The 288,358-nt window shown below is 45.4% G+C and overlaps 1 protein-coding gene across 1 annotated transcript; it reads left to right on the top strand.

The window, feature by feature from the left end:
• The first annotated feature begins 88,883 nt into the window (after window positions 1-88,883).
• CCDC60 (coiled-coil domain containing 60) lies at window positions 88,884-248,682 on the top strand. Its single transcript, XM_032876172.1, has 14 exons — window positions 88,884-89,048; window positions 161,003-161,082; window positions 195,640-195,810; window positions 203,481-203,585; window positions 211,992-212,099; window positions 222,357-222,447; window positions 226,904-227,138; window positions 235,255-235,339; window positions 238,327-238,398; window positions 241,393-241,455; window positions 242,111-242,233; window positions 244,293-244,424; window positions 246,221-246,410; window positions 248,267-248,682. The coding sequence occupies exons 1-14, from the start codon at window positions 88,959-88,961 to the stop codon at window positions 248,366-248,368; spliced, it is 1,647 nt and encodes a 548-aa protein (XP_032732063.1). The 5' UTR covers window positions 88,884-88,958; the 3' UTR covers window positions 248,369-248,682.
• The last annotated feature ends 39,676 nt before the right edge of the window (window positions 248,683-288,358 follow it).

The following is a 288,358-nucleotide window of genomic DNA, read 5'->3' as shown; positions in this document are numbered from 1 at the left end:
CAACCCAATCAAAATCCCAGCAAGCTATTTCATAGCTATTGAGAAACTGATTCTAAAGTTTATATGGAGAGGCAAGAGACCCAGAATAGTGAACACAATATTGACAGAGAAGGTCAACGTTGGAGGACAGACATTACCTGACATCAAGACTTACTACAAAGCAACTATAATCAAGACAGTGTGGTATTGGTGAAGGAACAGACAAAAGATCAATGCAACAGAATAGAGAGCCAGAAATAGACTCACACAAATATAGTTGACTGATCTTTGACAAAGGGGCAAAAGCAATTCAGTGGAGGAAGGCTCGTCTTTTCAGCAAATGGTGCTTGAACAACTGGACATCCACATATGGCGGGGGGGAACCCACCAAGCTTCCAAACATAGATAATACACCTTTCACAAAAATTCACTCAAAATGGATCACAAACTTAACTGTAAAATGCAGAATTATAAAACTCCTGGAAGATAAGAGGAGAAAATCTAGATGAACTTGGGTTGGCAATGACATTTGAGATCTAATCTCAAAAGTATGATCTACAATAGAAATAAATTGTTAAGCTGGGCTGCATTAAAATTAAAAATTTCTACTCTGTGAAGGACATTGTTGAGAGAATGAGAAGATAAACCACAGATGGGATAAAATCTTTGCAAGGCACATATCTGGTAAAAGGCTGGTATCTAGAGTATTCAAAGAGTGTTTAAAGCCCCACAATATGAAAGTGAACTACCCAAATAAAAAAATGAACAAGAGATCTGAATAGACACCGCACCAAAGAAGATATACAGGTGGGATCTAAGTATATGAAAAGATGCTCAACATCATAGCTTATGGGAAAATTGCAAGTTAAAGCAATAAGTAGGCACCACTGCATCTTGGCTAAAACCCAGAATACAGTCAACACTAAATACTGGTGAGGATATGGAGCCATAAGAACGCTTATTCATTGCTGGTGAAAATGCAAAAAGGTACAACCATTTTGGAAGACAGTTCTGGAGGTTTCCAAACATACTCTCGCCACACAACCCAGCAACTGGGCTCCTTGATATTTACTCAAATGAGCAGAAAACTCATCTCTACAAACAAAAAACAAAAACACTGTGCACTTGAGTGTTTATAGCAGCTTTATTCACTACTGCCAAAACTTGGAAGCAACCAAGATGTCCTTTAACAGGTGAATGGATAAACAAACTGTGGTCCATCCAGACAATGGAACATTACTCAGTGCTAAAAAGACATGAACTATCAAGCCACGAGGAGACATGGAGGAACCTTAAATGTATATTGCAAAGCAAAGAAGCCAATCTGAAAAGGTGTCATACTGTATGATTAAAGCTGTGTGTCATTCTGGGAAAGACAAAACCATGGAGACAGTAAAAAGATCAGGGTTTGCCAGGGGTTTGAGGGGTGGGAGGAAGGAAGGGAAGGATGAACAGGTAGAGAATGGGGGATTTTTAGGGCAGTGAAACTATCCTGTATGACATCATAATAGCAGATGTATATCACCATACTTTTGTCCAACCCACAGAATGCACATCAAGAGGGAACCCTAAGTCAACTGTGGACTTCACTTATTAATAATGTACGAATATTGGGTTATCGATAGTTAACAGACCAATGCAAGGTGTTAGTAATAGGCGAAGCTGTGGGGGAGGGGTACTGGAAACTCTGTGCTTCCTGCTCAATTTTTCAGTACATCTAAAATTGCTCCCCAAAATTGCCTATTAATTTTGAAATATATATCCTTAAAAACCCACCACCCGGAACAACCCTGTTCACTGTTCCATGGTTAAACTTCCAGTCTCATTTCCAAGTGAATATACTGAAATATTTAATGAGAACATCTTCAACAAGGGAATGCACATTTTTAAGAGTTTCAATGCAAGTAGCCAAAATTGTCCTCCAGAGAGGTACCTACTTCCAACACTCCAAGAAAGTTAAGAGTGCTCTTTTCCCTGAACCCTGAGCAACAAAGAACTCCAACCAGGTTCACAGGAGACCATGCAGCTTCTGGGATTAGTTTTTTTTTCTCCGCAGCAGGTGGCAGGTCTGGCAGACGCCCTGCCTGCTGCCTGTTGTACTAGCTGTTCGAGAAGGAAGCAAGAACAGACCCGACTGTCTTCCTAGGCTTCAGCTCACAGAATTTAAGAAGCAGAGTCCAGGGAACCTCAAGGCAGGATGAGATCAGGCTTTTTGTCAGAATAAGATTTGCCAATAACTGTTGAAAAGTCTTGTCAAGGTGAAATCCAGACCTCCCCAATGTGCTGCCCCAAACTCTGGCCCTCTTGGAACAATACCAATCAACGTACATTCTACAGAGTCCTACACACAATTCCAGCCCAAGGGCAAAACAGCCCAGAGGAGAGGAGGGCTAAACCTAGCACGCTGAGTATCAGACTGACATTTGGAAGTTACAGACCTAACTGTATTGTATGTGACCTTGAATAAATCATCTTCCCCTAGACTGTAAGGTTAAAAGTAGTCTGAATCCCTAAGATTATTGCTAACAAACCTAAAACAGAGGGACTTAGACTGCAAGCTCCATTGCTGGCTTTCAAATGCAGACCTGATTCTAAGTAGCTGTGCCACCCAAACAAGTTACTTAACCTCTCTGAGCCTCGGTTTCTTCACGTAGTAATGCTGACGTTATAGGAATCTTGCAAGGATTAAATGAGATAACACTTATATAAAGCTCAGCACATCATAAGCCCTTCCCTAAAAGGAAAACGTTATGAATATTAGGGACCAATGAATGTCCCCCTCTCCCCACTGGTTTGCATATGGGGTGACTAAAAGCCTAAGAAGGAAATGTCTGGCTCAAAGTCACACAGTGAGTCACTGTTCCTGCCCGGAAGGTTGGTATTGGAAGCTTCCAAGCAATGAGCTTTTTGCTGAACTCCAAAGAACTCTTGGAGAATGCAGAGTGCTCAGACTGTGACCTTTGTCCCCTTAGTGGTCTGTTTTCCCTTGGGAGCCCTAATGAAATACAGGGAAGAAGCAGTTAGCATCTCAGACCACAGGTCTCTTGCAGAGACAGTATTTACCACCCGAGTCTTTCCAGCACCAAATGTAATCACCCCATCAGTACTGTGACACAACTTATCAGAAAATTGGGGACTGGCTGGGGGGCACCTGGTTGCCAAGAATGCTTATGTTGGTTTGCTTTGTCCTTTGGATCTTAAAGAGCCAGACCCCAGGTGCGGGGACAGGGAGATGCATCTCCTGGGTGGGGCATCTACTTCCAACTAACAGCAAAGCCCCAGCCTTCATATCCAAGCATCTCTCATTGTTCCTGGAGAGGAAACGTAGCTCTTTGCCACCCAGGAAGATCCCCTGTATGGTCCTACCTCCATATCTTCGGTCGCTAGGGACTCCCACCACCCCCAACCTGGAAAGTCATTCCCCACCAGGTGTTTCTAGCTTGTCTCTCTGTTTCTATACTGATTCCTTCCTCCTTTGATCCACACCACAGAATGACTTCAAAAGGGGACACTGCTGCACCAGATCACCCCTCAGGCTCATTTCCCAAGCACCCGTGGAGAGCTACCTTGCCCAATGTCTCATTCCCTTTCCAAGACAGCTGGTGTAGAGACTGGTCATTGTCAGAGCATAAAGACCCAGCCACTTCACCCAATCTAATATGACTTGAAGGCATGAACATGTGAATCCAACAAAATCCCTGTTCTCTGGTGCTTATATTCTGATGCTGAGGACAATCAAATAAATCATACACATACCACAGACACATGCACACATATTTAATATATGATATATGTGCTATGATGGTAAGTACTATGGAGAAAAATCAGAGGAAGGGAATTAAAGAGAATCGGGGTAGAGCTGTCATTTTAAATGGACTGGGGTCAGTCAGGGAAGGCCTGACTGATGAGAAGGTGGCATCTGAGTGAAGACTTAAGGAAGTAAGGGGATGACCCACATGGATATCATGGGAAGGAATGTTTCAGGCAGATAGTTCGGCAAGTGCAAAGGCCCTGAGGTAGGTGCATGCCTAGCATTTTTGAGCAGAGGGTGGTCTGGCTGAAGGGAGTGATACGAAAGATGAGGTTAGAAGTGGGTGAGAGCCAGGCATCATATAGGGCTTAGTAAGCAATTCCAAGGACTTTGGCTTTTACTCAGAGCATATGGGAGGCCACTGGAGATTTTTGAGCAGAGAATAAAGTCTTTGCAGGACTTGTGATTGTTGCTTTCAGAATAAAGAGAGTCTGGGCACTGGTGGGAGACTATTATAATAATCCAGGTAAGAGGGACGCCTGGGTGGCTCAGTGGGTTAAAGCCTCTGCCTTCGGTTCAGGTCATGATCCCAGGGTCCTGGGATCGAGGCCCCGCATAGGGCTCTCTGCTCAGCAGGGAGCCTGCTTCCTCCTCTCTCTCTGCCTGACTCTCTGCCTACTTGTGATCTCTGTCAAATAAATAAATAAATAAAACCTTTAAAAAATAATAATAATTCAGGTAAGAAGCTATGGTGACTCAGACTAGGACTAAGACTGCAATAGATATTGTCAATTTCCTAACAAATTCCATTCTCCCTTTCTTCCATAGCAATAGCTGAGCACATGCCTGTTCAGCTGAGGACTACATTTCCCAACCTCCCCGGGGGCAAGACGGGCCCTCGTGACTAAGTCTTAACCAATGAAACACAAGCGAAAGTGATGTGTTTAGCATCGCCCCATTTGCTTAAAAGAGAATCCTTCATCTTGTTCTTTTTCTTCCTTCCCCTTTATACAAAGGCCTAGGGATGTGCTCAGATGCAGCTGAACCATGCAGATAAGGATGATGCTAGCGAAGGAAGCTGGTTCCCTGAGTGAGGGTATAGAGAAAAGCCTCACATTCCAGTTACCACTCACCTCAGGACAGCTTCACAAATAAGAAATAAACTTCTGTCTTCTTTAATCCACAGCATTTGGGGGTTCTTTGTTACAGCAGCTTAACCTTTACCTCAACTAATACACAGGCTTTTATGGAAGGTTTAGTAATATCCGGAGTGAATTACAGCACAGTGTGAAAGAGGAAACAACCCGAAATGTTAACACTCAACATCTCCATTCTTAAAGCTCCTTAAAGTCTCACAGACTGTCCCTCCCCCTAGGTCCCTGCCTGATACCTTCTCTGTTTATGCCTACTCACTCCCCAGACAGGCATCCTTCTCCAACTTCCCTGTGCCCGGGGACATCTGCAAAATTGTATTCTATTTTGCCAAGCAAATGAATATTTTTTTCCCAACCTTCATCACCGACAGTTCTAGGACCTTCCATGGCATTATACAAAATTCTTGGTGGCTCATCCTCAGAAAAGGATGCACCTAACCCAGGTCTCCATCTTGACACTAAGCATTAGCAGAAACTTTGAAATCATGTTTTCCTTTCCCTCTGTAAGCAGAAGGGAGAGGGGCTGGCAGTGCAGAAAAAAAAAATATTTTCTTAGAAACCTTAGGGTTTGCTCCTGGGGTTTTAGATTCCCTCTTCCACATACTCAGATACAAATATGCACACAACGGGCACCTGCAGAGATGCGTTCACATGGTTCTTTCTCACATACACACACTCGGGCACTCATGGGCACACAGACGGCTGAGTCGAGAGGGAAAACCCTGGGTTTGTTTATTCTGTTCCTTTCTGCTTTCAAACCCCAGCTCCCAACAACACTGACACACTGTGAGTGTCTCACCAAAAGTCACAGTGGGGACATGCTGTTCTCTCATTTCCTCTCTGCTTTTATGGTCTATTATATTCATTAATAGCGCTAGAAAGTGAGTTGTAGAATGAATCAGAAACAAGGCCCCATCTCGAGGCCTCCAGAAGCCAAGCCCGAGTTTGGCAGTCAGACTTTACTATCGTGTCATCTTTACATCCAGAACAAAATGAGACATCTACCAGGGCTACCTACTCGGGGGATGGCTGCGGTCAGCGGCGTGGCCACACCACCCCTCCATCAGCAAAGTCAATGGCAGAAACACCACTAAGATCTGACCAGAATTAACCCCCCGCTGCTCCTGGGGTGTGAGGGGGACAGAGGGGAATCAGTGGGGAATTCTATGTATCTTTCTGTGTCTCCTTAAGGACAGGTGTGGGTGCATACTGTGTGTTAACTGGCTGAGTTGAACACATCCAAGTGTACGCTATATTCTTACATAGAAACACGTGCTGATCTAGGTCATCGGTCGGGACTTATTTCTCCAGCCCATTTCAGACCATTACTCCACCATTCTATGTTATCAATACATGCACTTCATAAATTCCTTAATTCTCTCTGTCTCTCCCTTTCTCTATGCTTCATTCACTATCCCTGTCCTTCTCTTTTTCTTCTTTTCTCTTACCGTGCTTCCCCCTTCCTCCCTCTCCCTTCTATCCCCAACACACTCTTCCACTGCACCCATCTCCCCTGGCTAACTCCTACCTCCCTTTCATGCCTCAGCTCTCTGCTGGGTGAGAGCCCCCAGGCGCCCTCCCTTCCCCTTCCAGAACTCTCATCCACAATACTGCCACTTTGTTACTCTTTGTCTTCCCTGTCTGCAGTGCTTTTCAATGGTGTCTTCTTAGTTAAATGCAAGCCTTTTCCCAGAATCCCCTCCTCTGTAGGGTCCTGTGTTCGAGTTGGCCACAAGAGAAGTTTGGGTGAGCTTTGAAAGGTGGACATTGCTAAAGTCAAACACAGACAGAGAATTCCCTGAGCAGACAAAAGCAGTTAGTCACAGCAGCATAGCTTAACTCAGCTTATTTTGCAAAACAAGTGGGGTTAGCTTGACCTGGCTCACTTCTGGCTTATTCCTCTGAAAATGAGAAGCAAAACTTAAATAGTTCCCCCAAATTAATAGGAGTCCCCACTAACCAATTCCTTTTCATTTAAGAACATTCAAATATTGTCACCGGTTGCATGTAGAATGAACACTAGCTTCCTAAGCTGTGTGGTGACAATGTATCTCTGAGCCTCATTCCATGTTTTGGGTTGAATGCTTTGGTGACTGCATAGTAAGTTTCAGGAATTAAAATGTAATTGATTGGTTTTACTTTTTTTTTTTTTTTCCTTTAATGAACCTTGACCATATGAAGCCCAAGCTGCCTTTATGCTCGGAGGGCCAATGTAAGTTTAGGTGCTATCACAGCTTCCACCCGAATCATGGATCAGGTGGCCCATCTTGTTGGGGGCTGGGGGACAGCAGATAAGCCTGTGGTCCCTCCATCTCCTGCCAGATCTTCTCTTCTGCCTTCTCCAAATCCCAGGCCAGATTTGGGTGCACCTCCGTGGTCCTCCTATAGGTCACAGCATTACTGACGTCTAGAGGCACCAAGGGCAGTACATGGGTCCAGCCCACCTTCAGGGGTTCTCCTTTGCTCTTGCTGTCTATTTCATGTCCACGTGTTCTAACTAGCAGCCCTGCTGACTTCAGCCTCGGCATCTAATGCAGGGGTAAAGGATTTACATGGGCAGCCCCACCAACGGTCTAGCTCTACAATAAAGCCCTTTGACTACTCATCACGGCTCTGCTTTTCCAACCTGCTGCAGAGCCTCTCTGGGGACAAGGCTCCAGCTCTCAGCTTCGAGGTGAATGCAGTCGTTCACTGCTGAATCCCCAGGGCTGAGAGCGCACCCACCACCTGAGAATAGCTCAGTGAGAAAGCTCTGGACTCATTCACAATATTGATGTACTCACATAGTGATGTATGCACACACAAGGATTTCTGTATCACTCTGATTAGATCCGCCATCACAGCCTGGCAGCCGGGGATTAAATATGTCATACTTCTGGGTTTTACTAGGTCCTCAGTGCTTTCAAAATTTTTAATTAGTTGTTAGCATTTAGGAGTCAGATGACACATACCAAATCCAGGATTTAAGCTTCTCTTAAAAGATCCAAAGATCAGGCAACATTGAGAGCATGTGGGGCCTCCTGACAGCAACTGGGTGAAGCTGGCCTCCTTCAGATGTTTACGTTACCTCCTGGCTCCTGGAGAACTTCAAGTTTGGACTGTTCTCCCTCCGGGCTTCTTTTTTGTGAAAGGGGCTAATCTTTCAACATGTGTTAGCCAATCTTTTTGTGTCTCTATTTCTTGCCACCCAGCGGAAATCCTAAATGATGCAACAGGCACCAGTATATTTCACTTACATTAAGAGTGGAAGGGGAGGGATATGTACTACATGATCAACACCTTCCCATGAGCTAAACTCGCATATACCCTGAATCCAAACAAACACGCAGAACAGTCCTTTTCATTATACTTCAGTCAGGCATTTGCGCCTGAACAGAGTCCCCAAAGGGCGGGGAGATGGGATGGCTGTTCACCTCTATTTCGATCATTCCCCCACTCCCGAATGGCCATGGGATCTTCAAGGCAGACTCTTAAGAGCTCCCCATCTCCTCTTTGGAAATCTCTCTCTCTCATGCCTGTAGCTGATGTTAGTACCCTGCCCATCCCCTCATCACACAGCAGCCCAGGTGCCTGCCATCTATCGCAAATGCCAATGATTCACCACAAAGGTGCCTTCTCCATAGCTTGGCTTCAGGACGGAGCAGATACAAGATAACTGAGCCTCTGGTGCGGCCACACTGGGTCCTTCTTAGCACAGCAATCCAGAGGAGACCCTGTCTCTTCCTCTGCCTTGAGTTATTTTATCAAGACACCCCTTTTGTGGGGCACCTGGGTTAAGCATTTGGCCTCAGCTCAGGTCATGATCTCAGGGTCCGGGGACTGAGTCCCACATCCAGCTCCCTGCTGAGCAGGGAGCCTGCTTGTCCCTCTTCCTCTGCCTCTCACTCTCTCCCTGCTTGTGCTCTCTCTGGCGCTCTCTCAAATAAACAAGATCTTGAAAAAAAGAAAAAGACACCCCCTTTGTGAGGACAGCTTTATTATGCACCTGTTATTGTTTCTATATGCATATTTAAATACGTATTCACTTCTATTTGCATACTTCCTTCTATCAACACCTGCAGGGTGGTACTTTCCATAGTATGTGCATTATATGATCCTGAGTACATGTGTGTGACAAGGCATGTACGTGGATATATTTATAAGAGGATACTTGCGTATTAAGGTGCTTTGTATAGGCCTGGAACTAGACAGGACTCCTCAGGAGCTCATTCGATTTGCACAGCCCCTTACAATACAGTAGTACTAGTCTCATTTTATACAGAGAAAATTCAGGCTTAGAGTGTGAAAGTCTTTCAGCCAAAGGGACAGCAAGACAAATTGTAAGCTCATTTGTGCTGCTGGTGCCACCTTCCTGCCCACACTCCCTCCCCCCACCCCGACCCCGTTACCAGGGCACCCATCACCAACCACTGCCAATGGCGGTTGCCAACATCTCACACCTGCATGCCCTGCTCAGAGAGGCCTAGAAGCTTGTGTCCCTTTCTTGGGAGAGATTCAGAGACCACTGCCTGACTGGTGTGGGGAAAACAAAAGCCCACTGGTTATTTACAGGAGAAGGAGAGTGAAAGACACAGATCAGGGCAGAGGAAGGAGCTACGCAAATGTGATTGCAAGAGAAGCTAGTCTGGGGCACCTGGGTGGCTCAGTAGGTTGGGCCTCTGCCTTCGGCTCAGGTCATGATCTCGGGGTCCTGGGATTGAGCCCCGCATCGGGCTCTCTGCTCAGCGGGGAGCCTGCTTCCCCCCCGCACCCCACCTGCCTCTCTGCCTACTTGTGATCTCTGTCCGTCAGATAAATAATAAAATCTAAAAACAAAAAACAAAAACAAAAACAAACAAACAAAAAAAAACAAAAAAAGAGAGAAAGAGAAAGCTAGTCTGAATTACCATCTTTGGCTCTGCTTTTGGGGATCCTGAGCTAAACCTCACTGGACGGAGTTGGAGACTAGGCTCTGTCTAACTAAAAACCCAGGGATTTTTGTTCCACACCATACTGTCTCCTCCCTAGACATGCACATCACGATTCATGCTCCTCTGGGTTGATTTTCCCACACCTTTCTCCAGAGGTAGTCATGAATAGGAATTGTTTGTTTGTCTAAAAGCAGAGTGGAAGCTAACTGTTTTAGACTGCGAGACACTGTAATGGACACTGTGCCTGTTACATTACATTTTATGGTTTTATAGCAATTACACTGCATTTTATGGTGTCATAACATATTACATTTTATGGCTTAATATCAGCTTTAATACAAGACACCATGGTCCAGAATTTTAACAAGGGGAAGCTTCTCCTGGTGGGATGGTAATGGGGCTTTCTGCATGACCACACGCCTTCCAGCAGGATGCCGGGAAGGGGTAGCTAGAATGAGGTCTCCCTCAAGCCTCAATAGCCATCCCATCCCATGCCCCCTCAGTCAAGCTTGGCTTTCTCGCCAGGGGTCCTTGTGCAAACTTGCAGAACAGATGCTGCTCTGGACCTCCAGCCCCCACACTCCCATCTCTCCCTCATCCGCATTTCCTGTTCACACAATAAGCAAGATGCTCCTTCCGTAGCACAAAGCTGATCAAGTTACTGCCCCGCTTCAAACCCAACAATACATCTTCCCATTCCCTTCGGGGCCAAGTCTAGACTCAGGTCCAAACTCAGCCTCTGGTTCTGATCCACAGCCTTGACCCATCCATCCCTGCCATGTACCCTGTGCTAAAGCCACCATGAGTTTCCTGCCATTACCAAGTGTGTTATGTCCTTCTGCATTCTCATGCCTTTGCACATGCTGTTCCCTCTGCCTGGAATCCCTTCCCAGATCTTTATTTTTCTAGGCATTCATTCAATAAACATTTATTGAGCACCTAAAATGCTAGGCATTGTTCTGACCACTAGCCTCAACTCTCATGGAGCTTACTTTCTGGTGGGAAGAGGTGACATTGTATTAATCCTCCAAAACTCATCTGAGGTACCTTCCTCCAGGAAGCCTGCCTTGATAGGCCCAAGTAGTGAGACAGGCATTCCACCCTGGGTTATAACACTGATCATCAAAATTGTAGTTGTCTATTCCTTTCTCTGCCTTCCCCAAAGGCAGGGACAATGCCCTATCCATCTTTTCTTTTGTTTTCCCAATACCAAGCAAAGTGCCCAGAAAGATAACCAAAACACTGAATGAATAAAGCAAGAGAGAATAAATGATTAGTGTGATTTAGGGAAACCGGTGAGATTCCACGCCCATCACAAAACATCCCCAGCACAGAGGCCTCCAATCTTGCCACCAGAAACTCATTACTTTAGGTTAAGCATTGTTCACTCCCAGCAATGCTTCCGAATGCAAATGGCCCTGAAAGTAAGATGTTTGCATGAATTATCCACCAAGGCTCCTAGAAGCTGGCTGGAGAGGACAGGACTTAAGTGAGCTGCTCACCTGCCCAGGAAGATATAGAGTGAAGGAAAGGAAGGAGGTTTTGCACCAGACTCCAACCTGAACCCAGGAAACTGGTTGCAGATATTGACAAATACATTAACTAAAAAGCCTTAGGAATCATAGCCTGTTAGAGAGGTCCTGGAGGGGAATAAAACCAGCTTTAAGTTAGGCATTGGATTCTTGCCCTGACTCTCCCACTGACTTGCTATGCAACCTTTGGCAAGACCCCTCAGCCTCTCTGGGCCTCAGTTTCATGAACTATAAAATAAAGAGGTTGGGCAAGATATGATCAGAGCCTCTGAGGAGTTACCAGAGCTAACTGTCTTTAGCAGCTATGGCCTCAGGCAAGCTGCTTAACCCTGTGGGCCTCCATTTTCTCATTCATAAAATGGAGCTGGGTGTAAAAATATACATTCCTCAGTGGTTGGTGGAAGTACTTAATACAAATAAAGCAAGTAGCACAGAACCTGAGTTATCATAAGCAACTGATAAATGTTGGTCAATATTAAATGAACCAAAGGGTCAGGGCACCTGGATGGCTCAGTCTGTTAAGTGACCTGATTTCAGCTCAGGTCATGATCTTGGGATCCTGAGATCAAGCCCCATTCAGGCTCCATGCTGGGTCTGCAGCCTGCTTGGGATTCTTTTGCTCCCTCTCCCTACCCGCCCCCCACTCTTGTTTGCTTGTACATGTGCATGTTCTCTCTCTAAAAAAATCAAATCAAATCAATCAATCAATCACTCAAAGGGTCAACACCGGAATCTGCAAACCACAGAAGGCCAGAGCTGGGAAAGACACTGATAAAAACAACAGCAGATAATTAGCAGGGACTCACCATGTTCCACGCTCCGTGGCAAGTGCTCCATGAACCACATCTCCTGTGGGACTCACAGGCCCTGTGGTGCAGCCCTTCCGTGAAGCTGGACTCCCCACAAAACTCAGAGCAGGTGACTAATGCGCCCAGGCTCACACAGGGCCTGAGTGGCATCTCTCGGGCTTTGAACCAGGAAGTACTCAATGCTGAAGCTTTCCATCTAATATAGTTAATGTTTAGTCATTCTTTCTTCCCACCTTTCATCCCAGATTTCTTTCCCTCAAGGACTCCACTTAAACATATCTCATGCTGTTCGAAACTGTACAGCAGCTCAATGAAGCTCTGTTCATTTCTTAAAAATTCTTTTCCCTCTGTGGGTTCCACTGCAGATAATTTCTATTGCTGAATCTTCAACTTTGCTAATCTTTTCTTCTGCAACATCTAATCTGCAGTTAATTGCTTTTGGCATATTTTTTATCTCAAACATGGGAGTTTTCATCCCTGAAAGGTCAGTTCAGGGAAAGGAGCAAGATGGTGGAGGAGTAGGTGACCTGGGTAGCCTCAGGTCTCACGAGTTCAGCTAGAAAGTTATCAAACCATTCTGAACAGCTACAAACTCAATAGGAGATTGAAGAGAAGAAGAGCAGCAATTCTAGGAGCAGAAAAGCAACCACTTTCTGGAAGGTACAACATGCAGAGAAGTGAATCCGAGGGGATACATGGGAAGAGAGACCATGGCGGGGGAGGGGCCAGCTCCCAGCAAGCGTTAGAGCAGCTGAGCACAAAATTAGAACTTCTAGAAGTCTGCCCCCTGAGGAACGTCACTCCAAAGGCTAAGCAGGGTGAGAGGGTTGGGGGGGTGGAACCCTAGGGGGAAAACTGTGGTCTCAGGTCCCGTAAGGTCACAGAAAGACCAGGGATGTCTGAGTGTGGCAGAGCTCCCAGGTATTGGAGCGAGGAGGCCGGCTGCAGAGACGGAGCCCAGCAGTGAGCTCTCAGCTTGGGGTTACCTTAAACTATGATCCAAGGCTCACTCGGGCTGCTGCTTTTTGAGCAGGACCCCACATGTAGCAGCTCCAGGAGGAGTGGCTCGTGGCAGGAATCAGCTGGGCTTGGAGACTCCAAACGGGGTGTGTGCCAGAGATAGAAATGCTGGGTCACAGCTTGAGTGAGCTCGGAGCATGGCCGAAGAACAGGGACACAAGAAGGATTGATGGCTTATCTTTGAGGGTGCACTGAGGAGTGGGCCCCCAGCTGTCAGCTACTCCAGGCGAGATTGGAGGATCCCAGTCTCAGAGACTGGGAGGCCATCATCTTCATTCTCCTCCTCTAAAGCTCTACAGAAAGCAGAAAGCGTTCAGGGAAGACCGTAACTGCACAGATTACTTAGCTGGGCCCCTGGCAAGGGCGGCGCAATTCTGCCTCAGGCAAAGACAATTGAGAATCACTGCAACAGGCCCCTCCCCCAGATCATCAAGAACCTCCAGCTGAGACCAAGTTCAATGATAAGTAAGAACTGCGGAATTTCAGAGTTAGGAGAAAGCAACACACAGAGTTCACGGCTTTTTCCCCACAATTCTTTAGTCTTCCAAAGTTAAATTTAAAAAAATTTTTTTCTTATTCTATTTTTTAAAAAATTTTCCTCTTTCCTATTTTAACCTTTTTAAAACCATTTTATCTCATCAATACCTTTTTAAAAAATCTTTTAAAATTTTCATTGTTATGGTCATATTTCATCCCTTCATGGTATTTAACCTTATGAGTATTTCTTTCTTTAAAATTTTTGGGATACAGTTTCTTCTAACAGATCAAAATATACCCTAAATCTAGCACATGGCTTTGTTCTAGTCTCCAGCCTGATCACATTCTTTCCTCTTTTTTTTTCTTTTTTCACCAACTTCTTATCTTATCAATTCTCTTTTTAGAATCTTTCCTAATTTTCATCTTTACAGTCATATTCCATCATTTCTTTGTGTTTACCCTTATTTTTGTGTATAGATGTAAGTTTTTCTTTCTTTAAATTTTTGGGAGGCAGTTTCTTCCAACAGACCAAAATACACCCAAAATCAAGTGTGTGGCTCTGTTCTATTCACCAGTCTAATTTATATATATATATATATATATATATATATATATATAAATTTTTTTATTTTCCCTCTCCCTTCTTCTCCCTCTGGTTATTTCAGGTCTCTTCTAACTTTGTTAGTGCATATTTTGGGGGGTCATTTTCACCCTTTTAGTATTTTATTCTCTCGTTCATCTATTCTTATCTGGATAAAATGACAAGGTGGAAAAATTCACCTCAAAAAAAAAAAAAAAGAACAAGAGGCAGTACCTATGGCTAGGGAGCAAAAAAAATACAGACATTAATAAGATGTGAGAACTAGAGTTCAGAATAACAATTATCAAGGTGCTAGTTGGGCTCGAAAAAAGCATGGAAGATACTATTCCTCATTTCTGGAGAAATAAAATCCCTTTCTGGAGAAATAAAAGAACTAAAATCCAACCAAGTTGAAATTAAAAAAGCTATTAATAAGGTGCAATTAAAAAATGGAGGCTCTTACTGCTAGGATAAATGAGGCAGAAGAGGGAATTAGTGATATAGAAGACCAAATGATGGAGAATAAAGAAGCTGAGAAAAAGAGAGATAACTACTGGACCACAAGGAGAGAGTTTTTAGAGATAAGTGATACTATAAGACAAAACAATGTTAGAATAATCGGGATTCCAGAAGACAAAGAAAGAGAGAAAGGAGCAGAAGGTATATTGGAACAAATTATAGGAGAGAATTTCCCTAATTTGGCGAAGGGAAAAAGCATCAAAGTCTAGGAGGCACAGAGAATCCCCCCCCCTCAAAATCAGTTAAAATAAGTCAACAACCCATCATCTAATAGTAAAACTTACAAGTCTCAGTGACAAAGAAAATCCTGAAAGCAGCATGGGACAGGAGGTCTCTAACATACAATGGCAGAAATATTAGATTGGCAGAAAACTTATCCACAGAGACCTGGCAGGCCAGAAAGGACTAGCATGATATATTCAGAACACTAAATGAGAAAAACATGCAGCCAAGAATACTATATACAGCTAGGCTGTCATTGAAAATAGAAGGAAAGATAAAAAACTTCCAGGACAAACAAAAACTAAAAGAATTTGCAAACACCAAACCAGCCCTGTAGGAAATATTGAAAGGGTCCTCTAAACTAAGAGAGCCACTAAAAGTAACAGGCTAGAAAGGAACAGAGACAATATAGAGTAACAGTCACCTGACAGACAATACAATGGCACTAGATTCATCTCTTTCAGTAGTTACCCTAAATGTAAATGGGCTAATTGCCCCAATCAAAAGACACAGGGTATCAGAATGGATTAAAAAAACAAAACCCATCAATATGCTATCTACAGAAATTCATTTTAGACCCAAAGACACTTCCAGATTTAAAGTGAGGGGGTGGAAAACAATTTACCATGCTAATGGACCTCAAAAGAAAGCTGGGGCAGCAATCCTTATATCAGCTTAGTTAGATTTTAAGCCAAAGACTTTAATAAGAGATGAGGAAGGACACTGTATCATACTTAAAGGGTCTGTCCAACAAGATCTAACAATTTTAAATATCTATGCCCCTAACATGGGAGCAGCCAACTACTTAAACCAATTAATAACAAAATCAAAGAAACACATTGACAATAATACAGTAACAGTAGGGGACTTTAGCACTCCCCTCACTGAAATGGACAAATCATCTAAGCAAAAGATCGACAAGGAAATAAAGGCTTTAAATGACATACTGGACCAGATGGACATCATAGACATATTCAGAATATTCCATCCCACAGCAACAGAATGCACATTCTTCTCTAGTGCACATGGTACATTCTCCAGAATAGATCACATCCTGGATCACAAATCAGGTCTCAACCAGTACCAAAACATTGGGATCATTACCTGCATATTTTCAGACCACAGTGCTTTGAAACTAGAACTCAACCACAAGAGAAAAGTTGGAAAGCACTCAAATACATGGAAACTAAATAGCATCCTACTAAAGAATGAATGGGTCAACCAGGAACATAAAGAAGAATTTTAAAAATTTATGGAGGGGCGCCTGGGTGGCTCAGTGGGTTGGGCCTCTGCCTTTAGCTCAGGTCGTGGTCTCTGGGTCCTGGGATTGGGCCCCGCATCGGGCTCTCTGATCAGCAGGGGGTCTGCTTCCCCCTCTTTCTCTGCCTGCCCCTCTGCCTACTTGTGATCTCTGTCTGTCAAATAAATAAATAAAATCTTTAAAAAATAAAAATAAATAAATAATTCATGGAAACAAATGAAAATGAAAACACGACTCTACAAAATCTTTGGGACACAGCAAAGGTGGTCCTGAGAGGAAAGTATATAGCAATACAAGCCTTTCTCAAGAAACAAGAAAGTTATCAAGTACACAATCTAACCCTACACCTAAAGGAGCTGGAGAAAGAACAACAAAGAAAGCCTAAACCCAGCAAGAGAAGAGAAATAATAAAGATCAGAGCAGAAATCAATGAAATAGAAACCAAAAGAACAGTAGAACAGATTAACAAAACTAGGAGCTGGTTCTTTGAAATAATTAATAAGATTGATAAGCCCCTGGCCAGACTTATCAATAAGAAAAGAGAAAGGACCCAAAATCATGAATGAAAGAGGAGAGATCACAACCAACACCAAAGAAACACAAACAATTATAAGAACATATAAGCACTATATGCCAGCAAATTTGACAACCTGGAAGAAATGGATGCATTCCCAGAGACATATAAACTACCAAAACTGAACCAGGAAGAAATAGAAAACCTGAAAAGACTCATAACCAGTAAGGAGATTGAAGCACTCATTTAAAATCTCCCAACAAACAAGAGCTCAGGGCCAAGTGGCTTCCCAGGGGAATTCTACCAAACATTTTTTTTTTTAAAGATTTTTATTTATTTAACAGAGAGAGACGGCGAGAGAGGGAACACAACAAGCAGGGGGAGTGGGAGAGGGAGAAGCAGGCTTCTTGCGCCGCAGAGAGCCTGATGCAGGGCTCAATGCCAGGACCTGGGAATCATGACCTGAGCCAAGGGCAGATGCCCAACGAATGAACCACCCAGGTGCCCCTTCTACCAAACATTTAAAGGAGAATTAATACCTATTCTCCTGAAACTGTTCCAAATAATAGAAATGGAAGGAAAACTTCCAAACTCATTTTATAAGGCCAGCATTACCTTGATCCCCAAACCAGACAAAGACCCCACCAAAAAGGAGAATTACAAACCAAGATCCTTGATGAACATGGATGCAAAAATTCTCACCAAAATACTAGCCAATAGGGAGGCACCTGGGTGGCTCAGTCATTAAGCCTCTCCCTTCGGTTTGGGTGGTCCTGGGATTGAGCCCTGCATTGGGCTCCCTGCTCGATGGGGAGCCTGCTTCTCCCTCTCCCCCTGTTTGTGTTCCCTCTCTTGCTGTGTCTCTCTCTGTCAAATGAATAAATAAAATCTTGAAAAAAAAAATACTAGCAAATAGGATCTAACAGTACATTAAAATGATTATTCACAGGCCGCCCGGGTGGCTCAGTGGGTTACAGCCTCTGCCTTCTGCTCAGGTCATGGTCTCAGGTCCTGGGATCCAGCCCCGCATCAGGCTCTCTGCTCAACAGGGAGCCTGCTTCCCCCTCTCTCTCTGCCTGCCTCTCTGCCTGCTTGTGATCTCTCTCTCTGTCAAGTAAATAAATAAAATCTTAAATAAAAAATACTTATAAAAAGGATTATTCACCACGACCAAGTGGGATTTATTCCTGGGCTGCCAGGTTGGTTCAACATCCACAAATCAATGAATACAATACATAAATAAAGGAAAGAACAGAAATATATGATACTCTCAACAGATGCTGGAAAAGCATTTAACAAAATACAGCATCCTTTCTTGATCAAAACTCTTCACAGTGCATGGATAGAGGGTACATACCTCAATATCATCAAAGCCATCTATGAAAAACATGCAGCAAATATCTTTCTCAATGGGGGAAAACTGAGAGCTTTTCCCCTAAGGTCAGGAACACAGCAGGGCTTTCCACTATCACTGCTGCTATTCAACGTAATACTAGGACTCCAGGCCTCAGCAATCAGGCAACAAAAAGAAATAAAAGGCATCTGAATCAGCAAAGAAGTCAGACTCTCACTCTCTGCAGATGATAGGATACTTTATGTGGAAAAGCCAAAAGACTCCACTCCAAATCTGCTACAGCTCATACAGGAATTCAGTAAAGTGTCAGGATATAAAATCAATGCACAGAAATCAGTTGCATTTCTATATACCAACAACAAGACAGAGGAAAGAGAAATTAAGGAGTTGATCCCATTTATGATTGCACCCAAAGCCATAAGGTATTAAGGAATAAACCTAACCAAAGAGGCAAAGAATCTGTACTCAGAAAACTATAAAATACTCATGAAAGAAATTGAGGAAGACACAAAGAAATGGAAAGACGTTCTATTCTCATGGATTGGCAGAATAAATATTGTGAAAATGTATATGCTACCTAAAGTAAGTTATACATTTGATGCAATCCCTATCAAAATACCATCAATTTTTTTCAAAGAAATGGAACAAACAATCCTAAAATTTACATGAAACCAGAAAAGACCCTGAATAGCCAGGGGAATGTTGAAAAAGAAAACCAAAGTTGGCAACATCACAATTCCAGACTTCAACCTCTATTACAAAGCTGTAATCATCAATACAGTATGGTACTAGCACAAAAACAGACACATAGATCAATGGAACAGAATAGAGACCCCAGAAATGGACCCTCAACGTTATGGTCAACTAATCTTTGACAAAGCAGGAAAGAATGTCCAGTGGAAAAAAGACAAGTCTCTTCAACAAATGGTGTTGGGAAAATTGGACAGCCACATGCAGAAGAATGAAACTGGACCATTTCCTTACACCACACATGAAAATAGACTCAAAATGGATGAAAGACTTCAATGTGACATAGGAATCCATCAAAATCCTTGAGGAGAACACAGGCAGCAACCTCTTCGACCTCAGCCACAGCAACTTCTTCCTAGACACATCACTAAGGGCAAGGAAGCAAGGACAAAAATGAACTATTGGGTCTTCATCAAGATCAAAAGCTTCTGCACAACAAAGGAAACAGTCATCAAAACCAAAAGACAACTGACAGAGTGGGAGAAGATATTCGCAAATGACATATCAGATAAAGGGCTAGGATCCCAAGTCTATAAAGAGCTTATCAAACTCAACACCCAAAGAACAAAGAATCCAATCAAGAAATGGGCAAAAGACATGAACAGACATTTTTGCAAAGAAGACATCCAGACGGCCAACAGACACATGAAAAAGTGCTCAACATCACTTGGCATCAGGGAAATCCAAATCAAAACCACAGTGAGAAACTACCTCATCCCAGTCAGAATGGCTAAAATTAACGAGTCAGGAAACTGACAGATGCTGGCGAGGATGCGGAGAAAGGGGAACCCTCCTATACTGTTGGTAGGAATGCAAGCTGGTGCAGCCACTCTGGAAAGCAGCATGGAGGTTCCTCAAAAAGTTGAAAATAGAGCTCTCCTGTGACCCAGCAATTGCATAATGGGTATTTATCCTAAAGATACAAATGTAGTGATCTGAAGGGGCACATGCACCCCAATGTTTATAGCAGCAATGTCCACAATAGCCACACTATGGAGGGAACCTAGAAGTCCATCAACAGATAAATGGATAAAGAAGATGTGGTGTATATATATACAATGGAATACCAAGCAGCCACCAAAAGAAACAAAATCTTGCCATTTGTAATGACATGTTTGGAACTAGAGGGTATTGGGATGCCTGGGTGGCTCAGTGGGGGGAACTAGTTGGTATTATGCTACGTGAAATAAGTCAATCAGAAAAAAACAGGTATCATATGATCTCTCCGATATGAGGAATTTGAGAGGCAGGGCAGGGTGTTGTGGGGGAAAGGGAGGGGGAAAAAATGAAACTAAGATGGGACCGGGGAAGGAGAGAAACCATAAGGGACTCTTAATCTCAGGAAACAAACTGAGGGTTGATGGGAGGGGTGGGGGGAGGGTAGGGATAGGGTGGCAGGGTTATGGACACTGGGGAGGGTATGTTCTATGTTGAGTGCTGTGAATCGTGTAAGTCTGATGATTCACAGACCTGTACCCCTGAAGCAAATAATACGTTGTATGTTAATTTAAAAAAATTTTTTAAATAAAAATGGGGAAAAAAAGGTCAGTTCAGGCCTTTTTTTGTTTTGTTTTCTGTATTTCTACCTAACATCTGAGATTCATGGAATAACAACAGTCAGAATGCCAGTTTTAGGGTACTTGTTAGCTAATTCTAACATGGGTGTCTGTTCTGCGTTCATTTCAATTGCCTGATTTTTCTCCTCATTGTTAAGTTGTATTTTCCTGCTTCTTTCCATGCTCCGTAACCTTCCACTCGATGCCAATCAGGAGTAGTCATGTGACCTAATTTTATCTAACTAGTACTGGTGGAGGCCAGTTATAGAAGTCCTATCCCTCTAGCAAGTGAGTGGCTCAGGAGTGAGCATGGAACTCAATTCTGGCCAATGAACCGTAAGGGAAAATCTGCAGGGAGACTCTTGGAGAAGGTTTCCTCCCGTGTAGAAAAGAAACCAGCTGCTCCGGATGTGACCATTTCCAGATGGAAGCCTAGGAACTGCTCCATTTACTGAACACGCAGAGTGTGCCAGGCCCGGTGCGAAATGCATCCAGTGTGACCCTCACAACACGCCTCTGCGGTATTCATGACCACGATGATCATTTTTAAGATCAGGAAACTGAGGTTCGGAGTGGCAAATGCCCTTTCCCAAGGTCACACGGGGAGCAAGGGGCAGGGATGGCATTGGAAGCCAGGTCTCTGACTGCAAAAGTACTAACCTTAAAATCCTACTCTATACAGTCTCTGTGTTAAAAAAATAAAAAAACAACACCCTAATCCACATGATTCCACTCCTCTCGCTGATCCATATTCATGCTGCTCAGAGCCGGGTAATTGGGGCTGCCAAAGGGTGCCGAGACACCATCCTAATGAGCTTTGCTCAGCTCCTCGGCTGAATCTGCAGCCCCTGCCGGGCAGTGGGGCCTCTCCTGTCAATACTGATGCTTCTCTGAGACACTCAGAACCTGCCATGAACGGAGGAGCAGCTGCTGCTGAGATTTAAAAAGAGAAGGGAAAAGAAAAAATACAAATGCCTTCTAATACCTCAGCATAGCAGACCCAGAACTGGGGTGGGAAGGGCCAGAGTGCATGCCCGCTGACCTGCAAGGTGTGCAGCCAGGCTCCTGCACCCAGGGTCTGCTCACCTGCCTGTCCAGCGGCCCCATGGAGCGCCAGGGAAATCCGCTCCAGAAAAGGGATGATGCCTCCTTGCATGGCATGCCCCAGGGCAGCTGTGATTTTAAGCTCCTGGACCTGCTCCCAGGCACCAGCCAGCCTGCAGCCCACTGAAGAGAAAAAGTCATGCGCCAGGAGGACCTGTCTGGGTGGTAAGGAACCAGGGATTGGGAAAACAAGCCCTCCTTTTTGAGAAGGACAATACAACCTCAAAAGCACTGGTTGTAAAGTCAAACGGTCCCGGGTCTGAATCCCCTAATAAGCGGCAAGTGGGATGTGTTCACTCGATGAATATCCATGTATCTGGAGACAATGACAGTCCAAGGTCATGCGATGTAAGTAAAATGCCAAGTGTACAGCCTGGCACTTACTGTGTAAGAAATCCAGGAACTCCAGATGGATCATACAGGTGTCACCAGACCGTGGCTGTCTTGTCCAAAGGGACAGTAACACGTCTGCATGAAACCAGGCTTGGAGACAGCCTTTGTGCTCCAGTCCTGTCACCAACTGGCATGCAACCCTGCATAATTACTCCCTGTGATGTTTCCTTTCATGGGTCTGCTTGACTGGGCCACTGGGTGCACAGGCTTTTCGCCAGACATTATTCTAGGTCCGTCTGTGCGGGTGTTTCTGGATGAGATGAACATTTGAATCAGCAGACTCCGTTAAGAAGATTGCCCTCCCAGGATGGGTGGGCCTCACTCTGTCAGCTGAAGAGATGAATAGAAGAAAAGTCTGTGTGTTAGAGGAAACTTCTCCCTGCCTGACTGCTTGAGCTGGGATATTAGTCTTTTTCTAGCCTTCAAACTTTACAGAAACAGCAGCTTTTTTTGGATCTCAAGTCTAGCAGCTTTCAGGCTAGAAATGTATCATTAGTTCTCCTGGTTCTCTGGCCTTCGGACTCAGATGGGAATGACACATCGGCTCTCCTGGGTCCCCAGCTGGCCAACTGCAGATCCTGGGACTTCTTAGCCTTCATAATTGTGCAAGCCAGTTCCTTATATCATCTATCTGCCTATCTTCTTCTGGTTGTTTTTCTGGAGAACGCTGACTAATACGCTCCACTTCCCTAATTCTGTTTCTTCCTCTGGCAATTGATAATAATCAGCCCTCCTTAGTGGAAATTACAGTATACATTGCAGTATATACAATGTATTTTGCTGAGTACTATGAAATGGATAAGTACAGATGGCTGTGGAACCCAAAGGAACACATGATCCAGGCTTAAAGAATATCTTCTTACAGGAAGAGAGTTAGTTGATACCAGAAAAGGGTATGGAAAGGAATTTCAGGAAGATAGAACAGCATGTGCAAAGGCCCAGTGGCCTTCGTGGGACACTGAACATAGCTCAATATGTCCAATGCCAAAGCACAGGGCAGTTTTGCATCACATTAATAGCTTGGCATTTGTTTTAAAGGCAACGAGGAGCCACTGCAAATTTTTTAGGCACAGCAGTGACATAAATCTATGGGACTTTCAACAATTCATTTTAACCTCTCAGAGTATCAGTCTCTTATGACTAACATCAAATAATTCCACCTGCCTCACTGCGTTTTTGTGAAGCTCAGCTTGAAGCTATGTACCATAAAGGCCCTTGTAAATCATTGAGTGCTTGGCAAATAGAAGGCAGGGTTATCAGCCAATAAGTCAATATTTTTATATCAACTTCAAGGCTTTTGTGTCCTCGGCAGTTTCTGTAAAGAAGTCAAGTCAAATAAGATATGCGGGAAGAACTTACCGAGCAAACCCCAGAACTTTTGTTTAAAGCAGAGATTTGTTGGGGTGGCTCCGTCAGTTAAACGTCTGCCTTCGGCTCAGGTCATGATCCCAGGATCCTGGGATCAAGCCCTGCATCGGGCTCCCTGCTCAGCAGGCAGTCTGCTTCTCCCTCTCCCTCTGCCTGCTGCTTCTCTGCTTGTGCTCTCTCTCTCTCTCTCTAATAAATAAATAAAATCTTGAAAATTAAAAAAAATAATAAAGGTAGAGATTCGTTAGTTGCCTCCCTAGGTACCTGTGTTAATCTGGGTCTTCCAAAAAAACATGCTAAAATGGGGTTAAATGTGCAAGAGATGTATTAGGGGAAATGGAGAGGGAGGCCAGAGAGGCCAAGAGAAGCTGGGAGAGCCATCACCTTGATATAGGTCAGATGCCAGGTGAAGTGTGGGGAGGAGGAAAGAAAGAAGGGTGTGCAGGAAGATGTCACACTGCAATGCAAAGACATTCAGTAAGGTCCCTGGGGAGTCCTTGAGCCAGAGGCACCGGAAACGGGAGGCCTGTGTCCTGGGGAATGGGCCTGCCCTAGTATTCCCTTCCCACTCAGCCACTGGCTGGGAACAGCCCCAGGGAAACATGACCTCCCCACCAACAAGGCAGTGGGTTTCAGAGCACAGTCGCTGAGGCCCCCATCCATCATGTTTCCTGTAGCCAGAGGTCTGTTCTCCACAGTCTGCATTGCCCTTCTTGCGACCACACTTCTGAACTGCTTTAGAAATCCATCCCCTTTCTGCTTTTGCTCCACAGGACTCAGATCTGAGACATTCTGAGCGTGGCCGTCTCCTGGCTGCAAGACTGGTGTGTTCACGGGCATGTGACCTAAGCTGGCCCAATTAAAGTGAGGTTCAGGGTTTCGGGAAGACCACCGGGGAAAACATGCCGATTTCATCTCTCTGGGTCTGAACGTAGAAGGATAAAGTCCAGGAGTCATGGCAGCCCCATTGGCCACATGAGGACGGCCCCCCTGAGAGAGGCCACACAACCAGAGAAAGAGAAATTACACAAAGAAGATAGCTTGTGAGCTCTTTTTCTTTTTTTTTTTCCCCAGACACCCTTGACTGTTCAATTTTTTCAAATCTGTGTATTCACACTTTTTCTTTTTTTAATTTAAGGGCTCTACTGAGATATAATATGCAATAGCCAGCACAGACTTAAAAAGTACAATTTGAGATTTAAATGTATGTATACACCAGTGAAATCATTACCACAATCAAGATAAGAGCATTATCCATCACCCCCCAAATTTCTTTCCTCCTCTCCTAATCCTCCCCCACCCCTTGCCTTAGGCAATCACTGATCTGCTTTCTGTCACTAAAGATAAGCTTTACATTTCCTGAATTTTATTTAAAGAATCACACAGCATATACCTTTTTTTTTTTTTTTTTTTTGGTCTCACTTCTCCCACTCAGCACAATTATTTTGAGATTCATCTGTGTTGGGTATATCAACACTTCATTCCTTTCTATTGTTAAATAGCATACCATCATATGGATATCCTACTATGTTTAACCATTCATCTGTTGATGGACCCTCGACTGGTTCCCATTTAGGGCTCTTACCACTAAGGTTGCTACAAGCATGGTGTGCAAGTTTTTATATGGACATATAGTTTGTTTCTCTTAGGTAGATACCTAGGAGAACAAGAGCTGAATCATACAATAGATATAATTTATTTTTTTAAGACTGCTCAACTGATTTCCAAAATAGTTGTGCAATATTCCATTGCCAAAGGCAGCATCTAAGAGTTACAATTCCTTCACTCCTTGTCAGTGCTTGGTAGGGTTGTCTTTGGAATTGTAGTCATTCTACAGTTGTGTTGTGGTATCTCGTGTTTTTTTTTTTTTTAGCTTAATGACAAATGATGTTGTGCATATTTTGTTGTGATTCTTTGGTATCCCCATAGCTTCCATAGTGAGCTGTCTGTTCAAATAGTTTGTCTATTTTTAATTGGATTATTTGTTTCCTTATTATTAAGTTTTGAGCATTCTTTATATATTCTGGGTACAAAGCCTTTATCAGATACACGATCTGCAGAATTTTATCTTCCAGTCGGTGGCTTGTCTTTTCATTCTTGTAACAGGGCCTCTGAAGAGCATGCAATGAACTGAGTGTTTCTGTTCCCTTAAAATTCATATGTTGAAATCCTAAGCATCAAGATGATGGTATTAGAAGGTGGGGTCTCTGGGAGGTGATGAAGCCAGGAAGACATGTGGAGGTCGAGAAAGTCAAGGCCATCGCACCTCAGGTTTAGCTAGCGTAAGTATAGTCATCTTAGCTCCAGCAGCCATCTCAGACCCCTGTGCCCAAGGGGGGAACTTTCCCCCACCCTGCTTTAGTAACCCCCACCCTATTTGGTTTCAGGAAGCCCCTCCCTGCTTTAGTTCCAGAGACTCCCACCCTGCTTTAGTAAGCCCCACCCTGCTTTGGTTCCAGGAATCCCCACCCTGGTTTAGTAACAGAAACCCATAAATACCCCTGCTTTAACTAAGCTCGGGGTCCAAGTCCCTACTCCACTGCATCGAGTATACTTGGGTCCAAGCTTAAGCTTGTGGAATAAACCCTCATGTGATTGCATCGGTGCTTGGCTCCTTGGTGGTCTCTCGGATGTGAAAACTCGCCACAACAAGACAGAGCCCTGTTGAAGGGGATTAGTGCCCTTACATCAGAGAGCCCAGAAATCTAGCTCCCTCTCCCTTCTTACAATGGGAGGACACGAGAATGTATATGACCTTAATCAGAGAGCCCAGAAAGCTAGCTCCCTCTCCCTTCTTAAACAGTGGGAGGACACAAGAATGTACAATCTACGAACCACGAAATGGGTCCTCACGAGACGCTGAATTTGTTGGCACCTTGATCTTGGACTTCTATTCTCCAAAACGGTGAGAAATTTCTGTGGTTTATAAGCCACCCAGCCTGTAGTACTTTGTTACAGCAGCCCCATCAGACTAAGAGCAGAAGATTTTAATTTTGACATAAAGTCTAATTTGCTCATTTTAGATCATGCTTTTATGTCATGTCATGTCAACGAATGTTTTGCTTAAACCAAGGTCACAGAAGTTTCCTCTTACGTATTCTTCTGGAACAGAGTTTCTCTACTTTCATACTATTGACATGTTGGGCTAGATAATTCTTTGCTGTTATTAATAATTCATTGCTAAACTCACTTATTAGATACAGTAGCTTTTTGGCAGATTACATTCCATAGGATTTTTAACAGATGATCCCGTTGTCTACAAATGAAGATCACTTGCTTCTTCCTCTCCAGTCTGAGGGGCTTTTATTTCTTTGTCTTGCCTGACACCCCAAACTGTGTGAGCTATGATGTCAGTCCAAAGAACATCAGGATCAACAACAATTTAATTTATTTGATCAAAGCAGAGTACAGAGACATAGGATCTGGTCCCGTGTGGATACGTGGGCTCTGAATTATTCAAATTCTTCGATTGGACCGTTGTGCTGAGGATGTCTATCATCATCGTGACTGCCCAGCCACAGAGCCTCAGAAAGGCAAATGCCTCTCCCCCATGCCCTGATTAAGAGATGACCCCGAGGCAACCTTGATCTTGGCCCAGGGCCAAGATCCTATAGACTGGCTGACGACACAGGCCACAGCCTCCTGAGAAAGAGCCGAGTCAGACCACTCAACATCTCCCTCTGGAAGTGCAGACTGAGGTATATCCAGAGACTGAAATAGTCAGGTGGGGGCATTATAGTAGCAGGGTGGGTCTCTGGCAAGAGAGGCTCTGATGGACCAGGAGCAGGAAGAGGCTTTGGGGAAGCAAAACAGAGGGTGAGCAGAAGACACAGTGTGAGTGGGGAAGAACCCAAAGAAAAGAGCCATGCCCGAAGAAAACCCAGCTAGTTCCTAAAGCAGCTTCAATTCCCAAATGTTCCCATTCCATTTCCGGCTGCAATTCACACGTATCCCTTTTGGAAATAACTTTTTTCTTTTCTGAACAGAAAAAAAAAAATCGGCACAGAAAAAGCTCAGAAAAGAATGTAAAAATAACCCTCATTCTCAACTCCTCACACTGCTTCTATATATATCCCCCCCCCCCAATAAAACTGAGATCATACTATCTGCTACCCTGTTTGGTTTCTTTCACTTAACAATGTATCATAGACTTTTTGCCATTCAATACTCTTCTCAAATATGCTTCTAAATGATTTTTTAAAAGATTTTATTTATTTATTTGACAGAGAGATCACAAGTAGGCAGAGCAGCAGGCGGTGGCGGGGGCAGGCTCCCTGCTGAGCAGAGAGCCCTATGTGGGGCTCAATCCCAGGACCCTGGGATCATGACCTGAGCCAAAGGCAGAGGCTTAACCCACTGAGCCACTCAGGTACCCCGCTTTTAAATGATTTTATTCGAAGGCTGTACCATCATTAATTTATATAATTCCTTGTCATTGATGATTAGGTTTTTCAAGGTTTTTTGTTTTTTCCTTTGCTTTTACAAATAATGTTGCAAAGAACACAGCTGTAGCTGTCTTCAAACACGGTTAAGTGATTATCCTCTTATAATAAATGATTAGAAGGCTAATTGCTGGGTGAACGGGCATGCACATCTCTTAAATCTTTTGATAGATACTGTTACATTGCACTCCAGGAAGGCTGCAAAAATTTATATTCCCACCAGTAGTGTATGAATGTGTCTGATCCAAGTTGTATTCTCATTGATTGTACCAGATCTTGGACACCATATGGCCACTGTCTGGCTAGGTGTCTTGGTATACAACAAGCACTCAATCCGTGCTTGATGGCCTAAACTTAAGTCACAAGGAGTGATTGAAGAATCTTATTTCTTTCAAGTTTGGTTGATGATGGCTCTTGTATTTTCTGCAGCCACCACCCAGCCCCAACACACTTCCTGGCCAGGTCTTCTCTGGGAAAACCATTTTTAATTTCATCAGAGAATGTGGAACCCCTGGGCAGAGACCCTCCCATCTTTGAGTCCATGGCCACCGAAGAGTAGAGCCTATCCTTTCTTCTCCACAACCCATGACCGGGTAGAGAAAGACAGAAGAAAATAAGACAGATGGAGGGCTCATTAAAACAATCAATTATTTTGATGCATTTGGACATGACCAAGTACACCGGGGCGTGTGGGTTTTTAATAAGGCCTGTGCCGGGAGAGCAGCCGCAGGACCGACTGGCAGAGAATGAGACATTGCTTTCTAGAAGGCACCTACTGTGATAATGTTACCTGCCGTTTATACTGCGGCAGAAAATAGACACAGAATCAGAGAACGTTAAATCTGAGATAATGGGTTTTTTAATTGGTTTCAAATTTTGGATGAGCATTTTAATTGAAGTGGTTGGGAGGTTAATATAACTTTTGTATTTGATTATCTGGCAAGGAGAGGGGGAAATGAAGAAAAGTGGGGTAAATGGAGGTAGTTTTTTTTTTTTTTAAACAAAACCTCTCATAACACATAACATGATAAATTCCATTTTTGTACAATCATTTTCATTATACGTGGCAGAAGCAAAATGATTTCTGTACATAATTAGTGCCAAGATTAGAGAAATGCTAACAGCCTGAGGTTCTAAGTTAACCCTCTGCCTGCTGGGAAGGAGAAATGTTCCTTCTTTCAATTTTTGTTAAGTGTTGAGAAGGATCTGGTATTTTGGAGTGGCCCCTGTTGACAGACACAATGCCAGCCAACTTCCATATTTTCTTTTCCTGTCTCTCACCAAGTCAATGAGATGTCTTATTACTCTTATTCTACAGACGAGGTAAATGTGGCTCAGAAAGGGTAAGCGACTTGCTGAAGGTCACACAGCAAGTAAAAGCTCTGACCCAAACCTAGCTGACTTCAAGGTCAGCATCCCATCAGAGTAACAGAGGGGAGGGCCCGCAGCCTGGGTTCAGATCCCCCCTCTAGGTCCTCTGTGACTTTGGGCTTTACTTACTCAACTTTTCTGAGCCTCCAATTTCATCTTCTATCAAATGGTAATAATAATAGAAAATTATGATAGCACTTACCACCTGGGCTTTGTATTTCCCTTTGTTTTTGAGGATTTACTGAGGTAATGATTACTAAAGCCCTTAGCGTGGTTCCCAGAATACGGCAAGTAAAGAGTGGCTGTGAGTGTTAATCTGCCTGTCTCTGTATAAAGCATCTACCTATTTTCCAGGTCCTTTAAGGAAAAGAAGTTCCTGAAGGCATCGTTTGCAAACTGGGGGAGTTCACAGTCTGTTCAGATGATGGACCAGATTCCCCAGATTTCCAGGCAGGTCCTGTCTGGTGAGTGGACAGGAGGTTGGCAACCAAACATCCTTCCCTCAGTTTTTCTAGAATGTCAAATAGTCTATTTTATCATCAAAACATGCCTGCCCCTACCCTACCCTCATGAACTGCATGGATCTCAATTCTTCATTTTGGAAAAATATGATCCTTTTCTAGGTGATTCCAGTCTGGCTTACTTTAACGAATGGCTACTACAGATGGAGCCACAGTGCCCATGCTCTATTTCGAATATTCTGTTCTATTAGCAAGGCATCTTTTGCCATTTTGGATGGGGGTGGGGAATGGGCATTACGGGGGGCCTGGATCTTTTATGTTGCAGAAGAAAAGGGAATACTAGGGTGCTTGAACGCACAAGAGATGGCCTTGGGCAAATCACTTAACCTCTCTGAGCTTCTGTCTCTTCCCCTGTAAATGGGGACAAGAGCTGAGCTCAACGCCCACCTGGCACACACAGCTTTCTTCAGCTCCCAACATACAACACATGCACCTTCCCTCTCTTCCCTTCCCTTTCTCTCTCTCTCTGCTGTCCTCTAGGATCTGTTTTGGTCACACCCAGGGAAGCAGGATAAGGTTAACTGGGGAGGAAGAGGGAGTGAATGGAACCCAAACCTGGAATGAGCTCCTAGGTCACGAGAGGGAGTGAGGGCCAGCCGGAAGCCGATAGAAACATACACGGGAATCTTTGTGCCACATGGGCACAAGCGGAATAGCGGAGGCCTTTCTCCTTATCACCACAGGGGATGACACCCCTGAGATCATCAGTGTTGCAGTGTCTCCCAGGCACGGACACTGGTGTTCTTGTAATGAGCACAGCAGGGGCCGTGTCCCCATTCCGAGTGGCTTCAGTGACTGAGGACATGTGGAACCAGACTGGAATAGGACAGCCTCACGGCATGTGTTGGGTGCACCTGCCTTTTGGGCTTCTGGGCACAATTGGGAGTTGGAGAACACAGGACAGGGGCCTTCCGTCCTGCGTGAGCAGGCTGGGACTCATGCCAAGCCAGGATGGATAGCCACTTCTCACCAGCCCCACGGTTGCCCCTTGGTCTGAGCCACCATTGTCTGTCATCCGGATCCTTGGAAGAGTCTCCTGACTAGTCCCCTGCCTCCTCTTTTGCCTCCCAGACTGTTCTCAACACAGCTGCCAGAAGAACTGTTAAACCTAAGTCAGACAGAATGACTTCTCAGCTCCAGACTCTGCAGTAGATAACCATTTCATTCAGAATAAAAACCAGAGTCCTTACAATGGCTATGAGGCCCACATGATTCAACATCTCTGCCTTTTCTGCTCCCATCTACCATTACTCTCCCCCTCACTTACTTAGCTCCTGAACACTGGCTTTCTTTCTAGTCTCCAAACAATACCACAGGGCCTTTGCCCCTACTATTCTTCTCTTTTTGTTATACTCTTCTCCAAAATTTGCGCATGGCTCACTTTTTGCCTGAGATATTGTAATTTATAATACGAAATATATATTTGGTCTTCATCATTTCTGGCACAGAGCTCCTAAAACCCTTGGAATTTCCTAAGTAATGAGAGCGATACAGGTGCTTTTGTCATGTTAATGAGTGGCTTTTGGATATCTCTACCCCCCACCTAAGGATGGGGGCTGGTGGCCAGGAGAACCAAGCCTATCATTAGAGCGTTACAAAGTTCAGTCCCACCCATGACCTCCCAGAAGCAGAGAGCTGAAGTTTGAATCAATCACCAGTGGCCAAGGCGTGGATCACTTGTGCTTATGTCATGAGGCCTCCATAAAAATCCAAAAGGAGAGGGTTCAGAGAACTTCGGAGTCAGGGAACACATGCAGATTTGGGGAGAGTGGCATGCCTGGAAAAATCATGGAAACTCCACACCGTCTCCCCATACCTTGCCCTATGCATCTCTTCCTGCTGGCTGTTCCCTCAATGATATCTTTTCGTAACAAACCACTGATCCCGTAAGTGAAACGTCTTTGAGTTCTGTGAGTCGCTCTAGAACCTTAATCAATCCCAAGGAGGGTTCTTGGGAACATCGGGTCTATAGCCAGCCCACCGGAAGTACAGTTAACAAACTAGGCTTGCACCTGGAGTCCAGGGAGGGGGCTGGGGGGCAGTCTCGTAGGACTGAACCTCTAACCCCTGGGATCTGACGCTACCCCTGGTAGACAGTGTCAGAATTAAGTTGAATTCTCAGACACCCTCCCGGCGTCTGTGAATCGCATGGTGGTGTGGGGAAGCCGCCGACCACACATGTTGGAACTGCCGCAGAAACCCAAAGAATTGGCTTTTTTCAGGTCTTTGCTCAAATGTCACCTTTTCAAGGGAGGCTTTTCCTCACCACGGTTCTTAACATTGCAAGCTCACCCTACCCCACCCTGGCCACCCCCATCCCAGGCTTTCTCGTTCTCTCCTCGTCTGACACAGCAGGTGGACTTACTAGTTAGCAGCTGTGGACCCACAGCCTTTGAGAACACAGAGTGTGGTCTTTTGGTCTGTCTGCTCTTCAGCGGGATCCCCAGCACCTAGAACAGTGCCTGCCATACGCTGGGTGCCCAGGAAATGTCTGTTGAATGAGTAAAGGAATGTATGAATGAATACAGAAAGTGTGACCTTTCTGATCATCACAGGGCAATGAGGCCTGACACAGGCGGGCTAGGCAGACTCTTGGGTCATCAGAATATAAGCCGGGCTAAGGGGCGTGAATGTGGGTGCATTGTAGGCATTCAGTGAGTGGGAAGTATTATTCTCCCTGTCATTGTTATTGTCCCTTTGTCCTGGACACTCCCTGGTCCTATCCTCTCTGCACAATATTCCCAGTCCCCCTTACCCCCTGAACTTGTTCCCTATGGGTCTCCTCTCCTCGTTTATCAGCTCCTAGCAGCCCTTCAATTTTCCTCTCTTGCAGCTACTCAGGGAAGCAGGCCAGCCCAGCGGGCTCCTGGGACTTCATTCTGTGTCTCCTCTGGGTCTGCCTTGCTCCCTGGGAAAGCGAATCGTCGTGAATCACTTCCTCCCAGGGCCAGAAACCCAAAGCATCCTTGACAACATGCACTGGTGCTGGCTACCGACAGACCTTTTCAGATGGGACAAGCTTCAAATCAATTTTCATTTCTTCCAGGCGAGAGAGAAAGGCTGTTTGGTGACCCAGGGGGCCCCTGTGAGCCTCCAGCAAGAAATCACTTTGGCTTCTACTTTTCTGCTTAGGTGAGCTGCCGGCCTCTCTGCAAACTCGTATCTTTCTCCAAATGATTCACAGAAACAAATGCTCCCCGAAGGCAGAGGCAGGACCATGCCTATGTGCTGTACGGTCATCCCGAAAGAGAGCGGCCTTATTACTTACATTTAAGACAATCACTAAGTAATGGTGGTAATCATGAACCTTCACAAGGACTAACCAGGTGTCAGACCCTCAACTGGTTAATAGTTGCTTATTTAACCCTCTCCACACCTTTGGTGGGAGATACTAGTCCCACTTTATAGAGGAGGAAAATTAGGCACAGAAAGGTTCAATAACTTGCCCAAGGTCATACAACTAATGAATGGAGAAGCCAGGATTTCAACCGAGTCAGTCTGGCTCCATTACTGAACACGTATTCTATGGCCAGACCCTGCTGGGTGTTGGGAATGCAGGAAGGAAGAAGAGAAGACACTGTCCCTGAGCACCTGGGTGGCTCAGTGGCTTAAAGCCTCCGCCTTCAGCTCAGGTCGTGATCCCAGGGTCCTGAGATCAAGCCCCCCATCAGGCTCTCTGCTCGGCAGGGAGCCTGCGTCCTCCTCTCTCTCTGCCTGCCTCTCTGATTACTTGTGATCTCTGTCTGTCAAATAAATAAATAAATAAAATCTTTAAAAAAAAAAACAAGACAGGGGCTCTCATGGAGCTTATGGTCTATTGGAAGGCAGGGGCATGAAACCATGAGGTATACAAATCCTTGTAGAGCTACAGGTTGTCATGAGGCTGGGAAGGGAAAAGAGCCCAGCAGTCCCTTGGGCATCCTCTTGGAATAAATGATATCTGGAGAGTTCACTTTCACTCGCCCACTGGTAACTTTTAATCCACAAAGACCTGGGCTCAGAGAAGCTAAGTAGCTCTATTATTTCTTGAGCACTAGGTAACAAAGTGCATGATTCATACCCAAACACCTTTCATTCATTTCATTTTCATCCCCTTTGACAGATGGGAAACACACTCAAAGAAGTCCAGGCCTTCTACCAGCAACAGTCAGAGCCAGCGCTGAACGCAACGGAGTCCAATGCTTTCTTCTGGATTGTAGATCTGATTTCTCAACCTCGAAACCAATGACTCTGGAGGCCAGATAATTCTTCACATGTGGGACTGTCCTGTGCATTGCAAGACGGTGAGCAGCGTCTCTGGCCTTTACCCATTACAGGTCAGTTGTAGCCTCTCCCCAATCATTATGACTAAAGAGGCCTCCAGACTCTTCCCAATGTGAGGGGTGGGGGTGGAGATCAGTCCTGTTTGAAAACCATGGCTGTAGATGCCCACCCTTCCCCACCCCATGAAGACTGCCTTCTTCATCTCCGACTACCTAACACCCAGCACAGCGTCTGGCCCACAGCTGGTGCTCAACAAAGTTTGTTCAATAAAAGGAAGGGAGGAAGTGAGACAGGGAAGAGGAAGGACAAGGGACGGAAGGTACCCTACTACTGACACTCTGTAGATGACGCAACCCCAGTTGGTTTTGTGACCCAATCTATTCAAAGTACCCTGAGGGTAAAGTCAAGGTTTTAGAGAATCTTATGAGAAATTCTTACATGAAATGAACAGTCTTTTCATCATATGATTTGGTGCATACATATGACCACACACACACACACACACACACACACACACAAACACACACAAACACAGGCAAAAATGCCTTGCAGGTTTGACTTTCCTGCATGGTTCAGCCAGAGACCACCACCCTTGGCTCAAAGTGGGGTAAGCCAAGCCATCTCCACTCCGTTCAATGGGAATTCAATTACCCGTTTGGCAGAACACCCCAGGGCTCCTCTGGACTCCTTCATGGAACAATATTTGTCAGTGATTGTTATTATGACCAAGTGGGTCCCAGTTGGCCTGGGAGATGTGTCTCACCACCCAGGTTCTCTCACTTCCAGGATATGGCTGGTCATACCACAGTCTCAGCTCAGAATGTGCCTGGACACAAGGACAGCTTTTCTGTTTGCACGTTTCAATCAACAGAAGCTCCACTATTTCCAGGGCAGATGTTTCCTGTCTGTACTTTCTGTGTCCTGGGCGGGTGGCCTGTTAAGGCTGCATTGTTGGACAAGCCTTTCAATCAGTTTTTTATTCCTGGATATGAGTGATGGGCAACAGGAAAGGCCATTCTGATGTCAGAGCCAGGCAGGAGAGAACTGTGCAATCCACCGTCTCTGTGTGCTCCCACATGAGACCAAGACACATCCCTGCCTTGGGCGCCTGGTGAGGAGCCAGGCACGTGAGAACACGCATGTGAACTTAAATCCCACCTTCAACATCTAGTACTTGAGGCTAGAAGAACATAGGAAATATATATATAGGCATCTGCCCCTGGTTCCTGACACAAGGGTCCTAAAACCCTTGTAGTTTCTAAAGTGCTATGAGCACAAGGAACATCTTTTGCTCTGGTAAGGTGACTCTGGATGGGGGCTGGTCCCAGAAAGACCAAGCCATGATTAGAGGCTTAGAGTTTTTGGCCCTAACCCCCCATCGCCTAGCAAAGGGAGAGGATCTGGAAATGGAGTTAATGATTAATCCCACCTATGGGAGGAAGCCTCCATAAAAATCCCAATAGCATGGTTGTCCGGGAGCTTCCAGGCTGGTGAAGACATCACATACCGACTGGGATGATGAACCTCAACTCCCCAGGAACAAAGCTGCTGCGCCCAGGATCCTCCCAGATCTCCCCCTGTGTATGTATTCATCTGGCTGTTCATCCGTTTCCTTTATCCTATCTTCTAACAAGCTGTAAACCTAAGTGTTCCCCAAGTTCTGTGAGCCACTCCAGCCAATTAATAGAACCTGAGCAGGGGGTCATGGGAACCTTCGATTTGTAGCCAAGTCTGACAGATGTTGGGGGTAACCTGGGAACCTACTATTTTTGGTTGGCATCTGAAGGGGTTGGGGGCCAGGCTTGGGGGACGGAGCCCTTAACCTGTGGGATCTGATACAGGATCTTCAAGTAGATCATGTCACAGTGGAGTTAAACCACAGGACACGCAGCCGGTGTTGTGGAGAATTGCTTGGTGTGGGGGAAACCCTCCACATGTTTGGCGATCCCAAGTGTCTGAAGTGAAGAGCGGTTCTGTGTGAGCAGTAAAGGAAACACACAGGAGGGGAAAACTGGGTTTTGTTTAATGCAGTGACTTCGGAGTGGCTGCTTTAGCTCTCTGGGTCACAGTGCCCTTGTTTATAAAATAGAAATGCTAATATTACCTACCTCATAGGCGGCTAGATGTATTGTTAGCCAGTTCCAGGTGCTGTAGGCATAAACGATTTTTATGGAAATGAATTGGAATCCTGGAAAAAGCAGTGTGGCCAGGGTGGGGAAGTGATATTCACAGTGATTTGATTTCTGACACAAGAATTCACTTGCATACCTTAAACCTGAGTCAGCTTGACTTAGAAGGGTGTGTGCAGGGACTTGAACAAAGTACTTGAAACTTGCTTCCATACAGCTATTTCCCGTAACAACACTGGAATTCCTATGCACTCAAGACAATACCAAGTATACCATCGCTTCCTCTATTATCTGGAGTTTGGACTGTCTGTATTTAATGGGCATGGACAGGAAGTTCCTGGCTCAGAATGATGGGCAGGAGTTTTCCGGTGTTTTTTTAAGAACAGAGCTAGTAGATTAAGTATGAAGGGTTGTTGGATAATTCTCCATATTTTTTTTTTAAGATTTTTATTTATTTATTCGGCAGAAAGAGACACAGCGAGAGAGGGAACACAACCAGGGGGAGTGGGAGAGGGAGAAGCAGGCTTCCCCCTACCGAGCAGGGAGCCGATGCGGGTCTTGATCGCCCGACCCCGCGACCAGGACCTGACCTGAAGGCAGACGCTTAAGCACTGAGCCACCCAGGCGTCCCTAATCCTCCAGGTTTCTACAGAAACCTGGCATTTATCGCATTGGATTTGACACAGAAACCCTGAATTTATATCTTAGTCCTCAAAGTCGGAGTCTGTGTGATTTTGCATGTGCCTCCTAACTTCTCTGAGCTGACACTTTGGGTTGTTTCTCCAGACCACTTCCCCCTTTCCCACCAGAACATTCACATTTTTTTCTGAGTCACTCCACCCAGGCCACCTTCAGCTCCCTTGTTGTCAATGGAATTGATCCCACCCTCAGCTCTGTGGTGGCCTCTGATTGGCTTAAGACAATTAGTGCGTAATATCTGTCTCCACTGTGATTGGTTGAAGGATAGGTCTCTGACCAATAAGACATGAGGACAGGTTTTCTGAGGTTTGGGGGATGAACAAGTGCTCTGCTCTACGGTAAGACTTAATAGACATCATCTGTATTCCTTTGGGGCATTGTCATGTGAGGATATAAGAACTGGAGGCCTTGGGGCGCCGAGGTGGCTGAGTCAGTTAAGTAAGCATCTGCCTTTGGCTCAGGACTTGATCCCAGGGTCCTGGGATTGAGCCATGCCTCAGTGGGGAGGCTGCTTCTCCAGCTCCCTCTGCTGTTCCCCCTGCTTGTGCTCTCTGTCTCTGTCTCTGTCTCTGTCTCTCTCTCTCTCTCTCTCTGTCTCTCTGTAAAATACATACAATCTTAAAAAAAAAAAAAAGAAAGAAAGAGAGAGAGAGACAAAAGAAAAGAAAAGAAGCGAATCAACTCGAGAAGGAAGCCAATGAGGCAGCAGAGACATCCAGAAACAAAGCCAGAGTCTTAATGACGGTGTGAAGCTTGGGATCAAACCATTCTTGAACCAGAACATCCCAGGGCAATTCAATTATATGAGCCAACAGTCTTCCCAGCCCCCTCCCCAATTTCTTTCTTCCCTAAGCTAGTATAGGTTGAATTTTCTGTTGCTTGCAACCACAATATTCCCAACTAGAGCACTGTTTTCTCTGCCTTACTCCCTCCTCAAATTTCTGGAAGAACAAAATAAGATAATAAGGTATGGAAAATGATCTGTAAACTGTAAAGCACTGTACCAAATAGATGTGACAAAAATCAGAACAATTACTGTCACTGCCTCAAGGACTTCCTAGCCCAGAATAACTCAATTTGCAGCAGTTGTGGAATATTTCCTCCCATTCCTCTGAAATATATTAGTTTCATTATGTTGAAATTATTAGATCACACATTGATAATGGTGCTTAATGGGGCCAACAGTATTATTCTCCTGTAAACAGAAATGTATGTAATTAATAACTCTTTAAGACTTCTGTTCATGGGTACTAACTACGACTCAGCCTTTACTGATGTGAGTCTAATCTGAGTATTCTGCATGGAAACGGACACCCCATCCTCGAGGAGAGAAATATGAAGACTGCACATTGGCACCGACTGCCAACTGGCAGCTTTGTCTGAAGTGGAGAGCACAAGACTGTGTTCCATCTCTGCCACTGAATCTCTCTGTGACCTTCGACATGCCCCTTAACCTCTGTAGGCCTCAGTTTCCCCATCTACAAAATAAGGAAGTTAGACTTACTGGAGATTTTTAACTTTCGGTGAACACCTGTGAGAAGCTGCTGAAAATTCTGGGTCTTCTCCAGAGGAATGGTCTTCTTCTTTTTATTTATGGAATAATATTATATTTTATTGCAGAAGGCCCATGGAAAGCTTTATTCTCTCTGTCTTTTTCATCAAGCCAAACCAACAAGAAGTCTAGATAAAATGACCTCTAGGGGCCCTTTAAGCTGTATTAAGTGTCCATAATTCCATGATTCCCGAGTAGTTATATTTGGGTTTTAGAAAGATTACTTTAAAAAAAAAATGGAAATTCTCTGGGCATAGGTGTTGGTGAGGTGAAGTTAAAATGGGGAATCAGTGAAGAAGTTGCAGAAGAAGAAGAATGTTTCTTTCTCAGGGGAAAGACATCTGGGGATAGTCCAAGGCTTTTGGGCAGCTCTTCAATATTTAGAGAACTTGATTCTTTCTACCTGTTCTGCTACCCTATCACATTAGTTCTATCCTTAGGGCCCAAAATGGCTACAGGAGTTCCAGCCATCACACCAGTGTTTCGGAGTATATGAAGAAGAACTAGTGGAAGTATAAAATGGAGCCTCCCTAAACAGCTTTCCAGGAAGCAAAGTTTCCACTTGTACCTCACCATAGAATAGAGTCATGTGGCCACACCTACCTGTAAGGGAGGTGGAGAAATGTAGTAATTAGTGAGTTGCTAGGCATATTGCTCAAGAGGAAAAAGGCTTGAACCAGAGCTAAAGATTTGAGAACCACTAGGATAGAAAGGACACATGGAATGAATCATCTCAAAGCAAACCTGATGGTCTTAAACTTCCATGCCATCCTCAAAGTAGTTCATGGTCTTCTCCCAGCTATCAAAGGTGAAAAACCCTTCGTGTCATCTACATCGATTTGTCATTTTCCAGCCCCAACCACTTCATGCCACTTACCCCTTTGCTTTCTAGAGCCAGGACACGCTCGTCCCTGCCGAGGCTCTTGTGAGTGTCGGCCAGCCCCCCTCCTCCATCTCCAGCTCTCACATTCTACTGAATCACTTCTTTTGACCTTTACAAGCCTGGTCAAGTTGGAAAATGAGACTACTCACCCCATTTTATAGTAAGCATAATACCAGCTCAAAGAGTGACAGGCTATCTCTAAGGTCACAGAACGGGTAAACAGCAGAACCAGAAATCAGAGCTGAATCTCCTAGCAGGTGGTACCCTGTTATCTGCACCCAGCATGCCCGACTGCTACCATTGGGGGCCTCTCCATTCTCTGATAAGAAAGGATGGACAGAGAGAGAGAGAGAAACCCAGGACATTCAAAGAGCTGATTTCCAGTGAAGAGCTTATTCAATCAGTCTGGACAAAACCTTGCCCCATCGCTCTCTTCCCCGCCCCCCTCCACCCTCCCACCTTTCCTTCCCACTTCCCAGAAAAACTTGATTAATCCATTAGGTTTAACCTCTCTTTAACTTCCTGATTAGTTACATTTATAAACTCCATTTGTTTTTGCTTTCTCATCAAGCCAAACCAACACCCCCAGAAAAAAAAAAATAGGCCAATTTTCAGTGCCACTGATTTACTGCAATTTCTGAAAATCAGACTGAACTGAGGAGAGACACGACTGGAATTTCAATTTCTTGTGTTCACATTGCAGGGCTCTTTCCTGAATGTGAGGTAAGAACAACAGAGAAGAAAACTCAGTGATGGCAGGATCCCAGATTTGACCAAGGCAGCAAAGGACCAAGACTGTCCATAAAGCAGATGAATTAATTCTGTAATATCCACCTCCTGGTTGAAGGACAAAGCCACAAAGTACAATAACAACCACAACAGCAGCTAATGGTAAGAGATGATATGTTTTCATTGGCAAAGCAAAAGACTCAAAGTGATGGTTTGAATGGTTGGATGGATGGTTGGTTTCCCTGCCTCTCTTTCCCTCCCTGCAACCCATAGTCCCCACAGCAGCTAGAGGGGATATTTAAAAATTAAACTCGTTCTTATTTTAACAAAATTAATGCATGTACATAAAGTCCAATTTTATTGTAAAATTAATGACAAACTTTCAGAAGTCCCTTCTACTTCCTCATACACCATCTTTCCCACATCCCACTCCACCAAGGCAATAACCTTCAATCCTCTGGGCTGTCTTTCCTGGTACTTACCTCCATATTTTAAGTAACATACCAATACTGTTATTTATTGGGTTATCACTTGTAAGCACTATTATAGTCCTATTATGAAGAATATGATTCTCTTATGTCATGATGACTCCCCCTACATCTCTCTCTGTATATTTATATATATAATATTTGTACATATGTAATAGTTTAAGGCACTGATGCATTTATTTCCATCTTCTAATATTACTGTTAGCTGACTGATGCCATTCAGATTCTTGCATGTAACCTGTATTTTAATTTTTCTTCCCCTCTGGATGCTTTTATGATATTCCTTTTATTCCTTCCATTTGAAAACAGCACAGTCGTATGCCTTGGAGTGGATATATTTTCCCTTTCCTGATATAGATCGCTCAAAAGAGCCTCTTAATCTGAAATCTCATACCCTGTGGTTCTTGAGCATTTTCTGGTACTGTTTATTTAACGATCTTACTGCCTCTGTATTTTTTTTTAAGATTTTATTCATTTATTTGACAGAGAGAGATCACAAGTAGGCAGAGAGGCAGGCAGAGAGAGAGAAGGAGAAGCAGATTCCCTGCTGAGCCACCCAGGCACCCCTACCTCTGTATTTTAAATATTCTCTTTCTAGAACTCCTTTTATTCACATTTTGAACCTCTTACACCAAATCTCTAAATCCTTCCTACTTTCCAGTTCTCTTTTTGTCTACCTTATGATATATTTTTTTCAACTTTTCCTCACAACCACTGTATTGATTTTTTTTAGCAATATAATTTATTTTATTCTATTTTTAATCTTTTTAAGTTGTAAAATATAATATATATATTGAAAAGTGCACAAAACAAAGATTGTACCCCCAGTGATTTATCACAAAACATCCATGTTCTCTTAAATTATTTTAATAACTCATTCTTGGGGCACCTGGGTGGCTCAGTGGGTTAAAGCCTCCGCTTTCGGCTCAGGTCATGATCCCAGGGTTCTGGGATCGAGCCCTGAATCAGGCTCTCTGCTCAGCAGGGAGCCTGCTTCACCCTCTCTCTCTGCCTGCTGCTCTGCCTACTTGTGATCTCTGTCAAATAAATAAATAAAAATATTTGAAAAAAAAACCTCATTCTTAACTCTTACTGTCCCTTTTGATAATATCCTTTTCTTGTTTCATGGATGTAATAGCTTCTCTGAACTCAAAAAGGATATTATGTATTTCTTTCCTTTTTGCTTTACTTTAGTTTTCTCTTCCTCCATCATCTCTGTTTTCATCCAATTTCTGATTTCTGTGTGTTATCTTTGTATGATTCATGTTAGAGATTTTTCTTCAACGTTGGCCAATCATTGTATGTCCTGACATATAATGTCATGTAACATATTTATCAGTTTAAAATAAACTAGACAGCCAATTGGAATTCTTTCTTGTTCACAGGATTTTTCAACCCATGGACTTTATAAAAAGTGACTAGATAGGAATCGGTCCCATCTTCTGGGTGTGTGTGTTGGCGGTATGGGGTGTCACCCCCTGGTGCCTGATGCATAGTTGATTCTCAACAATTACTTGTTGAGTGACTAATATTAATTCCTGTATTGTTGATGTTAGTGAAAAGTTGGAATTTTAAAACCTCTTTTTTACCTTTTTATTATGGAAATTTCAAAGATACATAAAAGAAAGATATCACGCACCCTATGTATCCATCAGATTTTGATGAAGTTTGTTTCATCTGTATTCCATCCCATGGAGAGAATCTCCAGAGGATTTTCAGGGAAATACCTGACATCAGATCACTTCACCTGGAAATAGGAAACCCTTTTTGACATGTTGCCTTTGCACATGGGAGGGATATCTCTGGTTAGAACTCAAGATTGTGGGGATTTTCATTCTTCAGTTACCCCTGGTTTCAGAGGTAGCTCTTTGTCTCCTTCTATAATGGTGGGCCAACCCCACCAATGCCTTTGGGCTCAACCCAAGGAACACTCTTTGGAATATTAGCCCCAAGGAAATAATAATTCATTTCAGCAGAACCAAGACCTGTCCTTACCAGGTCTTGCTCTTTGAGGAATGAGGACAAAGGAAACCCTGCTAACAGAATGTTTGGAAGCTTTACTGTCCTCAGGAAAGCCCATGATATCATGGCAGCAGGCGATGAGATGTTTAAATCTAAGCTCCCACAAGGAAAGTTAAACCAACTTTTGTGAAGCTTAATCTGCAATACCACCTTGCACAGTCCCCTGTACCTCTCCTGTCACTATAACAACCCATAATAAGTAGTCAGGACATTATCAGAAGAGACAAAAGGAGCTAGCCTGAAAATCCAGACTTCATTCCTGATCATTCTCGATTCCTTGATGCTTTCTTCTGTAGGTCTTTGGCATGTTGTGATCCACAAGACCTACCTATTGGTGTCTGGAAACAGCCCCAGATGAGGCAGGATGCTCATAACATCTCTGCATCAGGCTCATTCAACCCAAATTTCCCAGTGTCCTACACCCATTAGTATTACATGAGTCTTAAGAGTTTCAGCTCGGACTTTCTAACCTGCTAACAGTGGTCAACCTACAAGGCACAGTTTCTAAACCAATGCTTCTCACCTTATCGTGAAAGATTAATTAGTTTTCCTAATCCTTCATAAGCCAAGACTTGTGGTCTATACTCTGTTCAGTAAGATGAATTTACTTATCACACACTTGGATGTTGTAAAAAAAATGTTAAATTGCTCTGTAAGTTTTTAAATGCTTACCCTTGATTTCTGTGTTTATCTTGTCATGGCAAATAACAAACAGTTCATGAACCAGTGTACTCTCTATCAGTGTGTTCTGCCATTCGTGGATGGAGTGGGCATCCATCATGTGGCCAGGCTATCCCAGCATCTGTCTCTTCCTCCCACTTCTTTCCAACAGCTTTTAATTCCCATTTGGGGATCCACGTTTCTCTGGGGAGGATGACACCATACCTGGCTATAGGCATGGGACATGTGACCTAAGAGAAGCCAATCAGTGAATTCCATCCCTCTGGCCTCAGAGATTGACTCCAGGGTTGATACGTGACCCGAAATGGTCCAACTGGCCAAGTGGAATGAATCTCAAAACATTGCCTTGGAAGGCTGGGGAAAAGATGCTCTCTTCCCCTTCCACACACACCCATTTGTGGTGTGTGGGTAGAGATCTGATTCTGTAGCAGCTAATTTTGCTGTAATGAGGCAAGCCCTCCTAAGGACAAGGACACAAAAGATGGCAGATCTGAGAAAATTAGAGAGAAATGAAGTCATAGTCCAGATCACACCCTGAAACTCTGGACCAAAACATACCCCAGTCCACCTTACATCTGAACGCTTCTCTTTTTTTGTTAAACCAGATCAAGGTGGATTTTCTGTCCTGAAAGCTTCCTTTTCGATCCCTGAGTTGCATGCATTTTTCCTAACAGGCACCTATTAAGCATCTACTGTGTGCCAAATATGGTGTTAGGTCTAGGAAAAAAGCCCTCCCCACAAAAAAGACTATGAATGAGTCCAGGGAGCGTGGGTGGCTAATATAGCTGGAAGCATTCATGGATAGCATCCAGCTTACATCAAGAGCCCTATGCAATTTTAAGATAATATTTAAAGCACAGGTGTTTGCATTTTATTTGCAAATTATTAACTTTGAAATTAAAAAATAGAGCCATTTTAAGGTTATCCCTAGAAAGACAACCTGACTTCCTCTGATGACAAAATCTGCTAATTTTACCATCTTTTCCATTTTTGCATACCATCTATTCATTTTTATTTTAATACTTTTAAATTGATTCACTCACAGAACTTAAATAAATGTATTTGAAGAGGAAACTTCTATAATCCTCTCTAAATGGAAAAACCTGAATAGAAGGTAAGCATAAAATAAATACAACGAAATTATAGAATGTTAATAAATTCTGAGTTTTGTAACTTACCAAGGTCCTACTCCTCTGTCTTCCATGAAAGGAGAAATTAGCAAGTGTTTAAAAGATGTGTTTAAAGACACGTGAACACCAAAGCTGAGTTTTTTTCTTTGTTGTATTTAGATGGATTGAAATGAAATTGAAAAAAGGGGGATTAATTTCAAGCAATTCACTGTTATTTAACACTGCCTCTGTGTATAACCGCAAATTCTCTCCTCTGCATAAATGTTTTCTCCTTACCACTTTTCAGGAAACACTATTCTGGCCAAACTCCATTTTGGACTCTCCCGAGGCTTTCTGATTCCCAGCCTGCTCAGCTACCCAATATTCACTGATATTTGACGACTTGCATTGAACTCATACTGCGATTGCCTTCTAATCACGACAAGTGGCTCTGGTTTTTTTATTTATAGTCGTAGTATCACATTTCCTTTCATCGTAAGTTTTGGTCGCTATGAAAGCTTCCCACAGTTGAGGCCAACTTGAAACAAGGCCCTTAGCATTCTTGCCAGCTATGTGTCCACCAACCCCCACCCCCCACAATCCCCATCACTCCCAGCTGTCAGCAGACACAGAGGACTTTCACCATCCTCTACTGCCCCTTGCTGGCATCCCCAGAAATGCCCCGTGATTTTAGTCCTTCCCTCCCTAGGCCTGTATGGAAAACTAGAAGCTTAGATGCAGAGGTCCTCTGATGCGGGGTCTCTCACTATGGTCATTTGGGGCTGAATAATCCTTTGTTATAGAATCTGTCCTGTGCCTCACTGGGGGGTTAGCAGTGTCCCGTCCTCTGCCCGCTAGATGCCAGCAGCACATCCATCCAAAAATGTCTCCGGACATTGCCAAATGTCCCCTGGGAGCAAAATCATCCCTCCTCAAGCCACAAACTTCTCTGGCTGGCTGGCTGGCATGTTCTTATCCCAGCCCTACAAATTTTCCCAATAAACTTGAACTACAGAGCATCCCTTTGCCACAGCGTTGGGGCAACTGAAGTCATTTTTTTTTTTTTAAGGCTATTTTCTAAGAAAGGGAAGTAATATCAGCTCCCCATAAGTTCACTCCCTTTAGACCATTCATCTGTGTCCTCCCAAGAGAAGGAAGCCTATGCGGTAGCACCTTCAACAACAGGTCCTCGCCCCCGCTCTCCCCCAGCTTCTCCACAGGGCCTCCTGGGGTGGGTATTTATTTCCTCTGAACCTTGTACAACTTTTGAAATTTAAAACCAGGGGCATTTCCGGGCCTCATCCTGGCATTTGAGGTCTGTTCACGGCGATGGTGTTAATGATGAAATGTACCTGAGAAAGTTCAAGAAGGTCTTAGGGTCCCAGAGAGCTATGTAAACTTCTTAGAGGAATAATCGATGTTAAAATATAGGTACTATGGTAAAACGTGACTGACTGACTGACTGACTGACTGAATGAAAGCATATGGATGTTTACCCATTCATTATAAAATACCGTTGTCTTATTTGGGGTTCCTCTAAAATGAGACCCTGAGATGAGAATGGGTGCAAGGAGTTGATCTGGGACTGATCCCAGGAGGTACAAAGAGAAAGGAGGGTGGGGGTCAGGAGATAGGGAAGGGAATACAGAGCACATGAATGGGCTGGTTCTTACGGGGGGCTGCTGGGGCTCAGCCCTGCTGGACACTTCTAGGAGGCAGGACAAAACCTGCCGCCAGCTGTCCCACTGAGGGGCATGGGAGCTGGGTGATCTGTCCATCTCTTCCTGTTCCTCACTGGTTGAGGTGTCTCTCCTCTGGCTTTTCCTGTCTCCTCTGAGGGATACCCAGCACCCTGCTGTAGCCAGAGGACACCCTGAGGCTGAGAGACTGAAGTCCTCAGAGCTCACAAGAAGTCATCAGAGTGCATAGAAACTGCACAGTCTAGGGGGTAAGCCAAGGGGACACAGGTAGATACCAATAGCATCTGCTTGGAGTAAGCACAGGAGGCTGCCAAGCTTGGAGGAGGTGACACTTGCACCTGGACCACCGCCCCATCAGTCACAGCCTCTGGGATCATTATAACAACTTCCTTGTCCTCATGTCTCCATTTGTCCCCTCTCCACCCGCAGCCCGTGCAATCTTCCTAAAACATGAGTTTGGGTATATGCCCATCCCCCTTAAAACTCCTCAGGGGCTTTAAGGGTGCCTGAGTGGCTCAGTGGGTTAAGTGTCCAAGCCCCGTGTCCAGCTCTGCATGGGGCTGGGCATGCAGCCTGCTTAAGATTCCCTTTCCCTATCTCCCTGCCCCTTCTCTCCTCCCTCTCTAAAAACAAACAAACAAAAACAAAACCGAGAAAAACTCCTCAGAGGATTCAAGATGAAGCCCAAACCTTTCAACCATCCAACCTCACTTAACTCTGTAGACCACACCTTCTGGACTGAACTCCTGCACTTCCCCAGACAGAGCACCTAGTAATGCCCAGAATTATACCAAGCCCTGGAGATGAAGGAGACAGTACAGCCCACTCCCCATCCTCCGTGACATCATGAAGTCTATGGAACAGTCTAGCAGAGTGGTGGGAGGCCAGGGAGACCAAGATGGAAACGAGGAATTCTACTACTGTATGCCCCAAGAAGCTACTCTGGAAAGATCGCATCACCTAGATGGAATACACAAACACAGACTCACTCATTTCAGGATGAACCCTTTCCCCTTTGCAGTGACCTCCCAGAAAGTCAGAGGAGGGGGACACAGGACCACAGGACAGCTATGTTTGCAAAGAGTGTCTCTCCTAAGAGGTACAATAGACGGCATATGAGCCCAGGAAGCAATGGCATGGTGCCAGCTCTGGACAGAACCCAGAGGCAGAAACAGAGGGTGCAGAGTTTTGCCTCCTTATTAGCAGGCTTTGTGGCCCCAGGTGACAGGCCCTCCAGGGAGTGTCTCTTGGGATCCTTGGAGTTCAGCAGCCTGTACAGACTGATGAACCTCAGAGGTAGCTGGGCAGCTCCAGGAAGCTGTAAGCAGAGCAAAGTGGGGGGCGGGTAGTGGGAGGGTGGATGGGTCTAATTATGCAGGAACCATTTTCTGTTTACATAAAATATCTCCAGTAATCAGCAGGGATGAGCAAGAAGAGGAAAGAGCCTGCCTGAGAGTCTGAGGATGTTATGATCAATTAAATACCATCTTTGCAAGCGTTCGCAGAGGGAAATTTTAAGGTGGAACTGACTTTCATTTGGCGAGGAAGATTTGAGGTGCTTCTCCTTGGGGTTCCCAAATGTCGACTTACCTGCCTAGCCTCTGTTGCTAGTTTCACAAAGGTATATATTCCCTGGGTGTTACCACCCTATAGTTACAGGATAAGTTAAAAAAAAAAAAAAAAAGTAAATCATGTTGCCGACTCCATGCCAGGGGTTTTGCAAATATAATGTCTGAACTCGTGAAAACCCCTATAAAGACGAGCATTAGAATTCCACTTTACAGGTAAAGAAACAGAGGCTTCAAGAGGTAAAGTGATTACTCTAAGGGGATCCAACGGGGCAGAGAGGTAAGGCCCATTTTCACAGTTATGCAAAGTTGGTGTGACTGCCTCATCTCCATTTCCAAAGTCAAGGACAAGGGTTGGAGAGCTGCCAATGCACCCCTGTTCCAGAAGATGGAAGCTGGGCTTGGCATGAGGATACTAAGATCTCACACCAGTCTCTTCTTCCTCTTCACGGCACAGCAAGACAGGACTTCATGAGAAACAGGCCCTACTAAACTCTTATGGCCTCTCCTGGTCGGTGAGTTTGGCCATGGCCTTGTTGCTGTGGAAAGGACGTTTTCTGAGCAAAGAGCAAGGTGGAGATCATGTGTATTCTGGAGCCAGACAGGGTCCACTTGCAAGCTGGGTGATCTCGGAGAAGTTATTCAACCTCTCTGAGCTTCAGTTTTTACACAAGTGAGTGGGAAGTGAAATGGACTCTGAATTAGCAGTGCAAAATTCAATGTGATGATGTATGATTATCAATGAGATATGATCCTCAAATGATCAATGACGATGATGATGCCATTCGGGGCACAGAGTGTGTGTGTTAAAGTGAGCCCTTCCCGTCCCTTCTGCAACATCCTTCTAGGCCAGCCCTGAGTTTGGGATCCTTATCCCCATCATGCAGGAACACCTGTGTTATGTTTAGAATGGGTCAGTTCTGTGAACTCCACAAGTCATAGAGCACGATGATAAAAACTGTTATCATATCATAAGCACCTTTCATTATTTTGTTATTATTGTTATTACTCTTTAAAAGTGTACCCCTGTCATCCAAAGAGGGATTAATAGGGGTTCTATTAAGATTTTCACATATACCCTTACAGATACACAGAGTGTAAGAGAGAGGTCATACAGTACATACTCTTTGCCCTGAATCACTCACCTAACTTCTATATTGTCAGCCTTTTTTCATGCCCATGAATACCCATGCACACCATTACTTTAAAAAAACTGTACAGTATTCTAGTATGTTTTCAAACCTGGAACCTTGCTGGACATTTAACTTTTTGCTCTTTTAAAGCTGCCATGAATACTACTATACCTAAGCCACCACAAACGTTCTTACTTCAGTTTAAAAGCCCAGAATACAGGCAAGTCATCAATTATATATTTATCGATTCATTTATTTAAACTGATGTCCTACAGTTGGATACTTAGGTCGTATGCACGTTTTGGCTCCTATAGATAATACTGATACGAATGTCTGCAGATCACATCTTCATAACTTATCTGATTATTTCCTTGGGATAGATTCTTTTTTTTTATTCTAAGATTTTATTTATTTATTTTAGAGAGAGACAGCAAGAGAGGGAACATAGCGGGGGGAGGGGACAGAGGGAGAGGGAGAAGCAGGCTGCCCCCTGAGCAGGGAGCCCAACTGATACAATCCCAGAACCCTGGGATCTGATCTGTGCCGAAGGCAGATGCTTAATGACTGAGTCACCCAGGTGCCCCGCCCCTCGTTGGGAGGAATTCCCAAGAAGGGGAATAAAGGGTGCCAGAGGGAATTTATATTTTTAAGGTGTTGCAAACACTCAGCAAAATTGCCCCCAGAAAGGCTCCCAAGGGCTCATTCACCCACGGTCTTACTCAAGCACTTGCATTCATTCAACAAACAGTCCCTCTGTTGGGAGGGGCTCCTAACCCACACTTTCCTTTCTTAATAATGCACTGCTGCAACCGAGCCCCAGATAGGTGTGCGCTGGAGACTTGGGTCTGTCCCCCTTTTGGCTGCGTGACCCTGGGCAAATCTTTTCCCTTCCCTGAGCCCCTCTCCCCAACACCTCTCCAACCTGCAGTTTCACTGGAACAGTCACTGAGAAGCAGGTCTTTGAAAGAGCTTTGGGGACTGAACAAATTGACAGGGACATGTTGCTAATACAAAGGGACTTTCTCATGCAGAGTTCTCATTATTGTGTTTTTTTTGCACAGAAACTTTAAGTTTGCCAGGAGACTCCTTATTAGGTTTTCTTAACTCTCCCTGCTGTGCTTACCAAGACACAGATGGAATATAATTTCTGATGGAGAAAACAGGCCCAGAGAGACTCATGGTTTTCTCCAGACCACATCAGCCTCGGGACTACTACCCAACTTGTCATCAGCCTGCTCTCTGAGCCATATTTCCTTTTTCTAGATTAGCAGCATAAAAATGGCTATTACCCCCAGAAGATGCACTTGTATTCATAGTGAATCTGATGGTGCCGGCAATTTAAAATGGAAAGGCAATTTACCATTTAGTGCTTTGTAGCCAAATAAAATGCAGTGACCCTTTCTTTCTCTTTCCAGAAGATTTGGAATTGTCTCTGAGGGTTGGAAGGGATGAAAGAGAAATTATAAGATTGTGCAGGTTCCTTGAGCATCAAGTTTGCTATGTTTTTTCTGTGTTTACCATGGCATCTCAGCACAGCCCTAGGCCCCCATCAGAGGCATCCACTGTGCCAAAGAATAAGCATTAGTCCCAAAGCCTAAAACCTATAGGTTTTTGGTTTTTGCCACTTACTAGCTGATCAATCAATGTGTAACTTATGGTTTTGCCACTTACTAGCTGATCAATCAATGTGTAACTTATGAGTTGTCTGCTTGCTGTCAAAACTGCTCTTGGTGGAGCACCTGGGGGGCTCAGTGGGTTAAGCATCTGCCTTCAGCTCAGGTCATGATCCCAGGGTTCTGGGATTGAGTCCCACATCTGGCTCCTTGCTCAGCAGAGCATGCTTCTCCCTCTGCCCGCCAACTCACCCCTGCTTGTGTACTCTCTCTCTCTGTCTCTGACAAATACATAAATAAAATCTTTGAAAAAATTTAAAAACTGCCCTTGGTGCTGTGCAGCTTTGAGCAAGCTCATTCACCTCTCTGCAACTTTGTTTCCTTTTCTAGATATTGGAGATAATTTCTACCTAATATGAGAATAAAAGGAAAAGATCTAGAGAAAGACTTGGTCATGTCGTGGAGGTTCAGTAACAAGTCTGAATAAAACTCATAAAACGACTGTTCAAATGACACGGAGGGACTGCTTTGTGTAAATATGTTAATTGCGCCCAGGAGGTACACCCCCCTGAAATTTTTTTTTTAAGATTTTATTTATTTATTTGATAGAGATCACAAGTAGGCAGAGCAACAGGCAGAGAGAGAGGGAGAAGCAGACTCCCTGCTGAGCAGAGAGCCCGATGTGGGGCTCAATCCCAGGACCCTGGGATCATGACCCGAGCTGAAGGCAGAGGCTTTAACCCACTGAGCCACCCTGGTGCCCCTCACCCCCCTGAAATTTTGACAAAGGGAAGTGTGATTGCCCTCCTCGGTTGCCCCCCTTCACGGCATATAAATGATGCGGGGTCAGTAATACATGGCATTCCTATCTATATTTTCCTGCCCTTGCCCACAGCAGACATTATTAATCAAACACATTGCTCTTTGCCAAAATCCTTCTCAAATAAGGATTTCCAGCCAGTTACAGCCAACAGAACAGGGTTCACTGGTGTGATGAAACTTAGCCAATCCCAGATTTAATTGATCAGAGCACAGTTGTATTAAATAATCCTCCCCGGAGGATTTTCTTCTTGCGGTTGCTAAATCACATGCCCCTTTAAGGACTATGCTGGTGAAGTAACACTTCCTCTCCACTGACAATCATCCCAGTACCCCTTTTAAGGGGGTTCATACTTCATAACCAATGGACCGCAACAGTAGCTTCTTACGAATGCCAGGAATGCCAGAGACTTCTCAAGCCAGAAACTTTTGTAAGCTCAGGCTTAAAAAAGATGGGGGTTTGCTGCCAGCTCTGAGTGGCTCTTGTCTCTACCCTCCCACCCCTCCTCCAGAGAAATGTATCCAGTCCAAAGACAAACCAGCCTTCCTACTAGATGTTTAACCTTGGACAAGTTATTTACCTCTTTGTCCCTCCATTTGCTCAACTGTAAAATGGGACAATTAACAGTATCTACCTCATCGATTTGATAAGAACATTACATGAGATGATGCGTTTAAAGCTTGGGCATATGGTCGGCGCTCAGTAAGCATTACTGATTAGTCGTCATTATTACTAAGCACTTACCAAGTGCTAGGCATCGTTGAGCATTATCTTAATTGCATCTTGAAAACAATCGTATAAGGCAGGTTTCCTGTTGTTACATTTTTTTTCAAAAACTAATTGTTGATTGATTTGCACAAGCATATGGTGTTTGTTGGTAGAAAGCATTTAATGAGGAGTGTGTTGAGTTTCATGCCCCTTCGTTCCTGGGAGTCCTTGCCACGGCCGCAGGAACGCCAAGCAGGACATTGAAACCCCTGAATTTTACATGGCTTCGACCAAACAATGCGGCCATCACGTGGTGGGGGTCAAGATTTGAACCCAGGGTATGTGATTCTGTGTAGCCACGAGGCCCCCTCTGGGTCTCTACCACCCCTCTCTTCGTATCCCCTTCCATACAGAAAATAAAGACACAAAAACAAAACAAACAACAACATCAGAAACCTAACCTTTGTGCTCTTCTGGTGTACCAGGTAATTTCTAACATGTTTATCCTCTCTGCTCACATCATTGTCACAAGAGCAACCCTTGAAAATACAGTCTTCCAGGGTGCCTGGGTGGCTCAGTGGGTTAAAGCCTCTGCCTTCTGCTCAGGTCATGATCCCAGGGTCCTAGGATGGAGCCCGGTGTCAGGCTCTCTGCTCAGCAGGGGGCCTGCATCCTCCTCTCTCTCTGCCTGCCTCCCTGCCTACTTGTGATCTCTGTCTGTCAAATAAACAAATACAATCTTAAAAAAAAAAAAGAAGAAGAAGAAGAAGAAAATACAGCCTTCCTGCCTTAGGCCCCTCCCACCACTTACTGGCTATGGGAGCTAGGGTTCGTCCTATATCCTCCATGTCTTTGACTTTTAGAGATGGGAGTAATTACCCTGAGCCCCCAAGACTGTCCTTCATTCATTTGTTTGCTAAACATGTATTGGACCTCTAATGCCAAGAATTGTGTTACGTGCCTGATATATATACTGGAGGGAACAAAATGGGCATCATCTCTGACTCAGGGAGCTTCCTATCCAGGGTTAAATGAGATTATTTGTATAAAAGTCTTAGCACAGAGCCTGGCAAAGAAAGCATGCTCGGTAAAAATTCACATCGCTGTTACTGATACTGTCGGGACCCAGTCAGGAGGCAAACAAACATATTTTGGGTTCTAAAATCCTTTCCATAAAATAGGGTTTTGTAGGAGGCCAGCAGATGAGACTAGAAGAGGACTTAGGGATGTCGAGAGAGGATTTCAGATGCTCACTTTTTAATATGTACAATAGCAGAATGCATTCCTTATCCCTCCCAGGCATTTTTTTAGGTATTCTCACTCTCTTTCTCATCATCGAGCCCAGCCAGATGTATCCATCTTTAAATTTCCATAAACACACCCCTCTCTGTGGGAATAAATGCATTTTTCCCTTGAATGTGGACCCCGTGTGTTTGATTTGCCTGGAAAGGTGTGGAAACCACCCAGACACGGTGCTAATGGGATGTGACAGAACTCGCAGCTTCCCCGGGCCTGGAAGGAAGAATGTTGACGAAGGGGAGCTTAATGAGCTTCCACCCACATTTCAATTATCCTAACAAGCCTGCCAAAGGAAGCCCTGTTTGCAGTACTGTGTTCTGGAAAGTTTTGACAAGCCCAGGAGGAATCTATCTGGGCCGAAGCTGAGTATGTCTAAGGAAGGAAAACACTCTTCCTCTGGGAGAGAGGTATACAGCTGATGAGGCCCAGGTGGCAGACAGCTTTGTCACCTGGTACTTGAGAGGGCCCTTCTTGAACACAACGCCCTCATTAGCTCTCCCCAGGCAAGTGTATCAGCCCTCCACTGCTGCCATAACGCCACATAACAAGGGACCACAAAACCTCAGCGGCACGGCATAGCAATTTTTAATCACATGTCAGTGGGTCAGCTGGGCGTTTCCAATAATCTGGGCTGAGTATAGATGGTTGGCTAGGTGGCTCTGCTGATCTTGGTTGGGCCGTCTCACTTGTCGGGGCAACTGGCCTGGCTTAGTATTTCTCCACACGATCTCTCAGCCTAATCACAGGTTTCCTGACCGAGCGGCAGGAGTGTTCCTACGCATAGGCTTAACCCACTGAGCCACCCAGGCACCCCCAGATCCTACACATAGGAAAGGTGTAATGTCACTTCTGAGTTCTGTTGGTCAAAGCAAAAATAAGCCTAAATGAAATTCAAGTTTTGGGAAGTAGAGTCCATCCCTTGATGGGAAAGACTACAAAGTTACAAGGCAGGGTGTAGGTACAGGAAGAACACTGATTGGGTCTATCAGTGCAGTCAGTCTCCCACAGCAAAACACAAAATAACAACCACCATCATTGAACAGCAACTCTGGGCCTGCTTTTTGTATATAAAAGGGTGTTAAAATGGGATGCTTTGGGTCTTGGCTTCAGCTGAAGCCAAGAATAAAATGAGACGTTCAAACACCTGACATTTCAGAGCAAGATGCTGGCTGGCCCTGCAAAGATCCCAGGTAAAAATAGGTTTGTAACCCTCGGTCCAACACCCACCTCCAAGGCATAAAAGGGTTGAGTTGAAAACCAGGGAGAGAATTTTTGGAAGGAGTAGTCCAGTGTGAAATGAGTCTCTGTCCCACTCGAGAAGGAGAGAGGCAAGGAGAGAGAGGGTAGCCATGGAAGCTGGTGCCAAGGATGTGTGAGTTTCCCATAGGTCAAGGAGATCAAGTCATCTTTAAAGTATCCTGCCCAAAGGAAGCAGGATGTCCCCCACCTGGCATGGGAGCTGGGAAGGAAAGGAGGAAACTAAAAATCTCCACCATGTCAAGGGACTGGGTCACACAGAAGGCACTACAGGGGGTCCCCCAAAATCCTGGAAGAATACACTCAGTTTTGAACACCTGCCAAACCCAGAAGAACTTTAAATGCCTGCCAGGCAGACTGTACCAACACCAAATTGTGACGGACAGTACTAGCCACAGAAGGCCTTCCCTGCCCTCACCAACTGTCCCTCTGTTCCTTCAGGCCCTTGGGGAGCAAGCAGGGAGGAGGTAGAGACAAAGGGAATCCAACCTCCTTCTCTAATGCCTGAGCTAAGAAAGGGGCAAAGCAGAGCTACTACTCATGAACACTAATACTATGCCTTTGAACTAGAAAAAGATGCCCCTACAAGAACTCCTACTTCCATCTGCCTGAAATTTGTCCTGATATACTATAGTAGCTACCTATTACTGTATAACAAGTTTTCCCAAAACTTGGTGGTTTAATACAACATTTATGACTTCATGGTCTCTGTGGATCATGCCGTCAAGGCATTTGCTAGGCTATGATCTCATCTGAAGGCTTGACTAGGGAAAGTTCCACTTCCAGCTCATTCGCATGGTTGTTGGAGGGCTATTGGCTAAAGGCACTCTTCAGGCCTTGCCATGTGGTCCTCACCATAAAATAATTCAACATGGAAGCTTGCCTCCTCAGAATGAGCAGGAAAAAAAAAATGAGGAGAATGCCAGCCAGATGGAAGTCAGTCGTTTATAATCTAATTTCAGAAGTGACATCCCAGGTGCCTGGGTGGCTCAGTTGGTTAAGCAACTGTCTTCAGCTCAAGTCATGGTCCCAGGGTCCTGGGATCGAGTCCCACATTGGGCTCCCAGCTCCATAGGGAGTCTGCTTCTCCCTCTGACCTCCCCTCTCGTGTTCTCTCTCACTCTGTCTCTCTCTCTCAAAATAAATAGATAAAAATCTTAAAAAAAAAAAAAGTGACATCCCATGACTTTTGACTGGATTCTATTCGTTAGAAGCAGGTCACTAGGTCCAGCCCCAAAGCAGGAGATCACACAGAGTATAAATACCCAGAGGGAGATAACGGAGGGTCATCATAGAAGTCGGCTGCCACATATACTGATTTTATTAGTGCTACACACCACTGCTATTGCCAAAAGTCTGTCACAATAAACACACAGATCTACAACGCTACAATAAGAACAACAGCCACTAGTCTCATGCGCTGTACAACTTGCCAATCATATGTGGTTGCTTTGTGCAGATGCTTTAACATTTTAAAAATATTTTTTGTGGAAGTTTTCAACCAATTACAAAAGTAAGGGAAGTAGTAAGATAAAATAATAAAACAGAAGTGGTCATTCTTATTTCACTTACACCCCAACCCATTTGCCCCGTTGTCCCCAGTTGTTGAAAAGCAAATCCCAGACATCACCTTATTTCAGCATTAGGAATTCAACACCAAACTCCACATACCACATTTACCATTACACCATTAACAAGAATCCCCTAATTTCATCTACGAATTCAGTCAGTGTTCAAATTGCTCCAATTTTTTCCAATTTCAGAAGTGTCTTTTTTACAGTTGGTTTGTGTGGGGGGAAAAGCTTCGACATAGATTTTTTTAACCATGACTTAAGAGTGGGCATTTTAATTATCAAGATGGAACTATTCTGTGAGTGGAAATGACCGCAAGGCATTTTATTATGCAGGAAAACCAGTGAAGTGATGGAGATTGCTCGAGATTTTACCCGGCAGCTGACAAAGCCTAGCTCACCATGGCCTTGTTCACAGACACAGCGGAAAAGAAGGCCACCTCCGTTTTGGTACCCGATCACATGCTGTTTCTTCATCAGGGTGGCGACACACAGGCTATCTTGAATGCTCACTGGAGTCCTTCAGGCTGGGTGTTCTAACCCTCATGTTCACACGTGAGAAACTCTAGATGCAGGAGAAGGACCCTGCCTCAAGTCGCACCGCATTCACCTGAGACAGCCGGTGCCCCAGCTTGAGTCTGTCCACCCTCCCCAAAGGACTCTGGGAACAGGCTCTCATGCGGCCCTAGCTCCTAGGACGTGGAGATACCATCAGTGCCTTGTTAGTTGACCACATCTCTTCCTCATGAAAGCCTTTCTACCTCACGTTGGCAAGAACCAGACTAGCACAGTACTCAACACAGAACTGGGTACATCGTAGATGCCTAGCAAATGTAGCCCATGTAAGCCTGGCTAGCCTGCTTCAGCTCTGAAGTCACCATGACACAAAACCTCATGCAAAGAAACCCCCGTTCTGACAGTCAACAACCGGTCTGAGGAGAAATTTATGTTCCCTGCCCCAGGCCTGTCAGCCGCAGAAGGGCAATGAGAGAGATTCACGCCCCCACTGTAGAAATTTACCTGAGAACATTCCATTTTCTTGGCTTTCTGGAAGCTGGGTGTTGGGAAGAATCTGATGGATGAGTTCCCAGCAGTGTTTCTTTCCACAGGACAGCTATGGTCCAAGGGAATGGTATTCTCCCACCACATGAAGCTATCTCAAAAGCAGTTACTTGGGTCTGAAACCATCCATACACCCTACCCCCTCTCTTTGTCTGACAAACTCCAGTTCCTTCAGGGTTCAGTATAAATTGCATATGCCCTATGAAGCCTTATCTGTCTTTCCAAAGGAAGCATCACCCCTCTCTGATGTACCCATCACATGCTCATCTGTCTTTCCCTAAGAACTACAAGCCCGATAAGGCAAAGACTGCATCTGTCATACCAGGAACATAGTAGGTACTCAATAAGTATTTGTTGATTGATTGTTTCATTTTTTTAATTTTTTTTAGGTTTTATTTATTTAAGTAATCTCCACACCCAACATGGGGCTCAAACTCACAACCCCGAGATCAAGAGTCTCACTCTCCCCTAACTGAGCCAGCCAGGCACCCCTCTTTTTACTTAAAAGAAAAAAAACCCCAATTTGAAAACTGCATTTACTGAAGTCTCTTAAAAAATACCACAGAGCCCAGATGCAAGGTCTCCAGAAAACAAGGCAAAACTTGAAATGGACTTTCTTCTCCCCACTGCTGTTGCCACAGTTCACTCCACCAAATTCCTCTCCTCTATTTTGCCAACTTCCTAAACTCTCCAAACCTAACCAAGCCAGCAGAATCTCTAGCCTTGTCTTTTGATGCAGCCTTTTCTCCTATAATAACTTGGCCCCCCTGTCTCTATTGACCCATTCACCCATTCATTCATTCTCTGGATCCCAGAAAGCAAAGACGGTCTTGAGAGTGAAAAGAATCCTCCCTCCTTAGAAGGTGAGAGAGAATAAACTGAGGAAGACATGGGTTCTGGCCCATTTTCTTACCTGCTGTGCTCTCAAGTGTTTGGGATAGCGCTTATCATATAGTTGGTGCTCAGTCAAGATTGCCTGGTTGGGGGGTACCTGGGTGGCTCAGTGGGTTAAGCCTCTGCCTTCAGCTCAGGTCATGATCTCAGGGTCCTGAGATGGAGCCCTGCATCGGGCTCTCTGCTCAGCAGGGAGCCTGCTTCCCCGCTCTCTCTCTGCCTGCCTCTCTGCCTACTTGTGACCTCTCTCTGTCAAATAAATAAATAAAATCTTTTAAAAAAATTGCCTGGTTGGGTAATATATTTTCTTTTAAAGTCACATATTTTCGTTGTTGTTACATGAACGGGTGACTAAATAACAAGGTGTTTCGTGACAGAAAGGAAGCAAGGGAAAGACGAAAAACAACCCAAAAAAACCCCCACAATTCTTTTTTCCCCTCTCTTTGGAGGACTAAGATGGGATGCTTGCCTGAAGAACCAAGGAGCCACAGCCAGTAGGGCACGGCTCCCGGTCATTCTCAGACTTAAAGGGCCGTCTGCTGCTGAATCAGCAGGAAAACAGCACTGGGGACGGGGGCTCGGTGCAGCCTGGCAGCGTGGTAGCAATTTAGCTGACAATTTCCTTCTATGTTTCAGCGTAATTGAATTAGCATCCATGGAGACTGTCTCCCAGACATCGGCGAATGCAATCCTGTGAAGCAGGCGCCGCAATTCATCTGGCATTATGAGGCACTGAATTGCCATCCAATCCTGCACCTCTCCTCGTTGCTTTGTGTGTGCTCGTTAGAGGAAATTAGGTGGATGCAACGAGCCTGGGAACAATTAAAATCTTCCCACTTAGGCGATTCCCAGCAGTGGTACCCAAGTTCTCTTGAAAAGCACTCAGGTTTGCTCAGCTACTGAGCCTGCCCGACGTTCCGCATGTGCTTTCTTGTTTTGAGCAAAGGATGGCTAGTCACTTTGCTCCAGTGAAGGCTATGGACCGGTAGGGGACAGAGGAGAGAAGACATATAGGGACAGCCGTGATATGAACTGGCCAGAGGAGCATCCATAAGGGACAGTGCCACGGCCGGGAGTCTCGGGACTCAGTCCAATGGGGAAGAGTATTGCTCAAGATGAGTGTATTGGAGGGGGAGATAAACCGGGAGAGACTGTGGACTCTGAAAAGCAATCTGAGGGTTTTGGAGGGGCGAGAGGTTGGGAGGTTGGGTGAGCCCGGTGGTGGGTATTATGGAGGGCACGTATTGCATGGAGCACTGGGTGTGGTGCATAAACAATGAATTCTGGAACACTGAAAAGAAATTTAAAAAATAAATAAATAAAAATAATTGGGAAAAAAAAAGATGAGTGTAAGATAGTGGACCACAGACCAGGACCGGGAAGATGACACCCAGGGCAGCAAGTTGAGACTAGACGCTGGGGAGACTAACAGCCGGATTAAGTGGGGAGTGAAGAGTGGCATTTGGGCACATGGTTCAGAACCAAGGTCCTGAACATCAAAAGTGTGCTAGATTGAATATACCTTGAGGCTAGGAGTGGCCACTTAAAGGACCGTGTTTTACTAGCTGGAGGGAACGGCTAATAGCTGCTGGGGAGCAGAGTGGTATGAGAGAAAGAGCAGATTTTTGGAGAAATATGGATTTGAGACTGAATACCAGTCCTACTCTGTTTGATGGTTAAACCACGTCACCCCTAGGATCTTCCACCTCCTCGATGGAGAAAAGAAGACCTCTATCTTGCAAGGCGAGAGGCTCAGGGTTGTGCTAAGCGATGCTGGAGGGATCATGTGTAACAGGACTTTGTCTTGGTCTGGGTTCTACCAGGAAGGGACCTTGAGATAAGGATTATAAGGATTTGAGCGCAAGCAGTTTATCTGGGAGATGACGGAGGAGAAGTGGGAGAATGAGGTAGGGAGAGAAAGAAGCAAAGTGAGGGTCTATGATTGAGGCAGTGACCATTGAGGGCTCTAGAACTCATCCCATGGGTGACTCTGGGAAACCACACAGAACATGGGTCTTAGTATTAGCTTCGTGAGCGATCTGGGAATTATAGACACTGACTCCCATCAGTCATTCGCTGAGGGCTGCTCCTGGGGGCTATTTACTGCCAAGCACTTCTGGTGTGCCTTGGGAGTGGGCAGACCTGCCTTCCTCATCTTCAGAGAAAGCCCCCAGGCACGAAAGAAGTTGGCCTTTCTGGGGCGCCTGTGTGGCTTGGTCGTTGGGCGGCTGCCTTCAGCTCAGGTCATGATCCCAGAGTCCTGGGATCGAGCCCCGCATCGGGCTCCCTTCTCAGCGGGATGCCTGTTTCTTCCTCTCCCGCTCCCCCTGCTTGTGGTCCCTCTTTCACTGTCTTTCTCTCTCTGTGTCAAATAAATAAATAAAATCTTAAAAAAAAAAAAAAAAGAAGTTGGCCTTTCTGCTCTGATATGGGGAGTCCTGAAAGGGGTACTGGCAACTTCTGCTGGTGGGTGACATGTTGTCTTGGTTTAGACTGGGTTCCCTAAGCAAACCAACAACGAAACAGTAAGTACCAAGTGTTCCCATGTTTCAAAGACAGGTACAAGACCCCCAACAAGATGAGCCAACTATTTCGTGACCCTTAGCCTTTGACCAACTTTGAGGAGAATAAGGAATGGGAAGGACGGTTTCTTTTTTTTTTTTTTTAAGATTTTATTTATTTATTTGACAGAGAGATCACAAGTAGGCAGAGAGGCAGGCAGAGAGAGAGGAAGGGAAGCAGACTCCTGCTGAGCAGAGAGCCAGATGCGAGACTCGATTCCAGGACCCTGAGATCATGACCTGAGCCGAAGGCAGCGGCTTAACCCACTGAGCCACCCAGGCGCCCCGGAAGGACGGTTTCTTTAGAGAAAGTAGAAGTAGCATCATTGTTCGCTCCCCAGCCCCACAGGGACGAGAAGAGCTGTGCTCCCCTCACCTGCAGCCTAGAGGAAGAAGCTAAGAGAGGAACACATGAGAGCGTGATTTGCGTCCTCTGAAGACTGGAGTCCCTACAGGCTGGAGTTTGACTTGTGCCTGAGAAATCTTAGAGATACAAGGCAGGCTGAGGGAGGTTGCAGTGTGACAAGCAGCTGCTCTCCTGCCAAGTGTTTTCCTTGGGGTGGAGAAGAAGAGAGGGAGAGAGAGCGCGCGCACGCGTGCGCAAGAGCTGACCCAGGGATATTTAAAAGATGCATTGCCTAATAAGGCCCTCTAGAGGAACGATGAGCCCCCAGTCCATCAAGACAAACCACAAACAAGGAGAGCCAGAGGCGATGTCATTACTGGACAGTTAGAACACTTCTCATGCCAGACAACAGGTGACAGATGTGCACCCAGGGTCCCCGCAGACAGATGCCCACTCAGTGCACTGAACAAGGGGTTGGCTTAAGAGGATGCGTGTTGCAGAAATACAGCCACGCTCTGCTCTTAGGGCTTGCAAAAACCTAGAGAACTTCCAAAAGACAGCATCCATGAGCCAAACTGGGCACCCACGAGACTGCATCTGAAGGCAGGGTAGATCTTTTTTCTAATTCCCACAAAGTTTTTGCTGTGTTTCGGAGGCAATGGAGACACGTTCAAAGTTCACACAAGCAACCCAGGAGAGAGCAGTAACCTGCAGAGCTCAGCTCATAGCAGTATAGCCACAAGCGACCTTCTTCTCTTTTTCTCTCCCCACTGCACCCTCGCCCACCTCAGAGAGGCAGAGCAGCCTGGCTGGGGTCGGGGTTGGAGGGCAGAATCACCACTCACTTAAGGGCAACTCAAGAAGCTGACTGGTCCTTCTCCCACAGCAGCTTCTGCCTGCGGCAAGCCTGAGCAAATGAAACCCAGGGGTTTGACTCTTGCACCAGACTGGACATAGGAATCACTGAACTGCCAAAGATGTTTTTATAACCAACAAATAAGCAGATGAGCTAAAGTGTCGGTCTGACATTCATTCAGAGACAGAGAGGGTCAGTCCTGGGATTGCACAGGGGAGAGTGGGGAGAAACAGAAGTAGCTCGATGATTGTACCCTGCAAGTCCTGCTCTTTCAATATACGGGTTATTGAGAAAGTATCCAACAAGTGCTGTATATGGGAAGCATCTAAAATGTATCAATAGGGACGCCTGGGTGGCTCAGTTGATTGAGCAACTGCCTTCGACTCACGTCATGATCCTGGAGTCTGAGGATCAAGTCCCACATAGGGCTCCCTGCTCGGCGGGAGTCTGCTTCTCCCACTGACCTCTCTCCTTTCATGCTCTCTCTCTTTCTTTCTCTCAAATAAATAAATAAAATCTTAAAATAAATAAATAAATAAATAAAATGTATCAATAAACAGCCGCTCTTGTCATTATGAGCCAATTGTTCAGGTGAGGGTTAAACCACAATTTTCAGACCATCAGAGCTAACTCCCAGCATCTTAGAACTTGGTACAGCGCTGGACTGTACCAGCTCCTGGAGCGGTGGGAGGAAATGAATGACAGAGAACAGGGTCTGTGTTACCAAGCAGAAGATGAGGGGCTCTCACACTCCACCCATGCTGTGGGGCATCAGCCCCAGGAAGGCTACACTTGCTGTGCTCATGATGCTGGCTCCTGGGAAGGCATTTGCTTATTCCCACTGGACAGCAACTGTAGGAGGAGACTTGTTCATTATTCTTCTGGAAGTTAAACCTCAGTGTACATTGAGGAGAGCAGTAGGGGTAGGAGCCAGGACGGTCTGCTGCCTACAGCAGCATCAGAGGACAGCAAACTGCTCACCCTGAGCTCAGATCCCAGGCAGTTGACAGGCCTTGTGAGAGAGGAGTGAAGGCTTATAAAGGCAAAAGCCACAAAGTTCCATAACTTGTTTTGAAAGAATTATGATTGGTCCTGACAAGGTTAAACTGACCATCTCCCTAACAATTGGCCATTTAGTTAACAGATACTACATTATCTCTATTTCAGTCCTAAGTAGAAAGATGTGCTCTAGGAGGCCCGTGGAGATGCAACTGACAAGATACAATTGACAACCATCAATTCCTGGTATTCCAAGAATTGAAACGGGAGTTCATAGGACCTGCTTCCTCCACATCCTCCCAGCCCTATGTTGAGGGACTCTCTTAGCAATGTATACTTCAGTTTGGAATCTGCTTTCATATGCAAATCCTGGGAACCTAGCTCAGGTCTGATATAGGAGAAGAGTGTTTCCCAAATCATGGTTTGAATCCTAGCTCTGCCACTGACCAGCGTTGTGACCTCAAGTAGGTCACTTCGCCTCTCTGAGGGTCAGCTTCCTCATCTGAACCGTGAAGAAAAAAATACCTACCACCCAGTCTGGAGGAAAAATAACCATATTTAATACACTGATTCCAGTGATGGGCCCCCAGCAAAATAGTAGCTGTCATCATCGTCATTATTTTCTGTGGACATCCTCTCATTTCTTCACAGTTATGTTCAGACAATTCCAGTTCTCTTACAGAGTTTTAGTACAAAAATGGCTGGATCATTCATCTACTCAAGATGTTTGCCATTTTTGGTAAAAATCCATAGACATTGTCAGAGCTGAAAATGTTTTTTCATTATCAGATAAGACGATCCCTTCTGCAGTCTCCTCCTGCTCTAACTCTGCCTCCAGTTGGTCCTGAGGGAAAGTAATCTTGCGTGACACTTTAGCTTTGGAGCTAAAATCAAATTTAGTATCCCAGTTCCCAATGGGGCAAACCCAACATTTTCACACACTTCTCACATCTCAAAGAGAATAGATGCATCTTTTGTTTCATGCCAATTTTCTCCAAATCAGTTTTCTACTTAGTAGTTCATTTGAGCCTTCATTGTTCCATCTGTGAAATGGAACCACTGATACCATCCTCTCTCATAAGGTGCTCTGAGGATGGATTAGTGACCAGAGAACTTGGGTTACTCATGCTGTTCCTTCCATAGACACCCCGCGGTGTCCGTGGAGGAAATGTGTGGTTCTAGTCCATTATGGCTGCTGGCCAACATTATGTCCAGGCTGAATTGGAGCTAATTTGCTCTGTTCAGCAAAACTGATCAACTAGCACACTTTTTGTGAATTCTGATCAAATATCCATCTGGTGTAACTGGAAAGGCCTGTTTAGTTTTCAGTGTTGTTAAACTCAAAAACAAAACTCTCAGTTTACCAGCAAAAATGGGTTTATTTAGGACTAGCAAGACAATCGCAATTAAGGAGAAGCAAGCTACAGCAAAACCATAGGCAAATACTCAGAACAAAGGAGAGGAAGTCTCTTTTATGGGGTTGGGGGTGGGGGTACTGGGAGGGCTGCTGTAAACAAAAAGGCCACAGAGGAAACGGGGAATTTGAAGTACAGTGGCTTCTCATTGGCTGGGTTGTGATAGTCTCTCATTGGCTGGGCTGTCGCTAGGGGAGGGGATAATGTTCCTTCCTGCCACTGGGGTAGTAAAGTAGTATAACTTAACAAGGTGTCTCTCTTCCTGTTGGGTTTGCAATTGACTGCAAGTGGTAGGGCATGAGAACTCCCCCAGTTGGCCTCTGGACTCCATTTTAAAGAGGTTTCCTTTTATTAATTTTCACAGTGTTGGACCATTTCAGAGCTCTAATGTATACAAAGAACATGGAAGGGGGAGGCAGAGTGCTTTAGGGGAGTGGTTAGGGACAAAGCTAAAAGAAAATGGGACAGGACCTTGAAGGTGAAGCTGCTGGCTGCCAAGTGTAAGAGCCTGAATGTTCTCCTCTAAGCATCAGGGACTGATCAGAACAGGAAAGAGTGCCTATCCCTTGTGCAATTCAACCAAGTGACCCCACATGGAAAAGTGTTCATTTCTGGTGTGGAAAGTCCCCAAGGAAGGACAAAGGAGAGGTCAGAGAAAGTAACAGTTGCAGCTACAATTGCTATGTCTACACCTTAAATATGGCAGACATGCACCCCCTCCCAATAACCCAATGAGGTGAGTGTTACTGTCCTCCTTACATAGAGATGGTCATCAAGCCCGGGGAAGTGCATTTCTCAACATTCCCCAAATGACTCTTTCTGCCCGGCCTTTCACGTTTCCATCTTTTATTCAAGCTTCAACAAGTATTTACTGAGTGTCAGGCCCCATATCAGGCACTGGACAGATTAGTATCAGGAAAGCAGGAAACAGAGAAGACTTCAGACGAAGGGTTCTGGGGGAACAGAAGCCCAAAGCCAGAAGCTGGTTTTGTTTTTTTTTCCAAAGTGCCCACAACGATGATGCCAGCAGCCTGTGTCTAAAGGCAATCAGAAACAAAAGCAGAACCACAATTCCTGGCAGGGAGAGGGTGTTCCCTCATCCTATCAGAGAGACCTAACTGTCCTTGAATCAAAGACTTCCGGGAAGCACTCAGAGTAACAACAACCAGTAACACTGAGCAATTTGCTTTGTGCTGAGCATTTTATAGGCTCACTTCCCCCACACCAGCCCATTTCACTGTCACAATGATCCCATGAGGCAAAGAGGATGATGAGCCCCATTTAACACACGTGCTGAAGCCCAGAGAGGTGAAATCACTTGCCCAAGGACACACAGATTGGAAGTGGTGGAGTGGAGATCCAACTCCAGATCTACGCAGTTCTAAAGGCTGTGTTCTGACCTTCCCCATGACACTGGCCCTCCCACAGCTCGGGACTGTCCTCAGGGACTCACCCCACTTCTCTGTGGACAAGAGCTGACCACTCCTGGTAGGGTTGTAGCACGTGAGAGAGGCAAGGGCAACCACACCATAGCTGGGCCACTTAGGAGCTGTGTGACGTTGGGCAAGCAACTTCATCCACAGCAGCCTCAGTCCCCTCATCTGTAGAACGGGAACTATATCAGAGAGGAACGGTGAGGACTTTACACGGGGCCTCATCTGCAGGAAACGGGCACACTGTCCACACGCCACCCCTCTTAAGGGTCTCCCAGCCCATCCTCACCGCCCACAGGAAAACGAAGACAGAAGTCCCTGGAATAACAAAGAAAAGGCAGCAACTCTTCTGTTACCAGGGGACTGTGGGACCCAGAGGCTGGGGAGGTGTCTCATCTGTTTTTCTCACAGGGCTGGTCACATGACAGGCAGGTAATGACTGTTTCTTGTGAAAACACACATACACACACACACACACACACACACAGAGCACAGGAAGGAAATAAATCAGCATGTTCTTCCCGGTTATCTCTGAGTTATGGCACCTTATCCTGCTTTTTGCTTATCTGCATTTTCTGACTTTCCTATAATAACATGTATTATTTGTGGCATTATCTAAGATCTTGAAAGACATACACCCAACTGTTACTATAGGTTACCTCTGGGAAATAGGGATGGGACGGCCTAATTAATTGGGGGTGGGGATTTTTTTTTTTTTAACTTTATGTACAGCCCTACTTTTTGTGTTACTTTTGTAATTTTTTAAAAAGATTTTTATTTATTTATTTGATAGATCACAAGTAGGCAGAGAGGCAGGCAGAGAGAGAGGAGGAAGCAGGCTCCCATGGACCAGAGAGCCTGACGTGGGGCTTGATCCCAGGACCCTGGGATCACGACCCGAGCCGGAGGCAGAGGCTTTAACCCACTGAGCCACCCAGGTGCTCCTACTTCTGTAATTTTTTTAAAGAAAAATATAAGCCATGTGGCACATAATGGCAGAAACAGCAAGAAGGTCGGTGTGAGAAAGACTTGCCTTTACATACGGACTCATCTACGAAGTAACCACTCTGATTCTCAGTTTCTCCATCTGTAAAATGGGGTAAAAAATGCTGGTTCATCAAGTTTGTTGTAAGGATTAAAGATAACTTGTGCCAAAACACCACATTTCAGCACACAGTAAGGGATCAATAATTGAAAGCAGTTATTAGGGGCTTCTTTGGGGGTTATCTTGTCCATGGGTTTATTCTACATAAACAGAAGCTTTTCCAGGAACAAATATGGTGAAAAATACACCCTTAATAATCACCCAGTCAAAACTCTGCATCTCACTACAGGGAAGCACATTAAAAAGGAAGGTGTGGGGGAGCCTGGGTGGCTCAGTGGGTTAAAGCCTCTGCCTTCGACTCAGGTCATGATCCCAGGGTCCTGGGATCGAGCCCCGCATTGGGATCTCTGCTCAGTAGGGAGCCTGCTTCCCCCTCTCTCTCTCTGCCTGCTTCTCTGTGTGTCAAATACATAAATAAAATCTTAAAAAAAAAAAAAGTAAGGTGTGTGTGAAATAAAATATCTATCTACCTTCTTTGGTATCAAAGTTGACTCCTTAAGCTCCCCTAACTCAGCAGTCAGTGACAGATCTTGGACTTCTCTAAGCTGGGCAGAAAAATCTGGAGTATTTTGTTTTGTTCAGATTTTATTGGTTCTTTTTCTATTCCTCCACAATGGCCATCCTCTGGCTGGAAAATTTACTAGAACCCCTCCCCCATGCCCAAAAGACCACAGGGAAGTGAGATTTACCTCAGACACAATGGGGGAGCCCAGCTAATCTTTTCTTCTGTCTTTGGGAATTTGCTTGCCTGTTGACCCAGATGCCCTACACATGCTCACAAAACCCTTCCGCCAAAATTCATTAGCCATTTAGGCTTCTGTGTGGTTATTCTGAGTCCCTTATTTTCTGGCATTAATTTAAAGCAACATTTTCTCACCTCCATTGGCGTGCTTCCACGAGTTAGAGGCTTAAAAAATGAACTGCAATGGATTTTGTCACAAATTGCCTAAAATCAAAATGTGTGGTTTCATCTCCTATTTCATTTCCAAATGATTAGCAGAGGCTGCCTGCAGCACCTGTTAGCAGGGCTCAGAGACCATTCCCAGGCAAAGCAAAAAACAAACAAAAAAATAAAAACAAAGTAAAATCATCATCAATAAACAAAAAACAACACAGTCTTATCAATTCGTGTTTTCCACTAATGAGTTACTGATGTCTGTCATGGGCAGGAGATCAAGGACTGGTGACAATATCTGACATCCCAAATCTAATAAAGCATTTTTTTTTCTGTTCACCCCAAAGAAATGCACTGGTGGGAATTCCACATGGTTCAGCGTGACAATAGGGACAACTATTATTTATAGAGTGCCACTGTGAGCTAGGGTTTTTTCCATACGTGATACCTCTTATAACAGTTCCTCGATTATCAGGACAGTCTCAGTTGCAAGTGTCAGACAACCAACTCACACCAGCTTAAGCAAAAGTGGAACTGTTTGGGCTCATGTAACTAAGAGGAGAATAGACTTTGTGCTTAGATCATAGGAAGTTTCAGGAAACAGCACCAGCAAGAGGCTCCAGAAACTTCTTTTCACATGTCTCATTTTTACTTCTCTGTTTGTCTTTGCCTGTTGATCACATTTCCTCCTACTATATACAGGGCTACTCCAGCTGAAGAGGAACACGGCTATCATGTTCCCAATGGATATAAAATGCTACTTTCTTTAAAAAAAAAAAAATGCTACTTTCTCCCAACATGTGTATATTGGTCTCAGGGAAAAACTCTGATTGGACTGCCTGGGTCACATGCTTATCCCTTGGACCAACCACCATTTGTGGTCAGATGATTTGGCCAGAAATGGGTTATATTCTCATCCTTTTGGCCAGGGGTCTGCGTCTATTCATAGGAGAAAGGTTTTAAAAGCTTAATAAGGGGTTGCCGGGGTAGCTCAGTCAGTTAAGCGTCTGCCTTTGGCTCGGTTCATGATCCCACAGTCCTGGGATCAAGGCCCATACTGGGCTCATTGCTCAGTGGGGAGCCTGTGTCTCCCTCTGCCTGCCACTCCCCTTGCTTGTACACATTCTCTCTCTGACAAATAAATAAATAAATAAATAGCAAGAAACAGTAGAGCTAGGATTCGAACCAGGGTCTCTGGCTCCAAAGCTCATGCTTTCCATATCATAACTCACTCAGCCACCTGTTGGGGTGTGGGGCTCACCAGGCTCCTAACAGCATGAGGAAGAAGTGAGATAAGTGGATTCTTTGTGCCTCTTCTCTCTGCAAAACCAGCTATCCCCATAGGGATAATCTAACTAAGAAAACCAAGCCAAGCCCAAGATAAGACACTTGACGAAAACTGTTTGCAAACAGCTTGGAAGTCATGGTGTTTCCCTTAAAAAGGTAATTTCTTGCTTGGAACAGTGAGAAATTAGATGCAATCTGTTTTGATTTCTTCCCAATTTAGGACACGCTTTAGTGACCAATCTGAAGACATGCCAGCATCCTTCTGTCTCGAGGATATGTTAGCTTCGTTTATGTCTCTGTTCATAAAGGACATCTAAATCATCCCATAAGAACGGCGGCCCAGAATTGATATAGCAGACATGGAGACAGACTGAGCTGCCTCTTCCTGGGTATTATTATTAATAATAATAATAATAATTACCATTCACTGGGCATTTTTTACCAATGGCAATAATTACCATTCACATGTGTCATGCCTGATACTAAAGACATCCATCACTGTGCAGCCCTATTAGAAAGTCAGGGCAGGGTGGGGTTATTTTGGCTACTCAGCATCTGAACATCCTTTCTGTTGGAGAAAAGTCCTCCACTGGGTGACTCTTGGTGGAAGCTTGACTTGCTTCCTCCACAAAACCAGAAGAGATCAAAACTCTGTGAATTCCCCCATATCCTTCCAGAACATTCCATGTTTGCTTAAATTAACCAATGTCTGTGTCTGTTGTTTGCATCCAAGCGCCCTGCTACCTAAGTGTTCTTATCCCCATTATACAGGTAAGACTCTGAAACTCAGAGGGTATGAAACTTGGTTAAAGAGTTAAAAAAGAGTGGGGGGTGGGGGGAAGCCTGAAGGCACAAGGAGGGCATAATGCGGTCAACACAAGCATGTAGTCAGGTTGACTTGGATATGAATGCCAGCTTCACCCTCTGGGGGACCCCTCAGCAAGTTATTTAACCTCCCTCTGTGTCTCAGTGTCTTCATCCAAAAAATGCAGATGGTTGTGCCAATACATGGAATTCTCGGGAGCATTAAAAGAAACCATCTAAAGAAAAGAAAAAAAAATCACCAACGTACTGCTCTCAACATCATGTGTGGCACACAGAAAGTGCACAACACATGTTAGCTGTTGCATCTACCTGTTATGACTAGTGCTCATTAACCACTTTCTATCATGTCATAAGTGGGACTTATCTGACCATCTAGTAGGGTTGTTTGCTTTGTCTCGTCATCCCTTCCACCCCCCAGGGACACGGTTAAAGAAAGTAGAGGGTGAGTAATAAGTCCACCTGGAGTAATAGTCTACCTCGTGGCACGGGGGTGACTTCTGAAACCAGACCCTCACTCGGGTTCTCTCCGTGTCTCAGGAGAATCCTGGCACAGACCCGCAAAGGCTCAGCCTGTGCTCATCGATCACACTAATGACGATGGATTTCCACCCCTTCGCCACTTGATCACCAGCTGCCCAGAGTTTTATCACCATTTCCCACGGCAGAGCAGCCACCCCCAACTCCTGCCCACAAGTGCCTTTTTTTCCCCCAGAACAGAGCCAATTAAAGAACTCACTCATGTCTCCACCCTCCACCCCTTTAATTACAAACAGTGCTGAGAGTTAAATAACACAGAACAAAAGACAGATTTATTTACCCCGGGATATAAACAAGATTATCAGAAACAAGCATTCAGGAGCCCTTAGCTCCTGGGAGAATTTTAATGGGCTGACCCCCTGCCTTACAGAAATCTCTGTTTTTTTCACATAATTATAAAACCCCAAGAGTTTCGCCCGTTTGAGTTATTTGTTGGCACACATTCACCATCCTGGCTTCTTGCTCTCATTGGCCAATCCTAAGTATCTCTGCTGGGGCTTTAAACCAGGCTCTTCCGAGACAACACAGGAAGCCTGAAAGAAATTATCTTTTCCTAGTGAAATTTTCCTTTCCTATTGCAGACTACCTGGGATGACCAGGGTACACAAACAGGAGCAGGGAGGAGGCAACGCTACCCTGGCTTTCGGTCACGAATCATTTAACCTCACATGGAAAGGACATGAACCAAAAAAAGAGAATGCCCTGGCTCCTGTAACTAAAAAGTCGACCATAAAGCCTCGTTCAGGCACAGCTCAATTCAGCGGCTTCAAGCACGTCACATGGCTCAGTCTCTCTGGACACGTCTCACCTGTCTTCCTGGCCTAGCTTCCTTCTCATGGGAAAGAGGGTCCCCAGAACTCTCAAGCTCCCATTGGATCAGTTTGGGTCACGTGCCCATACTTGAGCCAATCACTGTGACCGAAGGAAGAACTACACTGATTGGCTAGATCTGGGTCACATGCCTGATGTCGTCTCTGGAGAATAAGGCCAGTGTTGTTTGAAGGAGATGGACTGCGGATGTCAGGTGCGTGAATCCCCAAGGAAAAATCTGGGGGCTGTACCCAGAAGAGGGGAGATGGATGCTGGGCAGATGAAAACAGTGAATAACCGTCAGAGTGTACCATGGGGTAGGGATTGTAGAACACCCCCCAGACTTCCAGAGGCAGTTTGGAAGTGGTCCTTCAGCATCTTCCCGTCCCCCCAAAGATTTTCCTTATTAAATAAATAAATATTTGACAGAGAGACAGAGAACACAAGTAGGCAGAACAGCAGGCAGAGGGAGAAGAAGCAGGTTCTCCGCTGAGCAGAAAGCCAGAATCGGGGCTCGATTCCGGGACCCCGAGATCATAACCTGAGCCACCCAGGCAACCCTAGCAAGATGACATTTTTAGCAGGAGTTTGGGGTGTTGGGAAATATCTCTCGGAGGAGATGAAAGGGGGAGGGGCTAACTCTAGAAGAAAAGAGAAGGGATGAGCCACATGAAGGCTGAAGGCAGGGAGGCGGGGAGAGCATTCCCGGTATTGAGACACCTGAGAGGATGAGGACAAGGCCCCCCAGGTCACAGGGAGGTTAGGAAAGTGATCTCAGATCTCCGGAGCTTCCTCGCTCTTAGCAAACTCCCTTCCTTACCTAGTTTTATTATTTCAGAGGCTTATTCATCTGGAAACTGTTGAGTATGCCCCAGGTTCTGCTCTGAGGTTGTCTGGTACAAATATCACACTGGTCACATAATGCACTTTTAGATTTTTCTAGGAGCCATTTTTTAAAAGGGGAAATTGGTGAGATTAGTTTTAGTAAGATATTTTATTTCATTTAATATACAGAAAGTATTGTCTTTGGGCATGTAAGCATATAAAAACGGTTGAGATGTTTTGGCATCCCATTTTTTAGTACTATCTTTGAAGCTTGCGTACATTTCATCCTTACAACATGACTTCATTAGGACTCACCACATTCAGGTGCTCAGTAGCCAGATGAAGCTATGGCTACTGCCTTGGACAAATTCATCCCTATCCATCTAATGGGAGGAGAAAAGGGGACCGTGGGGAAATTCTTTCAAGAATGTAGTAGGAGCACAGTGCTGCAGGTGCACGTGGGCCAGAGTATGGGAATGTCATCCTGAACTCTCATGTCTCTTAACCTCAGTCTAAGAAAAAAGGTATAATAATGATATTAAAGTTGTCCAGCAGAGAGCCATGGGGCCCATGATCTACCTGATAGTGGGGTGCCCTTTGAGGAGTGGAAATTCCCACGGACAGACATCCTGGAATGAGGTTAGGCAATGAGGAAGCAGAAAGGCCAGTCTTAGGCTGGGCAGGCCATGTGAATTCTCTTTCAGGCAGGCAATGCCAAGAATACTGTAGATGCTCACAGGGTAGAGGGAGCTCTGTAAATGTCCATGGGGTTGGATCCGTGGTGGGCTCTGAGCATGGTACCTCCTGCAGGTAACTGGAACATTCGATCCTGGAACAATCCGGTCAAGTCAGCATAAAAGATGGAGCCTGTTCTTACTGTAACCCTGGGCAGCAGGGTCCGTCCTGTGCTGGAGGGGAAGCGCACAGGGCAGAGCCGCAGCAGCTGGAGACAGAAGGAAGGGAGCTAAAGCAGAGAGAGCAGTGCCTCGTGGGAAATGTGAAGCAGTGGTCCAGAGAGCAGCGGCTGGCTGAGGTGACAAATAAGATGAATTTGTGAAACACGCACGTGTCCTCCAGGGACGGGAGGGGAGAAACCTGATTTTACAAAGGAAAATGAAAAGAAAATAAGGGGGGAAATAGAAAGGAAGAAAGAGAAACTGGAAGGGAGAGAAGCTTCTTAGAAAATGAGAGCTTAAGCATCACAATGAAGGCCTTAAGAGGAAGAAGAGCACAGCAGATAAATCTGGGTCCTGTTGGTGAATGAATGAATGAATGAATGAATGAATGAATAACTGTGTGTCCAGCTGCTGGAATGAGCCCTTTCCATGGCCCATTTAATTTACTCCTCACAACAGCAGTGAGGCCAGTATGATTGTCTCACTTTATAGATGAAGATATTGAGGCTCAGAGAGGTTAAATAATTACTCAAGGCCACACAGCTAGAATCTCTTGTCAAGAACTGAACCTGAGTCTGCTCTGAAGTGCTACACTCGGTTTGTTAAGAGGTGTTCTGCAGAACAGCACACCCAGAGGTCTCTGTTAAAAAAGACATATATAATGCAAAATAGGGGGAGGGAAGGAGGTTGGGAAGTTTGACCAAATAAAACTGCACAATGTGGCATATTATCACCCACTTGGAAAGTCACAGCACACAACAAGAGACTGACACAGGCTGTTCCAGTTATCTATTGTGGCACAACAGCCAATGATGGTTTGGCTAGGCCACAGCTTGGCTGTGGCCACGGTACCCAAGTGTTTGGTCAAACACTCATGTACATGACACCACAAAGGTGTTTTTTTAGATGAGATTAACAGATCAGTAGTCTTTGGGTAAAGCAAATTAATCCTCCATAATGTGGGTGGGCCTCACCCAATCAGTTGAAGGTTTTACCACAAAAAAAAAAAAAAAAAAAAAAGATCAAACTCTCCTGAGTAAGGGAATTTTGCCTGCAGACCATGATGTTGGGACTCGAGCTGCAGCATCAACCCTTCCCTGGGTCTCCAGTCCCACCCTGCAGATTTTGAAAATCATGTATACACTTTACTGGTTCTGTTTACCTAAAGCACCCAGACTAATACCTTATATGTAAGATATTACATAATACTAATATCTTCTATATAATACTATATAATACTATGTCTTCTATATCACTTACACCTTATAATACTAATACTTTATGTATATGTGATGTATATAAAGTGTGTATGTATGTGTATATGCATGTATTTATATACAGGAGGGACCATTCATCTTTATTCCACTGTGGCTGGGCTTTCAACTCCAATGCCTCCTCCAACAGCTGGAATTATAACAGCTGCAGCCAGAAGTCCCATTTCCCAGGTAACTTTGCTTTCATCTGTCTGGCAACTCGAACAGATACCCAGAAAGGTGGGCTCAGCTGGGACTGCTGGCCACAGAGTCTCCACATGTCCCTTAGGACAGGGCAGCCTAATATGCCAGCAAACAAGGTTGAAGTGGTATGTCCTTTTATGATCCAGACTCAGATGTCACACAGTGTCATTTCCACCATACTCTGCAGGCCTCACATTCCAGGGGAGGGGACGAAGACCCCTCCTCTCAGTGGTGGTATGTGTGTGAGAGATTGTGCAGTGAGGTGGTAAAACCTCCACAGAGGCCCTGAAGTAAAGACATCTGTTTCCTCTTGCTTAACCTGGCTTTTCTCACGATTCTGCTTATGTATCATCACAGGTGAAATTGTGTGTCAAAATTCAGAAGCCGAAGTCTTCACCCTCCCCCTCCCGCCCCTGGTTTGGAAATACGGTCAGAGCAGTTACAATCAGTTCAGTGTAGATGAGGTCAGACTCGAGTAGGTGGGTCCCTAATCCAGTATGGTCAGGTCCTTATAAAGGGGGGGAATTTGGACCCAGACAAATGCATACAGGGAGAAAGACATGAGAAGATGAAGGCAGAGGTTGGGGTTAGTTATACATCAGAGACTGCCACCAGCCAGCAGACGCTAGGAGAGAGGCGTGGACCAGATTCTCGAAGCCCTGAGAAGGAACCAACCCTGCTGATGCCTCAATCTTGCCCTTCTCGCTCCAGAACTGTGTGGGAATACATTTCTATCCTTTAAGCCACCTACTTCCTGCTACTTTGTTACAGCAGCCCGAGCTGACTAATACAAGCATAAACTCCATTCGTGCATTCACTGACTTATTCAATCATATTCCAGACCCTTCGCAATTCTCAATACCAATACCATTGCCATCTCAATACTCAATACCAATGCCATTCTCAATACCAATCCCCCTCACTTTCTGTTTCCTGAAGATTCAATAAAATAATATACTAAGATATATACTAAATAGGAAGTGCGCAATAACCAGTCCCCTTTCTACAGCAATATGTCCCCCCCTGGTTACTCCTGCTTCTTCTACTGACGATGCTGCTTGGGTTTGCCTTTCTTCTTAGATCTTGCATTCTGAGCCTCTCTTTCAGACATCTGAGCTGCCAGTCTCCTGAAAAGGCTAGAACCCGACTCTTAAATAAGCTTCTCCTTCAGGTGCCATGCAGAGCCCCCAGGCAGCCCCAAGGCATGGGTATGGGGCTCATGAGGGCATGCACTCAGGGGGAAAGAACCTTGGGACATTTTCTGGGTTTGATGGGGGCAGCGGAAAAAAGGAAATGTTGCATGAGCAGACACACTGCTGAGCCTCAGCAGGAGACTGTGCTCCATCTGGGCTCTAATAAAAATTAGATATAATGTATATATTCTATATGTATACACACACACACATAATATATATAATAAAAATCAGCTGTGTGATTTTGGGCAGGTTTCTGAAACTCTCTGGGCTTCAGTTACCCAGTTTATGCAACCCGGATATCCTCAAGGATCCTCATTCCTTCATGATATAGACAAGATTAAAACAGCTATCTTTGTACAGGATACAAAGGAATTCAGCTCCTTCCTGAGCCTCCACCAAGCTAACTGCTCACTTGAAGCCCATATAGCATATTTGATGCCCACCTCTGATTCTCCCAATGTGAACCGAATTTTCTGGAAACCACTCTTCACCCACCTCAAACCAAGTAAATATGGATGCAAGGCCATCTCTGGCTCGGAGGGTGAGCAGGTGATCCAGGCCCGGCCAATCGGAGCATCCCATCGCCATAGCCACAGTGATTAAATGGCCATATCATCAATCAAAGATGGTCCTATGATCCTAGTCAATCAAATGAGAATTAGCTGTGGGACTTTGGCGGGGGGGCGGGGAATACTAGGAATCAATACCTGGGAATGAACAGTTGGCCTAAAAAATAAAACTGCCAATTAATTTAGCAGAAAAAAAAAAAAAAAAAAATGCATTTTCTGAGGAATAGCAGAGGATTACAATACAGGACAAGTCAGCTACTGCAAAACCATAGGCAAGTCCTCAGGGCAAAGGAGAAGAACCCTCTTTTATAGAGGACAGTGGGAGTTGGAAAGGCTGTTATAAACAAAAAGTCCACTGGAGTGGGGCGCCTGGGTGGCTCGGTGGGTTAAAGCCTCTGCCTTGGGTTCGGGTCGTGGTCGTGGTCCCGGTGTCCTGGGATCGGGCCGCGTTGGGCTCTCTGCTCAGCGGGGAGCCTGCTTCCTCCTCTCTCTCTGCCTGCCTCTCTGCCTACTTGTGATCTCTGTCTGTCTGCCAAATAAATAATCAAAATCTTAAAAAAAAAAAAAAAAAAGTCCACTGGAGTAAACTTGGAGTTTGAAGTACAGTGGCTTCTCATTGGCTGAGCTATGACAGTCTCTCACTGGCTGGGCTGTTGCCAGGGGAGGAGGAAAGCCTTTTACCACCCTACTACTTTACCACCTACCACCAAGGTCCCTCTCCTCTTTGGTTCTATAATTGACAAGGCATGGTAGGGCATGAGAGCTCCCCCTACTGGCCTCCCAACTCCATTCTAAAGGAGGTTTCCTTTTTCTTAATTTTCACAGAACCAAAAAAAAAAAAGAGAGAGAGATAGAAAAGGACTCCAAATGTTGGGGCACCTGGGTAGCTGGGTAGCTCAGTCGGTTAAGTGGCTGCCTTTGGCTCAGCTCATGATCCCTGGGTCCTGGGATGGAGCCCCTAATTGGGCTCCCTGCTTCTCCCTATGCCTATTCTCTTCCTATTTGTGCTCTCTTTGTCAAATAAATAAATAAAATCTTTTTAAAAAAAAGATACTAACTGTCAATAATATTATTTAAGGCCCTGGACCCTGAACCCAGCCATGCCTCGTGTATTCAGGTCATAAGCAAATAAACACTGCCAGCTTATTTTTTCTTAATCCAATCTGATTTTTTATCTCTATCACTTCCTCCCAAAGACACCTGATATTAAAATTTACTGAAAACTTGAGAGAATAGATGAATTTACAGGGTTGCAATGCAAATAATATAAATTCAATATCAGATAGTTTAGTTCCTAGACGTTCTTTGTTTTGCTAACTAAGCGTCTACCACCTCTGCCACATGGCTCAATGATCACCATTCCAAATTCCTGTTTATTCTTTGTATAGCTACTCCCAATGCAACACCCTTCCCCACTATAAGCAGTTATAAAGTATTTCCCTAAACAAAGAAAATTCCCTCCCTGAGGGGAATTCTTGTACCAGCTCTTGAGAAAATAAAATTTTCACTCCCCTGCCTATTCAATGAAGAGGCTGGACAAGACTTCTTCTCGATTCCATGCAACTTAAAAACTCTGCAGTTCAAAATACAATAAAGCCATTAAAATTGTGGCCTAGGAGAATGTGTTTCAAAATGTAAGTCATAACCCATTAGTGGGTCTTGAAATCAATTTACTGGGTCATAACCAGCATTTTTTTTTTAAATGAAAAAGAACAAAATAGGAAAATAACCAGAGTACAACATATATAATAGAGGTGAGTAGTGGTTCATGAAACTTTTATTCCAATTAGAAACTGAGAGGTGCTGGACACAACAGTGATCCAGTGTCAAATGTATTTCTCACCATGATACAAAAAGTATGAAAGCTAATGGTGAAAATCAGTACTTGCTGAGAGTGAATGATGTTAGTAAGTTAAAAAAAAAAAAAAAAAACCAATAGCCTATGTACTGTGATCTAATTTTTGTCAAAGAAAACAATAGAAGAGACAAGATACAGATGTAGATGTGGATATGATGTGGGAAACAAAGGCAAAAGAAAAATTACTAAATTTCCTTACTACCTACAGTCCATTGACAAATCCTTGAAATAGGCCAAGTGACATTTCTCTAGGGACTCCACTGCCTCAATGTTAATACTTTGCTAAGGGCAAAATGCAATCCTAGCTTGAGCCCCCCTCCCCCTTTCCCCCAATCCTATAAGTGTACTTTAATGTATAAAAATTCCTTTAGAAATTTCCTGCATCTCTAAACCCCCTAAGATACATCTTGGCAATCACCCCACAAGCCTGTGGCCCACCGACTGTGTAATAAAACCTTAGTCATGAGACTTTCAGATCTCATGACTAAGGTTTTATTACACAATAATAAATGATCTTTTCCCAGCTAAAGCTAGCCCCCTCAACGTCCTGGAAACCTTGCTTCCAAAATTCCTTCGAGACTTACACTATTCCCAATCCCTTCCCAACTAAAGTATATGATGCGCCATTCCTCATGACCCCAGGGCAGTTCTTTCTGCCCTTGGGTCCTGTTCCCCTGCTTTAGTAAAATCACCTTTTTGCATCAAAAACATCTCAAGAATTCTTTCTTGGCCTCGTCTTTGAGCCCTAATGCCTTTCCCACATCATTATGTATACCAAAAGACTAAATTACTACCCCTAGATGGGGGAGGAGGGATTACAGTGTTTTTCATTTTCCTTGTATACCTTTTAAATCTTGTTTAAAAAAAAAAAACATGTTTACTTCTATGATAAATTTAACTTACTCTTACAGTAATTTTAAAAATTCATTAAAGCCTATTTTTATTTTGAAAGGTAAGTATACTCCTAAAACCCTTCCAAGAAGAGAAATATAACCAAATATTAACAGTGGTTTTGTTTGTTTGTTTTCCTTAACTCTTTGTTTTAAATGTCCCCAGCGCAGACAGGTGTTACTGTAAAAAGAAGAGGGAAAGGGTCTGTCTTAATTTCAGGATTCTTCAGTGGGAGAAGTTTGCAGACAAAACTAGGAATATCAGAACATAGTAAAGGGTGGGGTGGGGGGGTCAGGATGGAAGATATGCAAATCCTTTGAATGGAGCTCCCTTTCTTCTTTTAGCTACTGTCTGAAGAAAGTGTATATTCGAATGCAGCTATTATATATTCCAAATGTCATATTCCTCAATACCTGTTTGAAAGAGTATATTATATCGAGAAGGAAGTGTCACTGAAGCTATGAGAAAGACTTTCTACCAAAGTCACAGGACTGTCAGACAAGAAACAGCTGTGTCCTTCTGAGGCTGTCCTTGACCAGGATGCGGACGGCAGCAGAGGACAAAACCCAAGAGGGGTGGCAGAGAGAGTCTCTTCAAGGAAGATATTGTCAGGAAATTGAAAAATTGGGCTACCCCATCCAGACTGTCTAAACAAGGACGCCTGAAAGAAGGTAAGAGCGGGAAAATTGCCTCCCAAATGGTGAGTTGAATTGTGAGCTCAAAATTATAAGTTATAAAAGGAAATTACAGGGGGAAAAATGGGAGGGAGGGAGGAGAGGAACAAGGGAGGGGGTAAAGGGAACAATAGTGGTGGATGAAATTCTTACCTGTCACTTTTCAGAAGAACGGGGGAAATGCAGCCTGGGAAAGAGATGCATTTGGGGTCAGAGAAACACAGATATGGACATTTCCAACTTGTCGTGGTAACCATCAATCGAGCAGCCTCGTCTAGAATGCTGAGTGCTCTGGGATCCGGGGAAGAAGCTGTTATGCCCAAGCTTTGTGCCTGGGATGAGAAGCCGTTGGTTCTTGCCTCTTCTTTTCAGAGGGTAATGCTTTCAGCTTCTGGGTGCAAAACAGGGAAAGGAACCCACAGTTACTTTTATTTGTGTGTTTTTAAAGTGACTCGGGCACACAGGTTAGGGAAAATTTGAAATACGACAAAAGGCCATCCCCTGTAGAGGAAGATAGGCTTTATGCTATACAATGGCTTGCGCCCCTGCCCACCCCAGCTCCAGATCCACTTTCTACCTGTAGGGCCCAACTGGCTCCTGTGCCTTCTGGCTTCTGGGTGGGTTGAGCCAATGGGAGCTCCTGAGAGGAGATCAGAGGAAAGGAGTGGGGAGTGTTTGGGGCATCCTTAGTGTGAGTTTGCCTCAGACTGAGGCTAGGTATCTCAACTACAGATCACCACTCCTCCCAAGGCCCCTTTCTCTACAAGATCTCTCTTCTTCAGACCCTCCCCTCATCCCCTAGAGATAGCCTCAGCTTCATGGATTCTAGCCCTCAGTCCCTGCACTTTGTCCTTGCCTCCCACACCCATACTCGTGGAAATGGCCACATGGTAAATACACCTACTTCCTATCACCTTGACTCTGCCATCCTGTCCTTCTGGGCCCAGACCTCCCCTTGAATCTGCCATCCTGTCCTTCTGGGCCCAGACCTCCCCTTGACTCTGCCATCCTGTCCTGTTGGGCCCTGACCTCCCCTTGACTCTGCCATCCTGTCCTGCTGGGCCCTGACCTCCCCTTGACTCTGCCATCCTGTCCTGCTGGGCCCAGACCTCCCCTTGACGCTACCATCCTGTCCTGCTGGGCCCAGACCTCACCTTGACTCTGCCATCCTGTCCTGTTGGGCTCAGACCTCACCTTGACTCTGCCATCCTGTCCTGTTGGGCTCAGACCTCACCTTGACTCTGCCATCCTGTCCTGCTGGGCCCTGACCTCACCTTGACTCTGCCATCCATCCTGCTGGGCCCTGACCTCACCTTGACTCTTCCATCTGTCCTGCTGGGCCTAGACCTCACCTTGACTCTGCCATCCTGTCCTGCTGGGCCCTGACCTCTCTCAGTCCATCTCTCTCCTCTCTCTCTTGCTTGAAAGTCAGCCTATGATATACTTTGTTTTCCTCTCTTTGGTTTTTTCAAACTTCACATATCTTGAAGATCGTGCTGAATGTTTTCTCTTTGCTCGGCTTCTACCCCACCCATTCTCTACTCCTCACCACCATGTTCAGTGCTTCTGGAGACTGACCTGTATGGACTCATCAACAGGTTCCTTTGCCCTGTGGCATCTAATTGGGCCTTGCTGTTGGGGGGCCAATTACAGATCGGAGGTACCTGCAACAGATAAGCAGGCAAGAGGAGAGTGAGCTTTGGGGTTCATCCCTCCACCCCCTGCCTGCCAGGTTGCTGCCGTTGACTGTTTCCCTCTTCAGAAGGCCATAAATCCTCCAACAGGCCAGCTTCCTCTATGAAAAAGAAATTATATAAATATCTTGAGGCTTTGAATAACATCACTCTTCAGAGAGTGATACTTTTGATTGATTGCTAGCAGTTAGGAGAGGGAAGACCACCCTTAATCGAGTCAGAGATTGAGCTGATTTCAAGGTGATTTTAGTCTTAGCAAAGGAGGGTTCTTTTCCTGTTTAACTCTTATTCTTATAGTATTAGACCATCAGGGGATTCTTTTTTTTTTTTTAACTTAAATTCGATTAGTAAACATAGAGTACATCATTAGTTTCAGATGTAGTATTCAATAATGTATCAGTTGCATATAACACCCAGTGTTCATTGCATCATGTACCCTCCTGAATGTCCATCATCCAGTTACCCCATCCCCCCACTGACCTCCCCTCCAGCAACCCTCAGTTTGTTTCATATACTTAAATGTCTCTCATGGTTCCTCTCTGATGACCTCCCATTCAGTTTACCCTTCCTTCCCCTATGATCCTCTTCATGGTTTCTTGTAGTCCACATATGAGTGAAACCACATAATTGTCTTTCTCCTATGATCTCCCTGATATGAGGAATTTGAGAAACAAGACAGAGGATCACAGGGGAAGGGAGGGGAAAATGAAACAAGACGAAACCAGAGAAAGAGACAAACCATAAGAGACTCTTAATCTCAGGAAACAAACTGGGGGTTGCTGGGGGTGGGGAGGTATGGGGTGGCTGAGTGATGGATATTGGGGAGGGTATGTGCTATGGTGAGTGCTGTGAATCACAGCCCTGTACCCCTGAAACAAATAATATATGTTAATAAACATTTATAAAAATAATTATCTTTTGCTGATGGACTTACTTCACTCAGTATAATACCCTCCAGTTCCATCTGTGTCAATGTAAATTGACATTACAATGTAATTGACAATTACAATGTAATTGTAAGTATTTGGATAAATACTGTTCTGATGGCTGAGTACTATTCATATATATATATATATATATATTTATATATATATATAAAATCTTCTTTGTCCATTCATCTGTCAGTGGACTTCTAGGCTCTTTCCCTAGTTTGACTATTGTGGACAGTGCTGCTATAAACATTGGAGTGCAGCTGCCCCTTCGGATCACTGCATTTGTATCTTTGGAACAAATAGCCAGTAGTGTAATTGCTGGGTCATGGGGTAGCTCTATTTTTTACTTCTTGAGGAGCCTCCATGCTGTTTTCCATAGTGGCTGCACCAGCTTGCATTCCCACCAACAGTGTAGGAGGATTCCCCTCTCTCCACATCCTCACCAACATTTATTGTTTCCTGTTTTGTTAATTTTAGCCATTCAGACTGGAGTGAGGTGGTATCTCATTGTGGTTCTGATTTTTATTTCCGTGATGCCAAGTGATGTGGAGCATTTTTTCATGTGTCCGTTGGCCATTTGTATGTCTTCTTTGGAGAAATGTCTGTTCATGTCTTCTGCCCATTTCTTGACTGGATTATTTGTTTTTTTGGTATTGAGTTTGATAAGTTCTTAATAGATCTTGGATACTAGCCTTTTCTCCATCAGTGGATTCTAAGGAGAAGGAAGAAAGGAGGGAAGGTGGGAGGGAGAGAGGGAAGTGAAAGAGAGGAGGAGGAGGAGGGAGGGAAGAAGGAAGTTTTCCAAGATAAAAAGCTAATTATGTTAGCCAGAATTTATTTTGTACCTATTATGTGTTACATTTCTTACCTAGCATATGTATTAACATATGTTTTGTATCTAGTATATGTAGATGACATAAAAATATAGGCAAAGAGATAGATAATTATGTCGTTTAACCTGCTAATGGCCCTATAAGTTCAATGATTTGGTTTTTATTTTTTATTATAAGGAAATTAAAGCTTATATAAGTTAAGAAACTTGCCCAGGGTCACCCAGCTAACATACAGGATTAAAAAATCAGGATTTAAACTCAGTTCCATTTGGCGTAAATGAATGTTTACATCTTATGTAAAACAGCAACTTACAAACAGGATGTGTGGCAGGGGTTCCTACCCCATCCCTGTGTGTTAGAATCATCTGGGAATTTTCTTTTTATTTAATTGAAAATTCAGTGATGCCTAATATTATATTTTAAGTCACTACCTCTACAGAGCCGTGCAAAGCCTCTTTCTACTATCCTAAGCCCTCAGAGCCATCCTGCTATCCCCAGGCCTGGGAAAGTCACATTTTGAGGGCATCAAGAAATTGAGGAGAAGAGGGAAGTGAAACCGAAGCAAGATGCGTGATGTACTTGTTTTGTGGGGCTGCCAGAACAGATTATCACAAAATGAGTGGATTAAAACAACAGAAATGGATTCTGTCGAAGTTTTGGAGCTAAAGTCCAGAATCGAGGCAGTGGCAAGGAACATGGTTCCTCCAAAGGCGCTAGGGGAGGGCCCTTCCTTGCCTTTCTCCTAGCTTCCGGCTGTTGCTGGTAATCCAGGGTGTTCCTTGGATGCAGAGACATCCCCGAAGTCTCTACCTTCGTTGTCACATGGCGTTTGCCTTGTGTGTCTTCTGTCTCTACATTCAAATTTCTTTCCAGTTCTAAGGACACCAGCCATGGGATTAGGGCCCATCCTAAACCAGCAGGACCTCACCATACCTTGATTATATCTGCAAAGACTCTTACTCCAAATAAGATCACATTTACAGGCACTGAGGTTTAGAACCTGAACACATCTTTTGAGGGGGACACAATTCTATCCATATAGGTAGGAAGCACGTACTGAACAGCAAATTGAGGGCGACTTGAAAGTCCATGGGAATACCTGGCAGGGGAGTGTTTTCCTACCCAGGATGGGGGTTGGAGAAGTCTTCTGTGGATAAAACAAGGCTGCTCCCCTGCCAAGGCTAGCGAGTAAGTTTTCCAGATGGCTTGGAAATCCCAGTTGTCTCTGCAGGGCTTGAGGATACAACCCCAGGTCGCTCTGCTGAACTGTGCACACGTGTGCACACGCGCACACGCACACACACACACACACACACAGAGACACACACACCCATCTTCAAATGAAAGAGTGTCCAGTCTGTGCAACAGAGTGCTGAAGTCAATCGCTGAGTCAATCATCAAACCTGGGTTAGTCTCAGGCAATCTCCACGGCTAACAACATGCTCAATCCCACTAGCTTTGATTTTGACCTTTGTAAAATGGGACTAACAATTCCATAATTCCAACCCAACCCCCAGCTCAGGATGCTGTGTGATGAAGCATGGCCAAATGGGGAGCATTATTCATGGCGGAAGCTTGGGCTGCATCCTAGAATCCAGTGCGGGGGAATTCACTAAGAATATTCCTGAAGCCACACTACTTCCCCCACGACTGCACCTGGTACACCAAAGCAAAGAAGAAAAGAGGAGGGAGGGGATCCTAAACATTGCATTTTCTTCTCCTCATTTACAAAGATCCATCCTTCTTGGGGTGGAGCTTGGAGGGTAAGGCAGAAATGGGCTCCGGGATCACAGACCTCCCAAGGGTCCATGCAGCAAGTAGGAACTCTTCTTTAATCTCACGAACTACAGGTGTCATTGGCAGGGGTGCGAATACACATTAGCCAGTGGTATTTCCTTCTGGCATCAGTTCATTGATAGACTGCCAGCTACCAGGTGTCAAGGGACCCCCAAGTTTTCCTTTTGCCTTGGGCCCCATAATTTGTAAATCCGGTGCTGGCATTTCCATAGAAACGCCCAGAAGGAGTTCTCTGGGTGCTAGCTGCAACACAGAAAAGTATATTAAAGATATTCAGAAAACGATGACTTTTCCAATAGGTTTTTAATGCCAAACATATGTACTCCTCGCCAAAATTCGAGTGTTTAGCAGATTCTGAGATTTCACTTCAGCTACCCCAGCTGGCGTCCGACACTCCACAATTTTTCTTCTACTTGATACATCTATTTTTAATCCCTTCAGATGCCTTTCTTTTTGGCAAATTGGGAGGAGAGAGTGCCTGTCGCTCCGCGTCTTTCAATTCATATTTTGCATAAATCAACCGGGACTTAAGAATTAAACAATCACTTCATATCTTAGTTGTCAAATATTTCACTGTTGGGAGATGCATTTGCATATCTGAAAACATGTTGGCCTCTCGGTACGTCAGGGATGGGGAGAATATATAAAGAAACTCACTGGGATACGGATGAGAACAACGGCAAGACACTGATTTGGGACCAGGTGGTCAAAGAAGGTAGCAAGTCCACGGCCCTGTATAGATGAGGGGGAGGGCCCGACCTCCCCGGTTATTCCAGTCAACATTGACCTACGTCAGGTTCCTCAGAAGCAGACCCAGACCAAGAGTTTGGATAGAAGGGGTTTCCTTGGGGGGAGGGGCATCCAAGCCGACCTCAAGGGGTGAGGAAGCGAAACAGGGAAAAAGAAGCAGCCAGTGCTGGGTCATCCGTGAACAGGCAGTTGCTACCAGCACGTCAGTCCTGAAGGAGACCTCTGGGGGAATACAGAGCACACTCCAGAGATGTCCCACCCGAGAGGCCAACAGGTAAGGCATTAACCACAAACTCCTGCCAGTCATTATTTCCGTCTACCCCGTGCGTGTTAACTTCTCGCACCTAGGCTGCTCAGCTCAAAAGAAAACACAGGCTTATGGCCTTATGGTTCCCAAACTAGGCACCAAGGCACCCCAGGGTGCCACAGAAAATTTGCAAGAGAGGATAGGGACATTTTAAATATTTGAGGGAAACAAAGCAATGTCTATCCAACACTGTGTGAGCTATTAAGGGGAGGTAACTCAGTGGTATGGGTTGATTTGTGACCCCCCACCTCAAATTCATATGTTGAAGTTTTAACCCCCAGTACCACAGAATGTGACCTTATTTGGTTGAATACCCCTAGTGCTGGGGAGCTCATTCTCTCCCTATGGAACATACCCCTTCCTAAACAGAAAAGGGAAATAGCATGCCTCGAGCCCTTACTGGGTACAAGGCTCTATAAATTATTTCACTTAGTGCTCCCACCTGTATAAGGAGGGCATAACCATCACTGTTTACATACGTGGTAAAACTGAGACTTGGAGAGGTAAAATCCCTTGGCCAGGATCTCATTACCAACAAATGGCAGAGCCAAGATTTGAATACAGGTCTTTTCAATTCCAGAGACTTTCCTATTTGCAAATGTTACATGGCTCTTACAGGTGGGTAGAACAACAAAAGAAAAGAGGAGCTGACATTTACTGAGCACTTCCTTTTCACTAGGCCTGGTTCTTTACATGGATTATCTGTTTGGTTTTCTTCATAGTCCTAGAAGATTACCCCTGAGGCTGCTCAGCGGCCAAGTACGTCTGGCCCCAGAACTTATGCCTTTTATTTATGTATTTTTAAAGATTTTATCTATTTATTTTAGATAAAGCAAGCGAGCCAGGGGAGGGGCAGAGGTAGAGAGAATCTGGATCAGTCTCTGCCCTGAGCACAGAACTCTATGAGGGGCTCAATCCTATGACCCAGAGATCGTGGATCTCATGACTCAGCTGACTGAGCCATCGAGGTGCCTGGAGCTTATGCCTTTTAAAGAGCAATCTGCTATGCATTTCCTTATATTGAGCCTAAACCCTCTTCCTGTTCTCTGGATGCATACAGAGCTAGATGAGTCCTTCTTCACCAAGCCTGCCTCTCAAAGCTGTATGAAGACAGCCCTTTGTCTTTCTGTTCAGAGCTAAACATTTTTCCATCCCATCTCGCTTCTCATCCCAACTCATCCCCAGCCCCATCTACAGAACACCGCTTGGCTTATCTGCATCTTTCTGAAAGTGCTTTCTGATCGCTTAATGCTGCCCACAAAGGAAGTGAGAGAACTTCCTGTGGAAGGGAAGGTCAGACTCAGTCTGCAGACAATGGTGAAAAAATTATGACTTCCAAGCATCAGTGTCTGGAGCTGGGTGGCAGGGCATTTTGTACTCAATGGAGGGTCACCTTCCAGCGGATGCCTTCTAAGGAGAAACTGAGGTCACTGCACGGCCATGATGACATCATAACCGTCGGCAGCTCAAGGTTTGCAGACAAAACACAAATCAGATTGATTTCGTGTGAAATAATGCCAAGGATAAAAGGATGCAAATCAGAACATGTACCATAAATCTTCTGCAGGCTGAGAACCCACCCCATAGGGTTATTGGAAGACTTAAAGAAATTAACGTATGGAAAGTGCTTAGTAGAGCACCTGTTATGGAATGACCGATCAATAAATATTAGTATTAATATCAGCTGTGAAATGAACACGGCATGTAAAAATGAGTAATTCTTTCTGGGGATGGCATGTGAGGAAATAATACTAATAGTTGTCAAAAGGACCCCTTGTGTGCTCAGCCTTTACATATATTATCTGTTTTAATCCTTGACAACCTGTGGAAAAGTTATTTCCCCATTTCAAAGATAGGGAAGCCAGGGCTCAGAAGAGTTAGGCATCTTATCCTGGGTCATGCAGCTAAATGGTTAAGAACTTGGGTTTTAGGGGTGCCTGCGTGGCTCAGTCGTTAAGCATCTGCCTTCAGCTCAGGTCATGATACCAGGGTCCTGGGATCACACCCCGCATCGGGCTCCCTGCTTCCTGGGAAGCCTGCTTCTCCCTCTCCTACTCCAACTTCTTGTGTTCCCTCTCTCGCTGTGTGTCTCTCTCTCAAATAAATCAATAAAATCTTAAAAAGAAAAAAACTTGGGTTTTAGCCTCAAACAGGTCTGGCTTTTTTTTTTTTTTTTTTTTAGATTTATTTATTTTGGAAAGAGAGAGTGAGCACAGGGGGAAGGGCAGAGGCAGAGGGAGAGAATCTCAAGCAGTCTCCCCACTGAGGGGTGAGCACAGAATGTGTAGGGCTCCACATGGGGCTTGATCCCACCACCCCAAGATCACGACCTGAGCCAAAATCAAGAGTCTAATGCTCAATCGAATGAGCCACCTGAGTATCCCAAATGGTTCTGGTTTTGAATCCCAACCCAGGAGCTTTCTGAGTGACTGGAAGCATGTCATTCAATTTCTCTATGCCTCAGTTTCCTAGTCTGTTAAACAGGTTAATAAAATACTTTCCTTAAAGATGTGCTGTGGAGAGTGAATCAATATATGTAAAATACTCAGAGCAATGTCTAACACATTCTAAATACTAGAAATATACATGTATGGGGGGGCTTTGAAGTATGCACAGGAGTTTGTCAGGCGGAAAGAGGAGAGAACTGTGCATCTCAAGTTAAAGTAATTGTGGGGCTGAAGGCAAACATTTAGCTCCCCAAGCTAAGGCACAAGAAATCACTAGTGGGTTAGTGGCAGGACAGAGCACAGTTTGGAAGGAAGGAGTTGCTTGTAGTTTGGCAGAGGTCCTCAGGTCTAAGAGGAGAAACCTGAGTTTGGAGAATGTGGCTCCCTGGTTAGTGGCCAGCTCCCAGCCACCAACCCAGCGGCTCAGAAGAGTTCGCGACTCCGCCCCCACCAATCCCAGCCAATGAGGAAGCCCTGAGCCGCGTCTCGTTGCCAGGCAACTGAGTTGGCCCCTTCCTGGCAGTTAGCTGGCTTTCTCGAACTACTAGTGGAAACCTGAGCCTCACGCCTGGGCCACTTTAGGGTAGAGGTCTGGTGGCCCCTCTGTGGGCCCCCTTCAGATTTTGTCAGTGGAGTGTTATTTGTTTTTTTGTGTTTTTTTTTCGTTCGTATTTTATTTTTGTCTGTAGGAAAGATATCTCCTTCCAAAGAAAGGAAAGCTCCTGAAAGTCTGTAACTTTCTAAAAACTTAAGTAATTTCGGACTTGCCTGATTCCATCCCCTCTGGACTTGCTTATCCTGTTTGTGAGAAACCCAGATGACTTGCTTTCCTTACTCCTGGGTCAGAAGCCTATTTGGAATCTGTGTAATTGGCTTTAGGAATCAGGAAGAAATTGCTGGAACCTCCCATACCAGTGGCTGCTGAAGTAGAAGATTCTGGAAAAAGAAAAAACAAAACCTTTGAGGGGCCCAGGCTATGCCTGAGTGATTTTCAAGATGACCAAGATACCAGCCACCAAGAAGATGCAGAGTGCCCCCAACACAGGGGCCCTCTGGCCCTTTTATGCCTCAGAACATCTAACACAGGTAGGTCTTCCCGCTCTGCCGAAACCAATCATGTTTTCAAGACCAAGTGAAATAGGAATTAGCCTTCAGGTCAACAAGGGACAGAGGAAGAGAGGAGTCATGGTGTAATTAAATTGTCGAGACACATCCCTGTTGCTATCAATGGTTGGTTTCTCGTAAAGAATGAAAATGCCAGGCAGAACACTGAGCCAGGACATCCTATTAGCCAGTAATTCCAAAATGATAGAATAAATCAGCAGTGACACGGTAGAACATCAGAAAAAAATTAAGATGAATTGTAGGTTTGCCATTGGAGAAATTATTTTCAGAGATCCACAGGGCTCGAGGTACGGGCACACCCTCTCTCTTATGGAAAGACTCCAGAGTCAAACTTTCGGTTGTGAAGCCTGAATTTTCTACTCACCAACTACTGAGATAAGACAGGTTGCTTAGCGTCCCTGAGCCTCTATTTCCTTGTGTCTACAAAGTGAGACCAGGAACATCAACTAGGCAGAAACAGCGTTAGGACTAAGGAAGCTATGGAAGTTGGTTAGCAGGGTGCTAACACTTGATAATGTATATATGTGACATAAAATACTTTTGTTGATCAAAAAAAAAAAAAAACAAACCATACAACAGAAAAATCATTAATAGGTACTCAATGACCACAGTCAAGTGTTTCTGTTTTCAAATGATCATTACTGGACAGTTCTGTCTTGGTTAAGTGTGTCTTTTGTTATTGTATCCACACACGGTATATTCCCGCTGACTGGCCAAGGTAGGGGAACAGTGGGAAGGAGGGTCACAGGCAGCCCCAGTCCACTGTGGTGTATCTTATGGCTCAGAGTCCTGCCCCATAAAGGAGGGCCTGGGGAGAAGTCGGTGCAGAAAGGAGAGCTTAAAAGTCCCCTTGGTTCCCCAGTAGTCTAAGGTGTTTCTGAGCTTCTCCCTTCTAAGAATTAACACATCTGTACCCACCCCTCATTTTTCAGCTTTCTTAGTGAGCTCACTCTGCAAGATGCAGTCTTCCTGTTATCTCCTTTCATCTCAAAATGATACACAGAAGTGAGTTCCATCTGGAGCCATCCTCTCTGGGACTGAACTTCCTTAGCAGTGGGGGAAGAGAATGAGGAGTGGGATGGGCTTTTTGGAAGCAGGTGGAGTGTGAAAGCATGGGCTGTGGACCCAAACAGCCTGGGTCTGAACCCTGGATCTGCCCCTTAGCAGCCCTGTAACCTTGGGCCATCTTCAGAATGTCTCTGCTTCTGTGTTACCACCTGTCAAACGGGGAAATCTCATTGTGCCTTCGCTTGATACATAGCAAACACTCCCTAGAATTCAGTTACATTGTTGTTTTATCCATTCAGCAAACTTTTATGGAACCCCTATTATGTGCTAAACACTTGCTCTTGTAACAAATGGGGCTTGATTTTAAAAATTTCATGATCTATAGTGTGTATGTTTGGGAGGTGAAGGATAAGAAATAGATAATGATAATGCAGAGTGAAAAGCATCGTTGGGTATTATGAGAACTCAGAGAAAGCTAACTCATGTGTGTTTGTGTGTGTGTGTGTGTGTGTGTGTGTGTGTGTGAGAGAGAGAGAGAGAGAGAGAGAGAGATTTGAAGAACTAATGTACCCAAGTAAATGCAATAGAGTTTTCCATCTTGGGATAGAGAGATGGAGAAAAGTAGAGGAAGGTACAGAAGTTGGAATGGCCATGTCTTTCTTGGAAAAAGGGTTGGTGAAACTCAGGAAGGTCAAGAAAAGGGAAGGAGGTTTCCAGGGAACTGTTGAGTAAACTAAGACTTCAGACAAAAAAGGTTCATTGAAATCCCGCTGCCCTTGCCCCACTTTCTAGGAAATCATAAAGACCCTAGGGAGTCACTGGCTTACATCTGAATTATCATGCTTTTAGAAATTGCAACTTTTTAGAGCTACTGTAAAGCACTGGTTCACTTAAACGACGCTGACTAGCAAGAGATGAGCCACAAGGAAATGTGTACAAATTAGGATCCACTTCTGGTGTCAAACCAAGTCAAACCAGTAATAACTACAGAGATGTTAATGCCGATGGTAACAGCTGGCACAGCCCGAGAATATACCACCTGCTGGATTCTGAGCTAGATCTTCCAGAACCATCTACAACACTTTAAGGTGAGCTGTTAACCTCTTCACAAGATAGACGGCAACATGAAGGCCCAGAGAGAACAGATCCCCTATCCAACGACACCGGCCAGCAGGGAACGGACTTGAACTTGGATCTGTCTGGTCTCCAGGGTTCCAGTGCTCCCTGCGTCCGCATGCTAATCAAATAGCGAGAGGTTAGCCTGCACCACAGGGGGATAGAAAAAGAAGGTCACCAGCCAGTCACTGGCTTCAGATCGCCTTCAGGTTTATTGGGGAAGGGAGGCATGGGGAGGAGCCACATAGAGGCCCCCCTCACTTGGCCAGGCAGCCAAGTGAGTGTCCGCTGAGGAGTGACTGAGGAAGGAGCTGGTTTCTCAGAGGAGAAGGGTGAGGCCACATTGGGCTGCATGGGAATCCCACCAACTATGGGTCCACCATGCTCTAGTGCAATGACACATGGGGGGAATCCCTCCCCAAAGGGTCCTGAAGCTCTCTGAAGCTAGGCATTTTCCTTCTTACAGGAAGAAAGGTGCTGCGTCCTAATGTAATAATGGCACCCTGCCTAGCGCAGTCTTCCTGTAGTTTTGAAAACCAAATTATATGATATGCAAATCCTCTGCTGGAATGTCTTTTGTCGAGCAAACCTTGTAGTTCCCCTCACCCCCACATTGGGCTCTCTAATCTTTGAGGGAGTTCCTTTTCCCTTTGTTTCCCAAGGAAGCAAAGAGAAGACTAATGGGATTAGCCATGGGGAAGGGAGGCCAGCATTACCAGGGATACATTCTCTTCCTTTCAAGGGGCTAAAAAAAAGAGAGGCACTTGGCACACACACACACCCCCCCCCCAATGTTCTAGAATGGAAATGCAGAAATGGCATTTGGCAAAACTTCTAAAGCTGTGGAATCCTTTAGACAAGCTCTGTCTCTTGGTGCCTTAAATTTCTACCACGCTGTCATTAAACACCCAGAGAGAAAAGTAGGAACCCTAATTTGGGCAGATCCTGACGCTGCCAGGATTCCTACTCAGCGCTTTGTTCATATCCTAGCTTAGCGATCTAAAGAGAAGATTCTTCAGCAAACAACGTGAGTTCCAAGCCCAGCTTTACCACTTGTGGCCTTGAGCAAATAATCCCCGAGCCTCAGTTTGCACATCTGTGAAATGGGCGCATCACATTTTTATCCAACTTAAAACACCTTCCATTTCAAGATGCATCATCATCTTTTCGTGCCACTAAGAAGAAAACTCTACTGATTAAGCTATAACCTACTTTCAATTATGAGATATGCCCCAGTTTGAGAGATGCTAAATGTGGAAAGAAAATGTGTATCTTAGAATAGATGAAACAGCTAAAAGTGCTCCCTTGTCGCAGGGTGTTTGGGGATTAGATGAGCTGATATGGGTAAAGCTCTCAGAACAGAGCCTGGCACAGAGTAAATACTATGAACTATGAGCCTTTATGGCTTTGTTGAATCCTCTGGCAGCTCTGGGACAGAGGTGTTCTTATTAAACCCCTTTAGCACCTGGGTAGGCTGAGGCTGAAAGAGGTCTAGGGTCTAGTTGTCTGCCAAGAGGGGAGGAGGGGGCAAATTAAGCAGAATCCCAGGTATAGAGGAGACTGGCCTGAGCATCTCCGCCCCCTCCCTCACTCTCCAGCCTCCACCCCTGTCCCGTTCATTCCCCCCAACCCCTTGTTGAGAACAGAATTGCCCAGATAAGGTCTCAGGGGTCCCGCCCAGTGTACCACCAGTTGGGCTGCCTGGAATCAGAAAAGGAGAACGAAGATATTTCATAAAGACATCCATCCTCCAACAAGAGAAACCTGGGCTCTCAGCATAAGACGTTCTTAGCCACACAAACATGCTATGATTTTCCTCCTTGTCCAGACAGGAGAAATTGTGGCCTGCAGAGGTTAAGTGGCAAGTCACCACCCATCTTTGTTGGAACTGGTCTCAGCTCTGGGTGATTTCTCTGGCCTCTAATCACAGAGGCCACGCCCCCTGCCCTGAATCACTGATTATGCGGGGTGGGGGGGGGGAGCGGAATAAAAGCTCCCCGGACCACTCAAGATTCAATTCTGAAAAATGTGGCCAGCTGCACCTTCATGTTTTATACGACTCATGACTTAGGCGAGGGAAATAGCAACCAGTCTTTTTCTTTCTCCAAGGGATTCTTCTGGCTCCGTTGTTAACTGCCCGAGACAATTGCAGAATTCAAGATGCTTTGTTTTGTTGTGTTTTTTTTGCCCTGATGCTTTGGACTGGTAATGCCTGCTTTGGTGAATCTTGCTGCGTCTAATTGCGGGTCCATGTGACAGTGAGCTCCCCTTCATGATAAATTGCTGGGAAGGTGCATGTTCATTACCTCCTGACACGGGAAGAGCGATAGGCACGTTCTTCGTGCTGGACAAAATGAAGCAAGCTCTTTGTCTCGGCTCCAAAGAGGCAGCTGCTCTGCATGGCAGGGTGGGGGAGGTAGCGGGTGGGGGGAGGTAGAAGAAACACATCAAAGAACCTAATGGATGTGATATAAAGTTAGTGACTAGGGAGGAGCCCTGTCTTTGAGGTCATGGAAAGAGGGGTTCAAATCCCCTCTTTGACAGTCTCTAGTAGGTCGTTCTGTGAAGTGGGTCCAGTTATAATCGGGTCTACTGCATCGATGTTTGGAAAGATTGAATAAAACGACACATGTGAGATACTGAGCATAATATCGGGACACAGTTAACCCTCCCTCACATACACACACCCCCAGGCCACTGGCCAGTAAGTGATAGCAGTAGTTATTACCAGTGCTTCTTGTTCTCAGACCAGACAGGAGTGTCTCTGTCACCACTTTGGAGACGTGTCAGCCCAGACATGAAGTCTGGAGGAGGCTGTGTGTTAACTGCAAAGTCACACAGTGCGGCCCATCATTAGTGAGGCTAAGTCCCAGCTTAAGGGGGGAAGGGAAGAAGGGGGTCGAGGGTTATTTTTTAGAACTGGCCTGAGAGTAGATGTGCATGAAGAGTGGGGTGCTGTTAACTGGAGGAGAAGGGTCATTCTGGTGGCAGAAATGTTTGACTCAGTTAAAAACCTGAGTTGTAGAAAGGGGAGGGTGCCCCTATCATGATTTGAGTTTCTTGGATTTAATTCTTGGCCTAGTCCCATCATTCATGTTTGAATCCCATGAAGACCCAGAAGGAAATGAAAAAAAAAAAAAAAAAAAAAAGCAAAACTCTGTGTATCAACTGGGATCATTTTGAAAAGCAGTTACATAAACAAATATGAATTTATTTTCCTCATATAAGAAATCTGGAGGTGAATGTCTGCTAGTATTGGTTCAGAAGCTTGTTAATTTAGGAACAGGCAGGTCTTTTCCCTTCATGGTCATAGAATCGCTGCCCCAGCTCCAGGCATCACATTCCTATCCCAGCACAAAGAGGAGAAGGATAGTGTGAGCTATGTTTGTCCCTTTTATGAGGCAAACAAACGCCTTCCAGGAACTTTCCTATTTCCTCTTATGTTTCATTTGCCAGAATAGTGTTGCCTGCCTTTTCCTACTACAAGAATGCAGTGTGTCTAGCGTGAGTGTGGAAAGCAAGGGCAAAGGAGAAACGAAAGTATGAGGAATGGGTATTGGATGGAGTAATCAGCAGTGACTGTGAATCCCAGATGATTTTCCTAAAGCTCAGATGTTGGGTGTCCCAAGCAACCCAGTGACTGTGGGGCTCTGGGGCCAGGGGAAGGTAGAAGCCCTCTATGGAATCATTCAGTCCTTCAAGGAACATTTGTATATGACAACCATGGTGCTAGGTGTTGGGGATAGAGAAGTGAAAAAAGACAATCTCATGGGACACCCTTCTGGAAACTCTGAAAAAATGTGTAGAGGGATAACAGGAAGAGAGAGAGTGGAGACAGTGCAATGTGCAATGTGTGCCATCTTGGCACACATTTGTGGGGGAGGGGAGCTTAAAGAAAATCAGGTTATATACAAGGCTTTGCACAACTATGGAATGAGCCCTGTCCTCGACACCCTTTCAGTAATCCCACAGCCTCCAAATACTCAGCCGTGAGCTGTGAAATTCAGAAGCTGCAGTATCCATGCGGGGTTCGGTGGCAAGTAAGCACTTACAGAAAATCTGACAGAAGCCAATTAAACCTTTATTCGACTGAATAAACCAACATATTTTTCTCGGAGATCTTTCTGACAGCTAAATTCAAAATCATGATGGTCGATAATGGGATACCTTCTATCACGAGATGGTGGTGTTTTTCCTTTCTAAATTTCTGTGTTCAAACTCTCCTGAGAAAATGTCTTGCAGGGCTCAATTTTGATCGAATGCGTTTCTGCCTAAATTGGAATTTATGCAATCGGTGGTTTCATTTAATAACTCGAAAATTAGCCATGTCTGGCAACCAGCTTGCAAGCCTGGAAATGCCTCGGGGTTTCTGGGTTTCACAAAGTGAGAAGATTATACTGCTGAGATGGTTTCTGGGATGGGTTCAGTGTTGAGAGGACTTCAAAGAGTCCATGGTGGGCTGTAGCTCAGTGGTAGAAAAGACAGGGACTAATGCCCCAGAAACCTGTGTTCGGATCTTGCCGGATGTCCCCTTGAGGGCAAGATCATCTCCAGTAGAGAACCATGACAGTGAGGGACTACTAGTGTCCTCAACACCTTGTCCCAAGTTGAATGCTTCTCTGATGGTGAGACATTTCCCGTTGCAATAAATGATGCCATTGTGTACCCAACTGTTCAGGCAGAAACCCAAACTTCCTGTTTGACCCCTCCTTCCCCATCAGCCCTTAGGTCCAGCCAGCTGCCTCAGGGCAGGTGTTCTGTAGGACTCTGGCTCCTTCCCCAAGGTCACTGTCTGGTCCAGCCTACCACTGTCTGTAGCCCGGACTATTCCACCGGCCCCTGACTGCCCTCATTACCTTCAATTTGACCTTCTTCCAACCCATTCTCTTTCAGTGCAAGTAAGATATGGTCATTCCTCTGAATAGAACAATTAAATGGCCCTCCATTGCCCTCAAAATGAAGATTAATGTCTTTAATGAGGTTTAAAAGGCTCTGCAGGACCAGGTCCCTGCCAACTCTGCCTGCCTCGTCTCTCATTACTTGCCTCCGACTAGGAAGCCGAGGTAGTTTTCGAATATGTCATGCTCTCTGTCTTCTTCCTCCTCCCGAAACATCCCCTGCCCTTGTTCCTCTGGGATTCCATGGCAAGATGTTTCCAGAGCTCTGGACAGTGGTGGGAGAGGTATGGCCAGCTTCCAATCCCAGCTCTCCCACTACCTGGTCAAATCATTTAACCTCCTTGCCTTCTTCATGTTTATCTGCAGGAGCAGGAAATTGAACCTCACAGTTTTGGGGTTCCCATCCTGCCATGAGACTCTGGAGAGCAAATGATGGCCATCACTTGCTGAGTATCTGTGGTACGTCAGGCGCTTTGCATACACTGTTAAAATACACCCATGCCATGGGCAGGTGCATTTATTACCCCTATTTGCAGAGATAAAGAAACTGAGGTGTAGAAAGGTAACTTCCCCTGAGACGCCCAGAAAGTAGATGGTGGAGTCAGGATTTGAACCCAGGACCGATTCACTAGACAGACCCGGTGCCCTTAAGATAAGCCTGTTGACTGCAGTAACAATGGGCAGTAAGCAGACAAACAGCTCTCGGAAAGGGGCACCTGTCGGTTTGATTTTTAAAGCGTATATTCTCGAGTATCTGGCAGGAAAAGGGAAAAGTGCCAGTTTTAGCTGGAGGCAATGCAAACAAGAATGTGACGGTGACTGTGACCACAGATGAGGACATTTGCATTTTCTTGAGCTCTTGCTAAAATATGCCAGTGAGCTTTTCTGGAAGAGAAGTACAGCTAAGGATGGAGTGGGGGGAACCCTGGATGTGGCTTAGACTCATCTTTCTAAATAATGCTCATTTCAATGAAGACTTATAAGTCACTTCTAATTAAAGCCGCATTTCTAAGAAAGGCATATTTTGATCCTGGGTCAGTATGCTGACAAGACCTGCTAGATAAAACAGAATGGAAGACAGGCCCAGCTAATGAGCAATGAGGTTCTAGGGTGTATGTGGCTAAGATGTTAATAAGCGTAAGCAGCTTAATTGGGTTGAATAATTTGGGCAAATATCTAGTTAAATGGATTCAGTTTGAATCCAAGCTCTGACCCACTGAATTTTTTATTTTCTACCAAAAAAAAAAAAAAAAAAAAAAACTCTGCATCGTAACTGCCTGTTGATTTGTTCAACCCTACCCCTAAACTTGGAGCTTTTTGAGGGAAAGGACCGTGCGTTGCTCACAGTTCTATCCCCAGAGACTAGTGCGATGCCTGGCAATGGGTAGAAGTTCACTTTTCGTTAGCATCTGTTCTCAGGATTAAGAATAATCCCAGGTACCAGGTACATCCCTCAGGGAACTATAAATCCATCCGGACCAGGGCCACAAATATTTTACTCACAGGTCATCTGCAGCATGTGCTGGGTGCACCATAAATATGGATACCATGCTGGTACTTGCTAGGTGTATGATTTTGGACAAGTTATGCTCTGGTGCCTCAGTTTCCTTGTCTCGCATATGGAAATTGTAACAGTCCCTGTTTTGCAGGGTTGTTGGGAACATCAATGGATGATGCTCAGAAAAGCCCCTAGCTATGAGTAAGCCCTTTCCCCTGTAGTAAGTGCTCCTTATTTAGTGCTCCTTATTATAGAGCATTGTAGTAAGTGCTCCTTAAATGCTGTCTTTTCATATTCCCGCTTGAGGATCAAAGCCATGGGCTCCCAAATATCAAGCATTAAAACATTTAAATATTGACATTTCCAAAGATGATGACTCTCATGCTGATCATTTTTATGCATTCAGAAAAAGGCAGCCAAAAGAGTAACAGGACCAAAATGTTGCATTTCCAAGAGCCCTTGAAGAAAATGCCCAAAAGACAATTAGCACATGACTTGCCTGTGTTGTTATGGCTTATTAGCTGATCCCATCCTCTGCGAATCATATTGCTTCTTTGATATTTTTAGACCTTTTAAAAGAGGCCTTTCAAAACTCAGGAAGCCAAGCTTGTTGGTAGGTACCAAGGAATGTGAGCTATGAATCTGGCATCTTCATAGGGATGGAAATGGAATGGAAAAATGGCAGACATGGGGAGCCTTCTCTGCGGGGTCCATGGGAACTGCCGTAGGCAGCCTGAAGGCTTCTGTAGCCTTAACTAGCTCTCCTCACCTTTTCCCTCCCTGCCTCAAACCAACAAATCATCCCCCTTGTCCCCCTTTTCTGAGGCTCCAAGGTCTGCAATTTAAATGATCTCAGTAAAGGGCAATTCTTGAGTTTCCTTGGCCTAGCACACAAACTCATGTCTTAGCATGATTGCCTTGGAACCGGAGCCATGAATTACCCAGGCTTCTAAGTCTTGGTTCTGCTGCCATTTGCCTGCTCTGTGACCTTGGGCTATCTGCTTCACCTCTCTGATGCTGCATTTTCTCAAATGTGATTCAATCTTGTGAAGATTCAAGATAATGTCCCTAAAGACTGGGTTCAGTAGGAAAGGATGATTGCCTACCATTTGCATTGACATGGATGGAACTGGAGGGGATTATGCTAAGTGAAATAAGTCAAGCAGAGAAAGACAATTATCAGATGGTTTCACTCATATGTAGAACACAGCAATAGCATGGAGGACCACAGGGGAAGGGAGGGAAATCTGAGGGGGGAGAAATCAGAGAGGGAGATGAACCATGAGAGACTATGGACACGAGGAAACAATCTGAGAGTTTCAGAGGGGAGGGGAGTGGGAGGAAGGAATAACAGGGTGATGACAGGGCACGTGTTGTGATGAGCATTGGGTGTTATATGTAACTAGTGAATCACTGAGCACTGCATCAAAAACTAATGATATACTAGACAGTTGCTAACTGAACATAATAATAATAATAATTTTAAAAGACTGGGTCCAGAATGATAACGGAGATTGATTTATGATGAACACCATTCCACATTTTGTGCTTTAAGTACATCCAACCACCCCCAAGTGCTGTTGTGTGTAATGCCAATTTTCTGGTGTAATGACAGTTTTGTTTTGGTGTTTTTGTTTTTGTTTTTGTGGGGGGGGGGCTTTTTTTGGTCAAGGAAAAATGGTATCATATTGAGAAAGAAATCTATCTCCTCATGAATCGTCATTCTTTCAAGGTTGTGCTGGGGATAGCCAAATGAAGTATACTTTTGTATCCTCCGTGGGGTTAAAAACGGCATGATGTTTTAAAATTAAGTAAGTGGCACATTGTATAATCGTGATGATAATACTAGAAGTAACTGTTATTGTTGGTTAACTATTTCCTATGTCCCACGTGCCCTGCCAAGTTCTTCAGTGACTTATCCAATGCCAACCACTCAACAGCGTCAAAAGCTGGGCACTACTTATCCCATTTCGCAGGTAAGCAAACTGAGACATAACTTGACCAGAGTCCCAAGCTAGTTAGTGGCCCCTCTGCCATCTGGACCCAACTTGGGTCAGACTACAAAGTCCCCATCCCTAACCATGATGTATTACTTTGCAGAGTCAAGCCTGGCCATTCACAGGTGCTATGGGTTGAGGGCAATTATGTCCCTACTCTCAAAAAAAGAGCGTGAAGAAGGAAAACCACCTCCTTGGAGGGACTTTGGGGAAGGAGAAGGAATACTAACAGCATCTCATAGGCTATTCTCTTCTAGCTTGTCCTCACCGGCCAAGGTCAAAGTTCAGGGGGGTTTCAAAGATACTCTAGTCACCCCAGAAGTCCCTGAACTCAGCAGCTGACAAACATTGCACAGGACTCTCTTTCCAGCCCACTGCCCAAAATCTCACCAAGTCTCTGTCCCATCTTCTGTAATACCAGCATTACAAAAGCCCTGTCCATTGAATGAAGCCCGGGATCCAATCAAAACAAGAATTTTTTTTTTTTTTTTTGGTGCCTCCCCAACTAGGGGAAGGCAGGGGAATGATTTTCAGCAGGGGAAGCTTTTCTCCAGCCCCAGCATAAAGATGATGTATCCAGTGCCCTTCCTGCTTGCCCTTGGGTGGTACCAGCCTCATGGTCTCTCCAAGTCACAAGACACAGTCACGATTCACAAATTACAAGCATTGATTCTCGGTACTAATATATTAAGCAACACTTCCACCTTCCTTCAAGGAGAAGAATGTGCTGTTAAGGACACCTACCTGCGGGGTGCCTGTGTGGCTCAGTCGTTAAGCTTCTCCCTTCAGCTCAGGTCATGATCCCTGGGTCCTGGGATTGAGCCCCACATCAGGCTCCCTGCTCAGCAGGAAGCCGGCTTCTCCCTCTCCCTCTCCCTCTCCCACTCCCCCGCCTGTGTTCCCTCTCTCACTGGTCTCTCTCTGTCAAATAAATAAATAAAATCTATTAAAAAAAAAAAAAAAAGAACACCTACCTGTTAAGGACAGCTTAGGACGGCTTCTCGCAGGCCACTTGCCACGAGGGAGGGCAGTGTAGGGCAATGCTCTTTCCTTTACCCACAGAGGAGCTCCTGCTTCCCTTAGCTTTCTGTGTCAGCTGGAAGGGAAAATAGGGAGCACAGGAAAGTTCTCAGTGGTACCGCCATAAAAGATCTGTATTCTTGTAGGGCCTAGCAAAGGTCTAAAGCTGGCTCTTTTCTCCTATAGGCACCTCTGTTGGTCCTTTGGAAGTTCTCTACTGCGGCCTCCCAAATAATTCCAGCTCTCTACACATTGTCTATCAGATGCACGCCTCAGATTCTGGTTTACCAGTAGTCCGCTCCATCCAGACTCCCAACCATGACACCTCCCGGGCTTCTGATAGGAGCCACAGTAGGCAAAACCCCAGGTTAATATTCCTGCCTAGGATGTCCCTTCTGGTGCCCAGGATTTACTCCTGCTTGACACACCATCAAAGACAAACACCACTTCCTAACCCAGCACCAGCCCCAGGAGCACCCCCTAGCCTGTCTCTGACTCTGGATTTGCCAGGAGAGGGTCCGGGACCAGCTCAGCAGTCCCCCAGCTGCTGGGATCACACTTCAAATTCGTGAGCAGGCCCACCAAAGCCTCTCTGTTATTCCGTCTGAAGTGAAGGACAAAACTTCCTCCTCCCTTTGGGGTCAGGATTCAAAGCATCCGGGCAGGTGTTGTTGAAGAAATCCCTCCAGAAATCCTTTTCTCCCTTTCCATTCTCTGTTTTTTACACTCTCAAAGTGGATAAGGATTGAGGGATCCGTTCTCCTACAGCCACGTCGAAGATGCCGTCGTCAAGGTGGTCTCTCTCTCCTTTCATTTGGAGTGTGATGCCTGTGGCATCTTACCTCCTCAGTCTACACCATCCTACCCGTTGGCCCATCTTGCTATCCTGCCACCTACTGAGGGTTCACGATGCGCCAGGTCATTTACAAACACTATCTTGAGGCCTTCTGACAGCCCCGTGAGGGAGGCGCTACCTCCTCCATTTTACAGGTCCAGACGACACTCAGTCCCAAAAGGTGATTCAGGTGACAGAGAAGCCGAGACTCAAACCCAGGCCAGCCTGGCTCCGAAGTCCCATTTCGTCCTCTCTGCTCCGTGCCCAAGGCTGTTAATATTCGCTGGGACGGGGACCCGGCTTCACCCTCAAGTCTCCAAATTCAGTTCTAGGCCAGGCTTCCACAGCCACAATCTTCTTGTTGCCGAAGCCTTTCCGAGCTCATCAGAAGTCACAGGAGCATCCTGGGGGAGAACGTCACACTGTCCACAGAAGTCACATCAAATGCAGCCGTCTCACGGTTACTCACAAAACAAAGTGTCCTTTTTCTTCCTTTTTGATATTAGAACATGGTCCTACTGCAAATTGACTTGAAAGAAAGCCAGACTCTATTGTTCCTTGTCTGCCTGTGAAGGATGATCGCTACTCCTGGCACCTAAAGGACCTGAATGTAATACAAGGGTAGGGCCCTTAATGAAGGGGCGAGGAGGCTGGTCAGAGGTCAGACACCGCCCCCCCCCCCCCCGGGAAGCAGCCAGCCTCAATTTGGGGAGAATCAAAAACAGCCACTCCCCAGAAAGCAGTTTTTACTTCACTAAAGTTCTGGAAGCTGTTTCTTTCTTTCCCCCTCTCCTCCCTCCCTCGCTCTCTGGCCTTTGTATCCTAACTTCAGCACTATCTGTTAGCTCTTCCTATGCTCCCTTTAGTTTTGTTAATTCTTGTAACAATTTCATGTGTTTAAAAAAAGAGAAAAGGGGCACCTGGGTGGCTCAGTTGATTAAGCCGATACCTTCAGCTCAGGTCATGATCCCAGGGTCCTGGGATGGAGTCCCGCATCGGGCTCTCTGCTCAGCGGGGAGCCTGCTTCTCTCTCTGCTTCGGCCTGCTTGTGTGCACTCTCTCTCTCTCACGAATAAATAAATAAAATCTTTGAAAAGAAAAAAAAAAAGAGAGAGAGAGAGAAAGAAAGCCCCAGACAGCCTGGCCTCATGGACACCAGGGGAAGGCGGCATTTCAGACCAATGGCCAAACCATCCAGTCCCACTCACGGTTTCATTAATGCTCTTTTCATCTCCCCTGGATTGTAATGGAGCCTCTTCTGTAATTGTGTACTTTAGGTAAATAGATCGTTGGGTAAGATTGATAGCAGGGTGGCCCAAGTAACATTTTACACCAGAAGCAGAAGAGTACGAGGGTGTCTCCAGCTGTAAATGACAAGACCACAATTCATGCCATGTCATTTAAGGGTGTGGCAGGCTCTTCTGGCATAAATCAACATTTTCTGAAGCCCGGCTTTTCTGCTTTCACAAAGAAAAAGGAGCTTTCTTCCCAGCAAGACACATAGCACCAGAGTTTCAGGCAAATGGGGGTTTGTTTTGATAATGAACTTGATACCCAGTTACAACTCATTAATACAGACCACGTGATGTCATTGCAGCTAATTCTTGCATTTTACAAAGCCTGGATCACAACAAAACATATTATTGGCCCCAAATGAATTTTTTTAAATGAACAGACCCCACAAGGGTCCAACGGGTTCAAGGCTGAAACGGTACAGTCGTGTGGAAAGCGCGAATTCACGGGCGTGCCTTTGCTGCTGATTCAATCAGGGTCACCCAGCACTCAGACACGTCTTTGTCTTCATGGACAGGTAGACTGCAGGCCAACAGAACCCAAGCTGAAGAATTCCTTCAGTTCAGGAAGCAGAAGAACCCAGACCAACAGTTTCTTCAGCTGAGAAGTGCTGAAAATGAGGAGAAGCCACCCAGAACCATAGGGCCCTAGGGAAACCTTGAAAGGCATCTATCCCGCTGTCTGTCCAAAGCCAGAGCATGGGATGATGGTATCGCTGGCCCTGGAGTCTGCCTGACACCAGATGAGCCCTGCTCTGCTACTTGTTGGCTGCACAACTCTGGGCAAATCACCTCTTGCTCCAAGTCTCAGTTTCCTTTTTGGCAAAATGGGGAATAAAGGCGGTTCCTACTGTTAGGATCCTCATAACTTAGGTAACCAGAGTATCCTGGTCTCAGAGAGTGCTGACCAGAGGTGGGTGCAGTACTTAGATGTGGTCTGATCTATATCTTCTTCCTGCTTGTTGATAAAATTGCTGATGGAGACCAGGCTGATATTTAGGGCTTATTACAACAAGACCAAGTAGGATCTTCTCTTCAAGAAGCCTTCCCTGACTCTTTCCCTTGTCTCCTCCCCGACCCAGTTCTGCAGGGTTCCATAGTCCTAGCTCCTGTCACACACCTGCTCATGGGTCTTGTGTCACTGCCCACAAAGAGGGTCACTGAAGCAGGGACCTCCACTCATGCTTTTTGAATTCCCCAATTCATCCAACAGCTATTTGCAGCACATCTATTACGTGCCATTCTCGGGGAAGACAATAAATATTTGTTGACTGTATTATTTCAAGATCTTCCCCAAAGAGAGAACCTATTACCTCCTTGTACATCTACTTGCTCTGAACAATACAAATCCTATTGGAAATGTATTGCTCTTGGTACACATTTTTTTTTAAGCATCCACTCATTCTTGCCTGTAGGTTTTCTGGCAATATTCAAGCAGCCTGTTCACTTCTGGGAACATGCCCTCCCTGCCATCTTTGGTGACATTTCTTTGACTATTTCAGTTCACGGGTGCTTTATAGAAGACTAGGTTTCCTTATGCTGCCCCCTTCCTTTGTTATTGGAACTTTGCTTGCTTCTTCCTTTCATTTCAATCACGTTCATTCATTCCCTCTTCTCCATGTGATTCATTTCATTCAAAATTTCATTTTGCAGAATCCCCATCCATCTAACCCCATGTTTCTTTCTAGAGCCTTTCGCCATGAGTTCATATCATGAGATTTTTTTTTTCATGAGATTTTCATGAGATTTTTTTTTTCAAAATCTTTTCATAAGATTTTTTTTTTTTAAGATTTTGTTTATTTATTTGACAGACAGAGATCACAAGTAGGCAGAGAGGCAGGGAGAGAGAGGGGGAAGCAGGCTCCCTGCTGAGCAGAGAGCCCGATGTGGGGCTCAATCCCAGGACCCTGGGATCATGACCTGAGCTGAAGGCAGAGGCTTTAACCCACTGAGCCACCCAGGCACCCGAGATTTTTTTTTTTTTTTTAGAATCTCTCTCTCTCTCTCTCTCAAGTCTAGTGCAGAATATGGCCAGAATTCTCTTCCCTCACAATACAATACCAAGCCCCAGATACATACACTGTGGTCAGCCTTCCCAGCGTTTCTCTCATTCATTGCTTCCAAGTCCATTTTTCACGTTATTCCTGTGTCTATCCAGAGAATAAATTCCTGGCAATGCAAATGAGAGAGATATCAGATGTTTCGCTTTGCGTTTGTAACAAAGGCCTGAAAAATTGGCCTCTCATCATTGCAGTATCTTGTGTCAGGACCGGTTTTGGCGTTTCTAGCATTCACCTGTGTGTTGTGAAGTCTTTTCCCACTATTAGATTTTTTTCTAAATCATTTTATTCTCAACCAAGTGCTTTAAAAAAAAAAACCCACTTTAAAAAATTAAAGTATAACACACATAGAGAAAAGTATGCAAATATAAGTGTACAGCTTGATGAAATTTTACACAGTGAAAAAAAATTTATGCAACTTCTTCACCAAGGTCAAGGGTCAGAGTATTACCAAAGCCCCAGAAACCCCTTGAAGCTTCCCCCCGCCAGACACAAGCCCCTTCTCCCCAGTGGTAATCACCACCCTGATTTTGATCACCATCAGTATGATTTGCCTGTTGTTTTTTTTTTTTTTTTTTAAGATTTTATCTAAAGAGAGCGAGAGAGCACAAGCAGGGGAAGGGCAAAGGGAGAGGGTCACGCAGACTCCCCACTGAACAGGGAACCTGAGTGGGGCTCGATCCCAGGACCGCAGGATCATGACCTGAACCGAATGCAACCCTTAACCGATTGAGCCACCCACGTGCGCCCCTGGTATGCCTGTTTTTTTAGACGTCGTTGAAATGGAATCACACAGTACAAACTCTTTTGGACCTGGCTTCATTTGTACATTACGTTTACGAGATTCACTTATGTTTTCATGTGTAACTGTCAGATGTCCGTTCTCATTGCTGAATCATATCTACTCTCTGAATTACCACAATTTATTTATGCATTTACCTGTTGAACGACTTTTGGGTTGTGTTGTTTTGGGGGGAGGTAAAAGGGGATGGAACTATTACGAAAGTGCTGACCTTTGTACATGTCTTATAAAGAAAAAATGCGCAGACTTCTGTTAGGTCTGTGCACATGGTGGGGATCACTGGCCACAGGGTATCCATTCAACCTTAGTAGATGACCACAGTACCGTCATCCACAGTAACCACAACCATTTACCCTCACACCAGCAGCGTATTCGAGTTCCAGCTACGCCACATCCTCAACAGTCTTGGTATTATCTTTTTTTTTTTTTCCAAGTGGCTTCATGCCAGCGCAGAGCCCAACGTGGGGCTTGAACTCACGACCCTCAGATCAAGACCTGAGCTGAGATTAAGAGTTGGACACGTCACCAACTGAGCCACCAAGGTGTACCCCCCTTTTTTAAAAAGATTTTATTTATTTATTTGACAGGCAGAGATTACATACAAGTAGGCAGAGAGAGAGGAGGAAGCAGTCTCCCCACTGAGCAGAGAGCCCGATGCAGGGCTCGATCCCACGACCCTGGGATCATGACCTGAGCTGAAGGCAGAGGCTTTAACCCACTGAGCCACCCAGGAGCCCCATGTACCCCCCTTTTTAATTGAAGTACAGTTATATTATTTTCAGGTGTACAACACAGTGATTTGACAGTTCTGTACATCACTTAGGGGCCCCCACGGTGAGTGTGGTCACCATCTGTCTCCATACAACATTGTGACGGTGTTGCCAACTGTATTCCCTTTGCTAACTAAGTCATCCCTGTGACTTAAGTTATTTTATAACTGGAAGTCAGTCTTTTCTTATTTTAGTTATTTGAGTGGGTGTTTAGTAGGGAACACCTTGTGGTTTTAATTTGCATTTCCCTAGTGCCAAATGAGGTTCCCATCTTTTCATAGGTTTATTGGCCATTTGGATACACCTTTCTGGGAAGTGCCTGTCCAAGTCTCTTGCTCACTTTCTCACTGTCACATACATCTAAGATCCACTGCCAGATGTGGGGAAACTGGGACTTTCGAACAGTGCAGGTGGGAGTGGAAATCTGTCCGTGTTTGGAACATGGTTTCAAATACATTAAGATCGTTTATGCAGTCATTTCACTTTGGGTACTGATCATACGATAATGTTCCTGTAGTATCATGCTAAGCGAAATAAGTCCATCAGAGAGAGACAATTATCATATGGTTTCACTCATATGAGGATATAAGGAATAGCGCAGAGGATCATAGGGGGTGGGAGGGAAAAGCGGAATGGGAAGAAATCAGGGAAGGAGACAAACCATGAGAGACTCTTAACTGTGGGAAAGAAACTGAGGGCTGCTGGAGGGGAGATGGATGGGGGGATGGAGTAACTGGAGGACGGGCATTAAGGAGGTCACGTGATGTGATGAGCACTGGGTGTTATATGCAAGTGATGAATTACTGAACTCTACATCTGAAACTCTCTCCTTTTTTTTTTTTTAAAGATTTTATTTATTTATTTGACAGAGATCACAAGTAGGCAGAGAGGCAGGCAGAGAGAGAGAGAAGAGGAAGCAGGCTCCCTGCCGAGCAGAGAGCCCGATGCGGGGCTCGATCCCAGGACCCTGAGATCATGACCTGAGCCGAAGGCAGAGGCTTAACCCACTGATCACCCAGGCGCCCCTGAAACTCTTCTTTAGAAGATGTTGGCTAATTGAATTTAAATTTAAAAAAAAGTGTTCCTATAAGTACTGTTCTCAAGAATATATACATATATTTATTCAAAATATGCATGTATTGTTGAATATATATACACATGTATGTGTTCTTGAGCGTACACACACACACACACACACACAGAAGGATGCTTATGATAGTTATATTTTGTCAGAAATCTTTCAGTCGCCAGTGACAAAAAGGTGAGGAGGTGTTAGAGACTCACATTACAGAAAACTCTAGGGGATTTGGCTTCCATTACAGCAGGATCCAGCTTAGACAAAGTCATCAGGAATCTGCCTACCTGTATTCACTCTCCCCATTTCCATCCCAGCGGATTTTATTCTAATGCAAAAGCCTCCGTTGTGTGTCAAAATGGCCATCAGGAGCTCTAGGCTCCAGTTCTTCTGATTTAATACCATTAGGAAGAAAGAAGCATCTCTTTCCCAAATGAGTCATCAAGAGTCCCATCCCTGACTTTTCCACTTGGATACTGCCCACCCCAGGAGTTGACAGAACTGGGGTCACCCACACCCACACTGAGGATGGGGGAAGGGTAAATTCTTGAGAAGAAAACCCGGAGGCTTTGATCCAAAGACAGCAACCCAAATGCTGAAAAGGCAAGACAGAAAATGCCTCTTCCAACAGCATCAATATTATTTTTAAGACTGGAAACAACCTAAAATCTCCATCAATAGGAGAGTCAAATAATGTCATGGACATGCATACTATATGCAGCCACTAAAATAAATAAGTAGATCCATATGTATAGACATGAAAAGATGGCCATTATGGATATAGTTTGGTGGGGAGAGGGAAGGTGATTGCTATATGTACATTATAATGAGTGTGACCATGTGATTTCTTGTCCGAACTGGGCACTTATTCAGGGTGAAAGAAAGTGGTATAATTAATTACGCTGGGACAACACACATAATTGAAGACTGCCCTGGGAAAACATATATGAACAGTGGCCAGAAATTTAATCAAATTTCTATATAGCTATGTCTGTAATCTATCTATCTACCCATCAGTATACATATATATGTGTTTGTTTATATATATATATATATATATGTTTGTCTTTATTTAAGAAAGACTGGGAAGTTGCGTACCTGGCTGCCTCAGTTGGTAGAGCACACAACTCTTGATCTTGGAGTCATGAGTTTAAGCCCCACATTAGGTTTAGAGCTTACTTCAAAAAAAAGAAAGACCTGGAGGTTGATTGTAGGAAGCATGAGAAGGGGAAAACAGAGGTATATTTTATTATTTTATTTAATTTGTTGAGGTATAAATTACACGCAATAAACTATTTAAATCTTAAGTTGCACCTCAAAATTCAGTTAAAATTTACGTATCTAGATAAGCTGTGTAACCACCACATCAAGATAGGAATCATGCCCATCCTCCCAGAAGATTCTCTTAAGTCTCTTCCTTATCCATGCTGCCCTCACGCAGAAGTAATGGCTCCTCTAACTTCTTTCACCAAAGACAGGTTTTGCTCATTCTTGGACCTCATATAATGAATCACAGCATGTTCTCTCTCACATCTGACTTCTTTTGCTACCATTACATCTGTACAATTTATCAGTAGTTCATTCTTTTTTAAATTTTTAAATTTTTATTATTTTTAAAGATTTTATTTATTTATTTGACAGACAGAGATCACAAATAGGCAGAGAGGCAGGCAGAGAGAGGGAGAAGCAGGCTCCCTGCTAAGCAGAGAGCCCGATGTGGGGCTCGATTCCAGGACCCTGGGATCATGACCTGAGCCAAAGGCAGAAACTTTAACCCACTGAGCCACCCAGGCACCCCAGTAGTTCATTCCTTTTTACTGGTGGGGAGTGTTGCATTGTTTGCATATACTGATTTATTTAGGCACTGTCCCATTGATGGACATATTGGGTGGTTCCAGTTTGGGACTAATATGAATAAAGCTGCTTGGACATACTTTTTTATTGTGTGTGTGTGTGTGTGTGTGTGTGTGTGTGTGTGAACATATATATGCACAACTATTTCAGGAATTGCTGAGTCACAGAATAGGGGTATGCTTAGTTTTATCAGAAATCACCAACATCCCAAAGTGTCAGCCATGTGTGAGCGTTCCAATTGTTCTCCATCCCCATCAAAACAGCCTTGTTAATTTGAGCCCTTCTGGTTAGATGTGTAGGGAGAGCTGACTGTGACATTAATTTGCATTTCCCTGATGAGTAGTAATGTTGGGCATCTTTTCCTATGTTGACTGGCCACGTGGATTCCTCTTTGGAAAGTATCTGAATCTCTCTTTTTTCAATTGGGTCGTCTTTTTATTATTTATTTGTAGGAATTCTTTATATACCCTAGATAGGAATCCTTTGCCACATGTATGTATATGTTATCTGGGCTCCTCTTACTTCTTCCATGGTGCCCACTGATGAGTAGAAGTTGTTAATGAAGTCAGATTTATCAACGCTCTCTTATTACAGTTACTGCTTTTTTTTTTAAGATTTTATTTATTTATTTGACAGACAGAGATCGCAAGTAGGCAGAGAGGCAGGCAGAGAGAGAGGAGGAAGCAGGCTCCCCGCTGAGCAGAGAGCCCAATGTGGGGCTCAATCCCAGTACCCTGGGATCATGACCTGAGCCGAAGGCAGAGGCTTAATCCACTGAGCCACCCAAGGGCCCCACAGTTACTGCTTTTAAAAAATATATATATTTAGGGCCCCTGTGTGGCTCAGTTGGTTGGGCCACTGCCTTCAGCTCAGGTCATGGTCCCGGAGTGTCCCAGGATCGAGTCCTGCATCGGGCTCCAGTTCCGCGGGGAGTCTGCTTCTTTCTCTGACCTTCTCCCCTCTCATGCTCTCTCTCTGTCTCTCTCTCAAATAAATAAATATTTATTATTATTATTTAAATATATATATTTAAATAAAGCCACAAGACATGGTTATTAACATGGCTTTAAAACAGTCAATTTTCTATCAATGTGAAGGGACTCTCTCTCTCCATCTGGGAACAACTTCCTCAGCTAGGAGACTTGTGTTAGTATTTCTTGTGGTTCAGGATTGCTGGTGACAAATTCCCTCAGTTTCTGTGTGTCTGCATGTCTTTATTTTGCTGTCATTTTTGAAGGGTATTTTTATTGGCTAGAGAACTAGAGGTGGGCAGGATTTTTGTTTTGCTTTTTTATGCTCTCCATATGTTATTCCATTGTCTGATGGCTTTCATAATTTCTGGAAAGTACCCTTCTCTCCTTGGAATTTTAGTCCAACTACTCTTATTTCCATGGCTTTTCAGTGTCTTTGAAAATAATACTTTTGTCCTTTATCTTTTTATCTTCTTGTTACAATGAGAACAGTGGGTTTCCACTAACTGCTGCATCGACTCGGAAACTGAAGTCAGCCTCTTACTGGGGAGAATTCAGGCTGCCGCCCTTCTTCTGTCACCCGGTTTTTCATTTGTTTGTTCATTCTTCCCTTCCTTCCTTTTTGTCCTTTTTTGTGCTTTTTGTTTCCCTGGTTTATTTTTTAATCAACTTTTTGGAGTATAATTTACATACAATAAAATGCAAACACTTGAAGTCTACAGTTCAATGAGATTGACAAACATATGCACCCCCATGTACCCACCCACCCGTGCAATCAAAATAGAGAGCAGTTTCATCATCATTTCCTGCTCCTCTGGAGTCAATCCCTTCCTCCCACCCCAGCCCCAGGCAGCCACTGATCTACTTTCTATCACCATAGATGACTCTGGCCTGGTCTCACATTTCCTATAAACTGAAACCTACAACACATACTCTTCTATCTCTGGCTTTTTTTCATTCAACGAGTCCAAGACTCATCGCCGTTGCTGGATATACCCATACGTGGCTTGCTCCTTGTTACTGGTGAACTGTATTTCATTGTGTGACTGTATCAGTTTATCCATTCTCTTGTTGGCGGACATGTGAGTTGGTTCCAGTTTTTCTTCCTTATTAAAATCCGAAATGCTGTCAGTAATTTGCCAGTGCAGCTCATAACTGATGCACGTCCTAGTGACCAGAGCCCAGTCCTGGCACTCGTGGAAGCTTCAGCCTAGATGTCAGATCCGTGTCGGAAAAGTTATCACAGGTGTGATGAGTGTTGCAGAAAGGCACACCCGGGCTGCCCCAGAGCAAACAGCAAGAACACCCTGGAGGAGCATTTGAGATGAGAATCAGGGATGGCAGGGAGGGAACACAGTGAAGTCTGAGGCAGGGTCTGGGTGCAAAAGAAAATTCAGCAGACGTAGAAGGCAGACGGAATTCGTTCATCACTGAACGTTTACCTAGTGACAGAGACACTGTGGTAGACATTTTATTTTTTCAAAGATTTTACTTATTTATCAGAGACAGAGAGAGTGTGTGTGTGAGAGAGAGAGAGAGAGAGAGAGAGCGCACACACATAAGCAGGCAGAGTGGCAGGCAGAGAAGCAGGCTCCCTGCCGAGCAAGGAGCCCAATGCAGGATTTGATCCCAGGACCCTGGAATCATGACCTGAGTCGAAGGCAGCAGCTTAACCAACTGAGCCACCCAGGTGTCTCTGTGGTAGACCTTTAAAAATATATATATATTATTTCATCTAATCCTCAAAACAACTGTGGGAAGTATTTATGGCTCCATTTTGGCAACGAGGAGGCTGACATTCAGGTAAATGAGCTAACTCGTCCCAGGGGACACCCTTATTGGTCAACTAGGATTCAAACCCAGCTCTGTCTGGCTCCAAACTCCACGCTTCCCTCCTGACCTGAGGCCCAACCCTGGTGAGACTGAGTGCAGGGTAGATGGAAAGACAAGAATACATTAGAGAAAATCAATGAACACACACACACATACAGAGAAAACACACACAAAAAAAACCAAAAACAAGCCAGAAACATATTTATTAAGTGAATAAATATCTAAGAAAAAAAGCCTTAGCATATTTTCTCATTTGTATTTATTTAATTGCTTAAAGATAAAAATAGGCATCTCTGCCACATTTATCAAATCCTATCCATTCTGCCCCCACAATGTCACATCATGTGAGTGCAGGCTTTGGTGGTGCGGTGGTGGTTGGGTGTGTGTGTATATGTGTGCAGGTGCGCATGTGTGTTTTGTGGTCAGAGGCAAGAGCTAGAAGAAAGCGGAATCAGAGAAATACCAAGAGGTGTTTACAAACTAAAGGGCAGAGAGATCTATCAGTTAACCACAGTGAGATAAATAGTACTGCCAATTAATTTTATATTCTCAGAAGCGGGGGTGCAGAGAACGCTGCCTGAACAAGGAAAGCGTCACTGGGGGCTTTCATATTTGGTGGCGTCTGCCATGTAATTTGTCCCCTTTTTCCACACAGAAATATGTGGTATTAACTGGGGGATGTGATTGGAATACTGGCGGAGGCTGACTTTGATGGGAAACACACAGGCGGGTGCCTAACAGCTGATGGAGATCAGAGACGGTCTCTCTCCAGTAAACTCACAAATTGCGATCTGCTTAATAAGGGAAGGGTATTGGGGCCAAGACCGCAATGCGTAAAAGGACTGTGCCACCCACCGGGCGTCTGGGCCTCCCAGTAACAGTCATAGTTAAGATGCACTGACAGCTTACCGGCTACATGCAGAGGGCACGGTGGTCCTTCACCTGTTCTCATCCATTTCATCCCCAAACAGGCACAGAAGGGAGAGGATTTTATTACCCCCATTTTAGAAGAAAACTGAGGATAAAGATGCTCGGTGACTCAGTTGAGGGTATGGAGCCAGCAGTCCCGTCTGCCTTTCATCAAAGCCCTTGAATTTAAACCTTTGCTTTATCCTGGATCCGTAGGGGAGATGGGGCACTGGCGGGGGAGCACAGGATGACAGACAGTCCCTGCCAGAAGGCTTGAGAAACCCCACTCCCATGTGGACAGAGAAACTGCGCTTTGGGGGTGGAGATGAGGCTCCGTGAGGAGATCCAAGCAGTCAGAGAGAATCTTAAACTCCCAGAACACATGCGCCCATTCTCCTAATTTGAGGGTTAGGAAAACTGAGGTGCAGAGCAAGGCCTGCGGGCCTTGTGTATGTTTCGCACAAGAAATACAGCTTTGGGGCACCTGGGTGGCTCAGTGGGTTAAAGCCTCTGCCTTCGGCTCAGGTCATGATCCCAGGGTTCTGCGATGGAGCCCGAAGTCAGGCTCTCTGCTCAGCAGGGAGGCTGCTTCCTCCTCTCTCTGCCTACTTCAATCTCTAGCTGTCAAATAAATAAATAAAATCTTTAAAAAAAAAAAAAAAGAAGAAGAAGAAAGAAATACAGCCTTCAGGGACCGGCCCCTGTGTCCCGGTAGGATCAAGGTGAGCCACCCCAGAAGGCGTCTCCTAGGTAAGAACAGAAGTAATAGCAAACACTTCTACTGTACTCCCTATGTGCCAGGCACTGTCCTAACTACTTTCACAAAGATTAACTCATTTAGCTTCTATATGACTCAAAAGGGCAGGTACTGTTATCATTCCCCCCATTTTACCCACGAGGAAACTAAGGCACAGAGAGCTTAGGAGGCTTCTCTGAGGTTACTGGGGCTCACCTCCCCACCCTCTGAGTTAATTCCATCCGTCACCATTCACACAACAGCCTAGACCTCTCCGGGAAGAGCAGTGACGACTTCCCCTCATTCTTTTGTGGCCACTCATGGCTTTCCTTCCCCACATGGTGATCCTGCGTGGCACACTCCCTGAGTGCCCCCCGCCCCGCTCCCCGACTCGGCATTTGACGTATAGGGGCATCCCATCTTTCCTCAGTGACATGGAACGAGTCTCCATGTTAGTGTCTGTGTGCAGGAGCTCAGGAGGCAGGGTTGCCCTTCACGGTGACCTTCGCTAAGCTTCTATGGACGCCCGGATCAACACTTGAGCTCAGCCCAAATGTCCATCAGCTGACGGGTGGGTAAACAAGGCGTATCCATGCAGTGGACTATTACTCGACCACAAACAAGGAAGGAAGTACTGATACACCCACTGATGTGGCCAAGCATTGGAGCCGTGATCCTGAGTGAGAGAAGCCAGACACGCTCAAGGACTCAGCGTAGGATTCACTCATATGAGATTCCAGGAAAGGAAAATCTAGAGACAAAAGATGTCTGTGGCTTCCAGGGGCTAGGGAGACTGGGAGGGTAATGGAGTGATAGCTTAAGGGTTTCTTTTTGAGCGGATGAAAATGTTCTAAAACGGACCGTCGTGATGGTCGCTCAGATCTGGGCATTGATACAAAACCCATGGAAATGCACACTGCAAGGGGGTGAACTGGGTGGTACGTGGATTACATCTCAGTGAAGCTGTTGAAGAAGAAGAAATGGGAGACGAGGAGGAAGAGGAGGAGGAAACTCTGAAGCAGGACTGCTGGGGTTCCAATACCAAATCCGCCACTCCCTGGCTCTGCAGCCTCTCCGCCTGCCTCCCATTTCCTGTCTAGTGAGAGTGGAGGGCGGTGGTAACTGATATGAAAATGTTTAGCAATCAGCATAGCAAGGACTTTGGACCAGCCCTTAACCCTTTGGCTGCTGGATCGAGAGGAGGTGGGGGGGCAGGGAGTGCAGGAGACAGGCTGGGGTGGCCGGGGATTGGGGGAAGGAGGGTTGCTTAGAGCATCCCTCCTTGCCCACCAGCAAAGAATCACAGACTTTTGCGCTTCGAGTTTGCAACCACAGGAGAAACCACCAGAAATTCGGTTTGTCATTAGCAGCCACTGAAGCCGTGACTTGCAGGAACACAACGCGCGTCTGGAGCACTTCTCCTGCCCTTTTGGAGCCCCGTTTTCTAGTGCAGAGATTTCCATATAATTAACGCGGGTTCATAAATGTGCCCAACTTGGGTTTCCATGGAGACTCCCCGAGCTTAATTAACGTGGCCAGGGTTGCACCGCTGCTCCTCGGTTCAGGCTAACCTCCACTTACTCTCCATTTTATTTTTAATACCCCAAATTTTATAGGCGCTAATTATTTCTCCTCCTCCACTGGTGTCACCCTTCTCCCTTCGCAGTTCTTTTTCATCTTTCTTCTCCTTTCTTTGCTTTCCTAATTAATACCTCCGGAGGAGGAAGAAAAGTGGGGAGGAAAGACAAAACCCGTTTCTCTTGGGCAACAGAGGAGGAAAGGAAAATCTCACACTGGGGCACAGGGTGATGTCTCGGGCTGATAAAACTCAGGGTTGCAGAACTAGGGATGCAGTGGGGCAGGGCGGGGTAGGGGGGATGCGGGGATAAAAGCCAGGCGGGCAGATTTGTATGAGGATATGCAAACATCGCAGGCGTGACTTTATATGGGGCCTTCCTCGCCTCTGGTGGGGGATGGACCATGAATCCAGGCTGGTGAAGTCACTATATTTGGAGAGGAAGATGCTTGCAGTGTAGTTTTAAAAAGATTTACAATGCACAAAGGCTTATCTCCGACCAGTCTTTCTTGAAGTCCAGAAAGGGGTGAAGACTGCAGGCGGAGGCCTGACAAATTGCATTCCTTGGCAGGGAGGGAGACCTTTCCAGCAGCACCGGGTTAAAAAAACATTTGCATCACCTTGTGCTTCTCAGATCTGCAGAGCGGGTGGGGATTCAAAGAGCGGCAGGAGTTTAAAGCCAGACAGATTACTGAAAGCTAATGTCAGATTCCCAGGAATCATTTTTTTCCTCGAGAATCAGTGATGTTTTAAGAATACGGCCTCAGCGGCTGTGCAACCATGGGCAAGTTACTTCACCTCCCTGAGCCTTAGCGTCCCTATCTGTAACAGGAGGACAGTAGTAATACTCGCCCCGAGGGTTTGTTATGCAGATAAATGGGTCGTGCATTGAAGCAGCGTCTGGCAAGTTGAGTAATCCTCACGGAGTGTTAATTACCATTGTGGGCCGAAGCCCTGGCACCCAGCACTGGGCCTGGCATAGAGTAGCTGCCAGTTAATGATTGTCAAATGAATGAATGTGATTAAATGGGGGTCCAGAAGCCCGCCAAAGGAATCAGTAAGTGCCTCTGTTACCCACACTTTCCTTTCTTAATCCACTTCCTAAAAGCAAGGATTTCACATTTAAATGCCACTCCCTCCCCACCCCCTCCACACCCCCACCTCCCACCCCCCACCCCGCCACCACTAGGCAGGAAATAAAAATGAGCAACTAGTCTTGCAGATGAGGACATATACCTCTATTTCAAACACTAGGGAAGTCCTGGCCAGACCCAGACTTGAGACCCGGTCAGAAACAGGGGTTTTTTGATCTGTCCAAACCTGCCCGACGTCTGGTTCCATCCCAGCCCCATCCCCACACTCTGACAACTCCAAACACTACCACCCATTTTAAAAATTCCGTTCCTCCAATCCAACGTACCCATCATGAATTAAGGAAAGCAGATCAAATACAATCACGCATTGTTGTTAAGCTCTTGGCATAGTTGCCAGTGTCAGGCAGTTGGCGCACCCGTTCTGCTGTCCGTGTCTGGGACTGTGGCTTAAGTTGTCATAATAATGAATTGCCGCGCTCACTTAGGCTTGGGAACGGATCCAGAACATCATGTTGGGTTGAGACAAGCAGTACCTCGCAGAGGTGACACCTAGTACCTCATTTACAAGGCAGCAATCCCAAACACACACCACAGTTGGATGCGTGAGAGAAGCTTCTTTTCAACACGGCTCTTTAAACCTGCACTTGAGGGTCTGAAATCTATTTGAAGGGATCGCCCGGGAGGAGCCTTCTGCTCCTGCCTGCCCATCTCTGCCATCCCCCTACCGGCCTAGGAATTAAAGGCTGAAATGCATATGTTGGGTAAGAACATAGGCCTGGGGGGGCGGGAGGAGTCATTCCTCAAAAACCCTTATGCTCCCCCTGTTTGGCTGAAAATACGTGAGCAGGTGTGTCATCAGCTTGAGCCCTAAGACCTAGATACCTCAGCTGCTGGGGGCTTTCGCTCTCCCTACCTGATTCCATGTCTTGAAACATCCTCATATTTCTTCATTAAGCAACCATCACTGGGCAATTGATTCCTTCTGTAAGAGAGCGAGATGGTGACATTGTGTCTACACCAGCAAATAGATAATTGAGATAATCAACAAAAAAATGCAAGAGTGGTGTCTGTGTTCAGTGGGGGCTGGGGGTGGGGGCCTTAAATCCAGAAAATTCTAGTTGTTTGTCTCCAGCGCCCCAATCTCAAACACTCCCAAGACCTTGACAGAGCCGTGGCTTAATAAATAGTTGTGAAATGAATGAATGATCCAGTGGTCTGTGTGTCAGGAAATACAGCTGCCTTGTAGTCAGAACTGGGTTAGGGGCACCTGGGTAGCTCAGTTGGTTGAGCATCTGCCTTCGGCTCAGGTCATGATCTCAGGGTCCTGGGATCGAGCCCCATATCAGGCTCCCTGCTCAGCAGGAAGTCTGCTTCTCCCTCTCTCTCTGCCCGTCTCCCTGCTCGTCGTGCTCTCTCTCAAATAGATAAATAAAATCTTAAAAAGAAAAAAAAAAAAGAAATAAAAGACCTGGGTTAGAATCCCAAATCTACCACTGCTGTAAAATTTGGTCAAGACACGACTTGTCCGAGCCTTGGTTTTCCCACTGTCAGAACCTCAGAAGCTGCCCTAAGCTGCTGTTCAGATTTTCTAAAGAAAAGCCCAGCATCCACCCAGTTCTCCAAGCGGCTGTGCTTTTTTACCCCAGGGGCTGTTCATTTCTTCAGGAGTAGGCTATCCTCCAGACCTCGAGAAATACATTGCCTTGGAAAGCTCCTTCTCTGTCCTGCAGAACCTGGCCAGGGAACCCCATCCCCCCTCTCGCTGTTGGAGGTACCAGCAGCAGCAGCCTACCTACCATATCCACTACTGACAGGCACATCTGCTGATTTCCTATAGTGGTGATCCCAGCCAGAGACCCTCCCAAATCTGCTGATCTCAGGTGGGAGAGGACATCAGGACAAGGGCCAGCATGACGGCTAAGCATATTTAAGAGTCCAGGTTTGGGGGCGCCTGGGTGGCACAGTCAGTTGAGCATCCAACTCTTGGTTTCAGGTCAGGTCGTGATCTCAGGGTCTCTCAGGGTCATGAGATCGAGCCCTGTGTCAGGCTCTGCACTCAACACCGAGTCTGTTTAACACTCTCTCTCCCTCTCCTTCTGCCCCTTCCATCTCAAAAACATAAATACATTTTTAAAAGAAAAAAGAGAGAGTCTGGGTTTTGAAGGTAGGCTGAGCCGGGCTTGAGCCTGCGCTCCGCTCCCTGCCTGCTAGATTTGCCACTTTGCCTCTGAGTCCTCGTCTGGAACGTGGGGGTATCATGTGAATCTTACAAGGGACTGTGAGTTTTAGGGTGCATGGGAAACATTGTAGCCGAGAGCCATCCTCCCATAGCTATGAACTCTGAGGTCCCAGGACACAAAAATCAAGACCAATGCCGTCATCTGGCAAAATCTGAGAGGTCTGATTGATCATGAAGGAGGCCCCACACTGCTGAAGTCAGGCAGTGCCTTGCTCCTCCCTTCTTCTTGAAAGTGCTCCCGTCTTCAGCACCCACCAAAGAACCTCCATGCTAAGAAATATCTCAGTGCTTGGGGCAGGCCACTCTGTCAGCCGGCGTGACATAAAGTTCACGCGACACCCAGGCCAGACTGCCCAGAGGTTTTTAGACAAGCCACCAGCGGTAAGCAAGATGATTTTATGCACTGCAACAACGTTTCATCTTAATAATTATGTGTTGATTTTGACGGTGCATCAGGAAAACTCTAACAAGCCCCTGAAAGGCATAGCATCATGGGCATTAGTGCTTAGGAGAAGACTAAAGTAGATATTTAAGGAGTTTTTGTTGCTGTTGTTCAATGTTAACGTAAAAACAAACATGATTAGTAAAAGTAGTGCGTGGCTATCACAATCGACTGTGATGATTATAGGGGTAAGTCTGGATTCTGGAAAACGTGGGATCAGGCAGAGGGGGAAATGTCAGGTTTAAGCTACAAAACAGGAGATGTGGCCTTTCCTAAGTCCTGAAAGGGGGTCCAGTCCCAGCCCTAGAGCAGTAGTGACTCCCGGATGCCAACAACGAGTGTCCAATTCCCTGCCAGTCATGAAATGCCTAGCACATAATACACACGCCACCCATCACCCCGGCCCTCATCCTGGTCCTGAAGCAGAGGCACCCAGCCCAGGGCCCCCCACCAGCAGCTTTGTGACCCTAGGCAAGGCACTCAACCTCTCTGAGCCTCACTCCCTCCCCCCAGATGGGGATTTTCATCAGACCAGCTCTGCTTGTCCGAGCGAAGGCCCTTTCATGAGAACTCAATTCCCACACCACTTACTACTTGCGTGTTCGCGGGGGACTGTGTGCCCGGCACTGTGGCAAACAATTCCACCCAACACTGAGCAGTGTGATGGGCCTGATGCCACACCGGTTAGAGTTTCTTTGCCCTCATGCTGCCACCAAAACTCCACGTTACCTTAGGCAAGGTAATTCCCTTCTGGACGGGGGTTCCCTCATCTGTAAAAGGGAGGAGGGTCCCCATTCGTTTCCCCAAATTCTCATTAAGGGAAGCGTGGCTTGGCCCCCTTTCCAGCCATCCAGATGTTTCTGAAGTATACCAGTTCTGACATCGCAGAGACCAAACATGTGGGTGATTGACTATGTTTTTCACATTTCATTTGTCATCTCGACAGGCTTTAAGTACGTGGATAATGAACTCCGAATTCCAAATGAACTTAAACCAATTCCTTTCGTGCTCTCTCTTTGAGGCGAAAAAGCTTTCTTTGAAGGAAAAGAGAACTTCATCTTGTTTTTCCCCTCTCCTGGAAGAATACCAGGGCTTGCTGGAGGCTGCGTGGTGGGCAGCAGGCCTGACCCAAGGAGAAGGCATATGCTGCAGAGGGAGTTCAGTGTGGTGGTTTAGACACACAGGCTTTGGGATTCCAAAAGCTCTGGGTTCCAATCCCACGTCTGCCTGTGAGCCTTCTATCCAGTTGCTTGAAGTCTTGAGGCCTTCCCTTGCTCATGCGGATAATAATATCAATGTCACTGGGTTATCGTAAAGATTAGATGTATTAAAATGTTAGACATATACAGGGCTCCTGAGTGGCTCAGTTGGTAAAGCATCTGACTCTTGATTCCAGATCAGGTCTTGATCTCAGGGTCATGAGTTCAAGACCTGCATCCGGCTCCACGCTAGACAAGGAGCCTACTTAAAAAAAAAAAAATAGCGAGTCACAGACAGGTTCACTGACTAGCCCGATGTCAGAGGTAGTGAGCAGTAGACACAGGAAGGGAAACATTACAGAAATGGTAAACACACAGACGATTACAGTTGGGAAAGAAAGAGTTTGATGAGAACCGCTATCAGTGATGGAGTTTAGGGAAAATGCCTCTCAGGAATGAGTCTATACAGACAGAAATTTTTTGCCCCAGTGATCCTCCCTAGAAAAACAACAAACAAAAACCGCTAGGTTTGTAGTGTTTGCCCATTTCTGTGGTGTAAATACCCCCACTGTGGCTGATCGTGCACCACCAAGATGGCTGAGTTGGGAAGGAGACACACACAGTCAGCTCACACCAAGTCACCTTCACAAGCTACCACAGCCGTTTTTTGTCCCCACCTGACTTCCAGTAATCTCCCTGGAAAGACTACCTTTGCTGTCCTTCCTGGGCCATGTCACCGGATATGCTGGTCCGGATGGAACACGTACATGAGGGCCCGCATTAGCTCGCTCTGGGCAGCACCCCGAAGGCGGCGTCTGATTGGATCGGTCCGTGATGGGGTGTGGGGTCAGCGAATGGGGGAACGGTGTCCTTGCTCGCCCTGAATGGCTCCCTGCACACAACAGTGCCAGGTTTCAGCAAAATGGACAGCGTGGGGCTGTGGAGAAGGAAGTGGCTCTGATGTCATTAAAATTACATGTATTTCTGGTGCACACAAACTATAATGTGGGAGGCTGCCCTGGAGGCCCCGGGAGGCTGCCCTGGAGGCCCGGGAGCCCCTTTCCAAAATGAATCAAGTCCACGGCTCCTTCCTGCCCACCGCGGCCACCCCCTCCCTCCAGAGGGCTTAATGTAAAGCCTGACAAATGTAGCGCCGCCTAATTAACTTGACTATTGTCTCCTAAAAATACCTCTTCTCCTGGCTTTCCTTTGGCGAAAAGAGCAGACTGGTAATCAGACGGAAAGGTCACATTATACCGGGAAATGGGACTGTGTTGGAAGGGGGCCCGCACACCCTCTCTCCGGCGCAGTTTTGTGTGTTGGACACATTTCCTCTCTGTCCTTCATTAATAAGGAAGAAAGCGTGGCCGCCTTCAGAGGAACCCACTTGCTGCCGCCCCTCGTGAACCTTAGCCCTCTCCCCCCGAGCAGCGCAGCGGTGGCGGAATCGCTCCCTGAGCCCGTGACTGGGTTCTGCGCACTGGCTCCCACCGCAAGGCTCTTCCTGAACCACCCCGCCTCCCCCGCGCCCCCTGTGACTCCTTTCCCCAAATACGTGCAGGTGTCCAAGTAACCAGAAGGGAGAAGCTGACTCACTGGGGCCAGAGGAACATAGGTACTCCTGTCGGTTTGGGTCCTTTGGAAAACAAGTACCAAGACAGAGTTAGAAAAGCAACAGATAATGTTGGTGGGAGCCCACGTGATAGTCCGAGGGGAGAGGGAATGGGATGGAGCAGGGAAAGCATTCAGATTGGGATGAGATCTGATGCCCAGGAAAGAAGAGACCGGTTTTGCGTAAGTGGAACATCAGACTGCAGTGCAGCTCCAAGAGAGTCTTGGCCAGCCCCATGGAGAGTTCCAGAACAAAGCTGCGTGTTGGAGGAGCCTCACATGGGGCAGCAGTGCAGGCCCTAGGACTCTCATGGTGCTGTTACTGGCTAAGCCTGGCCAGGCAGTGAAGGTCCTCAGCTCCAATGCTTGGCTTTTTTTTTTTTTTTTTTTCAAGATTTTATTTATTTATTTGACACAGAGAGAGAGATCACAAGTAGGCAGAGAGGCAGGCAGGGGTGGGGGTAGTGAGCAGGATCCCCACTGAGCAGAGAGCCCGATGCGGGGCTCACTCCCAGGACCCTGAGATCATGACCTGAGCCAAAAGCAGAGGCTTAACCCACTGAGCCGCCCAGGCGCCCCCCAATGCTTGGCTTTTAACCAGCTCAGGGGTTGACCTAAGTGCAAGGCAGGAGCATCTCAGGATGTTGGCTCTGTTCTGCCCATTCTCAATCCTCACGTAGATTGCTATCCTTTACGTCATTTGTCCTGTATATTTCCAACATTGGGGCCCCGCTGTAGATGATGGAGTGTGAGTAACTGGGAGTGGAGGTCAAGTCCCCATTTCAGAATATGGGAGGGGGTTGCTCTGCAGCTGCCAGGACTTTGGGTGAGAGCGTATTAGCAGACTACCACCCGATCATGTGTACCCTCCAGATTCCAACTCAAGTCAAAAGAGACAGAGAAGTAGAAGAGGAAGTATATCCCAGCCATCAGAAAGCCTCCTCTGTGTGGCCCACGAAAATCTGGGAAACTCGAATAACCAGTTCTGGTTTTTTGTTCTCAGTGTTCACACACAGAAACAATATCCTAAATACATTAACCTTGTAAACAATTACAGTATTATGAATAAGGCGGAAGGCTTTGACTAGCATGCCAAGCCGGTTCTCAGCCAGACGCAGGTGCTGTTAACTACTTAGTGATTCCTTCCACAGTCCCCCCACTTTTATGCGCAACTAGTAAAAGGGCAAACTTGAAATGAAGCCCAGGACAGTTCGGTTCCAAAGTCTTTCCATGTTACCTCTAAACATTTTCTCCTACGCCACATGTAGCCAACACCATGAACACAGGCTCTTAAATGCTTTGCCAAGAAGCAGAAAGAGGTGCTGACCGGATGCCAGGCACGGGGCTAAGTACCTCAGTTAATCTTTACAACGACCCTGTGAGGGGTGGGGTTATTGATCCCCCTTTACTGACGCACAAATGGAGGCTAAGAAAGGTTGTAACTGTCAGTGATGAGCGTCAGAGATGGGATTTGAACCCCAGTCCGTCCACGCTCTTGACAACCCATGCACCTACCTCCCAGGACACAACTGAGATCTGATCTCCCTCCCCCAAAGAGCGGCAAGTGCATTGCTGAAATTGCTTTCCTTTGCCAAACTCCTTAAGACACGAGCCTGGATAATATCACAGGAAAAGCCCTATGCCCAGGCCAGGCCCGACCGAGGCTTGTCAAGGCCCAGGCAGCGGGACTGCGGGATGTGTGCAGAGAGCCAGACCCCTGGTGGACTTCTACCTCAGAACATGATGGCAAGCCAGTAAGCTAAGGTGTGGGTAAAAGCTGACACTCAGCCCAGCCTACTGGGTTCTGGGATCGGGGGGTGGGGGGGGCATGGTCGTCGGATGCCCAGCTGCATCCCACCGTTCTTCACTCGTCCCGGAAACCCCCAGCTCGGCCTGGTGAGGTCATACCAGACAGTGGCCAATTCTGACGATGAGGGAGGGGGAGGGGAGGGGGGGAAAACCACGACAGGGCTCGTGCCAAATCTTTGTCAGGAAGCTAAAACTAGCTGTTGCTGCAGACGGCCACAGATCATGAAACACATATGCCGACATAATAGGCCTGTGCAAAACCGTCCCACGCAGGGTGTCCTCCGAGCCACTCACAATTAAGCTTAAGTGATGATATATAGAGCATCATTTTCCAGGTGGAGGACACCCAACCGCTTTGTGGCCTGGGTACCCAGGAGGTGCTGGGAGGGCCAGACTGGACTGAAGAACGGCCAGGGCTTTCATCTGGAGCTCTTGGCAGCCCCATGGCCATCCGTGAGTGTTGATGGGTGGCCCAGGGGACTCACGGCACCATTCTGGGCTTTTTTAGGGCACAGGAAGAAAGAGAAAGCACGGCACAGCTTGGCAGAGGGGGTTAGCGTCTTATTTAATCCTTGTCGCTGCCATTCTGTGAAAGAGACTCTAACAGTCACGGATTGCCTGGCACCGAGTGGGCCCTCGACGGAATGTTCTCTAGGCCCGGTTCGTCCCTGAAAGTATTTACGGTGAAATGAGCAAACAGATCAGGTGAAGATTTAATTGCTGTAATAATGCACAATAATTCACCTGCATCTAAACTCTAGATGCAGAGGGGACTTGACACGCGGGAGATGCTAGCCCTCAGAAGGTGGCAACGGATGGGACATGACCCGGAGAAGCTACTGCAGTGGGTAATGACCCTCGCGCCATGGCTTCACAGTTAAGCAGGCAGGAGACCCAACACCTTGCGGGATACAAGGCAGAGCTACAGTGGAGCATCAATGGCAGGTGAAATGCAGATGTGAATTAGATACGGTATGCAGAAAGTGGACAAAACCAAGTCCTGAATTGTCTGTCTGGGGGAGCAGATGTCCCTGAAATGGCACAGATGGAATCTGACTGTGGAGCTGGGATTGCAAGAGACTTCTAGTTCATTCCCCCACACGCTTATGCTCTGGGGGAGGGCCGAGGGTCTGAGAGGTGTTCTGGATATTTCCAAGTACTGGATCTAAAGCTCTTTTGTGCAGTTTTACTTGATATCTTTAAGGGGACAGCCACAGTTGGGTAGGGACAGTGCCATGCTGACGCCAGCTCATGCTGTCTCCCAAGAGCCTCTTGTCCTCATGTCTCTCCAGCTCTGCATTCGGTGACGTCATGTTGAAGGCTTGAAATCAGCCATGCTAGGAGTAGCGACACCATTGGAATGGACAAACACTACAAATCAGGGATTTTGTTGTTGTTTTCTCCCCTGGAGAGCAGATTGTCCAACATTTGCCAGAATTGACTGGGTGGGAAGTTCATATCCTGAAAGTACATTGTGGGGTCATAAAATCTCCGACTTGGAAGGGATTTTAGATCTCTTACCTAAGTCTCAGGTTTAGTGCTAGAATTCTCCTAGAGGTTTCCCTACCAGGGAGAAAGGCACCACTGGCAAACAGCGAGATGAATTTTTGGTGTTATACCGACTGTAACATGAAATTGCATTGTGGAGGAGGTAATCATTTTTCAATTCTCTCCTGTCCATTTCTATTATGCAAAGGAGAAAGTCTCAGTTTGGTGCTAGTTCAGTCTTTAATGCCTCCCTAACACTTGTAACTGTCCCCGTGGACAAAGAGAGGTCCGACCCCAGCCCAGAGCCTCATGCAGGCAACCCAGCCTTGCTGTGACTGCATACATTGTTTTGTTTCTACCATATTTGCATTTATAGTTACCTGCCGTTTTTGACATGCAATAATGGCTTTCTACCTACTGCGGTGGCCTCGAGTTTCCTTTTTACTGTGTTTTGCAAGTGTGGGGAACACAGATGTACCCTAAGTCAGGCAGGCTTCCCTTGAATCCATCCAGCCACAGGCAAGTCACCACTTCTCAAAGCATCCCTGCTGTTACCATGATCAGTGAAATGTGCCATTCAAATAAAAAAGGCTGGTTCAGGTGATAGATCACGTGACTCTTAATCTCAGGGCCCTGAGTTCAAGTCCCACACTGGGCATGGAGTCTACTATTTAAAAAAAAAAAAAAGCTTACTTTGTCTTCCTCTTCACAAGACCACCACTATTTTCAAACTAAGTGTATTTCCTATACTAGTCTCCTATTGAACCAAAAACCCTTAGTCCCCAGGTTTTCTAATTTCCATTCTTGGAAATCCCCATTCATTGTCATGAACTTTGGAAGCTTTGTGGTGAACAGGGCCATAATGTCCCTAAGGTCTAGTTCTGTCCTTGGTGTGTCCACATTTCTTCCCCCAAAGGGGCTCTGCCCCTACAGGAAGAGTTGAGCAAGAGCCACAGGATACTTTGTTTCGAAGCATAATCGCTCTAGAATTACAGTCACTGGCTCCCTCTCTACGTCCTTTGGCGGACCAGCGCCCCCTGTGATGTCCTGATGCCGAGACTCAATGATGGCCAAGACCTGATCTGTATTGGGCCTCCTGTGCACTGGGTGCCACGCCGAGAGCCCCACACGCACCCTCTCATTCTCTGCCCCGCACCTCACCACAGCTCTGCGATCCTTTGCTGTCACTACTCCATTCTACAGATGAGGAAGCTGCGGCTCCGAGACGTGAAGCCACTCACCCAAAGTCACCCAGCCAGGGAACAGGCGAGCCTGGACTCCTAGGCAGACCCGTGAGCCTCCCAAGTCAGTGTTCATAGCTCCTGACAAGGATTTCTGGCCTCAGATCCTCGGACCTGCCGTGGGAAGCAGAACAGGTGACAAGGGGAGATGCCCAGGCTATGACCAGAGACCCTTGAAGAAAAGGTCTTGTCTTCTACAGTCAGAAGAACGTGCAATAAGAGAACACAAAGCAGGCTGGCTCTCCGGGGCCTCTGGCACATTCGTGGGCTCATCGCAGGCTTAGCATTGGTGACTGTAGGGTGGGGAAGGGAGGGAGAGAAGAGGGACTCCACTTGACCCTCCCCTGGGCAAACGTCTACTTCTCTTCCACCTCAGCAAACGGAGAGCCAGTGTTCAGGTGCCTTAATCATAATTCTTTGCCTCTTGCCAATAGTCATTAAGACTTAAAAAAAAAATGTGAATGGGTTCAATTGCAGTTTGCCATGTTTTATCATGAGGTAGGATGGCTCTCCCAGCCTTTTTTCAATACTTCCCCCATTCAGCAGACACTGCCTCTTGCTGTCCTGTGTGCCAGGTATGTTTTGGTACAAGGGAAGCAAGGCAGGGATCCCTTCTGTCCTCGATGGACATCCCAACAAGCATACCACTGTGACAGGTGTGGCAGAGGAGGGGGACAGAGTGGACAGAGTGCTGCAGTGGCACCTGACTGGTGCAAGGACAGAGGGAAAAGTGTTCCTGGCAAGGGGAAAGCATGTCTGTGAGGTCCCTGAGCCAGGAGAAGGCAGGAGGAGCTCAAAGAGGTCTAGGATGGCCCATGCTATGGGGCTGGCCCGTAGCAGGCCTTCAGTCAGGCAGGGGTGAATGAGCGAGTGAAGGGAGGAGCAGAGGGTGCGAGGGGAGCAGTAGGAGGTAAAGATGGGAACATACCCTCAGGCCAGCCATGATGTCTTTGAAGTTTGTTATGAGGAGTTTCAGCCTTGATCTTGACTTTGAGGGGAAGCCATGGAAGCACTCTAAACCACAATGATGTGATCATATTCATGCCTCTCCAGAAACGCTGGGCCACTGAGCTATGCCTACCCCACCACCTACTCACCCTGACACCCTCCAATATCAACAGGAAGATTAATTTCTCCCCTGTGCCATGAGGCAGCTAGAAATCCCCAGATCCTTAGGAATTGTCTCTCACGTCCTCTTAGCCATCCATTCCTCCAATAGTTTTACACGTGGAGGAACTACTCTGTGCCTGCCTATTTGCCATGTTCTCAAGGTTCAACTTGCAAGAGTGACTCTGGTTGGGGTCCCCCTAGACCCTTCTCCAAGGTCAATAAACCAACAGATTTACTATTTAATTTTGGTTCCCACAAAAGCAGAGCCTGAGGCAAGGATTTGAGTTTATTTGGGAGGTGATCCTCAAAAGCAGGAATGGGGGAGTGGGAAGAGGGAGAGCAAAGGAGGACAAATCAATAAAGGGTGCATCATTGAGCCTCTATTACCATTGTGGGCCAAATGGCATCCAAGCCTTCCAGGAAACTGTCTGGGAATGGGAGGCTGGAGTGTTTACTTATTTCCACCCCCTTGGGTGGGGGTTGCCCCTGAGGTATTAACTCCCCCAAATTTGTGGGCTTTGGAGAAAGACCAAAGGCAGAGAGGAGGAGATGCAGGTGCTGGAGGTGGGCCATTGCCATAGTGTACAGAAACTGTCCTACCACAGCAGCTAAGGTTGGAAGAGGGCAAAGAGGTTGGGGCATGTGCCACTAAGTAACATTTCCTGGGCATCTACCTTGGGCCAGGTATGGTATCCCACACTTAGACCTGCCTCAACCACTTCAACCCACCCCAAAACACTTTGAAGCAAATCTTCACACTACCCCATGCCAGACAAAGACACTGGGTCTCAGTGATATGACTTACTGAAGGCCACAGATTTGGAAGCAGTGACTCAAGTGGGCAGATCTGCTTTCTGGAAGTTCTAGAGAAGTCATTCCAGCCCCACCCCCATCCCCTGTCTTTGATGCAGGAAGATCTCTATACGACATAGTCCCACCCCCCGAGCCACAGATGACTGGACCCAAGAAAACCACCTAATCCCAGCCGTACCAATCAGCTTCTCCTCTCTGAGAAGGAGTTGGACTTCACAACTACTCCGGATGGCCACAGAGGATACAGATGACATTCAACCAAATCCAGGGTGGGGACCCCCATTTTGCCACAGCTGGGAAAGAAAAGACGCAGCTGTGCAGAAATCCGCAGTTTCGAGCACTCGTGCTTTTTTGAAGAGCCCAAGAGACAGAACAAGTAGCTCAGTTTTCCTGCCATCAGATTCCATCTTCCCCCGCCTTCAATTGGATGAATGCATTTCTATCTCCCAACCACAGATCTCTGAATAAAACACAGTCTTTAAAAAAAAAAAAAAGACAAGAACCATCAAGAGGGCACGGCATGAGAGGGCTGAGCGTTCTGTAGGCAGACGAGATCTGGGGTGTCCATGCCCCCATAAAGAGACCAAGCAAAGGTAGTCCTCAGACGATGGAGAAGAAAGGGAGAAAGATGTCAAACGTGCCTACAAAGTGAAAGACATTTCAATAGGGGTCCGGCGTCTGCTGCTGCTGCTTTGTTCAGACTCTTGTTCTTAATAAAAGAAAGGAGCTCAGCTCGGGCCGTATCCCTCACCATGGCTTTCGCGCTAATAAAAGCAGCCGGGCGATGGGCTTCAGCACCCAGAAGAGTCCTGGTTCATTTTTCGCCCCTCTGTTGGCTGCAGTGTAAGACAGCTCGAGAAGAAATTAATACTCGGAGTTGGTGTCAGCCCCGCTGACAGCAGATCAAGACCGAAAGACAAATTGCTCATTACAGTTCAGGGAGCTGGAGACGGGAGAAGACAGCCGGGCCATCCTCTGCCAGCTCCGGGCGGCTCCCACCAGAGACTGACTTCAGCCCGGGGACCCGCCCTGGCTTCTGCCTGCCTGTGGGGTTGCGGGGGCTGTGGCGGAGGCAGGGGTGACTTCCTGCTTATGGGTGAGCAACTGCTTTGGTCCACCTCGGAGCCCCTCATCAGCCAAGCTTGCATCATGTCGCCGCTGGGACCAAACCTAAAGCTCTGGAAAAGGTGCTTGGGTGGGTCACTCGCTCATCCCAGGGTCACGGTGGTACCCCTTGGTGACAACAGAGCCAGCAGGAAGGCAGAGGGGCCTGGAACAATGAGAAATCAAACATGGACGGAAACCCCATCGTCATCCCTTGCCTTGCATTCTCTACCACTGTCCCCTGCTCTTATTATGAAGGACACCTTCATAACACACAGAGCCTTAGACCCAAAGGGCCCCTGGGGGCTGATATCCAGCCAGGCTGCCTTCGCTCACCACCTGCTCCCATGCAGGGCTGCAGACCTTTGGACAGAGGGTACCTCCTTGTAATCTGCACTAAGGTGCTGCCTGGATTCGTGCAAGTCTTGGCAGTGTGACATCTGAGAGCCCTTGTCTTATTTATTGTTCATCTCCGCCAAGCAGAATATAAGCTCGATCAGAACGGTGACGGCGCTGGGAAGATTCCACCTGCCTCTCCTGGTCCCCTTGTCCCCCTGGTCCTCCCTGCTCCATGCCTGGGGAGGATGACCCCCCCCCAGGTGAGCTCCCTTGCCCCCAGGCTTCGGGCTGGATTCAGCCAAGAGGAGGCACCGCTGGAAGACCAAAGGGTGGGAGGGTGGTTTCCGCCTCACGCAGCTGCAGCTCGGCTGCTGGGAACTGGTCACCACGACTGACCCTCTCTCCTCATCTCTCTGTGTTCAGCAGACCCCGAAACTCCCCGTTCTCAACCACGTTTCAGATGACAACCGGACCCTGTCTGAAAAATGTTGCTTTTCTCTCTCACTGAGGGGTAAAAAATAAATAAATAAATAAATAAGTAAAAATAAGTATTACACTCAGGGAAGCATCCTTTTCGATTTCCAGAACAATATTTCCTCTGACATTCTTTTTTTCTTTATGTCCCTTTGCCATACCTCTTCTAAATTAGTGCTGGGGGGTGGGAAGCTTCCTCTCAACCACGTTAATTTTACTCAGGAAGCGTGGGGCTGACACCAGACACAACAGAGCTCTTCAAGTCCCCGAAGACGCTGTGCCGTCACAACAAAGGTGTGAGTCTTCAGGGCAGCCACGCAAGGGCTCTTGGGTATAACGACCAGGTGGCGGCATTCTTGTGTCTTGGGGACTGTGCCGTGTTCTCCCTCCAGAGAGAACAATGATTAATGGCAGCATGACAGGAAGCTTGGGACTAATGGTACTCATCCCAAAAATCAGAGCCAGGCAAATGTAGGAGACAACTGAAAGGCAATTATCACACAGCCCATGCCTACAACTCTGTCATTACCATCTGAGCCTTGCAGGAAGGTCATATTCAGAAGGTGCTAAGTAGTTGAAAGAAAAGAGCTGAGGATTGGGGACAACAAGACAGGTCTTTCAAGGAAGAATTTTCCAGAATTATACACAGAGCACCTTATCCACCTCCTCTCTTTCCCTCTCTCCCTTCTTCTCTCTCTCTCTCTCTCTCTCTCTCACACACACACACACACACACACACACACACACGCTTCAATCCTAATGATACAGCTCATCTGTTTTCCAAACCCAGTTCCCACCAAGCTTTGTTTATGCAGGCTAGGAAAAGTGACATTGCCTACTCGACAAGTAGCTTTTGATTAAAAACACTGAACTCTGCCCAAGTAATTGTATTATACACAAGAAAAACATTTGAGGGCCTGAAGAGAAGTTTCCCTTTGTTCCCAGACTTTACCACTGAAATAGTGGTTAAAAAAGAAAAGAAAAGAAAAGAAAAGAAAAGAAAAGAAAAGAAAAGATCTCTGGCTTGCCTTGTTTGAACAAAACTTGCATCTGTACATTCTAGAATTTGCTCCATTTTTCCACAAGGAGGATGCAGGATGTTTTCTATACATTATTTTTAATGGCAAAAGTCATAAGTAAAATCCCTTTGTGCTGCCAAAAAGCCAACTGCTATACGCACAAAAGCAGAAGTCTCTCTTGAGTACCACTTCTCATCCATTTCCCGTCTCTGGAGGTAAATACTTTTGTGTCTGACGTGGCTCCTCCCACACCCTTTCTCTATAGGCATAAATGTATGCAGGTGAATCTTAACACATATTTTACTTTGAGGATAATTTCATTTTTCATGACTTGGATTCGACGACGTATTACTTTGCAACTTTTAAAAAACTTAAGAAAACTCACGGGGATCTTTGCATGGTGGGGTCAGTGCATATAAATTTACCTTTCGGTTTCCAATGCTTGGCTAGAATTCAGGAGTTTAACAAACAACTGAATACACCATAGTTTACTTCACTAGGTCCCTCCTATAAAGGCCCGTTCAGGTGATTCCTAACATCTGGTTATTACAAGGAGTGTTATGATCAATTACTTGTATGTTGCTGTCTTGGATGTATAAGTCCTTATTTCTATATGGGAGAGACTATTATGTCAATTAGGACACTCAGGGCTTTATTTATGAGAAGTCTAATGTAGGTCAGTTCCCAAGATGACTAACGTGAGGGCTCAGTGCCATTATCACGGACATACGGGCTTCCTTTCCATCCTTCTGTTGCGCCACCCTCGGAAGGGGATGATGCCTCCCTTCGGGACCACATGATAGCTGGAGGTGTTCTAGGTGACTCTGCAGAAATATGTGCAACTTTCCTCAGGCCGAGCTGAGCTGCTGGCTGACACATACACCAGCCCCTAGCGAGGGCTATGCACCCACCTTGACCGGCATGGACTGGCATGGACCGCCATGATCCCTCCTCTGGCTCTTGGAGGAAGAGGGGGGAGAAAAAAAATTTTTTTAAAGATTCTATGTATTTGACACAGAGAGAGAGAGATCACAAGTAGGCAGAGAGGCAGGCGGGGGGGTGGGCGGGGGAGGAAGCAGGCTGCCTGCTGAGCAGAGAGCCTGATGTGGGGCTCTATCCCAGGACCCTGAGACCATGACCTCAGCCGAAGTCAGAGGCTTAACCCACTGAGCCACCCAGGCACCTGGGGAAAATGGGTTTTATTCATCCATATGCCATCCAGAAAACCTGTATCCATTTACAGGCTACCAACAGCACCAGAGTACCAGTTTCTTCCCATATTCATCTGTTCTTAATAAGATGTCTAAATTATTGCCAATAAGATGGGCAACGAGGGCATCTCGTTTTCGACTTAACTCAATTTCTAACGAGATGGATGATCATCTATATATTTATTGCTCATTTTTATTTTCTCTTCCGAGACTTACCTGTTTGCATGATTCGCCTTACTTTCTATTGGAGAGTTTGCTGTGTTTTTCTATTGATTGGTTTGAGTTCGATATATACAACCTGGACACACATAATCAAGAAATTTTAAAAAGGTTGTTAAGAGTAAAGAACACTTAACTCATCTATCTTTGTCCTTCCTGGGATTCTCAAGGGTTTCCTATCACAGCCCAGGAAACAAAGGAAGAAATTGCATTTCACGGAAAAGGTTATGTTGATATGCTTTCCAAACTGCATGCTTCAGAACAAAAGTACGTCGCCAGATGTTACAGCACATTTTGGGAAACACTGCATAAAATGTCTGTCTTTCCTAGTCTCACAAATACGCCAAGAGCCCTAGGGACTAGCTCCGTGTTTTCTTCGTGAGCGCCCCCTAGCTGTGGGACCTCAGCCCCATCATTCCCTCTCCCTGAGCCTTGTTTTCCTCAGGGTACCACGGACCTCACAGGGCTGTTAGGGAGCACAGTGGACTGGTCCACGCTTGGCTCTTCCCATGCGTGTGCACATCCCCGGTCCTCTGTCTGTGGTCTGAGGCAGTTCAGAGGGGGAAGTCCAGAAGGATAATGGCCCCAGAAGCAGCCCTCCTCCAACAGCAGATAAATGTTGATGGGTAAGGACCTGGACTGTGCGGCCTTCAGAGGCAACAATTCTGGAGGCACATTCTGTACCAAAAGGGGACAAACCACAGCTCCCCGGCTAAACCCAGCCACCACCTGCCGTTGTAAGGTTTTATTGGCAAACAGACACTCCCACTTGTTCATACATTGTGCCTACTGTCTGCGGCTGCTTTCAAGCTAGGAGGAGAGAGTTGCATACACAACAGGGACTCTCTGCCCTGCAAAGCCTAAAATATTTACCACGTGGCCCCTTCCACACAATTGCTGGCCCTCACCCTATTCATCCCCTGGCGTTCCAGCGGGTTGAGCTCAGCTCACCCACAGTGGGTAACCCGCTTGCTCATTGGCACCCTTTTCTTCTTCTTGTCCCACTCCCTTACTGGTGTTTTCCGGGATCACCTCCCAGACACACTCCTTGTGCTCATAAAGCTGTGACGTCCTGGGCAGATCTGGAGAAGAGTGGACAGAATAGAAAAAGGCAGAGGGTTGTAGGCCATGATGGGTCTGAGATGTAGGGCCAAGGCGTCTTGAGGGTTAGAATCCTTACCACCTTCACTTCTACAAGTACTATGCGCACGCGTGTGTGCGCACACACACACACACCTCCCACATGCAAGCACATATGTACAGCGAGCCTGTCATCTGTTTGCAGGTGGCTGGCTCATGTTTATGTTCGTGGACGGGGACTTGCAAACTGACGGAAAATGTAAACAGGGAGATGAAGATGCATTTCTCTCCCTGGACCCTGACTCCTGGCTAGTGAGTGGCCACGTGAAAGAGTAGACTTTCTCCACCCAGAAATGTCTGTTTCGTCTGTAACCATGTGTATGTGCATATATGAAATAAACAGGTCACCAAACATCTCTCTGAGGGGGAGAGGGCCTCCTAATGTCTCCCCCATTACTCGCGGTGCCACAATAATGCCACTCTCAAAATTCAGGGAACAAGACTGTAGTCTTCAACGTACCCAGCCTCGTCCCACCTCTGGACCTTTACACCAGCTGCCCCTGTTGCTGGAATCCTCCCTTAGTACATGCGCTTGTGTCATTATTTGAGTCTTAGTTTAGACATCACTTCCCCCAAAGAAGCCTTCCCTATTTCTCCCTCCAAGGGTCGCTAAGCAGTCTGCGTGCTCTGTAACACCATGTCTGCTGTGCTTACCAGACTGTTCCATCATGGTTCTTAACTATAATAACTCAGTAGATGTTTGCTGAATGTCTTCCTCTCTGACCAGACTCAAAGCTTCATGTGTATAGAAGTTTCTTTTGAGTATATGTATCCAGAAATGGAATTGCGGGATCACATGCTAGTTCTAGTTTTAATTTTTTTTTTTTTAAAGGAACGGCCATACTCTTTTCCACTGTGGCTGTACCATTTTATATTCTATCTTCTCTTAAATGCCATCTGCATTGGGGTGCCTGCAGGATTTATAGAAGATAGTCTGAGAACTTGGACACTAGCTGTTAAATTACTGGGGTGCCAGACAGAGATTCAATGCTTTAGGCATGGAAATAAATGCTAGAGCTTGGACTGTAGTCTCACACTGATTTATTTGCACTGGAAGACCCAACACCCACACATAAGAGCTGTGTGACTTTGGGCAGGTTACTTAACCATTCTGATCCTCAGTTTCTGTCTCTGTACAATGACAGCAGTAATAATCCCTACCTGAAAGGGCTGTTGTGAAGGTCACCTAGAAAAGTGTCTGTAGAGTGTGTGCTGCAGGATTGGGCACATAGCGGGTGTCAATAAATGAGAGTGTGTTCTTATTGTTACATTATTATTGTTGATAGCCCCCGGAGAAAGCTAAGACAATTTTGATGTGTAGGTTGAAGAGACTTTTCTGCATGAGGGTAATTGAAGGTCTAGTGTCTTTTCTTCCTTCTGAACCCTGGAAAATTGCTTGGCCTCAGGTTGCTACTTCTAGAAACTTCTGCCGCAGGGTCCTGCAGTGTGCCTATGGGATGCTTGGCACCACTAAGAGCTCAAGACACCTACTTGCACACTCACCGGTGTGCTCCACTGCAGGGCACGTTATTGCAAAGGTACAGAGGCCAGAATTCAGGGCAGGCCCTTGGAAATACTCAGAGATCTGTGACTTCAAGATCAGCTCACCCATGCTCTCTTGGTCATAAGTAATACAAACCTCTGCAGAGAGGTTTGATCAAAAGGGGAGAATTTATCCCAAGGACAAGGGATGTCCTAGGGAATTCAACAGCAGAGGTTGCAGTGGAGACTCCCATGAAGGATCCCAGAACCTAGGACATAGGACATCGTCCCTTCATCTCCCCTCACATCCACTCTCCACAGACCCGCATACGTGGATGACGGTGGCTGCTCCCAGAGACAATGCTCCTCTGAGAACTGCCTTCTGCTGGATGGTAGCCAGCTTTGAACCACGCACCCCTGTTGCCCCCTCTTCCCCTCTTCGGTGAACAGAGGTGGACACGTGACCCACACTGGGCCAATCAGATTCTTCCCGGGGAATCTCCGATTAAGGCTGATTAGTCTTGGCTGGTTTTCTCCTCTGCAACACGGTGCTGGTAATAGTAATATTTACGTTGTCAGATTGTGGGGACATTAGTAAAAAGAAGCCACACCAAGTTCTTAGCACTCAGTACTAAGCTTTACTGGTATTATCGCTGTTCTCCCAAATACCAAGCTCCCTAGCCTCGCACACAGTGGTGCTCAATAAATATTTATTGGATGAATGAATGAATGATGAATGAATGAATGAGTCAACAAGAGGATGTCATCAGCTGCAGTCATGCTAATTGATGGTGCTCAGTTACAACAATACAAGGACCTCACGTTTGTGCAAAATGCTCCTTTCTTCCAAACACGGGACTTTGCCGCCTAAATAAACCCAAGTCGAACATTCTGCAAGCCCGGGCCTCGTGTTGTGAGGTGCAGGTGCTTATCTGAGGGTTCTGAGAGTTGCCAGGTGCTCATGATACATTTTACAGGTCGTTAAACCTCTAGTTAGACAAACTCCATCATGTGTATTCGTTAAAATGAGATTTGGGCCATTTCGGAGACGAGGCTCATAGTGCAGGAAATATGGTCTGAGTTTTCCTTTGACAGCGAGGTGGGGGGAAATGCATTCCACAATCGTATCGAAGAGTTCCACAGCCTATTTCTCATTTTATAGTTTCTGTGGTCGTTCTCCCTCTTCCGAATGGTTCCTGTTCTGTGTTCACGACTCCTAAATAGCATTTATTTTGTCTGAGTCTCCGCCTATACCACAGGCTCAAAAATGCACATCCTGGAGATTTGTACCTGCATTAAACACGGAGAATGTTTACATTTTTAAAATGGAGCTGGCAATAAACGACTTTTGAAATGTACCTTGGACAAACAGACAAACACGATTCATCAACTCGCCCTCAAGAGTGCAAGTCACCGAGAAGAATTTTGCAAAGAGGAATCTTTCTCCCGGTGTTTGAGAAAAGAGCCTTAGAAGTCGTCCCCGTGTCCACACTGGGGGCAGGTTTCAAGAGAAGGGAAATATCAGACTGTAGCTTCCTACGTCTGTGTGACATTTGCAGCAAAGAAATCCAGCAAGGAAATAAGGACTCATTTAATGGAACTCCCCTCAGCAGTGTGGACAAGATGACAAAAGGTCAGATGACCTTTTCTGGTCCAGCAGGGCTACAATGGAGCCATCGGGCATTAACAAGCACCTTCTGGAAGAGAACACTCGCACACACCTCCTTTGGTCTGGCAAAGAGTGTTTCACAGCCCCAAGCATCTTGAGCTTAAACGTGTTTGAGTCCCAAGATCTGGAAACAATGACAAGCCTTTAATGGGTCCCCAGAAAATATTTGTCTTGTTAATAATATTCTTGCTAGACAAAAGGAAAAAGACAGTTACCATTTACCAACAGCTGGCTACATATCAGACACTCTATTCTGAATAGACTAGTTCTACTGGTCACAAGCACCCCGCAAGGCAAGCCTTGGGATGAATAACTTCCCCATTGTAGGCGTAAGAACACTGAGGCTCAGAGAGGATAAAGCACCTGTCCAAAGAAGACCCCACCAGCAAGTAGAAGACTGAGGTTTTAAAATCTGTGTCTGGCATTAAAGTCTGCACTCTTGGCCTCTTGTGCTTTCCAGCCCTCTCCTCTAGCTTTCTAAGTGCACCTGCTCTAGCTCCTTCTGCCGGCCGTGAGGAGGCAGGGGATAAGGTCCCTGTGCTGGGCACTGCCCCACCCTGTGGTAGTCCATCCCTGGACCCTATTCCTTAGTGCCTGAGGCTTCTGCCTGCTTCCAAGCATGCCCCCCAAAGCTCAGCTGCACCTTCTAATTGCTCCCAGAGTGGGCAGCCTCCTGGCTCTACAGAATACAGTAATTCTCACGGGCGAGCAGGGCATGGTGGGGGACAAAACACGGGCAACTTGTCTCCCCAAGACTGATTAGGAAGACTGATGATCTTGATCCTCCGTACCCTTTTCAAGCTGGCGTATATTCTGCTACCTTCCAGTTCTTGCAGCTCCTGTCAAATGACATCAGTCCCCTCCCTCTTGCATGACGCATTCCAGAGAATCATCTGGTCAACCCACAAACACTTACTGATCACTTGCAAAGACAAGACCATCCAGGCACGGGTAGCACACAAACAGCTTTGGTGCATGAGCTCAGTGTTCCAAGGAGAAAGACTTGTCAGTATGCAATGGGAGCAGAGAAGCATGCCTAACGTGGCCAGGAGAGGGAGAATTAAAGAAGGGGGTTCCCGGGAAGGCTTCAGAGAGGTGGAGATATTTAAACTGAGTCTCAGAGGAGGAGTAGAAGTTTTCAGAGTGGGAGAGGAAAGAAGGAGCATCCCCTGCAGGAGACATAATGCGTTCCCAGGAGCGTACGTGTTTCCAAGGCATCCAGAGAGATTAAGCAGGGGACAGGGTGCTGGGGGGAGAGGTATAGCCAGCAGACGCAGGCATGAAAGGCTCTGTAGAAAACCCCAAAGAACTGGGACATTGCTTTGAGGTCAACGGAGAGCCATTGAAGGGTTTCAAGTAAAAGAGTGATAGTGAGTTTTGTTATAGAAAGATGGCGTGTTAGTGTCCTAGGGTTGCCTTAACTATCACAAACGTGGTGGCCTAAAACAATAGAAACTTATTTTCTCATAGCTCATGGTCAGGAGGCCAAAATCAAGGCATCAGCAGGGTTGGTTCCTTCTGGAGAGACTGAGCTCTCTCCTGGCTCCTGGGGGATCATGGTATGACCCTAAGTCTCCCTGGGCTTGCACCTGTGTCTCTCTAATCTCTGCCTCCTCCTTCACACGGCCTCTCCTCTGCATCCTCCTTTTCTTATAAGGACATCAGTCATCAGATTTAGGGCCCACCCTCATCGGGTATGACCTTATCTTATCTTCACTAATAACATCTGCAAAAACCCTATTTCCAAAGAAGGTCCCATTCCGTTGCAGGTGGACATGGGTGTGTGGGAGGACACTACGAAACCCACTACAGATGGTGAAGAGGCAAGAATGTCAGTGAGAACTCCCTCCTCCCCACCCCGCCCCAAATCAGGCAGGAATTCAATTCCAGAGAGGGAGTGGGGCCTGGAAATGGAAGAGGGACCCATCGCCACCCTGAGGACTTTCATGTGGGTCTTTTCCCAAGGGGAAGGGGGAGGTAATGGCTCAATGAGCCCTGTTGGAAAGGATCTGAGGAATCAAACCATCCATTCTTGCTCTGTTTACAGATGAAAGTGGTCACAGATGCCAGTAAGTGTTGGAACCAGCATTTTTACAACCAGATAGTCTGTCTCCCTTTATATTCTTAAGATTGTTTTTAATGAATACTGGCTTTGTCTAGTAAGGTTTCGCTTAGACAAGGCCTTCAGGAGCTGAGGAGCTTATTGGCAGAACTCATAATTGTCTTAATAGCCAACATTTATTAAGCACACACGAAATGCCAGGTGTGATGTGAGGGGCCTTGAATTCATTCGCTGCGATTCTCACATCGTGTCTGAAAAGAAAAGCCATATTATGAATGTGCTCATTTGACAGGAGAGAAAATGTGTGCTCAGTGAGGTTATAACTCACCTAGGGTCACACAGGGGTAAAGCTGAACTGGCAGCCCAGGGCCACCTGATGCCAAAGGCAGTTTCTAAACTTAAAAAAAAAAAAAAAATATATATATATATATATATATATATATATATATATATATATATACACATACAGGGTTAGGGAAATGGGGTACGAAAATCTGATCAAGTAGCCCCAATTTAACTCGGTCTGAATGAAGGAGCTTCCCTGTCCCTTGCTTGGGATAAAGAACCCTTTCTGGAAGCCTGGATGACAAGGTGGGGTCACCCCTCCCCACCCGTATCTGCAGGGGAGCTCAGAAGGAGATGCATGTGGAACCCAGAAGGGCACCCTCCTGTCAAGTGAGGGGCTGTGGCTCTGACTTAATTAATCCCCTTCTCCCTGCCAACATTTCCCTTGCCCTCCCGTCTGTTTGAAAGAAGCCTTTTCCTCTCTGGGGATTAAGGGACCTTTTCAGCTCCAGCTTATTCAGAATAAGGTTCTTTCGAACGAGTGGCCAACTTTTTTTTCCCCTTTCAGCCTGACACACAGAGCCAGCTGTTGAATCAGGAAACTGCCAAGAGAGCCTGTCATGCCCAGATATCTGGTGTCTGCTTGGGTGTGTTTGTGTTTTTTAATACTTGTAGGGTTTTTCCTTTTAATTATTATTATTCAAAAGGAATCTGAAACTTCCAGATGCAAAGATCAAGAGGGGCCTTGTTCCTCCCTAAATGCCCCAACAGGACTCTGAAGACAGAGAGGGAAGGACAGCAAGGAGGTTGACACCATCATCATGACTGACCTCAGCCCTCCCTCATCCCATAGCTTCCTGTGCTCATCTGTTTTCACCCGTGATGGCTACCAACGGGCGTCCTGATCAGCCAACTGGTCTCCCTGGTGTGGCCAGAGTATCAGGTTACCCATGGATTTTAATCAGCGTGGTCTCACCCTAAAACATACCCCAACCCACTAAACCTGGTGCATGCCTAAGTTACACCATTTTCCAAGCATACCATTGGGCTACCCACTGCCTGCTCCCTGCACTCCATTTTCAGGGTGAAAATGCTGCTTGGCTCAGTGACACCTCATGTCACTCCCACCTTGTATAAATTAGTCTACAGATTGGTTTCCATAAATCAGAGCAGCACGAGGACATTTGGCACCTTGGGGTGGAGAGAAGGAACAGTTAATGGGGAAGAGTAAATATTAGACATCACTGGAGAATGAAAGAGAAGGAAACCAGAAGTTAGTAGGCACCTACTGGGTGCCAGTCCTTTACATATATGTTATTTCTATTCTCCTAACAACCCTCTAAAGTTGACACGATCATCCACATTTTGCAGCTGACTCACCAGCATCCATCCCAGCTGAATTGTCTAACACTGGGGTTCTCAGACTGCAGCAGGCAGAGGAATCCTCAGAAGAGTCTGATGGAGAGGATTCCTGGACCCCATCCCTAGAGGTCTTGTACGTGGCCCAGGAGTTTGCAGGTATAATAAGCTCCCAAGTGATGCTCATGATACTGGCCCATGGACCACAGTCTGAACAGCATGGGTCTGGTCATGGCAATCTTATTCACCTGGCCAATGATTAGTTCAAATGATGGACCAGCAAGCTCATTTGGACCAATGGGCCAGGAAAGATTCATCAGGGCTTTTGGGAAAGAAGCGTTGACCTTGACTGCTACCAGCAGCCATTTTACAAACGTGAGGGAAGATGTCAAAGGCTGAAGCTAATTCTGTGAAGGCTGACCCTGTGGGCAGCTCAATGGCAGGACAGAACCTTAAAGCCAACCCCAGATCCTACTCTGGACTCCCTGATACATAAAGTAATGTATTTCCCTATATTCTAAGCAAGGATGGGTGGAGTTTACTGTTTCCTTCAGCTCAAAGCATCCTAACAGACATTACTATGATTCTCGGATGAAGAGAGAAATATTTGATTCGAGACCAAGATCACACAGGTGAACCCAGTTCTGGGAGGTGTCAAATGTCTTTCCAACCCATCACGTTGCCTGCATGGCTTTCTGTCCAATACCTAATGTGGCTCCCCATCTACTCTGGCCATAGTTTTGGGGCCAGACCCACCTACTCTTTTATTATCAAGAGGTCAAGGATTACATCCGTCCATCTGTCCATCCTTCACTTCATCAAGTGTTCATTCCATGCTTGCTGAATGTCATGCCCTGTGCTTGTGATCCACTGGAGGACAAGATCCAGTCTTAGCCTTGAAGGAGCTCAGATTGAGAGGAAGAGACAGCCCTACAGTCTCAGCATCTCCTTCTCCCTTCCCAAGATTTTAGCACTGCAGTCAGCCCACTGGTGCCCAGATGCCCAGTCTTGTTGAGTTTCTAAGCTGTTGGCAGATAATAAAAACCCAATCTTTTATTCAACTCAGACTGATTTATATACCTTTGGGAAATTGGAATTTAAAAAAAAAAAACATTAGTAAAGCAATTCAAGATCCTCAGTAATGGGGATTATATAAATATTCAACCATCACATTTCTCTGTTTATAGAGCATCAAAGTGCACAGCACATTATAAAACTTCTAATTAATCCTTGTAATGCTCTGGTGTCATGAGCAAAGGGCAGATAATAACCCTATTTTACCAAGGGGACCAACGGCCACTGTAATTCAGCAACTTGCCCATGGTCATGTGGCAGACACCTGCGTTTTACACCTTCATTAATGGCACAGCTTATTAATTATAACAATTACATTAACAACTAGCATTTATTGAGAGACCCCATAAACCCGGCTCCGTCCTGAGAACTTGACACGCATTAGCACATTAAATCTCCATCACAACCCTACAAAGTAGGGTCTCTGCATGAGAAAACAAGCGCAAAGAACCATTGCATTTGCCAAAGACTCTGTCTCCGAATCTCATAGCTGCCCTTCCATTCGTTGTGCCTGGTGGGTGGCCTGTTAGGAAGCCAGGCCCTGTGTATTCTTGTCCCAAGTCTCTGCTGCTTTACTGTGTGGCCTTAGGAAAATTCCCAGCCTCTCTGGGGCTTGGACTGCTCATCTGTTTGTGGAGCATGGAGAGTGCCCACTCTTGAAGCAAGCCGCGGCTTGAATTTCAACGATTCCACCTCGGGCCCGTCCTGGGCATGTAAGTCTGTAAATGTACCCCACGTCTCTGTGAGTCCCTTTTCTAACCTGTGAGACAGAGTTAAGAACAGTCCTGTACACAAAGCGTGTTGCAAGGTGAAATGAGTTAATACATGTAAAGCACCTACAACAGCACCCAACACTTAGTAAGCATTTGGTAAAGGCGGCCATTTTTAGTATATCTGTCGTGTGGCAGAGGGGGCTATGCCGGCTAATATCTCAACTCTGATGATCTCTGATGACTTTAACATTGTGCTTTCCCAGGGGCACCTGGGTGGCTCAGTCAGTTAAGCATCTAACTTCAGCCCAGGTCATGATGCCAGGGTCCTGAGATGGAGCCCCACGTCGGGCTCTGCGCTCAGCAGGGAGTCTGCTCATCCCTCTCCCCGATCCCCCACTCTTGCTCTCAAATTAAAAAAAAAAAAAAAGCTGTATAAAATCAGTGCTCTCCCATGGGTTATGGTTTAGACACAGGAAATAGTATAACTCTCCAGGGGTATAGTTTAGGGTCATCTAGACTAGTCACAATATGATAACCATTTGCAATATGAATCATCGTCAAGAACTTTTGATCGCAAATGATAGAAAAACTCAACTCAAAGTGGCCTAAACGAAAGAGAAAATTAATTGTCTCAAGTAAACACCAAGTCTGCAGGTAAATCTAGTTAGGTCTGGGTGCTCCAACAATATCTTTACCTTTCTTTCTTCTATGTCAGCTTCATTCTCAAGTAGGCTTTGCCAAAATGGTGACCAAGGTGACCAACCAAGAGCTCTAGGTGGATATTCTCCCAGCTCAGCAACCCCTATGGAAAAAGATCTCTTTCCTAACAGCTGCAGCAAGTATCCTGGGATTGAAAATCATTAGGCTGCTGGGTCTCAGATTAAAAGAAGCAAAGCCTCCCTAGGGGCAGGGAGCTGCTGGCATATTTTCACTGGCCAGGGCTGTATCATGTGCCCATCCTTGAAGCCACATGGACTGAGGTTGGGAGAGGCAACTCCCCTGGGAAGGTGATTACTGGGTCTGTGCCTAGGAGGAGGTTACTGCAGCTCTAGCTGTCCGCAGATTTCCCTGGCCAGGGCTCCAAGGGTCTAACTCTGGGCTTTAATCAGCTCAAGCTGCAAATAAGTTGCCCTACCTCCAATCCCAGGGGGCTGGGTAGGCTCCCAGCTGCCATTCTTAAATAGGAAGGTCCTCTATCACCTCCAGATCTTTGCACACACTGTTCCTCTGCCTGGAACAGCAGCCACCTCGCTCTTCTTTTAGATCCCCCTAGTCCTTCAAGTCTCCACTTGGCCTTAGGAGTCACTTCCTTCATCTCTGCTCCCTGCCCTGGCTGCGTCACTAGCACCCACAGCACCCCCAGGCCCACTCCTACCCCTGCCTGTATTCCCTGCTTAATTATCTGCCTACCCACTACAACTCTTGAGTGGGAACTTCGGGAAGGATGTCTATTTCCTAGCATGGAACTGGAATCCTAAGAGGGACTCGGTAAGACTTTTTTTTTTTTTTTAAGATTTTATTATTTATTTGAGAGAGAGAATGAGAGAGAGGCAGCATAAGAGGAGAGAGGTCAGTGGGAGAAGCAGACTCCCTGCCGAGCATGGAGCCCGATGTGGGACTTGATCCTAGGACTCCAGGATCATGACCTGAGCCGAAGGCAGTCGCTTAACCAACTGAGCCACCCAGGCACCCGGTGAGTCTTTTTTGAACAAAAAATATCCAGTGTATCCTGGACAGTGGGGATGACCCACTGACAAGTCCCAGGGAGCAGGGGAGCCAAGAGTAAGGCACAGAGTGTGAGAGGGAAATGAGAAGGCCCTGGCCAGCTGTAAGGAGACCCCAGTATTGATGGAGACAGGTAGGTCTGCATGAGGTTAGGCAAATGGTGCACACTTAGATTCCAGCTCTAGACAGAATTTTGGTCCAGAACAAATAACCATGTCCCAGAAAGATCTAGAAGGTGTGCCCAGCAGGGCCCCTTTGGAACAATGATCCTCACCGCCTCCCTAGAAAAGCACATCCAAGATTGTTTCAAAGAAATCTGTGTGGTTCCCACACAGAACTTTGTGCTCTGAAAACCAAAACGCTCTCCCACTCACTACTCCTGGGGTGTTCGGTTTACCACCCTCTAACTTACACGGCTAACTAGCTTCTCCCCTGGTGAGCATCAGCAAGGCACGGAGATGAACACCTGACAGACACCATCAAGGGCATCCATTCTTTCAAATCTTTAGACACCATCAAGGGCATCCATGCTTTCAAATCTTTGGAGAAGGGCTCTCTGTGCAGACTTTCACCCTTTGAAAACATAAAATAAAAAATAAGCAGGTAACCCACACCCAGGCTGCCAGCCACCGTCCTCTCCTGCCTCCGCCCACCCTCCACCCAGGAATCATGTTTGCTGACTGTGAGAAGCAGGTGTTTTGCTATTTCAAACAAGTCGGAACCCCAATTCGTTTCTCAGTAACTTGATTCTCTTTGATGACGACTGTGGTTTCTCATCTAGCGTTGTTATTGATTTGGTCAGAAGTAATTAAGGAGATAATTCTTACTCAATTACATTTCCCTGAATTTCCTGAGGTTGCTAACTCTGCTCCCTGGCTGTCTTTTCTTTTCTAAATTAATTTTGTCTTGACTTCGAAATGAGAATGGATATCAGGGGCTTGTTGTGCTTGTTGGTTTTCATAGGACAAAGTGGGGCTCTGTACTTTTCGTTCCTTCTGACTAGGGTTCTCAAACTATTTTAATATTTAAAAAAATAATAATGTAAAACATACGCTGGTTAAAAAAAAATACGAAAGAGTAGGAGTCCCTCTTCCAAGCCCACTTTTCACTACTGAAGGCATTCCCCAGCCTTCCACCTCTAACACTTTCCTATTATTTCTTCCAATGATCTACATTTCAAATTATTCAATTTGGATTGCATTTCATATGTCTCAGTTTATATGCTTAAGACTTTAAAGACTTCCCGCTATGAAAAATGAGGATCTGGCTCCTTGGCATCCTTGCACACTTCCCACCTCCAAACCCCATCCTCCCCCAAATAGTATTACCTTTAGTTCTGTCACTGGTTAATGCTGCAGCTTTAAAAAATGTGTTAGGAGGGCCGTGAAGGTCTTCCACATGATACTATCGTGACAGATACGTGTCATTAGACATTCATCCAAACCCACAGAATATGCATTCATGGTGACCCCTAATGTAAACTACGAGCTTGAAGTGATAATGATGTGTCAGTGTAGGTTTCGGGGGGCCGCTGCTGACAATACGGGAGGCTGTGCGTGTGTGGGGGCAGGGACTATACAGGGAAAGTCTCTGTACCTTCTGCTCAATTTTAAAAAATAAGATACAGTCTTTTTACTATGTTACACTTGCCTTTCCTTCCCCATTCACCATAGAGAGTATCTCTGACTCCTCACTTGGTAGAGGAGGAGCTTGGTTCATCATCTCTCCTTGTCTTTTACTACTATGTTTACATCATCAAGATGGCTAGCCTGCATCTATTCTGGGCCTGTGGGTCAGTTTTCCAGGCTATGTCTAGGAGCTGAGTCGAAGAGTCGAAAATCAAAGGATATTACCGCTTAGTTTTCACCAGTTCACCCACCCACTCAACAGCTAACTGCCAAGAAACCACTCTGGTTTGGCTCCACACCAGAGACCTAAGAGGCAATGTGACAGACAAGGTCACACTCCCTGCATGCTTTGCGAGGCTTGAATTTAGAGGAGGGAGGGAGAACACACAGTCTACAACATAAGCACTGGTTTTCAACTTCACATTAAAAATAGGAAACAAGCTAAAGAGATAAGCTAAATGTAACAAATATTTTTTTTTAGAAGGGAGGCCTTCGCCCCTCCTTTTTTTTTTTTTAAGATTTTTTATTTATTTATTTGACAGAGAGATTACAAGCAGGCAGAGAGGCAGGCAGAGAGAGAGAGGGAGGAAGCAGGCTCCCCGCTGAGCAGAGAGCCCGAAGCGGGGCTCGATCCCAGGACCCTGGGATCATGATCCAAGCCGAAGGCAGAGGCTTTAAGCCACTGAGCCACCCAGGCGCCCCTAACAAATATTTTAAATAAGAAGTGCTGGTTTTCCTTTTCCTTTGTGAATACAAGTAGAGCCTTGGTGCTCAAACCGTGGCCCACTTGCCTTCCCCACAGCGATCCTCAGCCCAAAGCCAGAAGACTAGAAGATTTTTACATCCTGGGGATAATCTCCTTCCTCCAGGGATGGAGAGACAGTGAGATGCATCGTAGCTGCAGTTCTGTTCTGTGTTTCTTAAAGATTTTATTTATTTATTTGACAGACAGAGATCACAAGTAGGCAGAGAGGCAGGCAGAGAGAGAGGGGGAAGCAGGCTCCCTGCTGAGCAGAGAGCCTGATGCGGGACTTGATCCCAGGACCCTGAGATCATGACCTGAGCCGAAGGCAGAGGCTTAACCACTGAGCCACCCAGGTGCCCCCTGTTCTGTGTTTCTAAAGCTCCTTCCTCAGTAGGGAGCCTTTGCAGCTTGGACGTATTGGTCCAGAACACAATAGCTGGAAATATCACTGTGAGGGCAGCTGGGAACCCACGTCTGCTCGGCATGACAGGTGCCAGACCGGTCACCCTGACGCTCAAGGGGCCAGTGCAGGACACCAAGGGGGCTTCTGGGGCTGTGGAGGGCGTGTTCTGCCCCACCCCCCGCCCCCCGCATGGCTGTCCCATTCAGGTGGTACAGCGGGCGTGTGCATGTGTGTACGCGCATGTGTGCATTTGCTTATTAGACAATAAAATCTCTCTAGAAGGATCCACAAGAACTTGGTAATACTCGTCCTCTCCGGGGTTGGAAATGAATAGCTTGAAGACAAGATGGAAGTAATATTTTTTAACTCCATACCCTTTTATTTGTTTTTAAACCATTTGAAAATCCTGCCTATTCAAAAGAAAAAACTAAGATAAAAAATGAAATAAAACTCAAGGCTTCATCTTCAGTCCTTAGCGAGGGCCCTCGTCTGTGAGCTTATTTGCTGAAGTGGCTTCTCATGGCTTCTCAGCAGCATTACCAGCTTTGGGCATATTTTCTCCTGCCTGGGGACGTCAGGAGACCCTCCATCGCTCCCCCCCTCCCCCAGCCAAAGCCTACAACCCCAACTCCTCATGGTTCCCTCCGTCTGAAACCGTTCTCGCTCCAGTTTTTCCGTTCAGCTCAGTCAGGACCTCGGCCAGTAACCTCCCCTTACCAGCCTCGGGCAGGGGTCCACGCGGGCACATGTCACCGTGTTATAGCTGAACTGCCTGTTTGATACCTGTCTCCCCCGTTAGACCGTGAGCTCCTTGAGGGCAGGGAGGCTGTCTCATTCCACATCATATCCCCAACCAGTTTCTAGTGCATAGTAGGAATTTAAGAAATATTTGAACTACTCCTGCCCTCCCTCAGTGTCCTAACATGGTCCACATAACCTGGCATTGGAAGGCATCCTGTGGACAGCACCGTAGAAATCATATCAAGGCAGCCTGGAGACAGAGGAAGGCTCATCCCCAGGGGAATTCAAGCCCCCATCAGCAATTCTGCGTCCTCGATCTTTTCCCTTCTGCCACTGGCTTAATCTCATCTCTGCTTCTGCTTCTCACAGGGAAAATGAGGTTAAATGAGTCTAACCAATGGAAGGCTGGGTTTCTTTGAAACGTCAAGGGATTCACTGGGATTTTGCAAATATGTTGACTTCATCTGCCTCCAGACAGAGAGAGAAAAGGAACTGAAGATGCATGTAGGACTTTCCACCCCTCACCCCCGCCCTACACACACACACACACACACACACACACACACACACACGCCAAGTGCCTGGCATGGGAAGGGCAGTCGTCTGTCTGGATGCCACCTTTCCTTCCTGGAACCATGGCAGATACTGCTAATCAATCACAGAATTCTGATGAGATCGGACTGCAGGCAGCTCCAGATAGCCACTGCTACGAATGGAGATTGAAGCTGGCACTCAAGGCAGAGCCCATGTGCCATCTCCAGCCTAACACATGGGAGGTCCTGAAAATTTAGGCATAATTATTTAGGCATAAATTAAGGCATGATTATCAAGCAGAACGGCTGCTGGCAAGATGGTTGATACATCCTAGGGGCCTACGTCCAGAAGGTCCAGAAGCACCTCGAGGACTTTGAATGCCCATGACACGGATTCCCATTGGCTACTACTGCCCAACAGCTGGCCCCTCATATCTAGTCTTTCAAAAGGGTTTATGAGATTAATGTATTTCATTAATTTTTTTTTTTTTTTTTTTTTTTTTTTTTACTGGGTGGATATAGCACAAAGGCTGCTGGCATGTCAGCTCAATCCCAGGGCTGATGGGGGCTCACTGATGCTGGCAGCCAATTTCCATTTCAATCAAGTGCGAGTGGAGGGTGGCAGAAAAAGATTGAAGGAAACCCGGGTTTGACAGAAAGCTATGGCATCTAGCGCCACCTACTGTTAAATCTGTGCATCGCTACCATTGCTGACTGTCTCCAGATGGGTCTTAATCTGTCCTTCCTGAGTTTGTCTGGGAATATTTTTGTAATCTCACTCAAATTATACTCTTCATCTTCAATTTAGGCTTCAAGTCTGTAAAAATTCCACGTACTTATGATATAGTGATGATGATAGTAACCTTCTCTGGCGTGTTTGGTTCACCAAGCTGATACACCAAGCTGCTTCTCACAGCATCTTGGCTGAAGACTGGGCAGGTGCCAGTTGGGAGCCCTGATGTACAGAGGGGAGTGACAGACCTCCGGCCACACAGCTAGAGGGGCAAGGAGCTGGGACTCAGAACCCACATCCCATTCCCCCTCCGTATCTGTCACTCCTCCACCCCTGATCTCCCCTGCACACCTTGGGGCCTGGCTTACACCTTGTCCAGCCCCTCAAAGCATAACTACCACTTAAAAAATTCCAGTGTGTAATGTGGATTTCACTGGAGGGTTCATGGAAGAGATGGAGAGGAGTGTTACTTTGAGCCCCACGGAGGAAAAATCCATAAAACGGTCCTTCACACTGGTGCATTTTTTCTGGATATGAGCTGCCCCCCGCCCCACCCCAAGGCTCTCTCCCCATGCTTCATGATCTCTCACTCTACTTTTACCAACTGGAACCCTTCATCCTCATGGTTCTCCAGTAGCCATCTTCACACTCATCTCCCTTCCCAACAAACCAATTACCCTCCTTAAAAACAAGGAGGATTCGAGGAACAAATTATGGAACAATGTTGTCTTTCCCTCTGACACAAAGGCTTGGAAACAAGGCTTTGAATTTTTAGGGAGGCTTAATGGTTGAGGACTCCAGTTTTGTCTGGATGTACTCGAGTTCTCTGAGAACAGAGCCAATAGGATGCATAGAGATAAAAGAGATTCCTTACAAGGAACTGGTTCGTGCAATTCCAGCGGCTGACAAGACCCAAGACTTGTAATTTCCAAGCTGGAGACCCAGGAGAGCAGGTGGTGTATATTCTAGTCTGAAAGCCACCCAGCTCAAGACCCAGAAAGAGCTGATGTTTCAGTTCCAGTGCACAGGCAGGAAAAAAGCCGAAGTCCCAGCTCCAAGGATAGACAGGCGAGAGGAGTTAACTCTTATGGGCCTGGGGAGATGAGCTTTTGTTCTATTTTGGCTTCAACTGATTGAATGAGGCCCACCCACACTGGCAAGCACAATCTTCTCTACTCAGTCTATTGATTCAGATGTTTACACTCATCCAAAAACATCCACAGAGAAACACCCAGAATAGTGCCTGACAAACTCTCTGAGTGCTTGGCAGCCCAGTCAAGCTGATACCTCAAATCAGCCATCGCCCTAGGGTTCTAGTCTCGGCTCTGAGAGCTGACCAGCTGTGCGACCTTGCATGACTTCCTCTGTGCTCTTCCTGTAAAATGGGCTTATTAATAGCTGTGGGGAGAAGCAAATGGCATGGATGGCATAAAACGCTGAGCACGGTGGTGATGTGTTACAATTCCACAATAATTTGTCCATTTATGAGGCTTGGCCATTCCCCTTCCCCCCCCACCCACCCCACTCTCAACGGAGAAGCAGCCTGCACACTCCATGTATTCTGCAACCTTTTATGTCATTGCACAGCTAGAAATCTGAGTGAAAGATCCTCGTTTCTAGAGGTAGGAAATGAATTCCAAATGATTGTAAACACTGCACAGATCAAATGAATTCTGCAGGCCACCAGACTGACATCTCTGTGTCTCATTTATGAAACAGAGTCCCCTCGGTTTGCAGTGATAAAAAAAAAGGGGGCGTGAATGTGTTCTAGTAAGTTCCAGAAAAAAACTCCCAATTTACAAAAGCCAACAGCAGGGCATTGTTTGCTGGCCCCTGGACTAGGGAATTGTGGGGGAGGGGGAGGATGTCAAGGAATATAAGCTACTGAGCTCCCCCACCGACGACCCATGGGCCCCTAGATAAACAGCTTAACCTCTAGGGTCCTGAGATTCCTTTCCAGCAAAACAGGAATAAGTACCCTTATTCCTCACAAAGGTTAGTGTGAGGATTAAATAAAACTATGCAAAAAAAGGCCCCCAGTCCCAGACACCCATCCAGTCCCAAGGCAAGCTGTATACATAGTTGGGGCCCTCTCCTGCAGAGGGGGTGACAGGTGCACACGTTGGAAGCCACAGAGGTGTGTCTCTTGGACCTCTGTCCAAGAAAGAACTTGCCATTCAGCCCTAAGGAGTATAGGTAGCTGAAAGCCTCTAGTTACTGGTACTTTCAGAGGGCAAGGTCCTTTCACATCTCCTTCAGAGGCCAGGATCAACATGCCCCCCCCCCCCAACAGATGAGCCCTGGCCATTTCTGCCCTATGCTTGCTTGCACTCCCTTCATGTGCAGTCTTTGCTCTAGAACTCCCTGTCACATTGGCTGAGGCTCTGGCAGATCCCCATCGTGGTCTGAGGCCGTCTCTTCCCAGTGCTCTCTCTCACAAGCTCATCCCAATAAACCTCCTGTACTCCCATCCCCATGACTGCTCCCCAGAGGCGCCGACTGACACAGGCATTGACATTTTCCAAGATTCCAGGTTCATTTATTTTGTAGAGTGACCCTTACATTTTTATTTTTCTCATCCTTCCTTCCTGACCACACTTGGACTGGGGCAGAAATACCACCTAGGTGACGCTGTGTCCTCTCCAGTGCACTGCTCCAAGGGCACATAACATTGGTTTGTCCCAACACTGGTGACGCAGAGGGGGCTCGCGCTGGTTCAGGTGGTATCCGCCAGGGCTTGTCATTATGCAGATACCTTGTTCCCTCTGTAATTAACAATTAACCTATAGGGTTGAACCTTGAGACCGTGATGCATTCATCTCATCGTTCAGCAATGATGGACTGAACTTGGGGTCAGACACTGTGTCAGGATCTGGAGATCAGACGCTCTCTTCCCAGGGACCATTGTCATCGCTCTCTTCTCCGCCTCCCCCCCGCAGAGATTCCTGCTTCTTGTTTTGTCCTTCAGTTCCCAGCAGGACTCACTCCTCTCCCTGGATGACCGTCCCCTTTTCCACTAACCCACTATTCACCAGGTCCCCAACCTCGTTTCTCCAGGGTCCGTAGGAAGATGAGAAAAATAAGAGTAACTCAATCACTCTAAAGGATGGGGGCGCCTGGGTGGCTCAGTGGGTTAAAGCCTCTGCCTCCGGCTCAGGTCATGATCCCAGGGTCCTGGGATGGAGCCTCGCGTTGGGCTCTCTGCTCAGCAGGGAGCCTGCTTCCCCCCTCTCTCTGCCTGCCTCTCTGCCTACTTGTGATCTCTCTGTCTCTGTCAAATAAATATATAAAATCTTAAAAAAAAAAAAAACCACACACTCTAAAGGATGCACACTACCTTCAGTGAAGAAATTCTTTAAGGAATTCAATAGCATACTTCATATTTCAGTTAGAAGTGTCTACACGGGGATGACGTCTCTCATTCTGGGTTATCCTGATAGGTAGGTATACCTATATTTATGACAATAAACAACAACAACAACAACAACAAAACAACCCTCATTCTCCCCAAAGGAAAGTACTGATCACCATCATAAAACCACCCAAAGATTAAATATCAGTGTGCAAAGATGTCTGGGCTTACGCGTATGCTCTTGCCATAGATCCGACCCACTCTCTGCCCATTTTGTTCTTTACAGCTTCCCCATAATGAGTCTGAGATTTGCTAATCATCTTGCTTGCTCCTCAATGCTCTCAGCTTTTAACATGGCCTCCCTTCCCCCTCGCCACTTGACGGAGCATCCCAGCTGTTCTCCTGATATCTGTATCAGCCCAAGTACATTTAGCAGGAATTCATTTCCATCTTAATCTGATTCTAGGATGTAGATCATATTTTAAGAAATAACAAAGACGGGTTTGGAACATTCTTTCATAAAGAGACAGAGAACAACAGATATTTAAAAGATTGGCTTTCCAGCCATGACCTCCAACAAATCATTCTGATTTTTCGCCATATGACAATGTTTGTGACAAAAATCCAATAAAATTCAGTGGGCAGGCTTTAGAGGTAGTATCTGTAAATTAATAGCTAGCACATGCAATCCTCTATTTAGCCCCCACAGTGTAAAAGGGGAATCAGAGTGAAGTCGTGGTTAAGTATACATGCTCTGATGTCACTTGAACTTGAGCTCAGATCCAGATTTCACCTTCGACAGAAGGTCATGTTCACCTTTCAAAGCCTCAGTTTGCTTCTCTATAAAATGGAAACAATAATACGGCAAGGTCTAAATGGAATCATGTATTTCAAAGAAGAACACACTTAGAATGGTGTGTGGCACACCGATGAATAATAATGTTATTGGTAGACAGCATTCACCCCATTTCACAGATGGGGAAACAGACACGGAGAGGCTATGCAACTTGTCTGAGTCACTCAACCCCCAAGTGACAGAGCCAGCGCTCAGACCTGGGTCTTTCGGACAACAAAGCTCTTTCCATTCATTCCCACAACCTCTCACTTCTCAGCTGTCAGGTTAAACCAAATCATTTCCAAATGTTACTAGTTTAAACAGTCCCAGCACATGAATATTAAATGTGAGGACACCTGCCCAAAAAACCATCCCCATCTAAGGCTTCACTTGAGCTGTACTCCTGCCCTTCACATTTACCAGCTTTTAACCTGACACATTACAGGGTGACATGCGGTATTTCTCACAGACCTGCTGTCAAAGACGCATTTACAGATCAATCAGAAAAGGAAAATATGGACAGGGCAGAGATTTGACTTTGTTTCCCAAGGAACAAAGATTGGAGGCATCTTCTTCTTCTTCTTCTTTTTTTTTTTTAAATTTATTTATTTGACAGAGATCACAAGTAGGCAGAGAGGCAGGCAGGGGTGGGGAAGCGGGTTCCCTGCAGGGCAGAGAGCCAGATGCAGGGCTCGATCCCAGGACCCTGAGATCATGACCTGAGCCAAAGGCAGAGGCTTAACCCACTGAGCCACCCAAGCGCCCCGTGGAGGCATCTTCTCTACTCTGCAAGTCAATGGAATAACTGAAGGCTCTTGAGGCCAGTGGCAGTCCCCAGGGAGGCAAGGACAGAAAACTGAAGTCCACTGTCCCGGGATGGTTTTTGTGAATCCCGGCTGGAAATCGTCACAGCAAGCAAGGTAAAGGACATCCAAAGTGATGGTGATGGGGTGATACTTGGCTTTTATTTTCTCCTAGTTTTTCTATCTTTTGTTGATTTTCTGCAATGTTCATTAGTGAGTTTCATAACCAGAATACAATCTTAAACGTAGAATTGTATTGCAAATGTGGGTGATCTAAGAGTAGATTACCTGGGTAGGGAGACACACTAATCAGTGTCAGCAGGGAGGCAATAGTTCGCATCAGCTTGTTTATTGGTATGGGACATAGGATATATACATTTTGGAGCAACAGGAAGCGGTCTATGAAGATCTGGAATATACGATACAGTTGACCCATGAACAACACAGGAATTAGGAGCACCGAATCCCTCCCACACACACACAGTCAAAAATCTGCACATAATTTTTAACTCCCCCCCCAAACTTAATTACTAATAACCCACTACTGAATAGAAGCCTTAATGACAAGGTAAACAGTTGATGAACACATATTTTGTGTTTTTTTTGTTTTTTTTTAAGATTTTATTTATTTATTTGACAGACAGAGATTACAAGTAGGCAGAGAGGCAGGCAGAGAGAGAGGAGGAAGCAGGCTCCCTGCTGAGCAGAGAGCCCGATGTGGGGCTCGATCCCAGGACTCTGAGATCATGACCCGAGCCGAAGGCAGAGGCTTTAACCCACTGAGCCATCCAGGTGTCCCTGAACACATATTTTGTATTTAGATGTATTTGTATATTGTATTCTTACAATGAATTGAACTAGAGAAAAGAAAATATTATTAAGAAAATCATTCAAAGAGAACATATATTTACAGTACCGTGCTGTTAAAAAAAAAGAAATCCAAATAAGAGTTATGACATGCACAGTTCTTCCCAGGGAAAGAAACTGGGAGAAGTAGGTGGGTTCTGGGTATTTTAGAAACCTGGGTTTTGATAATGATTTTGAGAGAGAGAGAATGATTCCCAAATCTGGATATGTACTTAAGCCGTGGAAAATTCTAAGAACCTCAAACTTGGGATCCAAAAATAAGGAATATCCAACATTACCATCTGCAAAGGGCTCCTTATTAATAGGAGAACCAGCTTTATAGTCCAAAAATCACTGGTCAGCACCCAGAGCATAAACTATAACCACAGCCATTTGATTTTGGCCCTTATTTCCATTTTCATGTCCGGCTCCCCATAGGGGGTTAATCCTTGCAAACTACATTTCCCAGGTGCCCTCACCAGGGAGCTTCCAGGCAGGTTTAGCCAATAGGAGGTGTGAAGAGGAAATGGGCGGGTCAGAGGAAGGAAGAACCCAGAGTATTTCTCCCTTTCCCTTTAGTCAGCTTCTGACAGCAGCCCCAACTGAAACTACATCTTCTCCATGAGCCCACCTTCTGCCAGGGCTCTTGAAGGCTACCTCTCCCCTCAGCCCCTCCATCCCTGGAGGTGGTAGAAGCTTCTTTCTTTGGCCAATCTCAAGTGTCTCATGCCATCCCCTATTTAGCTTTTCAGCTCTTCCAACACCTTAGTAACTGCTACCCTATATTAAATTCCTGTATTGAATGACCTGCCACAAGCTCTGTTTCCTGCCTAGACCCTGCCTGATACAGTGTGCTAAAATAAACAATTAGCTTACATCACCCCAGACTCTCAGATGACTCAAGTGAAAACAGCATCGAGGGGCTCCCGGTTGGCTCAGTCTATTAAGTGCCTGCCTTCAGCTCAGGTCATGATCCCAGGCTCCTGGGATCCCAGGCTTCTGCTCAGTGGGGAGCCTGCTTCTCCCTCTCCCTCTGGCCCTCCCCCAACTTGTGCCCTCTCTCTCTCTCTTTCTCACTCTTTCTCAAATGAATAAAAATCTTAAAAAATAAATAAAACAGCACTGAAAACTTCCGCTTAGCTTATACTGATAGACTCAATCAGAATTGCTCTACAAACCCCAAAATGCTGTTATTTTCTTAGATAATTAATACAGGTAAATTTTTTTTAAGATTTTATCATTTATTTGACAGAGAGAGAGAGAGATCACAAGTAGGTAGAGAGGCAGGCATAGAGAGAGGGGGAAGCAGGCTCCCTTCTGAGCAGAGAGCTCGATGTGGGGCTTGATCCCAGGACCCTGAGATCATGACCTGAGCAGAAGGCAGAGGCTTAACCCACTGAGCCACCCAAGCGCCCCAGGTAAATTATTTCTAAGGGAGGGAAAAAGATGACCCAAATTAAAAATTACTGCTTACCCATAATTCAAACACCCTGAGATAATATCCCCATTAGCAATCTGTTATATTTACTTCCAGCTTATTATGCCATTTCATATGCACCTTGCCATATATCATTAATTCAAAACATAATTTGTATTCGTGCATATACGTTTTTAGAAATATCTATAGATTTCTATGAATATGAATCTCAAAACTCTACAATCTAAGTTCTTTATATTTTAGTAACATTCATCTTCACTTGAAATTATATTCCTTTCCATAGCAACAAATATACATCAATAGCAAGTTAAACAGCAGCACCAAATTCAAACGCATCATTTGCCATCATCTGGATAGACAGTGATTTATCCCCTCAGTGCTCATTGCTGGACATTTAGACGTTTTCCACTGTTATTCATACTGCTGTGATAGGCATCCTCATGGGTAAATCTTTTAATCCTTTCTGCAAACTTCCCTGGGATAAAAGTAGAGAATTGCTGGGGATATGAGTATATGCGCTTTGAAGGTCACATACACACAAGGCTAAATTGCCCTCTGGAAAGCTGTAAAGATAGTGATTCTTGGATGTGTTGTGCACTTCTAATTGTGTTAATATCAGATAGTATTGGTAAATGTCCTGACAACCAGGACTCCCTCATTCCATGGCAATTATTACCACTGGCTTATTATAATTGTGCTTAAACAAAGGTCACAGTGAAAATGGTTTCCTGAAACCCCACTGAAATGCTGACATAATCGCAGGGATTGAGGCATGGATCTTGTCCTGCTCAAGTTTTATGTCAGATCAAGGGGACAACTTGACTTTGCTGCTATGAATTGTTCAGCACCAACCCCAGTCCATACAAATTCTCTTTTAGAGGCAACTCTCAATAGAGGCAAGATTTGGGGTCATATTTGGAAAGTATCATAAGCTTCCCTGGGTGGGGGGGTGAAACTTGAGACATTTAAGAGAGTGATGTGTACGTAACTGTGACTTCAAGCAGCATCTCAATTGCGTATTTTCAAATTATCTGGCAGGGAAATTTGAGTGTGTTTGGTTTTATCTTTGTTCGTAAGTATTTTTAATTCACAATATGCTTTAAGAAAGTTACTTTGGTCCTGCAAGAAAGAGCTAATGAGGTGCTCAGAAAAAGAGAAGGATTAGGAAAAGGTAACCTTGACTTCAAATGTTTGATTTCAACATGACCAATCTCATTGCTTTCACTGCAAAATGCACCAAGATGGATGTCATTTGATGCTGGTCACCCAAGAAAGGAAGGGAAGGGAAGGGAAAAGATGACAAGTTAAAATAATTCTTGATCTATTGACTGCCTTGGCACACCCAAGGGCAGACATATTTCAGATAGAAATCTTATGGTTGTAGGTAACAGAAAATCCAGTTCAAGCTGGCTTAAATAATAAAAGAGAAGTTCATGAAAAGTCTAGAGATGCTTGATTAGTTCAACAAGGCACCACGGGACAAGTTTTTCTTTGACTCTCTTCTCTGCCTTCCCCCACATCTTCAACTAGAGGCTGGCAACCCTCATGGGCACAAAATGGCTGCCAGCAACTCCCAGGGATATCTGCTTCTCCAATTATAGTCAATGAGGAAAGACGACTTCTCTGCATGTGGTTCCTCAAAAAGATCTAGGAATCATGCTTTCTAGAAACCCCTGGCAAATGTTTGCTTGCATCTCATTTGCCCAAACAACATCATAAGACCATTCCTAAACCAGTCACTGTGATGGGAGATGGGCTGCACTGTTTGACTGCAGCCACTCAGAACAACCCAGACCTTGGTCCCATGACTATCCACCATGGTGCAAGTGCCCCCATGGGAGAGGAGCAAATGGTCTAATGAGGGAACTAGTATCAAGACAGAGGTTGAAGAGATCCTGGGGTGTAAGGAAAGCAAATGTCCATCATGTAGAAGTTCTATAAAATACTCCTGGATATACTTACCTGCCTCCTTGGGGGTCTGTCACCGCCCCCACTTCACCCATCCCTCAAGATCCAAAGTGACAGGTGTGTCATTAATTTTCAGCCAAGGGGTTGAAACACCCAGGAGTATTAAGATATACTACCTGTAATTCATGGCTAAGAATACCCATGGAGATAAAGTTGATACATGATCCCACTGTCTCATAGCTAGTTGAGCTTATTTGAGGCTATCCCGGATGCTTTTTTGGTACCTTAGAGTGGACAAGAAGGAGCGGCAGTGACTAGTATTCTGGGGGATTGCCAGAGACTCTCTATCCATCCCCCTATTTTTTTAAGATTTTATTTATTTATGTATTTATTTATTTGGAGAGAGAGAACACGCACAAGTGAACGGGCAGAGGGGCAGAGAGAAAGAGAGGGAGAAAGAGAATCTCAAGCAGATTCCGTGCTGAGTGCAGAGCCTGACAGGGGGCTCGATCTCATACCCCCGATCATGATCTGAACCAAAATCAGGAATCAGATGCTTAACCTACTGAGCCACTCAGGTGCCCTGAGACTCCCCATTCTTCATCTGAGCCACCTCCCACAGGACGTGTACTGGGTGACCCAGGAGAAAAACAGTTGGGGATCAGGCAGGTCAGCAACAGCCCCTTCCCCCCAGCTCCAGATGCCCACTCTCCACCCCGGCCACACTGCCACACACACCAGTCACCTCCCACGCAGCCGCACTCCTTCCCTTCTAGTTCCATGTAAAAGCCCCAGAGCAGCAGGCATCACCACACAGTCTCATTTCCAGAGAAAGTGTGTAATGAGAGCTGCTGGGTGATGAGAGCCTCACCCCATGCGTCAGGTGCCACACTGTGATTTCTGTCGGGTGAGCACACCACCGGTCCTCACTCCGCTGTTGGGAAAACACTCTCCACACAGCCCTACCAGTCGGCCTTTGCCAAACTTCACTTGGCCACTGAAAGGTTTTTTATAATCTTTTCTCTTTGTTTATCACATAGCCAAGTAATTCTCATTGCAGAGCACTAGGAATTTCACATAAGCTTAGGAAAAGTAAAATAAAATTCGCCATAATCCCACCCTCAGAGAGACTCCCTTCGTTGGTGGTGGTGGTGGGGGAGGGGGTAATGGCTTTCCGCATCTTTGGAGATGCGCACATGCGCACAGATCATTTTTTTTAAAAAAGGCAGAATTGTGTGATACATTGCAACATGACTTCCCACCCAAAGAACTCAGACATCTCCGTACGACAGTAAATACACTCCCATCACTGTATTGTCACGCCACTTAATTGCTGCATACTATTCCACTGTTTACATGCACCATAATTATTTAGCCTGTCTTCCATTGGGAAGACGTATGGATGGCTTCCAAGAGTTTGCTCTCACAAGCAGCCTCCCGGTGAGCAATTCTGTTGATGGATCTCCGTGTCCACGCAGGGATATTCCTATAGGATGCCCGGCAGCAGAAGGATCGTTAGATCCGGAGGCAAGCACGCTGTCGCAGCATTTAGTATGCATGGACGAATCGCCCTTCACAAAAGTCACTGCAATGCATTCTCCCACCAGCTTCCTCTGAAAGTGCCCATTTCCCCATAATTTCTTGAGATTTCCTTTGATTAAAAAAAAAATTAGTACTGCAGGAATTCATTTCAAGACAGGGTAATCCAGATAATGGTCTTAATATTGTTTCGCAGAGCCGGGGCTGAGAAAAGTGGCTTTTATATTAGAATACAGTTAATTTAACTCTCTTCTTTACATTGACCTGGTATCAACCTCTGAGTAATAAATTTAAGTCTTGTGAGGTTTCCCTCATGGCTAGGCAAGGCAAGGCAAATGAATAGTGGAGAGGGAGGCAAAAACCATGAACCACCACCTGGATAATTTACTCCTTGCCCTGCTTGGTGATGGCGAGGGGAAAAAGTGCCTGGGCATATCTACATTAACAAGATTCAGCTTTCCAGATCAGCTGCCTATGCCACCAACAACGATTATTTTCTTTTTACACGATTGTTAAACATTTTTATTTTTTTTACTATGTTCATTTAGCCAGCATATAGTAAGTACATCGTAAGTTTCTGATGTAGTGTTCAACGATTCATTAGTTGCATATAACACCCAGTGCTCATCACAGCATATGGAACATAAGGAATAGAGCAGAGGACCACAGGGAAAGGGAGGGAAAACTGAACGGGAAGAAATCAGAGGGGGAGGCAAACCATGAAAGACTCTGGACTCCGGGAAACAAACTGAGAGTTACAGAAGGGAGGGGGACGGGGGGATGGGGTAACCGGGTGATGGGTATTAAGGAGGGCATGTGTTGTGACCAACAACGACTATTAACATTTAGTTCTTTGCTTTATTTTGAGTATGATGCTAATGAGAGCCTCCATTTATCAGATGCTTGCTATGAGTCAGGAATGTGGCAATGAATTTACTTGTCACAACAAGGTAAAAATTATTCCTCCATTCTGTGGAAGAAACTGAGGCCCAGAGAGGCCGAGATCACACAGCCAGCCACCAGACAGAACCAGGGTCAGAGCTCGGGTCTGTCTCCAAAGCCCTTGCTAGTTCTACTGTGTACATGGCCCCTCTTTGGTGTAGAGAAGGTCACTGTGCCACCCAGCACCCCTTCAACCTGGTCAGAGATCTCAGATGAACGCACGGGCTTCCTGAAGCCTGACTCTGTTTGTAAGGGTTATACTAACACGTTTATCTTTCACTTCTTGCCTTCCCATCAGGTGCCAGACAAGCCAATGAGGAGCATCAAGTATATGGACAAGGAAATAATAAACCTCAAAAAAGACCTTGCACGAAGCCGGTGAGTGAGACCATCAGGGAATAACGAGATGGATAAGCAGGTGGGGTGGTCCCTCCAAGTTCTTGCCAAGTCCCAAGCCTAAATGTTCAGCAGAAGACTTGCAGGAGAGTAGCCCTCAGCTGGAATTTTTGGGGAGTGCCTACACTGAGCTTATGGCTGCATCCCTGCTCATGCAGTCCCCACCTAGAATTTCCTTCTGCTTTCCTTCCTGGACCTGAATCCAACTCGGGAGAGCTCCCAGTGCTCCAGAAAAATCTCTCCTTTTAACTCCAGGCCACAGCATGGTAGCCCAGAGTCAGACAACCTTCCCGAGTGTCTGTGTTCTCACCTGTAAAATGAATATAATATGTGATCGCCAGAAGGACCGGATGAAATAATGTATATAAAGTGCCCCCTTGCATAGCTTTAAACACAGTGCCGTCCACTTCCTTCCCCTACTCGGCCACCACACTACCCAACTCCTTCCTGTATTGACAGTGTGGACCAGCTGAGGTCCAGGACCATATCTTCGTCATCTCTGGGTGGTGAGCTGAGCTCTTTCTCTCTCTCACCCCTGAACTCTGTTCTGGGACCTAGAATGTTCCAAGGTGGGGTCATACATGGGACTCTTGGCAAAGCACTTGGAGACAGAGTAAGGGACAGAGACTCTCACAAGGATGTGTGAAGAGGGGGGTCATACAGGCATTGTGGACAGCCAGTCTCTCTTACTTGTCTCCCATTCTGAGCCAGACCACAGACAGTCAGGGTGACACGTTTCCTTGTTTCATCTCCTTCCTCTGAAAACGTCTCTGTCTCCACTTCCCGCCTGTGTCTCCACACTTTCCCCAGCCGGCAGCACAGCCGACGGGACTGGATGGCTGAGCCCAACAGGAGGCTGGCAGTGTGGGCATGGAAGGTGGGAAGAAGGAATGGCACAAAGGGACAAAGGCAGGTATCGACACTCTCTGCACAGCAGAAAAGTAATGCAAGTTGTGCATGGGATTTCAAATTTTTGAACAGCCACACTGTTTTAAAAGAGCAAAAAGAAACAGGTGATAGTCCTTCTATACTGTGTTCTACTTACCCCAAGATAGCCCAAGCGTTCTCATTCATCATGCCGTCGATATAAAAAATATTAATGAAATACTATATTCCATTTTTCATACATGGTGAAAGGTGACAAAATGATGCAAAGTGAGAAGTGATGAATTTACACGTAGGGCACATGTCCGTTTGAACCACCCAACTTCCAAGCACTCAGTGGCTGTTTCGGACTGAATTGTGTTGCCCCCCCCACCCCAATTCGTATGTTGCAGCCCTAACCCACAATGACTATATTTGGAGACAAGGCCACTAAAGAGGTAATTAAGGTTAAGTGGGGTCACAGAGATGGGCTCCTCATTCGTCAGGACTGGTGTCCTTACTAGAAGAGGAAGGGATATCAAGAAAGTAGTGTCCACAACCCAAGGAAGAAGCCTTCAGGAGAAACCAATCCTACCGACACCTTGATCTTGAGTATCCAGGCTCCAAATCAGAAAAAAATAAATGTCTGTTTTTAACGTCCCTCAGTCTGTGGCATTCTATGATGACAGCCCAAGCAGACTCACAGAACAATCGATGTTGAGATAATCCTGCAGAGAATGTCACCAGCTCAAGAGCTGATGGACCCCAGTCTCCGACTCTCATGGGGAGCTGAGCTCAAGGACAGTATGTGAATGAACTTGGGCCTCAGAATTGAGGGCTGAGATCCACAAGGACTCGTCTGTTAGTGGTGGACATATTGGCCTCTACGGTGTTTGAACCCAGGCTAGAGGGCTTTTGTGGCTGATGCCTTGGGAACCTTGGGCCCCCCAGGGAATGGTGAGAGGTAGTGTCAGGAAGTCAAGAGTCACCTGAATGGGGACAGCATCTGTGACAGGCAGCAGACAAAGAGGATCACACAGCAGAGGATAAGCGCCTCAGCAGGGATGATCCACGTCATGACTAGAGGATATTCAGGCTTCAGAAGGAATTGGGCAGCACAGCACAGAATTTGGATCAGAAGCAAGGTTCGAAATACAGAACTACCATACGTCATGGGTGTCAATGAATCACATCAGACCCTGGCCATACAACCATTATGACCGGGTTGGTTCTTACAAGCTGATTATGATCAGCCTTAATATAGATGATTCTAACCCAAACCCCCAGCTGCAAGTGCCTACCAGTATCTCTAGAGCCTGAGAAATGAGAGTTTCCACAATCCTCTGTATCCTCTAGACAGACAGTTGATCACTAAAGGTACCACCATATGGCTTGATCTATGTAAGTTCCAGCTACCGAGACTCGATCCAGACCAAGGAGGGCCACAAGCCGTGTCGAGCCAGCTTGTAACCCAAACAGGGTGCTAAGTGTTCAGGAAATTTGCAAGCCCATTATTAAACACAGCTATGGTTAAAAATTATATAAACTTAAAATTAAATACATCATATTAAAACAAAGGTCACGAAGACCCCCAAACCCATCACTTCCTGATGGTTCTGTACATTTCACTGCTACGAGTGCTCCTGATGTTATTTCTGGCCACGGCACTGGTGGGCGCGCTGTGTAACAAGGAATCTTGTAAATGACTTCCCAGCTCCGTGTTTACGGACATCACATTGGAGGCTCAGAATCAGCCCCCGGGGAAATACTGATGGCACAGAAATCCACAAACACCACAAATCAGGGCTTATTTGTCCCCCCTCACCCAGAGAGAGGATCCTTAAGCATTCTCCCACACATCCCTGGGGACATGTCCTCCGAAAATGACCCGGGTTGAATTTCCTATTAATCCAGCAGCATATAGGGGTTTCGTCAAAAGGTGATGAAGACAGTGGCTTCCTGCCACACTTGAACGGGCAAGCTGAGCCTGTCACTCCAGCCAGACACATTTACCACGCTCTGAGACTCGCTAGGATTGAACGTCCTCATTGGACAGGCTTAGCCTGTCCACCTGCAGGACATGAAAGAGAATGGGGGAAGAGGCCAGGCAGAAAAGCCACGAGCAAGAAAACAAGAAACGACAATAAAATGTTCCATCTGGCCACACTCCCGGATCCCACTGACATTTAAGGCAACAGCGTGCCCCCTTCAGTGGGAAACACCCTGCTTTGCAGGGGAAATCACCTCTCCGAGAGGCACAAACCCAGCGTGCCCATCTCCCAGGACTAAATGAGGCGAATTATTAGCAAAGGAGATGTTGTCTTTTCCACTTACTGTGTTTCAGACCAGCTTCGCCTCCTATTAGACGTCAGCCCACCATGAACCAAACACCTTGACTACCTCTTAGATTTTATTTAATACTTCAGCCCTCTTATAATTCAGCTGCACCATCCCCAGTTTCATGGCCAGTTTAACATGACGCTAAAAAAAATAAAAGTCTAACTGCTTTCCTGCTCACCCACTCCGCCAGACGTCTGGTGGCACGAGGCAGCACGCTAAGCGCTTACGTGCAGCATCCTAGTGGAAGTCGACGACCTGCGGCACCAGCCTGCACACGCCCAGTTCTTGGATGACTCGTGCAGCCAATGGCATATCTTCTTCCAAAGCTGCTGGCGCTTTTTACTGTGAGTGTTTTAAGTAAAATAAACAACTCTGCAACTAGAACAACTAAAACGTTGACCCAAAGGCATGAGTTGCCCATGGCAAAGTTTAGTTAGGTATACAGGCAATTGCAAATAAATGGTGATAAATCACCCCCCTCCCCATGATCCCCAGCAGACCCCAGCAGGGCACAGATTACAAAAGTGTTTTTGAGGCCCGAGATGTTGTTTTCTAGCTGCACTTGGCAGACAACTGAAGCAAGGCAGTTAGAAATAACAAAGGTGGGGTGCTTGGGTGCCTCAGTGGATTAAAGCCTCTGCCTTCAGCTCAGGTCAGGATCTCAGGGTCCTGGGATCAAGCCCCACATTGGGCTCTCTGCTCAGCAGGGAGCCTGCTTTCCCCCTCTCTCTGCCTGCCTCTCTGCCTACTTGTGATCTCTGTCCGTCGAATAAATAAATAAAATCTTAAAAAAAAAAAAAAGAAAGAACAAAGCTGGAATTTTGGCGAAGGAAGAAGCTTTTCTTTTTTTTTTTTTTTTTTTTGGGTATGAGGTTAGGCACTTCTTGGTTCCTCCTTAGTTTACTGTGCTCATTTTCTTCAACAAATATTGAATATCAGGTACTTCAGGTGTAGCCAGACATCACCGCATACACTGGAGTCATGGCAGTGAACGCAACAGTCAAAATTCCTGTCCTCGGTGAATAAGGGGCAATGATGTGCCTTAAAATGGGGCAAAGACAACAAACAAGTTATCAAGTGCTTAAACAGGATTTTGGGGGGGTGTTGGCCATATATTATGAGAATATAAAACAAGGTGTTGGGGCGCCTGGGTGGTTCAGTGGGTTAAGCCTCTGCCTTCGGCTCAGGTCATGATCTCAGGGTCCTGGGATCGAGCCCCACATTGGGCTCTCTGCTCAGCAGGGAGCCTGCTCCCCCCCGCCTGCCTGCCTCTCTGTCTACTTGTGATCTCTGTCTGTCAAATAAATATATAAAATCTTAAAAAAAAAAACAAAACAAGGCATTGTGCATAGCATGGCGATGGAGAGAAAGCTCTACTTGAGCGAGAATGATCAGAGGAGGCCGTTCTGTAAAGGGGGTCTTGGGCCTGACATCTGAATGATGAGAGAGAAAGAAAGAACCATTCCCATAAAGATACAGGAGGAAGAGAGGTAGAAGACCACAGGTGGATTCCAGAAGACAGTAAGGGGATGGGTGCCAAGGCTGGAACAAGCTGGAAGTGTTGGAGAAGCAGAGAGAAATCCAGAGTGGCTGGAGCTGAGTGAGAGATGGTAAGAGAAGCAGTAAATGACCTTAGAGAGATGGGCCTCGGGCTTCATACATAGGTCATAATGAGCATTTGAGTCTTGGCCTAAATGTAATGAGAACCCACTGAACGGCCCTGAACAAGAGAAGATTATGATCTGATTTTTTATTTATTTATTATTTATTTATTTTTTAAAGATTTTATTTATTTATTGACAGAGAGAGAGATCACAAGTAGGCAGAGAGGCAGGCAGAGAGAGAGGAGGAAGCAGGCTCCCTGCTGAGCAGAGAGCCCAATGTGGGGCTCCATCCCAGGACCCTGGGATCATGACCTGAGCCGAAAGCAGAGGCTTAACCCACTGAGCCACCCAGGTGCCCCTATGATCTGATGTTTCAGAAAACATTCCATCCACTGCGTAGGGCCCAGCTGAAAGGTTGTAAGAGTTGACAGTGGCCTGGCAGACAAATAGCAGAGAACTGGAGAGAAGTGGATGGATTCAGGATTTATTTGGAGCCACGGGACTGGATAATGGATCAGATGTGAGGGACAAAGGAAAAGCTGGGTCAAGGTGTTCCAATGACTTGTTTACATCTCTGCCTCCCTCACTAGGACATAAGATCTATCATAGTCTACACTATACACATCTGCTGTCATGGTCCCCAAGTAAAGATTTGTTGATGGGATGAATTAATTCTTTATGAGTTGACAGTGTTCAATAAGGGACATTCATTTTGAGATATGGTTTGTGTCTGAGTTGGTAGGTAGAGCAAGTCACCCAACCTTTTTTTTTTTTCTGAGTCAAGTAGAGATGAGACTAATAATTTAATTAAAAGTTAGATCCAGGATGATAGCTCTGTGGCTGACATACCCCCACTTCTCTCTCCTGTGTCCAAGGCAGACATCGCTAGTGGATCACAGCATTCTTCATTTGAGCCCAGATTTGGTTTTGAAAATCCTCTCAACCCAGCACCCCAGACAAGCAGCCCTACCGATTAAAGTTGCTACCCAGAATGTAATTTATTTGTCATCTCTAAACTAAAAGATTCAAAAGGAGGCTTTGGTGTCTATAATGACACCTTGTTGATTCGATTTGAGGTTTGGCACAGAAGAGACCAACAGGAGGAACAGACCTCACTCAAATCCCTTTATGAATGAGGCTGATTTTTAATCAGGGAATCTAAATAGTTTGAAGAATTATTTTTGACCTCAGATGTCCACTGACGGCTCTCAGTAACTTTGGCATCTCACCATTCAACACCCAGGACCTCTGCGTCCAGAGCCTGGAACTCAGAACTTCTTCGTTTAGAAGTTCTGATTCTTCCCCCGACCCCTCCCCCTGACTTGAGACTTACCTCAAAGCCCCAGAATTATTCAAGATCATGGATTTATATGCCAGTCAACGTCTTGGATGTAGGCAAAGTTAAGGCTTCTGAACTGCACCTCATGAATCATTCAAAGAAGACCTTAGTCCTCCCCCTCCCCATGTCCTTCACCCCCACACCCTGCAGCCAGCGTGTGGATATTAGTGAGTCCCCAACATGTTCCATAAAGGCAAGCACTTGGCCCCGCGTCCTTAGGCCAGAACTAATAAAAGAGAAAAAAAAAGCCGCATACCCAACGGGTAGGTCACTGCTGTGGGCTGGAGGAACCTGGCTCAAGTTAATTGCATTTTTATCATCTTGAATGTGACCCAGAGGCCCTGCCCATTTTTTTCTCTGTTACTGATGTCTTCGTGTTTCTTTGACACGTCTAGTTAACCATAGTTCTAGGGCAAATTTTCTTCTTTGCTTTTCTTGTGCTGCTCTCCACTGAGGGTAAATATCTTTTTAATTCTTTGTCTTGTGGCTAGGGCTACTTCAGAGGATCCCACATAAAAAAGAATTTAACTATAAGACCATGTTTTCAAATTTAAGTATCCAAATATCTTGAACCCTTGGTTACATAAAGGTTTGCACAAAACCTTGTTTTCTGAAATTCTTTCCCTGATGGCAGGCAAGGTGCTCAGTCTTCTAGCTAGGCTTGGAGGGCTTACATAATACAATCAGAAAGTCCATTGGCTTTGGAATCAGTGGTAGGTTCAAATCCCAGCTCTACCAGTTATTAGCTAATGAACACATCAATTCATTTCTCTAGACCTCGGTTGCTTTACCTGTGGTATGGGGTACAGGGATAACAAGACCTACTTCACCCTGGTACTGGAGTTTGGGAGAACAGATATGGGTGAGGAATGTCAGAGTAAACCAGTAAAAAGTAGTCTTGGTTTTTCAGCTGGTTTTGTGAGATCATCGTAATACAGACCAAAAAAAAAAAAAAAAAAAAAAAAGCACCCCAGTCCTGTCATCCTTATCAGCAGAGTGACCCTGCTCTGATCATTTTACCTCCCCCACCCTCAGTTTCTCATCTGTAGGATGGATCCATGCCTCCTTCCAAATATTTCTTTGATGAGGACAAAAGGAGATGACACGTATCAGATCTCCTGTTGTACTTCACTCCCTTCCTTTGCCCTTCTAATGCTCTGAGAACAGAGACGAGACCAGGGAATTCAGAGGCACCACTTATAAGCCATGTCGTGATGAACAAACTGCCCAATTTCTCTGAGCCCCAGAGTGGGTATTGCATAAATACTTCCCCCCTCTCGCAGGGCTCCTGTGAGGATTAAATGAGTTCAGACATGGGAAGCACTTAGAACAGTGCCTGTCACTTACCCATGGTAAGTGCTTGATAAATGGTAGCGGTATATGTTACATCACCGGTGTACCCTGAGTGACTGTAACTATGTTATAATACGATCATGATCTCATGGATTCCTCCCAGTCCCCAGTCAGGGGGCTCCAGGCCGAGCTCAGCATGACATGAGGAACGTCACACCCAAGCCCAGGTTCTGAACCTTGGAGGGTCGGGTTTTAGGGAGAGCTGGAGCAAATATGATTGGGGGTGAGGGGAGTCAAGATGGACAGTTTGTAAGTGGAGACTGCAAATTAGCAGTTAGTACTGGATTTCCATATTAATTTTAAATCTCTTCCTATGGGGATTGTTGAACAAGCCATTACTCTAATGGATGTAACCACAGGCTACATAATAAAGCACTCATCCACCACTTAGAGCAGACGCTGCATGCATTAAGCCCTGTAACTTTTTTGGAAATTTTTATTGAAATATGACATAATACAGGAAAGCACACAAATCATTAAGCCTCCAGCTCAAAAGACTTTCACAAAGTGAACACGCCCAGGTTACCCACACCCACCTTAAGAAAAGGAACATTACCAAGGGCCCCCAGAAAGCCTCCTCGTGTCCCCTCCAGTCACTACCCTACCCTGCTCCCCACAGTCACCATCCTGACTTCTAAGACAGAGATCAGCTGATCCTGTTTTGAACTTTACATAAAGGAAATTGTATATACTTGGCACTCTCACAGCATCTGGTTGCTTCCACTCAACATGATTCTGAGTTTTATCCCCACTGTCTCACAAAGAAATATGGATAGAGTCTGCTCTCTCTCTCTCTCTCTCTCTCTCAGTTTCTATCTAGTTTCCATTCTGTGAAGATAGCACGGTGTATCCATTTCAGTGCTGATGGACACTTGGGTGGTTTCCACTTTGAGACTATTATGAACAGAACTGCGATGAACATTCTTATACATGTGTTTCACTGAACAGGTGTATTTCTGGTGAGAATATACGTGAAAGTGGAATTGTGGGCTCACAGAGCTGGCATATGGTCAGCTTTAGAAGACACGTCTTATATCCCAAGCCCTATATTTTAAAGAACTTAAAAAAAATACACAAATAAGTCAATCCTGAAACACTAGAAAATACAAATCAGTAGACATAAATAAGTAATAGAATCATGCACACACACGATTCCATCACTGAAGAATGATTATTCATATTCCGGCCTATCCACTTCCAATATTTCTCTATATGGACATGGAATTTTTATAAGGGAAAAGAACCATTCTGCATATACCATTTGGTGACCTGATTTTTTATTTAGCAACAGATTATGAACAACTTCTAAGTCAACACATACACATGTCCAACTTCATTTTTTAAGCTTTTTAGTATGAAAATAAGCTTTTTTAGTATGAAAATGTTTAAATAGCCATAAAGGCAGACAGAATAATATAATTAACCTCTAAGATCAATAACCATCAACTCATAGCCAATTTTTTTTCATTTACATATCATCTTCCCTCATTATTCTGAAGCATTTGTTATTTTATCTGTAAATATTTAAATGACTATCTCGAGAAGGACTCTTTTTTTTTTAAGATTTTATTTATTTATTTGACAGACAGAGATCACAAGTAGGCAGAGAGGCAGGCAGAGAGAGAGGGGGAGGCAGGCTCCCTGCTGAGCAGAGAGCCCAATGTGGGGCTCGATCCCAGGACCCTGGGATCATGACCTGAGCCGAAGGCAGAGGCTTTAAGCCACTGAGCCACCCAGGCGCCCCGAGAAGGACTCTTTTTTAAAACAACAACCACAATAACATCACTGCATCAAAAAAACAGCAATCATTCTTCAATATAAAATATCCACTCAAGCGTACCAACCATCTTAATGGTTGTATAATATTCCATTGTAAGAATATAGCATAATTTATCTAACCCATTTCCTGCTGCTGGACTTCTTCAATGTTTTCCATTTGTTCCCATTATATAAACAATGCTGAGATGGATATCTTCAGAGTTAAATCATTGTTACTTTAGTTCCTTAGAATAAACTCTTAAAGCATGCCAGCAGCTTTGAGGTTCTAGACCCTTCACTGAAGTCTTTATACTTACAGTGTGTTTCAGTTGCTAAAAAGTAGCTAACTAGGGAATGTTTGATATATAATGAGCTCCTCTTAAGAAATGAGAGAAAAGCAAGAACTACAGGGTGAGAGGGTGAAAATATAAGACACGACTCTGCCTGTTTTCCCTTTAGCATCGTCTCCAGCAGCCAATAACAGCAGTTTATGGAAAGCACAATGAAAACGTAAAGTATTCATGAAATATGACCCCCCTAAATTTACTGGCAACGTCCAGCTGAGCCACAGGCAGAGCCAGCCTGCATCAGTGAGGTCACTTCCCACCCCCAGGATTCTTTACGTAAAATACTCGTCCTACTTAGCACTTCCTGTAATCCCAGCCCCCACCCCCCGGAAGTGACTGTTCACATTAGATGAACCAGACTTTATGTGCCCAGATAAGCCTATTGCCGGGGGCTATATTCCATTCACCCTTTGTGATGCAAGTGAAAACTTCCATTTTTCTGGAAACAGACTATAGCCTCTGACCACGTCTCTGCCTGGGTCTTTTCTGTTAGCGTTTACTGACATGCTGCAGTCATGATTTCACTTAAAAGTGGAAGAAGACAAAATTGCGTTAAAAAGCCAGAAACAGGTTTGCCAAGCTCATCACAGAACACCTGAACAGTGCTTGGGCACAACACTTGGGATGCTCGACCAAAAACCACGTGACAGCCCACTGTGAGAAAAGTGACACTCTGTCATTCGTCCAACCCACAACCCACAGGAGCACAACACAATAACAATAATAAAAAATAGCAGGCAGCTTAAACCCTGTTATTCCAAAATTAGTGCTTGTAAATATATTTCCACAGGTGTTAATTTCCTCATGACTATTCCAGAAGTGGATAAGAACAAGAAACATCTTTAAAACTGGTTTCCCAGGCACCCACCCTTCACCTGATCTAATGTACCGACAGATAGTTTAGGGCATCATGGCTTTTGGAGCCTGAGTAAATCCTTGCTCGGCCCCCGATAAGTTGACCTAATCTTGGAGTCTCATTGACCTCGTCTGTAAAATGAGGAGAATAATGAAATCTCCTTCCCAGGGCAGTTATGAAAATATAATGAGTTAAGATGCACGTGTCTGGCACTTGGATTGCCTCAGTGTTAAATACACAATACAACCAGAAAAGCCACTATTCCTGATGGCCAATGTGTATCCCTCACCCAGACTGCCTGACCACTGTTTAGGTCAGACTTTCTGATCACCTGTGAGAGGACCCAGAAATGTCTCATTCCCGTCCGATTGGAAAACCAGGTGCTGGAGAGCATGCAACTTGTAAGAAACTAAGGATGCTATAGTTTGCTCTTAACCTTGAGAGAAAAAGAGTTACCTGGATCCCTTTTGGACACTGTTTTTAAGATAACATTGGTCAGCACATAGAAAGCACTTAGAATAGAGTCGCCACAGTAAGCACTGGCTCTTATCGTTATTAGCGTTTTTCCTATTACTATTACTTTGATTGGAAGTGGAGTAAGCAGCTTGAATGAGTGGAAAGAGAAAAAGATGGATAACAACCGAACCAACATATGTCCCTCCTCCACACCCACAAATCCCATCCTCAAGAGCAAAATAAGTTACTATATCATCAGACCCTGTTTTGTAATACAAAAGAGGCTACAGATTTAAGTCCCACTTCTTTTATTTTTCCAGTTAGCCATCACAGGAAGTGTCTCAGAAAGTCAAGTGTCTCCCTCTGGGAGCTTCATTTACCCTCTTTGGGTTGTCTAACAAACAGATTTACTGGTTACCTCTGGTTACCCAGAGGAGAAGCAAGCTAGGACTCACTGCATCCTCTGCTGCCATTGCTCTTTGCTACCACAAGGTGTCGTTGTAGAGAATGGGTCCTCCAATACCTCACAGACCATACTGGCCATTCTTTGCTGACATCTCTCTGATCCCATCATCATAGCTCTCAAAACCCACGGGGTTTCATTAGACTCCTTGTCCTAATCAGTTTACCTACTCATGGGAGGTTACCTTTAGGGACTCTAAGATGCTCTATTCCTGTTCAATATGAAGGAACCTGCCCAAGTGTCTGACTAAAGCCATTTTCAGGCCCTTTTTTGGAAAAAAAAAAAAACAAACACACAAAAAAACCAAAAAAATTTACAGGGAGAATACAATTTTTTCCCTATGGAGGAGCCCAGATACGTCATATAAATCATTTTCATAGATGGGCAAAGAGGTGAAGTGAAATGTTTCTCCAAAATCAAACCCCACCACAGCCACAACTTGTCATACACAACAAGATAAGGGGGACTCCTTAGAAAATTACCCGGACTTCATCCTCTCAAAATTTCCCACAAAAACAAGAAAAAAGTCCTCAAGAATGCTCACAGCAGCACTTTCCTGCCCTGAGCTGAAAAAATCCAGGACAGCCACATCAAACAGCCTGAGAAGTGTCTAATGATGTTCCAGCAAGTTCTCGTAGGGTGTGTCTAAGGCAGACAAAAAGTTTGAGGGTCAGGGATTTCTCAATGTCTTGGTGCTGCTCTGTCAGTCCCATGGGGGCCGTTTAATGGCCTGGCCCTTCAGCACCTCTAACTGCGTATTTAGCTTTAGGAATCATTCTGGGTCAGATTAGCTCCCAACAAGAGTTTCCTGGAAACATATGGCTGCAAAATTGAAGAAATCAATTTTGATTTCTTCAATTTTGAACATTATTTTGCAAGATAATTCTCTCCCCTCATTTTTTTAAGAGATAATTCTCAAGATAATACTCTCCCCTCATTTTTTTTTTTTTTTTAGAGCGAGAAGGAGAGAGAGCACAAGTAGGGGAAGGGCAGAGGGAGAGACTCTTAAGCAGGCTGCACACTCAGTATGGAGGGCTGGATGCAGGGCTCGATCTCACGACCCTGAGATCATGACCTGAGTCGAAATCAAGAGTTGGGCGCTTAATTGACTGAGTCAGCCAGGCACCCCTTGCAAGATAATTCTTTAAATCAGAAGACCTTTTGCAGGAGTCTATTCGATAAAGCAAGATCCAAACAACCGCTTACAGCAGGACTCTGAATCCCCATCCCCGCCCTGAGACAGCCCAAAGTGCACGGTAACTGCAAAGCAACCCTTAGATCCTGTGGACTTTACCTGAAGGTCTACTTCAGGGAAGCTCAGGGACTCGCAGGGAGGCAGTATATGTTCAGAGCAGGTTCTGCCCCCTTTGCACAATTCCAGGGGCACCATTCACAATGTATGCTCCGGGGGGAATGGTGCCCCCAAAATACCATTTGTAGAACACAATGTTGATAATGCCCCTGGGGTTGTACAACTGAGCAGCTCTTTATTGGTAGTCATAGATAAAAATAAGAGTTTAAAGAGCTCTCAGGGCTTGGGGGAGGGAGTGTGTGTATGGATTGAAAGAGAGAGAGAGAGAGTATGAATCACAGAGCAGATTATTGGTAAGAGTGTCTCTGGTGGTTCGCAGACTAGATACAGCCTTAAAAAGGCGTGTGTTCAGGCTCATGTACCTTTACCTGCAATACCTTTGGAGGTCTTTGAGATTCTTACTGGGAGTGTTTGGCCTAGAAAAGTGAATAGGAAAAGGCCAGGTAAAACAGAGAGAGGGAGCAGGGGGAGGTAGAGAAAATATTATGCACATGTCACAGTCAGGACAGGACCTGGAAGGCTGGGTGACTATAGACATCCTTTACCAAGTTCCTGTTCTGTGTCAGGCACCAGACTATGACTTGAGGTCAGGTTGTCTCAAAGGTGAGGGGAAGAAGAGAGATGACAGCTTAACTCTGGGGACCAAAGAGTGACAGGAACAGCAGCACCCCTGCTGCACCACACCTCAGACCCACGCCCTTGTCCTTATGCTTAGTGGAACAGCGGCTGTGAATTCCTGAGGAGTGTTCCCTGTCTCCAGCAAGTCAACCCCGCCATCCATCAGGCAGGAGAACGTGGGTCCAAAGATGGCAGGCAGGTGGTCTTGTGCTTTATTCCATTGTCTGGGGTTTCTTTCGAATTATACGCCAGAAGTGCTCTGGAGATTGCTGGTGTGTTCTAGAAAAAGCCTCTCTCTGCCTGCTAATGCATTTTTTATGTCCAGGCTGGCAGGTCCATGAAGAACCATCCTCTCATTCCATTTAGTCATTAAGCACAATGGATTACCTATTGTGTATTGTAGGGTGGGGTTTGCATTCCTTGGGAAAAAAAAAAAAAAGTCAACCAGTTTATCTCAGAACTGAAAGCAGACCAAACTCCCTCCAGAGGCTGTGCCCAGCTTCTGCCTTCTCAGCGCCTGTGTGCCAACAGGGCGGCAGGACAGCACAGCAGTCTAGACAGACCAGAGTGCAACTCCCGACACTGCCACCTTCTTGTAGAGCGACTTTAGGCCAGTGGCTTCCATTTCTGTGAGACTCAGTTTCCCCATCTTCAAAATGATAGTGCCTGCCTCGCAGGGCTACTGAAGGATGCGATGAGCTAACATGGGTTAGGCTCAGGGACCCAGTATGACCCTCAGAAAGTGCTCTGGACCTCATGGCTAGCATTCCGATGATTTGCCAAGCCTTAGTCCTCCCCAAGGTTCTGGCCCTCAAGGATATTTAACTTCTTCTGCCCTCCCCCTCCAAAAGCCATAATTTGCTTCTAAATGCGAGGAGGCCAACAGACAAGAAGGAAGGTGGGGAGGTGAGGGCAGAGGGACGAGGCACATTAGACTCCCGCACATGTACACTTACCCACATTCCCTCCCCAGCGAGGTTCCGAACTCCTAATGGCAGTTGCCTAGAAATGGAGCTGCAGTGGGCTTCTGCTCCCTTCCAGAAATCACCCTAATTGGGATGCATGTAGAACTGTTTGTTGACACTTGGCAGGTTTTTCTTCTTCTTCTTCCAGAAGAGACACAGTCCTCTCATGCAAATGCTCACTCACACTCATTAAAGAGTAGCCCTTGGTCAGGCACCTTTTAACCACACAGAAGCCGGAGGAGTGGGCAACGTTGGTCCATGTCCTCTGACGAAACGGCCAGTTCAGGTTCCCCTCACCACGTCTGCCAGTCAGGATGGGCACAGGGTCGGAGGCGACTTACAGGGGCAGGACGGTGTGCGTGAGGGTACGTGTGCATGAGCGGTGAGGTCACAGGAAACTTGCCAAGTCCAGAAAATTCAATCAAGGGACGACATGTACATACTGTGTCACCTGATATTAGATGCTGGAGGTGCCTTCCTTTTGGGGATTTAAATACCACTTGTAGTCATTTGACACAGGTAGGTCGGAGACCACATTACAAGCTAAGAAATAACTTTCCTGAGAGGCACACGGGGAGCCTGTTTCATTTGTTCACTTCTTAGAACACAGCTATATTCTAGCTCCCAGTTGGAAAAAATATATATATTTCAAAGGCATCCATTTATCTCTTTCCTGTTTGGATGATTCAGCTTCTGCACAGACGGTTCCAAACGCATGCTCGTCCAAGGAGAACGTGAACGGACCCCATCAGACTATGGCTGCGGTGGGGGTTCTGTGCCAGAAAGCCGCCGTGTATTTAATTAGGTTCTGAAATGCAAGAATTTCAAGTGATTTAGTTATTCATGCAATCGATATTTCATGAGGATTTCCTTTGTTGTGGTTCTGGGGGGGAGAGAGAAGATTTAGAAATTGTCCCTGCCCTCAGGGAGCTCAGTCTGGTTGGTAGGGAGGGAAGAGGATGTGTGTGGGCAGACAGGTCAGTCAGCAGCTCAGGGAGCTTAACACAGCCTGGGAAAAGCAGAGGTGACTTCTGGGGTGGGATGGGGTCACCTGAGCAAGTTCTGAAGGATAAAGTAAAATTAGCCATGTGAAGAAGAAGGAAAGAGCATTCCAGGCAGGGGAGCGTATGAGCAAAGGCACTGAGGTGGAGAAGAGCATGGTCTTGCGGCTTGGTAAGGCTAGAAAGGCACTTGACAAGGAAGAAGCCAAGGAGCTCAGACGAATCCAGCTCATGCAGAGCCGCAGGGGGCTACCCTGGGAAGTCTGGAGATGATACGCAATATTGGGAAGGGCAGAGGGGGGAAAAGAGGTCCAAGGCAGGGAGGCCAGTGAAGAGGGAGGGGAAGATATCCAGAGGAGACAAGATGGCAGCCGGATTTCAGAGAATGGCGACTGGGAGGGAAGACTTTGGTACTCAGTGCCACAGAGGGGTAGAGCCCTGAGACAAAGCAGCGAGGACAGAAGGGGGTCATTGGAGGGCTTAGAACAGCAGAGCCGTGCACTTTTCACAAGATGCCCATCCTCAGTAGACAAAGTTGGCTCTGTGCTCCAAGGAGGACCAACATGGCAGAGGAGCAGAGCTAAGAAGCAGAAACATTTTGGTCCTGCTGAGATTTTCAAACATCCAGCCCCCAGCTAAACAGATCCTGCGTTGTGGCTCTTTGAGTGATGCCTGAGGTGACAGAGGGTTTAGACACGCTGCATTGGACGACTGGGAATCCAGAGACCCCATTATGGTCTTGGCTCTGCCTCTGACTTCCTCTCTGGGCCTGTTTCCTCATTTGCAAATCAAGGGTTTGGCGCTTCCCCAGCCGTCTTCTCACCTCCAGAATGCTCAGTCTAGCTTCTGACTCCGGGCAGAAGAATGATTCCCAAGGTCAAGCTGCAGACACCGGGAGTTAGGGTGGTTGGGGGGGAGTTCTGGCGCCAGACACCAACTAGAATGCAAATTCTTTGAAGACAAAGGCCGAATGGCTTGGTTCTGGCATCCTTCCTCAGCCCCACATGGCACCTCGTATACCATCCATGTCCAAGAAGGATATCAGGAAGGAAGGAATTGAAAGAATTGTATTCAAAATAGGCAGGATACGTTAAAATGGGATGGGCAAGCAGTGAAGGGATTTAGATTAGGTAAATACTCACTGACAGTCAGTTTGGGAGTCATGAAAAGTGTTGCCTGAAAATGCCGGTCTCTAATTCTAGAGACAGAGAAGAAGAGAACTGACCTCCAACACGAATCAAATAATCCACAGGGCCCTTCTTCTTTTTTTAAACTCACTGATTAGCTCGCCATGTTTTATACTGGCCATCAAAAATAGTATTATATTCTTATCACGTGCCAAAGAATGGGAAGGGGGTGTGGAGGAGAGGTGGTGAGTGTGGTATGGCGAATGCCTTTGAGGAATTTAATTTCTAGAAGTGCGCTTAGCCCACACTCTGGAGCCATTTTTGCACAGAGCTGCAGCTTCTTTGCAGCTCAGTTTCACTCCTCACCTCCTAGTCCGTGCCTGTGTGTGTGTGTGTGTGTGTGTGTGTGTGTGTGTGTGTACGTATGGGCATGTGCCCTACCCTGATGAGAGAGCTTGCTTTTCCAATGGCGGCCCTGGCAATTAGCAATCCTGTGATTAGGTGGGAAGGACCAATCATTCCTCTTCACAAAGCTGTTCGGAATCTCCAGTTTCCAAATGCAGTCAGTGCTTGCACGGTCTCTTCTTTAAATGCCTTCACGTCTATTTCTTCCTTTCTCAGCTTTCATAACAAGTCAGATAAGAAAATATTATCTCAGGGAACAGGGGAGGAGGAACGGGGCAGGCCTCCACTCCGCCCGGGATGGGTAACCTTCCGCAAGGTCCTTGACCCTCTCTGTCCTTCACATTCCTTATGATGATGAAATACATGAAATACGCCTCCTACAGATCCTGCTCCCAGCTGAGCGCAGAGCCTGAGGCAAGGCTTGATCTCAGGACCCGTGAGATCATGACCTGAGCCAAAACCAAGAGTCAGTGGCTCAACTGACTGAGCAACCCAGGAGCCCCAAAGCCTAGCTTTTTATTTATTTTAATTTATTTACTTTTTAAAAAGATTTTATTTATTTATTTGACAGAGATCACAAGTAGGCAGAGAGGCAGCAGAGAGAGAGAGGAAGGGAAACAGACTCCCTGCTGAGCAGAGAGCCTGATGCTGGGTTGGATTCCAGGACCCTGGGATCATGACCTGAGCCAAAGGCAGAGGCTTTAACCCACTCAGCCACCCAGGCGCCCCAAGCCTAGCTTTTTAACTGACGTTAATGTACATCCCACTTTCGCCTAAACCCATAGGTCTGATGTGAATTCATTGTTATCAGCAGTCTCCCTCTGAAACAACCACATGTCTATGATATGGGTCCCTTAGATGACGCTTTCCATCTTTTTCCTCCTCCTCTTTGTCTTTCTCCTCTTCCCCTTCCACTTCCTTCATTTTTTTCCTATTACTGAAGATCTGAGATAGAGATTAAATAAAGAACCCAGAAAAGAAAACCACTTAAAATAATTAGAACGTTTCTGCATGTAATTTCTTATTCAGCAGAGCAGAGGTTAATTCCCGGGCCCTTTAGCTTAATAAATTTCATTACTTACATGATAACCAAGTGTTTTCCCCACCACCACTATGGGCAGTCGATTCATGGACTTTTTTAATGAATTACTGCATAATGCAATTTACCAAATCCCAAAATAATTGCGGTCTAATTACACTGTTCTTGCCACCACCCTCAAAGCACCGAACCTCCTAAGCTTGCCACTTGAACCAAGTGCCACTTCCCAGAAGCCTGGCAGGGCTTAGAGCCAAACCAACCCCCCCGGGCTGTGTGCACAGCAAGAGAGCTGTAACAGCAACCATTCATGGCTTTGACCGTGACGATGGTGATGAAAACCATGATTGCTACCATTTACTGAATAGCTCCCAGGTTCCAGGCACGATGCTAACTGCTTCTCATGCACAGTCCTAGGCTGGGTATTCATTTATCCCAGTTATGCAGATGAGGAAAAGTGAGTCTGGGAGAGGAGACAATGACCCACCCACAGTCACAGACACTGAGACACAAGGAAACCATAACTAGTTAAAACTAGAACAGACAGGCGCCTGGGTGGCTCAGTGGGTTAAGCCACTGCCTTCCGCTCAGGTCATGATCTCAGGGTCCTGGGATCAAGTCCCGCATCAGGCTCTCTGCTCAGCAAGGAGCCTGCTTCCGTCTCTCTCTCTCTCTCTCTCTCTCTCTCTGCCTGCCTCTCCATCTACTTGTGATCTCTCTGTCAAATAAATAAATAAAATCTTAAAAAAAAAAAAAAACTAGAACAGACCATTTCCAAAACCAGTGCGTGTTCCTCATGCAACACTTTGGATCAAACCACCCGGGTTTGAACTCCAGCACCACCACTTACTGACCTTTGGTTAGACTATTTGACCCCTCTGAGCCTTAGTTTGCTCCTTGGCAAAATGGGGATAACTACCTAGTTCCTGGGGGTGTTGTGAGGATTCAAGGAGATGATGCATGTTGGGGTCCCTTGCTCTGAGCACCTTGCTCAGATGCTTGCTGGGCACATTCTTCCTCCTCCCCCAACTGTAGCCACTTCTCTTGCACAGCACCCACTACCCTGCCTCCCAGTCCTCACTCTAACAGGTTCAGATCCTCCTACATCTGGTTCCTCGCTGCCCTGACACCCTCAAGGGTGACTCTCCTAGGCCTACTTCTTTTGGCAGAGTTTCAGCCAAGGATGATGGCATTTTAAAGGTGGGAACCCTGGGGCACCTGGGTGGTTCAGTCGGTTAAGCATCTGCCTTCACTCAGGTCATGATCTCAGCATCCTGGAACTGAGCCCCGCTTTAGGCTCCCTTCTCAGAGGGAGTCGGCTTCACCTCGCCATTCATGTTCTCTTTCTCTCTCAAGTAAATGAAAATAAATCTTTAAAAAATAAATAAATAAAAATAAAGGTGAGAATCATGACAATTTAATCAGGGGACAGAGACAGAGAGAGAATCAGTTGGGACCACATTCTGCAGCATAGTGAACAGAGCTGGGAACTACCAGGACTTGAGGTAAAGGCTTACCTCCCTCACATAAAAGAGGTTCACCTTCAGGAGGAAGCACAAATATGGAGGCTTCATGGTCATGTAGGATCCGGCTTCCATTTGCCTTTCAGTCCACTATGCTTAGTACTGGCCTCCAACTGCAGAGTTTCCTCACACTCACATAATAGCTGCTGGGGCTGCAGTCATCACCCCTAAGTCTTGGGCAGCAGGAAGGAAGAAGGGGCAAAGGTCGAAGGGCATATCCCGCCCCCCCACCCCCGCCATGTTAACTCCCTTCAAAGCGGTTTCCCAGAAGCCCCTCGCAATACAGTGTTGCGTGTTGTTCTTTTGTTGATTTTTTTTTTTAATCTAGGCATTTGGATGCCCAAGATAATGTGGTTCGTTACTAAGGAAGCTGGGGAAATGGGTATTTGGCAGGTAACCAGCACTTTCTGCCGTTAGAACAAAGGAAAGGAGGCAGAGGAGGAAAACCAGCAAGTGTAGATCGCCTATGCTCTGTGAGGCACAGTCTTCAAGGAGCCCATGGTCTAGTAGGAAAAGTAGACCAAAAGACAGGCCATCACCATGTAGGGTGATGAGCGAAGCGGGGAGCATGTAAGCAGGAGTTGGGGGTGGGTGGGGGAAGCCTAGAAGAGGGACTTGAACCAGCTCGGAGCTGGGTGGAGAGAGAGTGTGAGACTGAAGGGTCCACAGCTGACAATTTTCCCCAAGCCTTGAAGGACAAATAGCGATCAGTCAAGTGAAGAAGCAGAAGGTACTGCCGGAAGAAGCAAAATCGGGGGCCATTTAAAGGGGTAGAGAGTTGCAAAGAAATGGCTGGATAAGTGGTTGTAGATTGCTGGGCAGGAAAACTCTTCCCTTATTCCCTTCTAGGTTCTTTGGCAGGTCTAATAATTACACTGACAGGGGACAGAGCAATAGGAGCAAAAAGAAAAATGTAATTTTGCATATACAGGTGTCCATAGAAATATGATACTCAGAAGTCCCCAAAGCAGGCACCTTTTATACCTTCCGGACAAAGAAACAACATATCAGTGAAGAATTGACCAGAGCAAGGGGTTTGAGCTTGGGGTCGCCAATTAGTGGAGAAGCACCAAGGGCGGTTCACACAGCCTTCTGGGCCTTGAATTTTCCCTCCCTGGTGATAAGTGGTGTAGGAAAGGTGTTAGGGTTTGAAGACAATGGTCAAGAAAGAATTCTTGAGACATCTTTGGTGCAAAAAGGAGGTTTTATTAAAGCACGGGGACAGGACCCTTGGGTAGAAAGAGTCGCACTGGGGTCATGAGTGGCCCATCATATACTTTAAGGGTGTAAGGGGATTAGGGGTAGCGTAAGTCTCGAAGAAATTTGGAAGCAAGGTTTCCAGGACCTTGAGGGGCAAAGTATTGTTGTCTAATAAAACCTGAGTCATGAGACCCTTCAGATGTTTATCGGTGAGTCATATACTTAAGAGTTGACTGCCAACATGTATCTTGGGGGAGTAGAGATAAAGGAAGTTTCCAAAGGAATTTTTATATGTTAGAGTAGACTCACAGATTCTTAGGGGTTGGGCTAAGACTGCCTTTTGCCTTTAGCAAAGTATCAATGTTGAGGCAGTCGAGTTCCTGGAGGAATGTCACTCTGCCTGTTTGGAGGATTTGTCCGTGGGCTGCAGGTCGTAAGGAAAGTCAATAATTTTTCTTCTGCCTTTGTTTCCCACATCACTAAGGATACGTCTCTTCCTCCTGGTACATGGAGGGTGCCTTTCACCGGAAAGATTTATTTCCTGCTCTCAGGGGGACAAAAGAGGGTCAGAGTGTACTCCTTGCACTGGCTGTATCTTAAGTAACTTTAATTCAAAATCATCAATATGCCACAGAGGCATATTTGGGGACGACATATTCTATTTCCCTTCAAGATAAAGCCCACATCTCAGCGGGCCTTACTGTCATGGAAGATTCTGGACTTTGTCCTGAGGATAGTGGAGAGCCGTGGAAGGGTTGGGCGTGCTCTGATGGGAATGACGAGGTCTGCATTTTTATTTTATTTTATTTTAAGATTTTATTTATTTATCAGAGAGAGAGAGAGAGAGCACAAGCAGGCAGTGTGGCAGGCAGAGGCAGAGAGAAAAGCAGGCTCCCTGCTGGATAAGGAACCCGATGCGGGACTCCATTCCAGGACCCTGAGATCATGACCTGAGCTGAAGGCAGTGGCTTAACTGACTGAGCCACCCAGGCGAGGTCTGCATTTTAGAAAGCGCCCTGTGGCATCCAGTAGACACAGGCTGGGAAAAGGAAAAGGACCAGGAAGCTACTTAGAATAACAGAGGAAAGGAAGGATGGTTTCTGACTCAGATGGCGGCAACAGGAAGGAAGGCAGTCAGGGGATGTTTAAGAGGTTGAGTTGGCATCGCTTCCGGAGAAGCTGGTGGACATGAAGTGGGTCAAGGGGTCAGAAGTCATCTCCCCGTTTGACAGGTGAAACACGCTGCTTTTTGCCACCCTAGAGGGACTCCTGAACAGCACACTCACCCGCAGCCAAAGAAACACTCTACGTCGTGCCTCCCTCCACCTCAGACGGTGTCTGCTAGGGGCACATGCACAGTGCCACGCCTCAGAAATGCCACCTGACTTTTGCAAAGGAATCAGAGAGAATAAAACCGAAGGAGGTACTTGGCGATGTCTCCACAGACGATCGGGTCCCAGCCGTGTTTTCCTTCCACCTGCTTTAGAGACCAAAAGGAACCCACAAACGGGACCTCTTTGGGGGCTGAGTCATTCAGGCCTGACCAAGATCTGGATGGAAACTTTTGATCTGAGAGGTAAAATCCTGACTGGGCAAATCTCCCATTGTTGGGCATTACAATTAGCAAATGACCCAGAGACGGTAAAGAGATGTTCGGGTGTGATTTAATAAGAATGTGGTTGCCATAAGTACTCAGAATATGTTTGCCGTCAATTTGCTGTATACACAATATGCTACCAGTGCAATCTTTTGTCTATGCAGTTGACCTTTATCTCTGGCAATCTTGTCCTATAAAGAAGAGTGAAATCCTCCATTGCAAATCATTAGCACTCAGGAAATGGCTTTAATTTGCATGCTGACAAAGATATTAACTTGGGTGGTGGTGGGGGGGGCACACTACAACACGTCCTTTTGTCTGAAAGGCAGTTCAAAATCTGTGTTGTGACTACAGTTGACTGAAGTTCAATTGCTGTAATAAATGTATTCCAAATTTCATCTCAATTGCATTTGCATTTTAATGAATGATTCTCACCTTCTTGTCAATTTGGCAGCCAGGCTAGATTTATTAAGTTATTGTATAAACAGGGCATTCTAATGCGGGAATTTAAATGCAAAATATTTGCTGGGTGCGTGTGAACTGGGGCTGCGTTATTAATTTGCCTCTATGGGTTGCCTGAAAATTCAAGAATTTAAGGATGGCATTTCAGATGCCTTCTCTCCATCAGGTTGGCTCTCTCCCTCTCGGAAATCAATATGTCTGGGTGGGCTGACAAAGCAAGGCGAGAGCCAGCCAGATGAAAAGGGCTCTCCAAGTCTGCAGTCTCCATGAACTGAAAAGAAACTTGATTTCTTTGCTATCCTTTGAAAACAGTAAAATTTGCTAAGTGAAAATTTCCCGTGTAGGCGATTCCCATCTTTGAGAGCAGGACATCCCTGAAATCGGATTGCCGGTCTTGTTTGTTCATTTTAATGTCATTCTGCCTTTCCCCGTTGAACCACTCCTGGTTTTACAGCCTCGTATTTCTTGCAGGCAGAGACAGAAAATATGAGTGAAAACCAGTTGGAGGAAGAGCCGTAATACCATTAAAAGTTAGGTTTTGGTTTTTTGGAGGTTTTGGTTTTTTGTTTTGTTTTGTTTTGTCTTTAAAGTACATCTGGGCTGTTGGTTTTTAACAAAGTGATTTGCGGAGGTTAATCCCCCCCTCCTCCTATCCCCCCCCAGTTGAAAGGGTGAACATGAGTTCCCTTTGCTACTCCCCCAGCACCGTACCGCAGAACTCCACAGCTTCTAGAAATGCCCCTGTGAAGGGAGCTGGGCTGCTTTCGATGCTGTTCAGCCCTAGTTTCCTCTAGAGCCCTCAGGATGGAACGGATTCCATTCCACGGAGACTTACTGCAAGCCAAGCACCCTCAAAGGTTGACAGTGTCTACTACCCATGTGCTTCAGGAATTTTCTGCGATGAAGTGATCGCTAGCGTGTGTTAAAATTTTACTTCAAACCTGGAGCAAGGGAAGCAAGCTTCTAATAGATCAACAATTTGTAATAGAAATAGATTTCTAATAGTCCAGAGATTTCTTCCTGGAAAATTCTTTTGTTTTGTTGGGGTTTTTTTGTTTTGTTTTTTGTTTTTGTTCTCTCTCTCTTTTTTAAAGATTTTATTTATTTATTTGACAGACAGATCACAAGTAGGCAGAGAGGCAGGTGAGAGAGAGGAAAGGAAGCAGGCTCCCCACTGAGCAGAGAGCCCAATGCGGGGCTCGATCCCAGGACCCTGGGATCATGACCTGAGCCGAAAGCATAGGCTTTAACCCACTGAGCCACCCAGGTGTCCCGTTTTTGTTTTCTTAATAGAGGAAAGGGGACAGCCAGACTAATGCATCTCAGACCTCAGTGCATATATGAATCACCTGGGGGTCCTCCTAAAATGCAGGTTCTTATTCAGGAGGTCTGAAGGGGACCCAAGATTCTGCCTTTCTCACAAACTCCTAAGTGATGTGGATGATGCTAGTACAAAGACCACCACACTTTGAGTAACAAAGAGCTAGTTAGACAGCCCCACCCAAGGGAGGAATGATTTGTTAAAAGTTAAGAGCCTTGGGGTGCCTGGGTGGCTAAGTGGGTTAAGCCTCTGCCTTCAGCTCAGGCCATGGTCCCAGGGTCCTGGGATCGAGCCCCGCATTGGGCTCTCTGCTCAGCGGGGAGCCTGCTTCTCCCTCTCTCTCTGCTTGCCTCTCTGCCTACTTGTGATCTCTGTCTGTCAAATAAATAAATAAAGTCTTAAAAAAAAAAGTTAAGAGCCTGGTTGCAAGTCTGATGGGCCAGCTGTGTGGGGCAATCTAACATCCCTAAAGGGCTCTTAATGGCATCAAAAGATATCAGAAATTTGCACAAATATTTTATTAAGTATGCTAGATACTTCTCAGAATGGGCTGTAAATTATTTTATGATCTAAGTTCTATTCTGGACCATCTTTTCTTGAGTCTGAGGCAATTTCTTTCTTATTACCATATTTTATCTTATCTAAGAGGGACATTATCCCCCACACAATTTGAACATCTCTGAACTGGGGATGTAATGTACAATTATTTTCTTAATTTAACTGGCATGGGTCTTTCCTTCTTTGTGATTCAAAAATAAAAGTGCAGGGGCGCCTGGGTGGCTCAATGGGTCAAGCCTCTGCCTTCAGCTTGTGTCATGATCTCCGGGTCCTGGGATCAAGCCCCGCCATCAGGCTCTTTGCTCAGTGGGGAGCCTGCTTCCCGCCTTCTCTCTCTTTCTGCCTCTCTGCCTACATGTGATCTCTGTCTGTCAAATAAGTAAATAAAATCTTAAAAAACAAGACAAAACAATGAGAAATTCAAAGCTTTAAAAAATAAAATAATAAAAGTGCATCTCATAATAGACAATGTGTTGGTCAGCTATTTTCACCATAACGCTATGTAACAAGCTGCCCCAAACTCAGTGACTTGCAGTACGTATTTCTTCCTTTGCGCATGTGTCTATAGGTTAACTGAGGCTTGGCCGATCTTGGCTGAGATTCAGTGGGTTTAGTTCTGTTCCTCATGCCTTTCTCATTCTTCCGGGTTCAGCAAAAGAGTGGGGTTTGTTATCGTCATGGACCCAATTCAAGCTTTTGTTCAAGTGACATCTGCCAACATCCATAGGCCAAGGAAGTCACATGAAAGCCAAAAGTCAGGGTGCTGGGAAAGGGGGAATGTGAATAATGACTTTAATCTGCCACAGGTGGTATCTTGGATTGGGTGAAACATGGTCTAAAAGTGGAAAAGCTAAGCCAATAGTTTCTATTCTATAAGCCTAGAAATGACCTCTGCACACAACATACAGCCTGGAGATAAACAAACTCCAAGCTTTAAAGCTTCCTGCTGAATGTGCTTGAACTTGCAGCATGCAGGTGGAGACGGGAAAATTCTGGAACCAGCCCTTCTGGCTTCCAATCCCTGCTTTTGCCACTTTCCATCTTTGATGGATCCTCATCGTTTACGGACAACTTTTCATGTTTTCTCACCTGGAAATCACACCAAACCCTTGGGAATGTTAGCAAGTTGGCAATAACAATATTAGCAGTAACAGCTACAGCTCCCAATCATTGAGTCCTATATACCAGGCACCATACTAAGCTCTTTATGTCCACCAACTCACTTAATCCTCCCAAAGGCCCTTGAAGACAAGAACTAAGATTTTTCCCATTCAAAGTTGAAGAGGCTGTAGTTCAGAGAGGTTTTTTGGGAGGTGTGTGTGTGTGTGTGTGTGTGTGTGTGTGTGTGTGTGTGTGTTTAAGTTTTTATTTCTTTATTTGAGAGAGAGAGAGCAGGAGTGAGAGGTAGGGCAGGAAAGGGAGAAGCTGAGCAGGGAACCTGATGTGGGGCTCTATCTCAGGACCCCGGGATCATGACCTGAGCCAAAGACAGATGTTTAACCAACTGCCCCTGTAGTTCAGACAGGTTTAACACCTGCTGAAGAGAGGGGTTAAAGTAAAGGTCCCCCGCAGAGGCCGTCCCCGGCAAGCCTCACTACATATTTACGGCTCCTCAAGTCTGAAGGTGCTGGGGAAGAAAAACCTGGGCTTCCTTACTGGACAGCAGGACTCCGTAGCCAAAGACAGCTTCTGGTCTGTCTCAGCTAAGCCCTGCTGAGAACACCCCCATTGCCGAAGTGAGCTCTCTCCATTCATGGGATTGCACGCAGACTCCAGTACCGAGAACATATGTCCCTTAGAAATAAAAACCCAGCCCCATGCACTGGTTAGGAATAAGTGGCACCGGGTAGAGGAAACTTTCCATTTTATAATCAGCTTCTTCCTCCGCTTGCCTGATGCAGTTAATTATTTTACTCCCCTTCGTTCCTCTTGCGATGTTAGCCAGGGGAGTTTTACAGCGTGGAAAGCAGTGAACAGGAGGCCCCGGGTGAGTGGATTTAAAGGCGAAAACTGCTCTTCTCTGCAAATAGCTCCCTTCACACAAATAGCCTGGTAATCAGCAATAATGATAGAGAAAATGTAGGGAGCATACAAGGGAATTAGATAGGAATTTGCTAAAATATTAAGTATTTTTAAACGGGCCTCCATGGTACCATGGGAGCACTTCTCAGCTTACCGAATGAACATCTTGTAGCCTGAAGTTCCCAGAATAGACTGGTGTGTCTGACATGAGGGCCCAGAACCCCCTCCCGAACCATGCTTGTCTCTCACCCGGCCCTTTCCAGAAGATCTAGCAGCTGGGAGTCTGGCTGCTTTGGTTTAACAGGGGTGGTAATTCCAATAGAATTGCTGACTAGATTTCCCAAGCCGGGTTCCCCTACCCCATTCTGTGAGTTACAGAGGCCTTCGTCACTCTTGGCATTTAGGGTTCTGTTACAGACGTGGTTTTACACGGGGGCCTCCCTGTACAGGTCCTTGAGAGAAATCTCTTCCCAGTTTCAACACCAGGAATAAGGAAGCATCTCCCGAACAGTTCTTTAAAAACTGTATGGTCATTAGGAATCACATGAGGGATTGTGTTTCCTTCCTTGCGTTAGCCACCAGGATGCTCAGGGCCAAACTGGCACCCTTGATCACGTGGTACAGGTTTTGACACCTGTCTGACCTGATGTTGGCCTTCTTATTTTCCTTGCCTTTTTCACTTTTTAAAAAAATGTTCTGCCTCTAATACTTTTTGGAATAAGGGCATCACTGAGTCAAATAAATCTCTCATCAACCTCTTCATTACAATAAAAGGACGGCTCACTAAGACTGCAGAGGGAAAGGCTGTGAATTCTCTGAGGATGTGTTCACCTTTGAAAGGCCAGTGCCTCTAACACAACCTAACACAGAGTCAGGGCCTAACACAGAGTCCAATGCCTAACAGGTGTGCAGCCTAAGGCATGTCATGTCATAGTCAAGCCCTTTTCATTTGCTGTGGCACGGACCATCAGCCTGTCCCTTTCTATAAATTAATTTAATCAGGATGTGGTGAACCCTCACAGCCAAAGACAATAAAAACAGTAAGCAGTCCATGATCGCACTGCAACAGTTTGCAGGGGCTGCCAGCAGAACTGTGTTGTCTCACACTTCTGCAAGCTAGAAGTCCAAGGTCAGTGTGTTGGGGGATTGGTTCCTTCAGAGCCCTGTGAGGGAGACTCCGTACCATGCCTCCACCCAGCTTCTCGTGACTGGCAAGCCATTTCTGGTGTTCCCCATTGCCGGTGGAAACATCACCCACATCTCTGCTTCCATCTTTATATGGCCTTCTCCCTGTGTGTGTGCCTCAGTCCAAATTTCCCCTTTTGATAAGGACACCAGTCCTACTGGATGAGGGCCCACCCTACTCCAGCACCACCTCATCTTACCTAGTTGCATGAGCAATGACCTTATTTCTAAGTAAGGTCACATTCTGAGATACTGGGAGTTAAGGCTTTAACCTATGCATTGTAGGGGGACACAGTTCAATCCATAATACACAACTTCCATAATCTATAATACACAACTTCTTCAGAGGAAGACAGTGGCTTTGAAATCAGACACTGAAATCCAAGCCCAAAGCCCACCAAACTAGCCAGGTCTGTTCCATGTCTGTGGGACCCTCCCCTTGTCATGCTCAATCATCAGACATGATGAGTCTTCTTCACACCTGCCCCCGCTCTCTCTATCCCTGAAGACCATGGTCTTTCCTGGGACAGACATCTTTCAATGATGACCTTTCACTCCCTAAGAGAATCTGGGCAACTCCAAGGGAGGTTTCATGGGTAAAGGAGGGCTCTGACACCTGCCAGTCGAGGCCAAGTCACTCAAGTTAGCCAAGGACCCTGTGACCCACAGAGTCTCTAAAGTCGATGGACTTCCGGGGTAGGCAGGTGAGACATCCCGGTGGAAACATCCTGACAGTCTATAACCCAGCACACCGGAGAGCAGGACTCCATAGCTCAACCAGCTACCGGGTTCAGACCCAGTGATGATGTCAGCATCTAGATACAACACAGAGCTGTTATGAGGATACATAAATTAATCCATGCATCCAGGATCAAGGGGGTGGGGGAGGGGCAGAAATAGAGGAGAGCAGGGCTAAGGTCTACCACAGATGTGAAACCCTATCACTGCCTAGTTCACTACAAAGGCCTCTTCTCTACATGATTTGTTACATCTCAAGAACACACTGGAAGCACGTTAGTCTTACCGAACTCCAGCAGCAGAGAGGGGCCTCTACAGCTCTGTTACTGGGTTCCTGCACAAGAGGATGTTAGATTGAATTAATAGCAATGAACTTCTTAATTAAAATGGTAAAATCTACCGCCTCCTGGAGTAGCGCCCTGGAGCAAGGCTGTGGGGAAGCAGCAGGTACCCAGAGCAGCAGAGTCCCCTGGTATTTTCCTACAGATCCCAGTCCAGGACACAGCACTTCCTTTCTTCCCCTCTCTTTTCCTTCCCTCTTTCCTTTTCCCCTTTTTTCCTTTCTCTCTTTTTCCCTTCTTTCCTTCCTTCCATTTTTAGAGCAGGACCTTTCTACCACAAGTCTTAAATAGAACACCAATATCTAAATCGAATACAATGTGTCAGTAGCAGAAGTGCATTGTGCAATATCATATTTTATTCCATGAAAATTAAACTTCCTTACTCTAAAGTTGTACTTGCCCAGGGCCTTTGCATATGCTACTCCCTTTACTTGAAACACTCTTCCCCCAGAAACCTGCATGCCACCTTCTCAGCAAGACCTTTTGTTGGTCATCTATGTATTTTAATTTTATTTACATTCAGTTAATTAACATATAGCATGTTATTAGTTTCAGAGGTAGAGTTCAGTGATTCATCAGTTGTATATAATACCCAGGGCTCATTACACCATGTGCCCTCCTTAATGCCCATCCCCCAGTTACCCCATCCCCCACGACCTCCCCTCCAACAAGCCTCAGTTTCTTTCCTAGAGTTAAAGAGTCTCTTATGGGTTGTCTCCCTCTCTGATTTCAACTTGTTTTATTTTTCCCTCTCCCTTCCTCTATGCTCCTCTGTTTTGTTTCTTAAATTCCACATATGAGTGAAATCATAAGATAATTGCCTTTCTGTGATTGACTTATTTCACTTAGCATTATACCCTCTAGTTCCAGCCACATTATTGCAAATGGCAAGATTTCTTTTTCTCGTGGCTGAGTAATATCTCATTGTCTATATATGTATATACCACATCTTCTTTAACCATTCAGCTGAGCTTGTATTTCAAACTGCACACACTCTCCCCCCGCCCCTGGCAGCCACTCTCCCCATGTACCAACTTTATGATCTTCCGCAGCACTTCACATACTGTCTACAGCCCACTTCTTCGTTTTTATCCTTCTCCACCTGACTTTCCCGAGCTCAGGAATATTGCGGCTGTTTTGTTCGCTGCTGTATCTCAGCACCTAGAGGGAGTGCCTGGCACACAGTAAGAATTCGATAAATTATCGGTTGATGGTTGATAATGATGCAGTTATCCAAGCAAACAGACAAAGATCAAGTTGGGCGTGAATTACTACAATGAAGAATCTAACTCCATTTTTGATGTATGACTCCCGACAGCCTTCAAGCTCCCCCCCACTGTCTCTTCCCCTTCTGTCCACCCCTGGGCAAGCTAACAAGAAGGTCCAGCTGCTGCTGCTTTTGGTGCCAGAGGGAAGCTCAAGCCACAGACAAGGGACTGCTCACCCCAACCCCACTCTCTGACCACGATAAAACCCTAAGGCAGTCACCCCTGTCTGCTCTCGCAGGCTGATTTCAGACCTGCTTGGGAGCCTCCTTGCTCTGCCCAGAAAGCCTCATTATGTGGTACAAAGTTGCTTCACACCTTTTTAGTGCGTCTGTGGTGTCTGTTTCAAACTCGGAACCAAATTTTGAGCAAGGGGCCTCAATAAAGTAACACCACAAAGGTTGCTGTCACATCAGCCCCAGCCCCCAGGTGGGCTCTGCAATTGCTTTGTTTGTGCTACCTCAAGAAAACCGTCATTTGTGAAATTAAGAGGTTGCCAGTGGTAACAGTTTTCTTTTTTATCAGGTTATCCTGCAACCTCAGGACACTCTTGATTAGTGGATTCAGAAGTTTAAAAGCAAAACAGAAGCACAGTGTTGTTCCAAACACGAATTCCACATCATATCAACGGCTCGCCTTCCTCAACCTAAAAATAAAAGCCAGGCAAAAGCACCTAGAACTGACAATTAAGGGCCAAAGTTATCTGTAACATGGTTTCCCTGGGTTACCCCAGGTTACACATTCATTTATTTTTGCACAATTTTGTCCGAGAGGAAACTGAGAGATTATTTTGCTGTGACAAGAATATGAACTAGGATAATATGTGATCCTTGCCTGCACCTGGCTGGCTGGGTTGGACATGTGACACGTAGTGTAGACATTCAGAAAATTTGACATGAGCTGAGAAGCAGGGTCTAAGTGTAGAAAAAGATGACTGATGTCACCTGCCAGTGACATATTTGTAAGAAACTCAAATACCATAGGTTGTCATTGAAGCTATGACACATCACTTGAAACAAGATAAAAAATACTGCCAATTAAATTAAAACAATGCTTTCTTATCCCCTTAGAATTTCTATTTCATAAAAATATTACGTCATGATTTTTAAAAGCTCCTCTTCACTCTACTAGACAATTTTTTATATATCACTCTCTGCATTAAAGGGAAGATATAAGAGAAATACATTGCTTAAGAGATTCTTTTTTTTAAGATTTTTATTTATTTTTATTTATTTGACAGAAAGACAGAGAGAGAGAGCATGAGAGGGGAGAAGGTCAGAGAGAGAAACAGACTCCCCGTTGAGCAGGGAGTCCAATGTGGGACTCGATTCAGGGACTCCAGGATCATGACCCGAGCGGGAGGCAGTCGCTTAACCAACTGAGCCACCCAGGCGCCCCACCTAAGAGACTCTACAAATTTTTTCATATTTAAAATCCAGCTCTTCTGAATCCCATGTCTTCATTAGAGTCAACAATGCTGTATGTAACATACCTTAAAAAGATGCATTGCGGGGCCCCTCGGTGGCTCAGTGGGTTAAGCCTCTGCCTTCAGCTCAGGTCATGATCTCAGGGTCCTGGGATCGAGCCCCGCATCGGGCTCTCTGCTCAGCAGGGAGCCTGCTACCCTCTCTCTCTGCCTGCCTCTCTGCCTCCTTGTGATCTCTCTGTCTCTCTGTCAAATAAATAAATAAAATATTTTTTTTAAAAAAGGATGCTTTGCTATTGTTGCCAGATTTTCTTCCTAGCTGCTGATCCCCAGTCTGCAAATTTTCATACTGTCACTATTTTGATTTTATGAGAGTATGTTTTTAAAAAATGTACATTTCAGACTCCCAACTCATGACCCAGTGGTTTTGTGGCCTAAAACATCAAGGGAGGCTATTGTATGGTCAGGCTGTCCAGAGCCACAGCAAAGCTAGAGTGTATAGATGATGACAGACACAATACAACAAGACACACTCTTGTCTCACACATGTTAAGATGTGAAAAAAAAATGTGCTTTGCAGAATTGGTCAACACAACAGAAATGGCAGGAAAAGCTTATACAAAATGAACCAATCTGGTATCTAACAGGATGTTTTGTGGTTTTGTACTGTCATTAGCTTGAAAAACTGTTCATGAAAACTCAAACATTTGCAGATTCCTGAAACATTTCTAGAAGTTCTATTTCTAGCAACTCCCAGATCAGAGCTCACTTCAATCCAGACCCCAAAGCCCTGTACCACCTGCTCCCTGCCAGTTGCCAGCTTTCGCTCTGGCCACTCTCCCGTATTCCTTCTGTGCTCCAGCTTTTTAAAGACACTTGTAGTTTCCTAAACGGGCCATCTTCGGATTCAGCCATCCTAGTCAGTTCCAGTTGCTATAATGAAGTACCATAGACTGTGTGGCTTGCAAACAACAAAAACTTATTTCCCACGTTCTGGACACTGGAAGTCTGGATCAAAGTGCCAGCATGGGCAGGTTCTGGTGAGAACCCTCTTCCGGGTTGTAGACTGCTGGAATCTTCTTGTATCCTCACATGGTGGGCAGCAGAGAAAGGAAGGAAGCTTTCCCATGACCCTTTTAAGGGTACTAATCCCTTTCATGAGGGCTCCACCCTTATGACCTCATCTAATCCTAACTACCTCCCCAAAACCTTACCTTCTGATACCATCACATTGGGGGTAGGGTTTCAACACATAAATTTTAAGGGGACACAAACATTTTGTCAATAATTCACCTCTTCGCATTTATAACTCACTGCTATTCCATCCACTTATATGCCATTTCCCACGTGCTTTCCTACTGGTAAATCCCTACTTATTCCAAATGTCACCTCCCCCAGGAAGCCCTCTTAGATTTCTCTAGGTCCCTGTAGCTCTTTCTACATTGTGCTCAGAGTGTATGTTTGTGGGTGTACTTTCTCTATCATACTGTGAACTCTCTGGATGCAGATGCCTTATCTTATTGCTTTGTGTAACATCAGTCTCCTCACAGTGTCTGGACTAGCAGGTTCTCAGGCAATGTCCGCCCGAGAAATAAATGAATGAAAAGTTATCACTGTGTGATGCAATTTGAAAAAATACTGGGAAAGCTCCACCCCCTGCCTCCCAGCATATTTTTCCCAATGGACATTACGAGAATCCACTGCTGACGTGCAAATGTCCTCAGTAACACCTTAACTCTTCCTAGAAAATGAACAAGGATTAATTAATCCTATCAAAATCTAACCAAAAGAGCTTGCTGAGAACATTCCCCTCCAAAGCTGAGCATGAGAGAAAGACAAGGAGACAGAAAGAGGTTACTCAGAACAAAGGAAAGGAGGTCTCACTTCCTTTCTCACTTTGCTCTCACTCAGAACAAAGGAAAGGATGTCTCCAACCACCCCCTAGTCTGAATTAGGGGCTCTCTTCTTACAAAGCTCAGAGTCCTTCTCACCTCCATCATTCTTCATCATCATTGGTTTACTCTTAGAACAGCATTCTGTTCGTCACCGTGTCCCCAGTGGTGAGCACAGTCCCCAGCACACACTAGTTGCTCAAGAGGAATTTTGAGAATAAAAGTAAATCTCGGAACCAATACTCACAGCTGGGGAAACATGGTGGTGGTTCAACACGGTGCCTAACAACTTCCCAGAGAGTCAGGACAGACACAGAGATGGGTTCACTCCTTCTCCACCAGAGTGCTGTCAAACTCCAACCCCAAGGTGACAAATGGCAAAATGGGGGAGGTGTGTAGACCAGTCAGGCACAGAATGTCTTGGCATCAAGCCAGTATCAGGACGTCTGATTAGGAAACAGTGGTGGGGTCACGAAGTCTCAATGTATGTCACATGACACAGCAAACACCTATACACCTTACTGCCTCCACTTTGCAGCCCTTGTGAAGCATGTGAAGCAAATGTGAGCATTTAGGGGACTCTGAGAGAAGGCAGCCTTGGCCGGGAGCCCAGGCCCGACAGGACTGATCTGCCACCGATTATCATGGAGGAGCCCCTTTCCAAGCATAAAGTTGTCTCATCCTGTGATGTGTGGATTATTTTGCTCATTTCATAGCACCTAACAGAGTGCCTGGCACGTAATAGTTGCTCAATAAATATTTGTTGAATAATGGACTGAAAAAGGAACTGAGACCAGAGAGGTCCTTCTGGCTGTGGAGTTCCAAAGGCAAGGAGGTTCCTGCCCAGCAGGTATGAGGGTGCCCTTCAGAAATGATCAGTCCCAGGACAATGTAACACTGTCTTTGGGGCACCTGGGTGGCTCAGTCAGTTAAGCATCTGCCTTCGACTCAGGTCATGATCCTAGGGTCCTGGGATCGAGCCCCGCATCAGGCAGCAGGGAGCCTGCTTCTCCCTCTCCCTCTGCCTGCTGCTCTACCTCCTTGTGCTCTCTCTCCATCTCTCTAATAAATAAATAAAATCTTTAAAAATATATATATAGCACTGTCTTCACGATCAGCTCAACTTTGTGGCTCTCTCCCCCCGCCCCCCCACAACCCCGTCCAGCATGCTGATCCAGTCAGCGAAGATAGGCCGTGGGTACTTCAGCATGCTGCGAGAGGAGAGCGCCTTGAAAAAGAAGCAACAGCAACTTCAGAAACTCAAAGAGGAAGAAAGACACAAATTCCAGCCTGCCAAAAAGATGTCAGACATCCATTACGGCGAAATTCTTCTGACGTAAGTAGATGCGGTAGCTGCAGCGCCAACAGTCTGGGGAAGGGCTGTGCCGAGGGAACGCCGCCTGCCCCGGCCGGGAGATGGAGGTTGTCTCTGACCAGAAGCCTCCTCTCGGGCTGGCGTCTGACCATTGCTTTTAGTCTACTCCTACCTACCTCTCAGTCTAACCTCCTGGGACTTCGTGGAGTATCTTTTACTACAGATGTCTGATGTCAAGAGCTATCCAAGAACTCCTGTTGGTTCCCAAATGTGCCTCTTTCCCCTCCCTCTACAGGCCTGCCCCTCGCCCTAGGCCTCTCCTCATGCTGTTCCTTGGGCCTTCAATGACAGCCTTTCCCACATCCTCTTCTGACTAAAGTTCTACTTATTAAAAGCCCAAGGTGAATGGCGTCCTCTCCTGATATTTCCTGGACTCCAGATCAACCCCCTCCAAAACCTACTCAGATTTGGGGTTCCTGTAACGTGTTTGTGTGCTCGTTTACTTTAACCCACATTAGGATCTCTATTCTAGACCTTCAGCTGCACCCTCAAATCCTAGTTCAGTGTCCACCCAAAGCAGGTGCACAAGAAATGGTTGTTGGTTTGTTGACTAAAGTAGCCCCCACTTTCTGTAAAGCTCTGTCCTCTGGTTGGGAGAGGACCATCAACGGACCGGTCCATTATGAAATGTCCATTCACATAACAACAGCAATGGGGATGATGACAGTAACAACCACAATAATAATTATAATGAGTGTCTAATCTGTGCTTTATGCACATCTTTTCATCTAAATTTCAAAATATTCCTTAGATAGGTACTATTATTACCCACCCCCTTTTTGAGATTAGGAATGAAGTTTAAAAATGCTCACATAATTCCCTGTTACTAAGGTCATAAATTAAAAAGCATCCCTGAGGGGTGCCTGGGTGGCTCAGTGGGTTAAAGCCTCTGTCTTCGGCTCGGGTCATGATCTCAGGATCCTGGGATCGAGCCTCACATCAGGCTCTCTGCTCAGCGGGGAGTCTGCTTCCCTTCCTCTCTCTGCCTGCCTCTCTGCCTACTTGGGATCTGTCGGATAAATAAATAAAATCTTAAAATAAAATAAAATAAAATAAAAAGCATCCCTGAGTCCCTGAGTGACACCAAAATTCCTAGGCTATGCCATTCCGCATGGACAGACTCCTAGGATACTTGGACTTCAATAAGGCATGAATCTGGGATGGAAAGGAGGTATTGAGGCAGGTGGAGAGGGAAGGATGGTGGAAAAGGATGATGGCCCATAGCCATTGTCCTGTTACAGCCATGGTCTCAACCCTGGCTACACATTAGAATCACCTGGGCAGTTTTTTGTTTTTTTTTTTTTAAATACCAACGCCCAGGGAAAGATGGCAGAGTAGGAGGACCCAAAGCTCACTTCATCCCACGGATACAACTAGATAACACAAAATGCCAATGCCCAGGGTGCTTCCCACACCAACTACATCAGATTCAGTGGGGGTGTTGCCTGGACAGAGTATGTTTGAAAGTTCCCGCAATGACTTCCATGTGGAGCCAAGGTTGACACCGCTCTGCTAGGGCTTCCAGGACCCGCACTGCCAGGCTGCCAGGTAAAGAGGAAAGGAATCCACAGCAGACACCCCCTTTCCTCTGCAATATGTCCCAAAATTCTGTTCTTCACAGTGTTAACTTAGAGAAGTATCAATATGTACTTTATTTTCTTTTTTTTAAAGATTTATATATGTACTTGAGAGAGAGAGAGAGAGCATGAGAAGGAGGGGCAGAGGGAGAGGGAGAGAGACTCTCAAGTAGACCCATTCTGAGTGCGGAACCAGATGTGGGGCTCAATCCCAGTATCCTGAGATCGTGACCTGAGCTGAAACGGAGAGTCGGGTGCTTAATGGGATATGCCACCCAGGCGACCCTCAACATATGCTGCTTAAAAACAAGGGTCCTATCAGTGAGATCCTACACACGTGACCTTTCTGCGTATGGCTCCCTTCACTTACCAGAATGTTTTTGAGGTTTATCCCAGACAGAAAGCAGATTGGTGGTTGCCAGGGGCCGAGGGAGTGAGGGAGTGGGGAGTGACTGCTTAATGGGGAGGGGGCCTCCTTGGGGGTGATGAAAATGTTCTGGAACCACACTGAGTTGATGGCAGCACAAGGCATTCCTACCATGCAGGAAATTCCAAAGGGTTAAGGAGTTCGGTGCCAAGAGTCTAAGACCAAATATTAGAACAAAGGATATTCCCAGTGCTATTACCACTTAGAAGACTACAAGGGTTTGGGGAGCTCTATGCCGGAAGCTGGGGGGAAGCAGAGAACATAGATACCGTTCCTATGATTTCACTAATGCCCATCCCCTCAAGGTTAGGGGGCAAAAAGAGAGTCTGGATAGACACCACTGAAACGTGACTTTTGAGCAGGATCTTTAATGCTGAATAGAAAGAGATGTGGTGGGGCGCCTGGGTGGCTCGGAGGGTTAAGCCTCTGCCTTTGGCTCAGGTCATGATCTCAGGGTCCTGGGATCGAGTCCCGCATCGGGCTCTCTGCTCAGCAGGGAGCCTGCTTCCCCCCTCTCTCTCTCTGCCTGCCTCTCTGCCTACTTGGGATCTCTGTCTGTCAAATAAATAAATAAAATCTTAAAAAAAAAGAAAAAAGAAAGAAAGAGATGTAGTTAGACCCATCAGTCTCAGCCCAGCAAAAGTTCCTGCGGTCAGCATTTCTGGTTAGGAAGGCCAGAGCTGAAAGTGGAGGGCGTTGATGGTGTCATCTTTTGGAAAGGTGATTTTCAGAGTGAAAAGAAAGCAGGCAAGTCATGACCTGAGCCACCAGCATCCATCCACTAAATGGGCCACCAATAACGGCTGCTCATGGGATAGAGGCACATGATAGAGAGGAGGCCAGCCACTCAGTTCTTACTTTTCCCATGAGGGTTCCAAGAGCTTAGTGCAAAGTCTGCTTTCCCTGAGCCCGATGGTGCTTAGAGCCCAGGATTCTTTTTTTTTTTTTTTTCCCCCATTATGTTATGTTAGTCACCATACAGCCCATCATTAATTTTGGGGGCTCCTACTGACAAGCAGCCAGCTGGCAGGCTTTCCATGACATAAGGAGAAGAAATGAACTCGGGGTTCTTTCTTGCAGGAGCTGCACTCAGATTAACGGGCAAACGAACAGGCGCTGGGGAAGGGGGAGAGGCGTCTGTTAGAGTCTCCTGCAACTTTCTCAAGACTTCTGTTGCCACGTCTCCCTTGTTTGAATGGGGTTTTAATCCACGGTCATAGAACACGATTCTCTCTTCTCCCATCCATGTTTCAGAGCGTGAGACACGGTTTATTTAAAGTTTAATAAGCTTAAATATGCATGAGATCGTTCTTCTCATAGACAATGGTCTCCTTGTGTCTAACCTGGTGGATTCTAGGAGCAGCACAAGTGTGGCTGTTAAAATGAAAGGGGAGGTCATGACTGCCGTGTAGCCATCAAATGCAGGTGGAGAAGCAAGGGTTAAAAAATAGCAATGGGGAATTCTCCATACCAGTACCACCAGTGGATAAGTTGGGTTGGAGTCAGGACTTCTCCCATACAGCTGTTTAACTCTGGGCCAGTCACTGCACCTCTCTGAGCCTCCTTCACCCAGATGCATGGTACCAAACTCCCAGGTTTGTTATGAGGATCCAATGAAACAGTGCTTAGCACAGAGCCTGGCATACCAGACAAGAAGCCCTCAGTAACTATTAGCTATTATTATTCAATAGGGTGAATTTGATCTCTCTGGGCCTCAATTACCAAAAATCCTCAGATTTATGGCTAAAAATCTTCATTTCCAGGCAGGCCCAAAAGCATCTCTCATCTAAGAGCCGCATGCTACAAACATAATTCCAGTCACACAAGTATCAGAAAGACAAGTGTTCATTTATAATACTTTTTTAACAAGGTATTTGATCTTGCGCATTATAAAAGCGAGAGGGATTACTCCACTCTCCCACCCCCACCGCCCCCATCCCCACCCCGCGGATCCAAGACCATAGGATAAGTTCTTTCAGACAGAAGTTTTAAGTCTGACAAAGTAAGCAAAGGGAAAAAGAAAATCAAGCATGTCCCGAAAGATTTCTGCCTGCTAGCAGTCTTTCCCACCGTGCTCAATGACCTCGTTTTTCAGTTGCAGATTTAGCTGAAAAGGTGGGAAAAAAAAAACAAGGGTGGAATTTTTCTTGTTATCCTGGTTGAAGGAGGACAGAAAACGGAGAGCTTAAGGACTGGAACAGTTGGGTTAATGTCTATGTAGTCCAAACCACTGGGGGACACAGTTGCCCCATAGGGGCAAGTCCATGTATTTGCTTCTGGCTCCTCAGCTCTAGGGCTGAATAAAGAGCGCGTGGAAATAGAAATCAGGGGACCTAGATTCTGGTCCTGTTTTTCAGTTAACTCTGTGACCCCAGGATCGTCCTCAAATTCTCGGGAGGAAGGTAAACTCCTAATGTGTGTCCCCATGCCACCTCCTCTGTCCTACCTCAGCCTCATTCCCCGCACAAAATCAGAGTGATCTTCTCAAGACATAAGTTGCTTTCAGCTTAAAGCTGAAATGGCATTTTTGGCTGCCATTCCTAAAAGGATAAAGACCAAAGTCTGAGCAAGGCCACAAGAGTCTGGATGGGCTAGTCCTCTCTTTCTCCTCCTGCCCCAGCCACACACACTTTACCTACTTCTGCACTCATGATATGCACCCCCACTGGAGGGCTTTCCCCCATCCCATGCACTTTCTTAATTCCCATTCAACCTTCAGATTTTAGCTCACTGTTTGTTCCAGTTTCTGCTGATGTGAACAACCACTCCAAAATTTAAGAACTCAAGGCAACAAACCTTTATTTCACTCACAACTCTGCAGCTTGAGCTGGGCGAATGGGCAAGGACTGTCTCCAGCACCACTAGCTGGTGCAGCTCGAAGGGTCCATTTCCAACACAGTGCGTCCACACAGGTGGCCACTCGGAGCTGGCTGTCAGCTTGTGAGCTCGGCTAGGGCTGAGACCCAGCAGCCGTGGTGCTTCTCCCTATGAGCTTCAGGCTGCCAGCTTCCTCACTGCATGCCCGTGGCTGGGCGCTAACAGTGAGCATCCTGAGAAACGAGAAGAAGAAGCTGCCAGTTCGTGGAGCCTAGGCCCAAAAATGGGCACCATGCCAATTGCTTTTGACGGACACGTTCTAATAGCTCAGCCACTCACAAAACCAAGATTCCAGGGGAAGGGTACATAGGGCCATCTCTCCCTTGGAAGAGAGTCAAAGAACATGGGGTTTGTGGTTCTAAATGGCCACGATCTCCTCCAAGAAGTATTCCCTGGCTCCTTTTCAGCCAAACTCCCTGTTTTGTGCTATCGAAGAACCATACACTCTTCCGCTCAGCCTCATTGCCACTGCATGTTTCGTTATACCTGTTTCTGCCCCTAAACTCTAAGCTTCGGACGGGAGAGGCTGGGTCTGTCTCATTCATTCATTGCTGGGTCCACAGCCTCCAGCCATCCAGAGACGTTCAATAAATCTAGGTGGAAATGAATGAAGCAGGGAACCCATCAGTGATTCAATCAATGAAGGTACTTAGACTGAGACTCAGAAAGTAAAAGGCCCAAAGGGAATTCACACGTAGCAGGAAATAAGAAGGCTGATGAGGAGTGAGAAGCCAGATGTGCATGAGTCTCCGGCAACCCTCCGAGAAGCCCACACCACATGTAAAGCGGGCAGCGACCTTGATCGTGGGCCCCACCTGACTCTAGCCAGCCAGAACACAGGCCCAGAGGAGCAAGAGTTTTCAAGTTTTCAGAACGAAAACATCTCCATTTTTATGTGAAATCTCACAGTTTTAAAATACAATTGATCCCATTACACACACAGTAGGCTTTTTAAAATGTGTCCATGGGCTAGATTTGGTCATGGGCAAAAAAATATATATATATGACTAAGGCCTGCAAGAAAGGAAAAAAAAAAAAAAAAGAAACTATTTTCTATAACTGAAAGGACTTGCTCCATGATGGTGAAGAAAAAAATTTTTTAATATGATATTAAATGTAACTATTCTATTTCATTTTCTAACAGTCTTTTTTGGGCAAATGACCAGTGGTGTCAAAGATGAACTGCCTGTCTGGGCTATGTCTCCCTTCTCTAAGCAAGCCCCCTCCTTCCCTTTCCCAGATGGTGTCTGGCTTGACAGGAAGCTTCCATATTCTCCATATTCTCTATGGGGCACAGCATGGGGCTCTGGTTTTCCACAGCAGCCTGCCGGCTGGCTGTGGAGACACGACTGATTATGGCTGAACTTTGGGGGCACGCTTGTATCAGCTTCTAAAGTTTGAGATCCCCACATTTCTTGGCTGATTCGACCAACCAATGAGTCAGCAATCTGTAGAGTTGGATGAAGCCTCTTTAAGGAAAGGACCAGAAACAGGAGCCACAAACTCCAGGCAGTTCCTTGCCTATGTCTCATACCTTCATTGCTACTTTTCACTGTCTCCATGGCCAGGACCCCATGGCCAAGCTAAAGCCACCTGGAATTATTACAACACCCCTAACAGGTCTCCTAGCCTCTGTCCTTGCTCTCCACCCCCACCATAGACCATTTTCAAAACAGCAGTGAGAAGGATCCTTTCTGAATGCAAGTCAGACATGTCTTCTCTCAGCTCAAAATCCTTTACTCTAATTTAGAGAAAAGGCCCAAGTCCCCCAGTGATCTGCAAGGCTCTGTTCTCTCTCCCTCCTCCTCCCCCTCACTTCCCTATTGTCTCTGAAACACAGCCCCACCTCAGGACATTTGCATCTGCTGTTCACTCTATCCAGAATGCACTGCCCCAAGACATCTGAATGCCTCGCTCCTTTATGCACTGCAGAATTTTTATCAAATGTCACCTTCTCAGTGACACCTCCCTTTATCACCCTATTTAAAATTGCAATTCCCACCCCTCCCAGCCCTTCTGAATTCTCTTTCTGTTTTTTATTCCCCAGAGCATGTCTATTTAGTACAGCAGGGTTAGCAAACTCCAGCCCATGGGCCACATCCAGCCCCTAGACTGGTTTTATAAATAAAGTTTTACTGAAACACTGACATTTACGTATTGTTTCCATAGGCCGATGGCTGCTTTCATTCTACTAAGCAGTTTCGACATAGACTGCATGTCCGACAAAGTCATAAATACTTACCTGGCCTTTTCAGAAAACATACCCCACCCCTAATCTTTGTTGACATACCGCAACATTTCCCCACTTGTCTTGCTAATTCTCTTTGCTCCTCCGCTAGGAAATACGCTCCAGGAGAACAGGGTTTTCATACGATCTGTTCACTGGCTGCACCTAGAAGCCTCATCCCTTAAGCTGGAATTATTGCCCGGCACATAGTAGGTGCCCAATCATATCTGCCATATAAACCCTGGCAAGAGAAGAAGGTATTTGAAACAGCCACTCCTCAGGGCCCCTGGGTGGCTCAGTCGGTGAAATGTCTGCCTTCGGCTCTGGTCATGATCCCAGGGTTCTGGGATTGAGACCCACAGCATCGGGCTCCTGCTCAGCCGGACACCTGCTTCTCCCTCTCCCTCTGCTCCTCCCCTGCCTCGTGTGCGCTCTCTCAGATAAATAAATAAAATTAAAAAAAAAAAAACTGCTGCTCTTTGCTCACTCTGTTTTTCTCTTTCTGCTTCTCCTCCAACACCAGCACATACGATGACGAGAAGGTTAAGAAGACGGGCTCTGGATTCATTCGCCCCTTCATCCCAGTGCACAGCTGTATCATCCTGCCCTCGCTGCCCGAGGCTCACGTGTAAGTAGTCCCTCCTCTGCCTCGTCTGCCTCGATAGCTTATCAACGGAAGCCAAGGTGAAATGTCTCAAGGGGCTAACGAGGCCCTGGGAAACTGTTGAGCTGTTCCCGTGTCCTCCTGAAAGGGGCATGGAGCCTGGAGCTGGCAACGCCATTTGGCATACAAAAATAACAGAAAAGCAGACACGGTGCTTTAGAGCTAAGTGGCAAATCAGCTGGGACTGAGTCATTCCGTTCCTTCCCAAGCCAGACGCTCTACTGTCAAATAGTTTGCAAAGCCTGATAAAATCCGTCTGCAGCCTCCCTGAGTGTGCGCAACAATGTGTCAGCCTGGGCTCAGGGGACATGTTTTCCCCAAAACTCAAGGAGCTCTATTTCCCAGCGAAGCACCTGCTGTCTCCTGACCCGAGGCACGAACTCATCATTGCATGGTGTACCAGGGGGCTAATCAACCCTCTACAAAGAACACTCTGGCTTTCTAAAAACCTGGACATCTTGTTCCCCTTGGGTCTATTCCAGAGAATTCCAAACCCAGTGCTTTCTTTTGTGCTCGTTAGCCCTGTTCAATTGGAAGATTTCAGGTGCAAAGACAGTTTTTGACTTTAGGGCAGGGTTTCTCAATCTCGACACTACTCACATGTAGGGAGGAATAAATTTTTTGTCGTGAAGGACTGTCCTGTGTACTGTAACGTATTTGGAAGCATCCCTGGTCTTGACCTACTAGAAGCCAGTGGCTCCCCACCCGTGAGTTGTAACAACCAAAAATGTCTCTAGATGTTGACAAATGGCCCACCCGGGGTGGGGGGGCAAAATGATGCCCACCCTCTCCCCCCGTATCTCCCCCGCTCCCGGCCATGTTAAGACACATGGCTTTAGGGCAATGAAAATGGTACAATGGATTGTAGACTTCTCTGTCTGCTCAACTGTCAAATATTTATTAGGTCCCTAAGGGGTGCACAGTAATACTGGCATTACTGACTTCTCTGTAGGCATATCTCATTCGGTTCTCCCAGCAGCCCTGTTATATAGGTATATTATTACCCTCCTTGCAGATGAGAAAGCAGCAATCAGAGAGGTGTGCTCCTCTGCCCAAGGTCACAGAGCTCAGCGTGGTGTTGTGTTGGGGTTTTCAGCCAAGTCTGTCTGACTTCACGGCCCAAACACTCATCACCAGGCACTACACAGAAAGTACGAGCCTCTGAGGAGCTCGTGATATATTTGGAGAGCCAAGTCTCATGTATTGAAGAGTATAACAATGTATTGTCCTCGATATCCCTCCCTAATATTCCAGCTTTTGGTAAGTCCACTCCCCACTTTCCTGCTTCTCCCCTTCTGTTGACCTTATGACTGGATTCTTGATAGCGAACTCTTGATCTCTTGATCGAGAAGTCCAACTCATTTGTTCAGGGCCTTTCCAACTGGCAACTTGAACTTGATGATCTTAAAACACCTTGCAAAAGGAGGTTTCGAAATTTCTCATCATGTCCCTTGGAAACACTTGCCCTTCTGCCTGTCTCTCCTGTGGACAACCCTTCCGAAAGCAAACGGTGTAGATCAGTGGTTTTTAAGCTTTCACTTGCATGTGGATCCTCCGAGGACCGAAGTGGGGGTGACGCCTGGAAAATGCAGATTCCTGGGCCCCACCCTTGGTTCATTTGGTCTAAACAAGCTGAGGCTTAAATCTACCTTGGAAGTAACTGGAGAGTTTCTAACTCATCCTCCTTCAAGACCCGATAAGGAAACTGAAGCCCAGAGCGGGCCAGAATCTGCCCCAATTCTTACAACATGAATTCTGACCTCCTCACTCCTAAATCAGATCTTTATAACCAGGTTTGTTAGATAGGCCAGGATGACGATGATGATGATGGTGATGAACAGTGGTGGTTGTTGGTGTCTTTCGCCCCCTAGACCAGGGGTCAGCAGACTTTCTCCTAAAGGGACAAACAGTAAATACCTTAGACTTTGCAGACCACATGGTCTCTCTTGCAATTACTTAACTTCACCATTGCAGCATGAAGGTTGCAATGAATGGATGTGGCTGTGTTCCAATAAAGTTTTATTTGCAAACAGACAGTAGCCCCCACTGGCTAGAGTTTGTAAAGCTGCCCTTTCTTCTCCTTGGCTGTTAAAAGGCTCTGGCTGCCTTCGGTGAGTGTATCAGTCATTTGTTGCTATATGACCAAATACCTCAAAACAGAGTTGCTTGAAACAATAACCATTTCCTGTTGCTCTCAAGTCTACAGGTCAACAGGGTGGTTCTGCCAGTTGGGGTTGGCTTGGCTAAATCCTGCCTGGGTTTGTGCATGTCTGTGTGCCCAGATGATGGGTATGCACGAGGCTGGCCATCTAGGTTGGCATCACTCACAGGTCTGTTGGATGACGGGTTGCTAGGGTGACAAGAGTAAGAAACATGGGCCCCATGTTTCTCATCATGCAGCAGCCTAGCCCGGGCAGTCAGGATGGGTTCCAAGAACAGGAGCCTGAGCACCAAAGTCTCCTGAGGCTTAGGCTCAGAATGGACACAGTGCTGCTTCCACCACATTCTACTGGCCAATGCATTAAGCCAGCCCAGATACAAGGAATGGGGAAAAGATTCCAGCTCTTGATGAGGAAGACGCAAAGTCTCATTGTACAGTGTACAGATACAGGGAGGGACATTACTGTATTCTGTCTACCAAAAGGCATCAGGGCAAGGGCATGCCTGATCAGTTCTCAAATCCTCAGTTGTCACATCAGCCAACACGGATCAGAGCCCAGCCAGTCCCTTCGCTCCAAGGTAACTGATCCCCAAACTGGCTGAATATTCCTGATTGTACAGGGATCAATTCAGTCATGTCAAGGGAGCCTTGATCTTTATCTATAAAAACATGGGCGGGATGGTCTCTAGAAATGAGAAAGAGCTCCTCCTTTCCTCTCTGAGAGGCCAGGCTGCCCTGTGCAACCTTCCCATAAGCAAGGGAACCACAGGAGCCGGCCGGCGCCCAGTCCGGGGCTGTCCTCGGCAGTTGGCATGGGGTGCGTGAAATGGCTTGGTAGGCATTTTCCGATTTCTCTTGGTAGAAGCACAAAATGCTTTCTTCTCCGGGATGTCTCCGCCCACTCACATTCCGGCTGGTAGGACATAGAATGGGCTATTCAACTGTCCTCCCCTGGAGCTCTGAATAAGGGGACTTCAGAAGCAGACTCCGTGCACCCCCCTTTGGTGTTTTCCTCTATTATGGCCCACGCTTCAGAAAATAAATGCCTTCTCTTTTAATTTGCGAAAATCCAAAACACTGCGCTATGACCTGACATACAGTCATTATGAGACAGTACTGATTTCTATCGCGCGGGTCTCCAGGGACTGACTTTCTTCCTCCCCCCCCCCCCCCCCCCCCCCCTCCTTCACCCCCCACGAGACGAACAATTGTCAGGTTTGAGGCACTTTTTTTTTTTTCATTAAAACTTCTTTTTTTTTTTTTTTTTTTTTTTAAGAACAGCCTTAGGTTCAGAGCAAAAGTGTGTCGGAGATACAGAGACTCTCCTTATAACCCCTGCCCTGTCCATGCTCAGCCTCCCCCGTTAAGCAACATCCCCCACCAGAGGCGTGTGGGTGTTACCACCAATGCATCTACACTGACAAGGTCATCAGCCGAAGTCCACAGTTTACGTTGGGACTCACTCGGGGATTGTGCGCTCTGTTGGTTTGGACAGGGGTGTGATAGCATGTATCTACCATCATAGTGCCATACAGAGTGTGCTCACGGCCCTAAAAACCTGTACCCCACCTGTTCATCCTCCTTCCCCCACGACCCTTAGCAACCACTGATCTTCCCACTGTCTCTGTAGTTTTGTCCTTTCAAGAATGTCGTACGGTTGGAATCACACATGATGTAGCCTTTTCGGGTTGGCTTCTCTCACTTAGCCATAGGCATTTCCCCTCCATGTCTTTTTCTGGCTTGAGAGCTCATTTCTTGTCAGCCCTGAATATTCTATTGTCTGGGTGTATGTACCACTGATTATTTATCCCTCCAACTACTAAAGGACATCTTGGCTCTTTCCAAGTTTTGGCAATTCTGAATAAAGCTGTTATATATAAATAACAGGTTTTCATGAGGCACTTTTTGTAAATGGAGGTTTTCATGAGGCACTTCTTGTAAATGGAGACTAAAGTCCAGACCCATTGGATGAGACATTATTCTAGTGAAAAGGGAGGGCTCTCCCTGGTGATAAGAGACAACATCAATATCATAGATAAAGCACAGATTCAGAAACCAGACTGCCCGGGCTAAGATTCAAGCCCTGCCATTTGCTGGCTGTTTTGAATCTGAACAGGTTACACAGCTTCAGTTTCCTTATCTGCAAAATGGGGATGCCAATAATACTATCCTCACAGGGATGATCTTAGTCAACATACGTAGAGCACTTGACACTGAGTCTGCTGGCACAGTGTAAATGCTCTGTGGGACGTGTTTGCTATTATTATGTTGTTGTTACTACTCTTCATTATTTCAGTGGTTCTGCAAATGAGAATTTTGCCCAAGTTATCAGCTCCAGAAAATGTCAGATTTGAACCAGTTCACTGCCACCACCTTCCATTCAGGAGCCAGCAATATAACTGAGCCTACTCTGTGCCCAGCAGTAATCTGCAGTGGACAAGACTCTGCAGCTTGCAGGGCTAGAAAGACAAGTAAACAGATAGTTACAGTAGAGCAGGGACTGGGAATATAGTGGCAAAGAGATACGCTATACAGATGGGATGCTTTAGGACACCGGTAGAGAGGGTAACCCAGACCCGGAGAAATCAAGGAAGGCTTCCTGGTGGGGAGGACATCTGAGCTGAGAGGCCGAGAAGGAAGAGGAAAAGATATATATATCAGGGCAGAGAACAGTCACAACCACCTCTTCTCACCCTCAATCTAACAATTCCTGCCATTTTATAGGTGAGGAAAGTGAGGCTCGCGAAATGAAGTAATTTCACCAAGAGCACATAGCTAGTAGGTGGCAAAGCTAGGATTTTAACTCAGGAGGTGCTAAGTGAGAGTGTGGTGAGCCTGAGCAACTGAGCAGAACTTCCCTAGGTTGCAGATGACAGAAGAGGGGCCGTGCGGAGACTCAAGGTACGTGAGATGGATTGGAGTCTCATAGGGGACTGTGTGTTAGTTTCCCAGGGCTGCCCTAACAGGCTGCCCTAACAAAATGCTTCAATGGCAGAAATTCATTTTCTCATCATTCTAGGGGCTGGAAGTCCAGGGGTTGTCAGCAGGATTGGTTTCTTCTGAAGCTTCCTTCTACCTGTGTCCTCAAATGGTCTTTCCTTCCAGCACGTGCATCACAGGTGTCTATGTGTCCTAATTTCCTCTTCTCGTAAGAACACCAGTCAGACTAGTTTAGGGTGCACCCTAGTTAGGGCCTCATTTAAAAAAAAAATTTTAAATTAATATATAATGTATTATTAGCCCCAGGGGTACACGTCTGTGAATCACCAGATTTACACACTTCACAGCACTCACCATAGCACACACCCTCCCCATTGTCCATAAGCCCACCACCCTCTCTCTATCCTCCACCCCCAGCAGCCCTCAGTTTGTTTTGTGAGATTAAGAGTCTCTTATGGTTTGTCTCCCTCCTGATCCCATCTTGTTTCATTTATTCTTTTCCTATCCCCCAAGCCCCTCACGTTGCCTCTCCACTTCTTCATATCAGGGAGATCATATGATAGTTGTCTTTCTCTGATTGACTTATTTCGCTCAGCATGATACCCTCTAGTTCCATCCACGTCATCGCAAATGGCAAGATTTCATTTATTTTGTTGGCTGCATAGTATTCCATTGTGTATATATACCACATCTTCTTTATCCATTCATCTGTTGATGGACATCTAGGTTCTTTCCATAATTTGGCTATTGTGGACATTACTGCTATAAACATTCGGGTGCATGTGCCCCTTCGGATCACTACGTTTGTATCTTTAGGGTAAATACCCAGTAGTGCGATTGCTGGGTCGTAGGGTAGCTCTATTTTCAACTTTTTGAGGAACCTCCATGCTGTTTTCCAGAGTGGTTGCACCAGCTTGCATTTCCACCAACAGTGTAGGAGGGTTCCCCTTTCTCCACATCCTCGCCAGCATCTGTTGTTTCCTGACTTGTTAATTCTAGCCATTCTGACTGGTGTGAGGTGGTATCTCACTGTGGTTTTGATTTGTATTTCCCCGATGCCGAGTGATGTGGAGCACTTTTTCATGTGTCTGTTGGCCATCTGGATGTCTTCTTGATTGGATTATTTGTTCTTTGAGTGTTGAGTTTGATAAGTTCTTTATAGATTTTGGATACTAGGTTAGGGCCCTATTTTAATACAATCACCACATCAAAGTCTCCATCTCCAAATATGGGCTCATTCTGATGTCTCAGGGTGGGAGAGGTTATGACTTCCCCATACAAATTTTGAGGGGGACACAATTTAGCCCAAAACAGATAGTGTAGAGAGTTTGAAGATTTTAAATAAGGGAAGGGAAGAGTTGGGTTTATGCCTGTGCTTGTCACCTGCAGAAATGAATCTGATGCTCACATGCCCACATCCTCACACCCACCATGACCAAGCAGACCCCACCTCACCAATTAACACCCTTTGTTTATCCTTTCCTCCTAGCCTCCACCCCACACAACCCAAAGCCCAGGCTGGCAGGGGCTCTATATGGTAAACAGAAGAGGGGACATGTCCCAGGGACTTTTGCAATGTCCTGGGTTATGGTGAGGGTAACATGGGGTGCCAGGCACATGGCAGAGCTAGCTGCTACTCTGGGCGAAACACTGGACATGGCCCAGTGCTCAGAGCTGCAAAATGCACCTGTAAGGACCCAGGTGGTGCTAAGGGGGAAGACAGACCAGAACTGGAAGGGGGAGAGGCTTGCAGTACCTTTAAATTAGAAATGAGGGAATAGTAGGTGTTCGTAAACAATGTATGGAAAGGAGGAAGGAAGGGCTCCAGAGCAGAAGAAAGAGAGTTGACGACCCTGGCTTTCCTAAGACCCCATGGTTTTCCTAAGACCCCCAAGGGATTCCTCTCAGGGGATTCACCAGGACAGCCCTGGGTCAGCTCCACACTTGGCCCCCACCTTCTGGAGTGGGGCCTTCCTGGAAGCAGAGAGGGTGGATCCCTTCCTGCCCCTCTGCCCATCAGGCCCAGGAACCCTGGGGATTATTGATCAAGATCAACTTCAGAGAAGAGCAATTACACAGGTTCATAATGGAGGCATTTCACCCATTAGTGTAAGAGGAGAGATCATGCAGGGAGGGGGTGACCTTGTTTCCAGGAAAAGTGCAGGCAGCAGGCTAACCCTCTCCTGAGCCCATGCCCCAGGTGACCACTCCATCAGCTTCGTCAGCACCATGGACAGAGCTGGGACCCGGGAAAGCACAGACTCTGAGATGAAACAGACAGACAGGGCTTTGGATCCCCACCAGCCCTAGCAATGTGACCTTGAGCAAGTTCCCTTACCTAAGCCCCTCACTTGCAAAGAGGGCACAGTAACAGTACCCTTCCTATGGGGTTGTTGGGAGCACTGAATGAGATATTCAGATCCCTCCTCCGTCACCCACAAGCTGTGTGACTTACTACAAAGTGACGGTATCTCTCCGAGCCTTAGTTTCCTCTTCTTTAAAATGTGGACAACGATTCATACCCCTGCAGGTTGTTGGGAGAATTAAATAAAGTGTGTAAGGTGCCCTACTCAATGCCTGGCCCCTGTAATACATGATGCCACCCCAAATCAGAAAATACAGGTGAGGTATGCTTATATACGGTTTCAGCTACTTTTCAAATAATACGTTCATTGTGGTTTTCTTCAACATCCAGCTACATTTTCAGGCAAAGGACCTATAAATTTAAAACAACGGGTCCATCTGTTGATTGGGGGGAGGAGGAAGATTATAATAAATCCAGTTTCCTTGCGTGTCCAGCCCTCTTTGACACTCTTAGTGTATTTATTGTACTTTTAGCAGATGAACAGGCAGATACCTATAGGATATAAATGTCCCTCAACCTACTCACTTTGCCTGAATCAAGACCTCTAGCTGGGGGACCCCTCGATTATTTCTCCTGTCCCACACAGAAATCTCCCCACCCCATGACCAGCACATGGTCGTCTCCCATCAAATCATGGTTCTGTCACCTGCCAAGTCAGCAAACTGCCACACGTTCCTTCACTCCGCTGAGCCTCACATACCTCATCTATAACATGGGCCCACGAATGCCTCGTGGGCACACTGCAAAGGCTCGATGAGATGAGGTACGGGAAATACCATGCCTGGAACATAGCAACAGCTCTCTAACTGGAAAGCCAGCACAACGTCTCTGTGCCTATTATTGTGAAGGACATAGTTCCAACAGGATCCCGCTGTGCTCCCCCATCCCACCTCTGTCTTTGCAGAGAGCCCCTCTTCCGCCAGCTCTGTGCCCTCCACTGGCTTCTGGAGGCCCTGACTATCGACCACACCCACCACACCATGAAGCCCGTGATCACCTGCTGGAATCCAAAGTAGGTCTCAGCCCTTGAACCTGCCATACTAGCAGCAAACTATGTCATGGGGGCGGGCCTCTTATCTGTTCTTCCCCTCCTTTTGCTGTTTTTGGTGGGTGGGTTACACATCCCTGATGTGCTCTGTAGGATCCAGACAGGGGTGAGTTCAGAGACAGGGCATACAGGTCATATGGGCTCATGAGAGCCAATGGTGTGCATCTCCTCTCAGGGGAGGGTTCATACAAAAGCCCCGAGGCCACTGTTGCAGGAGCTGCATTGCCCCCACATGGGCGGACGAGGAACAGGCAGGCATATAAGGCCTCTCTTCTTTATGGAGAGTCATGAGGCCTCCAAGAATGGTGCTAAATGGTAAGGGACCCTAACCTGAGGAATAAGATTTGCTCTGTGAAAATCCCATGCTGAGTGATGAAAAATAGTTCCCCTTCCCCCATAAGTGGGAACCCCCTCAACTCCCACCCCAATAAACTGACAATGGCCTCTTTCTCACCACCCTGCCCACCCCCCAGCTGAATTCAATCTTCCTTCTCTTCCCAAATCTTAATTAATTCCATCCTTCTAAGGGTGTTTTCCACCCACCTCCCAAACCCCTACCCTACCCCCTGCTCTAATTCAGCCCTTGCACCAGAGCCCAGATAAACTAACATCAAATGCAACCAGAACTATAAATCATGCATCTATTGATAGACTAGTAACTCCAACTGATTCCATGTTTGGGGTTGAGATGAACTGAAAACTGTAGTTTCCCTTGGTGCTCTGGTTTATAACCTTTATTATTATGTTTTTATTTTTTATTATTTATTTATTTTTTTAAAAGATTTTATTTATTTATTTAACAGGCAGAGATCACAAGTAGGCAGAGAGGCAGGCAGAGAGAGAGAGAGAAAGAGAGAGAGAGGAGGAAGCAGGCTCCCTGCTGAGCAGAGCGCCCGATGCAGGGCTCGATCCCAGGACCCTGGAATCATGACCTGAGCCGAAGGCAGAGGCTTTAACCCGCTGAGCCAGCCAGGCACACCTATTATTTTTTTTAAAGCACCAGAAATCTTTTTTTTTTTTAAATGGAAACCCCAATACTGTAAAACGAATTTGTTAAAATGTAACTGTAAAAGCAGGAAGTTGGGAGGCCTGGAGGACTGGGGCCCCTCCAACTCTCTCCCATTCCCACCAAGACACCCCAGTTATTTCCAAAATATCTATGTGGCTCAAAGAATTTGTTTGAAAATGACAGGCTTAAGACATTTCCCATACATTACTCATTCTTAGAAAAAGCCCCCTTTAAAGGTCTGAGGTATGAACTTCCTCCTTGTAGACCTAATGCCTTCCCCTTATGAATCTATGTAAGTATACCCCCCTTTTTTTCTTAACAGAATTGCATCATACCCTGAATATTGTTCTGAATATTGAACATTTTTCTACTTTTCCCCCTTTAAAATATCTTATGGAGGCACTTGGGTAGTTCGGTCAGTTAAGCATCTGACTCTTGAATTTGGCTCAGGTCATGATCTCAGGGTTATGAGACTGAGCCCCACATAGGGCTCCACACACAATGGGGAGTCTGCTTGAGATTCTCTCCCTCCCGGGGCACCTGGGTGGCTCAGTGGGTTAAAGCCTCTGCCTTCAGCTCAGGTCATGATCCCAGGTCCTGGGATCGAGCCCCGCATCGGGCTCTCTGCTCAGCAGAGAGTCTGTTTCCTCCTATCTCTCTCTCTCTGCCTGCCTCTCTGCCTACTTGTGATCTCTGTCTGTCAAATAAATAAATAAAATCTTTAAAAAAAAAAAAAAGATTCTCTCCCTCCCTCTGCCCCTCCTCCCATTCACTCGCTCACTCTCTCTCTAAAATAAATAAATAAATCTTTAAAAATAAGATAAAATATCTCATGGACATATTTCCATAATGGCACATACAAAGATCCTACATTTTTTTGACAGTTTCCATCATCCTTTAACAGAATACCATCCCTCATAAAGAAATAGTTATCCACGGTCTATGGCGGGGCGGACCATAATTTAGATAATCATTTCTCTATAGGGGGACACTAAGGTTGTTTCCAAGTGTTGGCCATTTCAAGTAGTACTGCATGGAACACCCTCATACACATATTTGTATCCAGTTGAAAATATCTCTGTTGGCCAGATTCTGAGAAATGGGATTTCTGGGTCAAGGCAACAACTAATTTTTTTCCACAGTTGATGGCTTAGATTCTAAGAAAAGAGTCCCTCAGCCAGCAGACTTCTAATAGCATTTCATCTCCCCGAGCTACCAGCAGCAACACTTTGGCCTCCCAACATTTGGGCATCCATTCTCCCAAACTGAGGCAAGAATATAATGTAGGATTTGGATTGAGAAGATAAAAAAAGAAGCATCTTTCTTTATTTCTTTTGCTTGGTTTTAGAACTGTCCCCAGCACATGACCAAAAACTCACCTGCGGTTAAGAAACAAAAAAAGACATGGTGGTCACACTGGGAGTCATGGAGGTTCTCCCTGTGACTTGCCAGGGCAGAATTCCATCAGGGATCCACGGAGATCCGTCAGAGCACAACAGGAACCAGACCTCCGCCTGACAGAAAAATGCATCCAGAAAGATTCCCATGGGAAGTCAGAGTATTTGCTGGGGCTTGCTTTTTCCTAGTGAACCATTTGCTCCTGATGATGGTTTTAGTTTGATGGTATGCTGGTACATGTTTAATAAATGTTTAATAAACAGAAAAGTTCTCCAAGAAGGAAAACCCATGATGTGTAACAATGTCAGTTTCCACGATGGACATCATCCAGCCATGGCTGACTTCAGGCTTACCAACATGACCCTGGGGCTGGGGACAGGGTCACATGTTCAGTTCTTGTGAGCCAGCAGAAGCCAACTCCAGCACACCATTTTGGGGGATCAATTTATTTTATTTTTTTTAAAGATTTTATTTATTTATTTATTAGTCAGAGAGAGGGAGAGAGAGAGAGCACAAGCAGGCAGAGCTACAGGCAGAGGCAGAGAGAGAAGCAGGCTCCCTGCTGAGCAAGGAGCCAGACGCAGGACACCATCCCAGGACCCTGGGATCATGACCTGAGCCGAAGGCAACGGCTTAACCGACTGAGCCACCCAGGCATCCCTGATTTTTTTTTTAATAGATAAATCTGAGGGTGGGGGTTGAGCAAGGGCTTAGGTTTCCTAGAAAGTGCCAGAAAATGTCTTTTTAGTTAGCAAGAAAGGAGAGGGCTGTCTTGTGTTTAATGTCCTATTCCTGTTTATGTTGTTTCATCCTGATATCTTAACTCAAATGTCTCTAAATCTTCAAATGCATTTTTTAAAGCCCAGATGAATTGAGAGGGAGTAAGAGCAAGGGCTTGAGCATCAGATGGACCTGGATGAGTCCAGGCTCTGCTGCTTGGTAGATATGTGACCTTGGTCACTTAACATCTCTGGACCTCTATTTCTTCATCCATCATATGGGCTCCTGCCTCAGAAGAGTTATTGTGAGCATGAAGAAGATAAAGAACATGGAGCATTTAGCCCAGTGACTGGGAGCACTGTGAGGGCTCACTGAACGAAAGCTCTTCAAGATTAAAATCCCCATTTCCAAGAGCAGTTGGCTCTTTGATTATCAAAGCCATTGAGACTTCAGGCAAGGAAAGTATCTTCTGAGTAGAGTTTTAGCAACAGATGAGATCCCCTTTCACAGGGAGAATGAACAAACATAGAGACAGGAAGAAAGCTAAGCCAGGTCAACCAAAATCTGGTTGCAAAGACAAACAATCCAGGGAATGATGCCAACAGAGTAATACCAAACTTCCAGTCCTCCTGACTGTGCTGTTCTGAGTTTCCTCCCTCAAGCAGCCAGCATCTCCTGCTATCCGAACATCTGAAACACAAACCCTGAGCCCCAACACCTACCATACACTTTCCAAAAGGAAACATCCATCATCAGGGACCTGTAGATCCCAGAGGTTTCTTTTCTATTGGGCATGATGATGGCTGCAGATCCAACCCCGCCCCCTTATGGATTTTATAGCAAGGAAGTGGTGTGGTTCAATATCTCAACACGGGCTTTCTACAGGCAACAAAATTTTTACTAACTGGCGGCTAGCATGCTGCAAGCAGAAGATGACCTTTGTTAATTACAGGAAGATCCCATATTTGGCTAGAACTGGTGGATGGTTGGATGAATGGACAGATGACAGATTAGGATGTCATTTTGAGTTTCATCTGAGGCTGTGCCTTATCGGGAGGGGGAGGGGGAGGGGGAGGCCTTCCCAAATTCATCATGTGGCAATTCAAACACATTATCATTTCCCAGCATCCTCATTAATCCCATGGCTAGCAGGGAGAGTTTATTTCAATTGACAAGATGAGCGGGTCCACAAGAGAGCAGAAACTGGGCTTTCAATACCAAGTGTGCTAATTACCCTTCTCTGAGAGACGCAAGGCTCTATTTCCCAAAGTAAGACTTATTTTATATATAAAGTTACCCAAGTCTTTATCTAAACCTTTGGGACCACCTGAATTTCAGAATTGCTTTTTTTTTTTCTTTTTTGGCATTTTAGAAAGGCAATATGAGGCATACACCATAGAAAACATCACACCCACAGAGGGAACTGAAGCAGCAGACTATCATCCAACACAGTATTTCGGCAGGGGGAAAAAATGAATATTTACACTAAGTGCATAATAAAAATAAATAAAGGTCATTGGTAGCCTCCCATCAGTTCAGGTCATGTTTTGCTGCCAAATCATTTATTAAACTTGTCCTGGTTTTAAATACCTTTTGGATTTTGGAATTGGATTAGGGCTTATGAACTTATATCGGTATTGGTTTGTTTTTTTTTTTTTTAAGAGACTAACTTTCCAAAGAATGACTAGAAATGAGTGACCAGAGAAGCAGAGGAGATGAGGTGTAAGCGAGCACCTCTCCTCCCCAGTTCCGCTCAACCCCAGCCCCTGCGGCCATCTTCCCTAGTTCCCATGGGAAAGAACGTGGCAGGACCCCTGGCCAGGCAGGAGAGTAAAGAGCCCCCCAATCGCCTTCTGGGCAAGGCACAGCATACAGCATGGAGTGAAGGTGTGAGGGGCTGTCCCCTGGGTAGCAAAATCATCTATGTCCTACTCCTAGGTCTGTCCTAGAGAGACATCATTGCAGCCACTCTTAACTAGGGAGTCCAGGTGGGTATGATCTTGACTTTTATTAAGGGAGTCCAGACACTCAAGGGCCAGGGTACCCAGGCACAAAGAACCTGCTGTTCCTTTAGAAAAACGTGGATGGCTAAAAGGCAGCCACACTCTGACGTTCCAAATAGGACACAGGCACCTAAATCTAACAATTGTGCCCTGATGGAAACAGCTGGCTCTGAGTGCTCCCCACGTCAAGCATTGCTCTGAGTACGTTCCTCCAGTTGGCCTCATTCCGACAGAAGAGGAACCCAAGGCACGGGAAACTTAAGTAACGTGCTCAAAATCACATGGCTCGTAAAAGCTAAGGACTGGAATTCAGGTAAGCCCAGCAGCAGAGGACATGTGCTTAATCACTAAGAGACGGTTTCCTCTGTGCCCAGCGAAAGCCCGAAAGTCTTCCAATTAATTTAGGGCACAATGTGGTGTCCAAAAACGAAAAGAATAACTCATCACAAAGTAGGATTTGCCAGGCGACCCCAGGATACAAAAGGGACTGCCCCTTGCCAAGATAATATGATATGTGCATATACAGTTTTCTTTTAAACAACAAAAAAGGCCACTCCATACTTATGGCTTTGGTAGTCAAGTTAATATATGGGAACCAAATCTCCATATCAAAACCTCTTTGGAGGACTGCGGAGTTAATCACCATATTAACCAATTCCTGTAAGAACTTCTAATTTGCCAGACTGTCAATCTCAGGGTGGGGTGTTGGGGGGGAATGCAGTATCATTCCCAGCAACATGCAAAACAACAATTATTATATTGAAGTTGGTTTTTTTTTTTCCTCTGTCCCATGCACCCCTCCAACCCCAGAAACGCTCATTTCCCTCAAACCTGTTTTCAGGCGCTATTGGGGATAGAGCAGAGAAGGGAGCAGACATCCCTATTCTCTGGAGCGTCTGTTCTAGGCGACATGGGGAGAGCAGCAGATAATAAACATGCAGTAATCAAGGTGCTTTGAGGTAGCATCAAGCGTCCTGAAGAAATTGATGAGGTGATAGGACAGTGGCAGGTGGGGGGTGACTTTTAAATTGGGTCGTCTGGGAAAGACTCAGGAGGTGACATTTGAGGGAAATCTCTGATTCAGCCTGCTCTCCTCTCTGCACTGACTTAATTGCATCGTGCCTCCACTGCTTTACTCAAGAGGACATCTCTGCGGGAGTAGGGGACCGTGGCAGGATGATCGGAGCACCTGCCACAAGGGAGGCGACCCGCTTGGGAGGTCCCGGGAGCTTTGGTCTCTGTCCCCTCCCTGGTGTGCCATCGGCAGCTGGCTCTGTCCTTCCAGCTCGGTCGTGGACACACGAGTGCCTTCTAAACTAGCCAACAGACTTTCCGCTCTGAGAAGCAGGTGTTTTACCCCAAATGACAGTTCGCAAAGAGAAGGAGGGAATTATTGGAGAAAACGACTCTGATTGCTACTGCGGGGAGACATTTCAAGTGACTCGCCAGGAACAAAATGTGCTTGGCGGGTACAGTTAAATGAGATGCGACAGTGCTCCACGCTTTCATCCCTTGATTTCTGGCAACTAGGATCCCCTCCCCCGAAAGCTTCAGCAGGGGGGAAATTATGGTCTGAAAATCATAGCCACTTCTCCCCCACAGATCTGTCCTACTGCCTTGTTCCCCACCATCAGCCCCTCCCCCAAGCCACGCTAACCTGTCTGTCCGAAAAGCACATGGTTCATAGTTTAACTGTGTTCAGTTCTCTATATGAGACACCCCCCACAAACCCTTAACAAGCCCTGCCCCATCCTCACACCAAGCCTCTGACGTAGCTAATATTATTCCCTCTATTTTACAGATGAGAGCACTGAGGCTTCGAGAGGCTACATAGCTTACACAAACACACACCTCGGAAGCAGCAGGGCAGGCACAGGACTCTAACACCCAGTCCACCTGATTCTCAAACCTGCTGTTAACCACCAACATAGGCTACTTCTCTTGGTTCTCTCGCTCAAAGAGACTTGCCTAAGGTCACACAAACAGTGCATCAGGGACACCAATTAGATAAACTAAGTTAAGCTGCCATAATGAACAACCCGAAAATCTCAGCAGCTTAGTGCAACCCAAGTTCATTTCCTGCTCACCCCACCCATCATCGACACGGGGCTGTGCTCATTTCAGTCACTCGAGGACCCAGGCTGATAGGAGTTCTTGTCTCAATACAAGCTTCCACCATCAACAACACAGAGAAAGGAAACTGCCTTGAGGGCTAGCCCTTAAAGCACCCACTCTCGATGCCATATGTCACTTTCACTCATGCATTTTTAAATAAAGCAAGTCACAGGGCTGCCCCTGATGCCAAGGAGCCCAAAAGATCCGGGACTACTTGGTAAACAGCACTAATGACTATCCCACCAAGCCCTGGGGAGGAGCGTCCCTTTGCCGTGTCCATCTTGGACAAAGTGTGCACTCGGCCCCCTGTGGACAAAGAAACTCAGGTAGTTTCTTTCTTTTCCTGCCCCTCTCTGAGCTTCCTTTTTGGTTTATTTGCATCAGAGAGACCGATTCTGTCTAACCAGGCCCTTTCTTTATCAGTGGCTTTGCATGAGCAAGGGTGCAGGGCGATTTTAAGATCTCAGGGAGACTTGCTGTATTTTTAGCTCATTTACCTGCTGCCTCAAGTCGCAATGGATTTCGGGTCATCTAGGACGCGTTAACAGAAAACCTCCATCTTCCCGATTGGGCTTGAATATTTAAGATTTTGAAAGCTTGTCTGGGACCCGATTTAATTTTAAAAGGGGAAGGGGGTTGCTTTTGAACTTCAAGAAGGAGGCTAGAGGCACAGCAGGAGCTGTGTGAGCAAAGGGAAGAAGCTGAAAAGCCCTGTGGTCTTGAAAGAAATGCTCCAAAGCTGAACCACGAAAGCTTCCAGTCGGTGAGCCTTAAATCAGACTTCAAAAGCGCCACTAGTTTAAATATTGTTTATAGGACTGGTGTATTGCTAGTCCTTCCTCTGGCTGGATTTTAAATATTCCCTAATTTGATTACTCAGGGGAGAAGCAGGCAGAACCAACATTAAATGAGCTTCACTGTTAATTATTCAGAAGGCTTTTTATTGTGTAATCAAACATAAAGTCTTACAAAAAGCTTGGAGGCACATTCTCACCCCCCCTCCTCAGCCCGACTTCCCCATTTGCCTGTGTGCGATGCTCGCATTGTGGCCGTAGGCTGTTATATGCTCGGCGAAGTCCTGCCATCCACGAGAGCATGACCCCCTCCACGTCTGGGCTGGCAAAAGCCTCCAACTTTGCTACCTAGAGCCCCGTGCCACAAGAAGCCAGTCTGAGGCAAGTTTTAGCTCCCGTATCTTTTACCTCCTATATCTGAGCATCTCCCCAGCACTCAGCAGCCCTGTCAACGCGTCCCTTCATGAGTCTGGTCTGGCCATCTCATTCCCTCATGTCCCTGCTCTGTGCTAAGTGACAGCCAGCTAAATGATCTGAAGGATCCCAGCCATCCAAAATCCTTTCGCAAGAGAAAAAGGAGATAAAAAAAGGGATGGATGGAGGGATGGATGGATCAGTCAATCTATCAGTAGGTAGGTATAGGGATTTGAAAGCGCACATGCTGAGTCTCCCCACTTGCTTATCAACTGCCCTATAGCACCAAGTGCAAAATCCAAAAGGCTCTGAACACTCAATTTTTCCATAACCCATTTGACAGTAAAACTTGACGTGAACCAAACTAGATTTGGTGGCACAATTTGACCTGAAGCTGTTTACATTCTTTATCCCACCTAGTATAAATATTCATATATATATATATATATATATATATGAATATATATATATCACTGTGTTTGGTTCCAGGATGCTGTCCCCGACCCCACTGGAAGGATTATGTTAACATATGGTATACGTATGTATACCCTTTCCCAAAATACCAACAGGGCAACACATCAGGTCCCTTGGGTTTTAGATGAGGGATTACAGGCATGTCACCAACAAAACCTGCTGGAGGCTCAGTCTCATACCGAGAAATTTCCCAACCCATGAGGGGAAGATCCAGGATTTAGGGTATCTGAAGTTTAATTAATTGGGGGAGGGCAGTGCTTTAAGAAAAAGAATATAAAATTACAACAGAAAATGATTCACAGACCTGTACCCCCGAAGCAATAATACATTATATGCTAATAAAAAATAATAATAAAATAAATTTTAAAAAAAGAAATTAGGTACAAGGCTCCAGAGGAACCCATTCAAGTGAGGGTCATTAGTTTCACTGTAAATCTGTATCTGGGTGAGTGACTTGAGCCCTGCCCCCGCCCCACCCAGTGTGTTTTCTCATCTGTAAAATGGGATGGCAACAATGCAATGTTTTATTGAGATGATTCAGTGAGAATGCACAAAAGCATCTTGCACGTACATCATACAGAGTTCTGTTCAGTACACTCCAAACCAGTGATTTTCACCATGGAACCCACCCCACAGGCTGTCCCCAGTCCCCCCGCCCCCAGTAACCCACCCTCTGTGTTACTTGGGAACATCCCTAGTGGGGGGATTGTTAGGTACCAGAGCAGGCAAAGATGAATGGGCTTTTCAGCTCACTCCCAGGAGAAACTGCCCTGGAGTAGACCTGCTACCTGCTGGAGAGGACACAGGTCCTTGGGGCGCCTGGGTGGCTCAGTGGGTTAAAGCCTCTGCCTTTGGCTCAGGTCATGATCCCAGGGTCCTGGGATCGACATCGGGCTCTCTGCTCAGCAGGAGACCTGCTTCCCCCCGCCCCCCGCCTGCCTCTCTGCCTACTTGTGATCTCTGTCTGTCAAATAAATAAAATCTTAAAAGAGAGATGGGGGGGGACCCAAGTCCAAAAGGCAGACAGACGCAGATCGCATACAAACACATTCTGCCTCCCTCACCCCACCGTGTAAGCAGTGGTCCCTCCTACCCTCAATTTCCACGGACAAGACCCAGCTATGGCAAGGTGTCCCTCTCACTTCTTCATCCACACAGGGGGTGGGGGGAAAAGAAAAAAGCCCATCACAGAGAACAGCCACCATCCATCCTCCGTTTATTGCATTTCCTAAAAGAACTTGTAGTAAACCGAGGCTCTGGGAACGGAAAACTCATTAAGCTGTTTCTCACTCAGGGACCCGGGTGGAAGCAAGAGCACAATAAAAAAAATCAATAAGGACAAGTCCATGGGACAGAGGTGGGAGCACTTCGTCACGGCGCCTAAGGTAACTGCCAGCACGCCATGCGACAGCCTGGCTGCCGCGGCCGCCACTTGGGTGGGAGGCGTTTCTGCCCGTCTTTTCTCTGAGGGGAATTTTTTTCTCGTTGGTTTTCTGAGCGGGGAGAAGTCAGAACCGCATGCTGTTGGGGCAGTTTTTGTAAATTTTAATTAAAATAGTTATCTGGGGATTATAGAAGAAATGACATTTGGCTGGATGCCACTTGGTGAGGAAGGGGAGGGGTGGCTGAGGCGCTGGTCCATAAGACATCACCAGACGGAAGTGGACTCACCTCACCCCCACGTTTTTAAATCAGTAACAGTCATTTCTCTGTCTCGAGCTCACTCTCTCTTTAACTTGGCCAGAAAATAAGAAACGGGCAATTCAACGGATAGGGTTTTCTACACACTAGAAGGCGCAGTCACCGCTAAGAGAACATCAAGAAGTCTATTCTTTTCACTCGAAGCTCTTCGTAACCCTAAACTCATCTACCCAACAAACAAGCACCATGAAATCATAATGACAAGAGATCAAGTGTAGGGAGGCAAATGTAGTTGAAAACGTAGTTTGTTGCACCTGTGCCCTTACCTACAACATGGGTATAATGCTCATCCCCGCCTACTTCATAACATTAGTAAAGAACCTCAGGAAACAACATGAAAACTCACTCTGAACATGTTAAAATGCTGAGCATTACTGCTTATAATTTTTAGAAACCACCTTTTAACATAATTGTCATGTGCCGGGTTCTATGCTAAAGAAGTGCTTTGGGGTCTATTAGCCAGCTCTGCCTTCTTACTAACCCCAGGGGACACTATTTTAATCACCAGTTGGGAGAGGAGGGAGTTGGGGCTAAGAGAGGTTAAGTGATTTGCATGAAGTCACACAGCTGAGTCATGGCAGAGCCAAGAGTGAATCCTGGGCCTTTCATTGAACACTGTTTATTAAACACTGAGCTCATCAAATGCATGCTTTCCATGGTGTCACAACTACAATTGCTCTCATGAGGAGTGTCATTATTTTCTTGCTCCTTCATCAGGGTGTGCCTAGATCTGAGAAGGAAAAGCCTTTGTTTTTGTCACAGAAAGTTGCTATGGAGACACTGTGTGCCTCTGTCTCCAGAGAAGCACAGAAAAAGCAGCAGAAGCCACAAACCTTAAAAAAAATGTCCTCCAGGAATATTCCTAACAAAAATTGAGGGACGGGACACAGCAAATCAGCATACTGGAACTCTCACAAAATTGAATTCCTCAGGAAGCTTCTAGATCAAACTCGGGGCTAAAGCGTGGTCCACTCTGACGATGGGGGAGCACTCGATTAAGAGTCAGGAGACCTAGCTTAGCCACTGTGACCCAGTTCACTGGGTGGCTTCAGATAAGTCCTTTTCTCTCTTCTGACTTCAGTTTCTGCACCTACAAAATGAGGACTTTGAAAGCAAAGCTCCAATCAACTCCACACAGCAACTAATAATTCTTCTGTACATTTAGAGCTTGTCAGGGCCAAGACAGCACTCGCGAGAGCCGGGCAAATGGAGTAAATGAAAAAAAAATCAGGCTGGGTCTAATGCAATAGAGAGGGGCGAGGTCTGTGGCAAATGGCCTATACAGCTAAAGGGAAGAACTTCTGTCCAGCTCTAGCCACTTTGCCACGTGAGAATGGGAGTCCAGGGCTTACTGTTTTCAAGAGAGACCAATAACCTAGGTGGTTATATAAAAATCTCCCCAATTTGTAAAATTCTGGGCAGTTAATCATGTCTCCCCATGGGCCACCAGTTGGAAATTGTTCCTTCTAAGAAAATGTAAGGAATCTCTCAGGGAAATCTTTTCCTTTGTTGCCCCAAAGCAGTCCCTACTGAGGTAGAACACAGCAGCTAGTTAACACTGCTCCTAAGTGAAATATAAAAAAATAGAGAGACAGCATATAGGGATTTAAGTCAATTAAGTTAATTCAGACTGAGTCAGTTCAATAAAGGGCAAGCGAGATGCTGAAACTGCCTGTCACATCATCCCCCAGCATTTTATTTTTCTGCCACTCTCAATTAATCAAAAGTGTCAGCCCTTCACTTTGGATTTCCTGGCTGAGGTTGTTAATTGAATTTTAATTAATGGCGACTTTAGGAGCACAAAATGAAATCCTAGCCCAAGGAAGATCCACACGGAGCTCTGGATATGGAAAGCTCTTCTGAGACCATCCCAGCCCATCCTCTTTGTTTGCTAGACCAGGAAATTGGGGCAAGATGGTAACTTGCTCAAGGTCCCCCTGAGGTCCCCTGGCTCTGAGTTCAGTGCTCATTGCAAGACTCCAGGCTTCCCCGGGACACGATGTGCCGAGCCTTCAAAATGACAGGGAGCTAGAGTCTGGTTTCCAGAGTCGGGGATTCATATGGGGCCAGAGGAGACCAGATGAGGAGACTTCCACATACACATATTACCCCCAGCTGCGGTGTCAGGACAAAGGGGACCCTGTACCAAGCTCCTGATCCGTCAAAGGAGAGAACATGCCAACTCTGGGCATTTGCTTTTTATCACAGTCATTTGGTAGCCCACATGCCCCCTTGGAGATCTGGGTAAACCCACCTTGTCCTTCCCCTGTGCCACCAGGAAACCCCTCCCCTCTCGCAGGGCACCAAGTTTCGACCTGCCATCACGGCCCCACAAGGTAGCCAATCAAAACACTACTTCTGGGGGCACCTGGGTGGTTCAGTTGGGTAAGCGTCTGACTTCGGTTCAGATCATGATCTCAGGGTTCTGGGATCGAGCCCCACGTTGGGCTCAGTGGGAAGTTTGCTTGTCTTTCTCTCTCTGCCCCTCCCCTTACTTGTGCTTGCTCACTCGCTCTCTCACAAATAAAAAATAAAAATATTTTAAAAACAAACAAAAAAACCCTCTACCTCTGACCCCATGCAGTGGACTCCATGATACGAATCCTGCTGGAGACAACTATCTCCACCCCGTTAGATATTTATGAGAGGTGGGTGCGGCCTTTGGTGCTGTCTCTTCTCCCTCTCTGCTTTCTGAGGGTATCAAAACACTATGATCGAAAAGGTGACCTCAGTCGGCCCTGCAAGAGCTTTCCTTTTAAATGTTCTCAGACAGAACTGTTCCTGTTGATTGAGTGTAAACCACAGCCCAGGGTTCTAGTGAGCTCTGACTGGGGAGCCGCTGAGGGCCTACTCTGCCCCACCGTAAGCCTGGCATTTTCAAAGGCATAAAGTATCATCAGCATGGGACCAAGGGCACTTTCAATGCCCCCGAAAAGGACATTGCTGAAAGAATTTTTAAGCAAGGCATAATAATTAGCGTTGGTGTTAGCCTGACCTGGACTGGAATCCTGGCTCTGCCCCTCGCTAGCTGTGTGACCTTGGGAAAATGAGAAACCCTCTAGAGGACTTGGCTCATAAGTTAAATGACGACATGACCCGGCACGGTACATTCTGAAGTGATATCAGTCATACAAGATGGTGGTGTGAACACACACACGCGCGCGCACGCACACAACCCATCCTCTTTGATTCCTTTCCTCCCAAAAGTTCGCATTCTCCTTAAAAGACTTTATCTACCCTTTATTACCTTCTAGGACTTGTCATCTAAGCCCTTCCATCCACCACAACCATGGCTCCTCTCCCTGCCCGGAAAAGAACGCTACCCTATCAGACACATCCACTTCCCTAAAGGTCAGGTCTAGAATTTTCTCCATCTTGTACTCTTCAGAAGACCCCAGTAAACACAAATCCTCATTCTCTGAGGGCCTGGTGTCAACTTGGTGAACAAGAAGTTGATCCATGGAATTTGGGGTCAAACCACCGAGAGGTAGCTAAAGAAATGAGACCCATCCTCCTGTAGTTTTAAAAAATCAACTCTTGGGGTGCCTGGGTGGCTCAGCGGGTTAAAGCCTCTGCTTTTGGCTCAGGTCATGATCCCAGGGTTCTGGGATCGAGCCCCGCATCGGGCTCTCTGCTCAGCAGGGAGCCTGCCTCCCCCTCTCTCTCTCTGCCTGCCTCTCTGCCTTCTTGTGATCTCTATCAACTAAATAAATAAAAATCTTAAAAAAAAAAAAAAAGTCCAAAACTCCTCTGGTCCCTCGTAACATAACTGGAATATGTGTTTGGTCCCCTGAGGTGACTACTTTGTCAACCATGGTGTTCACTGAATAGAATTAGTCCCATTGTGTTTGCTTCAGATAAAACCCATTTTACATTATCTTGATTTGTGACAGAGGGTCACCCCAGACCCAGGACATGTGTCCTGGTGTTTGGAAAGAACCAAAAGAAATTCACATTCAGAGCCAGGTTTTTACTTTTTTTTTCTTTCTTAGTTCCCTTCCTTCTCGCCTCCCTTTTTTCTTCCGTCTCCCTTCCTCCCTCTTTCCCTTCTAGTCACCCTCCTCCTTCCTCCTCTCCTTCTTTCCATCATCCTGTTCTCCCTCCCTTCTTTCTGAGATCTCTCTTCCCTCTTTCCTTCAGACCAAGAAATTCAAAATTCCTGTACTCCGCGTCACCAGCCGCAAACCAAGCCGGCGAGGCTCCACACTCAGTCTGTCTCGGACCAGTGGGGGATCATCCCCCCAGAGCAGCATGATCTCCATGAACCCCGGCTCAGATGAGCCCCCGAGTGTGATCACCCAGGCAACAGGCAGCAAGGACATTGAGGACAATGAATCATCCTCAACCAAGCCTGATGAAGAACCCCTCCATGTCAGTAAGTCCTACCCGAGAGCTGACCAATCCGCCTTGACTCTTTACCTCGAAGCCAGACATCAAGAACCCCTCCTGCTCCAACTTCAACCCCCCCACATTCAGTTAGTTAAAGGAGACACAGGGGTCCCCCTAGCCCTGTTCAATTTCCTCAGTCCCTTTTGATTCCCCCCCAGTGAATATCGGAAATACACCCTCTAACTTGGATTACTCTGAGCAATTTCTCTGTGAGAGACAGCCCACGGTCATCAATTGCTCTCTTTAAAATTTTAGTAATATATTCCATTCGGCCCAACTTATATAAAATATTGTCATTTCAACACATAATCAATACAAAATTATTAATGAGGTAGCTCATATCTTTTTCATACTGAGTTTTTGAAATTCAGTATTGACTTTTTCAAACAACTTTATGGAGGTCTAATTTGCATACCATAAAATTCATTCTTTTTAAGGGTGCAATTCAATGACTGTTAGTCAATTTACAGAGTTGGGTAACTCTCACCATAATCTAATTTTAGAACATTTCAATCAAGCTAAATAATTTTAGAACATTTCAGTCAAGCTAAACGAAAACTCGTATCCATTGGCAGTCCCTCCCCTTTGCCACCCCCCGACCCCAGGCAATCATAAATCTACTTCCTGTCTCTAGGAATTTGTCTTTTCCTAGCATATTACGTATGGAAGTTGTATCACTCTGTGACCCCCACCCCCAACCCCCATCCCCACTCTGGAACAAGTTTTTTCAGTAGTTCACAATTTGTGGGACACAGATTCTTTAGAAAATCCATTAAAAGCTATAGGTCCTTTCCCCAGAAGAAAATTTATACACACATATATGCACAGTTTTGCATGCTCTTTTAGGAGGAGCCTATGGACTTCCACTAGATAGAAGCATAACTAAGGGGCACCTAGATGGCTCAGTCCATTAAGCATCAGCCTTTAGCTCAGGTCATGATCCCAGGGTCCTGGGATCAAGCCCAACAATGGGCTCCCTGCTCAGTGGGGAGCCTCCTTCTCCCTCTCTCTCTGCCCTTACTCCCTGGGAGTGCCTGCTCTCTCTCGTGCTCTCTCTCTCTCTCTCTCTCAAATACAATCTTTATTTATTTTTTTAAAGATTTCATTTATTTATTTATTTGTCGGAGAGACAGAGAGACAGAGAGACAGAGAGAGCACAAGTAGGCAGAGTGGCAGGCAGAGGCAGAGAGAGAAGCAGGCTCCCTGCTGAGCAAGGAGCCCAATGTGAGACTCGATCCCAGGACCCTGGGATCATGACCTGAGCTGAAGGCAGCGGTTTAACCAACTGAGCCACTCAGGTGTCCCCAAATACAATGTTTAAAAAAAGAAAGAAAGAATTGTAACTAGATTCCCTAAGTTATGTAAAAAAAAAAAAAAAAAATTATTCTCCGAATTTTCTGGCTTGAGCAGTTATAGTCAAAGGAGATAGGAAAAGAAGGGATTTATGCAGAAAGAGTAGGTAGAAGGGGGAAAAAAAAAAGAAAGGATCATAAAAGAGGCTGGCTGGTGCAAAATTATTGCTTTCTGGTGCATGGATCTCTTCCTTAAGGCCACATCTCCTGTGTCCCCTCAGTGGCACCCAAGCTGAGGCCTGCCTTCTTAGCCAGGGCTCTTTCACACCACCTAGAATGCCCATCACAACAACCAAGGCCGTGTTGGGCTGATCTGAAAAAGACTGGGTGTGGTACAGATTTGAGGAGGTTGAACAGAGGTGAAGGTAGACCAGAAAGCCTGACTGAGACCCTTATCATCAAAACCAAAAATGGGCAAAAGGGCAAAAACCCAGTTAGTGGTCAGGACTCAGAGCAAGGACTACCAAAGAGAAACAAATCCCATCCTTATCGACAGGCAACCGTGAAAGGCTCTACGCCCTGAAAAGCTGTTTGCTGAACAGATTATCTAAGATCAAGTGGCACGACGATCAACCCTCCATAGACGTGTGGCTCTTACAGATATCTTGAACCTTCTTTCATTTCAAAATCTATCTACTGATCAGCTGCTGAGTGCCTGAACAGAGAATTACAGTTCCTGCCCTCCCCAAGCTTACATTTTAAAAGGAAGAAGAAGGGGCGCCTAGGTGGCTCAGTGGGTTAAAGCCTCTGCCTTCTGCTCAGGTCATGATCTCAGGGTCCTGGGATCGAGCCCCGCATCGGGTTCTCTGCTCAGCGGGGATCCTGCTTCCCCCTCTCTCTCTGCCTGCCTCTCTGCCTACTTGTGATGGCTGTCTGTCAAATAAATAAATAAAATCTTTTTAAAAAAAGGGAAGGAAGAAGCAAATGATATGTGATCAGAAGATCATAAAACAAGACATGGGCCAGAGAGAGACTGGTGGTGGGAATGGGGCTAGCCAGAGTGGTCAGGAAAGCCCCTCTTAGCTCTGACATTTAGGCTGAGATCTGAGGATACGAAGCCAGGGAAGGAGGCAGGAGTCAAAGTGGGTATCGTCTTTGTAGGGTCAGGTAAGGACTTCAGAGTGATTCTGAGTGTAAGAGGAAGTCTCTGGAAGGCTTTCGGTACAGGAGTTACAGGATCCGGTTTTCTTTTCAAAGGTGTCTGTATGGTCATTAGTGTCATATCCATGCTGTGTGTCTTTTAACCCTGAAAGCCTTGCAAGTAAGAAGCGTCCCCAGCTTCAAGAACGGACTTGGTCCAGAAGCGGCACCAGTGGCAGCAGGAATGCAGAACGAAGGAGGGAGCGGAGGGGGAAGGAGACTGTGATGAGCAGAGGGGTGGACGGCACCATCTCTCCAGACACCCGAAACACCACAGAGCCATCCCCAGTGGCTGCCTCCCTTCCACATCTAACCAGCTGACTTGCTCCCATCAGTCCCATCGCCTAAAGTCTTTTGAACCTTCTCTCTGCATTTCCATTACTTCATCTTAGAAAACTGGGGCATGTAAGCTAGTTTCTGACACTTATGTTTTGTTTCATGCACAAGGGCTTTGTTAAAAAAAAAAAGTGGGAATGATATTTTAAGATTTGAGAGATTTTACATAAAAATTTAGATTAAAATCAACAACAATAGCAACACTGCGACAAGAGTGGACCCTCGACCCTGCACAGTGTTTACCTAGAGTTGCTCTTCTTAGGTGGGGCACATGCTGGCTAGTTTTCCCCAGTCTCCATCAGTCCCTAGTACCCCCAATCACTGCTCCCAGTTGGCCAAGTGCATGGCCATTTACTATCTCATTTGCCCCACTGTATTCCTGAGAATAAGGATGATAATGATCACCATGACAACAGTACAATAGTTAATACTTAAGAAGACTTTTATGTATCAAGCACTATTCTAGCTTCTAGTATATACATACTAAGTGTACACACACACACACACACAAACACACAAATGTATATATTTACATATAAATTCAATGAATCCTCGCAACAGTTTTACGCCTATTTTAGATGAGAAAATTGTAGCACAGACAGATTACATTACTTGCCCAAAGTCACACATCTCCTAAGTGATGAGGCCAAAATTTGAACCCAGGCAATCTGGCCCTTATGTCACAGTCACACTTCATCTATATGCTTTACCCAAGTCTCTAGAAAAAGTGGGAAATGAAAGACCAAGAGGGAAACTCGATTTTTCTTACACTAGTTCCTGTCACCATCTGGTGCCTGCCGCCTGTAGGTACCTGAGTTTGGAACACTTCTTTTCCCTGGTCCACATTCTCATGTCCCCTCACCCATGTGGACTGCTACAGCCTCCTTGTCTTCTTGTCTTGCCCTCACATGCCTATGCACTCTTCTCCCTGTTGAGCCAGAAAGAACTTTCTGAATTAAAAATCTGATATAAGGGCACTAGAGTGGCTCAGTCAGTTAAGCAAGAGTCTGACTCTTGATTTCAGTTTAGGTCATGATCCCAGGGTCCGGACATTAAGCCTGACATAGGGCTCTGCAGTGGGCATGGAGCTTGCTTAAGATTCTCTCTCTCCCTCTTTTTCTGTCCTTTCCCCCAGCCTCTTTTTTTAAAAAAGGAAGTGAGGCAACTCGGTGGCTCAACGGGTGAAGCTTCCAAGTCTTGATTTCAGCTCAGGTCATGATCTTAGGATCATGAATTGGAGCCCCTTGTTGGGCACCATGCTCAGTGGGGCATCTGCTTAGGATTCTTTCTCTCCCTCTTCTTCTGCCCCTCTCCCCACTCCCTCTCTAAATAAATAAATACATAAGTATATAAACACATAAAATATTTTTTTTAAATCTGATATAGAGCTCCCCAGCTGTTAAGATTCTTTCAAGAGTCCCCATTGCCTCTAAGACATCGCCTCTGATCTTGTCCTGGGCTTTCATAATAGGCTCAGCTCTTACCACTTCACACCTTACACCAGACACTCCAACCTCACCAAAATGCTTTCCTCTTCTTAAACAATGCACATTCTTTCATGTCACTGTCTGCAGTGTTCCTTCACCTGTGACCCTTTAGTTTGGTGGACTCTTACTCAACCATCAAGACCCAGATCAAATGTTCCCTCCACTGTGAGGTCTTCCCTAACACTCCTGGGTTCCCCCCTCTCAATTCTCTTAGTACTTTGATTTTGCTTTTATTGAGCACTTAAATTTTAATTTACAACTGTGTCTCATATTAAGTAGGAACTCCTTTTGGCTGGATACAAAAAGATCTGAAAAATAGTGCCTTAAAACAGATAAAAGTCCATTTTTCTTACAGATTAAAGAAGACTAGTCCATGGCTGGTATGGCTCCCAGAGGTCATCGGGAACCCAGCTTCCTTCTGTCTTTCTTTGCCACTGTGCTCAGCATGGCTTTATGATCAAAATGGCTGGAATGCCACTCATCCCAGCCACATGCTAGGCTGAAAGCAGAAGGAAGTAGGTGACGTAGAGAAGTGCTCACTCCCTGCTGAGTGGTTGCAGTCTTCTCAGAAGCTTCATAAAACATTTCTACTAAACCCTCATTGTCCAGAATTTCATCCCAAAGGCACACTTGGCTGCAAAGATGTTGGACAATTGGTCTAGTAAATGCTTACCCTCACACACACACACACACACACACACAAGAACATAAACACACGCATGCACACCGATATACACACACACGTGCACACACACATGCACATATTTCTATCACTAAGGAAGACAGGGGAGAGGAACATGAGCTCGCTGCTGGTGTGGAACAATGACATCTTATTCACCCTCAGCCCAGCACACCCTAGGTTCACAATGACCAGGAGATGCATTTCCACCAGAGACCTACATCCCAGGGAGAAAGTCTTTCTACATTCAATTCCCCATCCTCCCCCTCTATTTATACCTTAACCTCCCTCCCATTTGTCATAGCCTTGACAAAAGTAGATTAATTTCCCAGACTTCCACTGCCTTCTGAAACCTCCTCAAATTTATTCTGAATTCATGAATCCTATTCTGAGAGACACACCATTTAACCAAGGTCTAATTTCCAGGCTGGCTGCATAATGAAGTCTTTGTGGAGGCAAATCACTGGGGACAGCAGGTTATGGCCTCTCCATGGACTGATCCCCTCCCCAAATCAATGGTGAAGGGATTCACAAGACACCAAAGCCCAGGCCATTCCTCCTGCCAGTCTTGAAGCTCCCAGTCCTGGAACTGTTAGAGGAGAAACACATTTGAATAGAAGCTCAGAAAGATGGCTCCTATGGCAGCTAACGTTCCCCCGGAACCCAACCCTATAAAACAAAAAGACCTTCTCTGTTTTTTCCCCAAAGAGGAAGAAACAAGATTAGTCACTCAAGAGTGAGATTTATGGACTGGCTGTGGATGAGAAATGGAGGAAGGAAGTCAGAATTTTTTTGAAATTTGAAAACAGAGGGTGCCATTGTATGTAAACAATGGATAATGTCATCCCCATAGCTCTGGGAACTGAGGACCAAGCAGGTTTTTCTGAGTGTGGGCCTCCATTATAGGGCCCTATTCCTCAGGGAAACCTTATTTTGTGACATCTGCACCCCCGGCAAACAAGTGTCTGCTCCCAGGTAGCCTTGAGGAGTAGATGTAGACCTCCGGAGTCCCCAGGCTTCATTTCAGTTCATAGGTCTCCAACCTCAGCTACATGATGGAGGGAGCTTGATTCAGCTGGCTGCCAACCTGCCCAGAGGTATTGTTGATAAACAGGAAGAAAAACCTTTGGTGCATTAAGTGAATGTGGAACCTTCCTCGTGATTCTCTACGAGAGCTGCCCAATGTGCCAGGTCACCAAGGCCATCTGCTGGTATCCACCTACCCTTAGGCTGGCTTGAGTATGGGTGGAGGAAGGAATGGGGAAGCAGTCAGATGTTGCGCCTCGGTTCCCAGGAGATAGGAAGAAAGTGGAGGAACCAGCCACAGCTCCCTTACTAATAGGCTTCTAGACACTCCCCAAGAATTCTGGGATGTGCTATATAGGGGTGGTGGGTGTGACGAGACAATGATGAAGACCAGATTCAGGTCAACTGGAATCATGCCCACAAATGACTAGGAAGATACAACACTTGGGAATGAGGAAGGTGGAGTGGAAAATGGCTGAATGCTGGTGTTCATCACAGCCTACAGGGCTCCAGGATCATTAAGGGGCAGCACCCTTGCCCTAGCACCCAGTGACCGAATTCGTAAACAAGGCTGGATACAAATGGTGGTGGGAAGCACTGGGTTTCACTCCTGCAGGCATGGCTTTTGAGACCTGCATTTGCATTGATGATGGGCACCTACCAAAGGGTGCAAAGCATCCCCACTGCCACTGTCCTCTTTCCCTGATACCCCAAATCCAGTTCAAGTTCTCCCAGATCCTTCCCTCCTCTTCTCTTCTCCTTCACCATTCACTTCTGCAATCAGCAAGTGCTGACTGGGACCCCTCCATGACAAGCACAGTGCCAAGTACTTGCAAACATGTATCGACATAAAATATGTAGGACTTCCACCATCCCACTTTTTTGGAAGCATACAGCTTACTCTAAGTCTATTTCATTTTCCAACTTTCAAATCAGTGTATTAGCTTCCTGGGGCTGCCGTAATGCAGTCCCATGAACTGGGAGGCTGAAAACAACAGGAATTTATTGTCTCAGGCAGTTCTAGAGGCTGGAATCCAAAATCAAGGTGTGGCAGGGCTGTGATTCCTCTGGAACCTAGAGTGGGGAGCCCTCCCCTGCCTCTCCTAGCTCCTGGTAGTAACTGGCGACCCTCGGGCACTTGGCTCTAGCTGCACCGTCAGTCCATCTGCCTCTGTCATCACGGGTCATCCTCTCCCTGAGTGTCTGTCCCCTCTTGTTATAAGGACACCAGTCATATTGGATCAAGGCCCCACTCCATGGCAGTATGACTTCATCTTAACCACATCCACGACGTCTCCATTTCCAAACAAGAATGTGAATACTTCACATTCTGAAATACTGGGAGATTAGGACACCCACGTGTCTTTTGGGAAGACACGCTTCAACCCGTAACAGTCAGGCACAAAGATGTATTTCTGCACTAGGTAAAAAAGCAACAATGTTAAGTACGCAAGGAGAAGTCACCTAGCGCAAGGAGGAGGGCGAGAGCATTGCGGGGGCGGGGGAGGTGGGGGGAGCGGCCGGAGCATGCGCACCGTCCCGAAGTCCACCCTTCCGCGCGCAGCAAGAATGAGCCCCATCTCGGAGTCTTTTCCAGGAAAGCAGAAGGTCTGGATTTTTACAGGAAACCTTCCAATTTTAAAAGGTTAGCATCTATGGCAAATCAAACGAAACACGAGTGAGTTAGATTCAGCCTGTGGATCACCAGGTTGGAACTTCAGGTGCATGGGATCAGGAAGGGTTTCCCAAGCAAGATGATTTCTTCCCAGAATTGGAAACTGTTCTCTCTGGCTACACTAGAGTTTAAGGTCAGGGAGGCGAGTGAGAGGGGAGGCAGGAGAGAAAATAAGCAGCCAGATCCTGCAAAGCCTCAGAGGCCACAGGGAGGAAGGCAGGTGTTATCCAAAGGGAAAATGACAAGTCGCTGGTTTTAAGCAGGGAAGTGATATCTGCCATACAACATGCCAACCAGTATTGGCTGTCTACACCTTGATCTGTCCCTCTCCAGCTCACCACACGCAGGAGCTGAGGGATACCAGCCCCACCTGCCTTCTGGACAATGACCTCTCATGTTCCCATCAGATTTGCAGAAGCTGCTGGAAATGGTTCGGGAAGATGCCCGAAGGACAATCATGTTGGAAAATGGGATGCAAAGGAAAGCACCCAGGTATGTTCTCTTGACCCCCGGGGCAAATAAAGGATGTCAGAATAGCAGTGATAACATTAGCCATAGCAGTTCCACGTTACTGAACGTTTTTCTCCGTGACAGGCACTGAGTCATATACTTTGTCCTTGTGTCTCACCTCCCTGGGATCTTACAACAACCCTCTGAGGAAGATACTATTATCTTTATCTTACAAATGAGAAAATGGGGCTCAGAGAGGCTAAGCAACTTGTCCAAGGTCACCCACTAATGAATGGTAAGGGCACAACTTGAATGTAGATCCTTCTAATTCCAAAAATCATCCTCTTAACCACCACGCTACTCTGCTTCCCAGGAATTGTAACAGCATTTGTCCACTCATTTACTGAATGGTTATGAATATGTATGGAACCTGGTACTAATTATTGCAGGAAGCCTTATAAAAGGAAAGCTCAGACCTAAAAGAATGAATAATAGGAGAACCTCATCTAGTCTGGGACAGGGACAGGGATGGGGATCAGAGAAGTTTCCTCCGAGGAAGAGACTGTGACTCGCAGCCAACACGGGGCAGGTGAACATTTCAGGCAGCACATGGGCAAACGCATTCACAAGGCACCATGGCACCTTCAAGGAAACTAAATGCGGCCAGAAAGAGGTGGAGAGAGGCACGAGTCTGTCCAGGGACCTTGAAGACCACCTCCAGGATTCTGGTTTCTTTCCTAAGAACAACAAAGATCCTCAGAAGTGTCAAGTCGGTGACCCAGGTGATCGGCTCATGGCGTCAGATTGGAACCTGAAGGGTCCTCCTTACGGTAGGGAGGCTTATCCACAGGATTTCTGGCCTCGAACAGCCTCAGAGACCATGCCAGCTGGAGCTGGAGTTTCCTTCCCAAGTACATACCCTCTGAGTCAGCTAATTACTTCCTGAAAATAAATGATGCTCTAGAAGAGCTTCTTCATCGCTTCCAGCCTACGGGGAGGCCGGTTATGACTTATGGGTTATTGTTATTACCGTAATTACAGTTCACCGAGCCCTTGCTCGTGTATCACACCCACCGCTGCTTGCTGATGACGAATTTCTGCTGCTGCTGCCTCGACTTGCATGGGGCGGCTCGGAGGGTGGCATGTGGAGGCATCCCGAGACAGTGTTGGCCCTCCGAGCCCTGGCTGCTGTTCCTGATTTACCAGCGTAGCTCCATGAGTCTCCCACCTTTGTAAGAACCCACGGCACGGACGCTGGCATTGGAGTCAGACTGACACACATCCAAAAGCTAGAACAGGTCGACTTAGCCTTCCTCTAAACCTTTCCTCATCTATAAGATGAGATTTTGTGACCTCAAAGCACTGGCCTTGGAACCATGTAGGCTAGGCTGGATGGATCTCCGTCCTCATCACTGAACTGCTGTGTGATGTTGAGCAAGTGGCTTCACCTCTCTGAGCCTGATTCCAGTTCTGTAAAAGGAGGCTCAAGAGCCATAATATTCTCCTTGTAAAGCATTATGATGGTTGTGAAAACAATGTCTACTCCAATGAGTCGTTTTAAGAATTTAGGTGAAATGATGCATTTAACATATGAGCATGGGCCTGCCGCATTACAAGCACTCGATGCATGATGGCGGCGGCGGTGGTCCCTTTATCTCACACATAGCATCTCGCAGAATCTTCACAGCATGTTGCCAACTCAGGCTTGTTAACAACCACCCGTTGCCAGCAACCCACCATAGAGATGGAGAAGGGCGACGAGGGTCGTGCAGAACGACCCTCCAAAGACAAAACCACACAAAAACAGAAAACTCGTCGCGTGGGCTCTGCGTTCACTTCAGTGATCCAATAACCATGGAGACAGACCAAGAACCGGTTGAATTTTCCCATCTTCCTCAATTCCTCCAGGACCAAAATCTCCCTAATCTCTCCCCGAGGCAGCAGATATTGGAGGTTTCTCCATAAAGCTGCCGTCAGACAGTGAGGAAAAGCTGCACATTTTCTTTTGGCCTCCTCACATTAGAATCTGGATTCCTTTTCCAATGTAGGCCCCAGATCTGCTCCCCTAGGGGCTGACCTAGGAATCCGGGGTTTTCCAGAACCCCTAACAGGCAACTGGACCAGCCCCTGCCTCAAAGCCAGACTGCCCTCTGGTCGTCTTAGTCTCTTTGGACTGCTGTTAACAAAAATACCCAGGACTGGATGGTTTACAAACAAGAGAAATTTATTTCTCACCATTCTGGAGGCTAGGAAGCCCAAAATCAAGGTGCCAGCAGATTCGGAGTCTGCTGAGGGCCATCCCCATAAATGGTTTTCTTGCTGTAACTTTTACATGGGAGAAGGGAGCTCTCTAGAGTTTCTTTTATAAAGGCACTAATCTCAATCATGAGGGTTCTGACCTCATGAGCTGATCACCTCCCAAAGGCCTCCTAACACCCTCACCTTGGGGGTTCAGATTTCAACATATGAATTTGTGTGTGGGGTCGGTGGGGGGAATGCAAACATTCGGACCATAGCATCACCTAGGAGGATGACCTTTTCTTAAAATCTTCTACCAGTATTTTCTAAATGTCTCTGAGGGTCAGAATTAGCTGGGACGCTTGTTAAAAATACGAATTTGTAGTCTTCATCTCAGACCCACTGAATTGGAATCTCCAGAGGAAACTGTATTTTTTAACAAGTGCTTCAAGTGGGCACCATTTCACAGGATGCTGAGAAATTCTAAGGTTTCAAAATGGGCTCTCTGCACACCTGTATCAGAAGTGTGCGTGTGTGTGTGTGTGTGTGTGTGTGTGCACGCACACGCATGTGTGGTTCTACATGCAGCTTCTGGGGCCTCACTCCAGGCCTGATGCATCCCAATCCCTGGGAGCATGTATTAGGAGCAATCTCTCCAGGTGATCCCATGCCCAGCAAAGTCCAAGGGTCCCTGCTCTAGAAAGAGAATTCTCCATCCTCCCACAGACAGTTCCTGCCTCAGGGGCCCCGTATGTTCTGTGTGTTACTAAGAGACTTGTCTTGCTTTGCAGTATCTTGTCTATGCTTAGACAAAACAAGAGCGATTTGGCCTATAAAGACATGCAGACCACCCGCAAGTCAAGGTAGGAGGGCACCCCTCGATCCCAGGGACCGTTGCAGAGGTGCCCCTCACGAGCCCGTCGGAAGTAGGGTAGGGAGGGGGGACTTTTTCCTTTCACTGGAAATAAGCCCCTTAATTTCTGGGGCTGGGGTGTGAGTATCCAGGTGGCTCTAACCCCAGTCAAACTGTATAAGGTTAAAATCTTCTAGTCGTGGTGAGACATGAACCAGGGAGGGCGTGGCATCCTGTACAGGACTACCTTTTCCCTCTTTACTTGGGGTGGCTTTGAATGAGGGAGAGGAGCTCCAGCCCATTTCATTTATTCATCTTGACTGTACTCATCAGTCCTCCCACCCCACCCCGTGCCAGGAACTGTGCTAGGTTTGGAGGGATTCAACAGCAAATAGGACATATGTAGTCTGCCCTCTCAGATCTCACTGTCTGGACTGGGTGGGGTCCTAACTTCTTTTGTGCTGTGCACCCTTTCAGAAAAATGTTTTTTTTCTTTTTTTAAAGATTTTATTTATTCATTTGACAGACAGAGATCACAAGTAGACAGAGAAGCAGGCGGTGGGGTTGGGGAAGCAGGGTCCCCGCCAAGCAGAGAGGCCGATGCGGGTCCCAATCCCAGGACCCTGAGATCATGACCTGAGCCGAACGCAGAGGCTTCAACCCACTAAGCCATCCAGGCACCCTGCAGAAAAATGCTTTTAAAGGCATACTGTAAGCCACAAAGGTTTGCAACAAAATCTGCAGTACTATAGATTATGATATTATAATCAAATTGGGGATATAGTTATCTATGGGCTCCTTTAGCAATGAATTATATAAAAAGACTTAGCAGCAGATCTAATAACTACTGTAATTTTAGATTAGGGTTGAGTGTAAATGATCTCTCGAAGTATCTGCCACAATTGCAATGTGTTGTGCAAATACATGCAATTTCCATTTCTGCTAAAGGTTGGTTGAAATAAAAATGTAACCTTTTTTCCATCTGCATTCATGGACACCTTGAATCCTGCCTGTGGTTAAGAATCACTGGTCTAGGGGCGCATGGGTGGCTCAGTGGGTTAAAACCTCTGCCTTCAGCTCAGGTCATGATCTCAGGGTCCTGGGATCGAGCCCTGCATCGGGCTCTCTGCTTAGCAGGGAGCCTGCTTCTTCCTCTCTCTTTCTCTGCCCGCCTCTCTGCCTACTTGTGATCTCTGTCTGTCAAATAAATAAATAAATAAAATCTTAAAAAAAAAACTTTAAAAAATTAATAAAAAAATAAAATAAAAATAAATCACTGGTCTAATGGGAAAGCCATACATTTATTAAATAATGCCACAGAGTTAGCCATATAATCATGACTATGGAAAGTGTTCTGAAGGAAAAGTAAGGAGGACTGGTTGCATGGTCGGCACTAGAGGTCTAAGACTGAGTTTGACATTTAAGCTGAGACCTAAAAAAAAGAATATTTAGCTAGCCTATGGTGGGGATAGGAGGGGATAGTGTTCCAAGCAAAAGGAACAGCCTGTGCAAAGGGCCTGAGACTGGAGGAAGCTAAGAGGCACTGAGCAAAAATCAATATGGCTGAAACTCAAGGAGAGTCAAGGAACAGGGAGACAGAGAGGAGCAAAGGGTCCTTTGTTGTTTATTTCTGCTTGTTCTTTTATCACATCTAATACCACTACTTCCTTCACTTTTCACCTTGTCCCTGAGTCACATTGTCAGTGCTAGAAAAGAAGAGAGCCATCTACAGGAGGGAGGTCAAAGCCAACACACTCCCCCAAAGAATTCATCTGCAGGGGTTGGGGCAGCTGGTTGGAATCCAAACATAAAGACCTCTGCGTACTATTACTGGGGCCCTGGATCCCAGCAAGATGGGATAAGGGCTCCATCCATCACCTGTCAGAGATAAGACCTCTAGATCCAGCCCCCTGAGCCTCTGGGAAAAGCAGCAAAGGTCAGGACCTTTCCTACAGAGAGGGGTCTGGGAAGTGGCGATCCTCGTGAAGGAAGTTCTAGGTGCTACAAGGCCAATAGGGAAGGGTCAGCTGCACATCACAAGGATAAAAACAAAACAAAACAAAACAGGCTCATTCTCTAGAACCAGACAGAGAAGGCAGTCAAGTAAGTTTTCCAAGCATTTAGTAAAAAGGGAGACAGGGCAAGAGAGAAGGCGTGAGACACTGGTATTAAAGGACCTGGGAGAAGGCGCACGGGAGGGATGGACATGGGCAAAGGACTTCACCCCCTTCTAGGAACTCGGACCAGCAAAGTCACAGGAGGGAGTGGCCACTCAAGGAATTCAGTCAGCCCACACCTTGAAAGGGTTCAATGTCATGAAGAGTTGACTGATCATAGATGAGGACAGTGACAATCCAGAGCCGAGGTGCTTGCCCGAAAACTGGGAGGCGGTGGTACCTGGGTTGGGCTCTGGAGTCAGCTCTGTCTTCAAAGTAAACTGAAGTGAATGGTCAGCTCAGAGTCCAGTTCAGAGAAGAGAATCCTTGAGTGAAAAAGCAGTCTGGGGTTGGGAACATCAACATCATGACTAGAAGGACTTGACCATCCCGTCACCAAACCTGCAACTCAGCCTGGGGGGTTACATGTTAATCGGTATAGAGAGGAAAATGGAAGGGGCCCAAGTAAACTTGTCCTCCAGAGGCAAAGATCGATTTTGTACAAATGAAGCTGGGATCCAGAAAATATGTCATTCTGACAATGCACAGAGACAGTCAAACTCAGACTAAGAGTCAGAGCAGGAAGAACTTGCTATAGACCATGAAACAGTGCTGGATTGGGACAGGAGGAGAAGAAACAAGAAGGGCCCTCCAGGCAGGGCATATGGGTAGAAGCAAGGGCCAAGAGATAGGAAAAATATATACTCAGTTCTATGACTGGTCCCTTAATTAGAGCCACCTTCCTTACCTGAACCCTGGAGGCTAGCAGGTGTCATGGGAACCCCGAAGACACCCTTTTTATGAAATGCAGGCTCCAGGCAACCTGAAACTATCCTTTTGTGTTTCAGTGACAGATCCAGCAGTACAAGTGGAGAAAGCCACACCCAAGTTATCCAGAAGAAGTCTAAAAGGTAGGCCAGCTGGGCAACAGAACAAGCTGGGCAAAGGCACTGTGGCAACCACATTGCCTGTCTCCCCAGGAGTGTGGAAATAACCCAGTGCAGACCACACTCCCTGAAGTCATATACACTGCTTAAAGACAAGGGATGCCCAGGGCAAGGGGGTCACAGCCAAGATGGCAATGCAGACAATGATAATAAATTCACCCCAGGCATGGGTGAAGCATTCCATATTATCTTACTTATTCCCCAAAACCAATTCTATGAGGCGGGAGCATTATCCCATTCTATGGAGGGGCAAACTGAAACCTGGCCAGGTGAGATGTCTTGCCCGAGGCCAAGAAATAGTGGTGCTGGAGTTCGAATCTGAGTCTCTCAGCTCCAAATTCCCTTTTCATCACACTGTCCTTAACATTTGCTGGGCTCAGGTGAATGGATGTCTCTCTGTGGGCTTACTTATTAAAGCCTGAACCACCAGCCTGATGTTGTTGGGAAGATCTGTCCTTCCCACATCTAGGGGAATGTGAAGGGAAGATCCAGGTGAGGATAGAGAACCAGGTGGTACAGAGAGTCTCCACAGCAGAGCACCTTAGGGCTCAGGGAGGCCAGCCTCATGGGTCTGATCCTGGGGCTCCATCCCTTAAGCCCTTTGTATCTGTGTCGACAGCCGCACCAACCGTGACGTCATCCAATGCAAGACTGGCGTGTGCAGCTCCATGAGGGCCAAGTTCTACAGCGTGGCCCAGGAGGCTGGCTTCTGTCTTCAAGACAAAATGGAAATCCTCATGAAGTAAGGGCACACAAACATCCATGCATCCAGAGGACACTAGTACCCAGGATGGGCCCGCTAATGTCAGGTGCTGGGGCTTAGCAGGGAATAAGGACATATTTCCTGCCCTTGGAGAGCCTAGAGTCTCCTGGAAAGTATGGGTAGAAACAAACAACGTAGTTGATAAATATATAGGCACAAATTATAATCACTGCTATACAGAAAGAGAACAGGGTATTGTGAGAGAAGGAAACCATGAGGACCTAATTTAGGTTGGGTAATCCAGGAGGACATCTCTAGGGAGGTGACTTTAGGCTGAGCCCTGACAGATGAAGAGGAGCTGGTGATGTGATAAGAAGGCAGCAGGAGAAGAACATACAAAACCACCAAAGTATGAAGGGATGTGGAAAATTTGAAGAGAAAGGAGAAGGAGGGAGTGAGAGCTGCATTATATGCAGCCATGAATGCCACACTTGAGACTTGGAACTTGATTTTAAGAGTACTGGTGGGCTACTGGAAGATTTACTTTCCTGTTCTGACAACCCAGTAACTGTCTCCCTTCCCAGCCTCCCCCTTGACTGTGGTCACCATTCACCCCCATAAAACCCATCCATTCCATTCAACTAAGGTTATATGGTAACTCTCACAATTTTTGTGAGAGTTATATTGGTTATAGTATATTATATTATATTATTATATAACATGTAATTATATAATATACTTATATTATATACTGTGTTATATAATAATATATTATATTATATTATATTATATTATATTATATTATATTATATATTGGTCTCTCACCATTTGAGCATGGAGGGGTCAGCTGCTCTGACTGCTCATTGGGAGATGACCTGCCCCCACCTTCTGGAAGACCCCAAGCTTATGAAGGAGACAGACAAATAGACCATTACCACACAGACTGATGAGGGCCAAAATGGGAGTGAGACTGGGGCTAAGGGATCACGTGAAAAGGATGTATTGCCTAGCATGAGACAGCAATCAGAAATCCTCCTGGAGGAAACATTTTCAGTTTAATAAAAATTGATGAGATTTCCAGGGCACGTACTACATACCAGCCAGGGGGTGCAAGAGTTTTGTATTTATCATTTAGCCCTCACAAAAATCCTAGGAAGTAGGTGCTGTTATTAGACCCATCTTATAGATGAGAAAAGTGGGCACAGAAAGGTCTCTTGTCAAAGGTAATAAAGGTGGAATTTGAGCCCAGAGAGTCACATAGGAAGAGGGAAGGAGGATTGGGAGTTCCAGAGGAAAGCAACAGCAAAGTCTCAGAGGCCAGAAGGGGCACAGGGCACCAGGAACTGCCAGTTGATGCGTGTGGCTGGGGCTTGGGTTGCTTTCGTGGTAATCAGAGAAACAGATAGAGACCAGATCATAAAAGGTCTTACTAGTCCAGCTATGGAGGTTGAACTTTACCTCAGAACTTTGTTCACTAGCCAAAGTATAAAATGCCAAGCTGGAAAATGCTGTAGAGGCTGAATAATCCAGAGCCTTGGAAGGCAAGTTACTCAGGAAACTTTATTGCAAGTAAAATGGAAAGTCACTGAAAGTTGTACACAGTTGAGTGGCACGGTTATGTTTATACTGGAAAGGCTCCTTAGAGAGCTAGAACATATGCCCAGAATGATAAAGGGGAGTGAAGAAGAGAGGAACCAACTTGAGTCAAACACCTACGTGCATCTGGCCCTAAGCTCGGCACTTTACACACATTGTATCATTTGATCCTCACCTCCAAGAACCGAAACCATTATTACTCTCCATTTTACAGTTAGAAAGTGTGTCAGTGCAATCAAAAGTAGTAGGGAGAGAATGAAGGCTGATTAAAAAAAAAAAAAAAAAGTGGTGACTGGATTTAGCAAGAAAGGACCGTTTCAGGACCCTGGAGAGAGTCGTGTCGTCTTGTGGCCTGAGCCACGTTGTAAATTGAAAAGCATCTGAGAGGGCTGAGTATTTCATGAAGAAAATGGTGTTTAAGTCATACCTCAAAAGAACAACTAGGATGGACAAAGAAGAAATGGGTCTGATCTTCTTCTTTTTCATACAACCTCTGATACAGGCGCCAAGAAGAGAGAGGTCTCCAGAAGTTCCATTCTTTCGTCATTGTCTCAAATTTTAAAAAGGATATAGCAAAAATGAGGCATCAAGTCTCCATGGTAAAAGGAGATGCAGAAGAAATTGCAGACCATTGGTAAAGATCCTGAGAGCCAGATAAGAGGGTCCTTGAGGCAGGGGGAGGGGGAAGGGGACTGTTATTACAGAATTACATTTGATCCCATTATTCTTCAAGACTGTTCTTGGCCACGAACAGGGCCCCCCCAAGCAGGCAGTCATGCAAGAGCCCCTCAGTTCCTGAGCCACAGATAATCCAACAACTGTGGGCTCCATACTTATCTTCTGTTTGATTCAGACTTGCAAATGAGGACTAATTTGCCAACCCCTTGCAAGAGGCAGATGAGGCAAACCACCTAAAAATTTCTACAAATTATGAGGTCTATGAGGCAATCTCTATACTCCCCAAATAATTTGACCCCTGAAGGATATAAAACCAGGCAGGCATATCCTAGGAGCACTGTGTCCCAGCATGGGAGTGATAATAGAATTACAACAAAAAGCACCGTGGATTGAGTGATTATAGGGTGGCAGACATGACCCTAGGAAATTTTCCTAAATTATCTATTTTATTTCCCACAAAACTCCTGAAAGTTACATATGAATCCCCACTCTGTAAACAAGGAAACCTCAAGGTTTAAACTCCTGTCTGACTCCAATCTCTACGCTAATCTGCAGTACAGATTTGGGGTTTGCCACGAGCCCCATCATGGCAGGGTGGGGAAATGAGGATCTAAGAATAAGATGAGAACATCTACAAATGCACCCAGAATCCCTTCCGTGATTTTAATAATGTGGAATGGGAGTTTACAAGAAGACACGAATACATATATACCGCAAAATATAAAATACAAAGCAGTGCACGTCACCCAAAGTTAGACAATCAATTTCTTCTTCAAATTCCTCTATAATTGATTCAGCTCTATCAGGGTCAGGGTGGGGAAGAATCCTTTTTTCTTTTTTAAAGAGGAGCCATCCTCTGCCTTAAACCCTGGTCATACCTGAACCACCTCCAGGTTGGAATCTACCTTATTCCTATCGTCTCAAGAATGGGTTACCAGGGGCATCTGGGTGGCTTAGTGGGTTAAGGCCTCTGCCTTTGGCTCAGGTCATGATCTCAGGGTCCTGGGATCGAGCCCTGCATCAGGCTTTCTGCTCAGCAGGGAGCCTGCTTCCCTTCCTCTCTCTCTCTCTCTCTCTCTGCCTGCCTCTCTGCCTACTTGCGATCTCTGTCTCTCTGTCAAATAAATACATAAAATCTTTTAAAAAAAAAAAAAGAATGGGTTACCAAACGACCCTCAGACCCTACTGCAGCATTCAGGAAGGTTCTCAAAACCCACCGAAACGCACAAAGCTGTGGGCCAGGCTTACTCACTAACAGGGATGTAGAAAATACACACACGATTTCCCCTTCCTCGTCCCCCTCCTTGTCCATCTTGGGCGTGAGAGCCCCCCACATCATGGCAGGGATCCCACAGATATGTCTGTGACCTCCCTGGCCTGATTAACTCTCAAAAGAGAAGCTTCAGAATCTTAGTGCCCCTTCCTTTCTTGTGGCTTTTCACACTGTCTGCTTGATTAGAAAAACCATAAATGCTTTAAAGCGTGCCCTTAATTTGTTTTTTTAATGAGATGCAAATCATGCTCCAGCTTTTACTACCCCCAAAAAAACAAAAGACTTGCCTGAGCGGTGAGGGCCCTTTACATTCAGGAGTGGAGACAGTCCTCCCAGAGAAGGACAGCGCTGCCCTGGGGACATCCCAGGAGCGGTAGAAAGAGAGAGTGGGGATAGAAGACCTAAGATACACAGATCCATCCCCCTACCCCCAAGCAGCTTCCTAACTGGCCCTCTCTCCTTGGGATCTGGATTTGAAGGTACTTTGACCTGCTGTCCAAACTCCCTGAGGATCTGAAGAATTTCCGCCCCGCCAAAAAGATCCTGGCGAAACTGCAGAAGTTTGGGGAAAACCTGGACCTCAGGATCCGGCCCCATGTCCTCCTGAAGGTGCTGCAGGACCTGAGAATCTGGGAGCTGTGCTCTCCGGACATTGCTGTGGCTATCGAGGTAATCACTATGCTCTGTCCCCTCCTTGCTATGCCTCTGGTGCCCTTATTCAGACATCTCTCAATGTCCAGGCACTGGTTAAGCACTGCAGACCCAACTGAAAAGACATAAGGTCTCTGCCTTCACAGAGCTCATCATCTAACAGGCGAGGGATTACCACGTGACCTTGGTGGTTCAACTCCTGGGGAAATTATATTCCAGGTAAACGGTGCCCCTTGGGGAAACCTGGAGGCTTTGGAGAGACATAAATAAATGCACAAGTGAATAAAATAACTTAATAATCATAATAAGGAGCGCTCTAAATGTGGCCCGTGGGCCAGCAAGCATAGACCTCACCTGGGTGCTTGTTAGAAATGTGGAATCTCGGGCTTCAAACCATTATCTACCAACTCAGAATCTACATTTAAATGAGGTCCCAGGTGATTTGTATGCACAATAAAGTTTAAGAAGCACTGATTTAAGGTAAACATAGAGGGAACCTATCTTAACTAGGGTGACTGGGAAAGGTGACTTTTGAGCTGAAACAGAACTTGACTTGTGGGGGGGACTCATTGGCAGTCAATGGGTTGAGAAGGAAGCAAGCAAGGAGGGGCGAGGTTGCCAGGGGATTGGAGAGGTCAGTCTGTGCAGACTTTTGGAAAATCAGGTTAAGGATTTAGGTCTTTATCTTGAGGCTGCAGGGAAGCCACTGAATGGTTTTTAAAGGTAACTTATCATCACCACCCACCCTAGACATTTTTATGGTATCAGCAGATGACGGAGAGTCACTTCCTTAATTTCATCAGATGGCCTAAGTACATTTTTTTTTAAGTGGGCTGCATGCCCAGCGTGATGCCCAACACAGGGCTTGAACTCATGAGCATGAGATTGAGACCCAAGCTGAGATCAAGAGTCAGAAGCTTAACTGATTAAGCCACCAGGTGCCCCAGATGGTATATGTACATTTTACTAGGGCTTTCAATGTCTCAAGATAAAAACGGGACTCAAATGGTGGAGTTCTCAGTCCTCTGGGTGTTTTCCTGCTGAGCTGGCACTCTCACAGGTTGACCTGGGAGTATATATGTGGTGTAAGGTCAGGAGTGGGTGAAGGGGGGTGACCCTGAGGACAAATTCATAGGTCCAGACTTCACTCCCCACATCCTGTGAGGCTCCTTAAGGAAAGACTGGTAAGCTAGTCCAAAACTCACTCAAGGGCAACTCTCCACTCCCCACTTGCCAGTTATGGGGTCCACCATCCACCTGCCAATTATGGGGTTGTAGAAGAGGCAGTCTCCAACTGGGTAAGAGGAAGGGGTGGGGTATGGAGGCTCAGAGGTGAGTTCGCCACCCTGTCTAGTAAAACTCAGCATGCTCTTCTCCCAGTGAGAACATCACAGAATGTCCGATACCCGGGACATGGGGGTCTTTTAATATAGAACTTGTATGAAACCACATTTTGTGTCCTAAAAGCCTTTTTCGGAAGTGAGCGCTTAGTAACAATCAATTCTCAAAGAGGTCTACAAACAAACAAACAAAAATGTTTAAGGACAACTGACTTTTAAAGATATTAGGGATTAGGACAGAAAGAACAATGCAGAGAGCTGGGGTTTTCCGCCCCCCCCCCAATTTCTCTGTGTCAGTAGTAACAAAAAGGGACTTAAATTAGCCTGCTGAACCAGGAAGCTGGAAGGGGATTCTTTTCTTGAGAGAACAACCTCCATCATAATGATCCAAGGCATTATGCATGCCTGAATGGTCAGAGGACTCCTGCAGCCACCAGCCTCAGTCACACATCTTGCAAGATCTTGGAGGTGGGGCAGGAAAGCGAGTCTAGCTTTCAGACCAGATCTGAAGTCGCTATTGTATTTGCCCTGCAGTTTGTACGTGAACACATCATCCATATGTCTCAAGAGGATTATATCACCTGGCTGCAGACCCGCATCAATATCCCCATCCGGTTCCAGAGTCTACGGGCATAACCTGGACCTGGGTCAACCAGCTGTCCCAGTGGAGGAGGGCTAGACTACACTCTGTTCCTGCTTCCTACCTGTGTTCCTGCTTCCTGCCTACGCTCACGCACACCCACGAGAATAGAGGAGGGTCTGACTTCTGGCAACATTATAGAAGAAGATACTCCCAGGTGGAAACTCCCCTCAACCTTACACCCCAGCCTTGAACTCCCAGTCTCTGTTCCTCACTGGTCCAGCCTGACTCTACCCATTCCCTCTCCAGATGCCTCCACCTGACTCCTCTTCCTCAAATCCTGGTTAATAAAATGGAGCTGAGTGTTTGATGTCTGGCTGGGAAAAAGTTGGAACCGTGGAATTTGGGCATGGTATTCAGATCCTAACAGTAACCACGGTTACTATTTATTAAGCTTTGGTTATGCAATAGGCCCAGTGCTGGGTGAAGTTATATTGCCTGCTAATATCATTCAATCTCACAATATCTTGGTTAATTGAATAAGGAATGATGATACTGTCCCCATTTTACACCACCGGAGCTACAGCATATTTCTAAACATTATATACAGGCCACGGATGGATAGCTGGGTAGGTGGGTAGATGAATGGATGAGTGGATGGATGGATGGATGGATGGGATGGATGGATACATGGATGGATGGATGGATGGATACAAGGATGGATGGATGAATGAGTCATTCCCTAAAAAGGCAAATTCTATGCAAGAAAACTTCAGCCTAAAAAGTTCTCATATATTTTCTGGTGGTCTGGGTTGCACAAGGAAGCTTAACTTCCTGTCATCTCAAAATGTGTATGGACTCATTGCCATTTTAACTCTTTCCTCATTTTAGTCTTATGCTTACCTACATGCTCACTAAGTTACAGAACAGGAAGTCATTTTAACTCACTGATGGCCCAGCTGAATTAATGATTAAACAACTGGGCTTGATTTGCTCCTATTCTCCGATCTTCAGAGCACTCATGTAGGCTGGCCTGTATCTCTGCAAGATAATCTAGAAGGGAGGGAGGAGGGCCGAATGGGCGCTCCTTTTCAGTCTAAGCAACAGCTCACTCTTCCACTCACCTAGTCAAGTCATTTACTCATTCATTCAGTGAATATTTAGAGAGCTCACTACGCATCAACCAAGTTCTAGGTTCTGAAGATACAGCCATGACTAAAGCAGACGAAGTCCCTGCTCTCTTGGAGGTTACATGGAGACAGACAAGTCCACAAAACGCAATGGGGTAGGAAGAGGGATTGCACAGTATCACACGTCTCTTCACACGGACATCCTCTCCTCTGGACAGGCCACTGAGGTGGAAAGGTGAGATACTGCCTATGAGAAGTCTGCAAAGTTAAGAGACCCCACATCTTGCTGTGTTAAATAGGAATTTAGGTGAGGGGGAGGTGAGAAGAAAGGAGGAGTGCCAAGGGAGGAAAAAAGAGGAAGGAGGAAAGGGGGCTGAGTAACAGAGTGAAAAGGAATCTTGGGGGAAAACCAACTAGGGGAAAGTTCCGAGGTGGGTCTGGCTAGGGGATCTCCAAGAGCTACAGGCCAAACCAATGCCTTCCACTACCTCACCCCAGGTCTTCAGTAATTTCTGACACATACTCGAGTTTCCCTGTCAGTGGTGTTTTGAAGAAAAAGGAGAAGAAGCTGTGTTCTCTATCCGGGTCTGCGTAGGGGCAAAGAAAGGGCTTGAGAGACCCCAAATGGAACACAATAAAGAGTTTAGTAGGAGCGAAAACTCCAAGACAGTCTACTATTCCCTAAGTTCTCTAAATTTATAGAAAACTTTGTTTTAAGATTTTATTTATTTGACAGCACAAGCAGGGGAGTGGCTGGCAGAAGGAGAGGGAAAAGCAGGCTGCCTGCTGAGCAGAGAGCCCAGCGACATGGGGTTCCATCCCAAGACCCTGGGATCATGACCAGGGCTGAAGGCAGATGTTTAACCAACTGAGCCACCCAGGCGCCCCTGTAGAAATCTTGAATGAACATTTGGCTTCCCACTAGACAGGGGATGGGACTCTGCAAAATTGATATGTATCTCATACATCTCTCAAATGTCAGGTGACATTTAATTACACTAGAGAATCAGTGCAATGATGCCAAATTAAAGCAAGTACAAGATCATCTCAGGGAACATAGGGCAGGGGGTGGCAGGAAGGGGTGGGGCCTCCTACTTGAGATGTCAGGAAACGCTTGCCAGAGAGGGTGATGATAGCTGTAAATAAGCTAGAGCCAGGGAGGGAAAGGTAAGCCAGACAAGGAGGAAGGAAGAATGTTCCATGTGCGATGGCCTAGAGGCAAAAAGAAACTTGATGTCGTTTGAGGAAATAAAATAACAAGGTCTGGCTAAACTGTAAGATCAGGTTGTTGGCAGGACAGGGAAATGGAGGAAGGCAGTAGAGACAAGTTTGGAGACGCTTTCTTGGCCATGTTACTGGCAATAGGGAGCCATGGAAAGATTCTGAGCAGGAGCATAATCAGGCTTGTGTTCCAGAAAAAAAGAAAAGGCTACTGTGTAAGTGCAAGGTGGGAGGCAGGGAGCTAAGGTAAGGCTGTTGCTGTGACTGTAGGAAGAGCAACAGCAGTGGGGACCGAAAGTCTCTCAAAAAGAATCAACAGAACTTGGCATGGTGGGTTACAAGTGGGCAGAAGGCAGAGTTTCAGGAACCGTGTCCATTTTTCCCGCTTGGACCTCTGTGTGGAGTATGGTGCCTTCGATGTAACACGAAGAAAGGAAGAAAAGGTTCTGAATGTTCTGTTTTGAGCATATTGAGTGGGACAGTCGATTAGAAGGATCTGAAATTCAGGAGGGAGGACTGAGGTGGAAAGAGGACATCAACATCACATGGGCCATGATGGTTAAGGTAGGAAGTGGGAGGAGAGGCAAGGAGAGCCGCCTCGAGGACAGAATGACAAAAGCCTCAAGCAGCCTACTCACAACCCAGCCCTGACTAAGGGATTGCTTTGTTCCAGACACTCTGGAAAGTGCTTGACACAGTTTATCTCATTTCATCTTCATGATATTGCAACACCAGGCTCCCCTGCTTTACAGACAATGAAACTGAGCTTCCCAAGAGTGTCCTGCACTCATATCCAGCTGACTCTGAATTCTCTCCCGCCCTCCACCGCTGCCCTCTCTGACCCCAGTCCTCACTGTAAGAGACAAGGAGGTCATGAAAGTTATCTTGCTTTTGGAATCATACCCAAGGAACAGCCCTAATACCAGAGCTCCCTGGCATTGTATTTACTTACATTTGCACAGTTTGCAAATAAGATGATATTCCCATCAACAGCATATTTGATGCTCACAACATCCCTGTTAGGTGGGATAATCCATATTTTACAAGGACAGTAAGGATGCCAGAACTAAAGGTCATTTGCCAACAGTCACACAGCTGGTAAGTGGCAGAGCCAAGTCCAGAACGGGTCCATTTGGGCAGGGAGATTCCAAAATCACAAGACACTGGATCTTCCCGCCGGCCACTTTCTGAGCCTGGTTCTCGGAGTTGTAGCTCTATCTAGTGGTCTACATTATTATTGCGCTCCCTTCATGCTCATCCGCAAAGCAGAACCTTCTACTTCAGTCAAGCTCTAACAGCCCCAACAAGACCAGCTCTGCTTAGACAAGGGGTACTCACTCAAACACTGAAGATATTTCACAGCTAAGAAAGACTGGGGACTCAAGAGGAAGGACTTCATCACCTCCCAGCTCCCATGCTCAAAGAACAGCCACAGGGAGAAACAGTTGTGCTGTGAGCATCTTTTCTCAGAATCATAATTAAGCACCTACTGTGTGCCAGGCCTGGACCAAATGACCAGGATCCGCTGCCCTGCTGCTCTGACTAAGCTACATGCGTGGCTGTCAGAGTTGTTAAAACCACACGTACCCTGCAGAAGCTTTCTCTGTAAAGGAGCAGAGAGTAAATATCTGTTGCATATTCTTTTTATATATGTGGCCCTTTAAAAATGTAAAAGCCATTCTTATACTGGAGGCCACATAAAGCAGACTACACCCAGATTTGGGCCATAGGCTATAATTTGCTGACTCTTGCTAGAGCGTCAATTGAAGGAAGAAAGGGAATTTTCTTCCCCAAAACCTGAGAGGAGGAGGGCTGGTGAAAATTATATGGTAAACATGTTGACGAAGTTTTTTTTTTTTGCACCATTCATAATAGGGAATATTACATTTTCTTTAGGAAATGGGGAAAGGGAATGTATGTACATGTTAAAAATTGTAACACTGCGGGGCGTCTGGGTGGCTTGGTTGTTAAGCATCTGCCTTCGGCTCAGGTCATAATCCCAGGGTCCTGGGTTCGAGCCCCATATTGGGTTCCCTGCTGGGCAGGAAGTGGGCTTCTCCTTCTCCCACTTCCCCTGCTTGTGTTCCCTCTCTCTCTGTGTCTCTCTCGTCAAATAAATAAAATCTTTAAAAAAATTGTAACACTGCAAAAGGACATTTGCTAAATAATATTTCTTTCCCCTCCAAACCTCAGGCCCAACTCCCATTTAGAGAAGCAATCTCGCTGTGCCTAGTAGCCTGTGTATCTTCCAGATTACTCTGTGCATATACAAGCTAAAAACACATGAGCAAATAAAAATGGAGCATTCATTGTATATTTACTGTATGCCAGGTATTGTTCCAAGCACCCTGTGTGTTCATCTTGGTTTATCCTGAGAGCAGCTCTATGAGACCAGTATGACTCTGACACTAATATTAGAGGAAATTCGGGTGCAGAAAAGCTGAGGAACCTGCCCAAAGCTACATAATTTGGGTGGATATCCTTTTTTCTTTCTAACAGAAATAGTGAGCCTGGTGTACTGTTTACAATATATGATAATTACAATACATAATAAGAATAATTACAATATATAAATGAATGTACTCGTGCATTCATTTATGTTGTGGGGATTTCACTTCCTACAGTCCTACTTTATATGAAGGAGGAAAGTGGCTGGAGTTTCATACCATGGAAACTGCTGCACTGTCTTCACCCTTGGTCCTGACATTTCTTTTTTTTTTTTTTAAGATTTTACTTATTTATTTATTTGAGAGAATGAGAGAGAGAGAGAGCATGAGTGGAGAAAGGTCAGCAGGAGAAGCAGACTCCCCGCCAAGCAGGGAGCCCGATGCGGGACTCGATTCCAGGACTCCAGGATCATGACCTGAGCTGAAGGCAGCCGCTAAACAAACTGAGCCACCCAGGCATCCTCTGACATTTCTTTTCATGGGTCCCAGATCAGAAAGGACCTGGACCAAAGGCTAAGACCAACTGTAAAGAGTGATACTGGAATAAAAGCCCAAGCTAACTGTAAAACCACTCCCCCAACACTTCCCTCTTGACCCAAGCCACTCTTTTTTTTGGCCCCCTGAGCTTCACACTCCATGACTGAAGTCGAGGGTCAATTTATTTATTTTATTTCTTTAGGAAATGGGGAAAGGGAATGTATGTACATGTTAAAAATTGTAACACTGCGGGGCGTCTGGGTGGCTTGGTTGTTAAGCATCTGCCTTCGGCTCAGGTCATAATCCCAGGGTCCTGGGGTTTGGGGTCCCAGAGGTAGCCAGGGGAAGCCATATACAGATGAGACAGAGTAAAAAGATTAATAGAAGTGATAATTTTCTGAGTGACTTAGGCCAGACATTATGTCATTCATTTACATAAAGATCCTTGGTTGAATTCTTATGATCACTCTCTGAGGTTGGCATTATTGTGTTTATTCTCATTTTACAGAGGAAAAAAGCTGAGTTTCGACAAGGTGGGTGGCTTGCCCAAGTCATATACCTTTGACCAATAGACCCAGAGTTCAAATTCTGATTGTCTTGAGATTTTGTAACATTCTTTCAATGGTATCACACTGCCTCTCTACTTACATGGAGGCTTTTGTGTTGGGATTCAAATTACTCATCTTCTGATGGGGGTCAGAGCCACAGCTTTAGTGATAATAAATTTTAAAAACCATTTACATCTGTCAAAGGACATTCATATCCATTAATTCTATATGATCTTCAAAGCAATCCTCTGAGATGTGCAAGCAAATCTTACTCACATTTCAAAGACATGACACGCCCAGTAACTTGAAACTTAGACCTGCCTCTCTGACCCTCAACTTTCCCCACCTCACTAGCCGGGGAGACTGAGCACAGGAACCACATTAGCCCACAATGGGGGGACAAAGTCCTTTCAGTTCTGGTCTCAAAATAGCTCCCAAAATGTTTGTTGGTTTACTCGTTTATTGTTTGTCTCTCCGATTAGATTTAGGTCTGTGAGGACAAGGATTGAATCTTCTTGATTCGTCAATACATTCCCAGCACCTATCACAGAATTCTTGGCATCAGCTGGGTAGATGGATGGATAGATACATGGATGGTTGGATGGATGGATGGTTGGGTACATAGATAGGTAGATGGATGGTGGAAGGAAGGAAGGAAGGATGGATGGCTGGGTGGACAGATGGATGGTTGGATGGATGAGAAGATACATAGGTAGTGGATGGTTGGGTAGATGAATGAAGGAAGGAAGGAAGGAAGGATGGATGGATGGATGGATGGATAGATGGATGGATGGATGGGTGGGTGGGTGGGTGGATGGATGGGTGGATGGATGGATGGATGGATGGATGGATGGATAGCCAGGTAGCTGGCTAGATGGGTGGGTGGGTAGGTGAGTGTATGGAGGGTGGGAGGGAGGGATGGAGAGATGAGTAGATGGATGAGTGAATGGATGGATGGGTGAATAGAGAGATGGATAGCTGGCTGGCTGGGTGGATGGATGGATGCAGGGAGGGATGGATGGAGGGAGGGAGGGAGGGAGGGAGGGATGACTGTGAGAGAAGCCTTCATCAGGGTTCCTCAGATACCTGCTGTCTTCTGGGAAATATGGATGTCCACAAGGTGGCAGATATGCAAGACTATCCATCCTGAGAAAGCTAGGGACTAAAGCGTATATAGAAATAAACACAAAGCTTAGTGTACTGAGGCAAAACCGGCACAAACACTTCTACTACCATGACCCATCAGGTTGATGAGAGTAAAGCTAAAGCATTCCAATTACCTCAGAGTTTTAAAAAGTAACAAAAACGTACTTTCAGAGCTTAGGACAAGATTACTATTAAACAACAGAGATTCGGGCTCTCTGATCACTTAACCCCAAGTCAGCAAATACCCTCCATCCACTCTTTTCCCAATCCATTTTCTGTGTTCCTGTGAAAAGTCTTCCCCACTTGCCCTTCAGGACTATAGCCATTACCGTTAATGCTACCCAACAGCCAGTTCCCATTCTGCCTTTGCTAAAGGAGACCTGATTTTGTACAGGTGTCTACCCCTCCTCTGCATGTGAACCGGGGTAAATCCTGATTGGTCTAAATCCCCCTGCCACGACTGCTTTATAAATAATCATGTAACCCACGAGTTTTACCAATGAGATGCAAAAGGAAGCTTTTGAAAAAGCTTAAAGACAGATACAGGGGAAAATAGTCTTTCCTCCCCTGGAGGTTATCACATAGGTCCCATTTGTTCAGGCATCTTGCTGTCAATAGAGGGCAGAGGCAAGAGAATTACGTTGGTTTGGACTTTCTGCAATGTGAGATGATACAGCCTCTCATTGTTCTAGGTAGTTGCGTCTGGGTTTTCTGTTACTCACAGCGGAAAGCACTCAGTTATGAGAACTAGGCCTATTAGCAATGTCATTCTCACATAACCAACATCGGCTCTTTTAATACCCATTTGAATGACAATGCCCTCCTTCACTAATTTCAGAGAAAGTCTTTGACTCTGTTAAGCAAGATGTCATAATACCAGAGAAAATCCAGATTTGTTATTTGGAGTGCCACAAAAAGGCAACATGTCTTCCAAATACAGAAATTATCTATGCCAGAACCTTTTCTGAAGATTTAAACTCTTACCAAAAATGTGAAATTCTTCTCCCCAAAAAACTGGAGGTTGGAGGACATGAGACTGTACAAGGTGCTCTAAGCGGCACCTTCATTCCCAAAGACCCAAAAATCTAGGAACAGAAGTGAAAAACTGGAAATTGGGGCAAATTTTCAACTTTACATTGATTTGAGGGTGTTTGTGGGAACAAGCTATGTGACGGTAGAGAGTGATTCAATTTAATCAAGAAACAAGTCCTAGAGATTGTAATCAGAAGAAAGGAGCAAAGGGAAGGAAAGCATGAACCGGGTGGGTGAGGGGTGCGTGCAGCTCATAGATGTTCATGAAGTGTTTGAACCAGATGAGATCTTGTCATCTACTTGAGCTCAAGTATTCACTGAACACCTGCCTGGACCAGGCCATGTGAGAGACGCCAGAGGTAAAAAAATTGAGACACCTTTGGGGCACCTGGGTGGCTTAGTCATTAAGCATCTGCCTTCAGCTCAGGTCATGATCCCAGGGTCCTGGGATCAAGCCCTACATCAGGTTTCCTGCTCTGCAGGAAGCCTGCTTCTTCCTTTTCCACTCCCCCTGCTTGCATTCCCTCTCTTGCTGTGTTTCTCTGTCAAATAAGTAAATCTTCAAAAAAAAAAAAAAAATAGAGATACCTTAGATTCTATCCTCTGGGGTTAGATCCAGAAAGCTTAAGTGCAAAAGTGTTAAATGATGGTCCTATAGCATGATGGTTGAGAGAGAAGATCCCAGTCTCAGACTGAGAAAGTTCAGATCCGAATTGTGCTCTCACTAGCTTCATGACCTCGGGAGGTATCTTCACGTCTCTGTACGTCATCTGTAAAATGGCTATACCACTAAGACAATCAATAAGACATAATGTGTAAAGCCTCTGGCTCACAGTAAGAACTCAATACATGATCGCTATGCCAACAATGGTGGTGGTAACAGAGAAAACGGTGCAGACATAGCACGTAGAAGCCGTCTTCCCAGTCAGGTAAGTCAAAGAAGATGCATCAAGGTCAAGAAAGGTGTATCTTCAGACATAAGCAATAGAATCTGATTCTGGCTCATTTAACCCTGAGTCTTTACATCGCTGATTCTGAGAACTTACTTTCTGATTGCCCAAGTCTAGCTCACAGCCAAGCTGCCAGAAAGGCTGAGAAAGCAAGTTTGGACTTTTCATCTTTTTTATAATAGAGGAAGATTCATCTCATAAAATGCAAGATTCTCAAAAAAAAAAAAAAAAGAGAGAGAGAGAGAGAGAGAGATGTTAGCCAAGGAAAAAAACCAAAAGTGTCTTCTAGAGAAAGCTTCCTAGAGTGGTAAATACCATCCCAGCTGAGCTGAAACGAATCCATAATTCGTATTTTACCAGTGAAGAAAATGAGACACAGAGGGGTGGACTTTTCTAAGGTCATGGGCTTTGGGAGGAAGAGAAAGTAGGACTGGGAATAGGGAGAAACAAGGTTCAGCGGGAGACCCCAGAGGAGACCTCTCATAGGGCTGTGGGAGGAAAATGCTGTTAAGTCCCAGCTACAAGCTGACGTTGAGTCTAGAAGTGGTGGCAGCAGAAGAGAATAGTGGGCAGCGGTTCATCTCCAAGCCTGGAAAGAAGTTGGGATCCAGCATGGAAGAGCGTTACATAATAAATTCTCTGGTCTTTATCTCCAGTTCCCTGATGGGAGCCTTTAAACCCTCAGAAGTTCCCAGATGATAGAAGTATCTTTGTTACTCATGGTGAGCCCCTTGAGCCACACCTGAGTTTATGCAAAGGAAGTATCCCACAGTGGGTCCCTAGATAGTTTTAGGCTGGGTACTGGTCATATCAGAGAGACCAACCATGTGATTTGAGGATTGGGACTTTGAGTCCTATGGTATTAGTCTGTCCTCCTGAGGCACAAGGGCTGGAGATCAGTTCAGCCACAGGACCAACGATTCAATTCAGCCATGCCTACACAGTAAACCCTAATAAAAACTCTGAGTGCCTAGAGCTCCAGGGAGCTTCCTTTGTTGATAATCATCCACTGATGTGCCAAAAGGGTGATGTTTCTTGAGGACACGGAAGTGTCACAATTGGGACCCTCCCAGACCTCATCCTATGAAACTCTTAACTTAGAAGGTCTTGATATACCCTTTATAATAAAACTGTGAACATAATTATCACTCTTTTCTTAGTTCTAAGAGTTGTTCTAGTAAATTGCTGCATCTGAAGGGCTATGAGAACCACCAAATCATAGCCTGTTGGCCAGAAATATAGATGATTTCTGGGGATCCCTAAACATTGTGGATGATATCTTGAAGATACTCTTTTGGGGACTATGTCCTTAACCTGTGAGATCTGACCCAACCTTGGGTAGTTAGCATCACAACTGCATTGCAAGAAGAAATCTATAATCCAGGCAAAGAACCATATTGTTCCAACATTGCGGTTGAGCCTGTCAAGGAAAGTCATTAAAAAAATGTGGAAGACATGTGTAGCTTGTGCCCGCTCATGCTCTCTTTAGACAGCAGCCCCTTCCTTGATCCTTATGCTGTATTCATGTGACAAAGACCTGAACAGTCCAAGCAAATGACTCGGGAATGGACACCCAAGATAATCCAACAGAAGTCAAACCCAGAACTGCCGCAGGAATCGGGGAGAACAATTCATTTTCTTCTGGAATTGTTGACTCTAAGAATAAAAAAAAAAGCCTAGAGCTTCTTGGAACCACCCCATAGAGAGACACTGCCAACAAAGAGAGGAAAATCAAGCTAAGAGTAAGAGAGAGGTTAAATCTTGGTTACCCCATTTGAGCATCTGGTTCTAGCCAGACCTTTGAAATACTTAGCTGTGGGGGCCAACCAATTCTCTTTTCTGCATAAGCCAGATTCAGTTTAGTTTCCTTCACTGGCAACAAAAAGATCCAATGAATGTGGAAGGCAGAGAAAGGGAATCTCTGGGTGAGCCTACCCAAATCCTAGACTACACCCCTGAGCAAGGGCCTCTCCTCTCAAGGGCTGGTGGGATAGTCGGGGGAAGAGACTAACATCAGATGTATCACGCAGGTAAAGCTAAGAGAAACTCTCCAGTTAAACCCACAACATCAATCAAAAGAAAAGGGAAAGACAAGGAACACAGATGTTTTATCACTTAGCTCTGCAGCAGGTGTGAAAGTGCCAATTTGGATTTAAAAGAGCATGAAACAAATGTAAGGTAGGGACTGTTATCACAGCCAAGCCTCGTGTATCTATCACAAGGGGCTGGGGAAGTGGATTTCCTCGCTCAGTGGTCTCCCAAGTGGGGTAGGCAGGGAGAGCAAAGGTGCACAAGACAGTCCACCAGGGGAGCAGAAGACAATACTGGAACTTTTATTTACAGGTATCTCAGCCAAAGTCTATTTTAAGCACTGCGAGTGATGTAGTTGTGGATTTGCCCTGGAATCTTTGCTCCGTCTATACTGAGAACGGCACCACGTGTCTAGAATCAAACAGTCAAGCCAGGAAAGCCAAGAGGAAATGAGAGAGTCCCACAAACGGGAGAGGTTAATCATGGCTTTGCTGGTTTCTCATCCATGGCTTATTTCCAATAAACTAGAATACCTCTTCTTTTTTTCCCCAGTTTTAATTATTTTTTTTAAATTGAGACGTAATTGACAGATAACATTGTACTAGTTTTAGGTGTACAACATGATTTTATATATATATATATACACACACACACACATATATTTGTGTGTGTGTGTATATATATATATATTTTATACATACTAAACATCACCATTCATGTTTACAATTTTTCTCTCAGGATAAGAACTTTGAAGATCTACTCTCTCAGCAACTTGGAAATGCACACTACAGTATTTTGTTAACTATAAACACCATGTTGGACGTTATATCCCTGGGACTTACTTATCTACAACCGGAAGTTTGTAACATTGGATCACCTTTGCACAAATTACCTCACCCCACCCCAACCCTTGGCAACGACTCATCTGTTCTCTGTATCTACGAGTTTGGTTTTTTCAATACCTCTTCTTTAATGCCTGCCATATTCTTTCTAGAACACCAGGTATGCCTGTGAAATGGGCACTGTTCTCTCTATACCCCGGCGATGTTCTCAGGTGTTGGGAGATGTGACACCTGAGCTTGCACTAAGCGGGCCCCAGCCAACTGCTTTCCTGATTAACTACACCTCTGTCTCCTCCTTGGCTCCCTGGCTTCTCTCCCAGTGAAACCGAGGTTGCCAAGAGAAAGAGTGGACCCAACCTGTTCAATTAGGACGCTTAACTTTACATAGAATTGTTTTTTTTCTCCCTAAGTCCCTGTTGAATGGTTCCATTTCCCATGGCTGGGACTACTAGGCAGTCAGATGGTCACGAAGTCGAATCACGGAGCACGAAACACCACCCTGCGATGCTGGCTAGTCACCCCTGCAAAATGGCTCTTCGAAGCACATTCTAATTATCTCTCTCAGCCCTGATAACAAAGAGGTCTGATGCTTTAGAGGATCAAAGCAGCAGATAATCTACCCCCAAGTGATTTCTTTTTTTACTTGGGGTAGCACAGAGACACCATCATCCGCTCTGCTAGAACAGCAGCAGGATCTCCCCATGTGAGCTGTCCCAGTTGGAGAAGAAGGAGATAAAAATGTACAAAAATGATAAATGTGACGCTCGTTCCCTTCTGTACCAGAATTCACAAGAGCATTCCATTACGACCCAGCCACTCTGGGGCATCTGGTCTCGTTTACAAACGATTTTATTTATACTTTATTATTTCATGAACCACCAATGACAAAAAGTAGATTCACTTTCGCCCACTTCTTCAAACTAATATTGTTTTACATGTCCAGAAAACTCACCAAATAAGAGTAGGGTAGCTGAGTAGGACTGGCCCAGACATGGGCCAGATGGCAACAGATTTAGTGCTTTTCTCCTCTGGGGCCTCAGTTTCCCCATCTGTAAAACAAGACAGCTAGATCTTGAGGGTCCCGAACTTAAATTTCTACAAACCAGGCAAGTAATAAAAATGAACGGGGATTGGGTGAAACATAATGTGTTCCCTACTTGACAAGAACTTAGTGGGAAAGGCACTGGGAGCAGACGGATAGATAAGCTGTGATCCCTTCCCTGGTGAAGTACTCCATCGTGTAAGGGAAGCAAATATGTGAATTGGGACCAACAAATATGATTTTTTTTAAAAGCTATGTTCAGTCACCGTATGAATGCAAAAGAGGATTGGACTAACCCTTCCTAATGAATCCTGGAAACTTTTAAAAGGAGCAGACATTTCGTTAGGTCTCTCTTTATTTATTTTTTTTAAAGATTTTATTTATTTATTTGACAGAGATACAAGTAGGCAGAGAGGCAGGCAGAGAGAGGGGGGAAGCAGGCTCCCGCTGAGCAGAGAGCCTGATGTGGGGCTTGATCCCAGGACCCGGGACCATGACCTAAGCCAAAGGCAGAGCCTTAACCCACTGAGCCACCCAGGTGCCCCTAGGTCTCTCTTTATTTAACACAATTGGAAAGGAATGATTTTTCTAGTGAAGAAGCGGGAAGAGAAGGAGCCACATTCCACATTGAGGAAACCATCCTCACAAGGCCACAGAAACCTAGAAAACAACAGTGTATTTGGCGAGGAAAGAAGGATGTTCGTTAAGGCTGGAGTCTCCACACATGATGAGAAATCTGGAAAGGTTAGTCAGTCCTAATCAGAAAGGGCTTTTGTGGACTTTATCTTGAGAGTAACGGGGAGACAGAGATGTGTTTTAAAATCTTGAGAAAACCGGTGACATTGACATTGCAGGAAGTTCATTCTACCTGCAGGGTGGAGAACGGGTTAGAGCCTTAATGTCCAATAGGGTAGCCATTACTCACATAGGACTTTCAAACACATGACACCCACCTGGTCCAAAGTGAGATATGCTATGACCGTAAAATAATACATGGAACTCGGAACACTTAGCATAAACAAAAAGAATGTAGAATATCGCATTCATATGTTTTAATACTGATTACATGTCACAAGAATACTATTTGGGGAATACTGGGTTAAATAAAATACTATAGTCCAGTGTTCCCTGTATGTGGCTCCAGGCGCTGGATGCTGGCATTTTTCAAAGAGGAAGGAAACAATCCTAAAATTTGTATGGAATCTGAAGAGACCCCGAATTGCTAAGGAAATGTTGAAAAATGTTGAAAAAACTGGGGGCATCACGTTGCCTGATTCAAGCTTTACTACAAAGCTATGATTACCAAGACAGCACGGTACTGGCATAAAAACGGACACATAGACCAGAGGAACAGAGTGGAGAGCCCAGATATCAACCCTCAACTCTATGGTCAAATAATCTTCGACAAAGCAGGAAAAAATATACAGTGGAAAAAAGACAGTCTCTTCAGGAAATGGTGCTGAAAAAATTGGACAGCTATGTATACAAGAATGAGATTCGACCATTCTCTTACATGATACACAAAGATAAACTCAAAATTGATAAAAGATCTCAACAAGAGGCAGGAATCCATTAGAATCCTAGAGGAGAACATAGGCAGTAACCTCTTCGACATCTGCCACAGCAACTTCTTTCAAGATATGTCTCCAAAGGCAAAGGAAACAAAAGCGAAAATGAATTTTTGGGACTTCATCAAGATCAAAAGTTTCTGCACAGCAAAGGAAACAGCCAACAAAACAAAGAGGCAACCCACAGAATGGGAGAAGATCTTCCCAAATGACACTACAGACAAAGGGCTGATATCCAGGATCTATAAAGAACTCCTCAAACTCAACACACACGAAACAGATATTCATGTCAAAAAATGGGCAGAAGACATGAACAGACAATTCTCCAATGAAGACATACAAATGGCTAACAGACACATGAAAAAATGTTCTTCGTCACTAGCCATCAGGGAGATTCAAATCAAAACCACATTGAGATACCACCTTACACCAATTAGAATGGCCAAAATTAACAAGACAATAAACAACATGTGTTGGAGAGGATGTGGAGAAAGGGGAATCCTCTTACACTGTTGGTGGGAATGCAAGCTGGTGCAGCCACTTTGGAAAACAGTGTGGAGATTCCTTAAGAAATTAAAAATAGAGTTTCCCTATGACCCTGCAATTGCACTACTGGGTATTTACCCCAAAGATACAGATGTAGTGAAAAAAAGGGTCATCTGTACCCCAATGCTCATAGCAGCAAGGGCCACAGTCATCCAACTGTGGAAAGAACCAAGATGTCCTTCAAGGGATGAATGGATAAGGAAGATGTGGTCCATATACACTATAGAGGATTATGCCTCCATCAGAAAGGATGAATACCCAACTTTTGTTTCAACATGGACGGGACTGGAAGAGATTATGCTGAGTGAAATAAGTCAAGGAGAGAGCGTCAATTATCCTATGGTTTTGCTTATCCGTGGAGCACAAGAAATAACATGGAGGACATGGGGAGATGGAGAGGAGAAGGGAGTTGGGGGAAATTGGAGGGGGAGATGAACCATGAGAGACTGTGGACTCTGAAAACAAACTGAGGGTTTTGGAGGGGCGGGAGGTGGGAGGTTGGGTGAGCCTGGTGGTGGGTATTATGGAGGGCACGTGTTGCATGGAGCACTAGGTGTGATGCATAAACAATGAATTCTGGAACACTGAAAAGAAATTTTTAAAAAAAGAACAAAAAAATAAAATAAAATATTGTATTAGGATTAGTTTCACCTGCTTCTTTTTACTTTTTTAAAATGTGACCCATAGAAAATTTAGAATCACCTTGCGGCATGAATTATAATTCTGTTGGACAAATCTGAATCAGATGTCTGAGCCCAAAGGCCAGAAGATGAATGAGGAGTTGAAAATGCCCAGAAGAGACCACAAGAGGATGAGGCATCCTCAGGCTTGGGGACCAAGGAGAAGAGGGCAGATGTACAAGCCTCTGTTGTAGACTATGGTATGGTGTGTGGTTGTGGTGTTGTAGGATGAAGAGCATGGACTCAGACCAGACAGCCTGGTTCCAAACATAGCTCTGATATGTACCAGCTCTGTGACCCTGGATGAGTCACCTAACATGTCTGTTGTGCCTCAGTTTCTAACTGTACAATACCTGCTTCCTAGGATTCAGGTGAGTGGATACAATGAATTCATTCTCTGATTCTCATACTTCACGGCACACCCAAACCACCTGGGGAGTTTTTTAAATTCCCAATGCCCTGAGATTCTGATTTCGTTGGTGCAGGGTGTGGCCTGGGCATCTGGGCATCTACAAATTGCCCAGGTAATTTCCCATGCACTGCACCGTTTGTGAACCATTGAGTTAGTAGACGCAGAGGGCTTAAATCAGTATCTGGCACAGCACAACCATGATTTAAGTGTTTGCTGTTACTATACTTTGAATGCCTTGAATAATTCATAATCCATTTAAAATAATAATTGAGGGTGCCTGGGTGGCTCAGTTGGTTGAGCAACTGCCTTCGGCTCAGGTCATGGTCCCAGGGTCCTGGGATTGAGTCCCGCCTCAAGCTCCCAGCTCTATGGGGAGTCTGCTTCTCCCTCTGACCTCCCCTCTCATGCTCTCTCTCACTCTGTCTCTCTCAAAATAAATAAATAAAAATCTTTAAAAAATAAAATAATAATTGAGGGCCTACTGTGTGCCACCACCTGCCACTGCAGGAGCAGGACATCTTCCGAATTAATTTGCAGAGCTCACGAGGAACATTTCAACATGTCCTCCCTGGTGAGCACGGGTGGGCCAACCAGAGACCAGCGTCCATTCTGGCATCTCACTGAGCAGCTCCAACTTTTCCAAGCCTCAGTCGGTGAAATAACACAGCCCATTTCCCAAAACACTTAAATCCAACAACAAGGTTTTTAGTGTTTGGCAACATACAAGCAGTGTGCGATTAAGCTCTAGAGCTGGGCTCTGAGTGTCTACCAGCTGGAGCCAAATGGGAATGGAGTGAGGGGAGGCTCCCTTTGGAGTATGGACCGAGCCCATCTGTGCCTCAGGCCCGCCCTGTGGGAGACTCCTCAATGAGAACTGATGGGAAATGGTAAGGGGCCTTCGGAACTCGGGTCATATTCCAAGAAGGTGCCATGGATGGGCAGAGAGGCACTGACACCTCTCTCTGGGCCAGAGTCGAAAGAAGAAGCAAACCATCTCTTTTCTTATCTAAGAAATGTTGACTCCCACACTGTCTCCAGGCACCATGGGTGCTGATTCGAATAGTGATCACTGAGAACTTTTATCGGGCACTTCTACGTGCTCGGCACTATCCTAAGCACTTTATACATATCGTGTTTTTCAGTATTCATAACAACTCTATGAGGGAGGGGTTACACGTATCGCTTTTTTTTTTTTATCATTTAGCCAACATACAGTACCTCATTAGATCCCCCCTCCTTTGGAATTCTTTTTTTTATGTTCATTTAGCCAGCATATAATACATCATTAGTTTTTGAAGTAGTGTTCAACAATTCATTAGTTGCGTGTTTAACACCCAGTGCCCGTCACCACATGCACCCTCCTTAATACCCATCACCCTGTTACCCCATCCCCCCATCCCCTTCTTTATGTAATTCTCAGTTTGTTTCCCGGAGTCCAGAGTCTTTCATGGTTTTTCTCCCCCTCTGATTTCTTCCCATTCAGTTTTCCCTCCCTTCCCCTGTGGTCCTCCATGCTATTCCTTATGTTCTAAATATGAGAGAAACCATATCATTGTCTTTCTCTGCTCAACTTATTTCACTTAGCGTAATCCCCTCCAGTTCCATCCATGTCAATGTAAATGGTGGGTATTCATCTTTTCTGATGGCTGAGTACTATTCCATCATATAGATAGATAGATAGATATAGATATCTTCTTTACTTATCTTCTTTATTTTATTATCTTCTTTATCCATTCATCTGTTGAATTATCTTCTATCTATCTTGGATTTTCTTCTTTATCCATTCATCTGTTGAAGGGCATCTTGGCTCCTTCCACAGTTCAGCTACTATGGACATTGCTGCTATGAACATTGGGGTGCTCGTGCCCCTTCTTTTCACTACATCTGTATCTTTGGGGTAAATACCCAGTAGAGCAATTGCTGGGCTGTAGGGCAGCTCTATTTTTAATGTCTTGAGGAGCTTCCACACTGTTTTCCAGAGTGGCCACACCAGCTTGCGTTCCCACCCCTTTCTCTGCATCCTCACCAACATCTGTTGTTCCTGTCTCATTAATTTTAGCCATTCTCACTGGTGTGGGGTGGTATCTCATTGTAGTTTTGATTTGTATTTCCCTGACGCTGAGTGATGTTGAAGAAGACATACAAATGACTAACCAGACACATGAAAAGATGTTCAACAAGCATCACTTTAGAATGAAAGAATGGGCTCAGAAAGGTGTGGTGATTTGGTTTCAAGTGGCTGAATCCCAACTCAAAGTGATTTAGACTAGATGGGCATTGGTTGCCTCAAGGAATGCAATGAAGGGTTGAAGTTATGGGATGGACAAAGATACATCTGGATCATTGATGTAACTGGTATGAGAGGCTCTTTCTCTCAGCCTCTCCTCTTTTGTGCATCAGCCATATCCTATCCCACTGCATGCCAGCTTTTTACTCAGACAGCAATATGGTTTCTGGTCTCCTGCAGCAACCCCCCTCCTCTGACCCAGTTTCACAAATCCCAGGGAAAGCTCTGATTTGCCCAGCTTGTCCACCTTGGACCAATCAGGAATGACCAAGACAGCATAATCCTATGAGAACAAAACAGATCACTCAAATCACATGGGTCAGACTCAGGGTAAGGGAAGAGGAAAACAATTTCCCAAAAGAAGGGGGATATATGTTCCCAGAAGTAAAGGAAAAAAAAAAAAAAACCCTAACATAGTCTACTTCTTCCAAGAAGGGAAGCCAATAAGGCTTTTAAGTAAGGAGGAAAGTGACTCCTCCTTAAAGTTATATCACTTTGAAATTTCTCTGGAGATTTGGGGTTCAGACCACCTATGACATTTCAATTCAGTTTAACATTAATTGAACTTCGACAGAATGTTGGCATATGTTCCAAGCTGGCACATAGTATGAGCTCAATAAATATCTGTTGAATGAATAATGCAAAGATGAATAAGGTAAGGTCTCGCTGCCCAAAGAACTTACAGCCTAGTGGGAGCTTAAGGCAAGGAAACACTCCAAAAGGAACATATAAAGTGCTCTAAAATCTCAAACAAATTAAAAATCACATTGATTTATGAAAGATGGAGAGACAGCAAGTTAGGAAAGTTATCAAGGAAGGAGGTACCATTTGAGATGGGCCTTGAAAATGGAGTGGGATTTCAACAAGCTGAGATGTGAGAAAAGTGTGCATGAAAAAAGGCAAACATTGAGAACCAAAGCAGGAAGGCAGGGATGGATAAGACACAGAGTTTTGTGTATTTGTGTGTCTGTGTGTGTGTGTGTCTGTGTCTGTGTGTATGTGTGTGTGGTAAAAAATATACACAGGATAAAATTTGCCACCTTAACCATGTTTATGCGTATAAGTCATTGGCATTAATTATGTTCACACTGTTGTGCAACCATCACTACAGGAATTTTCCATCACTCCAAACAGAAACTCTGTTTCCATTAAGCAATAACTCTGCATTTTCTCCAGCATGGTGATCTACCTTCTGTCTCTATGCGCTGGCCTTCTCTATACATTTCATATACGTGGAATTATATAACATTTATCTTTTTGTGTCTGATTTCTGTATTTCACATAATGTTTTCATGGTTCATCATGTGCTATAGCACAGTCTAGAGTTTGATCCCTTTGTATAGCTGAATAATAGTCCATTGTAAAACTATGTCACATTTGGGGCCCCTGGGTTAAGCGTCTGCCTTAGGTTCAGGTCATGATCCCAGGATCCTGGGTTCGAGCCCCATGTCGGGCTCCCTGCTCAGCGGAAGCCTGCTTCCCCCTCTTCCTCTCCCGCTGCTTGTGTTCCCTCTCTCGCTGTGTCTCTGTCAAATAAATAAATCAAATCCTTAAAAAAAAAAAAAGAATGTATCACATTTTGTTTATCTGTTGATGGACACTTGGGTTGTTTCCACTTTGGCTATTGTGAATAACGCTACCATGAATAGTGACATACAAACAACTGTTCAAGTTTCTGTTTTCGATTCTTTTGAGCGTGTAACCCGAAGTGGAATTGCTAGGTCATGTATTTCTTTGGGGAACCCCCAAACTGTTCTCCACAGATTGCGCTATTTTGTATTTCCACCAGCAATGTACAATACTTGTCAATACTTGTTATGTTCCATTATATACAGAGGAATATAGATCTTCTCCAATACGTATATTACACTTTGGAGCTTCTATTGGAGAGATATGTATAGGAGATACATATATATACACAGAGGTGTGACGTGGTACCTCGTTGGGATTCTGATTTGCATTTCTCTAATGACTAAGGATGTTGAGTCTCTTTTCATGTACTTATTCAAGCCATCAGGTTTTATGGGTGCACAGCCCAGGAGTTGTAACACTAAGGTGTTTAGATTTGATTGTATAGTCAATAGGGAGCCAATGATAGTTTGGAAGAAGAAGAGGGACGTGATCAGAAATATAATATCTAGGTAGAAGAGTGTAAGTCGGAGACACAGGACTATGCAGGAGGCTGTTTCAATGGTCCAAGTGAGGGGACCATTGCACTGCATTGCAATGCAAGCTTGAATCAGGAAGGTGGCATTAATGATAAAGACAAACTCTAGAAGGATCATCCTTCCAGCACACTAGAAGCAACCTACATACAATCATAAGGGACCTGTTATATAAGTAGGGTAGAGGGGCACCTGGGTGGCTCAGTCATTGAAGCGTCTGACTCTTGATTTCGGCTCCAGTCATAATCTTGGGGTCATGAGATTGAGCCCCGCGTGGGACTCCATCCTCCGGGCATGGAGCCTGCTTGAGATTCTCTCTCTCCCTCTCTCTCTGTGCCTCCCCTGCTCAGGCTGACTCTCTCTCTCTCTCTCTCTCTCTCAAATAAATAAATAAATAAATAAATTTTAAAAAGGATGGTACAGCCTTCATGATAAATTGCTCTGCATCCATAAAAATGAAGATGCAGCTGAATAAATAATGGAACAGAAAGATGGTCACAATATATTAAGCGAAAAAAATAAGGTTACAACACAGAATGTACATCATGATCCCATTTTTAGATAGATGGTGCATAATTAGATCAGAAGGGACGGAGGACAGCTATAGAGGGGGAAAAAGACCTTGAAGGGCACGCGCACGAAAATGTGAATAATGATCGTCTCTCGCTAAACTAACCTTCCACCAAGTTCCTGTCTGTGCTCTTAGATTATCTTCTTCACTGCCCTTATCACTTTCGGAAAATATCTTATTCATTTGTTCATCCGTTTATAAATTCCAGGAAGGAGGGAGTCGGCTTCGTTCTTTCTCTATTCCCAGAACCTAGAACCTAGCCATAGGAGAAGCTCCACAGACATTTTTTGGCAAAAGGGCTCAGTGGTGTGACCCAACTTGGTTTTCTTACCTCTCTTTTAATTGTATACAATGAACTTATGACTCTCCACATAAGGAAAAATGCAAAGAAGAGAGACAAAAATAAGCATCTTTCTTTTTTTTAAGATTTTATTTATTTATTTGACAGACAGAGATCACAAGTAGGCAGAGAAGCAGGCAGAGAGAGAGGGGGAAGCAGGCTTCTTGCTGAGCAGAGAGTCCGACATGGGGCTCGATCCCAGGACCCTGAGATCATGACCCAAGCCAAAGGCAGAGGCTTTAACCCACTGAGCCACCCAGGCGCCCCCCAAAAATAAGCATCTTTCTATCTTGCCACCGCCAATACCATCACCACCACCTCTGCCAATGCCACCGGATCTTTGATCTTGGCTGTTGTCCCCAGAAGGACCTTGCTGCCAGAAGCGAACACCAGACACCACTAGTACATCAAAGTGCTTTGCTCAGCCTGTGGTCCCATCGGATGCCTCTCTTGCCTTCCTCCAGCTTCCTGGGTATCCACTTTGTCCATCTGTGCCCACTCAGCACAGGGGAAGCTATTAACACCATCGCATCCCCACGGTCTCAGAAGCCCAGAATAACCTGCCACCGGTAGGACATACACTCGGAAGAGCGTTTCCAGGAAGAGGAGGTCACCGGTCTACACCCACACTTGTCCTCTCCTTACCCCTTTACCTCCTTTGCCGCCAGTTCTGGGGACTATGGAGATCATTATTAAACACCAGAGCTAGCTAAAGTTGGAGGAGGACCCCAGGCTGTAGGCACAAAAAAGTAAGAGTGAAGCCAAGTGGCCCACTCAGTGAGCTGTCCTACAACTTCGGGCATTAGCACCTTCCCGCAGATCCAGAAGTTCTGAACCAGAGACGGATCACAAGCCATATGAGGTATGTCATAGTCATGGGACACGAACATAAAGGGCCCAGATGTTAAAATAACTTATTATTTATAGCAATGTAGTATATGATTTATTACATATAGTAAATAGATTTTACTGTGTGCGTTATATGGAAAAAATATACTTATTTGTAAATACTATAGTCTACATATATATGCTGTATAAAATTATACAGATTAAATTTCACCACATACATATATGTTTACATAGAGAGAGAGTACATTCAATCATTCCTCAATTCGTTTTTCTTTTTTTAAAGATTTTTTTATTTTTTATTTGACAGACAGAGGTCACAAGTAGGCAGAGAGGCAGGCAGAGAGAGAGGGGGTAAGCAGGATCCCAACTGAGCAGAGAGCCCCATACGGGGCTCGATCCCAGGACCCTAGGATCATGACCTGAGCCAAAGGCAGAGGCTTTTAACCCAATGAGCCACCCAGGCGCCCCCTCTTAATTAGTTTCTGCTGTGAAACTGGACCCTGCTCTTGTGTACCACCTTGTAAGTTTAAAGCAAAAGACACTTATTTTAAAGCCACAGTGTTTTTTCATTTGCTTTTTGTATAGTCATTGAGTTCATCATAGTAAGAAGAAGAGGAAAGACTTCTACTTTGTTCCAAAAGAATCACTCTCGGAGACCTCTGAGCTAAGCAGAGGGGAAGGAAAGGCTTATTCTGAAAAGGTCTCTATTGAGGGCAGAGGCATGTCTCTCTAAAGATAGTTCTGTGTGGGGGTGGGGAGGGGAGAAAGACTTCTCTTATCTCTGTAACAAAGTGGGAGCTGGGGGTTTAACTGTGGTTTGGGAGAGTGATGGTCCAAGGCACTACTGACTATGGGAAACAGGCGGGACCCACAAGACAGGGGTAGGAGAGGAGGGGCTCCATTTGGAGTGCCCACCGGCACAATGATGAGCTCTAGGATAAGTGAAGACCAAGTCATCCCTTCTGTGATAGAAAGCGGCATTATGGCTACTCATACAAGAACTAAGCATGACTGTCCTCCTAAGAACGTCCTCCATTATATCCGTCTCTTTTTGGGTTTTGTTTGTTTGCTTGTTTGTTTTTAAAGATTTTATTTATTTATTTGACAGAGAGAGACACAGCGAGAGAGGGAACACAAGCATGGGGAGTGCGAGAGGGAGAAGCAGGCTCCCCACTGAGCAGGCAGCCCGAGGTGGGGCTTGATCCCAGGACCCTGGGATCACGACCTGAGCCAAAGGCAGGCACTTAATTACTGAGCCACCCAGGCGCCCCTATCCATCTCTTTTTAAAGAAACAGCTGCCCTAACCTCCTCCTTTCACACTCACCAAATGCCAAGCAAGATGGGAGCCATCAAACCCAACTCTGCCACTTTAGGAAAGAAAAATCTGAGTCTTGGCAGGAGTCACAGAAAATGCACTCACCCAGCCACCATCCTGCCCCCTCTCCTGGCTCCATTTACCATGCTCCTCCTCGCTCCTCGGTGACCAGCCGACCTCTGCTCACCAGCTGGCAGACGGTAGCACAGAAAACCTGGGCCCTGGGTCACCAGCGCATCCTGCCCAACAAGAACGAGAACGTTTGGCTAAGAGTGATTGTTTGTGGGAGGAAAAAAATTTAACAGGCCTCTGGGCAGGAAGCACTGCCCTGTTTATTGATGGGAAACTGCCAAAATAAGAGCTCTTTGGGGACCTTTGAAGATGTTTGGCAGGCCCCAGTCCCGAAAGCTGCTGCGTGCTGAGAAAAAGGGCCCGTGGGCCTCAAGAAAATTCAGCAGCCAGAACGTTACCTCTCCAGGAGCCGACGTAGGGAGCAGTGTGGAAAAGCCTCCATCTGAAGACGATGCAGGGAGTAAACTATGTCTTTAAGAGATGCCCCTCCTCCAGAATTAGCCAAGCCCTCCCCCACCCCACCCCCAGCCTGTAATTTCTCTTTTAGAAGGATGTGCATGATTGGAATTGGTTATTTGGTTTTTCGTTAAGGTTTTATTTATTTATCGGAGAGAGAGGGTCCACGAGAGGGGGTGAGGTCCAAGAGAGAAGCAGACTCCCCACTGAGCAGGGAGCCCAATGCGGAACTCAATCCTGGGACTCCAGGATCATGACCTGAGCCCAACGCAGATGCTTAACCAACTGAGCCACCCACGCACCCCGGAATTAGTTACTTGTATACATTTAACACCCACAAGTTCCCACTGTGTTTGCTGTGCTGCCCCAGCACTGTGCAAGGCACGTGATGAAAACATACTGACCACAGTGAGATACCACTTCACACCCAATAGGACGGCTACTATCAAAAGAAACAGGAGGTAGTAGTATTGGTGAGCAGGTGAAGAAACTGGAATCCTTGGGGCGCCTGGGTGGCTTCCTCGGTTAAGCACCTGCTTTCGGCTCAGGTCGTGATGCCTGAGTCCTGAATCAGTTTCCCTGCTCAATGGGGAGTCCGCATCTCCTTCTGACCACCCCGATCTTGTGCGCTCTTGCTCTCTCTCTCTCTCTCAAATAAACAAATAATAGCTTTAAAAAAAAAAAAAAACAGAAAAGATAGTGTGACCCTTGTGCATGGTCGATGATAAAATGATGCAGCCACTGTGGAAAACAGGATGGAAATGCCTCAAAAGGTTAAAAATAGAATATCATCCAATCTAGCAATTCCACTTCTGGTATTTATCGAAGAGAATTGAGAGCAGGGTCTCAAAGAGATATTTGTATACCCATGTTCATAGCAGAACTATTTTTTTAAAGATTTTATTTATTTATTTGACAGAGAGAGAGAGAGAGATCTCAAGTAGGCAGGCAGGCAGAGAGGGAGTGGGAAGCAGGCTCCCTGCTGAGCAGAGAGCCCGATGGGGCTCCATCCTAGGACCCCAAGATCATGACCTGAGTCGAAGGCAGAGGCTTAACCCACTGAGCCACCCAGGCACCCCCATAGCAGAACTATTTATTCACAACAGCCAAATGGTCAGAGCAACCCATATGTCCGTCAGTAGATGAATGGGTAAACAAAATGTGGTCTGCACGTACCACAGAATATTATGCAGCCTTCAACAGGAAGGATATTCTGATGCATGTTACAACATGGATGGACCTTGAAGACATTATGTTTTAAGTGAAACAAAGCCAGTCACAAAAAGAGACATGTCATATGATTTCGCCTATAGAAAGTATCGAAGGTGGTCACATTCACACAAATGTTGAAAGCAGGATGGCTGTTGCCAGGGGCTGGGGGTGGGGAGGGGAAAGGGGGAGTTTTTGGTTGATGGGCATGGAGCTTCAGTTTTGCTAGATGAAGAAGTTACAGGGATTGGCTTCACGACAAGGCATATATATTAGCGCTACTAAACTGTACACTTAGAAATGGTTCCGACGGTAAGTTATAGTGTGTGGTTTTTACCACACTTTTTTAAAGTAACTTTTGAAAACCTTTTTGAATAAATGAAGAACACAGCTGGGGAGACTTTTAGGTATGTGGGAAAAAACACAGCCCAAGCCCACCTAAGCTAAAAGGTAATTTTATTGGCTCACATGACCAAACAAATTCAAAGATAAAGAGTTTTAGAAATAGCAGGATCCAGGTGTTCAAATGATACCATCCAAAATCTGTATCTATCTCAGCTCTGCTTTCCCCAAATCCTGGGAGACAAAGGCACACAGAGCCATGGAAAATGAGTTTGTTATTCGCCAATATTTTTCTCTCTGAATTGGATACTAAGTGGACCCTGCTTCTAAAATCCCCTCAGGCTCACCTCTATGTCTGGCAACTACTGCTGTAACCATTTCTAAGGAGGTTCTAACCAATTTTACACAGTTGCAACTGGACATTTAAAAAAAAAAAAAGGAAATCCTTTCATTTGGGTTTTTGAACAACATGCAATGAATCCTGAGGGCATTATGTTAAGTGAAATAAGTCAGACAGAGAAAGTCAAATACTGTATGATTGTACTATTATGTGAAATCTTAAAAAGCCAAACTCAGAGAGTAGATTTACAGTTAGCAGGTGCTAGGGGATGGTGGAAATGAGGGGGTGTGGTTAAAGGATACAATTTTCCAGGTGTTAGAGGAATAAGTTCTGGGAATCTAAAGGTGGTGACTATAGTTAACAATACTGCACTATATACTTGAAAGTTGCTGAGAGCTGATCTTAAATGTTCTCACCATAACAACAGCAGCTACAAAATGATAATGATGTGACATGAAGGATATGTTAACTGCCCTTACTGTGGTAATCATTTTACATTATATTTGTGTTTCAAAACATCACATTGTACATCTTCAATTTACACAATGTTGTATGTCAATTATATCTTACTAAAGCTGGAAAAATATTAATAATGTGGATTAAACTTACAAGGAGTCATCACATTATGAATAACGACAAAGAAGAAATATTCTTCCAGTATTTGAGACAATTATCCAATTCAGCAAAAAAATCACTTATGTCATTGACAAATAAATGAAATTCCCATGTCTTTGTCATTTCACTTTTGTCTTACTCATTAACCTGAAAAAAAAAATCAACTAACATTCTTGTCAATACTACCCTCATTCATCAATGCAACCAGAGGTTGGGTAAGAATGCAAGAGTTTGGTGGAAATCAACAGAAGAATTCTGTGAGAATTAATTTGATATTTGAAATTTCAATAAAGAATTGCATTTTTAATTATTTGTAAAATTATGTTACATATTCCTTATATGTTAAATCTATAATATACATACATATGATTCATAATGTACGTGTGTAAATAGATAGCAATATCCAGCACAATGACTACAAAAAACTATACAAAGAGCTACACCTAAAAATACTAGAAAGTGCACCTGGCTGGTTCAGTTGGGGGACTGTACAGCTCTTGATCTTAGGGTCATAAGCTCAACCTCCACACTGGGGGGAAGAGTTTACTTAAATAAATAAATGTACAGCTTTAAAAACACTAGAAATAAATCAAGATGGAACATTAAATGGAATTCAAAGAACCTACAGGAAGGAAGAAAAGAGTAACGGGAAGGAAACAGGAAACAGAAGATACAATGGCAGACTTAAGTTCTAACATATCAGTAATTGCCTTAAATGTAAGTGATCTAAATATACCAATTAAAAGACACTGGAAAAATGGATAATAAAGTAACATTCAACTATATGCTGCTTACAAGAAATTCACTTCAAACTCAATGATATTGGTAGATCAAATTAAGGAATGAAAAAAGATATGTCATGCAAACACTAATCTTTTAAAAGGCAGAATAGCTATATTAATATCATAAAAGTAAGCTTCAGAACAAAGACAATTACTAGAGACAAGGGAGGACATTACATAATGCCAAAAGAATCAGTTCTTCAGGAAGACATAATCCCAACTATGTGTACACCAAACAGTAAAGCCTGAAGATACATGAGAGGTGAAACCAAAAAACCCAGTCGTACTTGGGATTTCAACATGCCCCTCTTAGCAACAGATAGAACTACTAGAAAGAAAATCGGCAAGGATATAAAAGACCAGAACTACACAATCAACCAACAGGATCTAACGGACATATGTAGGACACCCCACCCAACAATAGTAGAATACATAGTTTTTTCCTACTGCCCATATGATGTCACCAAGACATCATATTCTGGCCTCCCCTCCCAAATTTTTATAATGAAAATAATAAAAATGGTCAAGGACATGAAAGTTGAGATAAGCTGAGGAACTATTCCAGATCAAAGGAGACATGGTAACAAAATGTGATGCACATTCCTACTTGGGACCACAGATGACCACCTATTAGGACAGGTAGCAATATCAACAAGGTGTATAGATTAGATGTCAGGGTAGTATCAAGACTGATTTCCTTACTTGAAGGATTATACAGTAGTTATTTAGAAGAATGTTTTTGCTTGAAGGAAAGACACAGGGAATAATTTAAAGGTGACAAGGGAACATGCATGTAGCTTATGTTCAAATGATTCAGAAATACTAATGCTAATGAATTTACACACATAAGCAGACATATATAGGAAGAAAGGAAAGGAGGATGAGGAATCAATGCAGTGAAACGGTAGAGAGTTGCGAATCTGATTAAGGGGGATGTTGCTTTGCTGCTCTTCCAACCTATCTGTACATGTTTGAAATTATTTTGAAACAAATTGAAAATTATGAAAGCTAAATATACACATATTAGCAAAAGCTGAAGGAATTCTCCCATTAGAAGATACACAGAGGTGGTATTTACCCAAAGGAGACAAAAATACTAATTCAAATGGATACAAGCACCCCAATGTTTATAGCACCATTATCAACAATAGCCAAATTATGGAAAGAGCCCAAGCGTCCATCAGCTGATGAATGGATAAAGAAGATGTGGGGTGTGCATATGTGTGTGTATACACATACAATGGAATATTATTCAGCCATAAGAAAGAATGAAATCTGGCCACTTGCAGTGACATGGATAAAGCTAGAGAGTATTATGCTAAGTGAAATATGTCAGAGAAAGACAAGTACCACATGATTTCACTCATATGTGGAATTTAAGAAACAAAACAAATGAACAAAGGAAAAATGAGATAAACCAAGAAACAGACTCTGAACTACAGAGAACAAACTAATGGTTACCAGAGAAGAGGTGGGTAGGGGGATGGGTGAAGTAGGTCATGGGGATTAAGGAGGGCACTTCTGATGAGCACCAGCTATTGTATGTAAGTGTTTTATCACTAAATTTTACACCTGAAACTAATATTATATTGTATGTTAACTAACTGGGAAAGAAAAAGATACACAGAGGAGATTGTATGGCAGGAGACTACCATGTGTGTGTAGAGAAATTAAGACAGCATAGGTACTTCTACTGAGGGTTGCTGGAAGGGAGGTGAGTGGGGGGATGGGGTAACTGGGTGACAGGCATAAAGGAGGGCACTTGAAGGAATGAGCACCAGGTGTTGCATGCAACTGATGAATCTCTAGGTTCTACCTCTGAAACTAATAATACAGTATTTGTTCATTAAATTGAATTGAATTGAAATAATTAAATAAAAAATAAAATTTTAAATTTTAATATTAATTTTAAATAAACTTAAATAAAATTTTAAATAAATTAAATTTAAATTTAAATAAAAATTTTTAAAGAGACATTTGTAAGTACTTCTTCAAGGAAAGACAATGAGGCCAACAAATGGATTGCCCCACATATATTTGGACATTTGACTTATGACAAATTATTAATGGTGTTATATTAATTAGACATCCATGTGGAAAAAGAATCCTGACCCCTAACTCATCCCATTACACTAAAGGTCCTCTTTTCACAAAGGATGCTTCAAAACTTGGATTCACAGTCAGGGGACAGAACACATCTTCCCCACTTTTTCACTGATCAAAGGTTAATACTGTGGCCCTTCAACTGTTGGCAGGATTAAGAAATCAGGGTTGGCATGGAAATCAGGGCTTCAGAGTAGAGTCCAGAGTAGAGTCCTTCATTCTCCTGATCAGTACTCACTCATTCAGTATTCTTTCATTGGCTCAATATTTGCTGAGTACCTAGTATGTGCTAGGCACTGTTCTAAGGCCCGGGATACAACAATGAAGGAAGGTTTCTGCGTCTATGATGCTTCCATATTAGTAGAGGAGAGAGTGGCTAAGTAATTTACAAGAGCAATGGTAAGAACAACTGAAAAAAGATAATTAAAAACCATGTGAAGATCAGAAGTACAGTATTCCAGCTGGAGGGAACAGCATATGCAAAAGCCTTGGGGTAGGAACAAGAACAGAGTAACAGAACAAAAGTCTAATGTGGCTCCCAAGTTCAGTAAGTGTCCAGAATGATATGTTCTGTTACCTGGTTTAAGCTGAATTCTCCTGAGCATTTGGGAAACAGGAAGAGCCATCCATTCCTGTGAGTAAAGAATATCTCCATTATCCCTTTCCTGAGGTTAGATTCAAATCACAACTACTCTCAAGCTTCTGCTTCTAGTGGGAAGCATTTCAATGGTTTAGCTTAACTCATACCACCCCAAGTCCTCTTGATAAAAATAACTTTGTTGAGCCCCTAATAGTTAATACCTACTGAGCACTTAATCTGTCTGGGATCCTGCTAAGCACTTCACTGACATTAGCTCCTTAATCCCCACAATGTCCCTGGAAGGGTTGGCACCATTCTACCGGCAAGAAAACTGAGACTCAGAGAGACTGGATAATTTGTCCAAGCAAGCAGTGGGAGAACAAGGATTTGACTTGTCCAGGCATATGCCATGCATATGGGGTTACACAATATTGGCTACCATTATTCCCCACGTGGTGCACATGACCCTTGGCCTAAGTGTGTTCCTAAAATCATGGAGAACCTCAGGGAGTCCTCAAGCTCTTCAAAGGGACCTTTTAGCTCGGCTAATTTACTAGTTCCAAACGTCATTTGGGGTCAGACCCAAGTTGGCTCCATCTAAGCCCTTAGGGAGTGTTGTGTTTTTTTTTAAATACAGATGTCAGGATTTGAACCCAAGGCTAAAAATACATCAGCCTCTTTTGGAAAGCTCTCCCAGGTGATTCTGGTGAGCAGCCAGGAAGAGGACTGACTCCTCCAGCCTGACCTTCCTGACATAATGCAGACTCTGCCGGGAAACTTTCAGAAACAGAGTGCATCACATGCCAATTTGATCGGTCCTAATGTTTGGAACTTTCTCTCTTCATTGCCTGAACTCTGCTCTTCCCACATTTTGGCTGCCTAAAGAAATGGGAGTCATCTAGCGTCAACCAACGCCATATGGTCGAAAATTCATATAGCTGATAAACAATTTCACATCCCATTTCCTGGAACTGTGCTGCCTTTGTTCTGGTTTTTGTAAGGAAAACAAAAAAGCCAATTGGAGCATCTCAGAGTAGAAATCATAAAACAAAAGAGTAACACGTGTGCCTCATTATATCCACTTTGCAAAAAGATCAAAGGAACGGAAAGAAGAGAAAGAGGCAGAAGGGTAGGAGACAGCTGGTGGGGTTAGAAAGAGAAGGAAGAAAGAAAAGGAGTCAAATATGGGCTCTACCAACTATGGTTTTGAATTTTAAAAACCCACTTTCACTCTTACTCAGAAGAACAATACAGAGATTTTTTTTTTTTTTTTACCTTCCTCGGACAAAAAGATCCAGGAAAAGTTTCAATCCTTAATGCACGAAAATTCCCCAGGAGCCCAAGAAGAGCTTTTTTGCTGGATTGTGATAGAAAGCCCACTCCTTCATGTATAATTGAAGATACTTAGGACAGCATTATAACCCTTCCTGCTTATATGTGGAACTGCCTCCAAATCCTCACTAATGTGAAGCTCTCTTAGAACATTCTCTTAAGCAATTAAAAATGGTAATTCCGCCACCTATCCAGAGTCTGAGCCCGCCCTCGCCTCTGTGTGCATTGCAAGTACACATTTAGTGGTTATTCACTCTAAATGTGCACATTCTACAAACTTTTCTCAAACTGTGCTTGCTAAATACATAGGTAAGGCTCATTAATTAAAAAAAATAATACCAATAACGTAATGATTGTTTTTGATAAGGCTTTCCTTTAATTTATCCGGTTGATTTCTAATTTGCCGAGGGTAGGGAGTAAAACTAGATTGTAGGTGTTCCCTAGCCCCCTCGAGAACAATTTCCTTCTGAAAATGTAATGCTGGAATCCTCACCTTCCAAATAGTAATGCTGTACTGAATGGGGTCTTAACTTTGCATTATAATTGTCCTACACAGTCTCCAAAAATTTAAGGAAAAAAATAGCGATCTTGCAGTTTACAGAAATGTTATTCAATGTGTGGCCCAAAGACTAGAAACATCAGCGTCTGAGAGGTCTTGTAGAAATAAAAAACATGACTTTAGAGCAGTGATGGCTAATTGGAGTGATTTTGCTCCCCACCCTCCAGGGCATACTGGGCAATATCAGGGGACATTTTTGGTTGTCACAACGGGGTGTGAGGATGCTATTGGTCTCTAATGGGTGGAGGCCAGGGATGCTTCTAATCATCCTACAATGCACAGGACACTCCCCACAACGAAGATTCTCCTGCCCCAGATGTCAACAGCACTGCTCCTGAGAAACTCTGATTAGAGGAAAGTGAATTGGAAATATTGGAAATAGAAGGGTTGGAGTAGGGAGAGTAAAAAGAAAATAACTAACAGAGGTAAAAGAAAAGAAAACTTTGGCATGAAGGCTAAGGGACTTGGGCTGTGATCGTGGGAACTACATACCCTTAGGGAAGTCACCCTCTTTTTTTTTTAATTGTGTTATGTCACCATATAGTCACCATATAGTACACCATATAGTACATATATAGTCACCATATAGTACATCATTAGTTTTTGGTGCATATTCCAAGATTCACTGTTTATGTACAACTCCCAGTGCTCCATGCAATACGTGTCCTCCTTAATAGCCACCACCAGGCTCACTCATCCCCCACCCCCTCCCCTCTAAAACTTTGTTTCTCGGAGTCCACAGTCTCTCATGGTTCATTTCCCCCTCCGATTTCCCCCACTTCACTTTTCCTTTCCTTCTCCTAATGTCCTCCATGTTATTCTTTATGCTCCACAAGTAAGTGAAACCATATGATGATTGACTTTCTCTATTTGGCTTATATCGCTCAGCATAATCTCCTCCAGTCCCATCCATGCTGATACAAAAGTTGGGTATCCATCCTTTCTGATGGCTGAGTAATATTCACAAAAATCAACAAGGCAAGAGTCAACAAATGTTGGAGAGGATGTGGACAAAGGGGAACCCTCTTACACTGTTGTATAAGTCACCCTCTTTTGATGCCATTTCACACATCTATAAAACGAAGGGAGAAAAGATTGAACCAAAAGAATGGGATTATTATTCCTGAGATTCTTTATGGAACTGATGCACTATAATTTGGGTAGTGTTTCCCAAGCTTGAGCAGTCCATAGATGCCCATCACTCCATTTGCCATACCTGAGTGCCATTTTTGTTATTTCAGTTTTTACTTTAGTTAATATATATCATATGTTTAGGGGGTATTCTTAAAGGAAATTTTATGTCACTATCATTAGTTTAAAGCCATGCCTACTTGCCACAACTGGAAGTAAACACCAGTAACAGAAAGCAATGGTTTTAAGGTCTAGCCAGATGCCTTTGTCTTCCCAAGACTCTGAGCTCAAAGCCAGCTCTTTCTTCGTTAAATGGAAGATTAATGAGGGTTAAAGGCGTTAAGGGCATGTAGCACCAACCCAAGACTGTCTGTATCACCTCAAATGATTTTACTTTCTAACAGTGATGCACCTACACTTTGGAAGATGGTGGCACAGTAATTAAGAGGGTGAACTTTGAAAGTAGTTCCATACGGGTTCCTGACTTAACTCTATGATTTATGGGCTATGGGATGTTGGGCAAGTGATTTAACCTTGCTAGGCTCCATTTCCTCATTGGGAGTTAGTAATAGGACCTAGGGTGTTATGGCAGCCTTTGAGATGGCCCCCGGTGATCTCTACCTTCACACGTTTATGCCCTTGTATAATTCCCTCCTTCTAAAACCCTCTTCAGTGTGTGCTGGATCTAGTAACTGCTTATAACCAATAGTAAAGAGCAATAATGATGGGACGTCACTTCTTCTTTTTTAAGATTTTACTTATTTATTTGAGAAAGAGAGCACAGAAGGAGAGTGAGAGGGAGAAGCAGACTCCCTACTGAGCAGAGCCCAAAACAAGACTCGATCTCAGGACCCAGAGATGATGACCTGAGTTGAAGGTCATCATAACTGACTGAGCCACCCAGGTGCCCTGAGATAGGATGTCACTTCTGAAACTGGGTTGCAAAAAGGTTGTCTCCTCCTCCCTCCTCTTTCTCTCTCTCTTTCTCTCCATCTCTCTCTCCCTCCCTCTCTCCCTGCCTATCTCCCTTCCTTCCTCCCTCTTCCTTTTTCTGGAGAAACCAGCTGCCATGGCAACGGCCAGCAAGGATATGAGGCCAGATAACAGCTCTGTGAGAAACCTTGGAAGTGAATCTCCTCCAGGTCAAGCCTCGAGATGACTGCAGCCCCACCTCAGGAGACACCCCGAGTCAGAGCGATCTATTGAAACTACTACCCAGATTCCTGACCCACAGAAACCATGAGACAGTACACACTTGTGAGAGGATACATATGTGTTGCTCTAAACTGCTAAACTTGGGGATAATTTGTTATGTATCAGTAGATAACTAACACAGTTACTATGAGGGTTGTACAAGATAATGGCCTTTCATTCAGGGGAGAAGTCCTGCTGGAAACAGTCTCATACAAGGTGGAAAAAGTCCACAACAGCTTCTAGAATTAGTCAACTAATTCCATTATAAATATAAATGGATAACCAAAGGTCCCCAGACATTCGAGAACTGAGTTGAACAAACAGCACAGCTGACTTAGAGTCAAAAAATATTTTAAAAATTTCTGAAATTATAATTAGTATCTTCACAGAGATTCAAGAAGACATTCACTTGTAAATAATATTATTAAATATAATAATAATTGTAGGCTCTAATTATACTGAAGTTTTCAGTAAACAGGGAGGAACTCTTAGAATTTAAACTTGAGGGGCATCTGGGTGGCTCAGTTGCTTAAGCATCTGCCTTCAGCTCAGGTCATGATCCCAGGATTCTGGGATCGAGCCCCATGGTGGGCTCCCTGCTCAGTGGGAAGTCTGCTTGCCTCTGTCCCTCTGATCCTCCCCCTGCTTGTTCTTACTCTCTTTCTCTCAAATAAATAAAATCTTAAAAAAAAAAAAAGAAAGAAAGAAATTATGGCACCTTGGTGCCTCAGTTAAGCAGCTGCCTTCGGCTCAGGTCATGATCCCAGGGTCCTGGGATTGAGCCCCACATCGGGCTCCCTGCTCAGCGGAGAGTCTGCTTCTCCCTCTCCCTCTCCCTGCCACTCTGCCTGCTTTTGCACTCTATCTCTCAGTCAAATAGATAAACAAAATCTTTTAAAAGAAAGAAATTAAAACTTTATTGCCTAAAATTTTTAATTAAGTGGACATCCTGGAAAAAATATCTGAGAAAATCTTCCAGAACATAAAGAAAGAAAAAGAGATGCAAAATATGGCATGAAAACTAAAAGACATAAAGTTATAACCCAGGAGATGCAAAGTTCATCTAGGAAAAGATCCCAGCAATGAGAACAGAAAATGAAAATGAGAAAATTAAAAAAAAAAAATCACATCTCGATCCATATAAGAAAGGCATTCAATAGAATCCAACATTTATTAATGATTTAAAAATTAATACACTAATGAAAACTTTCTTAAACCAATAAAAGATATCTTAAAATAAAAAACCTAGAGCAACTGATTAGAAAGTGTCACTCTGAATTACCTAGTTTTATTGAATTCTATTCCACCCAAACCTGAATGATATGCATATAAAGTTAAACTTTAGAGTTTTAATAAAACATAACTTTCATTTAAAAATTAACATTGTCTTTAAGTCTACCACAAACAGATTTATTGGTGAAACTTTAGAAGCATTCCCATTAAAATTAGTAATAAAAATACAATACTTGATAGTTATTGTTAAAATTGTAATTGAGATATTAGCTACTCCAACAAGACAAGAAAAGTAAATGATGTTTAAGAGAATAAAGGTCTACACCAATATGATTGACTGAAAAGAAAATTTAATGATAATCTATGGATATAGTATGAGAACCAATAAGGGAGCTCAGCAAGGTTATTGCATATAATAACAACATACAAATATCTATGAAGTTTCTATATTTTAAGAACTACCAGTTAGAAAATGTAATAGGAAAACTACTATCCATTCAAATAGCTACAAAAATTATACCTAGGAAGAGAAGATCTTTATGAAGAAAACTATAAAACATCTAATACCTACAAGAAGTTCTAAATAAATATATGTAAATTTGAGCAGACTTGAAAATGTTACAAACTTTGTTCCCTATCCATGAAATGTATGATGTGTATATATTATATATACATTATATATATATATACATTATATATATATATAAGTAATAAAAATTACTTAAAGTGAATGTGAATTGGCTAAGCCAATTTTGCAAATACAAGCAATAAGGAAGTTTCAGCATCCCAAATTTTACCACATCATACAGAGTCATAGCTATAAAAATCATGAAATACTGGTATAGGAATTGGTTACCAAAAAACCCCATAATCATAAATGATTTGGTGAAATGAGCTCATTATTTGGACAAAAATGAAGTTGGATTCCTACCTCAGTCCTTTACAAGGGTGAACACCAAATTCCCTGAGGACCTAATTGTCAACCATGAAACCAGGAATCTAACATAAGACATTGTCAGAGAATTTTTGCCTTCTCTTAATGGAGGCCTTATTAAATAAAATCCCAAGTCTCATACCATAAATGGAAAAGTGGTAGTTCTGAGTACATCAAAATTAAGCATTTCTATTTGAAAAATAAATCACGTAATTAACTGGGAGATAGTAGCCTGAGAGAATGTGCTTGCAACATATGAAACTGATGAGGTATTAACATCTAGAAAATAAAAGAAACTCAAAATCAACAAGAAAATAAGTAAACTCCACTAGAAAAATTCAGAAAAGGACAGTGACAATTTGCAGGTGGAGAAGACTGAATGGCTGACAAGTAAATGATGAGATGTCCAAACTCAGGACTAATCAAAGAAATACAAATTAAAGCAGCCAGATACCACTTTACTCCCATGAGACTGGGAAAAACTGGAAAGTAAAGTAATAACTAGGATCTCCATGCATTGCTGATGGGTTCCTGCATTCTAGAAAATCACCTGTCAGTATTTTGTGAAAGTATATCAATTTATGCTCTAGGACCTAGCATCACCCTCCCCTGAACATAGGTACTTCATAGGAACCCTCACACAGAACCACACAGTGACATGTAGGAGGATATGTACTGCAACACTGTTTGCATAGTGCGGAGCTAAAGATCACCAGATGCCCATCACTGGCAGAAATGTAATAGAAAACTGTAACCAGGGATGCCTGGGTGACCCAATCAGTTAAGCGGCTGCCTTCAGCTCAGGTCATGATCTCAGGGTTCTGGGATCGAGTCCCACATCGGGCTTCTTGCTCCACAGGGAACCTGCTTCTCCCTCTGCCTCTACCTGCCACTCTGCCTGCCTGTACTCTATCTCTCTAACAAATAAATAAATAAAATATTTTTTTTAATTTTAATTAAAAAAAAAGAAAAGAAAACTTAACCAATGTGTGCCTTGAAATACTGTGCAACAGTTCAAAGGAATCAACTCGATGTACACACCATGCATAACACATCTGAAAATCCCGATATTGCTTTTAAGAACTAAGAAACAATTCCATCTGTTGCATAAAACTGTTTGCATCACTTGAACACATTTACACCCCAAAGAACAACATCCGTTTTACAATGATACACAGGCAAATATAGCAAACACATTTGAGCGGATACCTATGGCAAGGATAGGTGGGCAATATGCGGAAGGGGATAAAGAATATGAAAATAGGGGGGCGCCTGGATGGCTCAGTGGGTTAAGCCTCTGCCTTCCGCTCAGGTCATGGTCCCAGGGTCCTGGGATCGGGCCCTGCATCAGGCTCTCTGCTCAGCAGGGAGCCTGCTTCCTTCCCCCCACCACCTGCCTCTCTCTGTCAAATAAATAAATAAGATCTTTTTAAAAATTAAAAAAAAAAAGAATGTGAAAATAGGGGCTCCTGATAGCTCAGTTGGTTAAGCAACTGACTCTTGCTTTAGGCTCAGGCTGTGATCTTGGGGTTGTGGGATCGAGCCCATGTCAGCTCCATACTCTGCCTGGAGTTTGCTTGACATTCTCTCTCCCTCTCCCTCTGCCTCTGCCCCTGCTTTCTCTCTCTCGCTCAAAAATAAATAAATCTGGGGCGCCTGGGTGGCTCAGTGGGTTAAGCCTCTGCCTTAAAATCAGCTCAGGTCATGATCTCAGGGTCTTGGGATCAAGTCCCGCATTGGGCTTTCTGCTAGGTGGGGAGCCTGCTTCCTCCTCTCTCTCTCTCTCTCTGCCTGCTGCTCTGCCTACTTGTGATTTCTGTCTATCAAATAATTAAATAAAATATTTAAAAAAATAAATCTTTTTTTATAAGAGAATATGAAAATGAAGTCAAAAAATAAAACAAAAAATGGGTAGAACCTTGAATGGGCCAACAATAACACAGTAAATGAACTCAGGAGTATGATTAACTCAGCTCTTGGCACTTGAGATCAAAAAACATGTTTCATGAGGAAGAACAAAGGACCAAGAACACCCAAGGGAATTTTGTAAAAAGGAAGCAAGATAGTTAGGTTTGTCCTATCAAATACTAAGACTTTTTATAAAAGTATAACAATTAAGGCAGGAGTCCAATAAAAAGAAATCCAAGAAACAATAGCTGTGCAGGGGGCATGAAAACCAATGTCCGGAATTTTAACAGGAAGTCAGAAAGCTCTAAAAAAAAAATAGATCATCTAAAATTTTGACACAGAATCTAGCCGGACTTGATGAAATCAGATGTCAAGTAACAAAAGTAACCAAAACAATATGGTTACAATATGCTGTATCATTTCCCCTTTCCACCATCCCTCTTCCCGAGTTTTATTAACTGTATCTACTTTAAAGGACACAACTGTAATGACACCTAAGTCCAGTAAATCCAATTACACAAAGTCATTCTTCAGTAAATGATAAATCTATACGACTTTGAAGCTGTCAGTTGATGATTTCAGTTTAACCTTTGGACAAAGCCCAAAAGAATTAATTTTTCTATATGATAGAGAACAAAATGTAAATGTTATAGATCTTGACAATGTGCAAATAATGACAAAAAGCAGTTGGGAGGCAAAATGATTTGGGTCTCGCCCCTCAGAGGAGCAGATGACAGGTGTCCAGCCTCTGGCAGGAGGGAAGCTGGTGCTTTAGGGAAAGTGTCCATCATCATTCCAACCAGTGGAATATGATACAGAAGTTCAGAGGTAAGAGACAAGAGGGAAGGGAAGAGAGGCTTCAGAGATCCAAAGAGCAAAACCAGCCAGAAACAATGAAAAAGCACACTCTCCACTGAGGTTACAAGGTAGCAGAAATCCAGCCCAAAAGTGTTCCTAGAACTCAGGTGACCCTGAGTTTGGGTGTTTTTGCTTCAAAGTATTTCAGAAACCACAAGAATGAGTGTGGGAAGAAAAAAAAAGTTCTGTCTTCTTCAAACTCTGAAGCGCTTAAAATCAGTCATGAATGGCCCTATTTTCAGAGTTGCTGAGATCTGGTCATTCACAAGGCAAGTCAAGTACTTTACAGTTAGTCCACTTGAAGCCCTGAAGTAGAGATTGTCACTGCCATTTCCTGACATATTTGTTGAATTACATCCCTTTGGAGGGAGTGTATCCAGTTCACATCAATTCCCCCTTTAAGATGTGTGTGTGTGTGTGTGTGTGTGTGTGTGTGTGTGTGTGTAAGTACTTTCCCACTTCAAAGCCTCTGCTTGTGCTATTCCTTCTACTAAGTGGGCTCATACTCTACTCCTCACATGGCTTCTCCTTCTCATGCTACCCCATCTCAACTTAAATGTCAACAGCTTAGTGAGGCCTTCCTTGACCCTCCTACCCAAGTAAGCTGCTTGCTATCATCTGCTTGTCAGTCCATCAATAGTCATCAAACACCTCTTTTGTGCCAGGCTGTGTTCATTCTCTGGCCATAGAACTGGGACCAGATAAAGGTGCCGCCCACAAGATGCATTTTAAAATAACTTGTTTACTTTTTTTTTTTCCTAGAAGGAGGGGCTCTCTTCCCTTGAAATAAAGGCTCCA

The sequence above is a fragment of the Lontra canadensis genome, unplaced genomic scaffold (genome assembly GCF_010015895.1).
Source record: "Lontra canadensis isolate GAN:19392208 unplaced genomic scaffold, GSC_riverotter_1.0 scaffold58, whole genome shotgun sequence".
In the NCBI taxonomy this organism is placed as follows: domain Eukaryota; kingdom Metazoa; phylum Chordata; class Mammalia; order Carnivora; family Mustelidae; genus Lontra; species Lontra canadensis.
The sequence above is the reverse complement of the archived record's forward strand: the minus strand, read 5'-3'. Positions and strand labels throughout refer to the sequence as shown.

Bases quoted from the DNA above. Each gene is read 5' to 3' on its own strand.
- CCDC60 (XM_032876172.1), top strand. From the start codon at position 88,959: ATGACCAAGATACCAGCCACCAAGAAGATGCAGAGTGCCCCCAACACA. The intron at 242,234-244,292 runs GTAAGGGCACAC...CCTCTGATACAG, and splicing joins AAAATGGAAATCCTCATGAA to GCGCCAAGAAGAGAGAGGTC. The intron at 244,425-246,220 runs GTAAAGATCCTG...CTGGATTTGAAG, and splicing joins GAAGAAATTGCAGACCATTG to GTACTTTGACCTGCTGTCCA.